Source organism: Taudactylus pleione, unplaced genomic scaffold, assembly GCF_031769625.1.
Source record: "Taudactylus pleione unplaced genomic scaffold, aTauple2 ptg000436l, whole genome shotgun sequence".
NCBI classification, from domain to species: domain Eukaryota; kingdom Metazoa; phylum Chordata; class Amphibia; order Anura; family Myobatrachidae; genus Taudactylus; species Taudactylus pleione.
In genome coordinates, this window is record NW_028284838.1 from 7840391 (window position 1) to 8128748 (window position 288358).

The window sequence follows — 288358 nt, forward strand, 5'->3', positions numbered from 1 at the left end:
CTAAATCTATTCCCAAGTAGTAAATATTCCAGCACATTCATGAATTTTGGATCTAGACAGCCATACTTCCCACCCTCAGTCTTCATTCGGGAAAGATAAATAAAAAGATCCAAACTAGTAACCGTTCCACTTTTGGTGGGATAGTCCTTATTTTGGGTCACGGTCCAGCCGTCCCAACCTTGCGCTGCAGTGTCTTGTGCAGGGGGAAGTTGGAAGACTCATCACTGCTGCACTGCAGAGCAGAGCAGCTAGAGCAGAGCAGAGCAGCTAGTGCAGAGCAGCACCAATGGGTGAAAGAATCCCGTGCAAATTTGCATGGCATCTAAACATGAGGGTTTAGCCTTGGACAGCGCTGGGCACACCCCCCGAAGTGCTGTAAATGGGTGTGATGTGAGACCCCCATCCCACTATGCCATGCCTCTTTTTCGGGCACGCAGCAGCAGATGTTGGTATGATTGCCTGTGTATGTGTGTCTAGGGGGGCACTATGTGTGTATTAGCCTAGGGTGTCCAGAACCCTTAATGAGATCCTGGTATCTGTTAGTTCAGTACTACACAATACTTCATGGATGTCAATGACAAATACTCAAAACACACTGTTAGCCTTGTGAGCCAGTGTTTCACTGCAAAACACTTCCTCAGTGATATAATTTGTTATGCCTACTACATTAACATATGTGAAGAAAATGTAAATTAAAAAAAATATGAAAAACAATATCAGACCATTGATTGTATAGCATAATAATAGTAATAAACAAAATGAATGTATGATTTGTATTTTATGTAGAGATGCATTAGACATCCCAAATCTTCCTGCTTCTGGAGCCTTACATCACTACCCCCCATGCCGCTCCTCCACTTTCTCTCAGTTTGTGATTTCAACTTGCCCACAATCCTCCTCACATCATAATACTGATAATGCTCCTGCCACATGCAGCCCTATCCTCAGTTATAGCATTACTTTAATTAAAAGGTTACTGCTGCCCATAAAGTCAGCACACTCACCATCTGCAGTTATAAAGAGTCTGATAATTGCCTACAGTTTGTTCTACTGTGTCTCAGATCCCAGACATGCAGGAGGTGAAAATTGAATACAGCAAGATGATTAGACTCTTGTCAAAGAAAGCTGAAAAAAATAAACATACCATATAATGAAGGAAAGCGTTAAATAAGACATACAATAAATAGACATTTTATTAGGTACATCTACCAAGCAAGATGTATGTATCAAATGTAAAATTGCAGGAAATTCTCCGCAAGGATTACGGCATCACTTATGGATCCCCATATGTACTGTATTATATGAGTCTGATATCTGCTGTGATTCTGCAGCCGAGCAGTCCCTATGATTTTCTATGAGGCTGCGATTTGGCTGCATATACCAAGCTCTGGAAAGTAACCTTGGTTGCTCCTCTAATGATGGTCACATGTCATTAGCTATTGTAACTCGTGGGCTACTTTCCGTGAAATTCTACGTCACTTGTTGCACATGCAGCCTGAGGAGTTTACATATGCATTTCAACTGTCTAGTCAGAAACCCATAACTTAATCTCTGGGACAGCATTGAAGAGATGGCGGATACAGATGCCAGTAAGCCGCGGTTGACAGGGGGAGTTGATCACAATATAATTACAATAAATGATACATCTCCACCTATGCATGACAAAGACTCAGTAATGCCAAAAGGGCAGTACAGGGGTGTTAGCCTGTTTCAAATCCAATCCAAGTCTGTCTCAGCACTTCTGCAAAAGCAATCAGGGCTGAGGAACAATACTGTATGACATTTTTTTCTCCCTGAAGCTCTTGGGGGTCACTGTTACCCAACAGATGTCCTTACACATGCAGGATTGATGACATAAAACAAGTGTGATACGGATACACCAGGTATTGTAGTGTACAGTCAAGGCGGTAGAGAGTAACGGCAGACTGGTGGAGGGAGAGGGATGGCCAAATCCTGGGGGCATAGCCACCCCCGCTAGAAACAACCCCACAATAATAACTGCTATGTGCTCCAAGTAGGGAGTAATTAGTACCCACCCACTCCAGCCCCCGCAGCTCCACTGTGTACAGTACATCTGAAAGAATGATTGGCAGGTGACTTTACTATGGAATAATCAGATTAGCTTTATTAACTCATGGTACTAAAATGGCTCTAGTGCATGATATTATTGCCACAAACTTCTACTTGACTAGTCCTTGTGTTATTGGAGTATTTCCCTGCCCTAGAGCCAGAGTTTTATACTACAGTAGTTTGCAGACTGCCTTTACCAAAACAATTGTATTGTAATGATCGTGCAGTTTGTGTGGATATCAGGTTAATGTTTAGCATCGCTGTTGGCCTCCCTATTACCTCAGCATATGATAAATAAATCACTGTCCCAGGCAAATACTCTTAGAAAACTGCACCATTTTGTTATATAAGATGAACAGCACAAAATGCAGCAAATTTGCAAACATATACCGGGTGTTTATGACAATGTACTTCACTGGTGCCTTATCAAAGGCTGTCCATGGACCACCCCGAGTCCTCATCTCACGTACAGGAACCCTGCAGTCTGTGACTTCAGCATGTCTGTTAAAGCAGGAAGTGACTTAGTGGAATGCCTGCGTATAGACAAAACTGCTATAGTCATATAACACAGCACAAACAAAAGCATGTTTACACAATACTAGCAGTGTGTGCGACCTACCAGAATTGTACAATGGAAACAAAATATAAATACTTGATTAACACAAATCAATGCAAGCAATGTAAAAACAGTTTGCAAGAAAGGGGATATCCTGCAGGCTAAACCTCTATCTTCCTGGCAACCCCATTAATCACACAATCCCAGAGCCTAGTTCAGAACCTGCTTTGCCACAACTACTTACCACAGCTCATAGTGGGGCAGATGTGCTAAGCTCTGGAAAGTGATAAAATGGAGTGTGATAAACTACCAACCAATCAGCTCCTAACTGTCATTTTTCAAACACAGTCTGTAACATAACAGGAGCTGAGTGGGTGGTAGTTTATCACTCTCAAATTCATCACTTTCCAGAGCTTAGTACATCTTCCCCAACAGATTGCATGTTAAGTTCCAAATATTCTACATCCCTGGACAAACAGGAATCATTATGTTTTCATCTACTTCCTTATGTTTATTTTTATGTTAAAGCACTTTTTCAAGAACCACTTTGCCAGCATATAGGTGGAGGAGGGTAACTATTTGTAATTAAAGAAAGAGCAGGGACACCTGATTCTGTTTTCCAATCTCTTCTGCATCCATCCTATAGGATGTTGTCAGCATCCCAGTGTGCGGGATGCCGACGGTCGAAATACCGGCGCGGGAATCCTGACGGCGACGGGATCCCGGCACCAGAATCTGGACCACCGGCATCCCGAAGGTAAGTATCGGGAGTTAGGGGGATGGTTAGGCACCAGGCAGGGGAAGGTTAGGGTTAGGCACGAAGATGGGAGGTTAGGGTTAGGCACTAAAGAGGGAGGGTTAGGAAGGTGGGGAGGGAGGGTTAGGCACCGGTGAGGGGAAGGTTAGGGTTAGGACTCCCAGTGATAGCGGAACCTCGGGGGTTTGGCAGTGAGGCCACGCCTTCTTACCGTGAGGCCACACTTCTTCCCATAAGACCACACCTCCTTTTGGCGCCATGCAGCTTCGCCACGCAATACATCGTCTATCCCCTCACCGGGTGACACCCTAGGGAGAGACGCCACTGGGTTAAGGTTAGGGGTAAGTTTATTCCTACCTTACTTACCTAAGGGTGTTGGGATTCTGACTGTCAGGATGCCTCTGTCGGTTTTCTGACCAGCGGCATCCCAACCGCCGGGATCTCATACCCAACCCCTTTCTACATATGTTGGTCACTAGGAAGTGCAATTTTAATTAAAAGAAAAATAAGTTACTTTACAATAATCAAATGTATCCAGTTTAAATTCAGTATACAGACAGTGTGGCAAACTAGCATTTGGAGTGCACGAGGGATGGCAGGGCAGAGAGATCTGAGTGGAAACAGAACAGAAGACTGATACAGGTTGAGTCTCCCATATCCAAAATGCTTGGGACCAGGGGTATTTAGGATATCGGAATATTGTGTAGTTTGGAATAATTGCATACCATAATGAAATATCTTGGGAATGGGACCCAAATCTAAACACAGAATGCATTTATGTTATATATACACCTTATACACACAGCCTGCAAGTAATTTTATTCAATATTTAATAATTTTGTGCATCAAAAAAAAATTGTGTACATTGAACCATCAGAAAGCAAATGTTTCATTATCTCAGTCATGCTAAAAATATTCCATACATCGGAATATTCCGTATTTCAGAATATTTGGATATGGGAGACTCTACCTGTATATACATGGTCTGAAGCTCACAGAGATCTAGCTATCAGATAAGATATATTTTTGCACCACTATAAGCCACGGTGGTGTGTAGGGGTTTTGTGTGTATGCATATTAGGTTACCGGTACATGTTTGTCCACTAAATAAAGTTTAAATATCTTGTTAACAACGTTCTTATTACTCACAATAAATATCATGTTGAACTATTGAAGTTAATCACATGGTCTAAATTTAGTATAATTTAAATATTTTTTTTATCACTAATGGTCAATTCTTAAAAACACTCCAGTGTATAGGCCTATTTTAAACATCTAAAATGCATCTTAATTGATTTGGCTCATTTCCGAAAACAAATCATTTGAAAACATCTGCTGGTTGCACTAAATGCATGTCAATATCATGGTGCAATTTGTATTTGAAACTGATTTTTTTTCAAACACATTAGTATATATATAGTTTAATAATACCATAGTAAAGGAAAGTGAATGCTTTGGTTTATTGCATTGAAGTTCTTTTCTCTCCAGAGTAATTTTCCTTTGAAGTCTTCTACATATCAGGTAACATGTAAAATGAGAGATCAAAGATAGGTATACAGGGCCCCATACATCTGCCGGCCGACAATCCGACGGTCGGAAATGTAGATTGGCGACCATCGATGTTCGCCAATCCATTGGGAAATCTGTGAAATTCTTCATGTTAAAAATCCCTGATTTGCTGATCCCGATTATATTTTGATTGATACCGTTAGCTATCATTCAACTTTTTACCGATCACTGGGACACGGACTCCATAATAAGTGGCATCTAGAAACTTGCTGCATTCTAAATCGCAGCAATATGCAGTGATAAGGAATGTTCATTTTCAGGAGACCACTGCTAAAAAATATCTTTCAAGTCGTTGGTGGTATAGATCGTACCTTGTGTATGCACCTTTAAAATGAATGAATGGAAATCATCCAAAACTGACTGCAAACACATCAGATGTCGGGTATCGTTATCTGACAATCGAGAACATGCATTATTCATCGTTCATCATTGCACACACAGTCAGATTTTTCTTACAGATATGAACGATTGAACAATTTTTAAAATCGTTATTGTTAAGATCTGAAGAAATCTGACCGTGTGTATGCACCTTAAGGGTCTATTTTGCATTTTGAGTGATTTGTCATGTGATTTGCATGCAATTTGGCATTTGGGTATTTCAAATAGAATTTTAGTCAAATCGACCTCAAATGGAACATTGGGAAAACATTGGTGCTTTTACATAGACCAATACACAAATCCCTTATTTACTATCATTCGATTTGAAATCGAACACAAAATCGAACTTCAAATCCTCAAATGAATAGATCTGCTTCATGCTTTCGATTTGAGCATAAGCAGGTCGAATTAACACCGATACATGCAGAGATCAGGGAGATGCCTGCATGTATCTGACTGTACAAAGCAAACAAATAGTTAAATGTTTAAAAAAATGGCATGAGGTACCCCCCAAAACACAACCAGCCCCAGACTTTTGAAAGCCAGTCCAGATTGTTTAAGTAAAGGGAAAAAATTGCGTACTTAATACAACCAGCACTGGGCTCTGGGAACCAGTCTTGGTTCTTGACTTTCAAAGAAAAAATCGCGTAGGGTTCCACTGTAAGTTCCAGAACCAGCCCTGGACCCTTTCTAGCGGGGGGCTGATGCCAAAGCCAGGGGAGCCCTATCACCGGGCCCCCCAGCCGCAGCATCAGCCCTGATCACTAGTCAGCCCAGGCTAGGGATCCCTGGGGAGTTGGGGACCCCCCCAATAAAGGGGTCCCCCTCTCAAAGGCACCTCTAGCCTAGGCTGATAGCCCGGGGCTATCCCTGCCACCCCTAGGTGGTGGGTAGCGGGTTGATAGTGTAAATGTAGTGTAAAAATAGAAGAATAAAAACATTGGCGGCCAGCCACTCCACGTAGCCACCCAGCTACCAACATCTACCCACGGCTATCTAGCCGCTCCACATAGCCACCCAGCTACCAGCGTCTACCCACGGCTATCCGGCCGCTCCACGTAGCCACCCAGCTACCAGCATCTACCCACAGCTATCCAGCCGCTCCACGTAGCCACCCAGCTACCAGCGTCTACCCACGGCTATCCAGCCGCTCTACATAGCCACCCAGCTAACAATGTCTACCCACGGCTTCCCAAGCCACAACAAGTAGCTTCCACGCTACCATCTGTCTGCAAGCCCATCTACTAGTAACCCGACCAGCTCAGTCAGCCTTACTGCCGGTCCCAGTCCGGTTCCTCCATGTCCACTCACCTCACGGCTCATTAGCTGCACCAAGTAGCTTCCGTGCTACCATCCATCTGCAAGCTCATCTACTGGTACCCCGACCAGCTCAGTCAGCCTACCTGCCGGTCCCAGTCCGGTCCCTCCAAGTTCCTTCTGGTCTCATAAGTTTCCAGTTCCAGTCACTCATCACCAAAGGCAGTTCTCACTGCTACCCACTTCTTATATTAAAAGAGCTATTCATGTTACCCATGGTTCCAGTCTAGCCGGCCTCCAGTGATTCCAGTTCATCACCTGATACAGGTAACTCACTAGCACCAACTGTGACACCTCCGCTCCACCAGCAGTGTGTGTCTCCATGTCTCCCCCCTCACCCACCAGCAGTATGTATGTCTCCATGCCCCCCTCTGCTCCACCAGCAGTGTGTATGTCTCCATGTCTCCCCCCTCACCCACCAGTAGTGTGTATGTCTCCATGTCTCCCCCCTCACCCACCAGTAGTGTGTATGTCTCCATGCCCCCCTCTGCTCCACCAGCAGTGTGTATGTCTCCATGCCCCCCTCCGCTCCACCAGCAGTGTGTATGTCTCCATGTCCCCCTTCACCCACCAGTAGTGTGTATGTCTCCATGTCCCCCTTCACCCACCAGTAGTGTGTATGTCTCCATGTCCTCCTCCCCCGACTTGCAATGTGTACGTCTTCATGTTCCCTCTACAAAGTTCCTCATTCCACCACCCACTTTCTACTTTCAATTGTCCCTTCTTCACCCCTTTCTTTCTGTTTCCTTTTCTACTGAGGGCGATGGAGCCCTGCTGGCCGACGATCAGAAGTGGCGAGGAGAAATCTGAGGATGGCAGGTGAGCACAATCTTCTGTTTTAAATGATTTTTCTTCTTTATAATGCTGCAGTCACTGGTGAAAACCCTTATGGCAGTAAAATATGGCAGTTTTCACCAGTTAAGCTTCACCATATAAACAGCCGGAATGTGGTTAAAATACTGCCACTGGTATTCCGGCAGTCATAATGCCGACGCCGGAAACCCAACCTGTCAGAATCCTGGCCCCAGCATCCCGACCACCAAAATCCTTAAGCTAAATAGCGGGGTTAGGAGGGTTAAGCCAGGTACACAGTTAACAATGTGTGTACCCAGAGACCTCGTCAGCAGCAATCATCGGTGGGGGGGTAGGGGGAAACTGGGCCATGCTGAATTCATCAGAATGGCCTCGTTAATGATATCCCCAGGTTGGGCTGCATGTACAGCTGACTGGGGATATCGTTAACGACCCACGGGAGCGCGATTCGTTGATCGTTCACTGCATACACACTGGACGATATGAACGTTCACGTATCATTGAACGTTGTCCTTCATATCGTTCACTTTTATCATCTAGTGTGTATGCAGCACAAGGGTTTAGGGTTAGGCACTAGGAGGAGGGTAAGACTGCGTACACAACTATAGATATATCTGTCCAATCTGTCTGGTGGGAAGGAAAATCTTGTCCATTTTCCAGTGTTTGGGAGCAAATTTCTATTGTTATTTGCTCCCATACATTACCAGATTTTCCTTCCTGCCAGACATTGTACAATATATCTATAGTTGTGTACGCAGCCTTAGGCATTAATGGGGGTGGGTTAGGGTGTGGGGAGGTTAGATTTAAACACATGGGGAGGAGGTTAGGTTCAGGCACCAGGGAGGAAGGGAGAAGGGGAGGGTTAGGGTACCGACCAATAGGTGTTGGTATCCTTATCCTGTCGGGATGCTGGCATCGGGATTCTGACCACCAAGATTCCGAGTGCCGGCATTCTGTACCGAAGCCAAACAGCACAGGTATTTTGGCGGTACTTGTATCGCCACAGTACCTGTTCCTTCTGTAGATTAAAATTCATTAAAAATGCTTTATTCCTTGCAAAATATTTTTAGTTTATGTCAATTTTTTATTTATTTATCTTTACTTCTAAGGACAGGTGGGAGGGGGGACCTCAGACCAGTAACCTGCCTAGGGCCCCATTAAGTGTATATCTGCCTCTGGCCCTGCATACACTAGGATACCAAGATGTACAGTATGTGCTTCAGTATTACCTGGACAGTTACGTTCTGACAGTTTTCCTAAAATACACACCTGGGGAACCTAAGCTTACTGTATAAGTGATAATGTTATTCTACAGATATTTTAGGTTTTTTTTTATCCAAAATGAAGAAAAAATATATAAAAATTATTATTGTTTTATTATGTGTCTTACAAGTTAGACAAGAAGTAGCTTTTCCATGTGTTTTTTTTATGGACTCTATTTAATAACGAGACATACCCAAATGTGGGTCACCTCATACATATGATGTAAATGTTTCTGCAGATTAATTACATGATCGGGGATACATGGCCAGCAGAGAGCATAAAAGGGAAACTCGCAGCCGCATTGTGCTGTACCTCAGAATACAAGTGGACACATATTGCCCAGTCCTCTCAAACAGAGCTGAATAGTAGCTTCCAACCTGCACTGTAAGATCACAGCATAACATGGCTCCAGGAGGCTTCTGGCTTCATCTAACAGGGATCCACATTGTACTGTACAAAAGTATTTTATAGTACATAATATCTCACCAACTTGTTTGACAGCAGCAATGTTCCCTATGCTGTGGTGGAGAAGAAGAATAGACTGCGTGAGAACAGATTTCTGTAATTCAGGTTCTTGTGCCAGAGAACAGAAATTGAATATAGTCATGTATTGTACGGACATAACCAAGCACATTAAATATGTCATTACCAAAATTTGCATGATGTCAATCGCTTATAGTTTTCAGAAAGTAATGTGGCATTTCAGCACACCAAATAGGACTTGGACAAGCAAAGGGAATACAACTGAAAAGTGTAACGTGTTGTTATAAAATCTATGTAAGAAATAACAATTTGTACATGTGACAGTGGTAAGTGAGTATTTTGTGTGGACCTTACATCAATAACGTCCAGGATTTGCTGATCTGTAGCTGCAATAATGATGGCAATCTAAGTAAGATGTACACTGTAAAGGTGCTGAAAATGAAGTTAAATTCTGTGATAACAAAATGATTTCTGTAGATTATCTGCTTTTTAGCAAAAAAGAAAAAAGCATGTAGTATAGATATGTATAGGAAATAAAAAGTCTCACTGATTCTTCAGCTAGCTCAGCTTTTTATTTGTTTATCTAAGTCAATGAATGGAGATGTGGAATAGACTTTCCCAGAAATATAACCGGGAATCACTAATCAGCATTGGATTTGATTCCAAAAGCAGTGACCGAAAAACAGTTCAGACTCAGCAGAGCTGGTGCACATGGACTAACGCTGGACAGGACTCTTGTAATACTGAAATTCCTGAGCTGCTTGCTTAACCACCATTTTGCTTCTTTACCAGATATTGTGGAATATAACTGCCAATCTGCAAAGATCTTGAATCATTTGTTACAGGTTTGTAAATATTCTTCATTACAGAAGTTATAAGCAATTTGATTTTCTCAGACATGTGTCCTCAACTCAAACCCATTAATGCTCATCCAATAAAATAAAAATAGACTAATATCCCATAAAATGTTTTCAACACTTCCATCTGCCCATTACTTTTGTCCTGTAGGTGGTGCTGTAGGTTTTTGCAGCTTACCGGGGAAGGCAGTGGTAGAATGCAAACATACCAGCCTGTAATACAAGTTAGACTTCAAATGTTACAGACTGTGAATCAGTAAAGCACGCACAAAAGATTAAAGTCTCATGGTACTAGTGACAGGGTTCCTGTACACTCTCAAGTATGGCACAGTGTATTGCAAATTAAGTTAGTATTAATAATTTCTATTTCTATCTAAAGAATGTGAGCTAGCTCCTTTCTGGCTGTGAGTACCTCATTGACAGATGAGCAATGAATAATAAGCCACTACTAGTGCATGTCAGTGGCTAAGAATTGGCAAAAAATTGTTTATCAGTAAAGTTGTTAATGGTTTTTCTTTCTTGAAGTAGCTTCTACATAAGCAGTTTATGTAAATAAAAGCAATGTGACTGTTTGCATATTAGATTTGTGATACCCCGAAGTAGTAAGGGTGATAATTGTGTGGTGCGTGTACAGATCAGAGTTATCTTGGTGGGGAAGTCTTCTTTCATCAACAGCTCTTCACTAAAGCCACATCCCAGCAGAGGGGCAAGGATTCCCCAGACACAGAGAGATGCAACACAGTTCAGATGCAATCTAACAACAATATTTAGTCCACAATCTGGTGTAATAATTGGAATGCTCTCACCTAGTGCTGAGTATCACTAGTGAATCAGCTATCCCTTTGAACTTGGGTAAAGTCAGGTAAGATAACAACTGCTGGCTCTTTGCGGTAAGTGTAAGTGACTCTAAATGCAGGGTTGCTTGCAGCCCAATCTGTTTTTGCTTTAATCTGTTTCCTCAAACTCCATTCTCTGTTCACTGATCTCTCCTTTTATTTCTTACTCTCAATGGCTGTATGTAATACCACTGCCAAGTCCTGGAGCTGTCTCTTTCCCTCATACCTTGATGTGCAGATCATCCAGCACCTCTTTGTCCAGCTCCTTGCCTCACCTGTAACAGTCACTGATACCCCTTTCAGACTTAAGCCTGAAACAAGGGATTTTGCATGTCAACCTGGGTCTGGCGTAAGTCTGAAAGGTGCAAGCCGGGTTGACAGTCCTAGGTCCATGACCCTGCTCGCTAGCAGGATTTCTCCTGGGACTTGCAAACCGGGTTGACGACCCGGCTCGGCTGTGAAAGTTGTGACCCGGGTCTTGATGACCCATTTCACGCCTAGAACAAACTGATTGGCTGGAGACAGTAGCGCTTGGAGATGAGATCATCTACACAGCACCCACTGATGCTGAAAGACCTGGGTCATGGCAAGATCTGGTTCCGGTGTGAAGGGTGACGACCTGGGAATAATCTGGGTCATCTTCCTTAGTGTGATAGGGGTAGCTTCAACCCATTCTCGGTGTCCCGGGTCTGGGTTGGGTTGAAGCTGGGATTTTATGACTGAAAGTGGTATGACTGTCCTCTCTGTAACTGTCAGTTTAGGCTGTGAATGTGCCCTAGATGAGCCGAGGGCCAGATTTTCCATTAGACCCCCCCCAAAAAAAAAAAAAAACAAATCCAGCCCTGGAGAGAACTTGCTGGACAGTGTTTAAACTGCTGCTGCTGGCACCTGCCGGAGAGAGGACACACAAAGCAGCAGCAGCAGCACGGTCCTGGGCCCTGTTCCCTATGTGGGAGGAGGAGGAGGAGGCAGAGTTGAAGTCCCTCAGCTAGGAGGCTCCTCACCTCCAATCACCTCCTGTAAACTGTGCTGTCAGTGTAGGCTGCTGCAGTCCCACTGACACCGCAGTTGAACCAGCCTTCTTCGACCACCGTCCACCTTCCCCCGCAGTGTAGCCAGCCTCTTCTGACCACCACCTCCCCTCCCCCTGCAGTGTAGCCAGCCTCATCTAACCATCTCCCACTCTCCCCCCACAGTGTAGCCAGCCTCCTCCAACTCTACCTTCCCCGCCTTCATGTGGGAACCGTGGGAGACTTCCACCCTTGACTCCTCATTGTTCCACCACCCAAGTGAGCGCTATGGGAGGACTACACTTGACTCTGGTCTTCTGCCATGGGCAGCAACATGACCCAGGACAGACATGACTCTGGGTAAGTGTAACTGAAAAAAAAATCTTATGGACCCCTCCATAATGTAATAAAGCCATTGTTTTCCTGCCATTTGCAAGGATACGTTTTTGAGCCACTTGCTGCTTTGTGAAGAGAGACAGATTCCTCATTTGCTGCCCAATTTGTTGGAGGCAGCACATAGACAGCGGAGGCATTTTATGAAGCAATGGTTTGTCCAACTTACATTATATCATAATTTTAAAACATGACTTGCCGCAAATCGCCATACAGATTTTCTATGAAGATTTTCTATTAAGCTGTATTTACACAAACCGACACCTGCTGGAAAAAAATTGCCGGAAAATGATGTGCCTACACATGCAGCTTCAGCAAACCCTAAGAAGGAGGCACCGTTATAGTCCTACGCATTATGGGCCTGGTTACGCGCAGCTCCATATGCAGATGCATACGCAATGCAAATATTTTCTAAAAGAATGCTAATGCAACTTTACACACATCTTCTGGTATAAACATTGCGCTGCCAACTGTTTTCCATCCGCAGTCGCAGCCATCATCACTAACGTAACATCATGACTAATTCCTACCCTACTGTATTCTGGGTGCAAGAGATCCATCTGAAATAGTCAGCTCCTTGGCATATGCATATGCTACAAGCCCATTACACTCCACAAAATGGGTCTTTGGCATGCTTTCACATTGTTACCACTCAGTTGCCCCCCAGACATGCCCATTCAGATGGCACAGAGAATCTGTACATGTATGGAGCATTAACCCACACAGAGGGTATTAACAGCATAGTGGAGCACTGTATCTGTACGGAAGAGATATTCTTCACCATCCAACAACCCTTTGCATTCCTATGGTATTTCCCAGGACCCAGTGGAAAATCTATACTAGAAGGCTGATTACTTGTTGCCATGAATTTGTTTCATTGTTGATATAAAGGGTAATACACAAGATTTCAATCTCCCCGACCCTTTTTTCTCCTTCACCAAACACCTGGGAATATGACACCTACTTTCACCAAGAGACATCCCTTAATGGTCATTGCATGATAGCAAGACGGAATGCAGATTAATACCTGGTGAGAGAGCTAACCTTTGAATTTGGATGAACTTCACTAGATAGTATTCACCAGGATAACCTAAGATCCTAAAAGTTCCACACTCCCCAAATCTAGTGACAAGAATGCAATATAACTACCTGATGGATAAGAAAATTCCATCAGGTCATGGGGTATTAGTTAAATCCAGAATTAATCTTATTAATTGAAAAAAAGGTTAGTGCATCAAATAAGTTCTTTCTTTTATTTACATACTGTATACACAGAATCAGGAGCATTGAATCATCTCACAGAGATAACTCCTGTTATGAAGATACTATTACCTGTACAAGCTTGCAAAAGTGAAAATTCTGTAATTTAACTTAATAGGGGGGCTCCCTCCATTATATTTGTGATGCAAAACCCATGTGGACACTATAGAGAATGGAATATATATAGTATACATTACTCACATTAAGACTTTCAAATATTTTTATACTTTCTGCCTTCAAATAATGGAAGAAGAGTATTTCTGATCACAGTAGGGTTTAATGATTGCAAAATACTTGCTAAACATTACAATTCAAAATATCTCTATAGTTGCTATTTTTTGGGAGCGATAGGCAAATCAAGTCTGTTGTTTAACCTGTTGTACTTTGGTGGTTTAGCACAAATTCCTCCTGTTTTTGCAGACAGCTAGTCCACATGTCACCAAGATCAGTGTGTTAACAACCCATACATATACAGTACATATGTATTGATTACCTCAGATGAAGTCCTACTGACAGCATCCCATTATCAGAGACAAAACATATTGTGTTTATATCCTGATCCAGTGCATGGGGACTAAGAGGCACTTGGAGTCTCCTGTATATCTGTTCAGATAAACTACATTTTATTTTAACTATTGTACATTTGCAGTAATAAATTGTATCTGTTATATTTGGTGCGCTATGATTTCCTGGTATTCATTTTTTTTAAGATAATCCATTGGGTATCTACAAATATTTTTATCTGATGTTGCAAAACTTTTCGTGACTCAAATACAATTACTGTCCAAATGTGTCCACATACATCTAGCCTCCTTTCGCTTTAAACAGCTCTTTTAGTCGTGCCATACCGTGGCGTGACTCGGTATCGCCGAGCATTTTTCATGCGACTTTTTCCCTAATCAGTTTCTGCTGATTACAATGATATGTGGCATGCCTATATTCTGCGCGTGACTGCGGCTGTAGCTGCTAATGACACTGTAACGTAGCATTTCGCATACAGATACACCCGCAGTCGCACACAGAATATAGGCAGCTGCATATTCTAATAAGCAGAAGCTGCTTGTGCATCCTATTAGCATTCACTTTGTGAATAAGACACATTTTAAGGTAAAAGTCGTACGACAAGATACTCGGCTCTATGGAGTCGCACGGTGCTCACGCATTATGTGTAACACGACTTGTATGGCACGGAAGAAAGATATATGTGGACACATCTGTAGTTGAATTTTTTTTACTGGCCGCCCATATTATCCCATATTTCATTTGGCTCACACTGGTGTTTTTGAAAGATTGTCTGCATTAGGAGGCGCGTATTAGTTTTTGTTTTCTCACAGTTTTAAGATTTTCGCTAATAATGAGGCAACACAATCAGGTCAGCCACTCTGACAGAAGGATTAGTGCACTTCACACCGCAAAGACCATTGTGAAACACTAGCACCACGATGGATACATCCATACACAAACACATACATACAGATAAACCAAATGCTAGGTCATTTGAATCACCAGCTACACATGTTACTACATCTGTAACATTATGGATGAAGCAAAGTCTTCAAAGTGTGCATTTATAGGCAGATTTAATATTACTGTTGTGGTATTTTGCCATGGAAGGAACTCATTTCACCTTATTCCTGTTTAAAATCTCTGACGCCAATTAAGTTCCTGTATGCTTAATCAACAAAACAGTAAAGTTAGGGTTTCTAAAACGTAACATCACTTAAAATGAGGTCTATGTACTGTAGTAAGACAAATATTTAGGAAGCATGTGCATTCCTACTCTTTCATCAATAGTTGCCTTCTGGTCACTTTGTGTGACTGTTGGGTGATGCTAGATGCCATTGGGGAGGCAGTTGGAGTGAGTACTCTGATTGGAAGAAGAACAAGTTTGACAGGTACTGACTGAGAGTTCTTGTTGGATGCAGTGAGGGATGGGGGTCTGGAGACCCTGTATAATCTTTGGGAGCAGATGCATGTGCACTGCCAACATTAATAAAGTTATTGGAAAGCCACTTAAGGTTGTACAGGACAGAAACAGTCAACTGCCAGATACAAAGGATAGACTGAGAGAATGGTGTGAGGAAAGAAAAAATATAAGTAACAATATACAGGAAGAAACAAAATAAATGTATATAGAGAGCAGAATCTATGAGCAGCAATTTTTGCAACAGTCAAGCTAGCCATTGGTAGAAGAGGGAAACTCCAGTCCAGATCTAGGTGAGTAGAGAGTGAGCTGAGAGGCACTTCAAGCAAGGTGAAAAAAGGGGAAAACTTTAAAGATGTTTATTGAGTGAACTAACTTTTGGGCGCAAATATGTTACTGTCAGTTGAAATTCACTAATCAAACTAAATTCAAGCCTGCCGGTCACATAACAATGTATACTTACTTGCACTATGTTGGTCATAACTGTATGTCCTGTTCTTAAAAATCTGTTCCAAGTATAAGCAGATTTTTTACATAACAGATTAGAGACTTGGACAAGTTCCAAGTTTCATCCACTATTAAGGCCGTATTCAATTTGGAGTGAAAAGCCATTTTCGCAAGATTTTTTTATGCAAAAAGTCAATGCACTGAAATAGGCGAAACTTTTTCTCCACAGAATAGCAGGTGAAAAAGTATAAAATCTATATTTGGGGTGCAGATGTTGGGAAACAACTCCAAACCCTTGGAACATCCCCCAAATGGACAATTCATTCAAATAAGAATTAAAAAATTCCAGGAACACCCCAAAAAACACCTTTGAAATTTTGGGGAAAAATTAAAAAAGTGGAGGGACAATTTTAAAAACTAGCAAAATAAGCTTCTGGGGGTGCTCTAAGAAGGGGGCCAAGTGTTTTTTGGATTGCAGGTGCTTGTATGATGAAGGAATTTCACTTTTTCTAAAACTACACTTTAGAGACATTAAAATATGGTACTACCCATTTAAAAGCACCCCAAAGTTGATGGAACTACTTATTTGCTCCAAAAAACACTGCTTTATGCCATTCTTCACCACTTTTACCAAGACACTAATAGCAAGCATTTACCACCACTTAAGTACCCTAAGTAGTTCAATTAGGGATAACACTAAACTACCATAATGATTTCCGAAGTCATCCCATCTTTTTCTGGGGTAAAGAGTGACTCCCCCAATTCATCCTGCACTTTTCGCCTGTTTGACATTCACTGGGTCCCGTTTTCATCTGTTTGGCAATTGAGTATGGAGTAAATCGGGAGCATGCACGAAAAGAAAACAGGCGGAGGCGGCGAAAAGTCAGGCAGGCAAAACTTTCTTGCTGATGTGAAACTAATTGAATACAGCCCTAAGTGTGTTTGATGTTTACACTGCCCTTCCTCAACACTGCAAGTAACCTGGGTTATCACCAGGAAAGTGCACCACCGAATCCAATAGCTAATAATATTTCGTACTTAGTCAGAACTGTGTATTGCTTAGTTAGAATTGTATATTTATTTTTTAGAGAGATCCATGCTTAGTAAGCACTGAATTGGTTTATCATTTTGCGTGAAGGACCTGTGGAATGAGTAGCACCATTTTGATTGGGGTTATATATTGTAGAAATGATTTGTACCATCTACTACTTGATTTAAAGAATCACTTTTAAGATTTTTCTTTATTTTTTATTCTCAACTAGTATTTGCCCTCAGCTTTGCTCGTGAAGATGTCTGTTATTGTGTAGCGGAACTAATTTTACAAGGACAGTAGTGGCATCTAATATTGTGATGTATATTTTATATTGTAGACAATGGGCCTGATTCAGCAAGGATCGCAAGTGCAACTGGTCGATTTTTACCTTCTGTGCATGCGTATGCATTGCAGTGGGTGTTCGTGAACCAGCCACTGTGATCACAGTGACTACGCAGACCCATCACAAAGTGATTGACAGGAAGTACCGTTTAGGGGTGGTGACAGGGCGGTGGTTGGAGAAATGCAGGCGTGCCACTGCGTTTCAATGCCATTACAGGGGCATGCATAAATTAGCCACAGCGTCGGCATATGCAGCATGAACTCTAGTTGCGTACAGGAAGTTTAGCATGTTCTGGGTAAGGTCTGACCTGCCTTAATTGTGCGTGAGGCTCCAATGATACTCGATGGTACCAATGTTTTTGCATACTTGCAAGGTATTACGGATATGGATAAATTGAAATGGATGTCTTTAAATTGTGCTGCGGCGGCATTGTGATCGCAGTCATTTACAATATTTTGCTGCAGAACGCGTACTGACTTGCTGCTATGATCGCATTAGCGATCCTTGCTGAATCAGGCCCATTGATCACAAAATGTCTTTGTAAACAATATTTGTAGTTTTTCCTTCAGGGATTAACACAAAAAGATTATTGGGGCTACTAACTCATGAGCAAGCCACTTAACCTACAGTAACTCTGAAAGGTTGCAAGTAACATGAGCAGCAACTATATGATATGTAGTATTTATCTTGGTGTACCATCTACTGGATTGACATGTATGCTGCAACTTCAAGAGTCAAGATAAGCTTCCTGATTAGTGCTTAACATATAGTTGGATTTTCTTGCAAAATAGATCTTGATATATATATATATATATATATAAATAATATCCAGAGATGCAGCACACACCTTCCCCTCTTTGGCCAAATTGCCACGGTGCCTGCTTCAATAACTTATATCATGCTCCAGTTGTGGCACGCAGCAGACATATAAATAAGGATACGCTGGTGGAACTCGGAAACAGGAAGTTAATGCAGCATACTTCTGGTGGTTAGCAGCACGAGGTAGCGGTGGATTATACCCACATCACCCACATCCAGAGCCTGTGGAGGGGCCGTGTAACAGGAGCGGAGGTCCCTTTGTGCTGGGACTCGGCGCCACCAGTGGCCGGGTGAGCAGCCGGAAGCTGTACCAGCATTACACAATCAGGTACAAACTTATAAATAGCACAGACTTGGGCTCCTGAGTGCCATTAGATCATTATATTGGCACAATTAAAACAGACAAGACACGGACCGTTTGGAGGCATCCTCCCTCAATATAGGTAGAGGAAAATATCAAGTGCATGCATAATCTTTGGCTACACTAATTGCTGGTTGATTAACCCTTCGGCTTATCCAAAACAAATGGCTGAACTGTACCTTTTGAAATTAACCTACATAACTAACAATTCCATTGCTGCTACCGCTAATTCATTGATTGCTGATCTACTAACCTCTTGGCTTACTAACAAACTGCTGAACTGCACTTTCTGATATTTACTTGCGTAATTAACAACTTCATTGCTGCTACTACCAATTCTGAATGATTTGGATTAATTTTATTATGCTATCAAAGTATCTGTGAATATAATGACTAGACATCAATGCTATTGTAGTAAGTGTATATTTTAATTGTTGTTATTATTGTGATACGAAGTAACTATATCCACCTGCTTTTTCTATATTCTGTATATTTTATGAAATTGATTGTTGTAAAACATATTTTTAAATCAGCAGCTAGTCACAGGCGCCTTTATTATAATTTTTTCTGTAGTTTACCCAATTTTGTGGAGTATCCAGATCCACATTGTATGGGCTGCCTAGACCAGCCCATAATATATACACAAAAAAGCGCTTACCTTTTTCTTTTTTTGATTACCTAAGTAGGAAAAGATATTTTGCATTAAAACATCTGAAAAAGACTAAAGAGGAAGGAGTCCCCATATTACTAGATCAGGAGGATGACGAGGCCCTAAGAATCTTGGAGGATGTAGCTAGTGGGGAAGATTCTGATAAAGATACCTGTGTACCCATCTATGATATAGAAATTGTAGAAAATAAAAATATTTCTAAAAACTATACACTGAAAAACAAATCCAATTTTTATCCTCTACAGTATAGGGGTCCACGTGTAGAAGGTTTTTTTATAAAACCACTATGGAAGATTTTCTTAAAATATGTGAGACAGTGAGTAAGTCTTCCTTGAAAGATAATTTAACCTTTGATGAAAGACGGGCCTTGAAGGCATTGATGTCAGATGAGAAAATCACCATCAAGATGGCTGACAAGGGTGGTGGTGTAGTTTTGCTTAATACTAGTGACTATCTGACAGAGGCGTATTCACAATTGGGGAACACTCTCATTTATAGAGTTTTACCCCAGAACCCTACAAGACTTAGAGATTTGTTGGATGATACTCAGGCAGGCAGTGTGATATCCAAGGAAGAGCGTCAATTTTTGTTTATCACTTACCCCGTTATTTCCACATATTATTATTTACCCAAAATTCACAAATCCCTCACTTCATCTCCTGGGCGTCCCATTATATCAGGTGTTGGATCAATCACTTCGAACCTATCACATTATGTTGATGTGCACTTGCAGAGTCATGAAGTTACCCTCAGATCCTATATCAAAGACTCGACTCAATTCTTGAACAGGGTCAAACATATTAAGTGGCAGGATTCTTATACATTTATTACATGTGATGTAGAATCCCTATATTCTAATATTCCTCACATGAAAGGACTTGAAGTAATTAGGAAATATTTAAATAGGGATCATGATATGGGGGAAGGACTACGTGATTTTGTACTTGCATCCATCAAATTTATATTAGAGCACAATTATTTTTTGTTTGATTAACATTATTATTTACAAACACGGGGCACAGCTATAGGGACCAGGGTCGCCCCGAGTTATGCCAACCTGTATATGGGCTCATTGGAGGAGGAGCTCATATGGGGTGGCGATTTTGGGGTGAACCTGGTCCTCTATGTGAGATATATTGATGATTTATTTTTTGTTTGGGTTGGGGATCGTTCTTCTATTAACACATTTATTCTTTCACTTAATAATAATGCATATGGTTTGAAATTCACGAGCACTATTAGCACAACAAGCATTCAATTTTTGAATATCTCACTCCTTGCCATAGCCGATAGTATACATACAGAGACATTCCTTAAGAAGGTAGATACGAATGGCTTTTTGAATTACACAAGTAGTCATCTTAAAAGTTGGAGGGACAATATCCCAAAAAGTCAGTTTTATCGAATAAAAAGAAACTGTTCTGATGTAGATAGTTTCAATAAACAGGTTACTAAACTATATTCAGCATTTCTGGAACAAGGTTATCCCACACATGTTTTGGATAAAGCATTACAATATACAAAAATGAAAGATAGAATAGAATTGTTGGAACATGATAGGTACAACAAATCCAAAAATGCATCAACAGAGACATTAAGAGAGGGTTGTGCCTTTGTGACTCAATTTAATACTTATGCCACAGCCATTAAAAAAGTCATACTAAAAAATACACTGATTTTACAGGCAGATTCATTACTGGGTCCTATTTTGGGAGATACTATTAAGGTAATTTATAGGAAGTCGGATAATTTTAAATTGAAACTTGCACCAAGTATGTATAAGAAGAAGAAGCAATCTGTCAATAACAAGTTAGAATGTAGTGGGCCAAGGATAGAGATTGGGTCAGACATGGTCAATAGGAACTGGCTACCAGATAGACCCTTAGGGTTTTTCAACTGTGGGAGGGATAAATGCATTAGCTGCATGCACACAGATAAGAAGAGTACTAATTTAAATTCATTTGTTACAGGGGAAATGTTTAAGATAGTAAGCTTTCTCAATTGCAATTCCCATTATGTAGTGTATCTTTTAGAGTGTAGCTGTGGCTGCCAATATGTTGGGCGGACCATACGTTCAGTCAACACTCAATTTCTTGAGCATTGCAGGAACATAATGAAAATAAATATGTATCACAATCTTTCGAAACATGTAATGGAATGCGATAAAGGGTCTATTCAAAACATCAAAGTGAAAGCTATAGAACAGATTAAAGTAACAGAAAGAGGAGGTGATAGGTTTCATCTCCTTTGTCAGAGAGAAGCTTATTGGATATTCAGACTCAGGACCTTAGAACCCCTGGGTCTGAACGAAACTATAGAACTTAATAATATAAGATAATAATCTGCATCCCCTGTTTATATATATATATATATATATATATATATATATTTCCCCCCCCCCCTCTCCTTCTCTCCTCTATTTCTATGTTGCTTGTTTTTCATGTCCCTTGTTCGGTTATCGATTCATATTGAGACTTATATATAATATCCTTGATTATACAGGTTGTGTCTGAGCCAAGTCCCAGTTTTATATCTCAAGTCATATAATACCAAATACGGTTTATCCTTTGAACAATAACAAATTCCTAGGTCTATCGAGGTATGTCTAATAGGAACATACATTAATTCTATTTTTAGTTTATGTTGTAATGAAGTCACAAATAGATAATAGGCATTAATTAGTTATTGCAATCATAACATCATATATCGATGGTATAAGAATGGTATAGCAAACCAGTAGCATAATGTCCACTATTAGAAGGCATATGAGTATTTGGAATATATATCATTATAATAATGTTAATGTAGAATGAATGGGATTATAAAATATCATTAAATGGTATAGTAATGTAATACACCTCAATGTCACATGCATATTTTTATATATATTATATACTTTTTATTTATTTTTTAATATAAGGAAATCATTTTCTCTATATGAATTAATTATTGTGTGTGTAGTAATAATATATTGATTCTCATGACGGAGCCATGCTGGTTATACTGATTCAATGAGACAGTTTTAAAAATCCAACCAATCAGTGGTTCCTATATGAGGTATTTAAGGAGGTTTTGACAGCTGTAAGACCATCCCTCTGAAGAAACCGCCAGCCTTGTGGGTGGAAAAACACGTCAGTTGGTCGGGTGTCAGTGACACGCAGGTGGAACGCGGAAACAGGAAGCCAACGCAACATCCGGTGGATTATACCCGCATCACCCACATCCAGAGCCTGTGGAGAGGCCATGTAACGGGAGTGGAGGTCCCTTTGCGCTGAGACTCGGCACCACCAGAGGCCGGGTGAGCAACCGGAAGCTGTACCAGCATTACACAATCTGGTACAAACTTATAAATAGCACGGATTAGATCATTATATCGGCACAATTAAAACAGACAAGACATGGACTGTTTGGAGACATCCTCCCTCAATATAGGTAGAGGAAAATATCAAGTGCATGCATAATCTTTGGCTCCACTAAATGCTGATTCATTAACCCTTCGGCTTATCCAAAACAAACAGCTGAACTGTACCTTTTGAAATTAACCTACATAACTAACAATTCCATTGCTGCTACCGCTAATTCTTTGATTGCTGATCTACTCACCTGTTGGCTTACTAACAAACTGCTGAACTGCACTTTCTGATATTTACGTAATTAACAACTTCATTGCTGCTACTACTAATTCTGAATGATCTGGATTAATTTTACGATGCTATCAAAGTATCTGTGAATATAATGACTAGACATCAATGCTATTGTAGTAAGTGTATATTTTAATTGTTGTTATTATTGTGATCCGAAGTAACTATTTCCACCTGCTTTTTATATATTCTGTATATTTTATATTGATTGAAGTAAAACTTATTTTTAGATCAGCAGCTAGTCACAGGCGCCTTTATTATAATTTTTTCTATTTAAACAAGGACATCACATCAGCTTTGTCGCAACGTTTCGGGCTTTATTGCCCTTCGTCAGACTACATAAACATCAACATAGTGCAAGTTACAATCTTACCTTAAGTACCCGCTATCTCACTCCGACTGCACCGGGTCCCACTGGATGCCCACCTTCCTGCGTGCCGGGCTTCTGGTCATACCGGAAACACGTCAGCACACTGGTGATGCAGCCGTTGCCAAGGAAACCCGATGCCTGCCGGGGGAAACATACATACAAACACCCCGTCATTAAAAACCGATACAAATCCTACAAAAATACAAATCAATGAATGCAAAAAAAAGAGAACAATATCAATCCACCCCCCTAATAACAATCATGGTGACTGGACTTCTAGGACCCAGACGGAGTATATTTTGGAAACTCACAATAATACATTAAGAGAACACATCCATTATAACTCTGAAAGCTACGATGTACCATTATCGAAATAGAATATAAACCTAAGATAAAATCCTTTGTTCTAGACAGAATTATTTAAAAAAAGATGCTATAATTCAAATGATCATTCAGACCCTTAGGTATTACCGTGTCTAAGAAATGAATCCACTTGGATTCTAGCCTCAATAACATTTTATTTCTGTCACCCGTTCTATCATAATCCAGAGCTCTATTACCATATGTTTTAAGCTAGACAAGTTATGTCTGGCCTCCATGAAATGTTGGGCTATGGGTTGCTCTGACCCCTTACCACTGATGGCTGATCTGTGTAGGGACATGCGTTCTTTGAAGGAACGCATGGTTTTCCCTACATAGCATAGGTCATACAGGCATTTAATTAGATATACCACAAAAGTGCTTGAACATGTTAGATGATGTCTGATCTCGTACTTCTGTCCAGAGTGTGGATGATGGAAAAAACCTGCCCGTCAGCATATGACCACACATCGTGCATTCCAAGCACTTATAACATCCATTGGTGGGTTTGCAAATGACTTGGGAGAACTTGTTAAGTTCCGTAATGTCCAAATGGACCACCCAATCTTTAATGTTTTTGCCCCTTTTATAACATGGTCTAATTCTTGTTCTTTTGAGAGATGTTAAGTCTCGATCATTTTGAGCTATGGGCCAAAATTTCTGTACTTGCCTGTTTAATGTCTGCATTTACTGTACTGAAGGTGTAAACCCAATTTAGGACATCATCCATTGGTTCATTGTCCTTCTGTCTCAACGTCTCTTCTCTGGGCAATGAGTCCACCTTACTCCGTGCAGATTGTAGTACTTTTTCATTATATCCCCTAGTTCTAAATTTCTCCTGCATATTATCCAACTCTCCATCCAATCTAGCAGGGTCACTTGTGACTCTTTTGACCCTTAAAAGCTGTGAATACGGTAATCTGTTAATTGTTGCAGCTGGGTGAAAACTATCTGCTCTCAACAAGGTATTTCTATTTGTTGGTTTGGAATACATTTTGGTAGATAATTTATTCTCATTGACCATGATGGTCACAACCAAGAAATTGATTTGTTCTAGACACATGTCATAAGTAAACTTAATTGGGTGGTCAAGACTGTTGATCCCCTCAATTATGTATTTGAGGTCATTGCATTCACCCCTCCAAAACAGGATTACATTGTCAATAAATCTTTTGTAGAACACAATTCTGTCTCGTCACATCCCTATTGAAGAAAAATATCTTTTCCACCTTTGCCATATAGTCGTTGGCGTAAGTTGGTGCCACGGGTGATCCCATGGCACATCCACTTTTTTGTATGTAATACTGGCCATCATAGTAAAAGTAATTCCTCCTTAGGGTCATATCCAGCAGAGTGAGGAAGAAGTCTATCCGAGGGCCTTGGTAATGGTTGTTATTAGTAATCAAATCCTCAACAGCCTCCAACCCCCCCAACATGTGGGATGTTGGTATAGAGGCTGGCGATGTCTAATGTACATAGCCATGTATTGTGGGGAACCTCACTTATTTCCATCAGGCACAATAATAGATCCAACATGTCCTTCAGATAGGTATGTCCCACCTGAACACAGGGCTGCCAAAAGTGATCCAGAAATAATGAGATGTTGTAATATAACGAATCTCTAGCCAAAACTATCGGCCATCCTGGGGGGTGGATCTGGCTCTTGTGGATCTTGGGTAGTGTGTACAGGAGAGGTACCCTAGGTTGATCCTTGTTCAAGAAATTGTGTATCTCTTCAGTGATAGTGCTGCTATGAGTAAATTCCCAATCTCTATTTTGAAGGCATCAGTTGGGTCCTTCTTTAATTACTCATACACTGCTGTGTCCACTAACTGGTTATATATCTTCTGACTGTATTTCTCCATGTCAAGAACCACAATTCCTCCCCCCTTATCTGCAGGTCTGATAATGATATACTTATAGGTTGTAAGGTACTTAAGTGCACCCCATTCATCTTTTGTTAAGTTGTTTCTATTTAAAGAAAGGCTGGCAGATTCCATCTGAGAAATTACATCAGAAGAGATTCTGAACAATTTACTTAAATATAAAAAGAAAGAAATTGACTACTTACTACACGGTATCACATTATCGGAGTACCTATGGGAGAAGAAGATACCAAGGGGCTTTCGGGTCTGCAACACCCCTACAATAGGGCGACTGAATAAAGATTTTGTAAGATGATGGATTGCGGTCCTTAACAAATGCTCCCTAGACTTAATGACACTGGTGTTGGAGGAGTCAGCAAGAAAACTGACTCTTGTGAAACATAAGATCACGGAATATATGAACAAGAACAAGTCACAACTACAAGGTGACCGAGGCAAAGTTGAATTGGACAAATTGCAACAACAGGTGGAAAGTACAAAAAAGAGCTGATACTTTTCAAAAAACAAAAATTTGAAACAGTCAATAAAGACTACGAATACAGAAGGGTTTATCGCTGGCTATCGGGAGGGACAGAAACAAGGACACGCTATACACAACAATGATACTACCGTGGCCAAAGGTGCACGATGGATTACCATTCTTCCAGTGAGCTGCCCTCCACATTGGGAGATGAGGTTGCCAGTAGCCATCATCGGGTTCCATATCAGAAACCCCCTATAGGGGTGAAGACCCACGCAGGTCGCGGAAGAGGAGACATAAGAGAAGAGGAGGATAAAAGCAGAACCAGAGAAAGAAGACGGAGAAGTATCTGATGTACAACCTGTCCAATAGGGAATTGACTGGAACAGAAATTAGTGTATTGAACAAAGGTTTAGGCTATGTACCTACGAATAAACTGAGTTCACTAAATTGGAAAATCGTTCACCAATTTCTAAATAGACAATTAAAACTTAGGGGATATTTTAATAACAAGAGCCCCAATATACATCACAAAAAAGAGGAATTCTTTAAAGTCAAAATCCAGTTTGAAACCCCTTCAAATAATATTGCCATTAGCAGCTTTATGAAGGCTTTGGATGTTAAAATTTCTGATAAATTAAAAGAGAAAACCCTACATAGAATCAACTTAACAAAAGATGAATGGGGTGCACTAAAGAACCTTAGCACCTATAAGGATATCGATGTCAGACCTGATGATAAGGGGGGAGGAATCGCAGTTTTTGAAGTGGAGAAATACAGTCAGGAGATATATAACCAGTTAGCAGACACAGCAGTGTATGAGAAATTAAAGAAGGACCCAACTGATGCCTTCAAAATAGAGATTGGGAATTTACTCATAGTAGCCCTAAACGGTGGCACTATCACTGAAGAGATACACAATTTCTTGAACAAGGATCATCCTAGGGTACCTTTCCTGTACACACTACCCAAGATCCACAAGAGCCTGATCCACCCCCCAGGACTCCTGATAGTTTCGGCTAGAGATTCCTTATATTACAACATCTCATTATTTCTGGATCACTTTTTGCAGCCCTGTGTTCAGGCGGGAGGTACCTATCTGAAAGACATGTGGGATCTATTATTGTGCCTGATGGAAATAGGTGAGGTACCCCACAATACATGGCTATGTAGATTAGACATCTCCAGCCTCTATACCAACATCCCACATGTTGGGGGGGTTGGAGGCTGTTGAGGATTTGATTACTAATAACAACCATTACCAAGGCCCTCAGATAGACTTCTTTCTCACTCTGCTGGATATGACCCTAAGGAGGAATTACTTTTACTATCATGGCCAGTATTACATACAAAAAAAGATTTATTGACAATGTAATCCTTTTTTGGAGGGGTGAATGCAATGACCTCAAATAGATAATTGAGGGGATCAACAGTCTTGACCACCCAATTAAGTTTACTTATGTCATGAGTCTAGAACAAATCAATTTCTTGGATGTGACCATCATGTTCAATGAGAATACATTATCTACCAAAATTTATTCCAAACCAACAGATAGAAATACCTTGTTGAGAGCAGATAGTTTTCACCTAGCTGCAACAATGAACAGCTTACTGTATTCACAGCTATTAAGGCTCAAAAGAGTCACAAGTGACCCTGCTAGATTGGATGGAGAGTTGGATAATATGCAGGAGAAATTTAGAACTAGGGGATATAATGAAAAAGTACTACAATCTGCACGGAGTAAGGTGGACTCATTGTCCAGAGAAGAGACATTGAGACAGAAGGACAATGAACCAATGGATGATGTCCTAAATTGGGTTTACACCTTCAGTACAGTAAATGCAGACATTAAACAGGCAAGTACAGAAATTTTGGCCCATAGCTCAAAATGATCGAGACTTAACATCTCTCAAAAGAACAAGAATTAGACCATGTTATAAAAGGGGCAAAAACATTAAAGATTGGGTGGTCCGTTTGGACATTACGGAACTTAACAAGTTCTCCCAAGTCATTTGCAAACCCACCAATGGATGTTATAAGTAGGGATGTGCAGGCTCGGATAGGTTCGAGTTTGCACGTGGAGTTCGGATTTTTCCCTCCAAAAAAACGGAACTCAGAACGAGGCAAAACGTCATCTTACATGGACGAACATCATCATTCCTGGACAAAAGACCAGGAATGATGATGTTCGTCCATGTAAGATGACGTTTTGCCTCGTTCTGAGTTCCGTTTTTTTGGAGGGAAAAATCCGAACTCCACGTGCAAACTCGAACCTATCCGAGCCTGCACATCCCTAGTTATAAGTGCTTGGGATGCACGATGTGTGGTCATATGCTGACGGGCAGGTTTTTTCCATCATCCACACTCTGGACAGATGTACGAGATCAGACATCATCTAACATGTTCAAGCACTTTTGTGGTATATCTAATTAAATGCCTGTATGACCTATGCTATGTAGGGAAAACCATGCGTTCCTTCAAAGAACGCATGGCCCTACACAGATCAGCCATCAGTGGTAAGGGGTCAGAGCAACCCATAGCCCAACATTTCATAGAGGCCAGACATAACTTGTCTAGCTTAAAACATATGGTAATAGAGCTCCGGATTATGATAGAACGGGTGACAGAAATAAAATGTTATTGAGGCTAGAGATTGGAGATGCAAGGCAGGAGATGTACACAGGGGGCCAGAGAAATGGTATGCGACCAAGGAAGAGATGGAGAATGCGGGCAGGAGCTGTACATGGGGGATAGAGGATGGCGAGCAGCAGCTGGATACCTGAGGGGAGATTGGAGATGCATGGCAGGAGATGTACCGGGGGGGTGGAGAATGCGGCAGAAAGCCGCCGGTAGCTGTCCAAGCTACCCTGCAGCCGCACAAACTCTCATGTGCCCCTTCAGACAAGCCCAAGAGGACCTGAGGAAGGAGCCCAGAACCACCGGAGGTAAGTAAACATAGCTGGTATGCACAAGCTGCCGTGTAAACGGCAGCTTGTGCATGGTATCGGATGCTGTACGTCATCTCAGAGCAGCGTACAGTATCACTCACAACCTATGAAAAAAATGCTTTTTCGGAACTTGATGAATTACATAATTTCTACATCCCCATACCAAAGTATGGGGACTGTGGAAATTATTGATGCACACTTGTAACCAGGAGATATCTGTGATATCTCCTGCGTTACATGAATGATGAATGGAGCTGACACCTAAATTAAACACAATTTTATTTTTCATTTGCTTTTGTATAAATTAAGTGATGATGAATAGGCTCCTATGTGGTAAAAGTAATTAAAATAATGGGATTATCAATTACTTTGTTAGAAGATATAAGTAAAAAGAAATATAACAAAAAGAATATGTGGCCCCACTACATCGCTGGAATTAGATAGAGAATGTCAATTTCACAGCAGCAAATAGAGTAGCAATGACAGCATTAATGTAAGCTGTGCATATAAAAGATACAATTGATATATAATGCACATAATTATTATGTAGACGTAAAGCATTCCACAAATTCCATAGAGTTAATTATTCACCTCAAAGTAAATGTTATGGTTACTGCTCATAAAATTTTAGATTCATGACACATAGGTGACTTCCTACCTACATCCAATACCCTAAGATCAATTATAGCCAATGTGTCCAGATTTACATTCATGCAGTACAATACACGCAATCATATATGTAGTCCCAAGGCAACACTATGGGTTTGCAGGTGTAGAGGGGTGGCTTGGAGGCCTCGGGCCTACTGTCCGCTTAATGGGGAATGATACTATAAAGTCTAGTGCCCTTCCTGGGCCCTCGGGCCTAGTGCCTGCCTAACCTGGAGGCTGGGACAAATGCCCTCTGGGCCACGATCTAGTGCCGCCTAACATGGGGATAAATCATGTGTAAAGGGCCTAGTGCCCATCCTACCAGGGCCAGGTGCCCTTTATATTCCCTGGGCTTAGCGCCTTCTTATACTGCTAGTGCCTACTGCACCGATACTGCCCACGGGCCTAGTGCCTGATGGTGACCCAAAGGGACCTTGTGCCGAACCCTGGTGGTCTAGGGGTAAAATAACACTGAACTAATGCTGTAATTGGAGTCCATTTTAATAACACTAGTAGCTTTAGTTATCCTGTAGATATTTAGTAAGACTTCTTATAAAAAAGCCTACTAATGAACTACTATTTTAAATTACTTTCATCATCCAACTTAATGTATACATTACATGCACCATCGACAGCGGCCCAACAAACCTTTTAGATCTTAATCTGTTTAAATATTTGTGTTGATGTAGTGAATTTATAGGATGAATGTGCGGATCTAAGTGACTATTAGAGTTTAACTGGTGTTTATGAAAACAGACATAGTAAATGTTTTCTATAGTAGAATAAAGCCAAATGTGTATACTGTACCAGGTGACAATTTCTGAAACATCATAATATGCATTAGTATTATTGTTATTTTGTAAGGTAAATAATAATTACCAAATGTACCATAACTACCAATCTGGTGGACTATTTCAGTATATCTGATAAATGAAATGGTAAATTATAGGATTTACAAATTTTACCAATAAGCTAAGCGATAGTAGATTTTGTTATTTCTTGTTCCAATGTAGTTTCTTATTCTTAATTAATTTCTGTTACCAATCACTATTTCATTTTTACAATATGACATAAAATATCTGAGGGTTTTTTAATGACAATCTCAAGTTTTAGAGTATGTTTTATGTAATTTTCCAGTACTGGGGTGGGATGTTTCCTGAGTCGCCCCCAGATGCTTGAATCCCTGAGCACAACCCTAAGATTAAGATCTAGATGCAGTTAGTAGCACCACCTACTGTACAGGTGAGATCGTACTGCGTAAAATATCAAGTATATACTGTACTAATATCCACCACTTAAGTATTAACACAGAGAAAAGAGGTATTACATATACAGCACCTCCCGTTTATTCTTCTAAATGTATTTATTTAACTGCTGTTTGAGGTGGCCTATTTGTTATAGCAACAATGACTCTGGCAATCGTCTTTTCCAAAAAAACACTGAAAAGGTATAGACATAACAGGTTGGAAGAACAGTCTATAAGAAGATAATGGTTAGGACAGATATACAAGATTATATTAAAGAAAACCCTCATCTACAATGAGAACCGTTCAATGCATAAGTATTTTCATATTGAATTTTTATTCCTTTACATCAAAATGAGCACAGTGTAATCTGTTCAGCAACAATATTTGTGAAAGCTTAAAGCTATTATTTTATTTAATGTCCCACCTTTTCCTCATTGTTGCGGCTACTCTCTAACTGCAGCTCAAAAGCTTTATTTTATTCAGGTTGCTGGAATGAGGCTCTGAGCTGTCTGTATTATTATCAGCAGCTAACAGAGGGAAAGCGAGATGTTACATTTTGAAAGGAAGAGAACATTATCAAAGCAGATAAAGTTTTTCTAAAGCTGCCTTTTTTTCAAAGTCCTCATCAGCTACGTATAGCTTATTACACATTTGTAGTAAAGGAAGTTCTGACACTAAAACTAATTATGTCTAATTATAGAAATTAACATTATTTTCAAGCCAGATTGTACAGAGATCTTGTTCATTTATCAAAGCGCATAAAACATGCATTTTTGTCACATTCAATATAAAATGCACATTTGTAAAGTATGTGAGAAAAGTATTTCTGAGAATTTGAGAGATACAATAAAAACCGGTGAAAATGCAAAGAAATATTAAAGAATACAGTATGGCCCAGTCATACAAATTTAGCTCCATCCAGAATAAAAACTGTGTTCTCCAATGACAATAAACAGTTGTTGGAATCTATTTCTGATAATTCTGAATTGTCATAGTTCATTTAGCATTGTACCCTTCTTGTTCAGCTGGGTACACACTATACGATGTATCGTACAATATATTGTTCCAATGTGGAATAATATATAGTACACATTATATAGTGTGTATACCAGAACCGTCGATGCCGATGGTCGTTCAATGCATCATCCCATTTGCTGTCCTACACGGCAGATAGGATGATGCAATGAATGACGCGGTGCAGTTACATGCAGCATGTAATGATACATTGCTCCATTTTCCGCCAGATAGTTTAGTGTGCACTGCGCACGCGATGGATCGTTACATCGGACCCTGTATCGCTAGGTCACACCCTCGAATGGTATGTACCTAGCTTAAGGGGCAGAGTCAATTAGCTGTGAGTTCTGCCCTGGCACCTCACACGTTAATAATAAACGGACATCAAAGAATATTTGAAGCAAATAAAATCAGAACCCCTTTGTGCGATTCAATTAGAAATGGCATACCATGGGTTAACTATTATAATGTGAAAACTGTGCAAAGTACAAATTGAGTAATATAATGATTCCACCCACCATATCAAGTTGACAAAGTTTTATGTATGTTTAGTGTGTGCTTTGGTGTAACACCTGTGGTTAATTAGTGTGTTCTGCAGGTAATAAAAGAATGTTTTTTATGGCTATTATTGTTTGCTGGTGAAAGAACTGCATAGAGCAGTGGTTCCCAAACTGTGCACTGTGGCACCCTGGGGTGCCTCGGGACATTTGCAGGGGTGCCTCATTATGGTTGTCCAGCACCAAATTAACTTATTTATGATCAATGTAATGTAAATATGTGGGCAAATAGAAGCAAAAAACCTGTCCACCACCACATAACTGACCCTAAGGATGACAGGTAAGCACAATTTACTTCACTTTACTACTTTACTTCATTTGTTCCTGAATGTCTCAATAACAAAATTAAATTAAGGGGTGCCATGAAAACAATGCTGATACTCTAGGGCGCCGTGATTCAAAAAATTTTGGGAACCACTGGCATAGGGTGTTGGGAGAGCATACATATATATCTATCTAAACATATATTTATACAGATATCATATATCTAAACATATATCTATCTTATGTATGAGCAGTTGCGCAACTATTTGAAGGCCCCATAGCAAAAGTTTTTAAGGGCCCCTATGTACCACCCAGTGGTGAAAACTATATATAACACATGTAACTTTGATAAGGAAGATGCCCCCCCCCCCTCAGCTCTGGGCCCCATAGTAGCTGCGCCCCTTGCACCTATGGTAGTTACACCCATGAGTTTGCACATGTGCAGAAACGGACATACAGTGGGGCCTGAATGTAAATTGTACGCAGTGGCATAGCGCTGCATCTTTGTACGCAGCAGCTATGTTACTATATGCAAAAGCCGCAGCAGGTGTCTTGTGTAAATAGATGTGAGCTTCTCCGGAGATGCAGCATGGGATCACTTTTGTGGGATGGACGGTGTAATCACGCTGCTGGGACCAGTGAAACTGCAGAGAAAGTTTTCAAGAACGCAGACTGTCGCCACCCCCTACGCGCCCTCAAAAGGCCGCAGCATGTCAGTCATGTTGCCAGGGCCAGTGCAAGATTTCTTGGCACCCAAGGCAAATCTTCAGCTCACCGCCCCCACCCTTCTTTTTTTTTTTTTTTTTAATGTTCTGCAGCAGAGACCCGCGGTTTTGGGCAGCCGGGGAAGAACCTGGCTGCAGCCGGCCGGGTTTATTCAGGCACTCACAAGCAGCGGCTTAGAGACGCTTTTTATGTGTTTTTTTTTTTTTTTTTTTTTAAACCAATTGGGCATGCGCAGGAGCAGCTGCTGCACTAGCCCGGACGGCACAAGTCAGTGTGTGTGAAAGGAAACATTGTTTCCTTTACACCACTGGTGTGCAGGGATGGCACGGCAGCCGTCCTGCCCAGTGGATATTCCCGGCTATAACACGGCCGAGATTGTGGTATAACCAACACTTGTTTTTTTCACATTTGAGACCCTTCATCTTTCACCTGTTCTCAGGTTACAACTATATCCTATACCTTCCCAGTGGTCCTCATTTCAACCTATAAATTCACTCATTTGCTGTCCAATATCTTAGGATATGACAACAAACAGTAGTAATTAGGTTTGAAGACCAGGGGCGAGATGCACTAAACGGAAAATGCGGTAAAACCCGTTTACCGCATTTTCCGTATGCATCAATCAGCTGGCCGCCGGGCTCCGATGCGGAGGGTAACACAAGCTTTTACTGGCATTACCCTATAGAAGCCTATGGGCTTCTACCGCATCGCGCTGCTATGAAGGATCTGATCAGATATCTCCCAGCATGCCCCGCGGCCGTCGCGTCACTCTGCACATGCGCAGATGGACTCCCGGGTCATAAACCCGGAAGTCCACGGCGCAGGGCAGATCGCAAAGGAAATCTCTTATCGGAAGAGCTGTCCTTTGTGCTGCTGATCGCATATGTTAGTGCATATGCGATCAGCAGTGAGGCGGTGACCGGCGGTAAGTATGCCGAGATGTTAGTGCATCTCGCCCCTGGTGTTTTTTATATTAGTACATGTTTTATGTTGTATTGTCCATTATATGTTTTGTTTGTTTTTTTCCATATTTCGCCTACTTTATCTGGTTCTATGTAACCAAGAATTTTCTATTTTTTCACGTCCTGATGTCTGATATCTGAGTATGTCCTTTTATACTGAATGTTACAAATATCAATAAAAGTTATGTTTGAAGTGATACAATTTGAGCTATCAGAGTGCACCTGAATAGAGTTCTTTAGTTGAAGTTCTTAGTGAACTGATTCCTTTTGTTTTTCGTCACCCTATATTTTACTCTATGTAGCACCACCACCCTGTAATACTTATGGTACTATTACACCGAAGTTTACATCAGAGGTGGATATAGCATTCTCATCACAAAATTGTTTAGGTAGAGCTATTCAGGATTAGAGCGGTGAATTTGCCCCCTTCCCCTTCCTTCATAGACTTGTAGTGTACTCTGGACTTAATATTTGCACTTTTGTCGGATGGCACGGCAGTGTACATGTTCACAGATGCATGACGCCATTCGGTCATTTAGATCCCGGTCTCAGTATCTTTTTCGCACAGCTATAGCAGGCATATACGTGAGTGGTGTAACAGAGCATGCGTACTTGTGTCCTTGTCACATTAGCCGTGCAAAAAAGACACACACTGAGGAACATATTAAGAGGAAAAGAAGCATGGCGCAGCTTAGTCGTATTTTTCATGGTGATTTTAAGATAGGTGGATGCTGATTGCAGACACATCTTTATACTGTATATCTGCTTTGAAGGTGAAGTGCATCCATTTTTTTGGGACAATATCTATAAAACATTTTTAGTTTGCTGGAGACCTTTGTATAATGTCCTGCACTGTATCCAGACAATTACTTTTGTCTAATATATTCATTAACTAATCTTGAAATAATAACTAAATATTGTTAATCTACAAATTAGAGAGCTCATGCAATATCGACTTCAGCTCTATTTATCGCTTATAATGTTTTTGCCAGCCTCTAGGCATAGGGGATATTCTCTCCCTCATCCCTAGATGTTCAAATAATCTGAATACATAAACCTTTACTTACTCTTAGCTTAGACAATTTAATTTAATATTATATCTCTAATATCATTTAAGGAGAATTTTTGATTAATTAAAAATGAATGAAAACTTTCAGTTTCATTATCACATAAGGTGCATCAAAGAGTGCGGTAAGTGGAACCCAATTGTCACTAACTGTCAGCAGTACAGCGTATGAGGAGAAAAGACGCCTTCTGACAGCATGGTAGATCTGAGTGCCGACACAGCATTGGACTAGCATCTGAGAAAGCCAAAGGCTACTCAGAGTGGCCATTTTACCTGCGTAGTCAAGGCCAGAAAATCTGCATCTTCCAATGCTGACCCTGCCTTCAGCACTCCCAGAAAATGGGGACGATATGCTCCTGTTTCTGGGACCGCAGGCTGGTGCCACCCCATCCTTACCCCCAAACCATACATGCCTACCCTCCCGGTTTTCTTCAGGTAACCCCCCGCACCCCTAGTGAAGTGGGCAGAATAGGGAGTATTTCCGTGGCGATCGCGGGTCCCCATGTAGGGGGCGGGGCTTAATGATGCAATTATTCATGAATTGCGTCATTTAGCCCCGCCCCCTATGTAAATGTGCACCAATCACGGCTATTTACCGTGAAGGGGGCTTAATGACGTGAATCATCAAGCCCCGCCCCCATCACAACTCACTTGATTCTTCTCCTCCCTGGACATCTCCTGGGGAGGAGAAATTAAAGGTAGGCAACAGCTTTCCAAACAGCTGCAGCTGGTCAACCAGGCTATGGCTTGGAGAATACTGTGAGCGAACTCACAGATGGAGGCCTGCACATGCACAGTACACTTTCTGCGCATACGCAGTCCTCCCACCTTCGGAGATGTGCGCAAACCATCAGGTTTGCATACATGCCTGAATGAGACCCTATGTACTGGAGCTACTGGCAAAATACTTAAATAAAAGAGAAATAACGGATAAGAAATTTGTATTTCTGGGAATTCTGAAAAGCATGAAATATAGAATTGTAACTTCTATTTGAACAGAAATGTCTTGTGACAGATTCGCTTTAAAGCACCATGATCTCACCATCATTTTTCTATGTAAACATACAGTTACCTAGTTGAATGAAAAAGCACATATTCAAAATCAACACATCAGAGCAGTGACGGGCAACACAGCCCTCCAAGCCCTCACTTGCAGCCCCCAGCACCTTCCTGCTTTGATGTCGTATATATTTATATGTTATACCTTGTAAAGGCCGGCTGATATGTTAAAACAGATACTGTAGGTGTCTCTTTCATAGATTAAATGTATTGATTTTATTTATTTATGAGATTAAGAGTAATGTGCAGCCCTTTTGCAAGTTAGAGGGCCATCCAATGTGGCCCCTGAAGTATATTATGTTGCCTATAACTGCATTAAAGGATTATACTCGTCCTTTGTTAAGAAAGGAATTGATTCTGTCTGGAATCTTGAAAGCATCATACAGTGGTTGTCCTTTATTTTCAGTGACAGCTCCAGCATTTAAAAATTTGTCTCTGGAGCTTTCTGTCCCTGGAAAAATCCCTATTCTTTAGTATTGTTCAACTTCTCAGTCTCACAACCTATGTGTATAACTGACCACTGTATATGAAAGATGAATATTCAAAATATTAAATAGTTACATTACAAAGGCAATGTTTCCCACTGAGGAGATAATGGCTGGGCTGTGACCTGAGACAAGTTCAGTAACTGACTTGCAAATTTTACTTGTGGGGTATGTACATAGCACTGGCCCATGAGCAGCGACCCATCCTTAAAGGGTCATTTTAGGTGTAGTACACAGGTTCATTATAGATGTATTAACTATACTTTGCAATATAACTGGGGAATGCAATGTGTCACTGTGAAAGGCCATGGCAAGCCACCAGAGGGTTTGTGGCCAGCAGCGGAAGAGACATGGCCTGACTGGCAGTCTCTCAAATCTGCTAATGGGGTTTTGAGCTTGATACATAGCATTCATAATGTAATAATCAGTTACTCAGCAAAGACTATTAAATCAGAAGACTGCTAATCTGCCATTCTCAGGTTCAGCTATGTGGTGTTGGTTTCTGTTTGTGCCTCCATTTGTCCACTTCACTAGTGATAGGCGGCCACCAGGGCTCCACCAACTCCAAGAGAAAGGTAAGTGGTGAAAAGATAGAAGAGAGACAGACAGACATATAATAAGGGGGAAAGAAAGTAACAAACACAAACATACTGTAGAGTAGACAGAGATGCTGGTAAAGACAGGGTTAGGGCAAAAAAAGTGTCACAGACTGGCATAAGGCAAAGAAGCTGGCTCGGCCATGGCAGTGGTAGAGTGGCTGGCAGAGACTGGGATGGAGCAGAGAGGCCGGTGCAGATTGGAGATGAGCAGAATGGCTGGCACAGACAAAGACAGGCAGAGAGGCAGGTCCAAACAGTGGAAGGGCAAAGATGGCTGAAAGACAAAGATGGACATATACAAGATATGGGCAGAGAGGCTAGAGAAGACAGGAAATGGGCAGAGGGGCTGGCAGATGTAAGAAAAGTGCAGAGAGGCTTGCATAGGCAGGAAAGAGGGGATGGCACAGAAATTAGAGCATACTTGCCGACATTCAGCTCCCTCCTTCTGGGAGGGAGCTGAATGCCTGCATACAGCAGGGGGCGTGGCTGGGCAATGGGTCCGATTTGGGGTGGGGCAGGGCCGCATGATCGCGGCATCGTGGCCCTGCCCCCTCCTCACAATGCAGGGGGTGGAGCCACAATGATGCGATTCAGTGTGAATTGCATCATCTGGCCCCCCGCTGCGGGGGTTTCTAGTAGGTAGACGGGGGGTGCAGTTGGCAGCCGGGAGGCTTGCCTGTGTTCGGGCCGGGGGGTTGGGAGCGGCACCCGATATTCGGGAGGATCCCGACCAAATCGGGAGGGTAGACAAGCCTGAATTGCAGAAATATAGAAAAGGAGGAGGGTACACATACCAGTCATGGCGGAGGACAGGGTTGCAGTTAGGAAATTATGTGAGACTTATAGATTCCTGATCCCCTTTTAGACGAAGAGCACTAGAAATATGTTCTGTATGTAGTGTGGATCAAAAGAAAACTACACAGGAGTTTATGTTTATTGTTTTTAAAATTAAAAAACAGCGCCCCAGGAGACTGATTGGCCAGTCCCGAGCCAGCAATAGCTTTGCATCGGTAACCTCGCTTTGAGTAGACTCCTACCATCCTAAAGAGCTCCTGTAGAGTACAGGAGACCCCTTGGCCAAATGCTAAGGATGGGGCGATGCATAGGCAACCTACACCCACATCTCCTGCTGATTAGCTGGCTGTATGAGGGCCCAAATACCTAAAGTGGGTCTGGCCTGGGGAGAGCATGCCTCCGTGCAGGATGTAGTTATGATACCTATGTATGGGATGCTGGTTGATGAAATCCCGGCGCTGGAATCCCGACCTGGGACAGAACCCTACGCCAGTTCAGATGCCGACGCTGGAATACCGACAGCCTGCATCGTGAATGTAAGTATAGCGGGTTGGGTTAGGTGTTAGCCGTGAAAGGGGAGCGCGCGACCAACAATGGGGGTGTGGCCTAATTGCCATAGGCCACGCCCCCTATGTGACGTTATTAGGAGGCGTGTCTGCCTCCAAATAACGTCAGGCTGGGGGTACCTCACTAGCTGGGCTTCCCCCAGCCCTCTCCCGTCACTGAATGGAAGCCGCGCACATGCGTGCACCATCCATTCAGAGTCTCCGGGGTCCGACACCGCCGCACAGCTGCGGCAGTGGGGGTCCCCAACCTCCTGATTTAACAACCCACGGGCCACTTCGGCCCATTGGTGGAACAGCGGTACAGTAATGTCCCGCTGAAATCGGGATGTTGGGGAGAGGTGCGCCCTCTCTGGGTGGTGCCCATGTGCGACCGCTCAGGTCGAACACCCCTAGAGCCGGCCCTGTATACAGACCCCCATCTCCTCCAACTATATGATATGAAAATATGCAAACACAGAGATACTGTATTCAAACTGTAATTATCTCCTGTACTGTTTACGGCACTATGCTCACATCTAATTCATATAAGAGAGCATGAAGCTCAATGTGGAACTCAACACTAAAATGTGTTTATAAATAATGGCTGTGGTTGTTGTCATGTATGAACTGGCACAAATAATGCACTTTTCACTTTACACTAAACTTTTGCCTATGTTATTTTTCCGTAGAAATATCTTTAATCTCTTTTTAACAAAGGACTCCTTCAATTTCTAAACCACCAAGTGATGTTTAATTAGATTAAATTAATTACCTGAAATGAAGAGCTATGGAAAAGGCTAGAGTAAATATTGTGGTGAGCGATGTTGCGCCATTTAAAGAGACACATCATAAGCAGAAAGCCTGAAGTCACTGGCATAGTACCATCCTGAGCAGGGTAAGCGTTGGATACACCTGTAAATTCTGTAACATAGGGCCTGGAACAGAGGTGGACGCAGTGTTAATTTCAGTTGCATGTGTGGATTAGGATACATAGTGATTGACAGAAGTGACCGTTTCAGTGGGATAATGGGGAATTGGCGAATAAAACACAGGCAAGTTGCTTTTATTGCCTCTGGGATTTCCACCACTGGAGAGGAGGTGTCCTACCTTTACATGCACCTTACACCATGTGTACAGTAACAATGGGCTACACACAAACACATGTGCGTGTGATGCACACTGAATTTTTTCTTCACATGATTTGCAAGCAGATTTATTATGTATCTTTGGGGGAGAGGTATAATTTGGCCAGTTCCGGCCATTATTTGTGTGGACCCGTTTTGCCACCGGATCACGGTGCAGCAGGTCTTCTTAACATCCACATGTATGAAATGAACTTTTATTGAAGAGGGAGACTAATTCACCTGTTCCGCGAATTGCACTATCCCTCATACATCGGTCAAATTCCTCCCAGCGGCACCCGCGGCTAACACAAAAAAATATTTTTTTGTTTTTTATGTATGCACAATCCCTGTCTGTTGGAACTGACAGCCAGAGACAGCGCTATGCCTGCGGCGACGACAGCTGTCGGGACGGTCAGTGTCACTGCCTGCACATCGGCGCTCCTATCTTGAAGAGGAGCACCAATAATGACAGGGGCATATCCTGCTCGCTTCCTTGTATTACTACATGCAGGGAAGTGGTAACTGCAGCACTTAATGTGTGCAATCACTGTTTTGCCCTCTATTACCCCTTCATACATCTCTACCTTTTTCTCTAATTACATTTCTGCTTTATAGCTTTCAGGACTTACTAATAATACATTTGTTCATTTGCTCATTTTAATTTTTTCTACAATGAGGTTAGGGCAGTATTTGACATTAAGCAGCATGTTAGAGATCAAATAAATATCCTCTCACAGCAATTTCTGATCCTTATGTTGATGGGTGTTGCCATATATAACTACGTCTGCTGGTGGATCTACATGCATCATTGCTATATACACCCACAGGAATCATAGTAAAAAAGGAGCCTTTGAAATGTCACTGTCCATTGTTTTGTTTAAAAACATTTATTTACTGTATTTATAATTTATGCATCCCAGTACTAAGCCGCCATATGCTCTGTATCATGCTACGTTTTGCTAGTCAATCATACAGAAGGAGAATGAATGAGTTTTAGTATAAGTGTATACAGTAGTATATTATGCAAAGTTTTATTTCATGTTTAGGCCTCAGAGGAAGAAAAATCTGCTATAATTAGCAGGGAGAAACTGAAGAGCTGATTATCACTGTGATTACAGCAAGTAATTATGCGCATTACCAGCTACATATTAAGAAAAAATTGTACTTTGACTTCCTTAGAAATTGCAGTGGGAAAACAGAAAAGCATACTAAAACATCTGTACTCCACTGAATGCAATGAGGTGTATTGCTATTCCAGAAGTAGCAGACATTTGCTACTTAAGTAGTATCTGCTACAGAAAGTATCAATAAGCATAATATGTTGGCAATGCCAAGCAATATCCTTTCAAATATCTTTTCCCACCAATGTTTGAGGTTGTGGGTCATCTGTCAGCTACTGATAGATACAAAGAGCAAAATGACAAGTCTTGCATGTTTTCACAATGCACATCCTCCGTAACTGTGTACCCGCCAGTGTGGGTGATGTGGAGTCGATCACATTTCCAATTACGACAGAACTGCAGGTTATGCAGAGTCTAACATTAACCATAAATAACCCAAGCATAGGCTAGTAAAAGTACGTACTTATGACGACTACAATTAGTTGCACATCCGGCATCAGGATAGGGGATGGGTGCAATATTAGATGTGTACAACTCTGCCTGATGCTAAATATTTAAATATTTAATCTTTTTTATCCCCATGCATGTAATTAATGGCCACATAAGGCTGAACTCCACCCAGTTCTGCAATAGGTCCTAAGCTTGATCTCTGAATAATTGGTTGATTTGTCTAAATCATACAGGTCTGTCAGATAAAAGCAACATATGCTGCATTACTGAATATGGGGTGCAGAAGCAGATTGGTGTCATTGGATGATTTGGGGCATGCCTACGAAAAATGTGATTGAAACACAGTCTGATTACTACATGAGGCACCAGTGGTAGCATAACCCCCAACATCAGCCAATGGTGATTTGTGACAGTGTGGTTATAGAATGCTGGGGAGTGGACAGACCGGCAGACGTGGCCACACACATGACCTGTGTTTTTTCACATTTAAAACACAAATTTCATGCTTTTGTTATGGAAATACCTCCAAACCTACTGCAAATTAGGATGATCACGGGACAGTCACAATTTCAGGAGTTTTCTAATGCTATAATTAATATATTCTTTATCAAAAATATTTTGAGAGTCATATGATTGCAATACATTCTTATAATGAAGCAATGATGAAATAAATAACATTAAATCAAACGTGATTTTCAACTTGTAACCATGAGGACGTAATTCTCCATTTAAAAGCTGCCACTGAAAATGACCAGCACTAACAATGAACACTGCCATCTGCAGGAAGCCAGTCACATGTACTGTACATGTATACTGTGCTGTCTATAATGGCAAAACACTGCAAAATACAGGAGTTCAGGTATGCCCAAAAGTGAGGTACATTGGTTTTGGAGGGCAACAAATGAAGACAATTCATTCACAAAGTGCTAATTTATTTGTAAAAATGTATAGTTATATTGGTTTTGTATAAAATATTCAGCAAAGTTCCCAATTTAAATCTCAGGGGCAAAAAGGCAAAAAATCTGAATATATTTACCCCTTTAATCCTATGGTGAGCCCCTGGGGGTTTTCAAAACAAGCTACAAGCTGCCCAGTTTGCAATATCAGAATATATAGGGGGATATGTACTAAACTCTGGAAAGTGATAAACTAGAGAATTGTAAACCACCAGCCACTCAGGTCCTAACTGCCATGTTACAGACTGTGTTTGAAAATGACAGTTAGGAGTTGATTGGTTGGTAGTTTATTACTTTCCAGAGTTTAGTACATCTGCCCCATTGTCTGTAACGTCAACCAAAGTTGAGTTTGTACACAAGGACCAATCACAAGCCAGAATGATTGGTCCTCCCACTCGTATCCCCATGGTTTTCAGGGGACGGTCTGTAAGAGGGATGGAGTAGTCCTTGGTAAGATGACAGAGCAGCTCATGGGAGGAGAAGCCTCTATGTTATAGAGCAGATACATGATCAATGAATAACTAAACTTACGACTTGTAATTACATACTTACTAAAAGCATAGCAAACATACTGCTAGGCATAGATGCTATGCATAGATGTAAAACACAGAGAAAAACAGAATGAGAAAAGGCAAAAAAAAGAATTTTGCCAGATTTAAAGTGGCAATTTAATATATATATAATTTTTATATATAAGTAAAAAACAGGATGGTTTTGTCATAAAGCATAAATCACTTTAAATCTAGAAGCTATGTCACAGAAATATCGCCAATGTCCACATCCTGCAGGCTTACATTTGGGCCTCTGACTTGAACACTGATTCTTGCTTCTTGGCAACTCCATATCTATGTAAATATGACTGTAACATGGTCAATGAGACAGTTCATATTTCGGGATGTAGTCAGGATCCTGACCGTCAGAATGCTGACAATTCCCAATAAGAAATCCAACATGACAATACGATAGCTCCTGACGGTCAGTAATAGGATTAGGGTTAGGTTTAGGCACTTTGAGGAGGGTTAGGGGTAGGCTGCAAGATTGGAGGGTTAGGCTGCAGGATGGGACAGTTAGGGATAGGCTGCGGGAGGGGTGGTTAGGGTTATGGGGAAGGTTAGAGTAAGGGTTAATATACTTACCAAAATCCATCGGGGTGCCGCTGTCAGGATTCTGACTGTTGGCATTCTGATGGTAAGGATCCATACCCAACACCTCTATTCCAACACAGGAACCTGGCATGTTCTAAGGAAAATAAAAAATAAAATGCTCATAGCCATTTATTTCCTAGACTTTCACTGAGATAGAGAGGCATTTTAGCAGCATATCTAAAGAGTAAAAGTACTTTACATATGCTTCAAAAAAAAAGGTGCCTAGTGACTACATACTAGAACCTAAAACACACTAAAAGTTAAGATATAAAATGTAGCTTCTCATTATTTTCTATCATCGAGTTAACATGATCCCCCTCCCCCTATAAGCAGTATTATAGCTGCACAGTGTTGATAATGGGATTCAGCCTGTTTGCCCTTATTCTATCTAGGCTGCCCTTTTTGAATGTTTTCCATCTTCCAACTAGATGGAGTTTTATCTCATCTCTGCTTGAAAAACTGTAAAAGAAAAGGAAAAAAAAATACCAGTGACTGTGCAATGGTACATAATATTGTGTGGATAATATTTTTCATTCTCAGAAATGGCATCTAATGAAGGATTTCTGCGCCCCTTTGATGAGCTATCCAACTTTATTTTAGCCGGGATGATTGCACTATTAATGATATTGTACCTATTATTTTCCTGTTAATCAAGACAATAAGCTGCTGCTGACTTCTCTAACTCAATGACCCTAAAAGCGTATACTATATATCAAGACATGTGTGTGCTTGTAACTATTGGGTATGTTGATAATGATGCTGGTCTGATATTGATACTGGTGAAGAACTGATCGTTGATGAGGATAAAACACAGATACAATATGAGGTTTTATGTATAATGAGAATTCATTCTGATGTACAAGCTCTGTTACTCATACAGCAAGAAAAGGAAGCATTGGTTTTTTAGACTAATTTTCTAATAGGGTGTTCTGTTACTTCTTTGCAAACGCTCTCTTACTGTCAATCACACTGTGAGTAAAAAGTCACTGCGAGCAACTACGGTAATGTACTGTAGCCTGACACATGTGCATTGGGACTTAATCACATGCATACTTTACTGATAATCACTCAACTCCGTAAACATCGGAATAGAGTATACCTTTGAATCAGGACCCAGTTTGCACGTGGGATCTAGCCCATCAGAGCTAATTTTTTTTTATACTTGACAAAATTAAAACAGAAATGCAGAAGGTACAAAGAACACACCTTTACATGTATAGGGTAACACTGATCTAAGCTAGCCCCGAGCTACCACAATCAATTTATCTCTGCTGGATCTGCCGGCTCAATGTCACATGATGCCGGCTCTGTGTCACATGATGACATGGACCCGGGAGATCCGGCACAGGTATATTTAGGGTTCTGATATAATATATATATATATATATATATATATATATATATATATATCACAGGTGCTACCTATACTGTATGTACTAATTTATAGTAATAAGAAGGTTTTTTATCTTCTTTCAACCAAGTCGATTGTACATACTTAGTAATCTTTTTATAAATCTTTTTATAAATATATCTATATTTATAAACTACTTATATTGATAGTTTATTATTATTTGTGCTATCTTCATTTGCACTTCTTTTTTGTATTTGTAATTTGGGAGACTGAGACCCTCCTTGTGAACAGCTGTTAACCATTTATTGTACACTATCTCTAGAATGGGAAACTGCCCTGGTAAAGCAGATATCCAGGTGTACTTGGGTAGGAGAAGTATGCAATGTCACCAAACATTTAAGCTTGGCCACAGTGCATCAAATTTGCATTGCATTTGATTTATATCAAATTTGCTCATCTCTAGATGTATAATTTTTAGATATTGAATGTATTGTAACAATAATGCTAAATTAATGTGGTGAAATGCTATTAAATTGTATAAAATATAAATCAGGCTGTACTGTTTACCCACTTATGTAGCAACCAAATTCCATATGTACACAAGTGTACAGTATACTATAAGTTTTCAGATTGTGCTGCTACCCCATATATTATTATTATTATTATTATTATTATTATTATTATTATTATTATTTTATTATTATTTTCTTCTATTTATAGGGCATCATACAGCAATAGGCTACACAAATAACACAAATACATTGGATAACTATAAACATAACTATATAGCTGAAGGCAGGGTATGGGGTTAGGGGAAGTAGTGGGTGGGGTAGAGCAACTCACTATGACTTATAGAATCAAGTAATGCTGGGTCATGCAGGGGATGTGGGGGTGCAGGTATTAGGAAGCAAATCAACAGTCAATGAGCCTATACCCACAAGTGGGCGGTCAGAGGAGCTGAGTAGTGAGTTGTGTGGAGGGCTGACTGGGCAGATACAATTTAATGTAACCCTTTAAAGTAGAGATGAGCGATTCAAACCAATTTTTCAGTACTTGTCATTACATAGTTACAAAGATCCCAAGCAATACATTGTTTGCAATTGATATTTTATTTCTAAAATATTATTATTTTCCACACACTGGGGTAAATAACATTTTTCTGTACTTGCCTTCAGTGATATTAACTATATAAATATATAGTAGAGATGAGCAGTTTGGTTTTGGCTTGGATCTTCCGACCAAGTTCGTATCTCAGAACAAAGCAAAACGTCATTTTTCATGGACATCTGTGCCGAGATGTCCATGAAAGATGACGTTTTACCAAAATTGCTTTGTCAATACCATATACAGATCCAAAAGAATCTCTCTATTCGCAACCTAGGAGCAAACGCCATCTGAAGATTGTGAATGTTTCTGCAGTCAAGCTACAAAAATATTATATTTTCAGAGCTTGATGAATTTTGGAATTTTGTGGCTATATTCATCATCATGTATTTTGGATCCCTCCTCCCCTGTCCAGCTCCTTCCATTGGATGCTGTGGCTCTGTGTGCCTGCGTGAACCCTAGTTCATGCAGTCACACTAGCACTGTTGAGTTAGACTCGGCAGAGCTTATTTTCACTGTTACTAAAGTAGCAATGAATACATTCGTGGAGACAGCTAATTTTCGGAACAATGATGAATTGCTTCAGTGCTCGCCACGAGTAAGGATGTTAATAAATGGTGGCTGCCCAGCCCCCCAATAATTAATATAATGAATATGCTCCTTAATTTCTACAGAAGTAGGTGAAAATGTAGATTTTTTTTTAGAAATTAAGTGATGATGAATATAACCCCAAAACTCAAGACAAATCACCTCACATCATAGAACTAGAAGAATTAAGTGATTTGGTTCGTGACTTGAAACTGTAATAACAACAAGCCAAACTTTTAGGTTCTAGGCTGCAACAGTGGAACCTTCTGGCTTAAGGTACAACAATTTCAAATTTTCGAACTTTTCTTTGGCCACATATTTTGAATAAAATATTTTGAATAAAAATTCAATGTGTGTGACTGTGTACTGATGTTTACAGTTTAATTATTGAGTTTGGTGTTCAGCACAATACTAGTAAGTGGTGACTGTTTATTGATTCCTCGAAGAGTAGTCTAAAATGAGTGTTATTCCATAATGGGAACAAACTCCCTTTAGTGTCTCTAGCCTATGCAGTGGAAATAAAAGAAACTTATGGAAGTATGGCTGTGTTATTGGAGGGAATCAAGTGTAAGGATCATGGATGGAATCTTTTTTGTGACATAAAGGTAGTTATACTGCTGTAAGGTTTGCATGGTACATTCATAAGTACTGCAGTTTTCAGTGTTTATGGGAAAGCAGAGACCCTAAAAACATAAAATCATTTTAACTCTGTTTCACATTAAGTTGGGCCTAATGAAGAATTTTGTGAAGCTAGAGAAGAAGATAAAGAAGGCCAGGCTTTCAGTTATCTGAATGAAAAGTTTCCAAAGTTAAGCAAAGCAAAGGTAAAAGAAGGCATATTTGTTGGCCCCCAAATAAGGAAACTTCTAACGGGTTAAATATTTAACACTAAATTGACAAAAATTGAGTCTCTTGATTGGTCCTTCTTCAACTACTGTATTGACAACAACAAGAATATGGTTTGTAGAATGTCACTTAAAATGCATTTTTTACATTCCCATCTAGACTTCTTCACTGACAACCTGGGTAGTGTAAGTGATGAACAGGTGGAACGATTTCACCAAGACATTCTGACAATGGAGCATCGCCATAATGAACACTGGGACCCTGTGTTGATGGGGGACTATCGCTGTTTCCTTCTAAGATATAGCTATTACTGCTTTTGTTATTTGTGTGTATCGAATAAATCTGACATGATAGAGAAAATCTGATTTTACACTGAATTCAGCATCCCTAAATTAAGCAAAAACAGATATTCAAAAGCTAGATACAAAAAAATTGAGTAGTTTTATTGATAAATTGCTTGATTTTCTGTATTTTACGTAACAGGCTCTCTGAGTGACCATCCTCTTAGTTTCTTTATTTAGGAATGTTTCAGGTGAACACAGTTATGAGAGTTGGTTACAATCATCATTGTTTATTTGTAAGGTGCTATAATATTTTCAGTGACTGACAGTCAATATTAGAAATCATACAAAGAGTAAAGGAAGGTTGGTGTGTAAGCCTGATGGCCTTTAAACCCAGAAGTTTTGGCGATTGATTCCCATTTTGGTTGGTTAGGTCCTTCTAAGTTTCCGTTACAGTGTGTATTTGTTTTACAGGCAACCAATGGTAGTGTGTGTAGGGGTGTGTTTGGTTGTATAAGAAAAGATCAGAAGTCAGTTAGGTCTTTGTTTTTCCCACCCTCCCTTCCTAGTTGTATGTTGTTAATTTGTGTGGCTTTCTTGGGTTATTTCCTCGGTGGTGGTAAAGTATGGCAATTTGCTGCTATAAAGTATTTTTGTTGTAAATGCGCTGCCCCACTGGGTCTGGTGGCACCATCTAATCGAATGGGTCCATTTTTTACACCAGCGAATAGTTTAGTATGGATTGAATTGGAGTAAAATGACAGAAGCTGATTGATTGGTTCTTTATCTCTCTACACTTCATCTATCACCAAACTTTGCTAAATCTCTCCCTTAATTCATTATGTATATTACTAAGTAAAATTAAGAAGCATAACAATTATATAATAAGAAGAGTGTGTGTGTAGAGGGAGTAGTCTCAGGTAGCCATATAATTGGTTATTGTGAAGATGTGAGTTTATAAGAGAGCTGGAAAGATTGAAGTTTGGGAACAGGAAATTCCATAAATCAGGTGCAGTGCAGAGGTTTTGAGAGGCATACTGTTGGTCAGAAACAGTATAGATAGTTTTAGTCACAGTGTATCCCATTACAAGGTCAGAGATGTATTAAGTCGAGGAACTGATGAGGGCTTTGTAGGTGAAGGTAAGCAGTCTTAATTGATTTCTGAAGGTAATGGGGACCCAGTGCAGGGAGTTAGAGTAGTGCGGCTGATTAAAAGTAGCAGAGGGAAAGATCAATCTTATCACTGCAGTCAGGGCAGATTATTGACAGTAAATATTGGTGAGGGGGAGGCCAGATAGGAGAAATTTGCAGTAGTCAAGGTGAGAAAAAATTAATGTACAAAGCTTTTCTGTGAGTATTTGGAGTAACACTATGAAACTGAGGGTTGAGTTGGTGATGACACCAAGGTAGTGGAGGAGAGCATGAAGTTGTGAGTCATGATAAACACAAGGGGACTGGTACTGTCACTTGGAGGAGAAAATATAATGAGCTATATTTTTTACATATTATTCTTGAGATACCATTGGGACATTCAATTGGACACTCAGAATAAGATAATAGTAGAAAGGTAAAGGAAGCAGAGGTACAGTTTTTGTGTCCTTTGCTTAGTGGCAGAAGGTGCAATATGCGTTCACCAAGAGAAGAGGTATAAAGATGAAATAGCAAAGGGCTGGCAACAGATCCTTGATAGACCTGAATTAATAGGGGATAAAGGAAGGCAGTATGAGTCAGTAGAGGCACTGAAGGATTTTTTATAGAGGTAGAAGGTGAACCAGCATACTAGTGTAGTAAAGACTAAAGGAGTAAAAGGTGGTGAGAAGAGGAAGATCAACAGTGTCAACAGTGACAGAGAAGTCAAGAACAATGACCAGGGAGAAAATACCCTTCAATTTAGCCAAGATTACATTATTGCTAACTTGATTGAAAGCAGTCCTGTTGGTGTGTGTTCAGCAATTGTAGACAAGCCATCAAGTAGTTTAGAACAAAATGGAGCAGAGAAATTGGATGTTAGTTGTTGAAATAGATAGGGTCAAAAGATGGTATCTTGAGATCAACGCATGTTTCAAGATGTGTGAGAAAGTGGGAAAATGACATGGGAGAGGGATGAAGTGAGCTAAGTGATTGCAAGCATCAGACATAAGCGAGTGTCGAAGTTGGGAAGGATGAGTTGATGGGACAGGTTCAAGGGGAAGAAAAAGAGGAGAGCATAAAGGCCTCAGTTAAGAAAGAAATGAGTGGGTATGGTTTTGTCTTTAAAGTGGGTGTCAAAGTCATGAGCAGTGGTGGAAGAAAGGGAGGCTGATAATGAATTGGGATGATGGTGGCAAAGAGGAGACAGGAGTAGTTGAATGGATGTAAATTTACTATGCGGCGTGCTTTGAGTTGAATATCACTGCCACTATAAATTTAGGTTTTGTCCATTGGTGCTTGGCATACTGGGAGTACAAAACAATCTCATTTTCTAACCCCTCTTTATATTTCAACCTTTCCATTCCCTTTATTAATGACATGGCCCACCTCTTAAACCATTCAAGCTGTCATATGTCCGTCTTACTTGGATGTACCCAAAACCGTAACCATTTCCAAGATGTGGTCACACCCTTAATATACCCTCATTAAACTTTTCCTACATACAAACGCACCTTTATCACCCAGTTACACACCTTGATCTGCAAGTGAAGATGCAATTGCGTTTCATATGACTCTGCGCAGGGCCGGCTCTAGGGGTGTTTGACCTGAGCGGTCGAAAACGGGTGCCACCCATAGAGGGTGCACCCTTCCCCAGCATCCCAATTTCAGCGGGACAGTACTGTCCCGCTGTTCCACCCGTGGGCCGAAGTGGCCCGCGGGTGGTCAAACCGAGGGGGGGGGTTGGGGACCCCCACCGCCACAACTGTGTGGTGGTGCCGGGACCCCAGAGTCTGATGGATGCTGCATGCATGCGTGCGGCATCCATTCACTGCCGTGAGAGGGCTGGGGAAGCCCAGCTAGTGAGGCTCCCCCCAGTCTGATGTTATTTGGAGGCGTGCCATATGGGCACGCACCTCAGATAACATCACATAAGGAGGCGTGGCCTATGGTAATTAGGCTACGCTCCCAATTTTAGGCACGCGCGGCTGCGCCGCTCGCGTTAAGGAGTGCAGAGCTCTTGGCTGGCACAGGGCGCTATTAGCCCTGGAGCCGGCCCTGACTGTACATTTGCTTCCCAAGCTTGCACAATGAAAAAACACGCAATATCAGTCCACAAAGCTGACTTGTGCATCAGCCCCTATGTGCTGCATATTCTAAGTCACAGCTACTCTAAGTCCCTCATGTTTATCCTACTATAGAAGTCTACTTCTCTTTTCGATGTCTGTTCCAAGCTTTTGTGTCTGTATGATGTGTGGTTTATTTATGTGATTCTGCGGAATCCAATTATCCCTACATATTTTATATTCAGGGAATCATGTCTTTTTCTAATTCCTTATTCACAATATATTATATATTAATATTAAATGCGTTCTTGCCCACAGTTGGTAAATTTCATTGGTAATTAAAATAGTGCAAATTTCTGTTTTTATAATCATTGTGGCAATTTCCATATGCACTAGCAGGATAGTCTCTCTCTCTCTCTCTCTCTCTCTCCTCCCCCCTTCCCCCCCCAGAGTTTATATTGTGGACAGGCTACTTTTAGTTCCCCAGTTCTTGCATGTGCATTTTGATACATTCAGACAATATTATCACATTCTGCAATGTGATATTTGGCGTTAATATTGCGCACAGATCGCATTGAGAATGTGATTACTGTCCGTAAATGTTTTCATTCACTATTCAATTAAGTGATATTTCTGTCTTGCAAATGGTTAAGTCAAATTTTTGCAATTGTTTTCAATAATACAACTGCTGCCTCTGCTTGCAGTAACATTACTTCCTTGTCTCAGAAGTTTGGCTAAGGGAACGTGTCTTTGTTAAACACTAACACTTGCAGACAGGGGCGCATATGGCTCCATACAAAACACATAAAAATGCTAGTAGGGATGTTATTGCTGTAGTGACATGTTCCATTTAATGCTGCATCAGAGCACTTTATGCATAAAAATGCTTCCACATCTTGTTGTGATACATTATGACAAAGTGAACCAAATAGGATTTTATATTTTTCACGCAAACCAGTAAAGTACAAATTACCTACAGTAGTTTACGAAGCAGGAAAGTAGAAAGTCTAGATATGGGAATTTTGAGAATTCTTTTATATGTTTTCAGCTATTATATGTAACTATCTGCCTTGCTGATATATGTCAGCCTTCATTTTATATTCCCATGTGGCATCTGTCCACCCCCGGTCTGTCTGATCCCATACACTGGTGCAAAAGTTTGCAAATAATAGCAGAGCTGATTGATGTGAAGTATGAGGAGATGCATTGAACCTACCATACCCTTGTTGAGTCTCATTAGACTACTTGGATAGTTCTCATTATATTTTTTAGAAGAGTAAAGGGAGTACGAGAAACTCAGTGGGTGGGAGGATGGAACAGGTGGGCAACAAAGCAGAAGTTCAAACACAAATGCACTATAAGTATGAGGGAAATACTTGTCTAGAACATTTTTTATTAAGCTATGAGATGGTAAACAGTAGAAGATGTGTCTTTAATAAAGATGTGCTCTGACCCTCGTGTTTTAGTTTTGGTTTTGGATTAATCTTTTTGTTTTGGTTTTGCAAAACCACCCTCACGTGTTTTGGTTTTGGTTTTTGATCTGGATATTGTTTAAAAAAAATGCTAAAAAGTTTTTTAAAACAGTTAAAATGATGTAATTTTTTTGCAATCGAAAACCCCAAATTTGTATTTAAAAATATGAATTCTGAAACGCTGGCAGATTAGAACTCCGACTCAGATTAATCCGGATCTCCTCATGAGATTAAAACTGCGACTCAGATCTGTCCGGATTCACAAAATTCGGGTGAATTTGTTTTTTTGGAGAACCGCACTGCACATTTCTAGTCTTTAATATAGTGCCTAATAAAAATTATGAAGAGATATTACAACCAAGCCGTAATGGCACAACATTACCTTTCTGGAGTACACAAGACAAGCGTGCCTGCTCAGGACAAGATTATTAATAAATATACAGTGTGTGTGTATATATATATATATATATATATATATTATATACAGTGTATATATATATTCTATACAGTGTATAAATATATATATATATATATATATATATATATATATACTGTGTATATATATATATATATATATATATATATACAGTCCAATCGGCGGCACTCCGGACAGTTAATTAATGAACCACAAGTCGTTCTTGATAGGCAATGTTTCAGTGCTTTAATTTGCACTTTTATCAAGCCAAATAATACAACAATACAACACTTGCCCTCCTTAGAAAGCCACCATGCTTCTAGCTCAAGAGACGCCACTGTTCACTTCTGGTGCCCGCAAACAGACACAGAGGAAGTGACGTGTGAGCTCTAGTCACCATAGCAACCCCCATCAACAATAATAATAAACACCTAGCTGCATCACTTAATCACTAGAAAAATATAAAACACCCACATAAACAAATGACACAACATTTATAAGACATTCCATACATATATCAAAAATTTGTGTCTCTGACTATTTTTTTATACAAAATATCATATAATATAATTAATGTAACCCCATCATGCCCATAACGGGCCTTAACACATCTTATAGTCTGTACTGGTATAGTAAACCTGTAATAACATAATCTTATAGTACTCATACCATTTATAGCGATACATATAAATTCACCAATAATAATAGACATCAATATGTACAGAGAAAAAAACATCAAACACCCATTATACTACCAAATCAAAATTGTGGACTCAATCCCAGTGTCTCATTTAAGCCCCGAGGGGACAAAGTATCCAGCCTGATGATCCACTGTGTTTCACATTGTAACAGTCTTCATGCACGGTTACCTCCTCTAGCTAGTGGCGGGATGTGATCACCTGAGTGACGCAAGATTATGTCTTGCTCAAGCAAAATGTCTACAGATTACATAGACCTGTTAAATTCACGTATACTACGGATTTAATAAGTGTCAATTTTTTTAGATGTCACTTTAACCAAATGTTAGGGACGCTTGGTCCCATCCTTGTTTGTAAAGCCCACGGATAGGAATAATTTCCTTCTGGCTAGTAGTGCTCATCCTCCCCCTTTAAAAGATGCCCTCCCGTTCTCACAGTTCCTACGGGCACTGAGGATGCAAAAGATCGGGAGGAAGGAATTGCCCAGTTAGATGGGATGTATATAAAAATGACACAAAGGGGCTTCAGTAAAGATGTGTTAGACCGTGCTAAAAGTAAAGCACTAGGCATTCCTGAGACAGAGCTATTGGGTAGCAAGACAATTGATAAGAATCGAACTAATAGTACACATATTTGGGTTAATAAGTTTAACCATATGAGTAGTACTATTAACAAACAGGCCAAGAAATTGTGGCCTATTATCACGACGGACAAGGAACTTAAACCCTTACATAATACTACATTGATGACTTGTTATCGAAGGGGAAAAAATCTCAGGGACTATTTAGTCTGCAATGATGTGTCAGCATTAGGAAAAACAGCGAAAACTAGGTTTTTGGGAACTCTGAAATTGGGGTGCTTCAAATGTACAAACTGCACTACGTGCAGATTTTTACAACCAGGACCCACGTTTTGTCACCCATATACAGGGGGGAAATTTAATATCAGATATTATGTAACATGCACTAGTAAGTATATTGTTTATGCTATTACGTGTCCTTGTTCAAAGGTGTATATAGGCAAAACGGAATGTACTCTGAGGGAGCGCATGGTTCAACACCGGTCGGCTATTAGAACAGCGATTGCCTCTGGTCAGGTGAGCAGCCAGTGATAGACATTTTGCTGCAGCAAGACATAATCTTGCGTCACTCGGGTACAGGATCATTGATCACATCCCGCCACTAGCTAGAGGAGGTAACCGTGCACGAAGACTGTCACAATGTGAAACACAGTGGATCATCAGGCTGGATTCTTTTTCCCATTGGGGCTTAAATGAGACACTGGGATTGCAGTGTTTTATTTGAGTCCACAATTTTGATTTGGTAATATTATTGGGTGTTTGATGTTTTTTCTCTGTACATATTGATGTCTATTATTATTGGTGAATTAATATGTATAAATGGCATGAGTACTATAAGATTATGTTATTACCGGTTTACTATACCAGTACAGACTAGTATAACAATCAGTACATTGGTGTTATAGTGCATTAGTTAACATAGTATGTGTGAAGATGTGTTAAGGCCCGTTATGGGCATGATGGGGTTACATTAATTATATTATATGATATTTTGTATAAAAATAGTCAGAGACACAATTTTTTGATATATGTATGGAATGTCTTATAAAGGTTGTTGTCATTTGTTTATGTGGGTGTTTTATATTTTTCTAGTGATTAAGTGATGTAGCGCTAGCTGCATTGTGATTTTAATAGGTGTTTATTATTATTGTTGATGGGGGTTGCTATGGTGACTACAGCTCACACGTCACTTCCTCTGTGTCTGTTTGCGGGCACCAGAAGTGAACAGTGGCGTCTCTTGAGCTAGAAGCATGGTGGCTTTATAAGGAGGGCAAGTGTTGTATTGTTGTATTATTTGGCTTGATAAAAGTGCAAATAAAAGCACTGAAACGTTGCCTATCAAGAACGACTTGTGGTTCATTATCTATCTGTCCGGAGTGCCGCCGATTGGACTGTATGCAAACGGATTACCCTGGAGGGGTTTACCTGCGGAGGGCACCCGGCTAAGTATTGCTTTGCTTCCCTGAGTGCCGGATTGTGGAGTATTTATATATATATATATATATATATATATATATAATTTTCTATATCAGTATTCAATGACATTCATATTTTTACAAATTGTTCTTACATTTCTGTATTCTATAGCAGGAAGAGCAGCAGATTCATGATTCTTTCATATCTGCATCTAAATAAATTAAATATTAAATAATCCATATAGAGTGTTGTGATGACGTATAGCTTAGAAGAACCAACTTTCTTCAACAGATAAAAAATACAGATGTCTTCTCTAGAACAATTGCTCTCCAGAATGAAGGATCATTATTGGAAGTCTCTGAACTGCTGTTTGACTAATGCAAAACAGTTTCTAATTTTATTTATGTTTTACTGATATCCTGTGAATGCAAAGTTACAGTAGGATCTAATTGCTCTCAATACTACCAAATATATACTGTCAGGGGCGTATCTATAATGGGTGCAGGTATGTGGTGCGCATGAGCCCCAAGGGGGCAAACACCACACACTCTGCACCCATTTATTTAATTCTTATCTCTCCGGAGTCCTGCGTCAGTGGTAGCATCGCTGTACAAATCACCAGCAAAATGGCGTGGTGGCCATTGTCCAGCATTTTGCACATGTGCAATAGGGAAATCGACTGAAAAATGGCTGGCATGCCAATTCCCTGGGTGATCTGTGCATGTGCACAGCGCTAGAGTCTACTAGTCTCCAGAGTCTACTGCCATACTCAGTGCGCTACCAGCCGACAGTTAGAGAGGAGAGGGCCCTGGGCAGAGACTGCATACCTGCCCTCTCCTCTCTTAATACGCCCTGCGTACTGTAATTTTATTATGTCATAATCAAAAAGTATTCTACACAAAATATAACCAACGTACAGCATACATTTATTTTAGCTAAAAGAACCAGTCCTGAATTCAAAATGAATCTGCTGACATAAAGCAACCAAGCAGTGTTCTTTATCAAACGCCTAAACAGAGCTCCAGAGGTTTGGGTTTTGTTCAGAAGGATGAGGTTGCTGATTATTGTCCAAATGCTAGACCAGGTGCGTGCATGTAACCCTGGATATTTCCATTCCTTTGTGCACAAAACTGCAAGCTCCTACAGTAATCACCAAACACAGTTCTCTACTTTGGCCAGACTAAAATATTTAGCTCCTGCCAACCATATATTTCTACCATATTCTATAATACCATATTCACATACCATAGTATAAATGGGGCCTTATTAGATTTAATTAAATTGTTGTATATTGCTCCTAAACTATGAGCACAGAAAAATGTAGAGGGGGATCGAGGACATGAAAGTAGTATTACAGTAGATATACCCCCCTGTATGGTGTTGGTGCTAGGTCACCCTCAAGTGGTAGACGTGCTCCCTAGAAGGTAATGGTATTACACACTTCTATCTGGGGGAGCGCTTCAGCACAGAATCCTCCTCTATACATTTCTCTAGGTGCACACCCTAATGAAATGTGTCATGCCTGCCTATATTAGGCCCCACAGCAAAAAGTGACAAGTTCCTCTACAACCTCTTTATATGCAGAATTTGCACATTCCCACCACGCAGGTCATTCACTCTTCCCAATTTACGGTTGGGCGGTCTCCTTAACCTGGGTACTAAAAAAAACCTGGGCAGCAGATGGCGCTGGATATAACAAACCTATATATGTATACTAAAATGATACTCAGTATTTTGTGTGATTCTTTGGTTGATAATTCAATGGTGTATCACATGCGATGGTGATCCGAACATTTTTTTCTCTTGTCCTGATGTACTCCTCGGCGTATATGTAAAAAAACACATAAATAAAGCTAGTCTTAATAAGGAACCATTTGCAGAGGATCCCTTCTTATTCAATAGTTCCCAAAGGGTTTAGAGAGTAACACATACCCAACTTACAATATAGCAAGTAGAGGATATTCACATAATGGTATCTTTATCTTTTACCAAATATAGACTTAGTCAGACAAATGGAGAAATGGGAATAGAACCCGATTTATATGATGCAGGGTAGTCTGTCTCTACTCATAAAGGTTTCTTTTTCCACACCTTCCTGACTCTTAAACAGAGGGCCATCCTCAAGTGTAGTTAATATTGTATAGAAAAAAAACGGAGTATATGTCAAAAATAATCCGTTTAATACATGGTACTACATAAATATACAGAAGAAAATGGATATAAGCATTATGGAATGATATTGACCTGTTCAAATGGAATCAATGGGGTCCCGAAATCCACAGTCCATTAACAGTAAGGAATTCCAGAAAATATCCCCAAATAGGTTGTGAAAAAAGTCCCGTATAACAACGCATTTCGATCCGCTGAACTGCGGGTCTTCCTCAAGGTGTGTGGAACAAGTCACAAAAAAGCCATCTTAAATACCCTAAACAATCTGCACCAATTAGTGGGTGGCATTTTAATTAATAATAATATATAATGAAGCCCCTACCTATGTATATATCATATACCAATAGGTGCTTTTCACACATTATTAACTTTCCTATAAATATTCTCCTTCCACGTGCTGCTACTTCACATGGCTACTGAAGTCATATCCTGGATATTTAAGAACCAATCAGTAATAGTTCCATTCCATTTTATTTGATGGACATCTTCATCTGCCCATCCTGTGCATATACACCGCATTTTCGAAGATAGCTGGTGTGTTTATATCCACAGGAAAAAGGAGAGATATGGAGATATGTGGCCATCATGAATCAGCATTTCCGGAAGTGGCGTCCTACGTCAGCAGGCGCAAACCCAGTATCCACCATGGCATTGTTTATAAATTGCCCCGGTAACCATGAAAAAGACATCAGCATTTCCGGAAGTGACGTCCTACATCAGCTGGCGCACTTCTGGGATCTGCCGGAACATTGTTTATCAGTTGCCCTGGTTACCATGGAATGGACATCTTTGGTAATCTGACGCCCTCCCAATGTCTGGAGTAGTTTGGTGTCTCTGTTGCCTGGGTAACCATCTATCAATTAAAATACATACCATTATATATATGAAAAAACAGCAGATAAAACACAATAGACTCCACATATTCATAGAATAAATCTTAATATCTAGACACTTCTCAAGACCAGAGATATGGAATTGTAGAGACAATGTATATGAAGAGATATAAAAACAAAACAAAAAATAAAAAATTGGTAGTGAATATATAAAAAAATCAGAGCAGAAGGAAAGAGGTGGGAGAACCATACCTAAAAATAGTACCAAATACAGTATACATATAAAACAATACCATAATATCAATATTAAAATATTATAAAAAAAATATTACAAATTATTATAAAGGAGATAAGTGGGATTCCCATCAATGGATTATAAATAAAAGGGGGGATGCGGCAATGGAGCTGAACAAGGGTCCCATAATTGAAAATCAGTGTAATTTCCACTCTAGCAAGGTTGGCTATAGTGTCACCCCCTCTAATGGAATCTTTAACATGTTTTATACAATAGAAATTCTTTATATCCTCCGTTGAACAGTTATGTGCTGTCTTAAAATGTGTAGATAATGAATGTGATTCCAGGCCTTTCTGGATATTCCATAAATGCTCCCAATTCTGAATTATTAGATCTCTCATTGTTCACCCGATGTAAAAATTTACTGCACTTACATTCTATCGTGTATATTAAATTTTTGGTACTACATGTAATAAATTCTTGTATTTTATGGATTTTTCCATTAAAATTAATATTTATTGTCTTTTTCTCATTGTTCGTTTTTTTCACATGCCTATATCCTAAACAGAAACCGCATCTATAGAAACCTATAGATTTGTTGTTGATTTTGTTTGTCTTACTAGGAAGATGTGCACTTCTAACTAGTTTAGATTTAATATTGGCTGCCTTTCGATATATATGTATATATGTACTGGTTTGGATGGGATGACTTTCCCTAAAACAGGATCTCTTTGTAGTATTGACCAGTGTTTTTTATAAACCTTTTCTATTTCCTTTTGTTGCCTTTTGTTGTTGGTTAAAGTCCGAAATAAAGGCCCACTGGAATTTATGCTTATTTTTTGTTGAATTGGATTTTAAATGATCATTCTGATTAATTTGTCCAATGCATTCCAAATCCCTCGCAATCTTATCCTCATTATATCCACTTGTGAGGAAAGCCTCTTTCATTTTTTCTGCCTGAACTTTGAACACTTCCAGATCACTACAGTTTCTCCTAACTCTCTTCAACTGACCACCCGGTATTGAGGTCAGCCATTGGTTGTGATGACAACTGTTCACCTGGATATATGAGAGGGAATCCGTTGGTTTCTGATAGGTCTTTGTAAATAATTTCCCCTCTTCCATGTAAACTGTGATATCCAAAAAATTAAGGGTTTCAGTTGGATATCGAATGTCAACTTAATGTTGTGATCATTTTGTGTTTAAAAATTCACAAAAATAATCCAATAAAAATTTGTCCCCTCTACAAATAAAAAAGATATCATCTATATATTGGAGCCAGAGCATTAGGTTTGCCCCATGGGGGTTGTTATTCCAAATGGTTTCGTTCTCCCATACCCCCATAAAGATGTTGGCATAACTAGGGGCAAACCTAGTGCCCATGGCCGTCCCAATCTGTTGCAGATAAAAATAAATTTTAAACATAAAATAATTGTGCTTAAGGATAAAATCAATTCCATCAATTAGGAGTCCCTGTAGGTCCAGACTCCTGGTCGAATTCTGTAAGGTATCTTTAACATCTCTAATGCCCTGTTCATGGGGAATTATGGTACACAGAGAACTAACGTCTGCGCTTACCATCTAAAAATCATTCTCCCATTTTATATTATTCAATAAATTTAAAAAATCCCTTGCATCCTTCAAATGGGATTTATTTAAAAGAACGATGGGTTGGAGGTGGAAATCAATAAACTCAGACAAATTGGCTGAGATTGAATTAATGCCTGAAACAATGGGTTTTCCCGGTGGATGGACCAGGTCCTTAAGTACTTTTGATAAGAGGTATATAACTGGCACTGTAGGTTTCTCTATAACCAGGAATTTTGACTCTATAGTTGACAATGTTCCTTTTTCTACGTACATATCAATTAATGATTTAAGATCTTTCAGGAAAAGTTCTGTGGGATACTTTCTAAGTTTCATATAAGTCTGTACATCAGTCAATTGCCCATTCATCTCTTTTTCATAGTCATTTACATCAAAAGGACAATACCCCCTGCAGGTTTAATCACCACCACTTTCATATTACTCAAATTCTTCAGAGCTGATCTTTCTCCGAAGTTGAGATTAAATTTTATTTTCTTTGATTTTACTCCATTTAGGTCTGCCAACACTTTTGTGGAGAATGCATCAACGAAACTCCCCTTTAAATGGGTCGGGAAAAGGGTAGATTTGGGTTTAAACTTTTATTTAGACCCATTTTCTAAAATCTCTACACTTTCTTCCCCTCCTTTATGAGGAAAAACTTCTTGACCGTTAGTTTCCTTATATATTTTTGCATATCTATAAAGAATACAAAGTCATTAATTGTTACTGAGGGGGCATATTTAAGCCCTTTACTTAAATCTTTTCATTATGACTTAAGATATGTGAGCTTAAGTTGAAAATTTTAACCTGTCCATCTAAGTCATTACTTTCTACAATGTTTCTCGATGGTTTCATCTGATTAGATTTCCTTTTTATCTTTCTCTTTCTTTGTCTTTGTAGTGTTTTATTTCCCCCCGTTTTCCTCTATTTCTTTTTGACATCTTTATTATTGTCGATAACAATGTCCTTTTCTTTCTTGTCTGGCCTCTAAAAAATGGTTTTTAAGGGTTGATTTGGTAGATCCAATAATGGATCGAATCTGTTGTTTTCTGGAGTAAATACATTTTTTTGCCTGTTTTCCGGGATTTCTAGTCTCTTATTCTGTCTTCTCTCCCATCTTCCCTCGTCCCTATGTCCTCTGGGATGTCCTGAGAAATGGGGTCTTCTATAATCACCCCTATATTGTTCTGATTTCTTGTATTGTATCTGTGGGGTTTTATAATTATGTGTCCATTTTTTCCCCCCATATGTCTTTTTGTGTAATTTTTCCCTTCTCGGGGTAACATATTCTTGGTGGTATGTATTAACATCCTCAGAGGTGTTGGAGTATTCATCACCATTCACATTAAGCATAAGTTCATTTTTATCCCTATTGAACTATCTGAGTTTTTTTGTTTTAAATCTCTTTCTATTTTCATAATCTTTTGTTCTATTCTCTCTTCTGGAACTCTACATTCAGGCGAATCTGAAAAGGGTAGGACTAAGGATTTATTGGTTTTAATATTGGTTTCCAAATCTTTCAGTTCACTTCTCTTTCCCTCTATGATTAAATTCAACAAGGAAAAAGAGCAGCCCTTTACAACTGTCTCCCATTTATTTCTAAAGGATTCGGAGGCTGTTGAGAATGAAGCTTTTTTCTCTATTTTGAGACCTCGAGGGATAATTTGGTAGGCTACATATTTCTCTAAGGTCGCTATTTCCCACCATATGCGAATCTCTCTTATAAGGTCTTTTTCAAGATCCCTCATGATGGTTTCAAGGCCATCATCCCTTACTTCTATATCATCAGAGCATGATCCAAACATACATTCAAACCTGTCTATGTGTGATTCTCTAAAGTTGAACATATTGGGAAATACTTATAGCAATAAAAAAAAATCAAAATAGGTTTGCTGCAACCTCAATTTAGAATAAGGTGAAAAAAACACAATAGATATACAAAGCAATTCTATAGGAGGTGCGCAACACCTGCTTCCAATCCACTTACACAGAAAAAGAGTGTCACCACACTCTAGTTAAACATGGGTACAAAAGAAACCTGGGCAGTGGATGGCGCTGGATATAACAAACCTATATATGTAAAATAAAATCATACTCAGTTTTTTTGTGTGATTCTTTGGTTGATAATTCAATGGTGTATCACATGCGATGGTGATCAGAATTTTTTTTTCTCCTTAACCTGTTTTCTAAGTGCTCTGTGAATTATGTGGTTGTCTTTGGCGATGTTGTGCATTGTTAAAATAAAAACTGCAAAACCAAATTCCTCCAACTGTGAAGTGTTTTAATAATGGACGAACCAATATGCATAATAAAGATTAACTGGGACGCCTATCACTTGTCACAGTATTGGGTGGGAAGTTTTCATCATCCACCCTACAGTTTGGACCTTGCTCCAAGCGATTTTCACCTTTTTTACTAAGCTTAAAGAGTTTCTGGAATTAAAACATTTTGGATGTGATGATGAGTTGAAGCTTGCAGTCAACAACTGGTTCAGCAAAGGAATTCTAAAGCGTGAGGACAGGTATGATGAATGGTTAAATAAAGAAGATGACCATGTGGAGAAATAGACAAATGTTTTCTCTGTATAAAAAAAAAAAACACTTACAAAGAATTTTTTTTTACAGACAAATGGTTTTTACTTTCTGGATTACCCTCATAAATGTGTTATAATTGTGTTATGAAGTCACATTTAGTTTGTATCCTAAATGAATAACCATGTTATGAACTTATGATGATCAGCCGCTTTGATTGATAAATTTAAAACAGCAATAGACATGAATGCAATCACTCACATTTATCCTTGCCCCTGTGTTGTTGGGCCTCATAACAGTTCCAAGTACTGTACAGCTATAGTTACTCTCTTGCCTGTAATATTTAAGCCATACAGTACTTATTTCTTCTGCTTTGGAATAATACCCACACTACAGTGGGATCTGGTGAATATCTTGGCATGTGAGATGATGGTGCTTAGAATACCGGTGCCAGAATCCCGACACCTGTCAGAAACCCGTCGCCGGCATCCTGTCTGCCGGCATCTTTAAGGTAAGTAGCAGGGTTAGGGGAAGGGTTTAGGGTTGTGGGTTATTGTTAGGCACTGGGGGGAGAGTTAGGGTTAGGCACTAGGGGAGAGGGTTAGGTTTAGGGTGTGGGGAGGAGGAAGTAAGGTTTAGGCAATGGGGGGGTAGGGTTAGGCACCAGAGAGGGAGGGGAGGAGGGTTAGGATACCAACAGGTGTCAGTATCCTAACCCTGTTAGGATGCTGGCATCTGGATTTTGACTGCCAGGATTTATAATTTTAACGAAATGTATGTCTTTTTCAGGGTCCATAGGGAGACAATGGGGTGTAGGTGGTACTTGGAGGACCGGACACCAACAGCAAAGCTTTATTCTATCCCAGGATGCTCTGGTCCTTCCCCCTTTACCTCACCCACAGCCTGAAGGCAACTCAGTTTCATTGGTGTCCGGCAGGAGCTGGATCACCGTTAGAACAGTGGGGCTGCTGTTAAGCAGCCCAAGCTTTATTTTTACGATTCATTTTTATTTTAATTTTTAATACAGATCAAGCAGCGCTAGACAGTCCTCTGGACACCGCGACTCCAGCCGTCGGCTAGGTACTCTCGGTGGGGCTACAGGGGGACCTAGCTAGCAGAGCTCCTTGGCCTTTTGGACTGCAGCCAGGACTCAAGGGGACAGGTAAGGCAGGGACCCGCATCTATGTGCAGTCTTACCTCAGGAGACAGACCGGAGGCGCTGATGTGGACACCAGTTTGTCCAGGACTCCACTAGACACCATGGTATAACCTATACTGTCAGCATAGGGGAGAAGGTCCTCTCCCTGCAGCCCCTCCCCCAGCTCTGGGCACCATTCCACTGTGGTCTTGCCACCCCTGAGCTGCTCCTCCCTCACACTCCACCCCCTCAGAGACTCACAGCAGCCATTTTCTGCATCAGGTCTCCTTGAACGCTGGGTCCGTTCTCCCTGTATACCTCTCCCAGGAGCCAGGTTATACAGCGCTATTTCCTACCAGCCACTGTGGTCTGTGTAGTTGAATTTAGTGCCCACTGCAGTTATATTGTATGCTCTGCATTGTATGTGACTTGTGCTAGTGCTGCTGTCTGTTTATTTTTCTCAACTGTCAGCTTAAACCTTTCCCTATCTTTCATTATAACCCTGGAATACTGCGGTATAGGGGGTTCATTGTACCTAAAATCTACCTATATTTGTGAGGGCTATCACATACTGTATATGTGTGTTGCGCACTACACTGTGCCATATCGTACATAAATCTGGGCTGCTCATTGAACTTTTCCTTGCAGCTATGTCTAGCAAAGGCAAGTTTAACAAGCAGCCTGCTGCTCCCACTCTAGTGTCTTGCAAGCCTTGTTTAGCAGACTTAGCTTCATAGCATCTCATTCAAGATTGTCTATATGCATCTTGTTATACGGCGCCTGGTCCATCAGCCAATGCATCCTTTCCTCAGGACCTCCCCCATGGCTTCTTTTTCATAGGAGTTGCCAAAAATTGTGGACCGGGGAGTGACCTGGTTGGCTCTTGGTACAGACGTGCTGCTTCTAGCTCCCACAGCCAGGTCCGTTAAACACTTGGGAACATATTACCCCCCAATAAGTTTCATACTGCCTCCCCACTGTTTGGGCAGCTCAGACGCCCCAGAACAGCCACACTCTGGCTCTCTCCAGACCGCCCCTCCACCCGCGGCTTACCTCTCTCCTGTAGCCGCGGCCTCTGATAGTTGCTGGGTCCTGCTGCGACACACTCTCCTCCCCCACTGTGCGCAGGATAACATCGGCTCCTCCAGAGGCGACCCCAGTGGTGTGGCCATGGGGTGAAGCTGCTCCCTCTATGTGTGGCCACTTCAGCTCCGGCATTACAGATCAGAGCTCCCTCCTGATGCCCGGTCGCTATCTAGGAAACCTCCTCCTGCAGGCTGCTGTCTGTGGATGCAGGAGCTGTATTGCTTCCTGCCTGTCTGCTGTGCCCTCCTCACTGTGCTACAGCCTGTGCCCTCCTCACTGTGCTGTGGCTTGGCTGTCCTGCTGTGTCTCCCCTCTGGACTGGACTGTCAAGGCTTACTCCTGGAGCCCTGTGTGCAGCAGTTCTCCATTTGCCTGTGGCTGCACCACCCTGTGCTCTATTCAAGTTGTTGTTAGACCTCTCTGATGCTGGCTCACTTCTGGGGGACCCTGAGGCAGGTACTGTGACCTGGTGCATTCTTCACAAGTTTGTGGAGTGATATTTATATTTTATCAGGACTCTGGCTGATGCTTTTTCCACTCCCCCTGCTTCACTTTGGTTGCTGTCCATTCCACACAGTGTTCAGCTATACTCAAACCCACCAAGTCACTCCTGTCCTGTTACCGGACTAACGATACTGGATCAGAACCTCTATATACCCCTGCCTATACCTTCTAATATCCTACCTATAAACCTCTAAGGATGACACTAATTTGCATATGCAGTCATACAGTAAATGAAGACTTAATACCTGGAATCTGTGGTTCCAAAGCACAAGTATTATTCAGGTAAAAGTACAGTCAGTTACGCGCTATAGATCCAGACACAATTCGACACAAAGGAATTATACAGACCCAAGTACAGTATACATACGCAGCGCTTCCAGACCAGATGTTAGGCATCAGCAAGAAACCCCTCGTCTATCAGCATTCAGCATGAAGACTAAGAACCCAGTGTTGGAGCACACATATATACCCCCCAGAAATAGACAACACAATAGAGAAGTTTGTTGCTAATGCCATTGGTCCTCAAGCGGGAAGCATCTGTTACAGAGCATTTAACAGGCTGATTCAAATAGACTCAACCCAGCCTTCAACAACTGGGGGTCTCTGCCCTCCCTCCCCATGCAACATCCTAACAGTTGTTCATATTATATATAGTTTGTTGCTTGAAGTCTCTGCAGTCCATAAGTCGAGAATGCATGATGTGATCTCCACATCAATAATACCGGAATTCTGTTGAAAGAGTACGCATCAGCACAAAACCAAACATGGCTTACTTAGCATGTATAAAACCTTAGTTACCAAATAATCTTTATTTCACAGCATTTATACTAACTGAGCAAACTTAAATCTTATACCTTAAAGCTTATTAAACCTTTTATGTGAATATGTAATGTGTAAGTATGCGGGGTGTGATGTAAAGATGCTAGTTAACTTGGGGCAGAAGCATGCGCATGAAGCTAATAAAACAGTGTTTTCATACAAGGTCTTATACATTCGCTAATATGCGATTAGTTACCAGTGCAATTGTGCGTATTAATGTGTGTATGAGAAATGGTGCACTTAAATCTCACTTACTAAGTGAACACCTAGCAGTGTGGAATGCTAAGCCTTATAGTTCCACATGCCTCCCCTCTCTCAGCAGCCCCCACCTTTCCCAGGCTCAAAAGAAAAGTCCTTTGTTCTCCCAGACTCTTGTGTGAATGCAAATGTGTTACCCCCAGCTGTGAAGCTGGGGCCATTCTGTCTGGGGGTGTGGGACTAAAACCTGTTTAGGATTCAGACAAATTCAATTGTGTAGATCAATGCCTGGGTTAGATTACAATTGCCACAACTATACTTGTCTGCATACAGGGATTCCCAATTTGTATGTAAAACACTCATTGTCTATTCTATTTACTTTTTCTCAGAAGGCTATTCTTCCAGTTGCCCTTGGTAGATTATCAAAAACATTGCCATCTGTACTTAGCTTGTGAGTTGTAACTTAAAATGGCGCTGGTCGCAAAATGGCGTCTTGTAGATTCTTGTTTCTAAAATGTCATGCATGCTTCAATTTTAAACTGATCTTGTCACGGCCAATTATCCAGCTTCGACAGTCCACCCTTTGATAGCGAACAACATGCTATCACAATCTGCTATTAGAATTTAATTTAGGCTTACATTTACATATTATTTAGTATTATTATGGGATGGCACAAGGTGGTTCTTACTCCATCAATAATGTGTCTCTGAGTGGGGACATAAAACTACTATTATACGCACACCGTGGATCTTGGAAGATCATGTGAAAGGTGTGGGGATGCACCAGTCTTATAAAAGCAGTCTTGAAGGGGAATTTAGACTTTACATTATCTGAGGTGTTTTAAAAATAACATTTCAATAATACATTCTATGCATGTCTAAATATGATACATTAAATGATGGTATTTCCTAGTTCAGGATTGTAATGCAGTTCTATATTTACCTCGGTATTCATATTGTCATTACTGACCACCATCATAGTTTTGTTCTTGCATTTGACTCTATTTTTACATTTTCCACACTTCAACACAATAGGAACACATCGGACGCATATGCCAATTATTATGATGACAATTAGTATAAGGATCGAGAATTTGCCTATGCTAGCGGTCACTTCCTGGACCCATTCCTTTAGACCTGAGAACCATTTTACTGGGTTCAGACATGAAACCCATCCATCTATCTTTTCCCCTACTTCAGCCACTGAAGCGTTATTGTTCTTACGAAACTCCCATTTTAGCTGCAGAATTTCATCCATCTTCCGGTCTATCACTTCCTTAGGGTCGCTGGTATCATTGGTGACATAGGTGCAGCATTTTACTCCAAACTGGGTGGCTAACGTTACGCAATACCCTCCAGTAACAGCAGTTAAATAATTCAACACTAGCCTGTGTTGCACCAGTTCTTTCTTGTATGCTTGCAATTCTCTCCCTGTATACCTGAATGTGTCATCGTACATCTCGGTGATATTATCTATCAATTTAGCAAGTTCCTGAATATATCTAAAATTTTATGTACCCCGAGCAATCCTGGTGGGATCCAATGCGACTAAAACTTGAAAGCCAGTTGTCTCACTGATTAACTGAGTGGCTTTATGCACGTCACCAGGTATCATATTTCTTTTGCCTGTATTCATATTGCATGTGAAGATATGGTGATGGTGTGTTCTTATGTATACCAAGCATTTCAACATGTGTGAGGGTCATAACTTCTGTGAATACTCTTCCCAGGTAACACAAACCTTTGGAACTTGGGGAGAGCCACTTATACGCTTTTCTTCCACATATAAAATATACATTATCAGGGAGAACATAAGGGATGTTATGCATCATTATCATTAAGCACATTTCTCTTGCAAACAATCCTATTTCTGGGTCTTCCATCTGGTTCATGCAAGTCTCTGGCTGTATTATTTTAGCAAAATAACCATCTGGCACCTTACCAATAATTTCTTTGGTGGAACTCAATGTATACCGATACCTGAAATGTTTTCCACCAGATTTAATTGAGCATAACAGATCATGGTTTATGGACTCATTATCAGCTCTTTGTGAGAAGGTCATCGTCTGATTATTCCCCATCACTTCCCATCTCCCGGGTTTATTGGGGTTGGTTATGTTTAAACACAAAAGTGATCTATCTACTTGGAATTGATAGAGTTTGAAATGAGGTGGTTTGGATGAGAGGAACTTTCCATCCAATGTTTTCCCTTTCTGTAATTCTAAAATTTCTGTGATATTCAGCGGAAATGGCACCAACCCTACGTTATGCTGTCCCTGTGGCACATGTGAACACACCCAGCAATCAGTTTGATTTAGCACTTTGCCTACCATGCTGTGATAATCCTCTAAAGGATACCAACCCCAGTACAGGTTATATTTAGGTTGGCACCGTTGGATACAGTTCTCATCAACTAGGGACCCACATAGCTCACAAATACAGGAATCTTCAGACGATAAACCTCCACACCGTCCACGAGTATCTGGAATGACAGCTCTCTTGACAATAACAGTACTAAGATTGGTCAGGCACTCCCCTGATTGGCATTGCACTCCTCCTGACTCCACTCCATCAGCACTGCCATCAGCTCCCATTTCCTCGATTGGTCTCCCATCACAGAAACTGGATATTCCCGAACTGACCAAGATGGTGAACACTCTAAAAGAGAATATGAAAATGAACACAGCAGGCCCGTCCATTGTCACAACAAAACCTGCAAGTTTCTTTTAGTTCAGGTATCTCACTACAACCTTTTGAATCCTCCTTCAATCCGCGAGCAACAGGTCCACATTATCAGCCTTGTCTCCGACTTGTTTCTCCACCGGTTGATTGACCTTTTTGCAGTGAGTGGAATGGACCCAGGTATCTCTCTCGGCCATCTTCAAAGATGTAGTACTTGTCAGCCGCACCTGGTGCAGACCTTCCCACCGATCAGTCAAACAACTTGAACGCAAGAAATTTCTGATCATAACATATTCTCCTGGTTCAGCATCATGACAGTTAGTTTCAGGCATATAATTAGACAACAATTTCAGTTTCTGCTGCTGTTGCTTTAATTGCTTACTCATTGATATAAGATACTTTACAGTTACCTCGTTGTTACCCTTCAGGTCTTCCTGTGGACTTGTAATCAAATGAGGTTGTCTACCGAACAGTATTTCAAATGGGGACAGATTTAGAGGGGGTCTAGGAGTGGTCCTTATGCTATGTAGGACCAAAGGCAACGCTTCTGGCCATCCTAGTCCAGTCTCTGCCATGATTTTAATTAGCTTATTTTTAATAGTCCCGTTCATCCTCTCTACCTTGGCACTGGATTGCGGTTGGTAGGGGGTATGAAGTCGGCTATTAATACCCATCAGCTTACACATATTTTGAAAAACATCACCTGTGAAATGAGTACCACTGTCACTCTCAATGATTTTAGGGATACCGTACCTGCATACAAATTCCTGAACTATTTTCTTGGCAGTAAATGCAGCAGTATTTTTGGCCGCTGGGTAGGCCTCAACCCAGTTAGAAAATACATCTGTGCACACTAATACATACTTAAGGTTCCTGCAGGGTGGTAATTGGATAAAATCAATTTGTATCACCTGGAAAGGTCCATCAGTCAGTGGAATGTGGGACGGTTCAGTAGGGATCGCTTTCCCTATGTTCTTCCTCAAGCAGGTCAGACAGGACATTGCTATCTTTTCTGCTTGTGAAGAAAAACCTGGTGTGCACCAGTATGCTCTCACCAACTTGCACATACCTTGTTTGCCCAGATGAGTCAGACCGTGTGCTGCCTCAGCCAGGCTGGGGTAATATGCCTTGGGGGCTACTGACTTACCTTGTCCGTCCCTCCAGAGCCCGGAGGACTCTTGCCCACATCCCTTGGACTTAAAAATGGATCTTTCCTGAATTGAACACAAATTTTGCATCTAAATTAATTTCAGCATATCAATTGTTTGGAAAGACATAATTTTTTCAGTTGGAGAAAACATTTTTAACCCTGCTGCCCATTTTGCAGCTTCATCGGCTCTGTTGTTGCCCAGTGACACCGGATCATCCTCACATGTATGGGCTTTACATTTAATTACTGCCACCGCTTTGGGCAGTTGGATTGCTTCTAAAAGATGTTTTATGTGTCGGGAATGTGCAACTGGTGTGCATGCTGCTGTCATAAAATTTCTCAGACACCATAGAGCCCCAAAATCGTGCACCACCCCGAATGCATACCTCGAGTCAGTGTAAATGTTAGCAGATTTGCCTGCTGCCAGTTCACATGCTCTAGTTAGTGCTACTAACTCTGCCACCTGGGCTGAGTGAGGAAGACCAAGAGGCTTAGCTTCTATGATGTCTGTGTCATTTACAACAGCATAACCTGTACATAATTCACCTGTGTCTGTTTGTCTATGACAACTCCCATCTGTATAAAAAGTCACATCCACATTCTCTAAAGGTGTGTCATGTATGTGAGGTCTAGCAGTAAAGGTCTGATTCAGATATGTCATACAATCGTGCGTATCATTATGTCTGCTGAACTCACCTCCCGCCAGCAACTCCTCTCCTTCCACCCTTTGTACATCATGTTGTACACATGGTAAATATGTTGCTGGATTTAGCGTGCTGCAACGTTTAACAGTAATGTTTGCGGGTGCGATTAGTGCTAGTTCCCATTTGGTAAACCTAGCCGAAGAAATGTGTCTGGTTTGAGCTGAGTTCAACAGAGCAGATACAGCAGTGGGAGTGTAGACAATCATATCATGACCCAATACTAGGTCCTCACTTTTACTCACCAATAGAGCGGTAGCTGCTACACTTCTCAAACAGGTGGGGAGTGATCTTGCCACAGTGTCCAATTGGGCACTGTAGTATGCTACGGGCCTACTGGCATCACCATGTTTTTGTGTAAGGACACCTGCAGCCCAACCATCGGCTTCCGTACAATACAAATCAAAAGGTTTTTCATAATCAGGTATTCCCAATGCAGGAGTTTTTGTCAGACTATCCTTAAGCTTAAGGGAAGCCTGCTCTGATTCCTCTGTGTGTACGACACGATCGGGCTTTGAGGAAGAGACTAATTCCTGTAAAGGTAAGGCCAAAATAGAAAAACCTGGGATCCACATTCTACAGTATCCACACATTCCCAAGAAGGAATGAATTTGCTGTTGATTCTGCGGCAGTGTCATGTTTTGTATGGCCTGGATTCTATCCATTGTAAGATTTCGTAAACCCTGGGTTAGGCAGTGTCCCAAATATTTTACTCTGGATTGGCACGGCTGTAGTTTGTTCTTAGCCACTTTGTGTCCTGTGTGCGAGAGATGAAGTAACAAAAGTTTAGTATCATTTAAACATGACATAAATGAGTCAGAACATAGCAATACATTGTCCACATATTGAATTAGAACATATCCATTGGCAGGTTGAAAAGATTGTAAACAGTCGTGCAATACCTGGGAGAAGATACTGGGGCTGTCTATGAAACCTTGGGGTAACCGTGTCCATGTGTATTGTAAACCTCTGTATGTAAATGCGAATAGGTACTGACAGTCAGGGTGGAGAGGCACAGAGAAGAAAGCAGAACAGAGGTCAATGACAGTGAAATGGGTTGCATTTGGTGGATTTGCATCAGAATGAAAGCTGGATTTGGCACTACAGGGAATTGGCTCTCTACCACCTTATTAACACCTCTAAGGTCTTGTACCAGCCTATAACCCTTCCCACCACTCTTTTTCACTGGAAAAATGGGACTGTTGGCTATACTAGCTGTACGAACTAAAATTCCCTGTTGCAATAATCGCTCAATTATTGGAAAAACCCCTAATTCTACCTCCTGTTTTAGTGGGTACTTTGGAATTTTTGGAGCTTGCCTACCGCCTTTTAAATTTACCATTACAGGGTTTACGTTTGCCATTAATCCAGTGTCCTGTCCATCCTTAGTCCAAAGGGAATCTGAAATTTGGGACAACATTTCATCTACCTGGGATGGATTTTCATTTAAACTTGTAGAGTAATACATTATCCTTTGGGGAGTGTTCAAAATATCCCGCACTTCGTGTGCAACTCTCTCTGGGATATCTAAAAATACACCATCAGGGGTGCAGTATATAACACATCACATATTACATAACAAATCTCTACCAAGCAGGTTAGTAGGAGCCGCAGCAGCCAGAAGGAAAGAATGCTTGGTATGCAACGGCCAATAGTAACCTCTGTGGACTTTGTTAAAGGATAATGTTCCACTTTACCTGTTACACCCATTGTTGGTACTGTCTCATTGGTCACCTGTAAATTAACGGGAGATTTTATCACTGACCTGGTCGCCCCTGTGTCTACAAGAAAAGGATATTCAGTACCAGCTACATCAACCATCATGACCGGTTCTTCCCTAGTACTTCCCGTTAACCTGACTATCTGTAGACTACAGGTATGACCTGACCCCTAGCATTGGCTACCATTCTCCAATAAAGCATTTACGGCCACCATTGTAGCTGGTGCCTGCTGGACATTTGCTGGTCTCTGTGCATATCCCTTATGGGGATATCCTGGTCTTCCCTGACTTGGTGTTCCTACTCTTTTTACTGTACAGTTTCTACTTAAGTGTCCTGTTTACAGTTAAAACATGTTCGTGGATTGGGTGAAGACATGTGTTGTTGTGAGGTTTGAGCAGAGGGTAAAGGTAGTGGATATGGGTAAGGATATGGAGGATAAGGGTATTGTGGGGGATATGATGTTTGTGAGTAGTATGGGACCTGTGGTTGTATTGGGTTAGTGGAATAGAGCTGTGTTTGTTGTTGCGTAGGGTTAGTGAGGGCATATACTTGTTCAGATGTAAGTGTGTGTGCAGGTGCAAGTGTGTCTGTTGGCTGTGATGTTACCGTCATTCCCTCCAGAGCTTGGATACTGACAGCCAGTAGTTTTTCGCTCTGGGCTTCTCTCTTCTTTGAGATGTTTTTATCATTTTCGATGGCGGTTTCTATTAGGGTATCTATTGTGAGTCCCCGCCAGCCAGGCTGTGAGGTCTGAACCCGGGTTTTTAAACTCTTTCAGACCGTCCACGAGTACCGTGACTATCATTCCCCTGTGGTGAGTGCTATCTTTAATATCTTCTATCCCAGTGTACTGGGTGATAGCCTGCAGTGCCCGGTCACAATAATCTTCTGCAGATTCACGCTCCTTTTGTTTAATGGTGAAAATTTTGATTCAGTTAACTACTACTGCAAAATATATACCCAATTGAGTTACAATGCGGGAAATGTTACCTTGGTTTACTTAGTCTGTTAAGGGAATGTTGCCTTCCAATACACAATCCGTGATAAATTTTGTCACGTCGGTATTGCGTGGCAGACAGGCCCTTAACACCACTCGCCAATCTTTATTAGTTGGCTCATGTGAACTACCCAAATTCCTCAAAAACCTTTGACATTTGGCTAGTTCTTTTTTGGGATCGGGGAAATCATTTATGATGGAATTTAGTTCTGCTCTTGTCCAAGGACAATGCATTACTACTTCCCTCGTGGGCGCTACACCATTCGCATCTACATTTCCATTTGGAATGGTTATTGTCCGAATGGGATGCAGACCGGTAGTGCTGCTATCTTTGACCTGGTTACCTGGCTGGGGGTTTAATATGCTGCTGCTATGTATGGTATGAACAACTTCCTCTACGGGTGCAGAGGGTGTTAACACTTTCCTTGCTGTTACCGATGGAGATGGCGGCACCACTTGTGATTGTGGTGATGCAGCATCTATCATTTGCACAACATGGGAAATGGCAGACATTACAATAGGCTCTTCATCCATATCATAAACATTTTCTTTATGGTTGCTTAAGAGAGGGTACAAATTGCTTGTTACATTTTTATGAGTATTTTTGGTAACTGTACTTGCACCTCCATCCACATAAGGTGGGGAAGGTGAGCGTGAACTGCTGGCAATACTCTCCACAACGCTACCTTGCTGCACATGCATGCCATTTTGCGGCTCGCCCGTATTGCAATTTAGCGTCGCGGATGTATTCTCTGGCAATGTGCTCGCGACGCTAGTTTGCGTCGCTTGCACATTTTTAAGCCACGCATCCCCTTCATGCTGCCACAATTTTAAACATTCATAATGTTTAACCTTTTTCTCTCGGGAACGCATCAAACTGATGTGATCCCGGACATTATCTAATACATTTTTATCAAAACTACCAATTCTGGGAAACGGTCTAACACTCTTCCTCATCATTTTAAACCATACATCACAATACCTTATTGCATAAGTACTATACTTAGTATGCATAATACGATGAGCCGATCCGATCGGCGCCTCCTTTAGCAGCACATCATTGTTTAACATCTCTACTGTTTGCGTGGCTCCCATTCTGAGACCAAATCCTACGCTTTTCAATAAGGATTTAAACTGGTGAAAGACAATCAAGATACTTTCACTTACCTGTGGACGATTTAAGTCGGTGGTGCTCACACACCTGGATAAGATTTGAAAAAGGCAACTTCCACACCCGGATAAGATTTAGTAAGGCAACTTCCACACCTATGGAAGTTTGTATGTGTATAGAATGGTACAGCTACTTACTGAGTGGCTAGACTAAACCTTGCACCTAGCCCTTAAGGATCATACGATACCCTTAACTTTGTTCAACAAATACTCACTGTTACACACTTTTTTCCTGCGCAGAAAAATACACGTTAACCCAGATATTGATAACAATTGGAAAATGTAAACCTCAACGGCTTTATTTAAACACGTGGCAGCACAACCGGAAGTATGAATACGCTATTGTGTGACCAGTCGCATACACAATAATGCGACTACCACACAACCGTATGACAACCTTTAGCTGCGTACACAAAAGTGCATCTTTGCTGTGCGCAAACCTGTGACTCAGCTGCGTAATCAATACTGCAGCACCCCTTTAAACATTAGGTTCTATCAACAGAGGAAAACAAACTTTTTCCTCTCTTGTCCCTGGATTCTAGTCAGCTTCCTTGATTCACACGGAAATGGATAGCGACCTTTCAGCACAAAGCAGTTGCAGGTAAACCCTGCATATGTGGCCACTCCACCCTTTGCTGAAATATCGATAGCCGTATGTACCGTGTGAGCAGGTAAGTGACTTCACTACGAGCCCCCAACTAACGATACTGGATCAGAACCTCTATATACCCCTGCCTATACCTTCTAATATCCTACCTATAAACCTCTAAGGATGACGCTAATTTGCATATGCAGTCATACAGTAAATAAAGACTTAATACCTGGAATCTGTGGTTCCAAAGCACAAGTATTATTCAGGTAAAGGTACAGCCAGTTATACGCTATTGATCCAGACACAATTCGGTGCAAAGGAATTATACAGACCCATGTACAGTATACATACGCAGTGCTTCCGGACCAGATGTTAGGCATCAGCAAGAAACCCCTAGTCTATCAGCATTCAGCACGAAAGACTAAGAACCCAGTGCTGGAGCACACATATATACCCCTCAGAATTAGATAACACAATAGAGAAGTTTGTTGCTGATGCCATTGGTCCTCAAGGGGGAAGCATCTGTTACAGAGTGTTTAACAGGCTGATTCAAATAGACTCAACCCAGCCTCCAACAACTGGGGGTCTCTGCCCTCCCGCCCCATGCAACATCCTAACAGTTGTTCATATTATATACATTTTGTCTATTGTGGTCTGTACTGACCAAGCAGGACTTTGAGCAGTTGGAACGTAGAATCCAGGACACAGTCCGCACGGAAATTGCCTCCATTCAGTCTGATGTATCGTATTTTGGTATAAGGTTGGCCTCCCTGGAAGACTTTACTGCTGATTTCATATCATCTCATAATGCGCTCCAGGAAACTGTAATCTTGTAGGTAACTGAATTCAGACTCCTCCAAAATCTGCTTGATGACTTGGATAACAGTGGTAGGAGGAATAACCTACGTGTCAGGGGTGTATGAGTGGACGTACCACCTCAGGTCCTCATCGATTCCCTTACTAGAGTTTTCAACAAAATCTTGGGGCAGGACCCTGGCTCCACCATTCCGTTTGACAGAGCTCATCGAGCCTTCTGGCCTAGGGGTGCACCAACAGATAGCCCACGAGACTTCATATGACGCCTACATTATTTTAACCATAAAGAGGACATTTTACATAAAATTCATCACCTAGATGACATTGATGTTGATGGCCAACGTATCCAAATCTTCCAGTACCTTTCTTGGGTGACCCTTCAGAACTGAAGATGGCTACAGCCTTTGACCTCGGAGGTCCGTAAGATGAATATCAAATATCGCTGGGGATTCCTGTTTAGCCATTCAGGTCTTCCAAAATTGGAAATTAGTTGTTCTAAAAGAACCTGATGATCTCTCCTCCTTCTGCTCTGCAATAGGCATTCCATAAGTAAAGCTTCCAGACTGGCTGGACTCTCTCCTGGGTTCTGTTCCTCCTAAACTCTCTTCCCATGAAGGCAGTTGGCAACCTGTGGGTCGAAGTCCTAGGCCTCCCAGACAACATTGTGATGTCTCAGGTTCAACCCCACCGTGATGAACCATTTAATCTCTACATGGGCTATATGGCTCCTCCGCTTAACATTTTTCCCTTCTTGGAGGTTTTTTCTCAGGGTTTTTTTTTCATTGCATTTAAGGGAGACGAAGACTTGAGGTAGAATATAGAAAGGGTAATTATAATAATTAAAATAAAAGATAGAATATCCCTCTCCCTTCCTTACTCAGGGAAATTTTGTAAATATGATTCGGTTTGTGATACTACTTTAGATAAAATTGCACCTATTGTTTATTGTGTTTGCTAGACACTTTTTCTCTATTTTCACTATATAGTGTATCTTTATTTTCCTACTGTTGGATCATTTTTTCTGCTGTCGCTGTCACCAACCCCCAGTGACCGCTACACCACCTATATTTTCCCTTGATCCCGGTCATGTCTATCATGCCCGAGCTCCAGAAGGGTAGTTATTTTTACCCCAGTTAATTTTATCGTGATATTTTATGTTTTATTGTGATTGCTGTTTCTTTTGTTGTCTGTCTCCCTCCCCCTTCCCACATGTCTAGTGCCTGATTTATGGGATGGCGGTTAACATGCAGGTGAAGACTATTAAAGTAGTCTCCCTAAATGCCAAAGTATTAAATATACCAGAGAAATGTTCTAGGGCCCTCCGTGATTTTTTTGCTGCTAAAGCTGGAGTAATATTTGTTCATGAAACCTATTTTAAAAAGGGGATTTCTCCGAGATTCACAGACCATAATTACCCCACCTCCTACTTCAGTAACAAAAGTGATGCTAAAACATTGGGGGTCACTATACTCTTTTCCAAATTACTCCCATTTCAGGATTTTGTACAGATTGATTTGAAGGAAGGTAGAGTGTTAATGGTTAAGTGTGCCCTGTTTGGCCAATCATATTCCTTTATCAACATGTATGCTCCCAACTGAATCAATCGACTTTTCTTGCTAATGTTTTTGATCGTATGGAGCTTCTGGTATATGGTATACCCATCATCGGAAGTGATTTGAACTGGACTATCCAACTGGAGATAGACTTCTCAGACACCTCTGCTAGACACTCCTCCAAGTGGCACCATCAGGTATGGTGTATATTACATGAACACTAGCTGATCAACTCTTGGGGGCTTCAGCACCCAGGTGACAGAGATTACATATTCTTTTCTAGGCCTCATGACGTGTATTCTAGGAAAGATTATCTCTTCTTATTCTTGGAAAGATTATCTCTTCTTGCCACATAGGTTCCTTCATCTTCTTCCGCATACTGATATTGGTCTTACCACTTGGTCAGATCATGCTCCTGTCGCCCTGACACTGTTGACCTCTTGATCTTCTACCAAACAATTTGTGTGGTGACTTAATGAGCAAATTCTTGCTCACCCTCATTGCAAATCCCAGCTGGAGGCAGCACTGCATGATTATTTTTCCTCTAATGAAACATCTGAGGTCTCTAGTGTCATGGTGTGATAAGCCCACAAATGTGTACTTTGTGGTGAGTTAATTCAATTGGCAACCATGTTGTAGAGGGAGAGAGAAGGCTAAAAACTTGCTCTATTACAAAAACTAAAGTCTCTAGAAATGACACATAAAGCTCCCCCTTCTGCCCAGATCTTATCTGACCTGACTGCTACCAGAGCTGAATTAAATAAACTTCTCATTGACAATGTCAGACAGGATTATTGGAAATGCCGGAATCATTTCTTTCAGTGGGGTAACAAACCAGGCAATTATATGGCTAGGGCCCTTAGGGCACATAGAGCCTCTCATTATATTCAGTCTGTTAGGGATTCTACTGGTGACCCTTGCACATGTACTTATGATATTGCAGCTGCTTTTCGTGCCTACTATATTAAACTGTATAATTTACATGACCCTCAATCCCCAGAGCTAATAGCATCCTTTCAGGCTCTGGTTGCTGACTATCTTCATGACATTGGCTTTCCTACTCTCACAGAGGAAGATCAGATCGGGTTAGACTCTCCTTTTTCTCTGACTGAGCTGGAGGAGGCCCTTAAATTGTCCCCCTCTGGGAAAAGTCCAGGCCCCGATGGCTTTCCCATCACATATTATCAGACATTCCGAGTTCACCTACTACCTAAAATGCTTATGGCGTTTAATGCGATCACAGGTGACCGATATTTCTCACCGCAATTCCTGGAGGCCCATATTACTGTTATCCATAAGGCAGGTAAGGACCCAGCCCAATGTTCCAGTTACCACCCAATTTCTTTACTTAATTCGGACATTAAATTGTTTGCTAAACTTTTAGCTAATTGGCTTAAAATATTACTTCCTACGGTCATACATTTGGACCAGGTGGGTTTTGTTCCTGGGAGGGAAGCCCGGGACAACACCACAAAAGTTATAGACCTAATACACCTGGTTTCTGGTAGCTCTGTCCCAGTAATTTTGCTCTTACCCGATGCCAAGAAGGAGTTTGATAGGGTTGAGTGGTTGTTTATGCAGGGGTTTTGCTGCACTTGGGCTTGGGTCCTGAGTGCCTCCATAGGATTATGGCATTGTATCATTTCCCGTCGGCATGGAAAAGGATCAATGATGTTTTATCAGATTCGGTAATGATTAGCAACGGCACCAGACAAGGTTGCCCTCTTTTCCCTCTAATATTCGTCCTCTGCATGGAAGCACTAGCTCGTTCTATCTGCTCTAACTCTAATGTCACAGGTCTCCAGGTTGTGGGAGTGGAGTATAAATTAGCATTATTTGCAGATGATCTCTTAGCGGTTCTCTCCAACCCAGTCATCTCTGTCCCTCATCTTTTAGCGGAATTCCAGAGGTTTGGCGCTCTCTCTAATTTTAAAGTAAACTACTCAAAATCAATTGCTGTAAACTTGACGACACTCTCGCACTCTGTAAATATGCTGAAACAATCTTTTGCTTTTGCTTGGCATGATACTAGCCTTATGTACCTTGGAGTTGTCCTTAACAAAGACTTCTCCAGTCTGATTGCAGACAACTTTACTCCAAACTCTTTGGTCCGAGCTAAGAAATTGGAGAACAAAAACCTTTTCTTTGTTAGGATGGGTTAGTGTTGTGAAAATGAATATTCTACCCAGAGTTTTATATTTACTCCAGGCTCTCCCTATTCATGTCCCTAAGCAGTGGTTCCGTGAGTTAAATAACTTGTCTGGGGGGGTAGAAAACCCCATTTTAAGCATGCCATCCTGTTCAGATGTAAGCGTATGGGGGGACTTCAACTCCAGCACTTTTCCATATATTACGATGCTATTATGTTTGGTAGAATAATGGACTGGTCGAGGGATGGAGATGCAAGACAGTAGGACAGTAGGTTCAGTTGGAAAACCATTTCACCTTTACTGATCTTTCACTATACCTGTGGAGATCCAGAGTACCTACTTTAACGTATCCGACGATAGGACCTACCTTGGTGAGATGGAACAAACTGAGGAGACACACATAGATCACTTCTCCCTTTTCACCTTTAACCCTTCTCTTCAGCAACACTGACTTCCCCCAGGTGCATCTGAGGCGCTCTTTTGTATTTGGTCACAGCAGGGTGTCTCATGGGTCGGGCAGCTGGTGGTTTATGGGAGGATACTGCCTTTTGGTTCTCTACAATTTAAATGGGCGTTGCCGGCTGCTGAGATTTGGCTTTAATTATAACTCAAGCACTTTGTTCAGAGCCATGAAATGCGATTGGCCTGCAGTAGACCATCGACCCTTTTTGAAGACATGTGCATGGCACCTACACGCTCATCACAACACCTTTCTACGTGTTATAAATTTTTAATTGAACATATATATTCGGAACTCCCCACATTTCTTGGTGATTTGGAATGTGATTTGCAGGTCTCATTTAGTCCCCAGGTCTGCCATAAGATTTTTGCTAACTCCTTTGCTAGTTCAGTTAGCTACTCAGTTATTGAGACTCAATATAAGGTAGTTTCACATTGGTATAGATGCCCCCAAATGTTGGCAAAAATGTTTCCTAATGTGCCTAATAGCTGTTGTAACTCTGCTGAAGATTCGCCTTTGCTCATCTGGTGGGAATGTTCAGCCCTACGCCCCTTTTGGGAAAAAGTCATTAATATCTCTGCATCAGTTTTAGGTTGTGAAGTCCCCTCTGACCCATTCTTTTGGCTCTGAAATCTATACCTCAGCCCTCTAGCAACTTACAAAAAATCCCTACTTAGATTCCTCAATTATCCTGCAAAAGCAGTAATTCCTGGCCATTGGAAGACCATAGCACCACCCTCTTTGAAGGAATGGTTTACTAGAATAGACCTATGGATATGGAGGATCTCCGCCTCGGAATAGAGAAAAATAAGGAATTCTGCTCTACCTGGTGCTCTTGGCTTCAGTTTAAATTGTCTGCGGTTTATAAGTCTGCATTGATTTGAGTTCTTGGTGCATTGGGCAGGTTCCCTACCCTCCTTCCTGCCCTTCTCCACCCCTCTTCTTCTTCTCTTGTGTTTTATCCTGTCTTTATTTGTAATATGTTTTTTCTTTTTCTTTCTTTGTTTTTATAAAATATGATATGTTGTTTCATTCATAACTGATATTTAGTTGCTACCAATTATTTCAATAATTGATTGTACCATATATACTCGAGTATAAGCTGAGTTTTTTTGCACTACCAGGGGGGGTATTACTACTGGGGGCACTACCAGAGGGGGAATATTACTACTGGGGGCAGTACCAGGGGGGGATTACTACTGGGAGGAGTACCAGGGGGGGATTACTACTGGGGTAGTACCAGGAGGGGATATTGCTACTGGGGGCACTACCAGGGGGGGTATTACTACTGGGGGCACTACCAGGGGGGTATTACTACTGGGGGCACTACCAGAGGGGGAAATTACTACTGGGGGCAGTACCAGGGGAGGGATTACTACCAGTAGCTGCTGCATTTCCCACCCTAGGCTTATACTCGAGTCAATAAGTTTTCCCAGTTTTTTGTGGTAAAATTAGGTACCTCGGCTTATATTCGGGTCGACTTATACTCGAGTATATACGGTATGTACTATTAAAGGCAATATTCTGATGATATTAGATACCTGTCTGTTGCTAGAGATTTATGTTTGGTTTAAAATCAATAAATATATATTGCAAAAAAAAATTGTAGACCACCTAGTGGTCCCTTTGATAGCTCCCCCTATGGGATGGCCACAGCAGGTACTCCTTGCAAATCTTTTGCCTCCCCCATGGGTAGATATACTTTCTACCTCAGTGCAAAGTCTGGAGGCTACCTCTACAGCCTTTCTACAAATGCTGCAAAAAGAGAAACCCTTACCTAGTAAACCTACATGATGTCTTCATGGTGTCTCTGGACATTCAGGATGCTTAGCTGCATGTACCTATAGCACCTTCTCATCAGCATTATCTTCAGTTTGCTGTCCTACAAAAACATTACCAATTTCAAGCACTACGTTTTGGGCTTTCTACAGCTCCTCAGGTCTTTACCAAGATCATGGCAGCCTATCTCCATTGTCTGGGGATCAGACTGCTACCATACTTGGATGATCTCTTGCTCTTAGCAAGCTCCCCAGAAATTCTTCACCACCATCTACAAACACATGGTTGGCTGATCAACTGGAACAAGTCTTCCCTGAACCCTTCTCAAAGAATGGTACATCTGGGAGCCTTCCTGGACTTTCAGGCTCAGAGAATCTTCCTGACAGCAGACAAAAACTCTGAATTACAGCACTGAGTGTGCAGATTACTCCAAAGTCTCCGAGTGTCAATTCACTCTGCAAATTCAAACCTTGGGATCCATGGTGTCCACCTTCGACATGGTGGAGTTCGCTCAGTTTCACTCCAGGCCCCTACAACACCTGATACTCTGTAATGTGTAATGGACTGCCCCATTTGCTCAGATCCTAGATGATGGGCCTCTCTCTGGAGGTTCGCATGTCCCTATCCTGGTGGCTCCAAACGTCCCATCTAAACAAGGCTTGTCCATTTTGGATCCTGGACTGGGCATTCCTCACCATGAATGCAAGCTTCCACGGGTGGGGTGCAGTGACAGGCCAGCACTCCTTACAAGGACACTGGACTCCAGCCAAGGTGATCATACCAATCAATGTCTGGGAACTCCGAGCCGTTTACAAAGCCCTTACTCTGGCTCAGGATATTCTTCAGGGCAGTGGCCTACCTCAATCACTATGGAGGCACTCAAAGTTGGTCAGCAATGGCAGAAGTGTCCTGCATTCTCACATGGGCCCGAACGCCATCTCCCAGCAATCTCCGCAGTGTATTCTCAAATGGGAGGTGAATTTCCTCAGCCACCACGACGTGCATGCAGGGTAGTGGTCTCTCAATCCAGAAGTCTTTCAGCTCCTAGTGGACAAATGGGGTCTACTGGACATGGACCTCATGGCCTCACAACACAACCAGAAGCTTCCAGTGTATGGGGCCAGGATGAGGGACTCCAACACAGCTTTCATGGATGCATTATCTGTGAGGTGGACATTCCATTTGGTGTACCTCTTTCCTCTAGTCTCCATTTTGCCTCAGGGTCTTCAGAAGTTCAAGCAAGAAGGGGGCACGGTCCTATTGGTAGCTCTCGCTTGGCCCAGACGCCATTGGTACTCCGATCTTCAATGTCTCTTCATAGATGTTCCTCTCCAACTTCCTGTTAGGATCAGAGGGTAGTCAGGCGGATTTAGGCTATACACAGTCTTAAGATATGATGCTCTTTGCAGACACTGCCTAAAAGGTCTAAGCACAGTGCGGCTTTTGAGCCATGTAGCAACCTTGAGGGTCGAACTCTTGGTAAGTAGCGGCCTGTGGCTATGTGTTTTATTTGTATTCATCCTAATTTTAAGGTGAGCTCAGGGAGGACAGAAACCTCCCATGGAGCAATGATTCCACACTGAAGATACTGGATTTACTGGAAGTATGATTGTTATATACACTTCATGGTCTTCAGGGCGCAGTTCCCTGTGTCAGATTCTCAAGTGAAGGAAACTACTTTGCCTCTGGGGGATTAGATGAACTAGTCAGCCTTGAGGGCTGACTAGTAGTGGCAGTGGCCGTTAACAAGAAACAGCCTTTGGGCTGTGTGGCAGCCTTGAGGGCTGGTATATCTTGGCTTGTTGCGGCCTGTGGGCCAAGAGCAAGATGCAGCCTTTGGGCTGTGTGACAGCTTTGAGGGCTGGAATGTCTTGGCTTGCTGTGGCCTGTGGGCCAAAGACAAGATGCAGCCTTTGGGCTGTGTGGAAGCCTTGCGGGCTGGTATGTTTTGGCTTGTTGCAGCCTGTGGGCTGAGGACACGATGCAGCCTCTGGGCTGCAGTCTCTGATGATGATGCACCAGATTGCGCACTTATGACATGGAGATTCGACCAATATCGCCGGGTTGACTCTGGCGTTGATATGCTGGGTTGCGCACTTTGGACGCTGAGGTGTGACCAATGTTGCCGGGTTGACACTGGCGTTGGTACGCTGGGTTGCGCATTTTGGATGCTGAGGTGTGACTAATGTCACTGGGGTGACACTGGTGTTGGTGCACTGGGTTGTCCACTTTGAACGCTGAGGTGTGGCCAATGTCGTCGAGTTGACACTGGCATTGGTACACTGGATTGCGTTCTTAGGAAGTGAGTGCACTCTGTTCCACCGGGATGACACAAGTGGCAGAGGGCAGAGATGCGCACCATGCTGCCTAGATGACACAAGCAGCAAACAGCAGGTGTTATGCGGACCGTGCCACCTGGATGGAACAAATGGCAAAGAATAGATAAGGCAAAGTGGAATCTGGAACTCGCTTGAACAAACAGGAGTCTGGCCACAACCGGAAACATGTGAGCACAATATCACTGGCATCGAAGCAGTGTTCACAGCAACAGGATATGGACACAGGAGCCAATCAGGATCAGACCCAGAAAGCCGAACAGGAGGTAGGCGGAGTATCAATGAACACTGGCCCCGCATTAGCTTTGCATAATATTAGCAGTGCAGTGGCTTGCGAGACTTCCTCTATGACCAGACCTGTTGTCTCAGAGTCCCTGTCTCCATCCAGACCTGGCCCATCTGTCTTTAACAGATTGGCTGTTGAGATATCCCTCTTAAGGTCTAAAGAGTCTTCTAGCTCTGTGGTCCAGATCATGCTCAGAGTGCGTAAACCGGCCTCTGCCAGGATTTATCACCAGGTGTGGCATACATATTTCCAGTGACGTGCTACTAGAAACTATGACCCTCAGGTTTTTAGGGTTTATAGAATCCTTGCCTTTCTTAAAGCTGCATTGGATCTTGGACTCCGCCTAGCCTCCCTGAAAGTGCATGTTTCTGCTTTGTCCATCTGGCTCCAGCGCAAATTGCTCCTCTACCGGATGTTCACACCTTCGTGCAAGGTGTTTCTACATATACAACCTCCCGTTTTCCCTCCTGTGGCTCCGTGGGATTTTTCAGTGGTTCTCCACGCACTTCAGAAACCTCCATTCCAACCCCTGGATTCAGTAGATATCAAGTGGCTCACTGCGAAGACTCTATTTCTTCTGGCTATAGCATCTGCCCATAGGGTATTGGATTTAGGGATGCTTTCTTGTCGCTCCCCATTTCTAATCTTTCATACATAGAGGACTGTTCTTCGAACATGCCCTGGCTTCTTTCCCAAGGTGGTCTCTCTGAAAATCTATGTGGACCTTACTACTTCCATCAGGAAATCGGACTCCCTCTTTGTCCTATATGGATTCCACAAGAAGGGATGGCCAGCTAACAAACAGACTCTGAAAAGATGGCTTCGCATGACTATCTCACAGGCTTACACGCACACTGGCCATCCTGTGCTGGCTATAGTAACTACTCATTCTACTTGCTCTGTGGGTCCCTTGTGGGCAGCCTGCGTGGCGCATCTGCCAAACAACTATGCAAGGCAGCCACATGGTCTTCTGTCCACACCTTTCTTAGGTTCTATGCCTTTGATACATTTGCCTCTCAGGATGCTTCCTTCGGGCGCCGGTTCACCTCTCAGCTCAGGAGTGTCCCCACCCTTGTACAACTGCTTTGGGACATCGAAGTCCATAGGGTCAACCTGGCTTGTATGGGTTTCTTCTCTTGGTCACTTGTTTTCTTTTTTTTTCTGTGTGAGAGTGTGATTGTTCAGTGTACCAGTCTTCCTTCTCTCCTATCCTACTCCTGCCTTGGGCTTGTTAACAAAACTGAGTTGCCTTCAGGCTGTGGGCGGGGTATAGGGGGAAGGACCGGAGCATCCTGGGATAGAAAAAACCTTTGCTGTTGATGTCCGGTCCTCCAAGTACTTATGGACCCTATGGACTTCGATGAAAGAGAGTTAACAAGGGTAAGTTTTACCATAACTCTCCATTTGGTATACAATCAGGAAACCGGCTTCCTTAATACCGACAGCCGGCTTTCCGACTGTCATATCCCGGCGAGGGTGAAATGCTGGGCATCTAGATGTAGACGCCTGACATTTCCCCGACGCCAGGAGACCGGCGCCCGGCATCCCGATCGAAGGGATGCCGGGCGCCGCGAGCATACAGCCGCAGGGGGGAGGGTTAGGTTTAGGACACCCGGGGGGACTTAGGGTTAGGCACCCTCCTGGGAGGGTTAGGGTTAGGCTAGGGGGAGGGAGGGTTAGGCTCCCCATGGAGGGGATTTAGGGTTAGGCACTTAGATTTAGGCAGCGGGGAAGGAGGGGGTTAGGGTTAGGCACTTAGAGGGGGATTAGGGTTAGGCACTTGGGGGGGAGGTTAGGGTTAGGCACCCCTAAGGAGGGTTAGGGGGCCGGCGGTATTTCATACAGATTCCCTCCATTTTACACTGTAGTTAAAGCATGTCAATATGTTAAGTATGTTTTAAAATATGCCTTGTGAAGTTAAGGCAAAAGCTAAAAGAGACATTTCTTAGCGGGAGGTGAAGAATATACTGTAACTTGCTTTAAATATGTATGTCTCCTTAATGACTCTAAGCAACTCTGTGACTCTGGAACATTCAACCTGTCAAATAACATAACTCAGGAGCTAATTCAGCACAGGTCAGAATTGCAAAGGCACACACAAGTACAGTAGCTTTACAATTTCGTCCTTGCAAATATGCAAATGCAGAAAGAGGTGTCTGATAACCCCTGCTGCATTTGCAATCACAGCACTGTGACCAAGGTTTCAGGCTGGCATAATCATCCTGACCATTGGACACAGATCTTGGCCTTACCACTCCTGGAAAATAGGGGTGCCATGCCTCCATTTCCAAGAACTTCAGCCGCCCCTAAACGTTACCTCAAAATGTCTCTGCCTTTCAATCAGACAGAGGCATAGCACGTGCGCAGAATACAATCAGGAATCTGCATTCCGCACTGCACTAGCCCTTCAGTGTACATGAAATACATTGAGTGGTGAAATTGATTCAGAGCGGTAAAGAGCAGAACACATACATAGCATCTGTAACAAACCACAATATATATACTTTAACAAAATGCTTAAATGGAATGATGTTTCTAGGGATGAGTGTAATTTTCATAGTTTTACTGTGAAATATTGGGCTTATTCCACATTTTGCTGTGGAAGTTTGCTTTTGGATTCCATATGGAATTCCCTTGATCATTTTTGCTCTGTCCAGAATTGCAATATCATTTTTGTTACACTCAGATTTCTTCTTTATAAAGCTTCCTGCAATTCAGAGAGTGGAATTAATTAACATCGCCATTTTCTAAACTATAAATATTTGTTAAATTACAAATAAAGTGCATCTCCATTTGTGTCTAACCAGTTCCTTCCAGTTCTTATTAGTTCTCTGTGCAATTCAATGGTGCATTGCTTAATTTAAGTTACAGTAAATGGTTTGTTTTTTTACTGCCTCAAGTTATGAGTACAATTTCTACCAAGGCACTATCTGTGTGGAGTTTGTATGTGTTTGCTTTTGTTTCCTCCAGGTATTATGGTTTTCTCCCACACTCCATAATCATACTAACAGTAGGAGTTCACCAAAGTTCTGTTCTTAGACCTCTCCTATTTTCCCTATAGACCTCCTCTTTAGGTGAACTCATCAACTCTTTTGACATCCAATATCATCTCTATGCTAATTATACTCAGATCTACCTTTCCTCCTCTGACCTCTCCCATTCTCTACTCACCCGTATCTCCAACTGTCTCTCTGTTATCTCTACCTGGATGTCCAAGCACTTTCTTAAACTTAACATGTCTAAGACTGAGCTGATAACCTTCCCATCCTCCCACATAACCTCAATTTCATTATTAATTGATGGCACAACTATCTCTTCTAGCCCCAAAGTGCGCTGTTTTCCTGCAATCCTGAACTCTTCCCTCTCCTTCAAACCACACAGTCAGCACTTCTCGCAGTCCTGCCATTTCCATCTCAAAAATATTTCCAGGCTCAGACCCTTTCTCACCCAGGATGCTACTAAAACCCTCATCCACTCATTTGTCATCTCCAGATTGGATTACTGTAACCTCCTTTTATCCCAGACTTCCACTTCTCTCCACTTTAATCTGTCCTCAATGCTGCTGCTCGGCTCATTTTCCTCTCCAAACATCTACATCTTCCTCCCCTCTCCTACAAGTCCTCTACTGGCTCCCCTTCCCTGCCAGAACCCAATTCAAAGTTCTTACAGTCACTTACAGAGCCCTAACCCAATCCTCTCCCACTTACATGTCTGACCTCATCTCCTCCACACTCCCGCCTGTCCACTTCACTCAACAAATGCATGTCATCTCTCCTGCCAAATGATTACTCCCTCCCACTTCCGCCTCCAAGATTGTACCCGTGCTGCTCCCTGCTTCTGGAACTCTCTCCCTATCATACTCTACACCTCTCTACAAATCTTCAAACGGGCTCTCAAGACCCACTACTTCATCAAGGCCTTCCAGTTCTCATCCTAAACTGGTAGTACATGATTTTTCCTCCCTGTCTACCCCATCTGAGTCACGTCTGTTTGTTTTGCCCCGCCCCTTTAGAATGTAAGCTCTCACAAGCAGGGCCCTCTAACCTCATGTGCGTCTCTTTACCTATAGTTTCTTCTACTCCTTACTTTTCACATGGGCACCTAACACTTGGTTGCTGACTCCCTGCTGCTTATTTTGAGTGTGATCAATAATGCAGCAATGCGTATAAACCATGTCCTTGTCCTGTATTGTATTGTACTGTAAGTCACTGGTTTCCTGTTCATTTATTTGTTTGTGTACTTTGTAAGGCACTTGTGAGGCCATAAAAATAAAGGATAAGAATAATAATAGTACAGAGGTTCCCAGTTTAAATGTATATCCATGCTTGAGTCCAGTTGGTTTATCAAAATGATTGAGGTACTAATTAAGTCACCTGTGCTCAAGCATATATTTCCTTAAAATGTGAACTGTAATGACGGAGTTTGGGAATCTCTGCACTAATAGGTAATTAGCTTCTGACAAAAAAAATAACACTAGTGTGTATGTATATCTATGTGATATGGAATATAGATTGTAAGCTCCACTGGAGCAGGGACAGTTGGGAATGGCTGACACATTCTCTGCTATTCTCTGTTAAATTCTGAATAATATTTATACACTATATAATTAACAGTTACTAAGTAAATTAATTTATGTTTGTTTAATAAATGGTTTGCCTTACTGACTTTCCGTCCCTGTGTAGTTTTGTGTCACCTTAATGATGACGAGGAGGAGAATGCCTTCTTTGTTTCAACAATAACTAAGCCCAGGCTTTTCCTGCTGCCGCTCTTGCAAGTTAGTAAAGAATAATAGTTGCTCATGTTGGTTATACCCCAAATGTCTTTTTGTTGACCATATGCAAGTGGTTCCACTTCCTATGTATTTACTCTGAAACACTGTCTCATTATATGTCATTCTATTTGCATATTCTTTCCATTAAAATAAAAGTTACTAAATAGTATAAAGCTGAATAGTTAACATGAGCAGAAGTGACATCTGAGAATAAATGTTCCTTTAAGGTGAATAAGCTGTAGTTAAATCCCCCTGAAGTTACATGACAGATGATTTGTCTCTCTCTTTCACTTTCTTTCTAATGAATGCACATAAACTGCACCATAGGTTTAAATAAGAATGTATGTCCTTTGCTCTGCAATGCAGAAGACAGTCTAATCATAGAGAACACTATTTAAAGTTCCACTGACAAAGTAATCTAATCACCAGGGATATGTGACATGCTGCTTCCACATGGGGTCATGTGTGGTCCCTTTGATTATTTGCTCTTTGCTTATTCACCTGTTATTTTAAAACTCCAGAATAAAAGTTCTCCCACTGTTCCTAAATCCATTCAATCTGAACTAGATTGATTGTGACATGTTTTTAACTTCAAAATACTGAATTAAACAGAAAAATATGTTACTCTGATCAAGTGAAGATCGAGAGGTCTCTTTTTCTCCCATCTGTTCCTCTCCACCCCACTCCAAGTGACACTTATGGGTATATTTACTAAAGTACGGATCTTTTGAAATTGAGATGTTGCCCACAGCAACCAATCAGATTCTATTTAACATGTATCAAGCTTCTTCTAGAAGAGAATAGCTAGAATGTGATTGGTTGCTATGGGCGACATCTCCACTTCTAAAAACCTGCACTTTAGTAAATATACCCTTTACTCTATATACAGCTGCACCTGTGAGGATCAGGCATCTCCCGACTTCTCGCAGAACCACAGACTGATGTGATAATATTCATCTTCTTCTGTATTTTGTCCCTGTCCGGCGCAGCGTTGGGAGCCGTTAGCGGGAATGTTGCGTGCGGTGTAGTCATGCGCTTTGGATCCAATGCATATGATGGAGTTGGGACAGCATTCAGGATTATATTATAGATAGCACTGAGAGACATCATAAAGCAACAGATAACATGTTAACTAGTTACTCTGTGTGTGTACAGGCTCTAGTATGTTTATTTATAATTTTTTGTGTGGTTACATTTAAGGATAAATTGTGAATCATATTAGGTTGTAAGTAATGATGAGTATGCTGAAGATTTGTCCATTAAATAGTCCACTGAATATAGTCTACATGAAACATTGGCTATGAATTTTTTTTTTTAAATCACTCTTGTAAAGTATTTTTCCAAGAAGAGCAACAAAGTTGTAGCACAAGTAACATACCTTCCAATACTACTGTTGGCCAGACATTTGGCCGACAGTACTGTATCTCACTCAGTAAATTCCCCTAGCATTGGCCTAACAACACCAATATTTGCCCTAGCCCATACCCTCAATTGCAATATTTCTGTCGCCAATTGAGGATATCATGTGAAAAATGAACCTTCTTGTGGGGAATGCTTTTAATGTAATAAAAATTAATAACTACTGTTAAAATCAGTTCTACTGGACAATACCTAATACATACAAATATATTTATAAACATATAAACACATTAAAGGCCTCATTTATCAACGAGTTTTATCACTCACTAAAACTCGTTGTGTATGATAAAGGGTGCTCCATCCAATCAGCTCGCAACTGTCATCAGTTTGAAAAATGACAGTTGGGAGCTGATTGGCTGGAGCATCCTTTATCATACGCAATGAGTTTTATCAGTCGTTGTGAATGATAAAACTCATTGATAAATGAGACCCTAAGTCCTATTAATTGTTAGTCCTGAAATTATAGAAAGGTCACATTTGCCTGTCAGGGCACATATGCATCCTAGGCCTGTATCCCTGGAGCACAAGACATCACAGAACCAGCACTGGGAGCAGGGTATTAGTACCAGATGTTTCCAAAGGACCCGTCCAGCTCCATTTTATGTAGCAGGGTGTGTCTCCAGACATCCCGCAAGATGAAAACAAGTGTAGTTGGGGCAGCAAACAAGTTGGCCCCGCAGCCTTGCACCCTCGCAGTACCAGTTGCACAACCCTTCTCATGGTCCTGTTGGCCAGGGCCTAGTACAGTTGCAGGGATGGCAGTCTGGCCCTTGTTTCATGATCTTACCACAGTTTTTTCTATTCTATATAAAAAACCAACCACAAGAACCAGGTGTTAATAATGACATCCAAAACATAATTAATAAATTAAATAATGTGACTGACTGGTGCTTCTAATAGACGGCACACTGGAAACCTTTCAATAATAATACAAAAAAAAATTTCAAAGAAAATAGAAAGCACTGTCTGCCTAACTAACAATGTCTGTTACATTTACAAATCACAGAATATTGATATAGGCAATGAAATGCACTAAAACGCCGCACAGGACAGATGAGTTCGGTTTTGGACATGTTTATTTATTTAGTACCACTTTGATGGAGTCTGGACTTGGAGTCAAATTCTTCTGAGGTATGAACTCCTGCTAACCATACTAACACAATGATTCCGAGGCAGTTTTCACTACATGCCACCTCCTTTTCACCACATAGGATTGCTAATGGTTTTGCCTCAGCAGTACTAATGCCAGCGCCTCCGTACACAACAGCAGACGCCACATACACTCAGTGGTATGCATGCGCCATTGGGGTTTCTAGGACTTTTCATGCAGAATCGCTTAACTGCACAGACATTGCTATTGCATCCACCTCTCAGGCTCTGAGTCATTCCCCTTGTGGGCTGCATAAGAGGAAATCCAGCAGCTGAGAGGTAGTGAAACTATTATTACACGTATGCTGTTTTACTAACAACAAACCTTTCTTGTCTATGCACCCCCTGCATGCTACTACTCCACAATTCCAAGCTCCTGCTACTTCATCTGGCCTCCTCACCACCGAGACGTAGATTATCCAGACCCACCACAGAATTTATACACACGGTTTTCAGGGAACAATTGTTGGATTTACTATCCCGCAGTCTGGAGACAGAAAAATCAAACTACATCTGATCTTTGGTGGTTTGCAATGTCCTAACTATCGTGAGGTTTAGAGAAAATCGCTGGTTTTCACATTAAACTTCAGAGGCTCAAAAATCAGAATGGACTTTGAATAAACTCTTGATATTGTAAAGTTTCGCATTTTGTATCTGATGCTGAAAGGTTTAAATATTCAAAATAATTATTTGGCAGTATAATTGAGATATGTCAAAGTTTTCATGGGCTAATACACAGGAAACCAGTAAGAGGAAAGTAAATCTAGTCTACATTAGATAAACTTTTTCTCAGTTGCCCCTTGTTTCTCTCAATTTGTATTACTCAAGCAGTTGTGTATATTTATTGGAAATATTTTTGCATATACAGAAACAAACAATAGCACATAAGAATGAAAATATATGGTGTACACACAAAAAGTTTTAACAACAGTATAAAGAAAGACAATTATACAAATACCTACATGGAAACAAGACAGTAAAAACAAAAATAAATATACAAGAATACAAGGGGGTCATCCACAGAAAGATAACTCTGAAATGTAAAAAATTACACGAGGCAGTGGGAACAATAACATAAGAATTAACAATGGAATGACTCTAAAACCAGAGTGTATATGGTAGATTGTCAAAGGGACCAGATTCTAAGTACAATCACGCTTAGTGTACATGAATCATTTGTGAGACACAGTGGAATAGACCAATCCAATTCAGGAGAAAAGGGCCTATTCCGGAGAAAAACCTGCTGAACCATGAAAGTCCTAGCAATGTAGACTTCCCTAATGTTAAAAGAACAATAACAAAAGTATGTAAATAATGATTAGCGCATCAGCAAGGCCCAGCTCAACAATACATGTACACGAAGAGGACAAAGGCATAATTATCCCAGAATTGGCCACATATCCCAATATACTGGACCAAAAGGAGTAAACCAATGGGCAAGACCAGAGCAGATACCAGAAGCCAGCATAGGACTTACCACATTTAGGACAAGAGATGGTAGCCAACCTCCTTAGTTTCCCCAATTGTTATAGACCTGAAACTGCTGGAATCTGGCATACATATTGGCCATTCGAGGAAAGTCCAGAACAAAGCTCCATTCCTTATGAGACAGGGGACCAGATCGACTTCTCATTTTGACTGTAGTGATTGTAAACCTTTGAGTCAATAGCTGACCTAAGGGATGAATAATTACAGGAAATAATTTTGTTTTAAGGAAAGGGTATGTATCAAAGCATGCACAAGCAACTCTGGTAGGACAGCAGGAATCTCTCTCACCCAACTGTGCACCAAGCTCATGGTGAAGCTGCAAAAACCTATAAAATATGTTCTTGGAAAGACCAAACTCACAACTAAGTTGAGTAAAGGAGCACAAAGCTACCTCGCTGAGCTGTATATATGACCCAATGTGGAAATATCATAAGCACCTGATCACAAAAAAAAAGAGGATACCCAAATACTTAAACTGGGAACACCAATGTAAGATGTGGCCATAATCGGCGGGCTGGTTTAAAGTAAGGAGTATAGTAAAAACTACAGATTTATTCCAATGTGTATCAACCCCTAAATAAGTACCAAACACATTCACCTTTGCCAAGAGAGCAAAAAGCTGTGTCTGCCCATGACAAAAACAATAACATATCATCCTCATACCAGGCAATTATCGTCTCAGACCCCAATACCATGAGTCTAATATATATTTTCATTGCTTGTTCCACACCTAAGCTAAAAGCACTACCACACCTGCTGCAGAATAATTAAGAGGTAATCGCCTACCTCACACAATCACTAGAACATATAAAATACAATTCTGCGCAGGTGTGTTTGTATATTTTATAAAAATTATTTATTCAATAATGCATGTCTCATAAAATCAAGTAAGAACCAACTTGTATGAAAAAGTAACAATATTACATCACATTGACACAATTGTATATATATGTGGCACACATAATAGCAACAAAAATAAGAAAAAGAAAATAAGAAAAAGAAAATGTCCGTTGTTATAAATAACAAGATGGCTTAGATGTAATACATAATGACCAAAATCTGACCTATTGTGCCAATGAATACAATACCACGTAAGTAAAAAACACTTGTATTGTAGAAAAAAGGCAATAGTGTTGTTTGAATTTAATTTGTATGAGGTAGTTAGTTAGTAGTGGTAATTATCTCCAGTGTAGTATATAATAGAAGACCTGATTCTTGGATGCCGGGAACACATGAGCTTCTATAAATAGCGCAGCCTCCCTCGAACCTCTGCGGAAGCCCGCATCTTGATGCGGTCTGGCACATGCAGGCCGTCAGTCCATGACCTCAGTCAGGATGCGGAGCTCCCGCCTGCAAAAGCTGGAGGATCTCATGATGGCAATGACAAATATTACAGTGTGCAAACTTTATATAAACTATGGTGCCGTCTGATTGGTTGTCCATTCTAAAATGGTGGATAAACACAGGACATTTGTTGATTTAATACATCTATAACAACACAACACCTATCAGACATCATGTGACTCACCTCATTTCACAGCTAGGATATGCCTGTGTGGCCTTTAGGGCACTCCCAACACTACGCAGCTCCTTGGGAAAGTGTTTGGAATTGTGAGGGCCGCTTTTAAAGGGTGTGTTAGTCGCTTGTGCATTGCGTAGTGCACTGCGTGGGAGTGGCGCACAGTAGCAGGCGCGTACGCAGATTGCTATAAATAGCAACGCCAGATTTTTAAACATTTGCAGTCATGGATTCTGAGGAGACTAATGAGGACTGCATGCTTGATATACATGAATTTCTGGACGAATTTGGTTTTGTAGTTGCTACAGAAATTGAAGTAGTGGATAGACTTCCAGATGAGGCTGAAAAAAGTGTGCTCGATCCCACACCAGATGATCCTCCTCCAGCACCTACAAACACATCACCTCCAAATGTGGCTGGTCCATCACATGGAATGATACAAGGTCAAGTTAAACCTTGTCGGGTTTCAGATACACTAATCCAGTTGGCACTAACCAGATTCACTTTTTGACATAAGTTTTCATGGGCTAATACACAGGAAACCAGTAAGAGGAAAGTAAATCTAGTCTACATTAGATAAACTTTTTCTCAGTTGCCCCTTGTTTCTCTCAATTTGTATTACTCAAGCAGTTGTGTATATTTATTGGAAATATTTTTGCATATACAGAAACAAACAATAGCACATAAGAATGAAAATATATGGTGTACACACAAAAAGTTTTAACAACAGTATAAAGAAAGACAATTATACAAATACCTACATGGAAACAAGACAGTAAAAACAAAAATAAATATACAAGAATACAAGGGGGTCATCCACAGAAAGATAACTCTGAAATGTAAAAAATTACACGAGGCAGTGGGAACAATAACATAAGAATTAACAATGGAATGACTCTAAAACCAGAGTGTATATGGTAGATTGTCAAAGGGACCAGATTCTAAGTACAATCACGCTTAGTGTACATGAATCATTTGTGAGACACAGTGGAATAGACCAATCCAATTCAGGAGAAAAGGGCCTATTCCGGAGAAAAACCTGCTGAACCATGAAAGTCCTAGCAATGTAGACTTCCCTAATGTTAAAAGAACAATAACAAAAGTATGTAAATAATGATTAGCGCCCAGCTCAACAATACATGTACACGAAGAGGACAAAGGCATAATTATCCCAGAATTGGCCACATGTCCCAATATACTGGACCAAAAGGAGTAAACCAATGGGCAAGACCAGAGCAGATACCAGAAGCCAGCATAGGACTTACCACATTTAGGACAAGAGATGGTAGCCAACCTCCTTAGTTTCCCCAATTGTTATAGACCTGAAACTGCTGGAATCTGGCATACATATTGGCCATTCGAGGAAAGTCCAGAACAAAGCTCCATTCCTTATGAGACAGGGGACCAGATCGACTTCTCATTTTGACTGTAGTGATTGTAAACCTTTGAGTCAATAGCTGACCTAAGGGATGAATAATTACAGGAAATAATTTTGTTTTAAGGAAAGGGTATGTATCAAAGCATGCACAAGCAACTCTGGTAGGACAGCAGGAATCTCTCTCACCCAACTGTGCACCAAGCTCATGGTGAAGCTGCAAAAACCTATAAAATATGTTCTTGGAAAGACCAAACTCACAACTAAGTTGAGTAAAGGAGCACAAAGCTACCTCGCTGAGCTGTATATATGACCCAATGTGGAAATATCATAAGCACCTGATCACAAAAAAAAAGAGGATACCCAAATACTTAAACTGGGAACACCAATGTAAGATGTGGCCATAATCGGCGGGCTGGTTTAAAGTAAGGAGTATAGTAAAAACTACAGATTTATTCCAATGTGTATCAACCCCTAAACACATGAGCATCTATAAATACCACACCTGCTGCAGAATAATTAAGAGGTAATCGCCTACCTCACACAATCACTAGAACATATAAAATACAATTCTGCGCAGGTGTGTTTGTATATTTTATAAAAATTATTTATTCAATAATGCATGTCTCATAAAATCAAGTAAGAACCAACTTGTATGAAAAAGTAACAATATTATATCACATTGACACAATTGTATATATATGTGGCACACATAATAGCAACAAAAATAAGAAAAAGAAAATGTCCGTTGTTATAAATAACAAGATGGCTTAGATGTAATACATAATGACCAAAATCTGACCTATTGTGCCAATGAATACAATACCACGTAAGTAAAAAACACTTGTATTGTAGAAAAAAGGCAATAGTGTTGTTTGAATTTAATTTGTATGAGGTAGTTAGTTAGTAGTGGTAATTATCTCCAGTGTAGTATATAATATAAGACCTGATTCTTGGATGCCGGGAACACATGAGCTTCTATAAATATATAGTGGCCTCGTTAACAAAGGCTCACCGGTAGTATACAGAACCAGCTCCATGCTACAGTACGTCCTTCTGTATAAGCCAGGTTATATGCTCGGTGGTTCGATATATAGGACCTCTGCCCGCACCCAAAGTATTCACCTTTGTGACGCTCACTAATCACCAATGCCCCCGATCGGCTGCAAACATGATGTTTGTTAACAAGGACACTATATATTTATAGAAGCTCGATACAGCACGTGTTCCCGATATCCAAGAATCGGGTCTTATATTATTTATGATTACTAATAACAATATAAACTCTTTGATAGTGGATGTGAAAAGTGGAATGGAAAGGCCAGCCCACCCATAGCTCCTTAAGTGACAAGATTCTACTTCCTGTCACATAAGTTTCTAGGATGCACACTATACCAGGATTCTGGGCTTTAATGGAGTGCAGTACCAAAGATCTCTTAACTTTATAATTACGACCACATACATTTGATGATAAAACCTTTAACATACATATAACAGGATAATGGATCCCCATTCAGTATCAAAATAACAAAAAAGAGGAAGCCCCTAGGCACCCCCACTTCTTCACCACATACACCAAAGTATGTATGTGCTACAACCATACTAGCATAAGAAAAATATAAACAGTTAAATAAAAACACAGAATATCTTCTGGGACAGGGTAGGGAGAAGTGGGTGGGGGAGCCATCTTCTGGGATGGGTGGGTAGGAGTGGGTGGGTGATCCATCTTCTGGGATGGGTGAGGAAGAGTGGGTGGGTGATCCATCTTCTGGGATGGGTGGGGAGGAGTGGGTGGGAGACCCATCTTCTGGGGTTGGTGGGGCTTCAGCTTGCCTCCTCCTTTCTCTTCTTTGACGTAATCCTATGAATTTAGAATTTTGTTTTAAAAATGGCAATGCCCAAAAAACATCATATCCAGATCTCCCTGGTTTAGCAGCGCAAAGGCATGAGCTATTTTTTTAAATTAAAATAAAAAAGGGAATACATAAAGGCACCTGTGTCACCCATGTGACAAGAATCCAGAGACACTGCATAAAATGTAGCCTGACACTCAAATGGTCAGACATCTTCTGCATTTAAACACATGTCAGAAACCATGTGGTTTTTCAATTAAACACACTCACACACACAAACTCACACACACACTTAATGACTACAACAGTTGTGCTTATTTTTAAAAGACAGTATTGAAATAATGGGTTGCAACTTGTTGGCAGCCATTTTGTGTTTATAAAAAATTCTGCAGACCTTAAAATGAGGCAAACAAAACAGGCCTTCAAAAGCAGAAAATAAAGCATAAACATACACACGCAGAAAGGCATACACAACACATAGCATACACGACGCAATGCATATATGCATTACTTATTTTGCCAGTTGCCCGAACTCAGTTGCTCCAGGAGGACCGGGGTCTGCCTCCGGAGATCGGACCACCGCCGTTGTAATTGGACCACCGTCCGGCGGAATCCAAGGCAGCGCAGCCTCCCTCGAACCTCTGCGGAAGCCCGCATCTTGATGCGGTCTGGCACATGCAGGCCGTCAGTCCATGACCTCAGTCAGGATGCGGAGCTCCCGCCTGCAAAAGCTGGAGGATCTCATGATGGCAATGACAAATATTACAGTGTGCAAACTTTATATAAACTATGGTGCCGTCTGATTGGTTGTCCATTCTAAAATGGTGGATAAACACAGGACATTTGTTGATTTAATACATCTATAACAACAAAACACCTATCAGACATCATGTGACTCACCTCATTTCACAGCTAGGATATGCCTGTGTGGCCTTTAGGGCACTCCCAACACTACGCAGCTCCTTGGGAAAGTGTTTGGAATTGTGAGGGCCGCTTTTAAAGGGTGTGTTAGTCGCTTGTGCAATGCGTAGTGCACTGCGTGGGAGTGGCGCACAGTAGCAGGCGCGTACGCAGATTGCTATAAATAGCAACGCCAGATTTTTAAACATTTGCAGTCATGGATTCTGAGGAGACTAATGAGGACTGCATGCTTGATATACATGAATTTCTGGACGAATTTGGTTTTGTAGTTGCTACAGAAATTGAAGTAGTGGATAGACTTCCAGATGAGGCTGAAAAAAGTGTGCTCGATCCCACACCAGATGATCCTCCTCCAGCACCTACAAACATATCACCTCCAAATGTGGCTGGTCCATCACATGGAATGATACAAGGTCAAGTTAAACCTTGTCGGGTTTCAGATACACTAATCCAGTTGGCACTAACCAGATTCACTTTTTGACATAAGATTTCTTTGCGTAATCGGAAAAAAATCTGGGTGAAATTTACAAAGATCATCAATCGGAAGCACTCCACTCATTTGGAGACCTCTTTTCTTCGAAATAATTAAGTTTATTGCTAACATTTTATATTTTTGGTTCCTGTACAAAATGAAAAAACTTTTTCTCTAGTTAACCAAATAAAGAAGTAGTAAAACTAAAAAATGTTTGTAAAATGGCCTCACTCCTACAAAAATATTTTGTCATAAAAATAATTGATGCACACTTTTTCAAAAGGTGGAGTGACCTTTGCAGTCGACTCAAGTCAAAGCTAAAATTGCGGATCCAATACTTTAATGGGCCAATGGGTCCCCTCCCTGACATCTTGGCTTTGACCAAAAGGCAACATCGACTTTTGGGGGCCTTAGATAGGAGGATAGTGGTAGAGGCAAAAATATACCATCAGGAGCCTCCACAAGATGACCCACATGCTGAGTCTGGTAATTATTTGCATGCACCTGGCTCGGTATCTGTATTTAATTCATTTACTTTGTATTAATTAGTTTTTTTTCTCCCATTTTTTAGGAAGTAACATGGCTGAAAGCCTTCAGATGGATGGGGTGACGGCACAACCTTCATCAATTGTGCCTCCCCCATCCTCCACTGCCACCCTTACCGAAGTCATGGATGGGCTAAGGGTGGCAGTGTTAAGGCAGGCAGCAGTCATGGAGGCTGTCCAGACCAGCATATTGGAGCAAACCTCCTATCTAAGGTCCATAAGCCAAGATGTCAGGGAAATTAAAGAACATCTGACTGGCCCAATAGAAGGTGGGGTGGACCAGTGCCCTGCTGTGGCTGGACCAAATTCGTCCAGAAATTCATGTATTTTTAATGAATTAAATTGTTATTTTATCTTATGTTTTTCCAAAAATATTCAAGTGATGCATTTTTTTTAATTCAAATCCCCCCAAAAAGTGATGGTTTGGGTAATTATCTAAAAAAACAAAACAAAACAAATACATTGACAAAATGTTTTTTGTATCTTCTTCCAACATAAATTTTGAAATAGAAAATAGTATGGTTGAACAAATCCGGCCATGGCCTGCAACAGTATTGCAAAAAAAACATGTATTTACTCTGGAATGGCATGCTGGGATGTGCAGTTCCACAAACAAAAAAGCACTATCACTTTAAAAACTTAAAAAAAAAAACATGTATTTGAGAATTTTAAAAATATAGGAACTATTGTTTTGGAATTAAAATTTCTATGGGTTTGGAATCAAATTTAATATCTAAATAACAGACAAAAATAGACAAAAGAAAATAAATCTTAAAATAAAAAATATGCTAATTTACGCAACCACTTTGCTATTAAACAATGCAATGATTAACACCTGTTACTCTATTAATTGAGTACAAACTTCAGCAGAGGAAGAAACCATCGTCTGCACACGCAGTGCTTGTTATAGACCCTAGACCAGTGTTGGCTAACCTTGACACTCCAGCTGTTATGGAACTACATAACCCAGCATGCACTGCTACAGTTTTGCTATTAGTGCATGCTAAAACTGTGGCAGGGCATGCTGGGATATATAGTTCCAGAACAGCTGGAGTGTCAAGGTTAGCCAACACTGCCCTAGGCTAACACAAGCACTGCGAGTTGTTCCATCGTAATGGATGCAAAATGACGTATGCTATGATGCGCACTTTAAATTATGCACGCCCTTAAAACTCAGTTTTGACGGTCAGAAATGCCTGCGTTCGCAGCACCAGTCCCCCGTTCACAAGCACCTTCCCCTGTTACCACCCACAAATGGCACTGTCACTCAGAGCAGCGACCTGATAGTGGCTTACGAGCAACCAAAATCAGGTCGCAACGACTGACTTGCGCATGCGCACTGCGTATCATGCGCAGACGTGAAAAAAATCGCTCGGAGCGAGCGATCACGCCCTAGCGAGAGACACTGAATGAGGTCCACAGTGTTTTGAAGTCGCAACATGATTGACATGCTGCGGCCGTTTGGAGGAGGGGAGGGGGTAGCACCAGCCTTCAGACACAGCACTCAGATCTGTGATGGTGGATGGAGGTGTATTTTTCTCTCAGACGCCTCCTGCAGGCATAAATGCCCTATCGGCAAATATGTTGTGTTAATCATAATGCAGGTTGCTAAATACCACACGAACATATCTTATCTAAAATAAAGAAACAACGCCAATATAAAATTAAAAAACCTCTTTTATTGTAATTCTAAAGAAAAAGACATTTATGGTGGCATAGAAAGAATGGCAGGGAACAATGACAAGTCCCAACAAGGTGGAATCTCAACAACTTGCAGGGCCAATTGCCCTTCTCAATGGCAAGTGTTGGGCACCACCTCTCCCGCAGTACAGCCTGAAGGTGACCCAGGCTGCAAAACAATGATTCTGACCCCAGTAGGGTAAATATCAGCCAAATTAAATACTGCAGGAAAGCGTGCTCAAGTGTCATTGCAGCGAGCTGTCGAATGGACTGATGTTCTTTCCCGCCAACGCATCATTGGTGCCCACCACCATAAGTAAACCAAACCCTCTAGAACTCGAAAAACATCCTCATAAAACTAAGAGACACCCTTGTTCCTAAAGAAACAAATGAGAATCCTGAAAACGAATCAAAGGGTGCTCAACTACAACTCCCCCCAAAACTAACACCTGCCTGGACACCAAAGCATTGATCTTATGCCATGCTTTATCAACAACCACCCTAGACAGACCATTATGCCAGACCAAACAAGGAATGATGGAGATCCAAACAATGGTGCACCACGGCCAGCAATCACTTCCAGATATTTGGCTATGGCAAAGTGCAATTCAAGAGATCAGCTATTGACTACATCATTCCTCTCAAGATGCACTACAGGAACACACAGAGGACCATGGGCCTCGGCTACATCCCTTAGGATGCACAGTAAAGAGTCCCACTACACACCCCAGTGCCCAAGCCAGCGCAAAAAATCAACTGCTCCAAAGAAACCAGGATCACGAGCCCAAGGAGATCGGGACACCCAATAAATGAAGGAATGCCCCACGAACCAAATGGTACAAACATCCAGATGAACACCTGCAACAATAAAGTATAAGTGAATGAGAACAAACTAACGCAAACAGCCACAAAGGACAAAGAGAAGCACAATGGATGTAGAAAAAGTGTGTGGGAGAGGACCTGACCAAGGTAAAAACCTGAAAAAACAGCCAGGAGTCAATAGCCAATCAGACTTGTGTTCTATAAAAAACAGGGCAAAATTCCTTGAGGTCTTCACTGACAGTGACGAGCGGCCGTAGCTCCCAAGTTCGAAAACCACAAAACAAACCTGCAACAAATAAAGAATTGCAACATAAAACAATCACCAAAGAATGCAACAACAAGCAACTACTGTATGTACTGCTTATATGCATTGGATTTCCACAGCACGAGCGCCTGAATCTCGTCCAGCAAAAATCCAATGGAAAGCACATGCGACGCCGCACCTATGCGGAATGAGTGCATACCAAAATCTGAAACAGGCAAACCAAGGGAACTACAGTATTACAGCACTGTAACACAAATCTAAATTGATACACAGTCAATGGCGAACCATCTAGATGTAACAACCAAGCACCATCCCGGTAGGCCTGAAATGCCTACCGGGCAAAGTATTCCTGGGAAAGCGCAATAGGGCAAATACGGGTACCCTTTCACGATGCTAGCAAAACCCAGCAGCCATGCCTAAGCTGATCTGCCTTGGACCATTGCAGATGGCATAAAACCAACACGGAAACCGACGCATGCAAACGCTTTGACAAAGCCACCAGCTCACTGACATGAAAAGCCCCATAAAAGGCCATTGAGAAAGCAAGTTGGAATAGCAACGCCTCAAATTCAGAAAAGCAAACCCAAGGAACAGCCCCCATTAAATTAAAATGGAGATGGGGTGGTGATGATCATCCTGACATGGGGACAAGCGAGCCCAACCCCATACTGCCCACTGAACAATAAAACTATTAGTAAAGTCCTGATGCCCCTGTAAACATAAAAAGAAGGAAATAAACACAATCCTCTGGGAGACAATGACCCTAGAGAGACCTGCAGCATAAAGAACCCACACATAAAAAAGGAATAGGTGAAAACTAGACATACCTCCTTCCCGTTTACGGAGCAGAAATGCCACCCACTAATTCCAAGCAGATGTATACACCCAAAACATATTCGGTGCCACCGATGACATGCTAGCCCCTCCATTCCAGAAGTATCACCTGCCGTCAATGAGAAAGGCAAATATCACCAACCAGGAACGCAAAAGGCACCAGGGAATGAAAATGCTCCCACTGAAACCTAGAAAGCCATTGGCTATGGAGTTGTCAATATCCGGGGCGTGTCGTGCGACAAAATGAACACCGAGGGACAAACACCACAGGACTAACTGACTGATGAGCCGCAAAACCGGCAACACAGACAATACAATCGCTGCCAGTTAATGGCTTGAACAACACCCAAATTATCGCACAAAAAAATGACATGACGACCGCAGACCTTACACCCTAAAACGCAAGCGCGACAGTGATGGGAAACATCTCAAGCAGCAAAAGGTTTCTGGTAAGGCCCTCCTCAACCCATTGGATGGGCCAGGGAGAAGCCGACCGAGAACCCTTTTAAGTACATTATGCACCAAAACCCTTCTAACCCGCCGCATCAGTGAACAAGTGTAATTCAGGGCTGGGTATTGGGGGCTACGGCCACAGCACCAGCTCCAACAAAAAGGATTCCCAAATAGAAAGGACCCACATGATTTCACTCGAAAGCAATATAACGTGGTACGGCTTGTTCATGTCAGCTGTCGCCTCTCCAACTTTCAGCAGAAAACCCCACCCATGGGTATGATATGGCACGCAAAATTAAATTGGCCTAATAATTACTGACACTGTCTAAGCATCACCTTGGCTGTCACCAGTGCAAACAAAATAGAATCACGAAGCTTGGATATTTTCTCAACGGGAATGGCAAATGTCACAAACAAAGCCTGCATTGAAAAAATTAGCTCACCACAGCGGAGAGAGCCAGCCGGCCCGACACAGAGGAAATCATCAAGGTAGTGAGCTAAAGGCCTCAAAAAACATGCACAAAACAGAGCATCCCATGGGCAAGCATCTGTCGATATAAAATCAATATAAAATGAGTGGGAGTTCACTTACTGACCTGAGATTATGTGAAGGATCAGGGGCACAAGCCTAAACCTCATTAAAACCTTTCACTAAAAACCGAGCAACATCATAAAGTGGGCATAGAGCTAGCCAGGGTGCCATGGCATCCACCTTCATGTGGGACAGGGCCTTACTTTGCAGTCCTAGAGCCAGTGGGCTTGGGGCTGAAACAGGAGTAGGGAGCTTGGGGAAATCTTTCAAACAGAGGTGTCAAAAATGACACTGAGCTCCAGATGTACAATTACCATTGTTAAATGGATAACAACAACCCTTACTGGCACCTGTCTTAGTAGCCCTCACAGCAGATGAGGATGGAGGGGGAGGGTGATGAGCCCAAGATGGCTCAACTGGAGCGCACGATGGCTGCATAACTTCCAGCCACACCTCCACGTCTTTGCAACCTAAATCCATAATTCAAGACCAATGTTGCTGACGATGAAACTCTCAACGCCTCGGAACGGTAAAGACCATGAATGAGAATCAAGTAACGAATCACACTCATAGCCTCACCGGACCATGGTCTCTAGGCAGCAACCCACAAACATGTAAGACCCTTGAGTCAATTAGAGTAGGACTTGTATACATCCTCCCCATTCCACTCTTTTTCTTTGCAGCGGACAGGTCCTTACCTATGCAATCATGCAACCAAGGGCACAGACCGCAGAGTACCGCAGCACTAAGAGTGGATGAAGATGAGCCAATGCTGGACCCTAAAACCCAATCAGAGTCTGTTTCACCTGATGACTGCACAGCCGACACAGTGGAAGAAGGACCACCACTACGCCGATGCCTGCTAACCACCACATGACCACGGTCCATCTCCACACCTGAAACAGAAGAGAAGGGGAAAGACTAATGGGCAGCAAAGCCCAGAAGCTGCCACAGGTTGCACACTGACCACCATGGGCGCACATGGTGATGGAGCAACAGCAGAGGAGGAAGGCAGCCCACTGACCACCAACAACTGCCCCACTAAGAGGGCGAGTTGCACCCTAACATCCACAACAAGTGGAGCTTGTGCCGCAGTACCTGCAGGTGAACCCAATGTGGAACCCACCACCAGCACCAGGGTGAGAGCCCCCACTACTGAAATTAGCATGCTGGCAACAGCAGAAATATCCAAGGAGGACTGTGCCAGTGGAAGTGATGGTACCCAGGACACCTGGGAGAAGGGACCAGGATGCCCCATCGACAAAACCCCTAACGCATTGCTCTCCCGCCATCCGACTCTGTGGTGTCCCATTGGAGGCAGATGGGAGGACCACCAATCCACCCCAACAGGTGGCAAAGGCACAGCCAGATTGGCAGCAGGATCTGACAAGCCACCCTCAGACCAGAGACAACCGCGCACCCACCATCAGAGTCAGTGGACCTCGCCGATAAGGGCAGGGCCCTACAGCACAGTACCGCTGACCAGCACAAAAGGAGCCAGGGGGAGACACACTAGCAGGCACAGCCATGACAGGGAGAGTAGCCATTACATCAGGGGTGGCCAATACAGGAAGCGGACATTACAGGAAGCACCCACGGACGCGCAGCAGCCCTCGCGGCACGACCACCCGTCTCCTCCTGCATGCCAGAGGACATAGCAGGCAATGGGAAATAGGACACCCGTCGCCCAACAACCACTGCGACCAACCCCACACCCCCCTTTATGTCATCCCGATAGCGGGATATCGCCGGCGCTGACCTGCCGGGCCTAGAAGGCATACATAAAAGATTGGAAAGGAGTGAGAAAGAAAAGCAAGAAGAGGTAAGAAAATTAAGGGAAAAGCTAACATAACAGAGAAAGAAATGATTCTGCAAAGAAAAGGAAAAAAGAAAGCTACAGAAAGAAAACAACAGGTAGCAAACTACACACAGGAACTTCACCAGCCCACAGACGAATGAAAAAGAGGCAGAGCCCTGTCTAACATACTAATAAGAACTCCCTGTTCCCCTATAACCAAACCCCCCACCTAACCTGATTGGATAACGAATAACTAGGCAATAAAATTAACCCCTTGTGTACCTGTACCCATTAACCCAATAATGCGTAGGTGTTTATCTACATTTAAACAAACATAGTGTTTCGTTCACCATTAGCATATTAGTCGGTTGACGGGAAAGCAGCTTCCCTGAGGCTGTTCAATACCATGCTTATCTGAATCAAACCCTTAGTATATTATTGGGCTGCTCTTAAATTTTAGGTAAAATAGTTTGATCAGAATTCTAGTCTTGCTTTTAACAAAATAGTCCTGGACTGTTTGCACAACTGCATGGGGTCCACAGAGGTGCCAACAGACACAATCACAAGCCACCCAGTGAATGCTTCGATGTTATTAAGCTGAACATTTCTTTACACTATATATGCATAGTTGAATGTGTGGATTTCAGGCTTCATAATGCCAGGCTGCATTTGTATTCTATTCTTACCATGTAACACTGGAATGATATGTGTAGTCACTGATGGTTTTATATCCACTTGTGGTGACAATGAACTTATCCTCAACAGACTTCTATGCACTAATCTATTAATTACAATGAATTATGTGTTGTTACTATTACTGGGAGTTGTATTTGCAGTATTTTGAAGTGACTTGCTTCTGTATGTGTTTACAATGCCTTTCTGTGCATTGTTTTATTTTAGAAGACACCAGGTATAGGCTCGAAATATGAGTATGAGGACTGCCTCATTCCCAGGGGGAGATGACTCAAACCTTTGAAAGAGATAAAGTTGAGTAGATGAAAAAAGCAACCAATCAGCTTCTAACCACCATTCCCTAGATAAATGCAAGTGCATAAGGGCAAGATAAATGACATTTAAAGCTGATTGGTTGCTCTGTTTAAAGGTGCGTATCCACTTCCAGACATAGAAACGAGAGCATGATTATGACATTGTAATCGTGCAGTAGTTTCACAGTCTGTGATGCGCCTACACTGAACATTCAGTTGTTCAGTATAGGCTCATCAATCATTCCCGTACATGCTCAACCTGACGTTATCGTCAAGTTGACCAGCATGTTCGGGCGATGATAATGTCTAAAATAACCAGCGGGCGATCGCATCGCTGGTCGTTTTAGACTTAAAACTGCCCGAATTGCGGACAATTAACAAGTGATTGAAGATAACGATGTCGTTATCGTTCAATCGGCCTGTTTAATCGCGTAGTGGATACGCACCTTAACCTCCACTTTATCTTTCTCAAAGGTTTGATACATTTCCTCACTCCCCCACATTCTGGATCATAGCAACAAGACAAAAAGTGGGAAGGAATTGCTTATCTGGATGGACTGTAGCTCAAATGTGTTTGAAATGTTTATAGCTATTATTATTATTATTACATTTTATTTATAGGGCGCCACAAGAGGTCCGCAGCGCCATACATACAGTAAAGGGTACCCAGAACATTACATTACAATACAGTAACCAACTAATAAACAGAGCACAAGTAACAATTAGCAACACAATTCTCCATACACAATACAGCTGGGAAGGTGAAGGCTGTCATAGAAGTGCTAGAGAAGAGGGCTGTGAGACAGTGGGCAGGAGGACCCTGCTCCTAGGAGCTTACAATCTAAGAGAGAGGGGAGACGGACAGATGACATGAGGCATGAGTGTGTAGAGGGGGATCTGAGTGCAGGAAGGCGAGGTAAAGATGGCTGAGGCAGAAGGGACAGAGACTTGGTGACGGTTATGTGGTGCAAGGGTATGCTTTGATGAACAGGTGGGTTTTCAGTGCAAGTTTGAAGCTCTGCAAGGTCGGGGAGAGCCAAATTGAGCAAGGGAGCTCATTCCAGTGAAGGGGGCTGCACAAGAAAAATCTTGGATACGTGCATGAGATGAAGTAACCAGGGTGGAGGAGAGGTGCATTGTTTTATTTTAGAAGACACTAGGTATAGGCTCAAAATATGAGTATGAGGACTGCCATACTCATACATTAAAGGAGTCTTAAACTGGGTACACACTAGGTCAAGCGGCCAATTAAAGTAAGTAAAAACACTTACTGATCGGATGCTCAACATGTCGTCCTGACGTCACAGCTGGGTGGGCATTTGAATTTGCCCGCCCAGCTGTGACTTCAGTCCCTGCAGCTTGTATTTTGTTGGTGGACCATCCGTGAACGCAGCCAAATGGACCGATATACTGTATCTACAGATATATCAGCCATCGGTTGTGCTGCACAGCCGACGCGATATGTCTGTGAATGACACACACACTCGCAATATATCGACCGATATAGATCGCCCAGTATGTACCCAGCATTACAGGATTTTTATTTTTAATTATATTAAGTGCTTTAATTGTACAATATACATTGAATGTGTGTAATGTCACAGGGATTTGGTTTACTCCCAATTAAATACTACCTTTAACCCGTACAAAAACATTTTTGGCAGCTGCGGAAGAGGCATGGCACAGTGGTACAGTTAATTAGGTGTGTTTTTGTTTATGTTGTAGGGAACATAGAATGTGAGCTCAGGTGGGGGCAGGGACTGATTCTGTAACCTCTGGTAAGTGCTGCGTAATATGCTGGCGTTATACAAATAAAATAATAACTAACTGCCCACCGTTTGCCATATCCTGAGTGTAAATACAGTATATTTCCTCCAATTTAAAACTGCTATTTTCTCTATGGATGGTTAAAAAAAACTGGAATGATATTGTATGTATTTATTACTTTATTCTGACCAGCGTCTCTCAACCATGATAGTCTGATGGAGCCACGTGCGCAGATCTTCACAATTTGATTTTTTTTTTTCTGACACTGGAGGAACATGACTTGGGTATTAAATAACACAACATTATTATTTGTTTATTATAAGCCATATGAGGTGAGCAACCTGCAAATATGGGTCTGCAACTGATAACAGACTAGCCCCTGTACCACCAAACGTAACAGAAAAATCCAAACATTTTCTATCTGGACTGGATTGTGTATTTAGCTGGTGTAATTTCAATTTCTAAGTATTTAATCTAAAAACTAAAAGTCCCAGGCAGTTACTACCAATGTCACCATGGCAACATCAAATTCAAACATTCAGCGGAGAGAGGGCAGGAATCTTTTAAACATCAATCATCTGCCCTTTTTAGAAATCCTTCTCAGAAACGGGAACATGGCATGATTGAAATAAATTAAAAGACAGATAACTGATACCAGATTTTAATGAACTTTACCGTATTGGCTTCAATTAATGCTAGTTTTTGAGTGTGAGAACACTCCACTTTTAATTTATTTATACAAATATAAACAAATCTATTCAAAGTTTAACAGGTCAATTCAATAAGCCATGAGTCTGCTTGTGGCCTGAGTATGGCCATATGCCGCACTGGGTTCGTAGAAAGTTTTTTGCAGCCATATTGGAGTGAGCCGCAAGGGGTGCGAGATGTGGTGCCATTGCTGGTGTTTTAACACCGTGGCAGTGATACATCAAACCCTATGCACACAATTGGATTGACCCCAAAGTTTCCACAGCACCATACAGGTTATATACACAATAACAGTAAAACATAGTGTATTAATGATACAGTAACAGTAAATGAACATATCTTTGGAACAACACAGAGCAATAAACTGACAAACTAGAGGTGAGGGTTCGGGAGCTCACTGTGGTGGAGATGTATCAAGCCTTGGAGAGAGATTAACTGGAGAACAAAGCAACCATTCAGCTTCTAACTATAATTTAATTGGCTGTGCTAGATAAATAACAGTTAGAATATGTTTGGTTGCTTTGGGCAACTTCTCCACTTTTTCTCTCTCCATGGCTTTATACATCTCCCCAGTATATTGACAGACAAGTGGAGGTGAGTCACTAGGAGGGGAAGGCAGTACAGCACTCAATGATACTGTACCCAATGAAGGATGACTACACAGAGTCAGAAAGGGAATGAAAGGGACTAGGAGACAAGAGACACGGAGCACTGTAAACAAAGATAGTGGAAGGTATGAACATAGGGAAAGATAGCGTTGCCCATGGGAGCTTACATGCTTACTATTTATTGACATATGAATATATATTAATATACTGTATGAGGAAAATTAGGATGAAAGAACACCACCCAAAACTTAAAATAAATCATAAATTGTTAAACATTTTATTGTACCTGTTTCTCTTTGTTTATCATTTAGCGTACTGTTTGGCGTATACAGCAGTCATCCTTTCCTGGTTCCAGTCTCTAATGGTAAACATGCTTCTGCCATTCAATATAGGTCCCTGATTCAAAAAGAATAGAGTGTTTGCGATATAGTGATATAATGGCACACCCTTCCCTAGGAAAGGTGCTGCAGCCAAGATGAGATTCACCTGCCTACCCATCTTGCGACTACATATTACTGATGTTTAGAATCAGACCACTGGCTTATCCAAAGATCAAACTACTCAGGGCCAGGCTATAACCTCAAACCCTCTACTTATATAATGCCACCCATCACACACAGACTCAACATCCAGAAAACACACACATAAGAACTAACCCAGAGATTTCTACGTTGGTCTCCTGTATTAAGATTTTATCATGTTTGTCCCATTGTGTAGTATCTGCTTTCCTTTGTCTTCAGTGTGCCATATGTACTATTTCTTTGTGTCTGCCTCTCCTTATCTGCTCCATATTTTCTCTGCGTCTTGCCTCATGTTTATCCCAATTTGTATCCTTCATGTTTGTCTGTATCTTAGCCTCTTATTAGTCTTTTCATCTCCCATTTGCTTTATGATTAACCCAGTTTTCTCCACCACCTGCCCGTTATCTCATATCTCATTATGGGGTCTATTTACTAAGCAGTGTTAGGAGACAGAGTGAAAAGTGATAAGAAAGTGATAAGGTGCCAGCCAATCAGCTCCCAACTGCCATCTCACAGGCTGTGTTTGAAAAATTACAGTTGGGAGCTGATTGGCTGGCACCTTATCACTTTCTTATCACTTTGCACTCTGTCTCCTAACACTGCTTAGTAAATAGACCCCTAAATCTTATCTGCCAACTTGTTTCATGAGTCCAACAATACTTGCAATGTCAAATCACATTTCTACCTTTCTATTGTGTAAATTCAGACGTCCATTCAAAAATATATATATATTTTTTGTGAAACAAAGATAAAATTATAGAACAGTTCCTTTCAAATATAAAAAATGTATAAAGGGATTCACTTACAATTTCATATACTATATATTAAATCATGTTGGATAATGAATCTAGGGAGAAGTAGAAATGTTAAGCCTTCTACTAGTCAAAAGTAGCAACTTGCTTCAGCAGAAATCTTTTTGTATGATTTTTTTTCATCAAAATCTCAAAGTAAGAATTACAACTAGGTATTTCAAAATTGCACTATTTATGTAGTTCATTAAAAATGAGTGACTGCCGTCTCTGCAGTGTAAATTGGGGCAGAAAATAATGAAAAAGACAACATACTGTCTGTATCTGCACAATAAAATTAAAACAAAAGTTCAACTAGTCAGCAGCAATTAATGTCTAACTGCAGATGGCCAGGCAAGAGCGCACTATTAGCATTTTCTATTAATAACACAGAAACCTATACTGAGGTTTGTCTCACAGCAACTTGCGTCATTTCAAAGAACACAGGTCCTGATATTAGGTAACATTTACGACAATATTTATAAGTGCACAGATTTAGTTTGCTAGTTTTCTTACCGCTTCTCTTTTTAAAGCTAAGCCATTGATTTTGAGAGTTTAATTTAAAGTGACTGAACAAGCCCAGTTAAGTCAGTGTTATTTCTGTTTCAAAAAGCAGAAGTCATGTTTTTTTGTGTTTCCTTTTTTAGGTGTTTTTATTTCATTTGACCAATGCTATTACCATTAAAGTGCATCTTTTACTGCAGTAATCCTAAATTTACACAACTGTATAAAATAGGAAAGCTTATCAATAGCCTTCTACTATGAATTACTAAATAATTTTAGACAGTAAGAATTCATAAAAGCATATCATGCCACAGCCTCACAAATGGACTCATTTCGCATAACACTATACAGTATATATATATATATATATATATATATACAGTATATATATAATATATATATAAGAATGATCTATGTCAGAAGCAGAAAAAAGTATTCTTATAGTGGGCACACAGATTATATTTAATTTACATATGCATTGTACAATGAGGACCTGGTTCATAGAATTAAAATATAACTTTTATTGAGGCGAAATATAAAATAAATGTGTACAAGAAAATAAAGTGATTAAAATATTGACAAAAACCTGTGTTGTGTATGTAGTTCTATTTCTCCTAATAATGTACGCATAATCTAATGAAAAAATACGAAGAAATGCTTAACCTAATATTGGCTTATTAAGGGTACGTACTTATTGGATTAATTCAACCTCATTCCACAAATCTTGTGACAGTATTTAAAATGTCACCTCTTGCAAATTTCCTATTTGTGGGATTCATCAATCATCTCTTGATATTGAATCTACCGTCTCACATATCAATTATGTTCTTCTTCATCTATATAGTGTTTCATATATGAAATTACCGCTGTACCCCACCTATCAGAGAGATTTATCAAAGACTCTCTCAAGTTTGGATTAAATACATAACCATGTACATTTATAATTTATAACATACTGTCCTTAGCAGCTTAATTGATGCAGTGTGTTAATAAACACATAACTTATTGGTGCAGTATTTTTATAAAGTAATATACCATTATATAGTCATCATATTTAAGTTCCAGTTTGTCATTTGGACTGTATCATATCTCAGGATGTTTCAATAGTACCTTGTGACACAAATGAAAACATTGTATTCTCTCTACACACAGAGCAGAACTCTACTTCAAATATGCATGTTATTTTAAAGCTATTATTATTTATGATGAAACATCCTGTCTCGATCACCGTATTGTGCTATGTCCACCGCTCATTTAGTCAGAGGACAGAGCTTCAGTTATAGCTCACCAATAATCCTTATTATTATGAAATATATATTCCCCGATTAGGGACTAAATCCATAATAGGTAATTCAAATGGTATATATATATCAATAACATTAAAACACAAACATAGGTATTGTCAGTTAAAACAGAGGAGACGCCAAGCAGCGTGTCCTCCCTCCCTGACGCGCGTTTCGCCAGTGGCTTAGTTGTAGAGTTTTGATTCTACAGCTTTTAACACACGACAGTTACTTATTATTATATGATGCTATTTATTATACACGTCACAGTTTATGACATAGAAGAGCCTGATACTGTAGTTTCAAATACATGAGGGTCACCTATTAATATGATATATATATCATTTGAATTACCTATTATGAATTTAGTCCCTAATCGGGGAATATATATTTCATAATAATAAGGACTATTGGTGAGCTATAACTGAAGCTCTGTCCTCTGACTAAATGAGCGGCAGACATAGCACAATATGTTGATCCAGACTGGGTGTTTCATCATAAATACTAATAACTTTAAAATAACATGCATATTTGAAGTGGAGTTCTGCTCTGTGTGTAGAGAGAATACAATGTTTTCATTTGTGTCACAAGGTACTATTGAAACATCCTGAGATATGATACAGTCCAAATGACAAACTGGAATTTAAATATGATGACTATATAACGGTATATTACTTTATAAAAATACTGCACCGATAAGTTATGTGTTTATTAACACACTGCATCAATTAAGCTGCTAAGGACAGTATGTTATAAATTATAAATGTACATGGTTATGTATTTAATCCAAACTTGAGAGAGTCTTCGATAAATCTCTCTGATAGGTGGGGTACAGCGGTAATTTCATATATGAAACACTATATAGATGAAGAAAAACATAATTGATATGTGAGAAGGTAGATTCAATATCGAGAGATGATTGATGAATCCCACAAATAGGACATTTGCAAGAGGTGACATTTTAAATACTGTCACAGGATTTGTGGAATGAGGTTGAATTAATCCAATAATTGATAAGATACTCTCGTTATTGATAAGTACCTACCCTTAATAAGCCAATATTAGGCTAAGCATTTCTTCATCTTTTTTTCATTAGATTATGCGTACATTATTAGGAGAAATAGAAATACATACACAACACAGGTTTTTGTCAATATTTTAATCACTTTATATTCTTGTACACATTTATTTTATATTTCGCCTCAATAAAAGTTATATTTTAATTCTATGAACCAGGTCCTCATTGTACAATGCATATGTAAGTTAAATATAATCTGTGTGTGCCCACTTTAAGAATACTTTTTTCTGCTTCTGCCCTAGATCATGATATGTCTATTCTTAGGTGCGCCTCCCCAATAATTTGAATTTAAGAATGTGGAATCTGTTAGGGGAATAGATTTATAGACACAGTAGTTCCTGTGCGGATATTCTCTGTATTTTGTTTGACTATATATATAAGAATGTAAGCTATTTCGAGCAGGGCCCTCTACCCTCTTGTGCTTCTCCCTACTGTAATTTAATTTATCTCCTACTCCCCACTAGGGCAACCAACACTTGGCTGCTTATGTGGGCGTAAAGGTCGCTAATATAGCAATGTTTATTATACATGTTCATGTCCTTCTTTGTATTGTATTGTAAGTCACTGGTTACTTATTTGTTCATGTACTTTGTAAGGTGATGCGGAACACTTGTGGCACCATATAAATAAATGATAATAATTATAATATATATATATATCCCAGATTAGCCTAGCACTCCGGATATGATGAACAACGATGGGGTGCCTTCCTAAAATCAATACAATGTCAACAATCCTTATGGATAAGAACAAGGCGGCACTCCAAGTCACATTGTACTGTAGAAAAAGTGTTGTATTTAAATCATCCTAGTGACAATACAGACATCATCGACGTTTCAAAGTCCTAAGATTTTTTCCTCAGGATGTATCACTATCAGATTGTTTGTCCTAGGACTTTGAAACATCGATGATGTCTATTGTCACTATGATGATTTAAATACAACAATTTTTCTACATTGTGACTTGAAGTGCCACCTTGCTCTTATCCATAAGGACTTTTGACATTATATATATACACAAATCGATCACACTCGGCACTAATACCACTTAGAAAATGTAATAATCCTCCGGTGCCTTCCTTAAAGCATGCAGTATATCCAAAATATATTCAGGTGGCGCTAAAAAAAAACATCAGAAAAAAAGACACTGAGCCTCCGCTCGTCAAACGGAGGCTCAGTGTCTTATTTCTGATGTTTTTTCTGAGTGCCACCTGAATATATATATATATTTGTGTATATATATATATATATATTTTTTTTTTTTTTTCACAAATGCCCGGCACTCAACGTTTATAACATGTTCAAGGGACATTCTTATGTAAGTTATACAGGGCGTAAACTGGACCGCAGTCAGGAACTCACAGGAAAATAAACCACTCTGACATATATATATATATATATACTGTATATGTATAATTCTGTAAGGTCTGTCCTATACGAATGTGCAGTAGGAGCCAGGGTGCAAGCCCAACAGCTCCCACCGCTAGGGAGATGGGACAGACCCAGCCCAGGTGGAGCAATGTGGTGAGTATGAGAGCAGGAACAGAGCAACAGATAAAGGGAATAGATGGGGACGGGACAGAGCCAGGGACAGACTGAGGTGATTTCACCAATGTATGTAAAGATAGATAGATAGATAGATAGATAGATAGATAGATAGATAGATAGATAGATAGATAGATGGATAGGGAAACTCAAGCAACTCTTTTCCTAGAGTGGCACTCAGAAATAAAAATGACAAAACACTGCGGCTCTTAGTGACTAACATTTCAATATACTAATGACACTTTCAGATAGATAGATAAATACACACACACACACACATATATATATATATATATATATATATATATATATATATATTGCGTTACTTTTCTTCTGTTGCTGAATTTTACTAATACATTGCAGCATTTTATTTTCTTACATTGTCATGTTTGGTTTGGTTGAAAGCTGCCAGATTTATTTAACAAAATTTCTTTAAAATCACTGTAAACTGACATTTTCCAGCTTGATATACCACAAATGACCATTCCAGTTTTTTACTAAGGAAATCCTACCTGAAAATGTAAAAAAAGAGGTGGTTGTGACAGGTATGAGAGCTCAATCTGGTGGCAGTTTGAGCTGTTAAAAAAAAAAACAATCTGCTGGATGAGAGACTACTCCTGATTGGCTGGCAGCCTATTAAGAAGTTGTTCACTGGGCCATTAACGCATTGTAGGTCAGGTAGCCATGTTGAATGGTCTGTGTTCTTATATTTGGGTTTTAAATATAACCCATGAATTATATTGGATTAAGACAAATTCTAAAACCACAAAAATTTGGGGGGACCATGTGTAAATTATATATTATAATTTATATATATATTAAATATAGAGGATCCTATATAAATACTACATGTTAGTGCATTTTCTATTTTTAAACAACGTGGAGACACTGTGAAGGGAGGGAGGTGTGTGCACAGTAATAATGGCAGTTGTCCCATAAACCACAGGGGATTTAAGATCTGCAGCATACAAACTACGGTATTCACAATCACCAAAAATTGATGGGCAACCTCAATTTTGACCCTCCAAATTGCTAAATAGACAATTGAAAGGCAAAGTCGCCAATAATTTGTGGCACTTTCTAACCCATCCAGAAGAATGCACATTGATAAAATGTGACCCCATGGTCACTGAGTCTAGGGAGTACATTTACTAAAGGTTAAGTTAGATTGATTTAAAATAGATCTAAATCGACCTTTAGTAAATTTACCCTCTACAGTCACTTTGAGAAGTGCTTCTAAACAAAGGAGCAGGAAGTGACAATCAGGCACAGTGAGGGAGATTGTAAGGAAACTTTTTAAATACCATTTATTATACTGTACTTTAGGTGCATTTGGTAGAATTCCAAATAGTGCTCTTGTCTCTTTATGTGTGTAAGAAGTGTTCCAATGATTCTTAGTACCATTATATTCATTGACAATAAATTTTTTAATATAATATTTAATAAGATATAAAAATATTTACCTTCTCATTTTTTCTAATTTATCTTTAATAGTGCTTCTATTAAAATAGCGAGAAAATTAAGAAATGTTCTGCCCATTGTTTCAAATAATTCCATACCTACAATAATTATTCTACTTTCTAAAAGCAAGCATACTACAACTGCTGAAAGGGCTTGCTTAAAGGTGTGCAGTCATCTGTTCCTGAGTTCCATTTACATGTATTTAACAATAATCATCAATGCTTCTTCTATACTAGATTACATTAATTTAATTTTTTTGAGTGGATCACATGTTTTGGATAATATCCAGCCCCACTCATTAACAAGAAATCTACCTGGGATTCTAGAAGATAAAACATTGCTCATTGGCCAACATTGCCCAAGAATGCCTATTTATTGTGCACCATCAATTAACTGTGATTCACATATGAACAATTAAATTGACAAAGCCTTTCAAGGACCAGGATTTTCAAGACATTGTGAGCAGAAGCTACAGTACATCTGTACAATATAGGCTTGCATGCTCCTAATCTAACTATAGCATGGGCATTCCCATCTTTATAAATAAGAACGTCAAATTGCTCATTCTAGTAGTCATTCAAAATTCTCACTTTTATTATATTGTATTATTTGTTCATTTTTCGTCCTAGTAATGGTTGAAAACCTACATTGCAATGTAATTTGAGGCAATCAGGGTTTTCCTTCTTTCTTTTTATAATAATGTTTTACAGCTCACATTTTGGAGTATTTGAAAATGTTTTCTCTGTATCCATTAAATTAATCTATTCAATCTACACTTTAGATGGATTGTTCAAAAAGGCTCTCTGAGTAATTTCAACATTAATTTGAATTATGTGTCTAGAAATAGTTTTTTTTTATAATTCACTGTTTAAAATTATTCAGGAAAAAAAAATTAAATATTTAATAGCAAAAGGAAAAAAAATTGCTATTCTTGAATTTTCCAGAGAGCAACAACCCCCCCAATCCACTTTAAAAAAATAAAATGTCAAGTTTACTGAACTATTCAATATAGTAATGCTTTGTGTTGATGTCATTTACACCTTAATTTATATACTGCTGTATATATAGAAATCTATCAGATGAATGACATAATTTTTTATTTTTAAATTGTACCAACAAATACTCAGCAAATTGTACAATATGAAAAACTATCTAAAACGGTGATGGGCAACACATGGCCATAGAGACCCATATGGCCTGCTGAGCTGAATGCTTGTGCTTGTTTCAACATGGGATAGTTCAGAATAGTCCAAAATAGTTATTCACTTGACTTTTTCTTTATATGATAAATAGGACTAATATGGTGAGGGGAAATGTCCTGTAATTATACCCTCATACCAAAAAAATCACCCAAGAGAGATGGCCAATTGGCTTTTTGTTAGTAATTGTCACAATATATTATTTTTTGTTAAAAATATATAGAGTCAAAGGTCTCTTACATTATATAAAATGGTGTCAAATAGCCAACGCCTTTCTTAGGAAGATGTTAACACCCACCCACCCCTAAGGGTATGAGCTCATTGGTGGGGGCCTGCGTATGACAGATAGATATGGTTACAATCAAAATACAGATTTGGCAACTGTAAGGAAAATTACTTTGAACTATTCACTGCAGACTAATCACGTTAAGGCCTGGCATCGCAAGCAGTGTGCAACCAATGAGTATTGCACAAAAGAACAATCCCATTAAGGCTTGCAAACACCTGGGAATGTGATCCACACACAGTCACTGCCCTCTGGCTGTAGTGATCATATTGTGTATGGCTTAAAAAGTGGGAGGCACATATAGAAACCATTGTAATTCCTACATGTTCACCTGATTTGGATGTAATTACCCTCAAATTAAATCTGAAAGTCTGCAGTTAAAGCACATCTTGTTTGCTTCATTTCAAAGCCATTGTGGTGGTGAATAGAGGCCAAAATATGAAAATTCTGTCAATGTCCCAATATTTATGCACCTGACTGTATATATAAAAGAACCCTTATCTTGTGCCAAAAATTGATAATGCTGCACGGCTAAGAGGATCCTCTGTTAGCCGAACCCCACAAAACATTGTGACATTGTGAGGATCACCATTGCCTGGGTTCAAAAGAAACCTTTATATGCCAGTAACTACTGCTTCCATGTAAGCGAAAGTGTGAGCATCATTCTGTGCCTTATTATTCACATCTAAACAAACACAAGGATTGGCGCAAGAACTTTTATACCTTATTTGTTTATATGGTTATATTTACAAGTGTGGGTGACGTGTGTATTTAGGTATATTGTACCTGTAGTGCCCAGGGTTGACAACAATATTTATTATAAATTGCAGATGTTCTTGGTGGGCTGAATGATCCAGTCACATAGGAATGTTGGCCTAGGGTTATATCCTCCTGCTTATTTCCCTATAGAATGTAAGCTTGTGAGCAGGGCCCTCTAACCTCCATGTCTGTCTGCTATTACCAAGTCTTGTTTTATTACTGTGTTCCCAATTTGTAAAGCTAGGTACACACTGGAGCTCAGCGTATACGCATGTTTGCGGTCGCTGGGTTTGATGTGCTGCACATTAAACCTAGCGATATCGCTAGCAGCCAGTGCATTGTTAATGAATGACGTGATACTGATCATTATGTCCTTCATCGGCAGAGTGGACGCACAATAACTGTTGACAGGTATTTATTCCATTGTCGGAATGAATGCCCGTCGCTCCAGTGTGTACCTAGCTTAAGGCACAACAGAATATGGTGGCGCTATATAATTAACTGATAATAATAATAATTCCCCAGCATAGTCATTGTTAGAAAGACTGCATTAATGTCATATAGAGGATTTGGGGCTGGAAAATGGCTACCCATGGTAAAGTGAGCACAGTTTGTCATTTGAACAGTGCACAGACTAATAAAAGCAGAGCAGTATTTTTCTCTTTCAGTAGCCTAACATTTCAGTCTCAGCTGCAGAAGTGCTAAAAAGGCAAATAAAATTAATTTCACTACATCAACATTCTTAAAGCTTCTGGGTTTGAGACAACCCATAGGCACCTGGTTGCTAACTTAATATTATCATTCCAACATAGTGCTGATTCTGAGTTGGGATCAGCAGTTTTGTGGAATGGAGAATAAATACTGGCTGATTTTGCATGTTGCCCGCAAATGCTGGACAGCTTTATGTTTACAGTGTAATTTACATTTGAGCTTTACCCAAGTGCAAAGTTACTTGCTCTTTCTTGCTTTGCTCCCAACTCAGCATCAGCCCCTGGTGTGTACACATGATGTACATATCTGTCATACTGTATTGCTGTTTTACTTTGATCTTTTGTCTAAGCAGCGTTTCCCAAACCCTAGGGTGCCGCAACGCACTTTCAGGGGTGCCACAGCCGGGTGGTCCAGTCCGGGCTGGCAAGTTAGTAGGCTGTGCCGTGCACTGCTTTAGCAACAGCTTCAGTGCACAGCCATTTAAACAGTGCAGGGTACCCGGCACAGGCTGCTGCACTGTGCATTGCAATAATACAGTTGTCGTGCATAACTAGCTCCGCCCCCACCATTTCACCTCCTTCTCTGTGTGGCTACTCCACAGCAGACAGAACTAAGCCGGACCCTGTCCCAATAGTGGTGTCACTGGTGTGGAGAACAGCATGCCGATTAATAAGCAGCAAGTACAGGGCTTCACCTCAGAGGTGTCATTTACCTCTGTGACACCCGGTGCGGCAGGACTGAAATGCTTTGCGTGCCGTAGGCGCGCGCGCGCTCAAAAGGAGTGTGGCATCACAAAAGTAGGCGTGGCTTCAACTTTGAAGCCACGCCCTTATGTGTGCCGATCCGGGAGGCGTTAATGCCTCCCGTTCTCGGAACATAGTGGGCTTCCCCAGCGCTCCTGCAGCTGCTGGGGCAGCCCATAATCTCTTCCTCTCTCCATGTCACAGTGACACCATCCGATGGAGTGACACCAAAATAGCAGAGCAGCTCTGCTATTTTGGTGTCACCCCCTTGGAAGGTGTCACCCAGTGCAGCCAGCACCCACCGCACCCCCCTAGCGACTCCAGTGCTCCACCTCCTTCCTCTTCAGGCAGGATGGCACTGAAAAGGTACAGCAAGCAAAAGTGGGAAATGTTTGTGCTCCTGCAAAAATACCATAATTTGTGAACAGAACTAGATGTGAATAAATATTTTCTAATGTAAAATCACTGTAGGCTACATGTAGTGCTCTATCTGCTTTGGAACTACAAGTTCCAGCATTAGGTCATCCTATCTGTCCCCACTCCTATCTTACATCTGTTCCTACAACCTTTTGTATCCCACCTTCTCCCCCCCCCCCCCCTTGCCTTCTGCTTTTCCACTTTCCATGCCTCTCCTTTCTACTGTTCTCCTCAGAGAGATAACTTAGCAAACGCCAATGTTGGTGAACAACCAGAAGCACAAACATGTCCATCAACCCACAATTAAAGCAAAAGGATGGCAAGAAAGCTCAATATTCAGATTTTCTGAATTTTTACTGAATAACTGAACAGGAAACTAATTAAGTGCTGCACACAGGAGGTTATTATGTTAAGAGAATCTTGCTAGTTTTTGCTAGTGTTAAATTAGTGTGAGGGGTTCTAATGGAACCTCAACACTAGTTGAATCTATCCCCATTGGCCTAGGGGTGCCGTAAAAAAAGTCTGAGGCACTAAGGGTGCCTTGAACTGGGAAAGTTTGGGAACCACTGCCCTAATGTGTGTTTCCAGCGTGTGTTTATTTTAGTACCAATGCAGAAATTCATCCAGAATTATAAAGAACACTTTTCATGGTATGCCATTTTTTTATTGCACCATCTACTCTAGTTATGCCTTTTAAAGATATAGAAAAATATAAGGACTGTCAGTTTTCATGAGCAGGGCCCTCTTCCCTCATATGCTTTTCCTTCACTTGCTTCTACCACCAAATCCTCCCCACTGCCTACTACAGCACCCAAACTTTGGGTTCTGCCACCCTGCTGCTTATTTGAGTATTATGATCGCTGATGCAGCAATGTTTATAAACAATGTCCATGTTCTGCAATGTTCTGTTTTGTATGTCACTGCGTTCTTGTGCTATCTGTTCATACTGTTTGTGTTATTGTCTTGTAAGGTGCTGCAGACCCCTTGTTGTGCCAAATAAAGGAAAATAATAATAATAATAATAATAATAATAATTAATAAAAAAAGAGGTAATACTTAACCAGTGTTACTTAATTGCAGCAGAGGTTTCCCTGGTGCTAACAATGTACATAGGTCAATGTGATAAAGCCTATTGTATGGTGAATATGCCTGCTTTAACCACTTGCCTGGCATGGTCGTATCAGATACGACCATACCAGACTGGGCTTTCCCTGACATGGTCGTATCTGATACGACCAGTCAGAAAAGCACTGTGGGCGGCTGCTGGAAATTCATTTTGTAGCAGCCGCCAATCACAGAGGGACCTCCTGGTCTCTCTGCACACTGTCCCTCCCTGTGGGTCGATCACTGCAGTGATCGGCCAGCCCAGCGCCGGCGCATCCACCCCCTCCGCCGGCGGCTGCCGAGAGGACAGGGCAGAGAAGGCAGCACTGATAGCGCTGTCCTTCTCTCCCTACTCTGGAGAACAGCAGCCTAGCGGCTGCTGACAGGGCAGAGAAGGACAGCGCTGATAGCTATCAGCGCTGTCCTTCCCTCACTCCACCCCCGCTATCAGCAGCCTCTCCCCCATTGTGGAAAGCCCCACCCCCTTGAGTAAATCAGAGCCCTTGCCATTATATATAATATATATATATATATATATATGAAAATACAAAAGGTGAGAACGAGCGCCTTATAGTATAGTAAGTTTTATAATTGAATGCACACTTCTGTTAAATTACAAAGCGTACCGTGTGCCTAATAAACAGGCATATAATGATGTGTTCCTGGTCCGCAATTATATGTTCCTTTTTAGTGTAGAACTTCCCTCCGGGTTTAAAGTAGAAGAGGTGAGATCAAGCGTTTTATAGTGTAGTAACTTATACTATCAACCGCACACTTATAATAATTTACAAAGCGTACCGTGTGTGCCTAATAAATAGGCATGTATTGATGCATCCTTGGTCAACACCCTCACGTCCCTTTATAATGTGGCACAATTAATTCACTCCAGGTGGGATTATAAATAGGGAGAAAAGGATGCTTGCATAGTGTAGTATATTAAAAAGTTTTTTAATTACACACATATAACACAAAAAAAAAACAATTACAATTTAAAGATGATTTTAAAGCTTATCTGTTTGATATAGCAGTCCCAGATAGCGGGGGTCACCACAGCCTCAACGCGTTTCGTCCCTACTGCCTCTGCGGCTGGACTTCGTCAGGAGGATATTTGCAAACTCCTGACGAAGTTGATAGTTGATAGTATAAGTTACTACACTATAAAACGCTTGATCTCACATCTTCTACTTTCATAAATATTGTGGCTGTATTAACCATCCTAAACCCGGAGGGAAGTTCTACACTAAAAAGGAACGTATAATTGCGGACCAGGAACACATCATTATATGCCTGTTTATTAGGCACACACGGTACGCTTTGTAATTTAACAGAAGTGTGCATTCAATTATAAAATTTACTATACTATAAGGCGCTCGTTCTCACCTTTTGTATTTTCATAAATTGTGGGACCGCACAACAACGATCCTTTTGGAGAACTGAGAGCAGCCACCGTGACAACGGGATTATAGTAGAACACTGACCAATTCATCAAAGGATTGTGATGTTTACAGACTCCATATAGGAACTAGCGCTACAATCAGTACCCTTTGTATACTATCTATATATATATATATATATATATATATATATATATATATATTAGGGGTGTGCACCGGCCACTTTTCGTGTTTTGGTTTTGGATCTGGATCTTTCTTCGTGTTTTGGATCTGGATTGGTTTTGCCAAAACCACCCTTCCGTGGTTTGGGTTCTGGGTTTTGTGTTTTGGATCTGTATTTTTTTGAAAAAAAGCATAAAAACAGCTAAAATCACAGAATTTGTGGGTTTTTCTGCTCCTATGCTATTATTAACCTCAATAACCTTAATTTCCACTCATTTCCAGTCTATTCTGAACACCTCACACCACACAATAGTGTTTTTATGTCCAAAAGGTTGCACCGAGGTAGCTGGATGACTATGCTAAGAGATACGAGTGGGCGGCACAAACATGTGGTCCATCTAGGAGTGGCACTGCAGTGGCAGACAGGATGGCAGTTTGAAAAACTAGGCCCCAAACTATACATAATGCAAAGAAAAAAAAGAGGTGCAAGATGGAATTGTCCTTGGGCCCTCCCGCCCACCCTTATGTTGTATAAACAGGACATGCACACTTTAACAAACCAAACATTTCAGCGCCAGGGTCTGCCACACGACTGTGGCTGAAATGATTGGTTCGTTTGGGCCCCCACAAAACAAGCTGGCAATTAATCTGTCCCTGCACAAACTGGCTCTACGGAGGCAAGATGTCATCCTCATCCTCCTCATCCACCGATTCCTCACCCTCTTCAGTGTTGTGTACATCCTCATCCTCACAGAGTATTAACTCGTCCCCGCTGGAATCCACAACCACAGGTCCCTCTGTATGTTATGGAGGCTGGTCTCCCTGGAAGAGTTGATAATTCATTTTATGAACATCATCTTCTCCACATTTTGTGGAAGCAACCTCCTACGCCTTTCGCTGACAAGGTTCCCGGCTGCACTAAACACTCTTTCGGAGTACACACTGGAGGGGGGGCAACTCAGGTAAAATAGAGCCAGTTTGTACAGGGACCTCCAAATTGCTTCTTTTTCCTGCCAGTACAGGTACGGACTGTCTGACATGCCTACTTGGAAGCTGTCACCGATGTAATCCTTTAACAGACAGACGCACGCTTGTCGCTGCTGCTTTGAGGATGCAAGTGCGGCTACAGCCCACACAATTCACAAAGACAGAAAAAAGAAGAAGAATATTTTTATTGTTTGTGTAGCACACTTTGAGGGTGTCACCACCCTTTAACAGACAGACGCACGCTTGTCGCTGCTGCTTTGAGGATGCAAGTGCGGCTACATCGCACACAAGTCACAAACACATTAAAAAAATAGTTTTTTATTTTTTTGGAGTACTTTGAGAGTTACACCACCCTTTAACAGACAGACGCACGCTTGTCGCTGCTGCTTTGAGGATGCAAGTGTGGCTACAACCCACACAATTCACAAAGACAGAAAAAAAAAGAACAATATTTTTATTGTTTGTGTAGCACACTTTGAGGGTGTCACCACCCTTTAACAGACAGACGCACGCTTGTCGCTGCTGCTTTGAGGATGCAAGTGCGGCTACATCGCACACAAGTCACAAACACATTAAAAAAATAGTTTTTTATTTTTTTGGAGTACTTTGAGAGTTACACCACCCTTTAACAGACAGACGCACGCTTGTCGCTGCTGCTTTAAGGATGCAGGTGCGGCTACAGCCCACACATTTCACAAAGACAGAAAAAAAAACAATATTTTTATTGTTTGTGAAGCACACTTTGAGGGTGTCACCACCCTTTAACAGACAGACGCACGCTTGTCGCTGCTGCTTTAAGGATGCAGGTGCGGCTACAGCCCACACATTTCACAAAGACAGAAAAAAAAAGAACAATATTTTTATTGTTTGTGTAGCACACTTTGAGGGTGTCACCACCCTTTAACAGACAGATGCACGCTTGTCGCTGCTGCTTTAAGGATGCAAGTGCAGCTACAGCCCACACAATTCACAAAGACAGAAAAAAGAAGAATATTTTTATTGTTTGTGGAGCGCACTTTGAGGGTTACACCATCCTTTAACAGTCAGACGCACGCTTGTCGTTGCTGCTTTGAGGATGCAGGTGGAATCTAGACGGGATTTGGAACCGGGGACACACTACCTCCATCAATTGTCTAAATCCCACTGCACTAATGGCGGATACCGGACGCACGTCTAACACCAACATAGCAGTCAAGGCCTCAGTTATAAGTTTTGCTTCAGGATGACTGCTGTCGTACTTCAACCTCATCGCTAGGGACTGTTGGAGGGTCAATTGTTTAGTAAAAGTAGTGATGTTCCTACTTCCTCTCTTGGATGATGAACAACTCCCAGCAGCAGCAACAGCACTAGGAGGAAGTGGTTCTTGATCTTTCCCTATTTTATTTTTATCGGAGAAAGTTTGGTCCTCCATTTATGTTATATTGATATATACGTGCGGCTAAAGCGCACACAAACACAGAAAATATTTTTTTATTTTTGCTGGAGAGTAGTGCACTTTGTGGGTTACACCACCCTTTAAGAAATGAGCCAGCCGGCTCTTTACTTATGGGACACAGGCGCACGCTTGGCGCTGCTCCTTTGTTGATGCACGTGCAGCCACAGTGCACACAAGTCACAAACACAGAAAATATTATTTTTTTTTGTTTGGACTGGAGTGTACTTTGGGGGTTACAGCACCCTTTAACGGTCAAGCCAGCCGGCCCTTTACTTATGACACAGGCGCACACTTGGCACTACTTTGTTGATGCACGTGCGGCTACTGCACACACAATTCACAAACACAGAAAAAATATTTTGTTATTTGGTTTGGAGTGTACTTTGGGGGTTACAGCACCCTTTAACGGTCAAGCCAGCCGGCCCTTTACTTATGACACAGGCCCACGCTTGGCACTACTTTGTTGATGCACGTGCGGCTACTGCACACACAATTCACAAACACAGAAAATAATTTTTTTTTGGTTTGGACTGGAGTGTACTTTGGGGGTTACAGCACCCTTTAACGGTCAAGCCAGCCGGCCCTTTACTTATGACACAGGCGCACGCTTGGCACTACTTTGTTGATGCACGTGCGGCTACTGCGCACACAATTCACAAACACAAAAAATATTATTTTTTTAGCACTTGGGGGGAGCACCCCTGATGGACAGAGCACCCCCTGGACAACACTACAGCACCCCTTTAGGACTGGGACACTGCACAGGACTTTGGAGTGGACACAGCCCCTATGGAGAACTGACTGCACAACACAGTCCAGCCAGCCCCTATGGACTTTGAAGTAGTGGACACAGCCCCTATTAACAACAGCAGCACAGCACAACACAGCCAGCCCCTATGGACTTTGAAGTAGTGGACAACAGCAGCACAGCGCAGCACAGCACAGCACAACACTACTCTGCACTACACTACACTACACTACACAGCCCAGCCAGCCCTAACTCCCACCCTCCCTCTTCACTGTCCACAGCCGAGTGAGAAAATGGCGCCAACGCGGGTACCTTATATAGGATCCAAAACCCGCGAGACTCGGAAGGCGGGATGATGACGTTTTGCCTCGATTTCAGATCCGAGTCAGGAGGGAAAAGTCGAGCCTGACTCGGATCTGCCTCGGATCGGGGGGGCTCGGGGGGGTTCGGATTTCAGAAATCCGAACCCGCTCACCCCTAATATATATATATATAATTACACATATATATATATATATATATATATATATACATATACATATATATAATTATATATACATAAATAATGTGTGTGTATATATATATATATATATATATACATACATACACGTATATAGATGGCAGCCCCCAACCGATGTAAGGAAACATCGGCAGCTGTGGTCACCATCGATGTTTCTTTCAATGGCCATCAGTACTAGAATATACCATAAAAATTGCTATTTTTATGGTATACAGCATTTTGTTTTTACAAAATTGTGTTTTTTTTAAGTTTTAATAAGCTGTTCCTGACCTAATTCAATCATAAAATAAACCGACAATTTTGGAGCGGTTTTTGGAGAAAGAATTCATCTGTTAAGTGGTTAACTGTTAATAAGGCTTTTTGCCCTTTGATAAATTAACCCCCACATTTGTTACAACATATTATATGAAAATAAAAAGAGGAAAACCAGATAGGAACATATTAGACGCATGGAGTTATACTCAATATAATCTTGAAATTCTTTCCAAAACATAAGGTACTTTGAAATAAATTGGGTGTATAAGTATTATAATGATAAACTCCTCCAATTTTGTAATTGTTTTGGTGTTCAAATTTCAATGATGCCTATAAAAAGGTTTCTTAAAAATCAAGTAAGAGCCCCATTTTTAGTGATTTACAATTTGCCTAATTTTCTAAATTCAAATTGACATGCAAATCTTCACTTTTTTTAAACCTCAAAAGAAAATATCTCACATCTTACAATTGTAGGAATTATGGGCCTCATTCAGACCCACTCGCAAGCAGCTATCCGCTCGCAAGTGGGTCGATGGTGTGCACTGCGCATGCGCACGACGGAGGGAGCTCCGTCGTGCGCATGCGCCAGATGCGACGAGCGAAGGACTTTCCTTCGCTCGTTGTGTCTGATCAAAGGGGGCGTGCTGTCGATGTTGATTGACAGCACGCCCCCTTTGGTGGGCGTGCCGGGGGCGTGCCTCCCAGACGGAGGTGTTCCCAAGGGAACGCCTACCGTCAGAAGCCGGCCCCACTGACATCACTAGTGATGTCAGTGGGAGTGATTTTGGCTCTGATAGAGCCAAAATCACTCCAGGGCTTGTGGTCGAAAACCCCGACCACAGGCTTCTGGTCGCACTGGCGATGGTCGCGATGGTCAAGACCATCGTGACCATCATCCTGCATGCTCGTATGTGCTGTGGGTGGTGATTTTCATGGAGGACGGCCCTCATTCAGAGCAAGCGCTCTGCTCAGAGCGTCCAGCTCTGAATGAGGGCCTATGATTTTCTGCAATTTGCAATGTATAACAGGGAGAATCCCTGAAAATTTCCAAACCTAGCATCAATGGTTTATTGTCTGAAAACCAGTGAGATGAGTGGGCTTTCCTATTATTTTCAATGGGCAATGCATTTTAATTGACGTAGAAAACATATAGAAATGAATTACCAATTGGGTGAGCTTTTCTCATTTATTTCTATGAGCAATGAAATTCAATAGGCTCACTGTGCACATAGAAGATACATTACTAATTTAAATGAATGAAAAAGCTGTGATTTTGCTCAGCAGAATAAAATTACTCAAAATCACTTAAATTGAAAATAAATAGATTTTTAATACAGTAGATTAGAGACCTTGGGAAACAAATTAGTGATCGATCTATGGCAATGTTGGATTATTTTATCTTGTGAACAAATTTTCCAATGATATATTCTTCCCATAATCTTGTCTCCAGCCAAGAAAGAGGAGAAAAATTAACACAGTTTAAATTAGCATATTATTAGCTGCAGGATATGAATAAGAAAGGTTACAGATATTGCCTTTACCAAATTATAAATATGAATCACAAGGAACTAAAATACATTGGGAGTTGCATTAGGAAATATATACATTACACTCTCATTATTCATTGTTTGTGTTGTTATTCATAAAATTAAATTTGTAAACTAAATACTAGATGAAACATTAAAGTATATCAATACAAAAAATTATTAAGTCAAAACATGTAGGTGCTGCATATACAGTATGATAAGTGATGGTGAGTTAAGCATAGGCATGCAATGTTACCCTTTCATCTTGTCAGTCAAAATATTGCCTACTAGAATTCCAGATAATTCATTGCCTAGAGGAATCTGATTAATGTCTATTTTAATTTCTTCACAGGGCAAATATAGAGGAGTCCCTAAAGACAGAACTCAGTATTTTAAGAGTTCTGTAGAGAGATGAGTTTTGTTGATGTGATATCATATTAAACATTACATAAATAGTGTTTCTACTTTGAATATGCTCAATACTCTGAAATGCTTATAGTCATAGCTGAGTCTGTATTATTAAAAGTTTGGGTGGACTCCTGATAGGAAATTAATTTATTGAAATTCGTATTAAAGTTCAGGCAAATATGACTGTGTAAAACTTACCTAAATTGTAATGAAATACTACATATTAAGTAGAATTCTATTTTTGGTGTGGGGACGGGCTGTTAGACATACAGGTAGAGGATTATATACTGTGATAAATATGTATATACAGGTGGAGTCTCCCATATCCAAATATTCCGCAATACGGAATAATTTTGGCATGATTGAGGTAATGAAACCTTTGATTTTTGATGGTTCAATATACACAAACTTTGTCTAAGGTGCAAATTATTAAAAATATTGTATAAAATTACCTTCAGGATGTGTGTATAAGGTGTATATGAAACATAAATGAATTTCATGTATGTACACAAACTTTGCTTGAGCCACAAAGTTATTGAAAATATTGTATTAAATGACCTGCAGGCTGTGTGTATAAGGTGTACATAACACATAAATGTATTCTGTGTGTATATTGGGGTCCTATTCCCAAGATATTTCACTATGATATGCAATTATTCCAAAATACGGAATATTCCGTAATCCAAAATACCCCTGGTCCCAAGCATCTTGGATATGGGAGACTCAACCTGTATGTATATATATATATATATATATATACTGCATACATTTCAATATATTAATCCATCTATATCTATCTATCTATATATATATTTTTTTAGATATATATATATATATATATATATATGTGTGTAAAGTAAAGATGAATGGCGGCACTCACGGGTCTTGAAAGATAAGAATACGCAGACAACTTTGTCACTCTTGTTCGACGTTTCAGTCAAAGAGACTTTTATTAAGAACATGTTCATACTGGCATATAGCCTCAATATATTCTGCGTTCAATCAACCGTCCGTTGCTTACCACAATATATTCAGCCTGCAGTCATCCATCCGTGGCTTGTTAGAGTATTCAATAAGTGGTGTTGTGCACGGTGAACCAAGCAATAAATCTGTAAAATAAAAATGTCTGCAAGTGCTGGTAATATTCACACTGACATAAAGCCAAAGTGGACTCAGCCTGCAATCCTCCATCCGCAGCTTGTGGGATTGTGCAGTGAGCGGTGGCAATATATAAACAGTCAGCGGATTGAAGTCTCCGCTCTGTAATCACTGAGCCTCCTGGTATACAATCCTGCGACTGGCAGCCAAGTTCATGAGCAGCCGGGCTCGGTTTAGAAAGACGGCACTTCCACAATCATCCCACCGAACGTGTTTTGTCACAATGTTCATGTGATCGCAAAAAAAGACTGTCTCATGGGCGTCTTATGGGAGTGTCACGGGCATGTCAGTGAATGCATCTGCATTCTCAAATGCAGAGCAGCACCCACAAAGGCCATGTTTAGAGATAGTTCAGAAGAAGACACTGTGCCAGCCAAAGGGCATCGTAAGTGTCAATGGTAATTGTGATGGTCCACCGATGGTGGAGTCCACTGGTAGATTTGTAATGATCACAGACATTGAAAGTGGACATCTCAGGGGTTGGAATATCTTACATTTGTGTTTGAAAGTTTGAGTGTGAAGTGCCGACACAACATCCAAGATGGAATGGCAGAAATACATTCTGTAATGTGGTATAGAAAGGAAAGAGCAAGTAAGATAGTGCTGAGCCTTGTGGTGCTCCAACTGAAAAAGTAAATGGAGAGAAGGTGAATACAGAGAAACAAAACCTGAAAGAGCTATTTAATAAAGAGAATGAGAACCAGGATAGGACAAGATCTAATACGAGAATGGTCAACATTGTCAAATGACAATTGTTCAGCTTTAGCAACGGTTAAATCATTAACCAGATTAATAAATGCAGCCTCTGTGAAAAGATCATACTATGGGGGAGATGTACTAAGCTCTGGAAAGTGATAAATTGGAAAGTGATAAACTACCAGCCACTCAGCTCCTAACTGTCATGTTACAGGCTGTGTTTGAAAAATGACAGTTAGGAGCTGATTGGTTGATAGTTAATCACTCTCCAATTTATAACTTTCAAGAGCTTTAGTACATTTGCCCCTTTGTCAGCTTTCACAGAGATTGGTATTCTTTCTCTCTGCTACACTATTTGTTCAAATGGTGCTATGGTCTGAAACATAATTCAGAGATATTTTAGAATAAAACAATGGGCCTAATGCAGAGATGTACCCAAACTGTTTGTTGAACTATGCATGCTCAGAACCTGTACTGCGCATGTACAGATGAAGTCCTGCATAGCTGGACACTGGGCCTGATTCAGAGTAACATGGTAAGCAGTAACAACTGCAATGGTTGTTGCAGCCGCTACTGCTAAATTATGCTGATACCTGCAAGAGGCATCAGACAAAAAAAGGCGCCTTCTGCTGGCATTGCAGATCTGAAAATGCAGTAATCACCCATCTGAGAACTGCTCAGTTTGGGCTAGGAAATGTGCATCAGAAGATACAGACCCTGGCCGAGCCACTCCTGCAAAACGATGGCAACTAGCCCCTGCTTTGAGGAACTGTCTGCATGATGGGAATCATGCAGCTGTTGTGGATCTGCACATGCTCAGTGTGACCTCTGTGCATGAGCAAATAAAAAATCATTTCAACACTGTGTTATACTGAATCAAGCCTAACGATGTATATGGCACTGCAGGTGCAAGGCACCTGAGGAGAAAACACTAATAATAATCAGAACAGCAATGCTGATTAACAATAGCACAATGCTGTATCACAGAATTCTAATGCAATAGCAAAGTTATTGTATAGCAACAATTAATGAGTACAGCAGACTCGAAAAGCTATACACAAGAATTCAGTACAGTCTGGGCAGGGCAAAATGCAGAACAGATCCGTCAACAGAACAGAGTATATACTTAAATCTGAATATCAAACCACATGAATGTTGGCAGAAGTGGGACCAAGTGCAGCTGCCAACAAACACTAGCACAGGGGAAGAGGGGCAGTGTCAGTAAATGGACTAGATCAGAAATCACCAGAGGCGAGAATAGAGGGGACAGAGGCCCTGATTCAGAGCCGGACGCTCTGACCAGAGCGCTCGCTCTGAATCAGGGCTGTCCTATTTAAATTTGGAGCGGCCTTTTGGACGCTCGCATAGCTGTGGGTTACCACCCACAAGAAAAAAAGGGGAAATACCCAAATAGGTATACACAGGCACTGGAATGAGCTGTTAATCTAGCAGCTGCTAGAATGTGGGATCGTCACTCCCTACACAATAGAAAACACCAACACAAATAGCAGCGCTAATTAAATATTATGAACATATAAAACAAGTATTGAAATTCAATTGGTACCAGTAAAATAAACAGTAATTTATTTAGTTAAAATTGCATGGTATTCACCATATCAGCTGGAGTATAGAATCAACATATACAATAAAAACATGCAATCTCACCCACAACTTTGGATTAGAATGTGCTGATGGTTGCGACTAATTGGTAAGTAGGTAAACTCTTGTAAAATTTGCCAGAATGAGGAATGCAGATGTTTAGGATAGCATAGTTCTCCTGGTATCCGCTAGAGGGATGTCCCTAGATCAAGTCACTGGGTCCTCAATAATGTGGTGTCCATGGGCAACATGCTAAAATCCGATGTATTGTACCTCCTTTTGGCTGATATCTTCAACTGCAGGGAGCTCAATTGGGACAGATTGTTGCGCTTGTATAGGTGTCCGCTAGAGGAAATTCCTTTAAAGTAGTGGATCAATAGAGCATGTCCTCAAATGGTGCGGCATCTATCAGCAAGCAAATGACTGTAGATGATGAATAGCTCCTCCGTAGCTCAGTTTTTTGGTCCCAAGAACTCAATAAGGCAGTAGGATGAGTCCACATCAAAGTAGGTGGTGAGATTGGTAATAGAATGAGAACTAACGCGTTTCACTGCACCTAGATGCAAAGAGCCAAAATCACACCCACTGACATCACTAGTGATGTCAGTGGGGCCGGACCCAGACGGTAGGCGTTCCCATGGGAACGCCTCCGTCTGGCAGCCACGCCCCCGGCACGCCCACCAAAGGGGGCGTGCTGTCAATCACCATCGACAGCACGCCCCCTTTGGTGCGAGACCCGGAGCGACAGCTTGGCTGTCGCTATCCGGGTCTCGCGCATGCGTACAACGGAGCTCCCTCCGTCGTGCGCATGTGCATTTGGGTACCATCGAACCGCTTGCGAGCGTCCTGCACACTCGAGCGGGTCTGAATGAGACCCAGAGTCTGATGCAGCAGAGGTCATACAGGGATTCATAGAAGATTACCAGATATGGAAACGGAACATACGAAGGGTAAAGGGGGTGCAGTTGCACCCCCTGCCCTCTCCATTTGCCGGGCACCCGCTGAGTGTGTTACCAGCGGGTGTCCGGCTCCTTCTCTCACCTCGGCAGTAGCTGGAGGACGGAGCTCACTCCTGAGCTCCGGCTTCTGGGTCCCGCAGTGCACTATGGGAGTGATGTTATGATATCACTCCCATTGTCCCGAGTAGCGGGTGCTGGGGATGGACAGCAGCAGACACTGGAGCTGGGTTTAAGGTAAGTATTTTTTTTTGTATGTGTGTGTGCGCGATGGGGGGCTTACTACAGAGGGCATTACAGGGGGCTTACTACTGGGGGCACTACAGGGGGCTTACTACTGTGGACTTATTACAGTAGGCATTACAGGGGACATCACAGGGGGCTTACTACTGGGGGCTTACTACTTGGGGCACTACAGGGGGCATTACAGGGGGCTTACTACTGGGGACATTACAGGGGGCTTATTACTGGGGGCATTACAGGGGGCTTACTACTGGGGGCATTACATGGGAGCTTACTACTGGGGGCATTACATGGGAGCTTACTATTGGGGGCACTACAGGGGGCTTATTACTGGGGGCATCATATGGGGGCACTACAGGGGGCATTACAGGGGCCTTACTACTGAGGGCATCATATGGGGCACTACAGCAGCATTACTACTGGTGGCATCATATGGGGGCATTACAGGGGCTTACTTCAGGGGGCTTGCTACTGGGGGCTTACTACTGGGGGCACTACAGGGGGCTTATTACAGGGGGCATTATAGGGGGCTTATGACTGGGGGCATTACAGGGGGCTTACTACTGGGGGCACTACAGGGGGCTTACTACTGTGGACTTATTACAGTAGGCATTACAGGGGACATCACAGGGGGCTTACTACTGGGGGCTTACTACTTGGGGCACTACAGGGGGCATTACAGGGGGCTTACTACTGGGGACATTACAGGGGGCTTATTACTGGGGGCATTACAGGGGGCTTACTACTGGGGGCATTACATGGGAGCTTACTACTGGGGGCATTACATGGGAGCTTACTATTGGGGGCACTACAGGGGGCTTATTACTGGGGGCATCATATGGGGGCACTACAGGGGGCATTACAGGGGCCTTACTACTGAGGGCATCATATGGGGCACTACAGCAGCATTACTACTGGTGGCATCATATGGGGGCATTACAGGGGCTTACTTCAGGGGGCTTGCTACTGGGGGCTTACTACTGGGGGCACTACAGGGGGCTTATTACAGGGGGCATTATAGGGGGCTTATGACTGGGGGCATTACAGGGGGCTTACTACTGGAGGCACTACAGGGGGCTTACTACTGGGGGCACTACAGGGACCTTACTACTGGGGGCATCATATGGGGGCACTACAGGGGGCATTACAGGGGCCTTACTACTGAGGGCATCATATGGGGGCACTACAGCAGCATTACTACTGGGGGCATCATATGGGGGCACTACAGGGGCCTTACTATTGGGGGCACTACAGGGGCCTTACTATTGGGGGCACTACAGGGGCCTTACTACTGGGGGCACTGCATAGGAGGACCATTACTGGGGGCACTACATAGGTGGGCACTGCATAGGGGGACCTCTACTGAGGGCACTGCATAGGGGGACCACTACTGGGAGCATTGTATAAAAGGAACTGCATAGGGGGCGGCAGCAGCTGGGGCTGGCATAGGTGCTGGGGGATGGTACATTTTAATTTGGGGGGGGGCACCAACATTTATCTTGCCTCCGGGCACCTGGGATGAAGTTACGCCACTGCTTTGGAGCCTTCATGCAATTAGAGTGCATAGAGCACTAGTAATACACATACTGGCTGCTTATACACCTTTATTGATTTTAAGATAGTTACTGCTCTATGTCATCAGCAGCAGCCATCTGGAAGCTCTGGCACAAATTCAGAGCACATTGGCTCATGAGCTCCATTGTGATTCACTGCTGCAGCACAGAAGTCTCAACTTCTAAAGACTTTGCTGAGAATACACCACCCACTGTCCCAGATGTGGCACATCTGATTCTTCTGCTGCCAGCGATGAGCTACCTACATCCAGACCTCCATTCTAATTACAGCCGCCACTATCATTCATTAAACAACGATGAACTTCAGGTGTGTCCTCATATACTATTACTTCAGTCATGCTAAATAGCCCCTGTCGGCGAACCAGGTTCAAAGTGAGTTGAACCAGTGTCTTTTTCACTCACAATTTGCATATTATTTGCATAACAATTGGAAGTGACAAAATTACTTTTCTAGATTGCACTGATCAAGTTGATGTGCGACGTTTGTACATCTGTGTATGACTGAGTCTGTATACAAAGTGCTACAATGCAGCACAGGGGTTTTGTTTCGTGCCAAGGTTCACTATTTACTTTGTTGCGGTTTGTTGCTTCTGTTTTTAAACCCCTTCATATTCTGTCATTTTCAATTTACACTGCTGTTAGGAGCATTGGCGCTGCCACTATTTCTGTGTTGGTTGAAAGGCTCAGTTTTTGCCTATTAGGGTGTTGGGTGGAACCCTGAATCAGCTGCTGCTCCCTATTTTACTACTAATGATACTGCAGAGTGCGGTCACTTTTCTCCATACTTGCCTACTGTCCCGCAATGGCCGGGAAGCTGCCAAATATCTAATGGTGCTGCCGACCACCCGCAGGAGAAGGCATTTTTCCCAGTTTGTCCTCCACCCCCTTCTTCCCCCCACACCCCCTGTATTTAGCTGTCAAAATGGGCGATCCGGAGAATCCGATGATGCAATTTGCGGTGAATTGTTTCATTGTAGTCCCACCCCCTGCTTTACAATGTTGAAAATCTCTGCATTGTAAAGCAGGGGGCGGGGCCGAGATGATTCAATTGTGCTGCCATTCCCCGCACTGCCCTCTATAATCGCCGCCATGGCCCCTGCAGCGCCGACCTGGCTGCCCCCTTTCTGATGAGGGTAAGCCAGAAAGTCAGCAAGCATGCTTTTCTCTCTGTTCTTTAAGCACTAGCAGAACACCTGAAAACCATACCTACACCAGGCACACAAGTACAAAGTGTGACATCATTATTTTTCAAGATGGCTTGTGAGTTACCACTTGTATATTCAAATACATTTTCCACATGCAGAATCTCACAAAACTGGTTACTTACTTGAGCAATATAGTCTTCAAGTATTTCTGGTACTTCATCCTTGCTATGAAACAGGAGGAGTGCTGTGTATTTTAGACTGATCATTGATGCACATAAGAAAATTATTCTTTCTTTTTCAATGCTCATTGGTCCAGACTCCATACACATCCATGTGTATCAAGTCCAGAGGCTGTTCCAGCTCTGAAACTGCTAGCTTTAGCAAAAGATTTGTTTTGTCATATTTTCTCTAAAGCAGCTAATGATTTCTTCATTTGCCTATAGTAAGCTGCACTTTCATTAGCTCCTTTATTGCTTCCAGGTTCTTCTGTCCTAGATGTTGGTGTCATATATAGAGAGTTAATATGTCTGTGTGACTCCCTTTAGTGGTGATGTCATTATGATTCTTGAATGTCAATGCCTGTATCTCTACAAACATTGCCTTGCTTTGTGAATTTCTTCAATGACAACAAGCCGTATTAAAACTAGTGGTGAGCGGGTTTGGATTTCTGAAATCCGAACCCCCCTGAGCCCCCCCGATTCAAGGCCGAACCGAGTCAGGCTCGACTTTTCCCGCCTGACTGGGATCTGAATTCGAGGCAAAACGACATCATCCCGCCTTCCAGGTCTCGCGGGTTTTGGATTCTATATAAGGTACCCGCGTCGGCGCCATTTTCTCACTCGGCTATGGACAGTGAAGAGGGAGGGTGGGAGTTAGGGCTGGCTGGGCTGTGTAGTGTAGTGTTGTGCTGCGCTGTGCTGCTGTTGTCCATAGGGGCTGTGTCCACTCCTCCAAAGTCCATAGGGGCTGGCTGTGTTGTGCTGTGCTGCTGTTGTCCATAGGGGCTGTGTCCACTCCTCCAAAGTCCATAAGGGTTGGCTGTGTTGTGCTGTGCTGCTGTTGTCCATAGGGGCTGTGTCCACTCCTCCAAAGTCCATAGGGGCTGGCTGTGTTGTGCTGTGCTGCTGTTGTCCATAGGGGCTGTGTCCACACCTCCAAAGTCCATAGGGGCTGGCTGGACTGTGTTGTGCAGTCAGTTGTCCATAGGGGCTGTGTCCACTCCAAAGTCCTGTGCAGTGTCCCAGTCCTAAAGGGGTGCTGTAGTGTTGTCCAGGGGGTGTTCTGTCCATCAGGGGTGCTCCCCCCAAGTGCAAAAAAATTAATATTTTTTCTGTGTGAATTGTGTGCGCAGTAGCCGCACGTGCATCAACAAAGTAGTGCCAAGCGTGCGCCTGTGTCATAAGTAAAGGGCCGGCTGGCTTGACCGTTAAAGGGTGCTGTAACCCCCAAAGTGCACTCCAAACAAAATAAAAAAAAAAGTGAATTGTGTGCGCAGTAGCCGCACGTGCATCAACAAAGGAGCAGTGCCAAGCGTGCGCCTGTGTCCCATAAGTAAAGGGCCAGCTGGCTTGTCCGTTACAGGGTGCTGTAACCCGGAAAGGGCACTCCAAACAAAATAAAAAAATATTTTCTGTGTTTGTGAATTGTGTGCACTGTGGCTGCACATGCATCAACAAAGGAGCAGCGCCAAGCGTGCGCCTGTGTCCAATAAGTAAAGGGCTGGCTGGCTGGCTTGACCGTTAAAGGGTGCTGTAACCCCAAAGTGCACTCCAAACAAAATAAAAAAATATTTTTTTTTTGTGTTTGTGAATTGTGTGCGCAGTAGCCGCACATGCATCAACAAAGTAGCGCCAAGCGTGCGCCTGTGTCATAGGTAAAGGGCCAGCTGGCTTGACCATTAAAGGGTGCTGTAACCCCCAAAGTGCACTCCAAAAAAAAAATATATATATTTTTTTGTGTTTGTGAATTGTGTGCGCAGTAGCCGCACGTGCATCAACAAAGTAGCACCAAGCGTGCGCCTGTGTCATAGGTAAAGGGCCAGCTGGCTTGACCATTAAAGGGTGCTGTAACCCCCAAAGTGCACTCCAAACAAAATAAAAAAATATTAATTGTGTTTGTGAATTGTGTGCACTGTCGCTGCACGTGCATCAACAAAGGAGCAGCACCAAGCATGCGCCTGTGTCCCATAAGTAAAGGGCTGGCTGGCTGGTTAAAGGGTGCTGTAACCCCCAAAGGGCACTCCAAACAAAATAAAAAAATTATTTCTGTGTTTGTGAATTGTGTGCACTGTGGCTGCACGTGCATCAACAAAGGAGCAGCGCCAAGCGTGCGCCTGTGTCCCATAAGTAAAGGGCTGGCTTGTCCATTAAAGGGGGCTGTAACCCCCAAAGTGCACTCCAAACAAAATAAAAAAATATTTTCTGTGTTTGTGAATTGTGTGCACTGTGGCTGCACGTGCATCAATAAAGGAGCAGCGCCAAGCGTGTGCCTGTGTCCCATAAGTAAAGGGCCGGCTGGCTCATTTCCTAAAGGGTGGTGTAACCCACAAAGTGCACTAGTCTCCAACAAAAATAAAAAATTATTTTCTGTGTTTGTGTGCGCCTTAGCCGCACGTATATATCAATATAACATAAATGGAGGACCAAACTTTCTCTGATAAAAATAAAATAGGGAAAGATCAAGAACCACTTCCTCCTAGTGCTGTTGCTGCTGCTGGGAGTTGTTCATCATCCAAGAGAGGAAGTAGGAACACCACTACTTTTACTAAACAATTGACCCTCCAACAGGATGAAGTACGACAGCAGTCATCCTGAAGCAAAACGTATAACTGAGGCCTTGATTGCTATGTTGGTGTTAGACGTGTGTCCGGTATCCGCCATTAGTGCAGTGGGATTTAGACAATTGATGGAGGTAGTGCATCCCCGGATCCAAATCCAGTCTAGATTCCACCTGCATCCTCAAAGCAGCAGCAACAAGCGTGTGTCTGTCTGTTAAAGTGTGGTGTAACCCTCAAAGTGCGCTCCACAAAAAATAAAAAATTCTTCTTTTTTTTTTCTGTCTTTGTGAATTGTGTGGGCTGTAGCCGCACCTGCATCCTCAAAGCAGCAGCGACAAGCGTGTGTCTGTCTGTTAAAGGATGATGTAACCCTCAAAGTGCGCTCCACAAACAATAAAAAAATTCTTCTTTTTTTTTCTGTCTTTGTGAAATGTGTGGGCTGTAGCCGCACCTGCATCCTCAAAGCAGCAGCGACAAGCGTGCTACTGTCTGTTAAAGGACTACATCGGTGACAGCATCCAAGTAGGCATGTCAGACAGTCGTACCTGTACTGGCAGGAAAAAGAGGCAATTTGGAGGCCCCTGTACAAACTGGCTCTATTTTACCTGAGTTGCCCCCCCTCCAGTGTGTACTCCGAAAGAGTGTTTAGTGCAGCCGGGAACCTTGTCAGCGAAAGGCGTAGGAGGTTGCTTCCACAAAATATGGAGAAGATGATGTTCTTAAAAATGAATTATCAACTCTTCCAGTGAGACCAGCCTCCAGAACGTAAAGAGGGACCTGTGGTGGTGGATTCCAGCGGGGACGAATTAATACTCTGTGAGGATGAGGATGTACACAACACTGAAGAGGATGAGGACGACATCTTTCTTCCATAGAGCCAGTTTGTGCAGGGACAGATTATTTGCCAGCTTGTTTTGTGGAGGCCCAAACAAACCAATCATTTCAGCCACAGTCATGTGGCAGACCCTGGCGCTGAAATGATTGGTTTGTTAAAGTGTGATGTCCTGTTTATACAACATAAGAGTGGGTGGGAGGACCCAAGGACAATTCCATCTTGCACCTCTTTTTTTTCTTTGCATTATGTACTGTTTGCGGCCTAGTTTTTCAAACTGCCATCCTGTCTGCCACTGCAGTGTCACTCCTAGATGGGCCATGTGTTTGTGCCGCCCACTCGTGTCACTTAGCATAGTCATCCAGCTACCTCGGTGCAACCTTTTGAACATATAAACACTATTGTGAGGTGTGAGGTGTTCAGTATAGACTGGAAATGAGTGGAAATTAAAGTTTTTGAGGTTAATAATAGCATAGGAGCAGAAAAATCAATACATTCTGTGATTTTAGCTGTTTTTATGCTTTTTTTAAAAAAAATACATATCCAAAACACAAAACCCAGAACCCAAAACACCGAAGGGTGGTTTTGGCAAAACCAATCCAGATCCAAAACACGAAGAAAGATCCAGATCCAAAACCAAAACTCAAAACACGAAAAGTGGCCGGTGCACACCTCTAATTAAAACTAGTTTTATATAGCACACTAGCTGTAGTACCCGCATTGCCCGTGCACGTCCATGATCAAACGTCATTAAAATGAAATTGAAAGGGGATTTTTGTATGCGGACATCTTAGTGACGTTTAAAGTAATATTATGAAGAACAAAAACAATAGTAGTGAAGTTCACTGCTGGGCACTTTTTTGGGGACAACATTTAATGTTTTTCTTTCTGTCGCTAATACTGTACATACAGATTGCCACCGCTTGAAACTCATGAGCAAGCAACGTAAAGCTGTCCAAAAGCAAGATGTCTCCAACTGTATATCTGCCACTTTCATAGTTTGGTCCTTTGATTTGTTGAAGGACATGGCAAACGCCAGCCCCTGGAGCAATTTGAGACGCTTAATTGAAATGATGGATCCGCAGCCGATCTAGTAGCTCCAATGATATTTCTTATGAGACTTGTAATATGTAATCTTGTAATGTTACCAGTGGTGTAACTAGGGTATTTGGAGCCCAGGGTAAGTTGAAATATGGAGCCCCCCCTCCCCCTATGTGCACGCATGCTGAAAAATGGGTGTGGTCACAAGGGACATGGTTACTTAAAAATGGGACGTTTCAACATGACACACACCCCTTTCTCGTCAATCTGAACGTTCCTTTCCATTCCATATGCACCTTAATGCTGTGCCCCTTATACAGCCCCCCCTATGCAGTGCCCCCAGTAGTGGTCCCCCAGTCGTGTCCCTTATACAGTACCCCCAGTATGCAATGTCCCCAGTAGTGATCCCGCTTATGCAGGCCCCCAGTAGTGCCCCTTATACAGTACCCCCAGTAATGATCCCCCTTATGCAGCCCCCATTTGTTCCCCTTATACAGTGCCCCAGTAGTGGTCCCCCTTATACAGGCCCCCCAGTAGTGCCTTATACAGTGCCCCCAGTAGTGTTCCTCCTTATGCAGGCCCCAAGTAGTGCCCCTTATACAGTGCCTCCAGTAGTGGTCCCCCTTATGCAGGCCCCCAGTAGTGATCCCCTCTATGCAGTGCCCCTTATATATTGCCCCCAGTAGTAGTCACCCCATGCAGTGCCCCCAGTAGTGGTAACCCTATGCAGTGCTGTTTAGATAGTGGCTCCAGTGGTGGTCTCCCCCTATGTAGTGCCCCAAGTAGTGTTCCCCTGATGCAGTGCTCCCAGTAATAGTTTCCCAGTAGAGGTCCCCCCCAGTAGTGCCCCCCCCCTCCCTGATGCAGTGCACCCAGAAGTAGTTCCCCCTAGTAGTAGTCCCCAGTAGAGGTCCCGCCCAATGCAGTGCCCCCAGTAGTAGTCCCCACCCAATAGAGGTTATCTCCCCCGATTCAGTGACCCCAGTAGTGCAGACACACAAGTAAAAAAAACAAACACTTGAATCACCACTTCCGCCGCCATCCGCACCTCAGTCTTCCCGGGCTGGCATGCTCTGCATTATGGGAGAGACGTCATGACATCTCTCCCATAACCCACTACAGGAGCCAGAAGGCAGAGCTCATGAGTGAGCTCCAGCCCAGCTCTTGCAGTGGGCGCAGCAGCAGCTAATGAGAGACTGCCTGACTCTCATTGGCTGCTGAAATACACATCGCCACCGTGTCGATGTGTATTTCAGCAGCCAATGAGATTACTGGCTAGCCTGAGGCTGCCTCCCACCTTTTGCCTGGTGCTATTGGGTAAGCGCTCAGGGAGTGGGAAGGGGCGCGGCTGTGCAGCACAGGATGGCACTGTGGCGCAGGGAAGCCTAGAACCGGTCCTGAGTAAATGTGTAGTGCTGACCGCACTCACTGTGGTCAGCACTACACTGGCTAACTAGGACCGGCCTGTACCATGACCGGCGGCACCCCCCACGCTGTCAGTCCCACGGTGTCCAGGGCACGAGCCCCGGCGGCCCTGCTCCAGTTATGCCACTGACCGTTACATAGTTTGGGTGCATCAATTTTGCACATTAATAGCACTGGAACTCCAACTTTGAGTTGGAGGTGACAACCCATAAGCTACAAACAGTTCAGTGTGCAATTTCAGAATTGTATTCTGCTGTGCAGCACATTGACTGAAACCTGTGTATTATTTTTTACTTCAGCTTAGTATCTCCCTGATACTTTTACTTGACCTTAATATCTCTTTGATACAAACTAACTGTATCAAATTGATTGAACTAAAGATTTATTTTAGGATGGCATTAGACATTGGAATGTAACATATTTGGTATGTATATGTCTTTCATTGTATGTGCATTATATTTCAAGTAAGCTATTTTGGGTTGCTCCTGAATGCCTGTGCACCTGGCAGATCTCACTATTATGTGCTCTGCCTGGTGGGTTCCTTGCTGCACTTCGGCAAATGTGAATGTGAGTGTGAGGTACAGTATGGGAAAACACATAGCTTATGTTCTAAGGCCTGTAAACTAGTCTTATGTGAATTGTAAAGTCATTTGATTCAAAGGTTCGGCCGTGATTGAACAACAAACATACAACATTTTATTTTCTATATTAGTAGGGATTACTTTTTTTCATCTTTCTTCTGAATGTAGATGAAACTAGAATCTTTTCCTGTTCCTGCAGTGTTCATATACTGCCCATTAGTCATGGTAACTTTCACCATTTTAATTTGGTCAAGGCAATAGAAGCTTTTATTGTTAGTCATGACTTGTATCTCTGGTGGCAATACGCCATGCATGCTTTCAGTGGCGGCTCTAGAGGTAGGGCTGCAGCGCTGTCCAAAATTCAAATAGGGGAGCCACACCAACTGCCACTGAGTACTGGCTGGTGATGTTTGGCAGCTGTAGAAAGGGCAGTTGGTGTGGCTCCCCTGTTTGAATTTTGGACTGTGCTGCAGCCCCACCTCTGGAGCCGCCACTGCATGCTTTTATGATGCCTCCAAATTTGTTGTGAAAGCGCCGTTATAACCAGAAGTGGTGTCCTCCTCTGTAGAGATCACTATAGACTTCTGTTGATTTTAGCTGATTCATTCCTTGTACCTCTACAAACTTGTCAGTTAAAACTAAGGTGACCAGGTTTCTGGCATACAAAACATCCAAGTGTTTCATTTTGCAAACTAGGTCATGTGTCCTGTGTCTTTAATGATGATTCTGCTCTGCGATTGGGATATTGTCATTACTTGTACCTCTGCTCTGCTATTGTACTCATCCACAAGCTTGCTTTGACTTATTGTATTCTTACATGAGTTGTTTAAGGTTGAGCATTAACTGTGATCACAAGGATTTCATATCTGTGTGGGAGACCACCGAGTAGCAGTGCTGCGACATGGAATTGTTTTATTTCCTCTTTAATACCTTTAAAAGCACGCAGGTGCTCTACTGTTCCTGATGTAGGTGCTGCGTATGCTGGCTCTGGATCGGCTTAGCTGGATAACGTTTTCTGATTTTTCATGCCCTTTCTATAGATTCACCTCTATTGCAGTTAAAATTTGCACATGTACACAATTTGATCATCATCAATGCTAAGGTTGGGCTCGTTGATTTCTCACATCCACTTATATGTGATCGGAATAGGTCTGGCCTCTTGTGTATATTTCCATTTACCTTTCCTTATCAGCAGCATCTTTACTTAAAAATTCTATAACTGTGAGTACTGCATTGTCATCACCATCATTGCTTATGTTTACCCTGCTCAAAAATAAATCCACCTCCTGGCAGCCATATGTTGTTATTATTATTAATATTCTTTTCTATATGGAGCCACAGGGGTTCCACAAACTACATAAACAAATGAGCAGAACAAGAAAACAGTATCGTACAGTAAAAGACAATGCAGGACAAGTAGGAGTTTGGTTTAAAAAGTAAGGTAACAAGACTTCTAATATGTGTAATGTTCTCTATTTCATTCTAATTTCCCACCAGGCCAGAACAGGTAGGCCACTGCTTCCCCTAACAGCCAATAGGCTGCGCCTCATTTCAGTCATACTGTCCCAACATCATTTGTAAGATGGCAGGGCTGGCAGAAACATGGTCAAACATCGAGGTGCGTAGTGTGATCAGATTTCTGCATCTAAAGGGCACATCAACAGATGAAATTAATCACCAATTTATCGAGGTGTACGATGATAATGTCATTTCACGGAAACAGGTTTGGATTTGGTGTACGGCCTTTGATAATGGCAGGACAGACGTTCAAGATGAGCAGCGTTCTGGCTGGCTAAGCACGTCCACCACAGATGACAATTTGTGTTGCATTGAAGGTCTGATTCAGGAGGACAGACAGATTTGAGTTAGTGATATTGCTGATGAACTGAACATCTCAGTGGGTATTGTGCACAACATCATTCATGAGCAACTGGGGTACAGTAAAAAAAAAACTCACGCTGGGTACTGAAGCAACTAACAGAAGTTCACAAAACCAATAGGATGGAAATGTCCCTTGAGCACTTGACGCAGTACCATGAGTAAGGAGTGCAGTTCCTGCAGCATACTGGAGATGAAGCAAGCATCCATGACAAAGAAATACACATTGTCCCCAACTTCAAAGAAATGCAAAACAACTCCATCAGCAAAGATGGTCATAACGACCATGTTTTCGGACCATAAGGGAGTGCTTCTTGTTAATTTCCTCACCATGGGAGATACTGTGAATGCTGTCTCCAACTGTGACACATTGAGCCGCTTGCGGAGGACAATTCAACAAAAAGGACCTGCATTGCAACGAACAGGCGTCATATTGCTGCAGAATAACGCCAGGCCACACTCAGCCAACCACACACCTGAGTTGTTAGGGCACCACCATTGGGAGGTACTGGACCATCCTTCCTACAGCTCTGACCTGGCACTGAGTGATTTCCATCTCTTTGGACCATTGAAGAAGCACTTGGGTAGAAGGCGATTCACAATAGACGGTGAAGTTCCAAAAGGCGTCATGTCCTGGCTTCAGGCGCTTGCCACTGATTTCTTCTATACCAGCATAGATACCTTGGTGTACCGTTGAAACAAATGCTTAGACAAATATGGGGATTATGTGGAAAAATAATCTGAACCTTATTTATTGAACCACCCTCATACATGGTTTATAAATATTGCTGCATCAGTGGTCATAGCACTCAGATCAGCAGCAGGGCAGCAGGAATTAACGGTTAGGTGCCGTTGTAGGAAGCATGCAGTAGATGATAGTATAATATAAGCAATGGAAGGAAAAGCATATGAGGGAAGAGGTCCTTGCTCGTGTGAGCTTACATTCTAAAGGGAAGTGACACAGATGGGTAGACAGTGATCATGGGACAGAGGATTAGGATGAGAGATGGATGGTTTTGATTTTCATCTACATCTTTGTGTCAAGGGATTGCAAATTGCATGAACATGCCTTACTGTTCTTGACCTATATTTACCTGCCATTTCCCTTCACCTTACTCAAGGTGTCTTATGTTAAAGATACCTAAGAAAACTTTATAGAAATGTGCAGTTACACAGTAGTAATATGCATAACTTATGCATAAAACAACAAAAAGACGTACAAGCAACTGCACATGAGCCGGTAATCATGATACTTAAATAACATGTAATCATAAGTCTTAAACTCTCTTAACCTGTATATAAATATGTTTCTGAATATATTTGTGAATGCTCTATTACCATTGGAAAAGCAATTTACAAGTAATGCATTTCGATTATTATGTGCATTAAACAGCTAATATTTTTCCCAACTAGGAACAAGGCAGTAAAACGTAGAGTCTTACTTGGTTGCAAATAGAACAGTCTTTCACACAAACATTACACTTACAACTTATATATTGATTTAGAAATTACAGCTTGCCAATTCCATCTCAGTAATTCCCTTGGCTAGCTATATCACTTATCCTTTTTCCTCAGTGTTACTGAACAGACTCCCGTTTTTAATACTTTCTTTAACCAAGCCAAATAACAGAAACAGTTATGTTCAGATTGAATTGAAAATGTTTGTTCTGTTTGTAAAAATTATCTGTATGGAGATGGGAAAAGGAGATTCTCTTAAATGGTCAGTAGTTGAAATTGTAACAGTACATTCAGTTTTATACATAAAAGTAACATTGTATTCAGCACTGTTTTGTAAATTGCCAGATTTTAAGGTGTGTACATGCGGACAGATATATCATTACGATATGAACGATAACGATATCGTTCAACGATATATCATCCATATCGCACCATTTCTTTGCAACCAAAGTTGAGCGATGCGCACTCCCACGGATGATCACCAATATCTTTTGTTGTTCGTGCTGCAAGGCCAAGTTGGGCGATATTGTTATCATTATCGTTCAAATCATTCTATAATGAACGTATGAATGATGAACGATGAACGATATAGATGTAATGCCACACCCAGGGAAACTCCCAGACGCCATTTTGAGAGTCTATGAGAGCAGCACTGACGGCCAGCACTCAGCCCTCTGAAGCAGGTGAAGCAGGATTCATTTTAAAAAATGTAAGTTGGCTTAACTACCCACCAATGTGCCCTGTGCATGCAATGTACCCACTGCCCACCAAAGTGCCCTGTGCATGCAATGTAGCCACTGCCCACCAATGTGCCATGTGCATGCAATGTAGCCACTGCCCACCAATGTGCCATGTGCATGCAATGTAGCCACTGCCCTGTGCATGCAATGTAGCCACTGCCCACCAATGTGCCCTGTGCATGCAATGTAGCCACTGCCCATCAATGTGCCCTGTGCATGCAATGTAGCCACTGCCCTGTGCATGCAATGTAGCTACTGCCCACCAAGGTGCCCTGTGCATGCAATGTACCCACTGCCCACCAAAGTGCCCTGTGCATGCAATGTAGCCACTGCCTACCAAAGTGCCCTGTGCATGCAATGTAGCCACTGCCCTCCAATGTGCCCTGTGCATGCAATGTAGCCACTGCCCACCAATGTGCCCTGTGCATGCAATTGCACACACACTGGGCCTGATTCAGAACCAGTCGCTAGCAAGCATCCGCTTGTTGCTGATGGTCAGTAATCTGCGCATGCGTATGCATTGCAGTGCGCATGTGCAAACCACTCATAGCGATCGGGAAGTGAGCGGCCACATCGTGCAACTGGGTCTGAATGAGCTTCACTGTTCATTAATGTTTAACTATGTTTATGTCATATGTGTTTAGGTTTTCTCTGTTAATATGCACCAACCCCCCAGGTTTATTGGGCCACTCAGTTAATATGCAGCCCCCCCTGTATAGGTGCATGTATTTAATTTTATGATTTTTTTTCTCCCCTTTTTTCAGTAGAAATGTCTAGAACTATATCAGGGCAATGAATGCCTATGGAATATGAGGAGTAAGGAATACTCTGACCGTAATCTGAAAAGTAAGGCATATGAGAAAATGGTCCTGTATAGCAAAAGCCACAAGAGAGATACTGACGTACAGTGGGTCAAAAACAAGATACAGAACTTCCGTACGGTCTTCCATAAGGAGCACAAAAAATATGTAGATGGTCAACGATCAGGAGCAGGGGCCAAAAAAGTCGTCAAACCAAGTATTTAGTATTATGACCTCCTTAGCTTTGTGTTGGAAAAAGAACCTGAGAGACAATCAAGGAGCACCGTGGATCCTGATGAATTGGACGACAGTATAGAGGCTGATCCTGAGAGTCAAGATCGGGTATGTATATATATATATATTTTTTTATCATTTTAGAAATCTGTACTTTCGTAGTGGTAGAATTTATTTATTTATTTTTTTGGTTGTTTAAATAAATTCTGGTATCCTTTTTTGGTTTTATTTCTCAAATGTATCTTACATTTTGTATTGGCAACAAACTAAATTTTTTTTCCTTTCCTAGTCTCTTAACTTGGACATTGATGTTGGCTCTCCCGCAACTGAGCACGCAGTGGTAGAAGTGATGGAGCTAGAGCCACCATTGGGTGCAAAGAAGCGGAGGACGGCGTCAAGGGTTTCATCTTCTAGGTCTGAGCAATTTGTGAAACGAGCAGAGGAAATATTACAAACTCCCACAGATCAATTTGTTGCTTTTGGGCTAAATATAGCAAATGAAATGCGAGCTATGCAGCCAACCCAACAACTCCATTGCAGGTGTGTGATATATGAGGCATTAGGACGTGGTATGATTGGAAATCTGGATGATACCACGGCCATAAAACCATATATCCCACCGCAACCCACCCCACCGGCAACAAGCAGATATCTACCTCCTCATATCCCACATTTCCTCCACCACGTTCCTATTCCTATGTTCTACCGCGTACCCCTGTGCCTCCTTCCTACCAGCCTCCCATATCTGCAAGTAGCATGCCCTCAGCTTGGCTCAGCACTCTTCAGGGTGAAGAAGAGTTTCATAACAATTAAGGTATTTTTATAAAGTTTTTCATGTTTGTTTAAATGGCGGTTAGTTTACAATGATGATCATGAGTGCGTCATCTTAGCATATTGTTGGCTTTTTCACTTGTACAGGCCCTCTTCTTGTTTTTTTTTGGTTTTTCTATTTTTTGGGGTTGACTCTTGTGGATACTGTATGGTCCAGTCTAGGTCTGCCATTGGCTGGTTATTAAAGCCACTATTGGCCTGGTTATGATGTTATGACTCCCATTCATATTTTTTACAAAAAAAAATATGGGAAATTTTGCCTTATAAAAATATGCAAATTATTTTAAAAAGTTGTCTGTGTGATTTTTTTCCAAAATAGAAACGCAAAATAACTAACTGAATAAGTTTACTTATATATGTTAATATTTGTAACAAATAATGTAATATATGAATTATTAATACCTGCCTTTGAATTGAGGACCAACAGATTTCCAATATTTAGTACCAGGTATGTATAAAAAATATACATGTCCAGGTGGTCTTGCACCGCGGCACCCTGCACACATAATAAACTTACCTGTCTGGAGTCCCACTAAATCTGTACAATTTGCATAGTAGCCATGTTTTTCGTTTGTGCAGTACAGGACAAATGGCCGCCACAGTCATTTTCCCAGGTTTCCTTTGCATGTGCTATACACTCTGGATTCACTCTAGTGACCAGAGTCTATAAGTCTGGCATTGTTTGCCATCTATCGATCCACCACAATTGGGAAAATTCCACCTATGCTCAAAAACGTCTGCTACTCCTTTCCAATCCTCCTTTGACACTGGAAACTAGGGAAAAAATATTTTAAAAAATATATTAAAGAGATTTATAGTTTAAAAAAATGTTATTCAACTTTAAACATTCTAAAAGATTATACAGGCATATTACATTTGGGTTGGATATGTCACTGCTCCTAATACCAGAATACCCCAATAATTAAACAAACCAATAACCATTCCTTATATGTTCTGCAATACAACTGTCATTTGTTTTAATGTTACCCCCAAACACCTCAGGCAGAGAGCAGGATCATATACAAGCTCAGATGTATTGCCAGTGAGAGAGATAAACTGCATTTATAGTTTTTTGCAATCTGCTGCTCAGGTCAAAACAATTTTAATACATCACATTATTTATGCTGCCTGCTTCACATTGGTAATCTGGTGAGGCTGGAGGCTTATCAGCTATAATACATGACCCAGCATATATCAAAGGTCATACATAACACAATATAGATTACCTTGAAGAAGCATGGCTTGAGAGTGGTGTATATAGCCTTGCAGGCCTCCAGTATAATTATTCCCAATGCCTGTGGTGATATTAGGGTACCAAATTTAAGGTCTGCCAAAGATCTGCCAGTTGCTAGATAATGCAAGGTATCCAGCAGCCTCTCCTCAGCAGTAATGGCCCTCCTCATACTCGTATCTTGCCTCCGGATATATGGGGACACCAGGCAAAGCAACTCTTGGAAAGTTGTGTCATCCATCCTTAAGAAGTTCCGGTAGTCGTCTGGGTTATTCTCACGGATGTGCGTAAAGAGTGGCATGTGGGAAAGTGAATCACGCCGCAACAGCCAATCCTTCGTCCAGCACGAATGAGCCCTTCTCCTCTTCTGGGCACCCTCTCTATCTGCTATTATAACTGCTCCAGCATAAACCAGCAAGACTTGCTGAGGAATGGGATCCATCACAATAGAAAACTAGAAACACTTTGTTCAAGACAAGGCCAAAACAAAGGCAAGCAAATTACCAGTGTCCAGCAGGTAAACCTCACCAAACAAGTCACACAGGATAAATGCAATGGATTAAAATGGACCCCATATATTTATTTTTATTTTTTCAGCCCCCCCCCCTTTGAATAGACAGCCCATGTTTTGTTTTAAAACAACTTTTTTTTTTAAACAATATCGTCGATCCTTAGATATGAACGATATATCGTTCATATCTAAGCATATTGGTCATGCTTTTTTTAACGATTTGCCTTCAAAAACGATGACCGATATCGGTCAACGATCAAATCGCTCCGTGTGTACGCACCTTTAAAAGAAACCTGGTGAAATAGGTAACTTAAATTCTTTCAGGCCCATCCAGACAAGAGCAAACAACAGCAGGAAGAAGGCTACGTAATCAAGTGCGGGCCAAGGACACTGATGCTGCAGGTAAATAATGTCTAACATTGTTGCCTGTGCTGTCAACATTTAGAAGTACAAATGTAAGCATTAAAATGTTGTCTTTAAGCTTCAGCCAGGCCACAGCAACCATCACGGACCAGAAGCCACTCCAGGCAACTTCACGTCTGGGCTTTGGATGATGAAGGTAATTTAGTGGAAACTGTATTTGACTACCTGCAGACAAGATTTCAAAGGTAAACATTAATGTATTTGTTTTAAATTTTAAAGGACCCTCCTTGCCTCCAGCACAAATTACCCCCACAACACACCTACAGCAAGGCACCGGTCCAACAATGCCCTCATTAAATCTGACTTCTTGTCCGGAATCCCCACTTCTGGAAGGTGAGTCTGTGATTACAGTAAAGATACAATTACACTGCACACTACACCATTTGGATCTGTCTGCCAAAGGTTTTAATACACATACTTTTTTTTATAGGGAAATGGCTTTTCATTGCATGCTTACATTGCTCTTTTTTTATTTATTTTTGTGGCAGTATTTTTCTGTAGGGGGTACTGTTGTGGGCAAATAAGGTCCAGTTTCTAGGTGAGGGGACACACACCAGCATGGGCACACCCCATCTTTTTTGCCCAATTTTATAACTTAAACATCATTTACTTACATTACCTTAAAACTGCCTGAAACATGTAAAAACTAACCAACATACATATAAATCAGGACATTCATTATTTACAACATTTAACAAGTTTACATCCTACTTAGAAGACATTTGTGTTCATATTACCGGCTAAAAGTGGATGAAGTTTCTATGGTCCAAGTTTTAGATTCCATTTATGAGCCAAATGTTGACTTAGGAAATGACAATAGACCCAGCTGTTGACCCTAGAAAAGAAACAAAGGTAACTTAGATGTTATTAGATTATCCGTAACCAACACTATTTGGTAAATGTATAAAACAACATTTGGCCATTTTACATCACCACAAAACCTCCTACTGTAAAGGCCATTTGTAAGTCTTCAGGTATTAATTGATTAATACATTATGAACATGCAGGATTGAAATATACATTTAGATGCACTTGTTTACACTTGCTTGATACATTTAGCCAAACAAACATTATGAAAAATGGAAATGTTTGTCCATGGGCTCGGTCCCAAAGTGGATATTTAAATATAGTGTGGGTTTGCCAAACTGGAGATGTTGCATTGTTTAAGCTAAACATTTCAAACAGATATCCGGGATAAGTATGACAAACAAGTGCAAAAATAGAACTAGCCTATTTCACAGTTCCAAAAGCACTCCTTCAGACAACACACACTCTTCACCCAGGGCCGCCATCAGGGGGGGACAGCCAGTACTCCTGTACCGGGCCCGGATAGCTGAGGGGCCTGGCTGCCGGCAGAGCAATTGCTACAGTAATTCATCACTCTCACACAGGACACAGAGAGAGTTCTAGAAATGAGTCATCACACACAAGACACAGCTGAGCTGTGTGTGATGATTCATTCATTAGTTAAGTCTCCGGCCAGCGCAGAGCAGCTGCAGGAGGACCACCTTATAATAAAGTTAGGAGCACTGGGCCCCCTCTTACAGACAGCTCCCCCTCTCAGGACCGCATCAAATAAGTAAGTAGTATCACCTCTGCGAGCCTGCCGCCATATTAGTTCCTCCACCCTCAGCTCTCCTCCTGTCCTGCCCCTGCTCTCATTGGCCAGATACTGTGTGCACTGCACTAAGGAAAGAAATGTGAGAGAGCAACTGCGGTGCACACACAGAGGTGCCTCCGCCCCCTCCCCCCTCCTATTCAATCTATATCTGTCCCCACTGCCCTCTTTACTATGCCTGAATCCTGCCTCTGCCCCCTCCCCCTTCTATACAATCTGCCCCACTGTCCCTTTACTATTCATGAATCCTGCCTCTGTCCCCCATCCCCAAATCTCTATCTCTGTGCCCTCCCCATATCCCCCATATCTGTGCCCCTGTTCTCCCATATCTGTGCCCCTGTTCCCACATACCTCAGCCTTCGCCCCCTCTCCATATCTGTAACTCTGCCTGCTTCCCATTTTTGACTCTGCTCCCTTCCTATCTGTGTCTTTGCATCCTTTTCCTAAGTGTGCTTCTCCCTATTTGCACCTCTGTCCTTTTTACCAAGGTGTACCAAGGTGTGCCTCTCCCCATGTGTGCCTCTGCCTCCTTGCCATGTCCATGCTGCATTCCACACCACAGTAACTGAACCTACGGATGGCAGGTATGTACAGCTTCCTGCTGTAAACCATCGTGTTTCTCTCACTTAAAAAAAAATCCTTTATTCCTTTTTAATCTTTAAAGGCAAATATCTTACATATTTTAAATTTACTGTTTAACTGTTTATTTTTGTTATGTGCAATGTGTGTAAATAAATACATATATATATATATATATATATATATATATATATATATATATGTCAGTACTGTGGTGGGAGCTCATTGCATGCACATGCTCCAGGTACCAGACCTCAACCTCACACCACTGCGTCCACCAATCCTTTAGTTACCAAGGAGGTGAGGGCCCTGTTTTTTTAATTTGTACTGGGCCCCATGTTTTCTGATGGCAGCCCTGCTTATTCCTACACCCCAAAGTGTGTAAACAGTTTCAAACTTGTGTTATAACATTGACTGTGTTTGGAAAAATAATGCACACCCCGTACATTTTTGAGGATGTAGAAATATCGCATTAAAGCAAGGTAGATTTGAACATTTGCAGCTTGATGGTTTAAATGACTTGAAGTTGAAACATGTAATTATGTTTGGTTCCGTGAAAGTAAGTCTAAAAGGATGGTGTAATTTAACAATATATGTGTGTTAAAAAAAATACTTACCCTAAATTTATGTTTAGGCTTGCATGACACACCTGCTGATCTGGTGGGAGACATCAGCAATTTGGAGCCTGCAGAAGCAGATGATGATGATGTTACTCTAACAATGGTACCGGTGTCTCCATCCATGACAACACAGCATACAGAACATCAGATAACATCAGAACTACAGGCAACCCCTACTCCTCCTCCTCCTGGTCAGCCTGACCTGTCCTATTACCAAGCTATGTTAGAGTATCAAAAGCAGCAGCTCAATCTTCTCACCACACAAATTTGTCAAACTAATATGTTAAACAAACATTCCCACAGGCGTAATAGGTCCGTGTCGGGTCAAACAGTACAACACACACGATTGACCAACTGCCTTGAGCAAATTAGAGAGGGCAATAGTAGGTTCCAAAACACACTTTTACTGATGCAGGAAAATCAAGAAAGACATCAGGAGGCTAATAACCACTTTCATGCAACTTTCTTGCATCTACTTGAGAACCAAAACACTGCTCTATAGGAGATAAATGCCACAATGGTTAATTTTGGCACACAAATCTTAAGGCGCTTACCCGACCCAAGCGTAAGCACTTCTGGAGCCAGCACTCCCCAGACAAATACACCTGCAAGCACACCTCCAAGACGGACACCATGCCCTAGAGGTGCAATGCAAGTGGCACGGTGTGGTAAAGTCCCACCTAGGGGTAGGTTATAAAATTTAAATGTTAGGCCCAAACACCAAGCATTCATCTTATGTGAAAGTTGACCATGATGCTTTCATTGTTAACAAAAAATAAAAAAAATCTGATGTGCAGATGTGGTGGCCTTACAAGTTTACACCAAATTTGGATCCAAAACATACATAGGTATACGGTGTAAATTGTGTTGTGTACATTGTTTGGGAATATGCTTTATACTTTTATAGTCCACCATTTCATTTTATATATACACAATTTAAAAACATTAAGTAAAATTAATATTGTGTTGATATATGTATGTGTTTTACATACCTTAAGGGAAGATGCAAGTGTTTTTCTCATTTAAAAAAAAAAAAAAACAATACAAAAGGAAACAACCCATAACAACTTACCTTTTGCCCACAATCAGATTGCTGAGGATGAGATGAAAACAAATGAAGGGATAATTAAAAATTGCAATCTAAATGACAACACTTGACAATTATTAAAAATGTTGGTATTTATTTGAACATTTTACCAATTGATAAAACAACCAAAAAACAATTCTCAAATAAAGAGAAATGAGCCAAGTGATGCTTGTTTTTCTTATCTATGAAACAACTAAAATATTTATGGCGCACAATACTAACAAATTCGTCTAGGTTAGTTTGTAATGATTACCCTAACATTAACATTACCTAGAAAAATGTTGTTCGCAAACCTATTGCACCTTAGCAGAAGGATATTACAATGCTGATAGATCCAATGAGATTGTTTGAAAAGGAGAAGACCTACACAAGTAAGCAAGCCACAAACAAATTATGGGGCCACATTTAATGGGACATACATGGTTTAGGTCGAACATTTGATATGTTGGAATTTACCTTAAAAACAGGTGTACATTACTGGCAAAATGATAAGTCAAATTACAAAGGTGATCTGATCTTTTTAAGCCAAAAACAGGGGTAGGTAACTACACACAAAAAAAGGGTAAAGCTTACCCTGGAAATGCTGAGTGATGAGCTGGAGTCTGATCTGCCTTCCACTCTCTGTGCTCAAATTGTCACCAGATACAACAGAGTCCCCTGCCTGCTCACTGTCTAAAGCATAATCAGCCGGAAGCTGCTGCCTCAAACACAAATTATGCAGAAGACAGCAGCTGAGCACAATGGACCTCATTCAGAGGCGGTCGCTCGGGAGTGATCAGTCGCACCCAAAGTGACTGAGAATATGCAAAACGAGTGCTCAGTCACAAAGCACATCGTAAGCGCGGAAACACCCACAACAATGAAAGCACACCTCCTATCTCTACGGCCTAATTCAGAGTCGGTCGCAGGCGGCAACCTACGTCAGCACGATTAACATCTGTTACATTGTTAATTGCCTACAAACATCGGTTGAGGCAGTACCCATCGCCAGCACTCGCAATGCTTAAGGTAGACCCTGGGCTACCCTTAGCTCTGTGAGCAGTAGTGCCATTATTGCAACGAGATGACGTGTGTGATGACTCGCTCAGTAATATATGCACGCCCTTAAAATGCCCTTTTTAAGGTCAACCACGCCTGTGTGCGCACCACCATACCCCCGTTCACAAGCACCTTCCCTTCTTACCACCCACAAACGGCACGAAATGTCAATCACAGCTACGACCTCGTAGTGACTAGCGAGCAAGAGGATTGCGGTGGGGAAGACAGGCTTGCGCACGCGCACTGCCAGGTACATGCATGCGCAGTTGAAAAAAACATCGCTCGCTACGTCCGATCGCTCCGTGCGACCGCCTCTGAATGAGGTCCAATATCCGACACTTTTAAACAAGAATATAACAAAAGGCCACCCGATTTATCAAGACATTTGAAACGACATTTTAGCAGGCCAAATGTACGCTCTATCACAGATCGAGTGGACTTATGTGCACCATTATAATTGTGCTCAGCAGGAGAATCCGGAAGTGCCAATGGAGTCAGAAGCCAACTTAAACACCCATACCCACCGCACAATCACCTGGAAGTAAAAAAGAGAAAATAAATAAACATTAACAAAATACATAGACATCACCAGAAAAGTGACACTGACAACGGTGCTGATCCAGCAACCATCCCTCCGGCATTTTTCCGCCCTCAAAACGTGCATGAAGGGATGATTGCCTGAGGATGAAGGCATCATGACATGAGCCAGCGTAGCCGACTACAACACTCATGATTTTCATTTTAGCATCACAAACCACCTGCACATTTGTGGAATGAGCATGATGCCTATTGAGATAAATGTGCGCACGCCCTCTAGGTGGTCTCAGCTCAATGTGTGTGCAGTCAATAGCGCCCAAGACATTTGGCATGCCTGCCATGTTATAAAAAGCTACCCTGACTACATGCCACTGTGTGTCGTGGCTAGGGAACAGATGCAGGAATCAATTAGTGTCTGAAATGCCACCAGTACCTGGTTGAGGTATCTTGAAAATGTGGACTGGGATATACCGAGAACTCTACCAGTGACAGACTGAAAATTCCCAGTAGCCATAAAGTGCAGCACAGCCAGAAGCTTATGCAGGCCTGAGACAGAGTGTGAACATGCTGTGTTAGGGTCTAAGGGCCTGATTCAGAGCCGGACGCTATTTGCGGACGGTCGTTCAGAAAAATGGGGTGGCTATTCAAATGAACCGTTCGCTCTTTGCGGTCTGTTCACGCCTCTATGTATGAACGAGTGAACAAAACTTGCGGTCGTTTTTTGGATAACTACGCCCCCTGGCCGCTCGCATCCTACGTCATGTCCGGTATGTATTAGATTAATCGAGTACATCGACCAGCGTATGAACTGCTCGCTATTCTTGTGGTTGGTTTTTCCTACCACAAATTTGCGAGCAGTTCTGACTATAAAATAACCCAGTGACGTGGTCAGTGACGCTGCTGTATTAATTATGCACACCCATAAAACGCCCGTTTTGACCTTTAAGCACGCCTGCGTTCTGATCTCCACTCCCCGTTTTCGAGCACTTTCCCCTGTAACCACCCACATACGCCTCATCCTGTCACTCAAAGTAGCAGGCATTCGCTATATAGCGAACAAATAATTTTCGGCCACACTGACTGGTTCGCGCATGCGTATTATAAACCGTATGCATGCGCAGAAGTGCGAACATCACTCGGAACGAGCGTACTGCCGCTTACGGGCAGCTCTGAATCAGGGCCTAGATCCTGTTTGACTCGGTCATACAGATGGCATATGTTGTTATGATTCAGCTGGAACATCTGACCTCGACATTGGCCAATGCGTTCAGTTTCAAACGCCTTCTAAAAAAACATGGCCTGCGCAGCCTTTCTGGTACCTGCATTACCTCCTGAGCATGCTCAGTTTCTTGCTCCTGGTTGCTTTCAGCCTGCTGATAGAGCCTCTGAAATCCCAGCCACATGAAGTTGCAAGCAGTGGAACTAAACTCTGTCATTTCTGCTGCATACAAAGATAGGCAGCAATTTAGGAGCCTTTTATATGCATCATCAATGTGTGGCCAGTGATTTCAAGTTGAAACACATTTGAACAGTTTCAAACACATCCAAACTCAAGCAAACACTCACCTCAGGAGATCGTCTATTTGAAAAGTCTATTTTGGAGTGAGTTTACGAAATTCCTGTGCGAGTTCCAAAACTCGAATCTTGGTAAATTTGCGAGTTGTATTAGTTTCTATGGGAAGTACTTGCGAGTTTTGACGATGGTGTATTTTGTCGAGTTTAGAAAACTCATGCCAGTTTTTATGTCTGTTTAGTGCGAGTTCACTTGTGTTTGCCCTTAGTAAATTTGCGAGGTGGAAAAACAGGCTAAACTCGCTTGAGAATGCAAACTCACGCAAACGATTCTTAGTAAATTTACCACATAGTATAGTTATTTTGGTATTTTATAAAAAATATATGGTTATAAACACGTACAAAATAAAATCTTGACAATCAGCATATCCAATACAATTCACCAAAACCATGAAAGAGGATGATCCGACCACTGTAGAATGTACTCGGGTAAGTGGGAGCTCCCAATTGCAGTGGTCTTTCCAGTGGTTCCTGGAAAAAGAGCAGGAACCTCCAACTAGTTTTCTTTATCACAAACTTCCTCAGGGATCTGGATATCTGGCAGTGCTCATGCATTAACTTGATTCATGCATGCACACTAAGGGGCAAATTTACTAAGATTCGTGTTGGTCCCGATTTGCATTCTCGGGTGATAATATCACTTTTTTGCAAATTGGAAATTTACTATCATTAAAGTCGGGTGATTTGTTAATTTTTTCAGGTTGAAATTGGGTGGTTTCATGTCGCAAATTCGTCCATTTTGAGCATTAGAAATTATATCACCATCGGCTCAATTCGGAAGTACTTTTCACTTATTTCTGCCTAAATCGTGAATTTACCATTATTTTTTTTGCTCAATTTGGCCGTTTTACACTCAAATCGGGGACTCAATAGGAGTTTTAAATGCACCACCTCCAGAGCTGCGAGTTGCATTCAAACATACACAAATCAGTGTTATTTGGGTAAGCTTATGAATGGCTAGTGTGTTGCAAGGGTTAATTTTAAAGAAAAAATTGACGTGAGGTCCCCCCTAAAACAGAACCAGCCCCGGACTTTTCATAGCCAATCCTGGTTGTATAAGTACAGGGAAAAAGATGTGTAGGGTTCCACTGTACTTAGTACAACCAGCACTGGGCTCTATGAACCAGACAATGTTGATACTTCTATTTTTTTACACCACACCTACACTATCAACTGACCACCCACCACCCAGGGGTGGCGGGGATAGCCCCGGGCTATCAGCCTAGGCCAGGGGTGCCCTGGAGAAGAGGACCCCTTTATTGAGAGGGTCCCCAACTCCCCAGGGATCCATGTTCTGGGCTGACTAGCTGTCTGGACTGATGCTGCGGCTGGGGGGCCCGGTGATAGGGCTCCCTTGGCTGTGGCATCAGCCCCCTGCAAGAAAGGGTCCGGTGCTGGTTCTGGGAATTACAGGGGAACCCTAGCTTTTTTTACCTTGTAATTCCAGAACCAGGACTGGTTCACAGAGCCCAGTGCTGGTTGTACTAAGTACAGTGGAACCCTAAGCATTTATTTCCCTGTACTTAAGCAACCAGGACTGGCTATGAAAAGTCTGGGCTGGTTCTGTTTTAGAGGGGGACCCCACGTCAATTTAAAAAAACAAAACAAAACACTACAATATAAGAAAGAAAAAAAAAAAGCAGCCTGCACATATTTCATTGATATGTGCAGCCTGCTTGTTCAGGAGAGAAATTCGTCAGGTTCAATCGGGGCTTCAAAATAGACAGGATCGAACAAATACACCATCAATCGAAACAATCCTGTCAAAACCGGGACCTTGGTAAATTCCCGATTTTTTAAGTGAAAAAAACGTCCGTTTTTGATCGATCCTATCCGAGGTCAAAAATGGGACAAGTCGGGACCAAATCGAATCTTAGTAAATTTACCCCTAACACTGCCGGGTTAGACTTGGCATGGCAAAATTCCACCCCAACTAAGTAGCAGCAGAATCAGTAGTGTTAGGGCTTGCAGCAGTAGCTGCTTCTCGGAGCAGCTGTCCCTGAATCGGAGCAGTATTAAATTGAGTATTGTAATTACTGCTGCAACTTGCAGCAGGTCAGATATATAATTTTCACAGTTCAATTAAAAATAATAATGAATGGGATCCTAAAAGACATGAAGATATTTTCCCAATTGAATAACTCCATTTAGAAGCTTTAAAACTTAAATGCTCATTTAAGGCCAGTCAGGCCATTTACAAAGTGCACTTGCAAAGCTTTGGGAATATAGTAAGCAAGTAACTGTGCATCTTGGCAAAACCATGCTGAACTGCAGGTGGGGCAGAGAGATTTAGATGTGGGAGGGGCATGTCCAAACTGACATTTAAATTGCAGTGTAAAAATAAAGCTGCCAGCATTTGTGGGCTACATTCAAAAGCAGCCAGTATTTAGCCCACATGCAAAACGATGTATGGATTTGCACCCCTTGCATTGTAACATGGTTTGTCCAGATTCACAGTTAAGCTGCCCATCCACTAGGTGATGTGGGAGACGACGGCATGATTATGACGCCGTCGTCTCCCGCGGGGTGAACTGCATACACTGAACGTTCAGACGTTCAGTGTATGCAGATCAATCATCCCCGAACATGGCAACCTGACGGAGGTCGTCATGTTGACCGTCATGTTCGGGCGATCGCTGGTCGTTTCTAACCTTTTACTGCCCTATTTGTGGGCGATTACCAAGCGATGAAGCAATAACGACCGTCGTTATCGCTCCATCGCTAGGTATAATAGCCTAGTGGATGGGCAGCATTACTTGCTACATCTTACTCTATTCCCAAATCTAAATCAGGCCCTATGTGCATAATAAACGCCTTGATGTTGTACTGGGGAATGGTGCAGGCCTATTCTCATAGTAGAAAAACACTTTGCAAAAGTAAATGTCAAATCACAGTTAAGCAAACGATCATCTTTTTAATTAAAGCAAGACTTTTAGTTTTTCTTTGAAATGAATGCACATTTAAGTCTAATATATATCTTAAACTAATATCTTTTTTAAGTTACAAATTTTTTTTTATAAGATTGCTCAGAGCACTACTTGATTGCACTGGGAGGTGAAATATACTGTAGATCCTATTAAAAGTATAAGGTGAAACCAAAAGATCACCACCTGTGAGCTAGTACAAAATTCATGTCCTTGCAAAAGTGGGAAACTAGGCGCCTTGCTCCTCCTCATCTTCTCCTTGGGCTGATTAATTCTGCTCAGCGACAAACTGTGCCATCTAGCTTGAGAAACATACGCTTTCATACAAATCTACACTCACTTGTAAAAATCGAGGCACGTGGTGTCACTGGAGCGGATGTGGCGCTGCACATCACAACTTAGCACTATATAAATAACTTCCACTGACTACCATCACTGGCATCAGTCTATATACTGTATTTACCAAGGAAAACAATATTTCACACATAATTTTATTTTTCAATGTATGTCTTACCTGCCTCCATACCATCACCATACCTAAAATGTTGTATTAGACATCTATGTCCATTCTATTTATCTCTGCATTCAGCAGCCAAGGGGTTGAATTAAGCAGAGAATTGTTTGCTGCATCTGCCACAACCAGCGGGATCCCAAGACACAGTCAAAGCAAAATCTAACATAATAATAACAACAAAAAGTATATGCATTAAATATGTATTCAGAAGTAACCCAACTGCTAATAATTTGTATATATTGTCTTCTAATTTTAATACCTACAGATCATGATGTTGCTTTAGATAATATATAATAATAACAGCTTGCATAACATTATTGCAGATATACTTTGCAAGTTAGTTGTTTACCCCTTTGGGTGGACAAAGTGTTTGGAAATAAATGTATAAAACAAATAACATCAAATACTTATTTTTAACATTGAGTCCAGTTGTTAGCAGCCAGGAGGTAAAATATTCCCTCCTAGACTTTCGAGGCACTGCGCATCAATGTCACTTTTTATATTTACTGTTTTTTAAATGTTTCTAAATATATTCTGTTGGCTACCTCTGTTAAACACCCTGTCTGTACAGATTACATGCAAAGATATTTGCAGTATGTTACAGTTCCAATAGCAGTGAAGGTCAGTTTACAAAACAAGAAATAAAATACAAAGATTATCCTGCTAGCGAACAGTTTATTGTTTTAGTTTGTGCTTATTGTTTTAGTTTGTGCTTTATTGTTTTAGTTTGTGCTCTATTGTTTTAGTTTGCTATATCTATATATTATCTATGGTAAGCTCTATATTTTCTCTGATCTCAAAAGACAAAATGTGTCCATATTAATTTATACATTACTTTGTCAACAAAGATTAGTTACATATTTAAAAAATGCTTACTTTTTGCATACATCAAAATAACATAAAACTGTACAGTATATCAAAATGATGTGATAATACTAAAAATGTATCAAAGACAAATTTACATTCTTACTATAATTAGTTCTTCCTCAGTAGTTTACATTTTCTGTGCACTGTGATAATTAATCAGTCAGACTTAAACCATATGAACAACAGAACACTCAGAAAAGAACAGCTATAATTAAAAATACTTTAGATTTTTTTTCTTTATTGTTGTATGTATCAATTCTAATACATTTTTGCCAACCAGAGTTCTACAATGTAATTTCCCAAACAAATAATATTTTGCTACAATACATTGAAACAATACTTTGGAACACTTGTGATCTGTCATCAACCATGTATGTTGAACTTATCTGTGCATTTATATTTTCATGTGCATACATACTGTATATTTGTGCACTTTATGGCCCTCATTCAGAGGCGGTCGTTAGATGCAAGCGGTCTCACTGAATCAGGGCGGCCATTTGCATCCTGAGCGGCCACCTCCTTGTCGATCGTTAAGCTGTGGGTTACCACCCACAGCTTAACGACCGACCAGGTTGATGGTCGCGATGGTGATGGTCTGGGCACTCGTAAGCCCCAGGAAGCTTTCTGCTCTGATGGAGCAGGAAGCTCCCCACTGACATCACTGATGATGTCAGTGCGGCCGCCCACAAAACGGTAGGAGTTCGTAAAGGAACGCCTCCATTTTGGAAACCACGCCCCCGGCCTGCCTACCAAACGGGGCTAGCTGTCGATCAACATCGACAGCCGCCCCTTTGGTAGCGAGCTCCGGAACTACATAGTTTCTCTGTCGCTCCGGGGCTTGTGCATGTGCAGTGTGGCCGCTGCGTGTGCGCAGGCAAACCATTGAGTTGGATACGAGTGCATCGGCGCTCACGACCGACTCTGAATAATGTCCAATGTCTCTCCTTCTGGGGAGGATGTTGCCAGCCCCAGTGTAGAGAGCAGAGTCCACCACCCAAAACCAAAGAATGTTTGGCACATTTAAAGGGAAGATGTTTATTAGCAAAGATCACGGGGGAAATTAGATATTAGATTAATTTTCAAATTTACATTAAAATAATTGAAATCACAAACTATTTAGTAAGTTAACCATAACATTATGTATTTAAAGAAGATAAAACATACTGCTGTCCAATAAATTAAATGAATAAAAAAAAGATTAGCTAAAACATTGATATAATATATGATTATGCATTATCATTAATATATTTTATAATCATTCCTGACAATCATTAGCAATTTATTATACCAGTGTGTAGTTTCACAACTAATTAAGTCTTATTAAAGTTAGGTTCTCCTCTCTGTCTCAGAGTAAACTCCTAGTAGTATGATCTCACTCCACTTAACAAATGAAGCATAGAATATTAACATCTACTCCAGAGTATGTGAGATTTATGTTAAAACAGCTTCTCACCTTGCATAAACAAAGTATTGTGATGTGCAGACCTACACATTTTATTCTTATCTGATTAGGGTGAATTGCTTATGGATAAACTTCCCACAAATACTCTGCAGTTGCGTCTCTGTGATTGCAGGTGTTGTTGTTTCCATTCTGCATTTGCTATTTCTATACTTGCTGTCTCACATGCCCTGCTCTTTAACTTATCACATAACTACTCTTATGCTGGGTACACACTAGACGACTTACAAACGATGCAATGGTCATCTAGATTTCCCTTGAACTCCTTGACAAACGATCTAGTACATACTTACTGTGCAATCTACCAAATGACCAAACGATATATCTTGCATTGTTTGGTGGCTAGATTGTTAACTATATACTGTTAACATAATGCCCAGTCATCCTGTACTGCGTACACACTGCATGATTTGTGGGAGATCATTAACGAGATTGTCAGATTGAGCTGCATGTGGGGGAGACTTGAAGATGCGACAGCCGTCGCCACAGGAGCACGCATAGTATGTATACACTTGACGATTTGATCAATTTGTCATTCCAATGTGTCGGAATTGGCCAAATCATTCAAAATATCATCTACTGTGTACGGGGCTTTAGCCCCTTGAAGTTTGTTATATCTTACTAACTCAACCTCTCTCTTTAATTGCTTTGACTAATTTGTAACTAACTGACCTGCTGCTAATTCTGTCACTGATCCTTTTGGATATTCTGCTATGATGTTGCTATGTTGGGATCCTTGGTCCACAAGGTCGTTTTGATAGTTGTGGTCAGTGTCTGAGAACCCGATCTGTGGAGACTTGAGCCTACTACCAGTCCAGCCTCCATTTGATTGGACAGGTAAGTAGGAGCAATGACAAGATCACTCCTACCACATGGAAACTATGTCTGCATAATAGACACACACCCAAGATGTTCTTTGTGTCTCCTGTCAGGGTTACTCGTCAGTGCATGTTGACACTTATAGCAGACCCACCAACATGACCCCTTCCACCAAATACAAAATGCTCGGCTCCTGGATTTACCACTTAATTTATTATTGCGATCGCCTTTGTCAAAAACATCCTTCTCATTAAAGGGTCTATTCATCATCACTTAATTTCTACAAAAGCAGGTGAAAATGTTAATTTTCACCTACAATTATATAAATTAAGTATCAGGGCTATTCATTATAAAGGTAATGCAGGAGATATCACTGATATCTCCTGCCTACCTTTCGGCCCTGATCTGTCACGCCGTCCAAATACACTAGTATGGAGACCTAAATGTATAAAGCTCCAATAATACAACATTTTCAGAGCTTGACTGAAGGGACCAATGCCATCTTCCCTATGGGAAGGAGTACAGGGATGTGAAGATGGATCCTTTCGGATCCCTCTGCCTCAATCCAGCTCTTTCCATACCAGACACGGGGCTCTCTGCACCTGTGTGAAATCCCAGTTCACGCAGGCACACTAGCACTGCTGTGCCAGACTCTGCAGTGCTAAGTTTCACTGCTACGGAAGATCTGCTTTTCAGATCAGCTGTCTCTGCATCGGAGAAATGTTGAATTGCTCTGGTGATTTTGTATGCACCGCTGCTGCTCGCAGCAACTTGGATACTTAATAATCAGGGGCCACCCATAACAACTCATGTGCTGATATAGCGGTTACTATACCCCTACTTGAAAAAATACTCAAACACCAAAAGACATAAACATATAAATAAATAAATAACAGCATTACCGTCAGCAACATTCAGACATTCCATTATGTTAAGTGACATTTTAGCTTGTTCCTACAAGGTGCCCTGCAATTATTTCCAGCTTTTAGTAACTAGACTAAAAGTCAAAGGCTTATACACAGTTAATGGACTTTATAAAATATTTTTTGACTTGAGTGCCAATGCTACAGTTAAGTGGCCATTGACCTAGAACTGGATTTCTGTCAGTTTTCTGTCAGCTTACAAATCACATAACTTGAGGCTGTCTGTCATTTTCTTACTGCTAATATAAGAAGCAGAACACAAATAGCCAAGGTGCAGAATGTATTTTTCATGTGTTGCTGATAATAAAAAAAGTAAAATTGTGAATTGAATTTAAAAAACCTAAAATATCCTCCACATTTACAAAATTGCGTAAGAAACAGCAGATCTGCAACAAGAAATATCTATATGCTATCATATGGTCATGTCCATTGCTAAAATGTAGCTTGTTCTGAAAAATGTATACATAGGAAAATTAAACTATATATTAAGTCCCGTTATAATTGAATCTCCTAGAGCTTAGTATAACATTCTCTTTTTCCAAGGTATTACCTTTACCAATGACAATACTTAGAAGTCTTAGCAGCAGAGCTTCTTTGCCTATCACTGTCTGTTGCCATGGTTTCCAAGGTTTTGGAGCCAATTATTGTCAACAAAGGGGATAAAGAATAGCCAAAAAAGCATTTTTATAAAAGAACCAGCAAAAAAATGAAAGGAAAAATGAAAAGAATAAGTATTTTGCTACTTTGTAATAACATGCACTTGAATCATGTGCATTTTAAATTAGGCCAAGATTTGCTGAGAAGCAACAGCTCATTGGTGATTTCAAGTGAGTAAAACAAAAAAGTATAAAAAGCTTAATTTATGTTTTTAGAACATTTTCAGGTGACTTTGTAATTCTAAAAGCTTAATTTATATTTTTAGGATGGTGGCTTTTTTTTATTCCATACATAATGGTTAAGAGACAGTGGTGATGAAAGTGTGAAAGTGCCTATTGTAATCAGGTTTTACTAAGAGTTGGCCTATAATAATAATATTTGAATATAATTGCCTCCTGGATATGTGAGCATTCACAGTGATTTGATATAAAAGTGCAAACATACTGTATTTGTTACAGATAGAATAAAGAGAACCTCATAAAATCACTGGTGCCATCAAGTCTTAACTTCGTTTTGGCTATTGAAGATTTACAATCTTACTATAACCTAGTAAAATGTGGTACTGCATGCTCTCCCCCTCGCCTCACACATGGATCCAAATGCTGCTGTGTGCAGCCATTTTCCAGGGACTCCACAGTCCAATCACAATCCTACATTTCTTTATTAGGCCTCTTCTTTACACCTCCCATACATTTTTGGGTTACAAAATAAATTTGCCTGTTCTGTAGTACTACTGACAGTCATGCAGCATTGAACTACTACTAACAGTTGCTATTACTTACTGTGTGTTACTTTACAAGAATTGTTATTGTCTCCTGATTATATTTAATGGGCTCAGTATCTAAGATAATTAATAACTAAATTCAGTAGATTCATATAACTTTGGAGAATAGTGCTATAGGTGCATTCTTATCATGTTAATCAGCCTCAATATTGTTCAATGATAGTTATTGTAACTATAATTTATTAAATTCAAGAAAAACAAATAAACCCCATTCTAAATATGGTAACCTGCCCTTATAATCATTCCGCACCTTCCAAAAAACTAAATAAAAAATACTTATAGCTTCAAACTTGGAACTGGAATGTTAAATCAAACCTCACTTTATCTAATGTTTCTTCAATTCTTACATTCCACCAACTTAAATTGTATTATTAAAAATCTCTTCTGCTATTTAAAAAAGCCCCTGTGTGGGGAGAAATGCATTAAGAAAACAGAAGCTTTAACATGTATTAGTGGCTGACATTGCTATTCATTTATTGCCATTTACCTGGTGGACTTACCTTTCAAGCGTGCTTATTACATTGGAGACTGTGATACTCAGTGACTGGCAATCCACTGCACGGAGAGCCGTATGCTTGCATGCTGCTATTGCTGGAGGGGAGTCTCGCTTAGCGGTATGCTCACTATCACAGTGTGCTACTTCCATTGGTCTCCGCGGATACACCAAAGGCTTCTATACTCTCGGTATAGCCGGAGACTATCTATTGACTTCTTGAACCTCCTGATAGATAGTCTCCGGGTGTAAGTTTTCTGCATTAATCAACATTTTCTATGCCTGTTGGGAGCTAGGAGATCTCTTCCCCAAGCATGCACTATTAAGCACGACACTGTTGGCCTTGATCCTGAAACTATATTTCTATTTCAGTCTAACTGCTGATATACAAGACGGATTGATACATTATAAGTGCAATATTGTTGCCATCATTAGACATTGTGGGTTTTTTTGGATAATCATTGCACAATTTTTTTGCATCTACAAATCATTTGGATATAGGGTCTGATATTTATGCAGATGTATTAAACCATTGCAGAGTGGGCAAATTGTTTTTAGGTTATATATTATATTCAGTTTATACATGTATTTTTAAACTGTCCATATGTATTGTTGTTATTTTGTATTTTTGAATCAAGATATTTGGCCTTTATTAATATTAAAATTATATAAATTCTTTGTCTAGCGCTACCTTTTAGTTTTTTTTCTATTTAAATTATATTATGTCTATGTCATGGAGGTAAAAGGAACATTCAAATAAGAAAATATATTAATTTCAATAGGAAGAGTAAGGATAATGATCTGTATTCTTTCTTTGGTACTAGATTATTTTATTTAAATATATTTATTTCCTTATTATTATTCTTAGTATATTTCTCCACATATGTTGAGAATCTATCAATATGACTATCACAAAATAATTGAAAGGAGATAGATATGTAGCATTTTATTTCCCTTTCTGTTCATTTGTAGCAGTCAGGATTTGACACATCTAATTATGATTAATTTATATTGTTGCACATGTAACAGCATGAGATTAATTCACATACATTATTTTCCTATAATTAATAATTGAAATGCTTTATTTTTTTTAAATACATTTTTAGCTTAACAGTAATATGCATTCTGATTTATCATTGCATCCTTAAAAATTTATATAACTCCTTTATGCTCATACTATATTTCCCAGCTTTTCAGAGTTAGTTAAAACCAAGAATAATTTCATGGAAAATATTTAACATTATTTTTTCTGATACAGCTTTCTTTCATTACAATATTTTTATTGTAAACCATTATACAGACAAAAATAGAAACCATGTACTTTTAAATAATTCTTCTCACAGTAACTTTTTTGTTGAGATTTTTTTATATAGCAGTAAGTGTTTATACAGAATAAATGTCAAGCACAATTTAAGAGTTTGAAATTACAAAAAAATGTAAATAATATTTACTTATTAACTTGAAACTTGGAATAACAATATCACATAATATTCATATTATATATTGTATATAAAAGTATAACATTAAAATAATTAATAAATATCTAAAAACAGGAGATGGGGAAAAAGAAAAAAGGAATGGAAAGAAAAGGGGAATGGTAATCTTGGATCCAGATGGTCTTGTTATAATGGTGTTCGCTGGTGATGAAAATGGATTCTACACTATGGCCCTCATTCAGAGCCGCTCGCTATCTGCGGTCGTTCGTTTTCTAAAAAGGGGTGGCTATTCAAATGAACCGTTGTCAATGACGCTGCTGGATTAATTATGCACTCCCTTAAAACACCCGTTTTGACCTTTAAGCACGCCTGCGATCGGATTTCCACTCCCCGTTTTCAAGCACCTTCCCCTGTTACCACCCACATACGCCTCATTCTGTCACTCAAATTTTCAGGCATTCGCTATTTTGCGAGCACATGAATTTCGACCGCACTGACTGGTTCGCGCATGCGTATAACGATCCGTACGCATGCGCAGTTGGGCAAACATCGCTCGGAGCGATCGAGCTGCCGCTTACGAGTGGCTCTGAATCAGGCCCTATATGTGTACTGTACAATATGTGTAAGTCAGTTTTAAGGGTTTTGTCGGGTCTGGGTTGCAGAACATAAAGTGGAGGGTGCTGCTGTGTCACTGTTATCCTGTTAATAAAGGGGCTCTGTTCTTTTCTGTTATTCAAGGGTGCAGTGTTGTAGGTCAAGGGTGCAGTGTTGTCAGGCTTGGGCTGCAGTACATAAAGTGAGGGGTGCTGCTGTCACTGTTGTCCTGTCAATCAAGGGGCTAGGGCTGCAGTTCATAAAGGGGTGCTGTGTCGTTCAGGGGTGCTCTTTCCCAGTGTAAAAAAATAAATGTTAAAATTAATAATTATCATTCCACAAAAAATACAAAAATAAAAGATTTTTTTTTCTGTGTGCTAGCTACGCTATTATTGTTTGGTGACACTGCCAGCCAGACTATAGTTTATCATCCATATATTTATGACTCTGCAGGTGGTCCATCCGCTCTCTGCAGGGGTGCTTTGTTGTCCATAAAGGGGTGTTGTGTTGTTCATCAAGGGGCTGCTACCTCTTCCAGAGGTGCTCTTCCCCAGTGTAAACAAAATAAAAGTTAAATAAAATTAGCATTCCACAAAGAATAAAAAAAATATATATTTTTCAGTTTGTTTTTGTGTGTGCTAGCTACGCTATAAATGTACAATGACACTGCTGGTCAGACTGCAGTTTATCATCCCCAAATTGTGAAATTATAAGTCGTAGCAGTGTGTTAATCTTATAATAAAAAGGAGCCTCCTTCCACCACATGTGCATCCTCTACAAATGTGGGGATGGGCAGCACAAGACATAGAAATTGAGGATGCTTCTGTGGAAGTGTGCCAGGAAGAGGAGGATATTTGTGTAGCTGACACTAATAAGGATGTTGATGATGAGGATGCTGATGAGGATGTTGTTGATGAGGATGTTGTTTATGTAAATCAGGCCCCAGTGGAAACAATTGTTGCCCATGATAAGGAAAAGTCCATTGTCATGCCTGGGCATAAAACAAAAAAATCCACTTCTTATGTGTGGAATCATTTCTGCCCAAATCCCGAAAACAATTATCAAGCTATCTGTACCCAATGTCATGCAAGAGTAAGTAGAGGTAGGAACCCTAAGCATCTAGTAACCTCCTCCATATTACATCATCAACAGCGCATCCATCAATAGTGTTTGCAAAATTCAGAAACTTTGGTGAAAGAAGTGACAACAAGCAGTCCAGCGTCAGCTAGCTCCCTTCTTTCTGCTAGATCCAAGTACCTGTCATCTTCACCACCAACACCTTAATCAACAATATCCTCAATCATGATCGGAAGTAGTCTTGCATCCAATTTGATAAGGCTAACTCAGTCATCCCTTATGCTGGAATCCTCAGAAGAATGCTTGAGTGCTACGCCTTTTGCTGCTGCTTCTGCTGGGAGTGGATCTTCATCCCAGAAGGGGACCAGGAAGACTACTAGTAGTAGTTCTAAAACACAATTGACTGTTAAACAATCCTTTGCAAGGGGGAGCGAGTATGACAGCAGTTGCACAGCAGATCACTGACGCCATAACATCTTTGCTGGTATTAGATGGACATCCGATATCTGCCATTAGTGCAGTGGGTTTTAGACAGTTAATTGAGGTCCTGTGTCCCTGCTACCAAATTCCATCTAGGTTCTATTTCAGTAGAAAAGCAATTCCCAGCTTGTACAGGAACGTTGAAAAAAAAAACGCAATTAGTGTCCTGCAAAATGCTGTTGTACCCACTGTTCACTTAACCTCAGATATGTTGACAAGTGAAACAGGGCAAATGCAAGATTACATGACTGTAACATTCCACTGGGTGGGTGTATTGACTTCAGTGGCACCAACAGCCGAAGCATCTAAGAAAAAGTAGCTTATTCAGAGGCAGGCTACTCTATGTACAAATGGTTTCACTAAGAGGCATACTGCTGACAACCTCTTAGAAAAACTCAGGGAAGTCATTGCAAAATAGCTTACCCCACTTGGACTCTCCTCGGGATTTGTGATTTCTAGCATTGCCACCAATATTGTGAGAGCATTACAGCTGGGTGAATTCCAACATGCCCCATGTTTTGCTCACACTAATAACTTGGTGGTGCAATTTTTTTTTTAAAATGACAGGGCTGTGCAGGAGATGCTCTCTGTGGCTTGCAAAATATATGGCCATTTTTGCCATTCAGCAGGTGCATGTAGAAGATTGCAGCACCTGCAAGAAATGTTGAATTTGCCCTGTCATCAGCTGAAGCAAGAGGTAGTTACGACCTTTATATGATTGAGCGAATGGAGGAACGGCAAAAAGCCATCCAAAGATGCACAATGAAGTATGACATAGGAAGAGTTCAGTGGAAAATACTTTCCGTGTTGTGCAGAGTTCTGAAACCCTTCAAAGTAGTCACCTGTGAAGTGAGTTCAGACACTGCCAGCTTGAGTCAGGTAATTCCCCTAATAAGACTGTTGGAAAAGCAGCTTGAGAAACTGAAGGAGGAGCTGAAATTAAGCGATTCCACTAGGTATGTTGGACTTGTAGATCAAGTCCTTTATACACTTTGCCAAGATCCAAGGGTTGTCAGAATCTTCCAATCGGAGCAATACATTTTGGCGATCATGCTCGAACCTAGGTTTAAGTCATATGTTGTGTCTTTCTTCCCAATGGACACAGATCTGAAGAGATGCAAAGAGCTGTTGGTAAGGAAACTGTCAGCACAAGCTGCACATGATGCAGTGATGGCTCCTCCTTCAGTTACTCAAGCAAGTGCGGCTGCCAGGAAAAAAATAAACTTTCCCAAAAAAAGACCCATGGGTGATGCAGATGAGTCAACACAACAAAGTTTTGACATCTGGTCGGGACTAAAAGAATTGCCTACAATTAATGAGACCTCTACAGTGGTGATATGGTCACCAAAAAATGGTTGAGGACTATTTTAATGATCGTGTCCAAATAGGATTGTCAGACAGTCTGTTTCACTACTGACAGGAAAAAAAGGTAATTTGGAGGCCCTTACACAAACTGGCTTTGCTTTACTTGAGCTGTCCACCCTCCAGTGTGTATTCAGAAAGAGTTTTCAGCACAGCCTGGAAACTTGTCAGCAATCGGCATAGGAGGCTACTTCCTCAAGATGTGGAAAAGATGATGTTCATCAAAATGAACTACAAATTTCACGAGGAAGACCTTTACCAAAAATTACATCCAAAAATTACAGAGGCATTTGAGGTTGTAATGGTGTATTATAGTGTGGACGAATTAATATGGTGTGTGAAGATGATGTACACACTGATGAGGGTGAGGAAGCCGATGATGATGGCTGGAACTGGGGCAAGGACTGAATAAGTCAAATATTCTTTGAAAATGACTCCCCACCTCCCTCCCTCAGAAATTTTCTTTGGAATCCAAAACTTAAATTAAATTTACTATGAATCAACCGTTCCATTCCCTGCCTTCAACTACATACATACTCCATCTCCCTCAGGCTTCTTGATTATTGAAAACATATGTTTCATTATGTGCCATGTTGGAAGTTGAACTGCCACGTGTTTGTGCCGCCCACTGCGGCTACTTAGCTTAGTGAGCCGGCTATCTTGGAACAAATTATGGGCCTAAACTGGATGAAAACAATATTGTGAACTGTGAGGTGGTCAAAATTGACTAGAAATGAGTGGAAATTAATATTATTGAGGTTAATAATACTATAGGAACAAAAACAGGCCAAATTTTAGATGTTTTTATGATTTTTTTAGAAAAAATACATATCCAAAACCAAAACACGCAAGGGTGGTTTTGCCAAAACCAAATCCAAAACACGAAGGAGATACAGATCCAAAACCAAAAGACGGGGGTCGACGCACATCCCTAGTTAGAACAGGTACATTATTAGTAACATAACTCCAGGAGGCACTTGAACCATTGACCTCTGGTAATGGTAAAGAATGGCAGTTGCTGGAGGGGAATGTAATCTGCGTCCCAGTGGTAGGGATGCCGGCTGTCAGAATACCGCCGCCTGAATCCCGACCGCTGACATCTCGACAGTAAGTATTAGGATTAGTGATTAGGGTTAAGATATTTACCTAATCCTGTTTGGATTCTGACTGTGGGATGCTCCTGTCTGCATTCTGACCATATTTTGATGACTGTATTTTATATGTTTATTATAAATGTTCCTTCTTTTTATATTTATTTTTATTTGCCAACATCTTCAGTGGTTTCTGTCCATATCTTTGGAACATGATGCTGTCATAACCAGCTGATGTTAATTAATGGCCTGACCGACATTATCATAAACCTCTAGACAAAGAAAAGACATTAAAAATGAATTGTGTGCAAATTTGTAATCTGCTTAGCAAAGAGGAGAAGGATCTTAAAGACTGAACATCATTTTATATGCACCTGCATATACATTGTCTGATTTTTCACTAAACACAGCAAAATTTGACAAAGCTCAGTTTAGAACAAATTGGATATATGCAACCTCTAGTATTATGTGTAAAAACTAAAAGCCTTGAAATATGTTTTGATACTGAATTAAGGTATATGGTATCATGGACTGGTTTGATGACTTGCCAAGCTTGGAGAAAGGTAGAAGAAAACCCAGTAAATTCATGCAGACAAACATTTCAGAGTAAATGTAATATGGTCCACGTTTTTCCTGCGGGACAAACTCTGACCTTCTTGCACATTTAAACGTCCGAGTTTGTCCCACAACTCGCCAAATGTAATAGCTAAAGAGCTAAATGTTCAAGGCTATCACATTATGTGAGAGTTTTCTCCTATTAAAACTCGCACCTTTTAATGTGACTAGCATTAAAAGGTCCAAGTTGTACAGAAGCCTTCACAGATCAGTGAGATCCGTGAAGGCTTCTGTGTTAAATAAAAATAGTAAACAGTAAAAAATAAATAAATGATGTGGGAATCCCCCCTAAAGAGCAGAACTTATATTCTTAGAAAATAGGAGAACCCTATACATTTCCCCTCCTCTATTTTCAGACTCAGGACAGGCTCAACAGAGCCCAGGGCTGGTTATGCTTGTGTGTGTGGTAGTGCACGTCATATTTTTTTGTTTTTGTTTTTACTGTTTACTTTTTTAAACACACAGAAACATGCACGGATCTCACGGATCTGTGCATGTTAGTGTGTAACTTGGACCTGCTGAGGCTAGACTCATTAGCCCGAAGCAGGTCTGTTTTCTCTCCAGTTTTTAGGCAGTGATAGTGTGCGAGTTTAACACTCGCACTCTATTAAATTGCCTAACTTGTATCCTCACAATGGCAAAATATCTGGTTGTGTGTTTTGCCATTGCAAGTTGCGGGGTGTGAGAAACATGCGAGTTTACATGTTCTCGCACCCTATTACATAGGATGAGTTGTAAAGATGTGCAAGTATAGCTCTATACTCGCACATTTTACAAACTGAGACCCTATTACATTTACCCCTTCATCTGGAAAACGGAAATCAGATTCGTGCTATTGGTAGCTCATGTCAAAACTCATTCGACCATTGTAGTTTGTTGATTTTACAGTTCAAAAATTGTTATGGATTTTTTAAGCTCAAACATTTACACAGCTATTGTGCAATCAATGAAAAACATTGACCACAGTCTCAGAATCTGTTGACAGTCCATATGTACCAGATAATGTAGCTTACTAAAATATCTTTGTACAGTAACTTGTTAATTCTGGTGGCTAAGCCAGAAGGGTTACTTGAAGTAGATAATTTTTTTTTTTTTTTAATCAGGTAACTTCTATATTTAATACAGTACATAAAGCAGAAAACAAGTATGCCTATTTTTCTAACTTAAACATAGCCTGTGTGAATCATTTGTTGTAGAAAAACCCTGTACAATATTTCCCTAAAATATTAATTTAAATGCCGCCACCAAAAGGAATAAATAGGATACCCTGCTAATGCAGGGGATCACACAGCAATCCCCCCTCCTAGCCTGGCAGACAGGGCCGGATTAAGGTTTGTGGGGGCACCAGGGCAACTAAGTTGTGGGGGTCCCATCAATAAAATTGCTACACAACTACTTATTTGCCCCTTACCAAGGTCGCAGCATACTACTTCATGTCCGCAACATTGCTGGGAACCGAATCCCGACAGCATAGCGGACATGATCTAGTACACTGCTAGGGGCAAATGCAGGATTTTGAGTGGGGGGGTAGAGAGGGAATCGGTATGAAATACCGCCGGCCAGCAGCTCGATTCCCGGCAGCGCCTGGTCGACCACAGCAGAGTTCCCGGCAGCAGAAGCCCGACAGCACTGGAAATGCCGATCGTCGATAGGTAAGTATTGACTAACCTAACCCCCTAACCCTAACCCTCCTTAGGGGTGCCTAACCCTAACCTCCCCCCCAAGTGCCTAACCCTAACCCTCCCTCCCCCTAGCCTAACCCTAACCCTCCCGGGGAGGTGCCTAACCCTATGTCCCCCCCTGGGTGCCCTAAACCTAACCCTCCCCACCTGCTGCTATCCGCTCGCGGCGCCCGGCATCCCTTCGATTGGGATGCCGGGCGCCGGTCTCCCGGCGTCGGGGAAATGTCAGGCGTCTACATCTAGATGCCCGGCATTTCACCCTTGCCGGGATATGACAGTCGGGAAGCCTGCTGCCAGTATTAAGGCAGCCGGCTTCCCAATTGTATACCTTAGAGAGAGAGTGAGAAAGAGAAAGGGGAGAAAGAGGGAGTGAGGGACAGGGAGGGAGACAGAGACAGGGATGTACAAATAGGGCGGGATGTACTAATCATTGCATCCGCGATGCAGTACATCCCGCCTTTCTTTGGGTACATACTGCGGTTGATTACCATGGTTTGTACCTAGAATATCGCAAAGGACAGCTCTCCCGATAAGAGCTGTCCTTTGTGATGGCTCCGGAAAGAAGGACTTCCGGGTTTAACTCCCAGAAGTCCCTCTGGCATCCTTCAGCACATGTGCAGAAGGACACAGGCCGTGGGGGTTGATGGGAGGGATCCGATCGGATCCCTTCCAAGGGGGAGCGTCCCAATAAGAAGCACATAGGCTTCTATGGGGTAATTCCACCTGAAGATGGCATTACCCATTGGGATGAAGCCGCTTTGTACATATGAGGAATGCAGTTAAACCCCCAAAAATGCAGTTTACCGCATTTTCCCCTTTAGTATATGCCGCCCATAGAGAGGGAGAGGGCAGAGAGAGTGAGAAAGAGGAAGAGAGATAGAAAGGGAGGAGGGAGGAAGGGACAGAGAGCACACACACACTTCTCTACCTCTATGTACAGCATCAGGCAGCAGGGCAGGCTTCACAGCATTAGACCCCACCCCCTGCCAATACACATGCAAATTGCGGAATTAATGTCAGCCAGGGGGCAGGGCTTCCATTATCAGCTGCTGTCTATCAGTGATGGAGTGTGCTGTCATGGCAGTGCTGTCTGCTGCCAGCTGAGAGTCGGCCAGAGAGGGTCCAGAGTGGCCAAGACTGTTTGCAGCAGTGTAGGGGCCCCCAATGTGTGATGGCCCCTGGGCAAATGCCCCATCAGCCCCATGTTGACATGGTAACTACAGCCAGGCATGAGGCCCTACTCAGAGATGCTGCAAGGGCACAGAGGAGGGTGCCGGCACATGCCTTGAGCAGGAGATAGGCAGATTACACGGACAGGATTTTTACTAATTGAGTCAGTGCAAACACACAGTAAATAAATACCCAATGTTTACATAGAAAATTCAATTTGACGCCACACTGTAATCAAATGATCAGTGAGAGAGGTAAAGAGAGGGAGACATCAGTCACCCACAAAATATTTAACTTCATCAACTGAAGCAGTATATAGATAGCTGAATCATGTATTGAAGTAACCTTTAGCATTACAAAATCCTTGTGCTTGTTTGTTGAGACTAACTTAGGATATTGACTACCCTCTCTCTTATTAACCCAATAGCCTCAGTACTCTACCAATTTAATTTGACTAGTACCATAACCCCTTGGAGTTTATAAAGTCTAAAATCAATCAGATACACCAACCTCAGTTGCAATGTCAATAGTTTAATTCGAGGGCTAGACTTAAACAACTTAGGATAAGGATAATATTGATAAATTCATGGTGACTACCCAATTTCACACTAAAATGTAATAAAAATTAAGTCTACCCTTCATCCATGTGTCATTTATTGTGTCTGGGGCTGGGAACTCTGCCTCTTTGCTGTAGTGTGGGAATACAGGAGAAGATAACAGTGCAGGGCAAAGTCGAGCTCTTGTGGGAAGAGAGTGACCATACCTAAAATCCACCAGAAATGTGTAATACTATTGTGAAGAACCTCCTTAGCTTCCAAGAACATTACATAATTACTTAGGATCCTCTGTTCCCAATGTTTAGTGATGACACCTGGCCTGGAAAACAGTGCAGTTCCCTAGTTGACAGGTCAATTAATGAATTGCTGACTTTTCCAACACACAGGCTCATCAATGGTGTGCAACTAGAATACCAAGCTCACTCTTTCCTTATCAATGACATTTCTGAATTATTTGCTATCATTAAAGCTTGCATGGCCAAAAAGTCATTTTCCCTAATTGTTCTCTTTTTGTCAACTGTTCTTTTGGTCACTCTTAATTCTGATCTTAAACCTCACCATCCTCGCACAACATTCCTGAAACCTACCCCTTTCTGGCAATATTGTTTTCCCACCAATCTCTTACATTCATTATAGCTCATAGTTTATATCTCAGCTTGACTACTGAAACTCTCTTTAAACTGGTCTTTTTCTAAACAAACTGTCCCGACTGCATTGTATTATGAGTTATTGCAAGGCTTTTTCACCTCACAACTTTAACAGACCCTTCCTTGCAATGGCTCCCTCTTCCTCTAAGGATAAAATCCAAAGTGTTATTATATGAAGCTATACACAATTTTAGCACATCCTACATATGTAACCTCCTCTCATGGTACTTACCTAACCTCACATTCTCACATCCTCTCATGTCATCTACACATACATGGCCACTTGTTTTTTCCAGGGCAGCTACTCTTCTGGAGTGCTCTGTTATACTTGAGCTTCACTAAGAGAAAACTCAGCTTCTTAGAAAATAATACAATGTCTTCTCTCACAGTCCTTCTCACACTTTTCAATCCCCTCAGCTTCAACCTGCTAAGTAACACGCTAAGTGGCACTTTTCAATGTCACCGTTTCATTGGCAATTTCAGACACTGGATTTATATGGGCAATAATATAATATTTAAAACACTTCAAGCTCTGTTTAGTAAATTTACCCTCTTGTTTTTTTACTTCTACCTGTTTTTTCCTTTAGGTTGTAAGCTCCAGTCATCATAGCCTTATATACACTTTGTGTATTGGTTTATTTCTAGCTTGTAATATTTATGTATCTCTTAGATATTGTAATGTTTTCACTTAATATATTCTGGTTCATAATCTGACAACAATAATAATGACAATAAAACACAGTGATCCTATTAAACAGTCACTAATGACCTGGCAGCCAATAAACAATAGTATTTGCAAATCCGGAAGGAATGAGATCAGAGCTGGAGGTTGGGATCAGGGTTAAATTCCTAGGGACATTTTTATATCATATTCCTGTCTTTCAATGTTCCACAGTGGATGTGTAGACAATGTTACTCTGATTTGGAATAGGTTCTTATTTGAGTTTCCCATTGCAACATATGGGGTTGATTTAAACGGGTGTGATATAAAAGATTGACAGTAAAAATGTCGACAGTCACTAGGTCGACATCAAATGGTCGACATGCAATAGATTGACAGGGACAAAAGGTCAACAGGTACTTTATGAGGTACTAAAGGTTGACTGACAAGTGAAAAATGTCTACAGGGTTAAACAGTGGACAGGTTCAAACGGTCGACACACAAATAGTCAACATTTTCTGTCATTTAAACCTAATCCTAAAACTAACCCTTTCCCTAGTGCCTAACCCTAATTCTCCGTCTAGTGCCTAACACTAACCGTCCTTTAAGCAGCCTAGCCTTAATCCTCCCCCAAGTGCCTAACCCTAACCTTAAAATGCTGAAAAAAACATAAAAAATGCGTCGACCGTTTGTGTGTCCACCATTTGAACCTGTCTACCTTTTAACACTGTCGACATATTGCATTGTTGACTTTTTGTCAGTCAACCTTTTGTACCTGTCAACCTTTTGTCCATCTTTTGGTGTCGACATATTGACTGTCGACTATTTTATTTTTGATCTTCCATCCGGATACTGAATTAAACCTTTCAAAACTAGGCTGTATGATAATTATTTTTACAATACATTGTTCAATCTATTTTTGCACTTCAGCAGTTGGACAGCGCATGGGTAGGAAGAACTATCACAGGGTCTATTCCTTAGCAACCACCATTCCTTTGTCTGTAACTGCTGCTCTTTGCATTATATTGCACAAGCAGAGATCAGCGCCAATCTTTGCAGCTCTTCAGTAAAAGGGTAGCATCATTTACTGTGCTGTGGAGAAAAGGAAAGCACTGAAATGTGGGTGTTTCTATGATGTAGTTATACTATTTTATCCATATTATCCATGTCTAATAATACTGCACATAAAGATAAGATATATAAAGATGCACAAGAGCCTGCATGCTACCATTTGTTTGCAGACGTCTGTCCTGGCAAAGGAGCTGTATAATAAATGCAGCATTTAAATAAGGAAAAATGACAGCTGCAGAAAGGAATTAAAGAAGCATTTTGACAGATCATTTTTGAACAGATGACTTTACAGCAGAAAAGAAAAATGGCTAGTGACAAAAAAGAGATGTGTTCTAATTTGTAAGGGAACAGATTCCAATTTGCTGGCATTTATTTCCTGCTATCATAGATCAGAGTTGTATCTCTACAACTAAATCACAGACTCCAGAATACAAAATAATGTTGTTGTGTTTTAGAACAGATATAAAACAGTTTAGGTATCTGGAACATTATTTGTGTTTGAGCTTCTGGCAATTTACTATAAATTGTTATATTTCCCATACAGATAAGCGGGTCCGGTTCTCAGAGAACTGGACCCCCCCCCCCGAACTTGCAGATCCGAGTCCAGAACCGGGTTCGGCTCTGGTTTTTCTGTCTGACTTGGATCTCAAAGCGAGGGGAAAAAAACATCATCCTCCCACTGTCAGAATCTCGCGGGTTTTGGAATACTATAAAAGGTACCCGGTCATAGGCGCCATGTCACTCCGGCTATAGAGAGTGTAGTGAACGGATGTGCTGTGTCCATCCAAGAGCTGCTGTATCTGTCCAGGGCAGGGACTGCTGTGTCCATCCAGAGGTTGTGGTGTCCATCCAGGGGCAGTTGCTGCTGTCCTGTGTCCATCCAGGGGCTGTTGTGTCCATTCAGGGGTTGCTGTGTCCATCCATGGTCTGTTGTGTCCATCCAGGGCAGGGGCTGCTGTGTTCATCCAGGGGCTGCTGTGTCCATCCAGGGCAGGGGCTGCTATGTCCATCCAGGGCAGGGGTTGCTGTGTCAATCCAGAGGCAGTGGCTGCTGTGTCCATCCAGGGGCTGCTGTGTCCATCAAGGGCAGGGGCTGCTGTGTCCTTCCAGGGGTTAATGTGTCCATCTAGGACAGGGGCTGCTGTGTCCATCCAGGGGCTGCTGTGTACATCCAGGGCAGGGTCTGCTGTATCCAACCAGGGGTGCTCTGTCCATCCAAGGGTGCCCAGTGTATAAAAAATAAAAGTTAATAATAATATAATTAATAAAAAAATAATATATTATATATTTTTTGTGCTGTACCCCAGCGTACTATATTATTATATTTTTTTTTACTGTGATGCTGCCTGTCAGACTGCAGTGTAAAATTCACATACATATTGTATGTGACACTGTAAGTGGTAGTGCAGTGTATAATAAATAGTGTGACACTGTAAGTGGAAAATGCAGTGTATTCGTAAAAATTATTGTCACACTATAAGTGGAAAATGCAGTGTTTTCATAACAAATATTGTCACAGTTAGTGGAAAACGCAGTGTATTCATAATAAATATTGTCACACTGTGGGGCATATTCAATTGGGTGCGAGGTTTAGCAAAGTACAAAACCTTGCGCCCAATTTTGGAATACCGCATGTATGCGTGCTCCTGATACCCACGGTATCCAATTACAAAAAGTGGTTGCAGGGTTTTCAGCTCTGAAAACCCCGCATCACGTAAAAAAATTAAATAAAGAGAATTTGGCACTTACCTGCCTGGGGGTCTCCGGTGGTCTCCGTGGCTCCCAGTGGCCTCCCCTCTGTCTTCTCACTGGAGAGGGGGCTGCTTGGAGTCCTGGGGGCTGCTGGGAGGCTCCAGGTGCTATTGGAAGGGGCAAGAGCTGCTGGGAGATGTAGTTCTCCCAACTCCCATTCCGGGGGGGGCCACACAGACACTGGGGGGCCACACAAACCAGTGGTCACACACACACACTCACTCATACACACTTACAAACAGTAACAAACAATCACACACACTGACATACTCACCCTGATGCAGAAGACCCGGCTTCTGACGTTGTATGAAGAAGACACCACTTTGGAAGGTGAGTAATTAAAGACTAATGAAGCTAATTGGTAACTTACAATTGCTTAATTAGTCCTCAGGGGGGGGGGGTACTACCGGGGTGCCAGAGCAAGTCCCAGTGTTTTTTTGTAAAATTACCAATTTTAGGAAAAGTCACACTTGCTCTGGAGGTGCGAGGAAAAAACTTCCTGGCGCATAAAAAAGAAAAAAAATGCAGCTATTCAAATAGAAAAAACCGGCACCTGCAGGAAAAACCTCGCAGGTGTGGTTTTCTTGCCACCAATTGAATATGTCCCTGTAAGTGGAGAACGCAGTATATTCATAACAAATATTGACACTGTAAGTGGAAACGCAGTGTATTCGAAAAAAATATTGTCACACTGTAAGTGGAAAACGCAGTGCATTCGGAAAAAATATTGTCACACTGTAAGTGGAAAACGCAATGCATTCAAAAATTTTTTTGTCACATTGTTAGTTGAAACGCAGTGTATTCGTAAAAAATATTGTCACACTGTTAGTGGAAATGCAGTGTATTCGTAAAAAATATTGTGACACTGTAAGTGGAAAACACAGTGTATTTATAAATTATATTGACACTGTTAGTGGAAATGCTGTGTATTTGTAAAAAATATTGTGACACTGTTAGTGGAAAACACATGATATTCATAAACAATATTATCACACATATTGTTACACTGTTAGTGGAAATGCAGTGAATTCGTAAAAAATATTGACACTGTTAGTGGAAACACAGTGTATTCGTAAAAAAATATTGTGACACTATCAGTGGAAAATGCAGTGTATTCGTCATAAATATTGTGACACTGTAAGTCATTGATATCGCAGTGTAATATTTAAAATTGGTACAAACTGACGTGTGTGCTGTACCCCACTTCATTCGTGTTTGTTAATATGGAGAACGATCAGTTGAGAGCAGAGCAGTGGCTGCTGCCAGTGTCACCAGTCATGACGATACTAGTGCATCTACATCATCTATTACAGTCGATGTCCAAGGGCATACAAGGCTTACGTAAGGGCATCTAAAATCAAGCAAGCAATGTTTTACAGTGTTACAGAAAAAAAAATTAAAACCTAAGTTAGCTGCAGAGAAACAAAAAATTTTAAATATGCCATTTACTACACAAAGCGGCAAGGAAAGGATAAGGCCTTGGCCTTTATTTATGACTGGTGGTTCTGCATCTTATGATAATGTAAGCCCTTCTCCCTGTAGAAGTGTAAAAAAAAAATGAAAATCGCTAAGGCACATGAACCAACTGTGTGCTCAGAAAAGTCACAGATCCCCGAGGAGAGTCCAAGTGTGTCTGCGGTTGCCATGTGTGAGCCTGACCTTTCTAATACTGTACTTGAAGAGGATCCTCCTTCCACCATTTGTGTGCTCTCTGCAAATGAAGGGGTGAGCAGCACAAGTCAACATGCTGACATAGAAATCGAGGATGCTTCTGTGGAATTGCACCAGGAGGATGAGGAGGATATTTTTGTAGTTGGCACTAACAAGGATGATGAGGATGTTGATGAGGATGTTGATGCCGAGGATGTTGTTTGTGTAAATCATGCAACAGTTGTTGACCATGGTAGAAAAAACCTATTGTTGTCATGTCGGGGCAAAAGACAAAAAAATCCACTTCTCATGTTTGGAATCATTTCCACCCAAATCCGGACAACTGTTAACAAGCCATCTGTAATGTTTGCCAAGCAAGAGTGAGTAGAGGTAAGGACTGTAACCATCTAGGAACCTTCTCCCTGTTACGTCACTTGCAGCGCATTCATCAAATTCAAAAGTGTTTTTCAGGGTCACCTAGCTGCTCCCTTTTCTCTGTTAGATCCAAGCGCCTGCAATATCCACCACCAACACCTGCATCATCATCAACATCCTCAATTGTGATCGGAAGTAGTCCTGCATCCAATTTCATAATAATGACTGACTCCTCTCCTATCCATGATTCCTCAGAAGGATCCTTGAGTGCTATGCCTGTAGCTGCTGCTGTGAGTGGATCTTCATCCCAGAAGGGGACCAGGAAGAAGACTACTTTTAGTAGTTTAACAAAACAATTGACTGTCAAACAAACCTTTGCAATGGGGAATAAGTATGACAGAATACACCTAGTTGCACAGTGGATTACTGATGCCATAACAGCTCTGCTGGTATTAGATATGCATCCAGTATCCGCCATTAATTCAGTGAGTTTTAGACAGTTAATTGAGGTCCTGTGTCCCTGCTACCATGTCCCTTCTATATTCCACTTCACTAGAATAGAAATTCCCAGTCTGTACAAGGACATTAAACAAAACCTTATTAGTGTCCTCCGAAATGCTGTTGTGCCCACTGTCCACTTAACCACAGATATGTGGATAAGTGGGACAGGGCAAACTAAAGATTACAAGATTGTGACAGCACACTGGGTAGGTGTATTGCCTCCAACAGTGCAAACAGCAACAGCAGCAGCATCTAACAAATACCAGCTCATTCAGAGGCAGGCTACTGTGTATCTCCAGTTTCACTAAGAAGCATACCGCTGAGAACCTCTACATGTGGGTGAATTCTAACACGTCCCATGTTTTGCTCACACAATTAATTTGGTGGTGCAAATTTAAAAAAAAAAAAACAGGGGCGTGCAGGAGATGCTCTTGGTGGCCCGAAAGATTTCAGGACATTTTCAAAGATTGCAGCATCAGCAAGTACTGTTGAATTTGCCATGCCATCAGCTGAAGCAAAAGGTAGTAGCTAGATAGAATTCTACTCTCTATATGCCTTAGCGTATGGAGGAGCAGCAAAAGGCCATCCAAGGCTACACAGCGGCCTATGACATAGGGAAAGTAGCAGGAATGCACCTTAGTCAAGCACAGTGGAGAATATTTTCTGTGTTGTGCAAGGTTTTAAAACCCTTTGAACTTGCCACATGTGAAGTTAGTTCAGACACTGCCAGCTTGAGTCAGGTCATTCCCTTAATCAGACTTTTGCAAAAGCAGCTGGAGAAACTGCAGGAAGAGCTGAAACAGAATGATTCCGCTAAATAAATCAGACTTGTAGATCAAGCCCTTCATTTGCTTGCCAGGATCCAAGGGTTGTCAATCTCTTGAAATCAGATCACTATATTTTGGCAACCATACTTGATCCTAGGTTTAAGTCATACCTTGTGTCTTTCTTTCTGGTGGATATAAATCTGAAAAGATGCAAAGAGCTGTTGGTGAATAAATTGTCAGCACAAGCGGCAGCATCTCCTCCTTCAGTTTCTACAGCTGCCAGGAAAAAACTACATTTTCCTAAGAGACCCACTGCTGGTGGTGATGCAGATAAGTCAGCAAAACCTAATGACATCTGGTTGGGTTTCAAAGAACTGCCTACAATTAGTGACATGTCTACCGTGACTTTGTCTGAAACAGTCACTATTCAGAGACTGGTGGATGATTATTTTAGGGATAGCATCCAAATAGGCATGTCAGACAGTTTGTTTCACTACTGGCAGGAAAAATAGGCAATTTGGAGTCCCTTACACAAATTGGCTTTGCTTTACTTAAGTTGCCCACCGTCCAGTGTGTACTCTGAAAGAGTTTTCAGCACAGCCGGGAACCTTATCAGTGATCGGCGTAGGAGGTTACTTCCCCAAAATGTGGAAAATATGATGTTCATCAAAATGAATTATAAATTCCACGAGGAAGACCTTTACCAGTAATTAATTTAAAAAAATACAGAAACGCCTGTAATGGTGATTCCAGCGGAGATGAATTAATATTGTGTGAAGAAGAGGATGTACAAACTGATGGGGATGACGATGACGACATCTGATCTTACCTATGTTGTAAAGTCAGTTTGTGTATGGGATAATTGCCACCAAAGTCCACTGCGCTTGTTTTGTGGGGGTCCAAACAAACCAATAATTTCAGCCATAAGTTGCAGTCCCTGTCACTGAAGTGATTGGTTTGTTAAACTGGGAATGTCCTGTTTCATATATACAACATAAGAGTGGGTTGGAGGGCCCAAGGACAATTCCATCTTGCACCTCTATTCTTTGCATTATGTGCTATTTGGGGCATTGCTATCTAACATTTTTAATGTTATAGTTTATGAATGTCCAGAAATTGTAATGGCCACAGACAGCATCTATTGTATGCCCCTTTAATTTTTTAAAAGAAAATTCTGAACCACCAAGTGGGCAAATATGAGCAGCAGCACAGAGCATCTTCCTGCCAGGATGTGTGCAATAATGTGCAAATACATTTAATACAAAAACTTGTTGTTTATATTGGTCACATAGAAATATATTTACATGGTACATACAGTGCGTAAAGCAGGCTGAGGTAATCTGAAGCACGCCACCTGTTGTTGACAAATAGTCAACAGTAGGCCTAGCAAACATCACAGATGCTGGGAGTTCTAATTCAGCCGGAGAAGTACAGGCTGCTTTCCTCTGATGTAAACAGCAAGTCTTGGTCCCATTATCCCTAGCAACCTCCCTGAGTACAAACTAGTAAACGTCTGTTTACAGTATGTTCTAGCAGCACCTCCACAAGCAAGGCCACCTAATTATTTTTTAGATGTATAAAAAATTTAAAAACTTCCTCCAGATCAAAGATGTCTTTTAGAAACTGAAGAACTTGATCCTAGATTGATCTTCCCTCATAATTTTTTTAAGAATCAAAATATGAAATAAATTAAAAACGAATCAATCCTTCCATCCTTTCCCTATCTTCAATCCATAAACATATTCCAACTCCGTCGGGCCACTGACCAAGTTAAGGAAAACATTATTGGTTTTAAAATTCCTAGGGGTCGTATAGTTTATTAAACTGCCATCCTGTCTACCACTGCAATGCCACTCTGTGCCATGTTTGAAGCTGAACTGACACATGTTAGTGCCGCCCACTGCTGTCGCTTAGCTTAGTCAGCCAGCTAGCTGGAAGCAACCTTTTGGCCCTAAACTAGATGAAAAAAATCAATATTGTGAGCTGAGGTGGTCAAAATTGACTGGAAATGACTGGAAATAAATGTTATTGAGCTTAATAATACTGTAGGAACAAAAACAGGCCCGGATTATGTGATTTTAGCTGTTTTTATGATTTATTTTTAGATAAAATGCAGATCCAAAACCAAAACACACAAGGGGTGGTTTTGGCAAAACCAAATCCAGATCCAAAACACAAGGAAATACAGATCCAAAACAAAAACAAAAACACGGGGGTTGGCGCACATCTCTAATTTCTCACCTCTAAAAATGACTTAAGATGCTTTAAATCATCTTGGGCTCGATGTGGTATTACAAATGTAGGAGGGGAGCAGGTTGGCAACATAAATCTTGGTCAATGATACACTCTTTTTGGGGCACCTCATTCCTCTGCACTAGGTACAGGCCAGTCAGTTTGAAAGTCTTTTCTTACCTATATGGTGGTTTCTCTGCAACAGGTAACCTCTGTGGAGTTTGAGCCTCACTGGGCAGCGCCTTCAGCCAGTATTCACTATTCATGTAGGAGATCACATTGACCGGAAGATGTCTGTTTACATAGAAACATAACCATAACCAATGTCATCATCATAACCAGTTAATATATAGTAACAGAATGTTTTGTGCAGGGCAAAATGTGAATTTCCCTGAACAAACAATTTCTGTGTCTCTCCATCCCCATGTCCCCCTGTGGCTTTCCAGGACCCCAGTGGTTCTCCAGTCTCCCTGTGTCTCTTCATCTCCTGGTCTCCATATCCAGGCCCCTTGTAAGTCCATCCCCAGGACCCCCTGCTTCTCTCCAAGCCCCACTGCATCTCTCCATCCCGGGCCCTCCTGTGGCACTGAGCCTCATTCCCCCAACCCCAGTGTGTCTCAGCCCCATTCTCCTGGCCCCAGTGTGTGTCTCTCAGCACTATTCCCCCGGCCCCAGTGTCTCTCTCTCTCAGCCTTATTCCCTTGGCCCCAGTGTGTGCCTCTCAGCCCCTCTCCTCTGGCCCCAGTGCACATCTCTCTACCCCATTCCCCCATGACCCAGTGTGTCTCTCAGACTCATTCCTCCCTGCCCCAGTGTGCATCTCTCAGCACTATTCCCCTGGCCCCAGTGCACATCTCTCTGCCCCAGTCCATGTCTCTCTGCCCCATTCCTCCAGGACCCAGTGTGTCTCTCAGCCTCATTCCCCCCCAGTCCTAGTGTGCATCTCTCAGACCCAGTCCTCAACATCAGTCCCCAGCCACCAGCCCTCAGCATTAGTCCCCACTTCCCAGCCACCATGTCTTAGAATCAAGCCCAAGTCCCCAGCAACCAGTCCCAGCCCACAGCACGAGTCCCAAGCCACCAGCCCCAGTCCTCAGCATTAGTCCCCACTCCTCAGCCACCAGCTTTCAGAATCAAGCCACAGCCACCAGCATAAGTCCCAAGTCACCAGCCCCAGTCCTCAGCCACCAGCCCCCAGCATCAGTCCCCACTCCCTAGCCACCAGCCCCAGTCCTCAGCATCAGTCCCCACTCCCCAGCCACCAGCCCCAGTGCTCAGAATCAAGCCCCATCCACCAGTTCCAGCCCACAGCATAAGTCCCAAGCCAACACGCTCAGCCCCAGTGTCTGTCCGCATCTGTTCGTCCACCCGCCAACACTTACCTGCTGCTGCACCTCCTCTGTTTGGCTGCCTGCTGCTCTCTGGCATGGCCAGCGTTCCCACCATGCAGGGCAGGATGCTTGTTGCTGAGCTTGTCTTGGCAGCAGGGCCGGGACCTGGAGGGGCTGGAGGCGGAACTGTCATCAGTGGTGACTGACAGGCTCCGCAAAGGATTGTGGGGGAGCTGCTGTGGCTGGAGCTATCATGCGCAGCAGCTCCCCATAGCCAATTTAGTTTGTGCTGTAGTGCTGCCCAATGGGAGCTGAGCTCCGATCGCAGCAGCGGCCATGGGTGAGTGGAGGTGGAGGGTGGCTTAGGGCTTGATTCAACATGGTTCGCACGCACCCGCTAGATGTGAAAATATGCTAATGAATGCAATTACACACCAACCGCAGCACTATACCAAGACACCCATCACTGTATACAGCCACCCACCTCCCATGACATGTATATGCAAGTCAGTGAAAACATCGGTAACATCGAGTAACATCGGAACCATTCGCACAGTTGTGGTTGATCTGAGCCTACCTTACAATCTGCTAAACTTCCTGTCACCATCTAGACCTCTGCCAGCGTATACAATCGCAGGGGCTTAATTATGCAGGCCCCTAGCTGTAACAGCGTTCAAACACACAGGCACACCTGCGTTCTGCCGACTACCCCCCCTCTCCACACCTAAATGGTTACTTCATGTCAATCACTATGCTATTGGACTGCGTGCTCACTGCGATCGCTTCCCGATCGCAGCGGCCGGTTCACACACGCACACTACAATGCATACGCATGTACAGAGTACAAACAACGTCCGGCTGCATGCGAATGTGCGTGTGATTCAACCTGAATAAGGTCCTTAGACAGAAATATCATACTACAATCGTATATTAAATGCAGACTAGTAAATAGGGCTCTCAGTCACCGCAAACAGTTACTTTATGTTCTACAGGGCTACGGAAGCCCTGTAGGTCGAAAGTTAGTGACAAACTACTCTGTGGTACAGCGGCACATACTGTAGGTGTCCGTATCACAGTGGAGAGAGAGAGACTGCTTGTGTGCTGTGTAGTGTGCTCACTGACAGCCTGAGGCAGTACACAGCCATAGCAAGTAGGAGGGGGCTTCAGTAATTATGAATATATTAGTGACATGGCCACACTGTAGCTAGCGGCCGTGTCTCCCAGGAAGCCCATCAGAGATTTCCAGAGCCACCAATACCCCCAAGCCCACTCTCAGATAAAACAATAAAAATACAATAAATGGGAGCCTCATTCCTAATAGGAGGCTCCCATATTTATTAATATTAATATATATTCAAATTGAACTGACTCATATAAGTCTGTGACCCTATATGGGAGCCTCTGTCAGTAGGAGACTAGCATATAGGCAGAGCTATGGAAAGTGTGCCACTGGCTGCATAGTACCCGGAAGGAACAGAATAATAAGCAGGGAAGAAAGCAGCAGAAGAAAGTAAAGAAGAAGAACCCAGGTAAAGGAAATAGAAGAGACAAGAGAGAGAAAGAAAGAAAAGAAAGAGAGTAAAAAAGAAATCTAAAGTAAGTGTACTGTAAAGAGACATGTCAAGAGGACATATTTGTAGAAGGGCACAAATTTATAGTTTGGAGGGGGCGCTAAACACCCTAGCACTGTCCCTGATAATAATGTCACATTTTTAGTTCTAAATGCATAGGTTATCTGTGTAGAATGTGTTCCTACAGTATACAAACTTTGTGCTATAATGCTATAAGACCAAAATTAAATATAAAAATAAAATATTTGAAATAAATATTTTATAAGTATTGCCTTAGAGGGGTTGATCCAGAGTTGAATGTAGGTTGTCTGTGATTCCTCCTGCATTGTGTATATTTGCCCATTTACTGCCTTGTATGCATCTCTGCCACAGGACCGCCCTCATCGCTACCTACAGTATGCTTGGTTTATCCATTATCATTATCAGTGTGTATGTGCACCAGTTCTGTTCTTGGTGGAAAATATGCATCTGAAAACAGATGTAACTACCCTATGAGCTACATCTTCACAAATTTTCAGACCACTCTATGGTAACCACGATGCGCATAAGTTCAGCCAAGCCCATGATCACTCTTCTTTTTAGCCCTTGGTGACTTGTCAGTAGGGATGTGCACCGACCCCGTGTTTTGGTTTTGGATCTGTATCTCCTTCAAGGTTTTGGATCTGGATTTGGTTTTGCAAACCATCCTCAAGTGTTTTGATTTTGGTTTTGGAGCTGGATTTTTTAAATAAAAAATAGATAAAAAGTTTTAAAACTAGCTAAAATCATGTAATTTATGCAATCTAAAATTTGGATTTAAAATCCGAATTCGGAACCACAAAAATATATGAACCGCGACCCAGATCTCCTCAAGAGATTAGAACCGCGACTCGGATTTACCCGGATTCACGAAATTCGGGTGGATTTGGATTTCTGGAGAACCGAACCGCACATCTCTACTTGTCAGTACTGATAAACAGGGCTGTAACTAGGGGTGTGCAAGCTGTGCCATCACCCAGGGTGCAAGGCAATGGGGGAGGCACCATCACTGACCCATGATCCCTTCATCTGGCTAGCAGGGTGGCGTGAATGGTACTCTGCAAACAGTACCACGTCCTTAGTGCCGAGCTTCCCAGTGCTGGTGGTCCTGCCCCTTAGGTGCAAAATCATTACATCATACTCTCGGGGGGGGGGGAGGCTGGACCAGGGTGCAGTGCCACCCTGTTATTGCACTGATGATAAAAAAAAACAAAATACATTCCCTATCACAGCAATATGTGGTAATAAGTAATGGTAATTATTGAGGTGTTTATGGAAATAATAAATAGACCCCATAATATTATGCAAATAAATGATAAAATAGTAAAAATAGCTGTTGTGAATGAACAATTTATATTTTAAATAGTATTTTTTGTGTTTTTATTTTGATAGTATCGAAAACATTTTGTGTATCAGTCTCCTGTGCACAATGAAAGACTGTTCTTGCTAAAGCTCCTGGTGCAAATGGCAATTACCCATTTGTGTAAAAAGAACTATTATTGCTGGACCTAATGGGTGGCAAAGACAATGAACATGATGCTTGATCAATATAGAAGTCCAAACTTTTGTTTCTCTCTCTAATTCAGTAATTATTTATAATACTTAGGCCCGTATTCAATTTAAGGCGAAAAGCCAGAATCGACGAAAAAGTTTCGTCGATTATGTCATTTTGCCAGGCGGAAAGTATAGCCGTATTCAATTTGAATGACTTCGGAAAAGTTTTGCCTATGAATAGCAGGCGGAAAAAAGTGCAGAATTGGGTTTTTGGGGTGCAACATTGCGGGAAACCACCTTGCAGCTTTCAGACAGTCCGCCAAAGGTAAACTGCATCAAAAAAAAAAAAACTTAATAACACCCCAAAAAATCACTTTGAATTTGGGGTCGAAAAAAACAATGTTGGGGGACAAAGTTCAAAACTAGCGAACTGGACTCCAGGGGGGCCCCCAAGTATGCCCCAGGTGTTTTTTTCAGTGCAGGTGCTTGCGGAAGGTGGATTTTTCACAATTTTTTAAACTTAAACTTATCAACTTTTAAATATGCTGTACAAAAACGTTATTTATCAGCTATTGAGGCCGTTTAAAAACACCAAATACCTTCAGCAAGCCAAATTGTGGGTATCCATAGCTAACCCTCATGTCAGAGCATCTTTTGGGGGGTGTCAGGCTGATTTCTCCAAATCTGACATGACTTTCCGCTTGTTTAAGTTTCGCCGGGTCCCATTTTCGTATACTTTCAAATTGAATACGGGGATACGCGGGCACGCGCGCGGTACTTTTCCGCCTGCAAGACAGGCGAAGTAGGCGAAAAGTCCGGAAGGCAGAAAAGTGTTGCGGGTCCGCTCAAATTGAATAAGGATCTTAGATGGCAATTTTACAATGTGCTACCAATGACAACTAAATATATAGATTAGAGCAGAAGAAAGGCAGACAACAGTGATGTAGGCACACACAAGCGGATGACTCAAACAATTAACAGCCCAGTTACTTAACCAGTGGTGTTGGTTTATTGAAAGATAAGTAGTTACAGCCATACTCACTGCTACATGTACACTGGTAATGGTTCGAGCAGAATGGGGTCCTATACAGCTCACTAGCCAGTGAGTGAATGCTGCTTGTAGGTAGTGGTGCAGGATGCTGGTACAGCTTTATGTAGGTATAAACTGGGGTCCTTCATGAGCTAAGCAGGAAATCTCTGTCTCACCATGTCACTCATACACAATACTAAGATGACTGCAGTCACATGTGTTGTAGCACATCCGTTTGAAGGACAGATCTTCCTGCACTCTGGGTCCTAGTTTATATGTGCTGCAAATCAGGCAAGACTCATGGACTCTGGAGTGCAGGAGAACACCTTTGCTTAGTTTAACATCAGGATTTGAAGTGACTAACATACAGGAAACTCCCTCCCAGCATGCATAGTCCCAGAGAAAGTCTCATCCTGCAGGGTCCTAGTAGGATACACATCTACATCCCTCCCTTTAGGAAGATAGTGGAAAAGGGGTAACACAATAAAAGAGTATAATGAAGAGAGAGAAGATGGGTGGGGGTGATTATGTGACATAGGGCCTGATTCAGACCCACTCGCGAGCGGCTGTCCACTCGCAAGTGGGTCGATGTTATGGACTGAGCATGCACACGACGGAGGGAGCTCCGTCGTGTGCATGCGCCAGACGCGACGAGCGAAGGAAAGTCCTTCACTCGTTGTGTCTGATCAAAGGGGGCGTGCTGTCGATGTTGACTGACAGCACGCCCCCTTTGGTAGGCGTGCTGAGGGCGTGCCTCACTGATGGAGGCGTTCCCACGGGAACGCCTCCCGTCAGAAGCCGGCCCACTGACATCACTAGTGATGTCAGTGGGAGTGATTTTGGCTCTGATAGAGCCAAAATCACTCCGGAGCTTGCGGTTGAAAACCTCAACCGCAGGCTCCGGCTCGCAATTTCGATGGTCGCGATGGTCTCGACCATCGCGGCCATCAAAATGCATGCTCGTATAGCCTGTGGGTGGTGACCCACAGCTATATGAGCGTCCAGAAGGACGCTCCATTTTCATGGAGGCCGGCCCTCATTCAGAGCGTGCGCTCTGCTCAGAGCGTACGGCTCTGAATGAGGGCCATAGTCCTGAAATCGGGTATTAGGCTTGCATACACATCCTGACTTGGTGGTATACAGATGTGGCATAGGCACCTGGTCATTGTGTGTGATAGCTGAAGATGCACATTGAGTCAGATGGTGATACACTATCGACTGAGGAAGACATAGGTTCTGACAACCTGGAGCTTGGTGTGATGTGAGGAGGGTCTGTGTTGTCCACTGTTACACTGGGCGCAGTAATAGTCTCCTCAGGTAGACTCAACAAGTGTCGACGATTACACTCATACACAGTTCCATCTGCCTGGACAACATAACAGTTGGGCTGGTAGGCTTCCTGTTCAACAGTAGCAAGCTCGTCATATCCTCAAGTGGTCTGTATTTGAACAGCTTGTCCTGTGACCAACTGAGAGAGATCATGCCCTGTATGGTCATAATTCTTTTTATTAGATATGCGCTTAGAAGCCAGTATTACCTGCTCCTGTGCCTGTAATTGAGGTTGTAATTGCTGTTTAGTAATTGGGATGTGGGTTCTGGTGCGACGTGATAATAACTGCTGTGCAGGGGATGGTATTCGATCCCATGGTATGTTATGTAGGTTTAAGAGCGCCAAACAGACATCAGTCTGGTCTCATGCACATTTCTTTAATAGATACTTGGTGAACAGCTCTTTCTGCAAGCCCATTGGATTGTGGATATAGTGGACTGCTGGTGATGTGTGTGAATTCCCAAGTACTAGCAAACATCTTGAACTCACAGTTTGTGAACTGTGTGGTATTGTCTGTGGTGAGTTTCTGAGGTATTCCATGTGTGGCAAAGTGTCTTTTAAGCTTGGTAATGACGGTGGCACTGGTAAGAGCGGGTAAATGATAGATCTCAAACCATCCTGAGCAAGCGTCTACGAGAACCAGATACTCCTTACTTCTTCATACAAAAACATCAGCAGCAATAACAGACCACGGAAGATCTGGGATGTCATATGGATGCAGAGTCTCTTTAGGTTGGTGTACATGAAGGGCCGTGCATGGGCCACAAACAGACCTCCCTCTCAAGTTCATGAAACAAGGTGGACCAATAGAGCAGTTCCCTGGTCCTGTGCTTGTTGGCCTCCAGACCTGGGTGTCCTTGGTGCAGTTGTGTGGTGTAGCACTTTTGCATGATGATCCCATCTTACAAAGATAACTCAACTTGCATGGCAAAGAATGGCCGTAAGTCTTGGGGAAGCTCCCTTGAGGACTGAGGCCAACCTTGCAGGACAACTTGAGAGAGACGTTGACATAAATCATCTGCCAAAGATTCTCTTTGCAGCTCCTCCATATGGGCAGAGGACAGGAATTGCACAGACATCACATCATAGTCATCGTCAACCTGTTGAGGAGTAGAATGAGGGAGGAACACTCTGGAGAGGGCATCAGCCACGAATATTTCTTTACTGCACTTGTAGGCTATGTCTAGGTGGTACCTCTATCATTTGAGCATCATCCTTTGAATGCTGGCAGATGCATTGTGCAGGGGCTTTCTCATGATGGTGATGAGCGGTTGGTGGTCAGTTTCGATGGTGACTGGCCATCTGTAGATTAAATCATGGAATTTGTGGCAAGCAAACACCAAAGCCAGCAGCTCTTTTTCGATCTGCGCATAACGTGATTCTGTTTCCATGAGGGCCCTGGAATGAAAAACAATTGGTCTATTCTTCTGGAGGGAAATTGCACCCAGCCCGTGCTGTGATGCATTAGCTGAGATCACTACCGGTAGATGTACAATGAAGTATTGCAGAACAGGAATGCTGGTGAGTATGCACTTAAGATTTGACACCGCAGCATGGTGTGGTTTCAACCAACACCACTCTGTATTTTGGTGCAAAAGATGCTGTTGGGGTGCAGTGATCTAACTGTAATTGGGGATGAATTTTGACAGGTAGTTAGTCATCCCTAAGAAGCATTGAAGACAAGTTTGTCCACCAGCAGGAGCATATGCTGGATGGCTGCCATTTTTTCAGGGTCGGGTTTAACACCCTGGTCCTTGAGGGGGTGACCAGCACAGGGAACTTCAGCCACTCTCAATCTGCACTTGTCCAGGTTGATAGCATGTATAATTTCCAATACTTGGCGGAGATGCTCATTATGCTCTTGCATATTATGGCTCCAGACAAGGATTTCGTTGACTATAATCTCACAGGGGAACCCAGCAAACAGTTGTTCCATACACCATTGAAATACCTCACTGCCAGAAGTCAATCCATATGGCATTCGTAAGAAGGCATATCTCCCAGCTGCTGTCATAAAAGCAGCGATGAGTGACGATTCTTTGTCTAATGGGATTTGCCAAAACCCACATTTAGCATCGAATGTGCTGAAGACCTTGGCTTCCAGCATGTCAGCAATTACTTGTTCTATTGTTCTCAATGGGTGACATGGTTTTTGCAGTGCTTTATTGAGTGTATGGGGTCTATGCAAATCCTGACAGTCCCATCTTTTCTTACAGCAGCCACCATTGCAGATACCCATTGGGTCACTTCTTCAATAGGGGTTATGACACCAAGCACGGTCATGTCATCCATCTCAGCTAGGACTTTATCTTTCATAGAGATTGGAACCCTCCGGGGTGTGCACACTGTAGGGGTGATGGATTCAGCCAAGTGCATGTGGTAGATGATAGGTAGTTTGCCAATGGTGTCGCAAATGAATAAATCTTTAAAGTCACGGAACTCTGGGGTGTCTTGTTGTATCATGTGTTCTTCAGGCCCCAAATGTATCAAACCAAGGCGCACACTATCATGCAGTCCAAGCAATTGTTCTAATGTCACTATATACTAAGTGAAATAGCAATGGTGCACATGTGTATTCGATGATGGCAGTGCCCATGGTCTTAATAATTTGAACCCCATATGCCACTAAGTTTACAGTGTCTGTGTGGTCTATTGTTGCCTGTGGGTTGGTTTTGTGCAGCAGGGTCCTGGACATTACGTTGCATTTGGCACTGGTCTCAATTTTAATCTTCAGTGTGTTGCCACTCTTTTTATCACATTGGTTCATGAAAACCTCTCCTTGGTTTGCAATTAGATCTACGCTTTCACAATATATGGTCTCAGCGGTGTGTACTGTTGACTCCATGCCCACGTGATTGACTTTATGCATCTATCTTTCTCTCTGTGTCGCATGTGGATCAGCATATGTCTGGATCTGCAAAACATTGCAAAGTGGTTAAGCTTTTTACCGTGGTTGCAGCGTTTGGTAAAAGCAGGGCACATTTAATGTGCAAATTCATGGCGTCCCCCACAGTTGTACATGGCCTGTATTGCGTATGTGCGCACTGTAAACTGCATATTTCAGCCTCCCTCCATAACTCCTTTGTGCCCCATTTATTTGCCAACAGTCTTAAGTGGATACGTATGATTGTATATTTTTCCCAGTTTTCTGGTTTGTGGAGTTGAACGTGTGTCTGTCCATTATGACATTTTTAGCAGGCATACAAATCTCATCAAACTTTGCAAGTAATACATCTGGGTCTTCTTTGTCTTACCCCTCTGCATATGTATATGTGTCTACTATAATAACTGCCTCTGCACCTGCCAGATTAAGCAATGAATATGCTTGTACCTTTTTGGACTTTTCAGACAGTCCAGCAATGCGGTACACCGCCCATTCTCTCCTGAACTGCACCCCTCTGTCAGAGATATTTTCATCAAACACAAGGGGGCCTATGCGGCGGAGTCCTTGAGCCATGGTATCCCGCTTCTGTCACCATGTAGATGTGCTGCAAATCAGGCAAGACTCATGGACTCTGGAGTGCAGGAGACACTCTTACTTAGTTTAACATCAGGAACTGAAATGACTAAAAACGGGAAACTCCCTCCAAGCCACAGTTGCCGACATTCAGCTCCCTCCTTCCGGGAGGGAGCTGAATGCCTGAACACAGCAGGGCGCGTGGCTGGGCACTGACTCTTCATGGGGGCAGGGTCAGGGGCGTGACAGTATGGGCGCATCATCCTGGCCCCACCCCCTCTTTACATTGCCGAAAATAAAGGCATTGTGAAGTGGGGGGCAGAGTCACGATGATGCGATTTAGCGCAAATCACGTCATCAGGCCCCCCGGGGGGTTTCTAGTTGTAGTCGGGGGGGGTCAGGCGGCAGCCGGGAGGCTTGCCTGCCTTTCCGGGGGGTCGAGAGATGCACCCGATATTCGGGAGGCTCCCAACCAGAGGGTAGGCAAGCCTGCTCCAAGCATGTATAGTGCCAGAGAAGATCTCATCCTAGCAGGATACACACATGCACCTAGTGACCAGCATGTATGCACATTGAGGGAGTCAGTGCTGCCAGCATCTCTGCCATACCCAAGTACTGAGAGGGAGCATTGCCAGACCCCCTCTTTACAAAAAATAGAAAATATTTAAGTTTGCGCGCACAGGGTGGCAAATCCAGTGTGTGGGGTGGTGGGAGTGCGATCGCTCCCTTCGCACATCACGCAGGGAGAGATAGGACTGAGTTTTGCTGCAGCAGCCTCTCTGCAGCAGCGTGTGTGCTGGGCTGGGGAGAGAAACTGCAGCATCAGTCTCTTCTCCCTGCCTGAAGTACTGCTTCCTGTTTCGGGGGCAGCGGGGGGCTACAGGACTCGGGACCCCGCCGTTCCCCTGCAACAGGCACTGGCATGGGTAAAGAGTACTCGCTCCCCCCTCTTCCCTGATTACAGGAATGCAAAGCTTTCTAACAATTAAAACAAGACTTTTCGATATTCACCATTGCAACTTTAAGTGTTATGAATATAAAACACAGATTATAAGCATAGGAATGCACTAAAAGTAATGAGTACAAAAAATACCTCCAAATACGCAAAAAAAATAGTTTTAGAAAAAATGACAGATATATAGCTGCAATCACAGCTATCTGGCCTGATATACTATTAAAAAGTTGAATAAAACTTAATTACACTGGTACCCATGATACCCCATTACCAGGCTGTTCAGCATTAGGCTATTTATCTATAGGTAGGTAGGTAGGAGGGCTTGTCACGATTTGACGTAATAAAAATGTACATTTCCCACAGAGTTTTTCGTAGTGTTGTGCTATAGGATATTTCTGTCTTTCCTCTTTTCCACTGAGAAATCTGTATAGGGCAGGTCATTATTGGACACATTGGTAACTTCAATCAGAAAATGAGCACTACAGGCCTCTATGTGTCAAGGAGGGCACATACCACACATAACAACTGAGTTATAACTAATGAGGGCTTACTTTGTAGTGATAGAAAAATATATAAATCTTTCTGTGGCAGAGTGGAGGTATTTTATTGAAGTGCAGAAACAATAGGATAAAATAAACAGGTCAATTGTTTAAGCAAAGTTTTTTATCAGGTAGGTTAGAAATGTTACAAGGAAAATAATGGCAGTTCTCAAATGGAACATTGTAAGAGAAAGTAAGCAAGAGAGCTCTTAGGAACGCACACTCAGATGAAGGAAAATAAAGTAGATTGGGCCCCTTTTAATAATGCTGCCCAAATGTAATAAGGTGAGAGTTTAGAAAATGTGAGAGTGTAGCAGTAAACTCTCACATTTTTTAAACTCGGCCAATGTAATAGAGTCTGAGAACATTCAAACTCGCCTGTTTTTAGACTAAAAAAACTCTAATTCGGATGTTTTCCCATTTTGAAGATAAACCTCAACCAATGTCATAGATTACTGCTAAACTTTCACATTTTCTAAATACTCACCCTATTACATTTGCCCCTGCATCTAAATACCAGAGACAGATTTCATTTAGTATCACCGTGATGCTAACGAATATGCTGTTGGTATTTAATGGTATTTAACATTAATTACCTCGCCGGCAAGGACCAGTGACATGGCGGCTTCCAGCCGCTCAGCTGCTGGCAGCCTAACTCTGCCAGCAGTGGAGTCCCTACCTCTCTTTGCACCCGGTGCAGCGTTGGGGAGCTTGTACTACGGCAAATAAGGGGGCATGGCCTCGTGGGTAGGGGCGTGGCCTCGAGGCACGAACCCCCGTTTTTTGTCACACCGGGGATGCCAGCTGCCCCCGGGGACCAGCCTGTGTGAAGTGCCAGCTCTCTCACTGTGCTAGGAGCCGAGTGCTGCACTAAATGCAGTACCCGGCTCCTGTCACTGAGGGGGAGCCAGCACTTTGGTGTCACCCCTCGGCTGGTGACACCCAAACGCTGCCTGCGCCACCTTTGTGACGCCAGTGCATCAGACTAGCCATCACCAATGCTTTGCTTAATTGCTTGGATACATTTAATTATCTAAAGTAGTTTTGTTTCTTCCTTAGTGGTTAAATATTTTTGTATTATTAATACAGTAAATTACCTTTTAATTCTTAAGAGCCAAGCACTAGATTTTGCATTTTGTTGGCATTGAACTGTAATTGCCACACTGTAAGCCATTCATCTCATCTGGAGCACCTCCATCCCCTTGTACAGTATGTGTGTGTACCTTGTACAGATCTGTGTGTCACCTGCAAAAATGTATGTTTTCCCTTCAATACCAGTAGTAATATCACCAATAAAAGAATTATACAAAGCTGGTTCAAGTACTATTTCTGAGTCCACTGGTATCCTCTACTTATTTGAAATGAATTGTATTTATTACAACTCTCTGCTGTTCATGCTACAGTATTCAACCACCTTTGAACCCAGCCCCAGGCATTCTGAAATTTGTACAACTTTGATGCAGGACATGACAAAGGCCCCTTACTAAAATCCATGTAAGCTACATCTACGGCCCCTATTTGACCTAAAACCATTGTCACCAGTTAAAAAAATTGTTCCCTTTTGTTTGATATCATATCCCCTAGTAAATCCATGCTGCCTAAATGTTACATACTCAACAATTCTTTCTTTTATCAGTGTTTAATTAATTTTCCTCACTACTGATATCAGGCTTACTGGCATGTAATTGCCAGTCTCTTCTCTACTTGCCTTTTGTGAAGGGAGACTACACTTGCTCTTTTCCAGTCCTTTGGAGCTAATCCTCTTAATAATCATTGGATGAATAATTCAGTTAATGGCATAACCAACACACTTTTAAGATCTTTCAGTATCTGTGAATGTATCCCATCGGATTAATAATCAAATATTGTTTCAGCACTATTGATCCATATATGAGGATTATTATAATTTGCTTGTTTGTTTTTAACCTAAATTGTTTAGGTTATATCCCCACATTCCAGCACAGTATTTTTTACATTCACATTTATTTTTGACTGTTATCAGCTGTGAGAGTTATATCACGACCTACAGTACTCATTGGTAAAAGGAACCATGCCTGACTTCTTTCCAACAATATTCCGGCTACTTAAGTGATGTCCCCTTCCATGTCCTTGTGCAGTTTTTCTGTAAATACACATTTATATAAATAACAGTGGTGTCGCTATGTGGGTGCGGGCTTCGGAGGGGGTGACCCCAAACTTCCAGTTCCTCCCCAGTGACAGGAACCGGATGCTGCAGTGTGACATTCTCCTGTCACACTCGGCTCCTGTCACATTGGATTAGCTGACAGTACAGGTACTAGCCTCCGGGGGCAGCCCAGCATCACCCCCAGAGTGATGCTATTGGGAATTCTGCGAGTCCACGCCCACTTTATGGTAGACAACGCCTCTTTTTGAACGTGCGCGCGGGGGGGTATGGAGTACGCACTGGTTGTCACCAGCCCTGGTGACGCCTCTGATAAATCATGTTCTATACTATTATCTCCTGCCCTCTCGAAACATGATAAAACTTACTTTCTCTATTTTTATTTTTCTCCTTTCACTTAAAAGAAATGTTTTTTTTCCCCTTTTACTCACTGAATGTGTTATTTTATCTGGAGTCTGCACCTTTGATCAACTGATTTATTTATTTTTTATTTATTTAAAGGTATAGGGCCCCATTTAACAATGAGACATAACCCCTTTAGCACTCAAAATGGGTTATGTTCTCCTTTCACTATTCAACAACTAAGAGTGAGAGTGATACAGTCCCCATTGTCAGCAATAGAGACCTGGCTGCAGCCTTTCCGGCCTCAGCAAAGCCTTACATGCACTGCCGTGTTCCTGCCAGGTGAAACTGTCATACACATGTGCAGACTGACCATCAAACATGCACATGACACAGAAGCCCATCGCTGGCAGCCACTGGCGTCACAAGGTGGGTGCGGGCCGCACCCGGGTGTAACCAGCCGAGGGGTGACACCAAAGTGCTGGCTCCCACTTAGTGACAGGAGCCGGGTGTTGCATTATGTGCTGTACTCGGCTCCTAGCACAGAGAGGGAGCCGGCACTTCACACAGGCTGGTCCTCAGGGGAAGCCAGCATCCCCAGTGTGACGAAAAATGGGGATTCGGGCTGTGAGGCCATGTCCACCCCCGCAATGCCACGCCCGCTTATTTTCTGGCAGTGAAACCACGGGCACGGAACAAGCTCCCCACCGCTGCCCGCAATGGGTGCAAAGAGAGGTAGGTACGCCATTGGTCTGATGTTAAGCACTTCACAAGGGCTGGTCCCGGGGGGAGGCAGCACCCCGGGTGTGACAAAAAATGGGGATTTGGTCTGATGTTATGTTGCATAGGACAGGCATTAGTAGCAGATAGAGAAAGACGGTGTTGTGAATATATAAATCATTGCTGGAAATCCTCTAGAATTATATTTTGAATTCTGAAGGCACTATTGTATCTCCCGCAGGACATCAACAACGTAGAAGGTGTACCAAGAAAGACTACTAAATTGGTGCATGGTCTGCATCACAAAACCTACCAGGAAGACTATGAAGAGATTAAAGGAACTCAGTATGAATTGCGTGAAAGAGAGAAGGGAGAGTGGTGATATGATAGAAATATATGAAGGGTTGTCACAAGGTATAAGAGGAAAACATTTAGTAGAGGAAGGGAAATAATAGTGGATTGAGAACATGGGCTACAATTTAAGGTGACATTTGTGGAATAATTACTTTAGTAAATGGATAGATTGATAGCCTTGCAATAAACAAGGCAGAGGCAAATAATATTGGGGAATTAAAAATGCTTGGGATGGACATTATGTTATCCCAAATCTTAAAAAAAGATAAGTATCAAATAGGCACTGAGGTTATCAGTAATAAACATTGGCAGACTAGATGGGTCATGTGCGTAGAGCTAGTTGAGATGCATACTACATGCCTGCATGACAATATATACAGACATACATACATCAGAACTCCAATGAAGCGTGTGTTCATTACCTCCTATATTTTCAATTTTGAATGGCTTACCTGGTAGTTCTTCTAAATGTCATAGGCATGAAAAGGCTTTAGTGCAAAAGTACAACTGCAGCTTTCACTATGTATTAAATGGGTTAAAGTGCCCCTTGGTCTTTCATAATAAATGAACATATATATATATATATACACATACGGTGCTTTACTGGATTCATACTTGTTGTGAGCTTTACTGCTTGTCTCTGTTTATGGCTTGAAAAAGATGGGTGAGGCCAACCGAAACGTCGCTGCTATACTGCGAGCAAGTAAATATAACCTAAGCTGCTTTCATTGGTGAGTGCCTGCAATTTTTTTTACACACACACACATATATATATATATATATATATATACATATATATACATATATATATATATATATATACTGTGTACATAGAAGTCCAAAGGAGCGGCACTCAGGGTCTGGAATCAAATCGTTTTAATGTGAAAAAAGCAAACAGCTACAGCAACGTTTCAGTGCTCAACAGGCACCGTCATCAGGCTAAAGAACATACAGACAGTGTCCTACCTTATACATGTTCATAACACCACGTGGAAGCCATATCCGGGTCCGTGACCGCACTCCCTTGCCGGCGGCATAACGATGACGTCATCACGCAACGTGATCCGTCATCGAAAAAGTGCCCATCACCATGACTACAAAACATAACAATATCACATCAGTTAGCTAATACATACTGCCGGACATACAAACATATGCATAATTAGCAATATCTACACTTTGTACCTAATTAGTTAAAGCAATACTACGATAAATATCAATCGCTAGATAAGGAAATTAAGTATCATATCATACTATAAATATTCCAACAATAATTAAATGTCTTATAAAATATCACGAAAACAATCATGATTATATACTATAGACATTAGTAAGCTACAGAATTAAAGGAAGTTGTTTAAACCCAAATGTTCATTAAGGCCCTTGGGAACAAGGGTACCCAATAAAAAAATCCATTTGCTTTCTAATCTCAATAATTTCAAACCCCTATTACCACCACGCATGGAGAAAGGCACATGATCAATCATACGATATCTAAGTGTGGATAGTGGATGAGATGCATTACAGAAATGACGTGCGACCGGTTGGTCACTATGGCCAGTAGCTATAGCTGAACGGATGGCGGAACGATGTGACGCCATGCATTCTTTAAATGTACGCTCCATTTTACCAATATAAGATAATCCGCAAGGGCAAATAATCAGGTATATAATAAATTTAGAATTACAGGTAAGACGATGTTTAATACTAAATTTTTTACCAGAATGTGGATGATAAAAATGTTCCCCAGTTAACATAAATCCACATGTAGTACATGTACACTTAAAGCACCCTTTCTTGGTCATTAAATTTTTTTTATTGGTATCCTTGTTATAATTAGAGATATCAGTTCTAACCAAGTAGTCCCATAGATTACGACCACGTTTATAGCTATTCAATAATCTCACATTATCCATTTTTAATTCAGGGTCACTTTGTATCATAGGCCAAAGTTTTTTACCAATTTGTTTAATGCTATTACTAACTTGATTATAGTGAGAAACCCATGGTAGTAAAGGCATAGTATTTTGTTTATCATTCGAGGACTCTAATGCTTTATTACGGTCCAATTTCAAGGCTTTAGCCTTGGACAGAGGATATGATTTGCAACATCTCCAATTGGCTAAAAAAATTTTTAACATAACATTCATCTGTTGTTCTGCCTTATCCTGATCAGAATTGATCCGTCGAATGTGCAGAAATTGCGAGTATGGTAAGCCCATTTTCAAGGGCTTGGGATGGAAACTAGACATGTGTAGCAAATTATTACAGTCAGTTTGCTTAGTATACATTGTAGTAGTCAAACGACCCTCATTTAATCTAATTTGAACATCAAGAAAATTAACCACCTCATTACTGATGGTATAAGTCAATGTGACCGGATGATTAGTATGATTATGTTTATCAATCAATGTCTCAAAAATCTATTTATCTCCACGCCATAAGATAAGCAAATCATCTATATAACGTTTAAAATAAACTATATTGTCAGCAATTTCCTGGTCAGCAAAGAATAATCCCTCTCCACGTCAAACATATATATGTTGGTGTACGATGGGGCCACACTGGACCCCATCGCACAGCCAACACACTGCAAATAATATTGCCCATTAAATATGAAATAATTGTTGGTAAGTATCATAAAAAGTAATTCTATAATAAATTCAACATTAGGACCAACATATAAAGGATTATTCATCAAGAACTTCCTAACGGCTTGTAGACCAACATCATGCGGGATAACAGTGTATAAACTTGCTACATCTATGCTACAAAGCCATAATTCCCCTTCAATCACTGGTAATTCCATTAGTTGTCGCAATAAAGTAGAGGTGTCAAGGAGAAAATTAACATGATTCTGAATACATGGTTGTAATAGAAGATCCACATATACAGCTATTGGCTGAAACAGTGATTTCATAGCCGCTATGATGGGACGGCCCGGCGGGTTATCTAATGTTTTATGAATCTTCGGAATAGTGTAAAGCACTGGTACTACTGGATGTGTCGGAAGCAGTGCTGTCATCAATTGGTCATTTATGCAACCTCCATTAACTGCACGTTGTAAAATATTACTTAAAGCAGTCCTAAATTGTAGGATCACTATCCAATTTACGATATGTCACATTATCAGATAATTGCCTCTCTATTTCCTTGATGTAATCCGTCGAATTCTGAATGACAAGGGCACCGCCCTTGTCCGCAGGTCTAAATATTAATTGGTTGTTGTTAGCCAAAAATTTCAAGGCATTCCAATCCTGTTTGGAGAGATTACTCCTAGAAGGTGTAGATGTTTCCAATGATAAATCCACTTCTTGTTCTAATAGACGCATGAAGGTCTTGATGGTAGGATTAAAAGTTTGAGGTTCAAATGTGGATCTGGGTTGCAACTTAGCCAGTTTAGAGGGCAGCATATACTTAGACTTGACTGTAGGTATAGATTTAGAAAAATGTTCCCGAAGTTTTAATTGTCGGTGCAATCGCTGTTTATCTATAAGCCACTGAAATTGATCAAATCTGTTGGTGGGGATAAATGACAGACCTTTAGATAAGATCCGCATTTCAATAGGTGATAAATCATATGAAGACAGATTGATAACTAAACTTTTCTCCCCTGTGGTGGCTTTGCCATACGTGCTTTGCCTTTGCCTCTGCCACTGGTGACCGCGTCGGGTGAATCTCCTTCTTCTGGGCCATATGCCCATCTTGCCCTTGTAATGACCCCAGGGGGTCCACTCCCGTTTTTTGATCTCTGTGTAGTTTCAGGTTCATTAGCCGAGGAAGTGATTTCATACGAAGATTCAGGATCACGGTATTTTTTACCTTGTTGGTGAAAAAAAGGTTTTCTAGTATTTTGTTGTCTTAATACATCGGTCCATCTATAGACATTGTGGTTAACATAGTCCAAATCAACCTTAACTATTTTTTCTTTTTTAAATTTGATTAAGTCACGTTTATACAATTGCACCTGGGTGTTGAGTTTATCATAACAATTAATGTTAATATCAGCTTCAAAGGCAGGTTTATGTATCGTTTCAAATGCTGTAATTTTATCTTTAATCATATTCATTTCCATAGTTGAATGTTCAATAATAAGCAGCATGAGGTCCATTGAACATTTATTTAAAATTCCTGCCCATTTCTTACAAAACAACGGGTCATTCCGTCCTATTGTAGGAATATTGCGAACTCTGAGGCCACGTGGGATTTTTTTATCCCTATAATAATCACTTAAAGAGATACAATGGTATAGAAAATCAATTTCTTTTTTCTTTAAGCGCAACAAATCATGGTACATATCTTCCAAATTACCCGCCTCATCCTGCTCAGTTAGTTTCTCTTTATGTAAGATTTTCTCAGCTTCAGGTTCAGAATAACTGAATAAGGCCCTGATTCAGAGCCGCTTGTAAGCGGCCGCTCGTTCGTTCTGACCGATGTTCGTACATCTGCGCATGCGTACGGATTTTAATACGCATGCGTGAACCAGTCAGTGCAGCTGAAAATCGTTTGTTCGCTTTATAGCGAATGCCTGCTATTTTGAGTGACAGAAGGAGGCGTATGTGGGTGGTAACAGGGGAAGGTGCTTTAAAACGGGGGTGTGGAATTTGAACGCAGGCGTGCTTAAAGGTCAAAACGGGCGTTTTAAGGGAGTGCATAATTAATACAACAACGTCATTGACCACGTCACTTGTTTTTTTTTACTCAGAACTGCTCGCAAAATAGCGGTTGAAAAAACCAGCCACAAGAATAGCGAGCAGTTCATATGCTGTTTGATGTACTCGATTAATCTAATAAATAGCGGACATGACGTATGGTGCGAGCGGCAAGGGGGCGTATTTTTCAAAATTACAACCGCAAGTTTTGCTCGCTCATTCAGACTTAGAGGCGTGAACAGACCGCAATTAGCGAACGGTTCATTTGAATAGCCACCCCTTGTTTTAGAACGAACGACCGCAAATAGCGAGCGGCTCTGAATGAGGGCCTAAATCTCCAATCTCATGCATAATATGAGAAAAGCCACTAACAGGTTCTGTATCATCCAATGTGGTCATATTGGATTGGTAAAAGGCACAAAGTATATTGAATATATATATATATATATATATATATCTATATATATATATTTATTAATGTAGATAGATGACCAATAAGTAAAAATAACCAATGTATCAACTTGCTCGTAAAAAGGCAGGCATATATACCATATGCAAATGGGATCAATAATATTCAGATAATCATTTAACCACACATCACAATTTTATGATATTGCACAAGCCCATAAAGCTGTCCATATATACACACACACACACATATATATATATATATATATATATATATATACTGTGTACATATATATATATATATATATAAATAAATATATACGTACAGTGTATATATAATAAATCACTAGTACCGGCATTCAGAGGAGTCTAAACATGCTTATTGTTGCTGTAAGTGTTCCCTGATTTCTTGGTTTATATATATCCAATTAATCAGAATTAAAAACATTGGATTAAATATTCCTGGATGTGGTCTGCTTAATTTATCCGAGTGCCACCGGTTTCTTTATATCTAGGTGCCACTCGGAGGGCATGATTACTTACTATTTTTGCAGGGACTGCCGATTGCTGGAATCAATCTATCTATCTATCTATCTATCTATCTATCTATCTATCTATCTATCTGTCATCTATCTATCTAACAATCATACATGCTGTCCACTCACCTAATTACAGTACACTCCAAACTGTATTTAATTTTAATTCAGGGAATCAGTGCAGGCTCTGGCCCTAAGGAAAGACCTTGATGGAGTTGGCCAGCTTAACATCAAATATTTTGGAACCAACATTCACCGAATTTACATGAAACACAGTATGAAGTGTAAGTAGGTGTGTGTAGAGCATGTATGGATTTTGTGTTTACATACAAATATATATATATATATATATACATATATATATATATATATATATATATATATATACAGTATATAGTGGCAAAAAAACTGGAAAGGTTGTCAGGGGGAGATATATATGCCCCAGGTGTTTAGGGGTCTATTTACTAAGTCTTGGATAGAGATAAAGTAAACGGTGTAAGGTCCCAACCAACCAGCTCCTGTCATTTTTCAAACACAGCCTATGATATGGCAGTTAGGAGCTGATTGGCTGGGACTTTATTTCTGTTCAGTTTATCTCCATCTAAGGCTTAGTAAATAGACCCCTTAGCTTCTGTCTGTAGAGGCTGTAAAGGGTGTGTCAGTTTCTGTACTCAGTCTCTCACTGCCTGGGGAACAGGTCAGAGGCGTGTTGAGGGACACTATGATTGCTGATGTAAATGCTGTGCTAAAGACTTCTGTTTTGTGAGACGGGCATCAGGTCCCTGCCCTCTGATAGAGGGAATACTTTTGTTTAGTCAGAGCCGGACCGGCCAGGATATACATTTATGTTTTGTTTATTTTTTTGCTGGACTGGTGTGTTACTACTTGGCTACTGTATGACATGTGCAAACGGTGGACAGAACCCTTTACCTTGATATATACTGTATATATAACAGTTGGCAACATCTATTAAATTGTGTAAGTATTATGGGCCAGATTCTGAAGTGGGAGTAAAGCAAAAAAGAGCAAGTAACTGTGCACCTTGGTAAAACCATGATGCTCCGCAGGTGGGGCAGATTTAGAATGCGCAGAGAGATTTTGATTCAGTAGAGCTGTGTCCAAACTCAAATCTATATCACAGTGTATAAATAAAGCTGTCCAGCAGCCAGTATTTACCCTGAATGCAAAAAAGAAATGTATTTGCACCCCCTGCAATGAAGCATGATTTGCCCAGGTGCACAGTTTATACTTTTTTTTTTTTCCAAAGCAGAATCAGGCCCTATGGGGTATATTTACTAAAGTGTGGGCTTTTAGCAGTGAAGATGTTGCCCATAACAACCAATTAAATTCTATCTATTATCTTCTAGAAGGTGCTAGATAAATGATAAGTAGAATCTGATTGGTTGCTATGGGCAACATCTCCACTTCTAAAAACCTGCACTTTAGTAAATATACCCCTATGTGTAAGTTTTGTTTTTCATCTATTTATTTACTTATTAGCTTTAAATGCAGATATGCCAAATGTGTTGTATGCATGTGCTTGTTGTTATTATTCCTTTCTACCTATATTAAGATTCATTACATGGATGCTGCAAGCTAGTTTCACAGTAGGGACCTCTTTTTTTTGCAAAGAACTTAGCTTTGATTTGCTATAGCCTGAATTGTGTATTTAGAGAAGCTGCCTCGGGCAGACATCTGTGACTGATCTTATAATAACACAAATGAGATGTTGCTGCTTGTTAGTTATAAGGATTGTTCCTATGTACTTATGACTCATGAAAATGTTTAAATATTCTGTGTATGATCAGTTTTGTTTCAATTCAAAAGACAAATCACACTCACTGAAACAAGAAAAACTTCTTTCAATCTCCTGAAAACATACCACAATGATTTATATATGTTGCACACAATACAACACGAGCACACAATACAACACGAATAAAGAAATGACATGTGCTATATGTTTTGTGCCTACTTTTCTTTTCTTTTATTCCAAGGATAGTTGATCAAAGCTGTTTTTTATTAATACTGTTTCTTTAACAAATATGTCTTAGATGGCTGCAAATGGGACAGGGGGACTGGAGCAGACAACAGAAATACCTTAGTAACCAACTGCATCTAGTATCTATATTAATAAATAAAATACATTATACATTATTACTAAGATGGAGATGTAAAAAAAACTTGTAAAAAGAACAAATGGAGACAATGCCTAAAGACAACCAATCAGCTTCTAGCTATCATTTATCAAGTACATTCTGTAAAATGATAGCTAGAAGCTGATTGGTTGTTATGGGCAATTTCTACGTCTGTCCTCTTTAGAAGGTTTGATATATCTCCTCCTATTTATTGAATAAAAACATGAAGCCTTGCTTACTAACATAATGAGGTTTGCTCAGGTGCGTAACTGTGTATTTGAAGGCCCCATATAAAAGTTTGTATGGGCCAAATGCAGATAAGGATATACATGTATTGCCCGCCTAAATCTGTCTGGAGTACAATTAAGGGTAGGCTTGCCATATCATCCCTTTAATTCAGGAGTGAATTACACAGGTTCTGTGGCTGATTAAACCAGGTGAACTAGAGACTTGAAGTCAGCCAGCCACGGAATCTGTGTAATTCATATGTGTCCCAAATTAGAGGAATGATCACCTTATTTTCCTATAACCAGCACTGGGCCGAACAAGCCAGGATGGTAATGCCACAGCAGGAAGACACACAGCTTGGGATCCTCTTGATAAAGCATTCACCAGCCCCAAACTGGTCAGCTAAGGGCTGGCAATCCTCGGAAAGTGGGGGCCCCAAAAATATGTGTAATAAAAGTTTAAAGGCTTCAGTGCCCATGTCCTGTTTTATTTAAATATATTTTCTTCACAGTGGGGGTACAGGTGTCAGCGGCCTGCTGGCAGTTGTGGTTCTACAAGTGCCACAGGCAGGCTCGGACTGGGCTGCCAGGGGCCCCGGGTAAATCCCTGGTGGGCCCCCCTGCTTCGTAGCTCTGCCCTCTCCCATCAGGGGGCGGGGCCAATGCGGGCTGGCTGGTCCATAGCGGACTCTTTTTGGCAGGACCAGCTGACTTACCCTGTCTTTGTTTGCTGCTGCAAAATTGTTTTGTATGTAGTAATGTAGAGGAGTCTCCTGATCAGAGCAGGATCTCCTCAGCTGTATGTGCTGTGCTCCGATTGGCTGAGTGACACATCACACACAGTCACTCAGCCAATCGGAGCACAGACACGCCCCCAACATACACTGCAGGGGAAAGGATTGGAAGTTTGAAACAAGTTGGAGGACTCAGGACAGAAGTCTGCTGAAGGGTAATTGTGGGTGGGCTTACCACATACATTCCAATATTCAATTGAACTATTAAAATAAGGACGGCATTCTGAGGCAATCAAGTGTTAACTTACTTTGTTACAAGTTAGAGATCTCCGTCAGCCAATAACAGGCATCATTGCACTTCCTCGTGGTGCGATCCACTCTGTGGAATGCATCACGTCACTTCCGGTCCCGACAGAAGCTCCGTCATACCGCGATGCGTTCCACCTGTTTGGAGCGCATCACGTGGTATCCATGTGTAGGAGTGTTCTCCGGTGACACGTCGTCTGTGTCACCAGCCCTAGCGCTGGACAGAGGTCCAGAGTGCTGGATGTTTCTCTGATCTCCTTGCATAAATATGTGTGAATGCACTAGTGCATAGTACACAGCGGGTCCACTGTTGTAAAATACTAATATACTCATTTCTGAGCACATTCAAATCACATAAAATCACATAAAAAAATTACATTTACATACAAATATTCATGATATAATGATCAGATCCATATAAAAGGAACATTAAGATAATAAAATATACGTTATAAGAGGGCATATTAAAAGTACATAATCAGAGGGCATATTTAAGAGGACAAATTTAAGAAAAGCATGTTAAAAAAAGGGGGGCATATTCCAATAAATAACATCATTTAAAATATATATAAAACATTTACAAACTTATATATCAATTTCATCCGGAGGTAATTACAAATAAAATAATATCAATCAAATGCGTATAAAATGGTTAAAACTAATAAAAACCATTTCAATTCAAAATCTGCGTTAAGACCATGAAGTTCCAGTGTTTTAGCTTCATATATCAGCCTCATTTCTGCTTTGGCCAGAAAGGTTTCGGTGCCCTTAGTGCACCAAATTCCCTCTACTTTCTTTATGCCCATAATATATTTAATGTCTTTCGCAGAGTTTTGATGTTTTTCTTGAAAGTGTTTTGATAGAGCATGACTAGTGATACCTCTCCTAATATTTCGGAAGTGCTCAGCCCATCTTTCTCTAAACTTCCTAGATGTTTTGCCTATGTATTGTAATCAGCACATGCATTCTATAATATAGATACAATTAACACTGTTACATGTCATGAATTCCTGTATTTTAAATGTTTTTTGGTTGGAATTGGATTCAAAGGTTTCCATCTTTGTGGCCTGCTTTGTGTGCATTGTGCACACCAAGCGCGAGCCTCACCTACGGAAACCCTTTTTTTTATTCTACCCGTTCTTTTCTCTGGTACAGCACTAATTTGTTATTTATATTAGGAGCCCTCCTATATGTGAATATGGGCTTTTGAGGAAGTACAATTTCTTTGAGTACAGGATCTTGTTGTAAGAGGAACCAATTCTTCTTAATGATACGCTCAATTGCTTTATATTGGATATTATATGTGGCAATGAACGGAACTTTAGGTTTTTGTTCATTTGGTCGGCTGCTTTATATTGCAACAAATCCCTCTGTGGAATTACCCTCATTTTTTCAATGGTATTCTCTATATTAGTTCCGTCATAACCTTCTTGAAGAAATTTCATATGGAAACCTTCACCTTGCTAATTGAACATATTTACCTCGGTACAGTTCCACCTTATTCTTTGGATCTGACTTCTTGAGATATTAGTAAGCCACCTAGGGTGGTGATGACTATTCATACTCATATATGAATTACTATCTGTGGGCTTATTTTAATTTTTAGTAGCAATGCCATCACCAGTTTAATACATTTTTCAATCTAAAAAGTTTACTTCCTTCTGATTAATGTTAAAAGTCAGACTAATATTAAAATCATTATCACCAAAGGTGCACATGCAAAAAGGGGTGTGGCCAGCTAGGCCACACCCCTGGTATGATGTATGTAGTAACATGCAAAAGCTCATGCACACAACCACCGTGGAGGTAACTATTAAAGGGAAAGAAAAAGGCAGAACAATATAAAAAAATATTGAAAAATCTAGATCCACATAAAATACACTGAAAAGCCACATCCACAAAACATATACTGAAAAAAAACCATTCAGATAATAAAGTCCAGCAGCCCCTTCATGTGTCACTCTGGCAGCCCCTCTCCACGGGCCACTCCAGCCACCTTCTTCCACACTCCCTCCCATTCCAAGGGCCACTCCAGATACCCACATGTCAAAATAAAGTGAAAAAACAAATAAACCCCCCCCCCAGACAGCTCTTACCATATTGCGACTGTCTGTGTCACGGAGGTAGGCTCCGTAGTCTATGACCACAAGTTGAGCTCCGCTTCCTGTTTGTGGCATGACATCACCACATCACCCATACATGCCTCTGGAGCGGAGCAGAATGCTGCAACAAAGGACGTGCCTCCTCTGAACAGCTGCGCGCCTATCAGAGGAGGCAGTCAGTGTCAGTCAGGGGAGCCGGCAGCGGAGCCACATCAGAACAATGGAAGAGCCACATGTGGCTCAAGAGCCACAGGATGGCCACCCCTGCACTAGTGCATTCACACATATTTATGCTAGGAGATCAGAGCAACATCCAGCACTCTGGACCTCTGTCCAGCGCTCATATCTTAGGACTGGTGACGCAGAGGACATGTCAACGGAAAACACTTCTACACATGGATACCACGTGATGTATTCCAAACAGGTGGAACGCACTGCGGTATGACGGAGCTTCCATCGCGACTGGAAGTGACGTGATGCATTCTACAGAGTGGAGCGCACCATGAGGAAGTACAATGATGCCTGTTATCGGCTGACGGAGGTCTTTAACTTGTAACAAAGTAAGTTACCACTTGATTGCCTCAGAATCCTGTCCTTATTTTAATAGTTCAATTGAATATTGGAATGTATGTGGTAAGCCCACCCACGATTAGGAGGTGGGACCCAAGGGATACTATTTAACATCTGGTTACTTCATTTGCAGCATACACCTTGAGAAAGACCTGTCTGGAGAGTTGAAACATGTTAGTATTTACTGTATGGTGACTGCTGCCTGACTGTTACCTGTTTTTGGAAAGATATTGCTCTGTAGGGGGAGCGGAATACCCCTATATGTTGGATTTTGTACCTTTCTTAAAAGGTCATAAATGGTACGCAGCCATTTTTTATTTATATGCTATTTCTAATAAATGTGAGTGGTGTTACGCTATGGTGGCATCCCTTCTTTTGTTTTACATACATATGTGTTGAGAAATCTTTGTGCACAGAAGGAGAGCCAGTGTGAAGAATAACTACTAGGAGAATTGAAGTAACCAGATATCCTCAGGAAGAAGATTTTATTATATTCAGAAGTGTGATTAACCTGGACATATTCATAACAGTTGTATGGATTGAGAACTGTTGGTACTGAAGTATTCAATATAGAATTAATTAGATCTGTTATATAGAAATAAGTACATACCCTGCTACTTGCAGCGCTTGGGATTGTTTTTACATTTTCTTGGTTCAAAGTGATTAGTGAAGGTCACCATTAGTCTTAAGCTGCCCGATTTGGTGTGGATCGCCATTGTATTATTTTATATTTTTTTACTAATAAACACAAAGATACTTAAATACTTCCAATATTATATATAAAATATCTAACTACAGAATGTTGAAAAGTTTTTTTCCAAAAACAATTGCTGTATTTATCAAATATTTATGCTAATGACCATTATGAAGCGATACCTGCATTTAATAGTCTAATAATCCTAACAAAGTGCTCCATTATTAAAGAATGCAAAGAGCAAATGGCTGTCAAAAATAATATTATATAATATAAAATTGCTGGACTTCAACTTTAATGATCGACAGAAAATATGTGACCTATTGTCCTTCTATTTTAAATTGGCAGATACAAAAGTCTTAACTGGCTGCTGCACATGACATAATGCAAGCAGTCTGTAAGGTGTGGGCCGTATCTTAAGGCCCCCATACATCAGCAATTGATTGCAGCATTTGTGCAATTTGCATTCGATTGTGTATAAAAATATTTCCCTTTTTCAATCGATTGAAAAAGGGAAAGATTTTTATACACAATCAATTGCAAATTGCGCGATAGCTGCAATCAATTGCTGAAGTATGGGGGCCCATAGGGAAATGCAATGCAGCACTCTACCTACAGTATCACTTACCCTAGGTTTAAGCACATGAACAGACAGGAATAAATACCTCTCCCATTTATAAAAATAATCAGAAAATCTTCTTACAATTTTACTAAAGACTTGCCTGAAACAGTCACTCCTTTGATCTCCCTCACTAATGAAGGATTACTTTACTTTATAGGTTGTGATACCTTTTTGATCCTAATGAATGTGCACATATAAAATACATTATACATTTATACATACAGTAGCTTTAATAAAGTCTATGTAAGTCTTCGTCATTAAGCAAAGTTTTTCTTTACATACTGATTCCACCAAAACTGGTCTCTATGTGTTACTCGCCCAGGGCCCAGTGTTCAGGATATCCTGTATTTGCCATGGCTCGTCTTGCTTCTGCAGACTCCCAGGTCGGCAGGAGCACATAGAGAGATGTCTGATGCACTCTCTTCATTCCTGACAGGGTCTTCTCTTCAGACAATGAGGGACACACCCGACATCTTGAAAACTGACCCCTACATACAAGCGCTAAGCTTCTTCTCTCAATACTCGTAACTACTCCTTCAAAATGTATAAATCATCTCACCTACTGACTCAAATGAACTGTCTTAGCTTCATCAACTTGGTCCATTGGCGCAAAAATTCATATTCTTATTATTTGCAACACCAATTATTTAATTGATTATTTTATAAATCCCATATATTATTCCATGGTGCTGTTTTTGAAATGTCATCCTGCTGGCATTAAAAGATACTGTGTGATTTGTGGAGGATGCTGATTGTGGGTACTCTGGGCCTGATTCAGAGCCGGACGCTATTTGCGCTCGCTCGTTCAGAAAAAGGGGCCGGATATTTAAATAGAGCGCTCGCTCTTTGCGGTCTGTTGACGCCTCTATGTCTGAACGAGCGAACGAAACATGCGCTCGCTATTTTTAAAAAAACGCCCCCTGGCCGCTCGCATCCTACGTCATCTCCGCTATTTATTAGATTAATCGAGTACATCGAAAGGCGTATGAACTGCTCGCAGTGCTTGTGGTAGGATTTTCCTACCGCAATCATGCGAACAGTTCAAGCTAAAAGACAACCAAGTGACGTGGTCGATGACGCTGCTTTGTTAATTATGCACACCCTTAAAACGCCCGTTTTGACCGTTTGGCACGCCTGCGTTCGGATCTCCACTCCCTGTTTTCAAGCACCTTCCCCTGTTACCACCCACAAACGCCTCATTCTGTCACTCAAATTAGCAGGCATTCGCTATTTTGCGAGCACACAATTTCCGACCGCAATGATTGGTTCTCACATGCGTATTACAACCCATACGCATGTGCAGTTGTGCGAACATCGCTCGGAGCGAACGAGCGGCCGCTTACGAGCGGCTCTGAATCAGGCCCTCTGTGATTGTGGAGGATACTGATTGTGGGTACTCTGTGATTGTGGAGGATACTGATTGTGGGTACTCTGTGATTGTGAAGGATGCTGATTATGGGTACTCTGTGATTTGTGGAGGATGCTAATTGTGGGTACTCTGTGATTTGTGGAGGATGCTGATTGTGGGTACTTTGTGATTGTGGAGGGTGCTGATTTTGGATACTCTGTGATTTGTGGAGGATGCTGATTGTGGTTGCTCTGTGATTTGTGGGAACTTGTTTGCTGCTTCCTAAACTCCAGGTTTCCATGATGTGAGGCGTATGAGTCCAGGTGATGATTGATGGCTGCAATAGTGTCTCTCCCCTGTTTTGCTGGTATCTATGGCTAAGGGGTGATGTGTATTCTGAGGCATTCCAGCTGAAATCCCATGTAGGCTGGAACAAGTATAGCTTGTCATGAGAGCAAAACAGGTATCAGCATATATAGAGTGAAAATTAGCAGGGCTACTGGAATGTTACAATATTGTGTTGGCATAATGTAAACTCACAACACATTGGTTCACCATGTGCATCTCACAGTCTCACTGGATCATTGGATATTGCTGGGATCCATTGCCAGAACGTATATGCTGGTACAAATTTTAGAGGCACCCGGCAATGCCCAAGTAAGTCAGTCCAACTCTGGTATCTCAAAGATTGTCACCACTCTCAGATGGATAGTGTGGATGCTGACTGTACAATTGGAGTTGGTGAATGACCAGAACAGAGGCATGGAGCCTAACATATTGGTGGCCTTCACCAGGGACCCCCACAAGGTAGTTTGGACTTTGCTGCGCCTGATACGCAGGTTGCGGCCCTCTGACTGAATACAAATGTACTGTCTGGTGGAGTGAAAGAACTGAGACAGGCTGTGAGACAGGTCGTCATGGGGTGAACTAGAGCGTAATCATCAGGAATAGGTCAGAACCAGGTGGGCATTGCAGTACCAAGGAACGAGTAGAATCAGGTTAGAGGAATAGCCGAATATAGAACAAGGAAATCACTAAAAACAGTACCAAGGGAGTACGCAACGAGAATTGTCAAACAGACCAGATCAGAACACTGGAAATTACACTGGAAGTCAAAACTGACCAGACGCTGGCGTACAGTTATGGAACTTAAAGTGCTCATACACACTAGACGATATGCTGCATGAGCGATATCGTCTAGTGTTTGGCCTTGAACTCTTGGGGTGTCCTAGGCAAACAATTTAGTTAACTATATCGTTCAGTGATGTCATGCTGCCACATCCCCAAACTTGCAGATTATGACGATATCGTCAGATTGGCCTGCAAGTTCAGGCGATGGAAGATATCGTTAACGATCCGCGGGAGCTTGCATCATTAACAATATTGTGCATACTCACTGGACGATCTTGAACAATATGAACGATAATGATATTTTTATCGCCCATATCGTTCACCTTATCATCTAGTATGTATGCCCCTTAATACTGTGGCACTTGAAGAGTGCTAAAAGAGTTTGAGGGGTATTCAATATGGGAGCAAAAAGTCCATGCTGGACTTTTCGGTCCACATCGGAGCTTTTCCTGGGATAAAGTATCGGGCGCGCGCCCGCTTTATCCCCGTATTCAATTAAATAGTTATGAAAACGGGAGCTGGCTAAATAGGATCGTCGAAAAAAAACGGGATTTACCTGGAATAAATTGTAGGCCCCACCTAAAGCTGTCAAATGAAAAGTCGGGGTTTTAAATAGCCACGGCAGGTGTTTTTTTTCCGACATTGAAGAAGTGATGCAGAAGAGCACTTAGGTTATTTTTTTCATTTTTTTAAGTGGTCCCATCAAATTTGGGGTAAATGAAAATGGGTGCTAGCATATTTTTAAGTCCCTAAAGTGTTTTTTTTTTAAATTCTGCAAAAATGCACCTGCCGCTAATAATCTATTCTAGAAAACATCTGCCGCATATTCTGACCAGAGCGCTCGCTCTGAATCAGGGCCCTCCTCCATGAAAATGGAGCAGCCTCCTGGCCGCTCGTATAGCTGTGGGTGACCACCCACAGCATATTTGAGCGACCAAAAAGATGGTCGCGATCGTCTTGACCATCGCGACCATCGGACTTACGACGGAGACCCTGCGGTAGGGTCTCCCTGCCACAAGCCCTGGAGTGATTTTGGCTCTATCAGAGCCAAAATCACTCCCACTGACATCACTAGTGATGTCAGTGGGGCCGGCTTCAGACGGTAGGCGTTCCCATGGGGACACCTCCGTCTGGCAGGCACGCCGCCGGCACGCCCACCAAAGGGGGCGTGCTGTCAATAAACATCGACAGCACGCCCCCTTTGGTGCGAGACACGGAGCGATGGAAAGCCCGTCGCTCCGCGGGTCTCGCGCATGCGCACGACGGAGCTCCCTCCGTCGTGCGCATGCGCAGTGGGGAACATCGACCCGCTTGCGAGCGTACTGACGCTCATGAGCGGGTCTGAATGACCCCCCTATTTCCCTATTTTTAAACACTTATTTTCCTTTTTTTTTTTCACCCCAAATTTTTTAATTAATTAATTCTGCACTTTTTTTCGCCACCTATTCAGTGGTGAAAAATTATCCCCGGTTTTTTTTCAAAGACTTTTCGAACCTGCGAAAAGTCTTTGAAATTGGATACGGGGATAATTGAAATCAGCAAAAATTACGTCATCAACGATAATTTATCGCCGATTCCGAAATTTTCGCTCCAAATTGAATACCCCTGTTAATTTTAAAGGGATGTTTAAATCACATTAGTCGCGTCTGGCACTTTAAATCTGAGGCAGAACTGCGAGCAGATCCCTTTGGGAGCCGCAGCAACCTGCCAGAGCTGCTGGTGCTGAGTCACAGCAGCAGCGAGAAGATGTTGGTGGTCCCTGCAGCAGCTGGGGAAAATTATGACTTGATGTCCCCTGATGTGAGGCACTATTCTAGTGTGTGAAAGCAGATATTACCACATTATGAATACATTTTATGAAAGATTTGGTGGTATAACTCTATGTTCTGCTGCCCATTTAAAGTATTACTGTACTTTCCCCTGTTGTCTCTAAACACTTTCCCTCTTTGACCTGTATGCTATGGTATAGAAGGCTTACTGGTTCCTTATCTCCATTTGCTATTCTTGGTTGATCCCTCTTTGAATATTATGCTTTGTATATTCTCTGCACAGTGGCGTAAGTTCATCTCAGACGCCCGGAGGCAAGTTAAAAGTTGGTGCCCCGCCCGGTCACAGCAGCGGACACTGTAATGTAGCAATCCACATGCAGACAGGCAATAGTTAGACGAAGGTGGCAGCTGATGGTCTGACATGGAGCTCTCCACTAGTGTATGGTGGCTTCTCAGGTGCCGGGAAGGGGTGCCATGTAATGGGCAGCCGTGACGGTACACTCTGGGTACATACGTAGTAACAGCCCTAAGTGGGGTGAATATGTTGTGGACAATGGAGGAGGTGCCCCCTTCAGAGCTGGAGCCCGGCGGCAGGCGCCTCCATTGTCTCCCATAGTTCTGCCCCTGTCTCTGCAGCTTTTGGGTAATTCATCCACACTGTACAGAACTTCTCTTTGCAGTCATGTTTTACATTATTGAAGATGTGCAAAAGCAAGTTAAAAGACTCCTGCTCCAACACATCCTGAAAGACTGTGTGAACAGTTTGTGAGCAGACACAGCTGGGTGCTAGACGTACAGTAGTAGTGCAAGTAAGGGAAAGCAAATACTGTATAGTGTTTTTCTACTGCGTACAGTGAACAAGACCACCTGTAACAAGGCCACAGTTACTGGAGTCTGTTTTACTAAGGAGACTGAAGTCCAGGCTGGAATGCTGCTCTCCTTCTTTGCCTATACTGTACATTTATAAATTCATAATACCTCCATCTATTGCCCATCCATCCGTTCCTTACTTAGAGCTAATGTCTTTGTGAAACAGAGTCAAGCATGCCAACCTATTACCCCTTTCTCCCATTCTTGGCCCTTTATCTGGCTCCAGCATAATTTTGCTCCTAGTTATCACTAAGCTGTTACATTAAAAATATCTTCATACATGCTGGTGGTCATTAAGTACCAGTAACCTACATAATCACATATTGAATGTGATTAATGATATATCCCACCCTTAGTGAGGCACAGACTATACAGCTCTTCAGTCACTAAAGTAGCAGTAGTATGAACTAAAATTGTTTGCCATACCAGAAAGAACCAAGGGGCATTTAGTAAGACTCGGGCTATCCAGCTCTGCCATCATGAAAGTTACAGTAGTACAAAATGTAAGTACTTGACACACCAGAAAGAACCAAGAGTCATTTAGTTAGGTACAGACTACTGTATCACACTAGTTGTCATTTAGGGCTCTATTTATTAGCAATATTTTTACTAAAATAAAGTGAAAAAGGGTGTTTTCACACCCATTTCACATTATTTTAGTATCACCTAAAGTTACTAAGGGGCAATTGGAGTAGAATTCATAAAATTCTACTCCAAGCCCTAATTGTCACTTATTTTTAGTAAGCAGATCGCATATCCCATAATTGTAATGGGAAATGTGATCTGTCCAAGTTACTAAAAATAAATTGTAAAAAAATACCGGATGAAGCCCTGTGATAATAACCCCACCTGGAGGTGGCATTATCCAGGGTCTTCCCCGGTTACCGGACTCCTGCTCTGCTCTGACAGGCAGAGCAGAGCCCGGAGCTGGCCCCAGTGATCAGCTGTGTGGTTTAAATAGACCACACGCTGATACACTGTAAAAAAAAAAAAATTGTAAAAAGAAAACTTACCAGAGTCCAGGGCCAGTGATAGGTGCTTCGGTGATGTCCTGCCTCTGGTCAGCTGGTCTCCCATCCTGCACTGGGGCCCGGTTGTCACCTGACTGGGTCCCAGTGCAGGATGGGATGTCAGCTGACCGGAGCCACGGAGAACATCACCGGAGCACCGATCACCAGAGGTAAGTGTAATTAAGGGAGTGGGGGTCACGGGGGGCGAGGCTTAGCGGCGGCCGGTCGGCACATGCTCAGGTACTTGAAATGGTATTTTTTGCGAAGATACCGTGATAAGGCTGGGGAGGGGAATTGCAGGGACAGAGCTTTATGGCACACGCGCACACACACACACTTTTTACATTTTTTTTTTTTTAAAGAATGTTAATTTAATGCATCAAAGGTATAACAACTAGTTAATACAGTAGTGTGTGTACGGAGACAGGAACTATGAGCAAAACAAAACAAAATGTATGTACACCAGCAAAGTAAGAGTACAATATTTTATTCATATTGTGCGAACTTTTTTAGCATCAACCTGTCACTTCTGACATTTCATAGATGAGATTGACCTTGCATTTATTAGTATACAGACTTCATGAAGGTCATAACCTGCACATAGCAGATTGAAAATGTATCCATTATGTGTTTTGTTACCTTGAATTGTTTTTTCTTCATACTATTGATTTATATTGCCTTGAGTGAGGAGTCTCTCTATTCCATTACATTTATATACTGAATTAAACCCTTAAAGTTTAAACAGACCGTTCAATATGACTTTCTTTAGTGAGATTATTGTCAATAAATTAGCAGATAGCAGACAATGCGGGAAGCACCGCTAATCCTCACAATAAAATAAAGCACTGCTGCTGAAAACTTAAATTGGCATTGCATAGTCCAAAATGAATGCTTGTGTCAAAAGGTATATATGTAGTAAATAATACACAGCAAAATTACCTTGCTAAAGAGATGCATGCTGCAATCTTAAATAAACTCTCCATTACATTTGAAAATAATATATACTGTATATTTCACCATGGCACTTGTAGTAGAGAACATGAATCAGGTAGAACAGTCACAATTTTAGTAGACTGTCAAGCAATTTAACAATTTTGTCCTCACTGCAGGAATAGTCAAATGTTTGAGACACCCGGGGTTTGTCGGACTTAAGTCCCTCCTACATTTGATGTTAGTTGTCACTCACCAGGGGTGGAGATTTATCAAATCTTGGAGACAGATAAAGTGGAGAGAGATAAAGTACCAACCAATCAGCTTCTAACTGTCATTTTACAGGCTGTGCTGGAAAAACTTTATCTCTCTCCAAGATTTGATATCTCTTCTCCATGGAGAGCAGAAAATGAGAGGCCTGGGCTGCACAATTTTGTGATGCAGACTAGCAGCATCACTGTTAGTAAGAAGAGCTATTATAGGAGAGATGGTGACAAGGAATAGCTGTGTTACCTTTAAGTGTGGTGGTGGTGGCTTGGGACAGTTGAGCCCATGTGGGAATGCAGATCTTTAAAAGGACTTACATTTCCCAGGCTTGGGAAGGATGCCATTTCAGCAGGTCTCGAGACACAGGCGTGGAGGAGGTCCCAGGTTCTGTAGCTGTAAAGGGGTGCATGATACCACCTTTACAACACCATTATCAAAAGGCAGAAATGCCCAATAAGCAAAGGGCCTCTTTCTGAAGCATCCAATTATAAAAGAGAAGGGAAGCCCCAAAGATAAGGGTTCATTCTGAGGAACCCTTTCAGTGTGCGAGAAAAACACCTGAATAGCAGACTCCTGCTGAAATGACTGAGTGTCTGCATGTTGAGTGGGAGAGAGAGCCTCTACAACACCTGAGAGATAAAATTGCGAGTGGTACAGGAACCTCAAGTAAAAGTCCACTGTGTGTTGTGATGTGTAAGAGAATACAATATGTGATGCTGTGGCACTACTGGACCCAAAATTTTCTTTTATGTGCAGTACTGCACCCTACTTTACAATGTTTGCCACTGTAACAAAGTACTGTGCTGGAGGAAGTTACAATTGGCCAATTGTAAAACATCCTACAACGTAACATTAAACTTTGAGCTTGAGGAGAGGAGTTTGATTTACTACAGATATACCATGTTTCATTAAATAACACCCATGATCCTACTGAGTATTTGTGGTGTCCACTGGTACCTATGCCGCACCCGCAAACAGCCACAGCAGTGAGAGAGTGAAAGTTGTGTCTTATACACCAAGCCAGTAAAGCGTTTCCACTACCAAGGGGTTGACAAGTTATATGGGGTTTCATAAAGGTTAATTGGTTAAAGCAGCGCAATGGGTACCTATCAGTGTTGCACAGAGCATTGCTGGAGTATTTCAAAAAGTTATCAAACAAGACAAACCCCCTGGGGCTGCTCTCAAATTTCAGCCTATACAGAGAATACCTTCAGTTATCACCAAAGCCTGACAACAAATGGATTTTAAAGATGAGTGATACAATCACATACAGGCGCAAAAATAAAGATTTTACATCCCTGGAAAGAATGGTGGTAAACATTTGGACTTATGAGTCATCATCTAAGGCTTAGATGATGACTCTTAAGTCCAAATGATTTATCACCATTCTTTCCACAGCAGATATTAATCTCGGGAAAAATAAATATATTGTAATAGTGTAGTAAGTCTAAGGGGCATATTTATCGCAATCCACATCTTAGCTGTGATTAATTCGCCCAATATCGCAATGCGATATTTGAATGCATCACAAGGATGTATCAAATATCGCATGCAGGGACAGAGCTTGTGATAAAGCTCTGTCCCTGCAAATCCACTACACACACTTTTCACTCTATTTTTTGCAAAGAATTAAATTTTTTTGATTGAAGAATGAAATTTTAATGAAGAAATATAATCAGACAATGCACTTGCACATATCAACATCTTAATATTGGTTACCCTCTGTTCTGTTTCTTTGAGAGAAGAGATCCTGGTATTGTACGCGGGTACTTTAGTAAAGCGTATTCCGTGATCCACTTTTGCATAACATCCCTGTGTTTCTCATTAGAGATCCTCCAGCTAACGGAAGAATTTTGTCTCTCCTTTGTTTCCTGAAATTAAAGTTAGTATGTTAAGGGGAACTATCAGGAAATTGAAAAATGAATAAAATATTTTACACAGCATATAATACACTTTTGGAATTTTACTTTTGAATTTCAATTTGAATTATTAAAACATTGCAAATATTAATCAGACTTTGTAGTAAACTCCTAATCTTAGAAGACTAATCTTTAGATTTTTGATAGAATTCTAAACAAATTTGTCCTGTGAATATAAGGACCTACAATAATTTGGAGTTTTTGTTATTTTATTTGGTGCTATTTTAATAAATAAATCATAAAATGTTCAGGTTTATAATAGTTTCTCTTAGGAAGTTCTCTGTGGAGGTTTCCTACACAAAAGGTAGGCTGGAAAAGAACAATTAAGGACACCTCCCCTGGGATGCACCTGTGTGGACCACATTAATATAATCCCTTTTTCTACCTTGCAGGCATTTAATGAGGTCAGAAAGAAGCTCACAATCTGAGGCAAAACCATCAGTCACCCAAATAAACCGTGACTCTCTCAGTTTTTATGATCACCATTTCCCATTCCTATTCCATCTAGAAGATTTCTCCGGTGCTCTGTTCTGAAACGCTCTACCCTGTTCTGACCAAATGCCTCCTAAAATAAAATGTACTTTAAATGGTTTCTAAAAACGAATCTCTTCAGTGAAACGTAACACGAACCCTAAGAAAGCAATGTAAGTAAATCAGCCCTAGTCACAGTAGACAGGTAAAAACAAAACAGAACCTTTTTTTCATCATCATCATCATCAAGATTTTGTTTTCTAATTTTTTGCAACCTGGGCAGGACATCTATCTATCTATCTATCTATCTATCTATCTATCTATCTATCTATCATGTTGTAGCACTTATTACAGTATTTATAAAAATATAACTAATATGTGAACTGAAAATACAGCTGTTCTCAATTTTTAACAGTAGGTATTATGAAGCCGTATAACAAGTTAAGTGTGATTTCTCACATTGGTTACACTCGGCAAGGAGCACAGTTGCGAGGGTTTAGAGATCTCATTTGAATTAAGAACTTGAAGTGTAAATTTAAAGCTGGGAATGGTGTGTTAATTTTTGACATCATGATATGTCACCTCATCATAGGTGTTTAAACATTACTTATTTTAAACTTGAAGTTCCATGCATAATTACTCTTCAGCTGATCTTGAGGGTTTATTTTTTTGTTTTTTTGAGTTATGTTGAGCTATCTACAGGGCACTAAAACTGCATTTGAGAAATACATATGTAGATTTAGCACAGAGTTGATAGTTGTTATCACATGTCTTTATTACTTCCAACAAGCTACAGTATGTTGAAGTTTATTATAATTGTTTACTTATAAGGGGTCACAAAACTAAGCAGAACCACACAGTCAGTATAACATATCATCCAGGGAGAAACATAAGGGGAAGGTGCAGACATGAATGTAGTGTGTGCAGGGGTGCAGTCTTATGGGAGCTAATAGTGAGGTGGGGCCAAGCAATGCCTAGTCCCCGCTCCCCTTTGAAGTCTTCAACCTGAGTGAGAGGCCCAGGAGGCTACAGCAACATTACTGGGCTCCTACTTACGTTTTTCTATGGGGCACTCTTCCACACCTGCATGAGAGAGAGAATAGCGTGTGTTATGCCAGTGAGGGAATACAATCTAGAGGGACTTGGCAGCTGGTACTGTGCTGGGGAGTAGTATCAGGCAGAGGTTGCATGCTATAAAGAGTGTGTTCAGGTGCAATCAGAAGTTCCATAAGTAGGGATTTTTTTCCCCTGGCTTCATGCCCGACCTTGTTCTTAGATCACCCTTCTGGCTACCAGCAACTGGGATCCAACCCTGAACTTTGCATAGTAGCAGTACTTCTGCTCTTCAGTTCCCTGGCATGGGTACATGACATTGACGAAGGCTCTTCTATGTGTTCCACCCACCTACTACTTGGAATTAATCTCCTGCTGCAATTATACCTGCCCACTGTCTGTTTTGTTCCTGTAGTTAGCCACTTTATAACCATGCCATACTTACTTGGCTATACCATAACTCTATTTCCTGACACTGCTCCATTTCAATAATCCCAGCCTTCTAGTATCTGCCTTAAGGAGCCCATATGCCAACAATCAAAAGACAAAAGATGATTACCCTATCTCACGTTATCTTCTGAGATGTAATGATTCTCTGACACACCAACATGCGTACACCTTGCAACATTCCTCACCTCCAGCTGCTGTTGATATCTGCTTTGCCTCATGTGAAGACTAGTGAGAAACAGGAACTTCCATAAAGTGAGCTCTGTCACTTTTGTCCTGATGGTAATAAAGTTTGGACAAAAAAAATCCCACTACTGCAGTCGAAGCACGTTCTTGCACATAGGCAGTGTTTCTGATGATACGGTATGCATGTCATTAGCAGTGAGTTTTTGCTCACCCTCTTCACAAGGGTTATTATTACATGCCGAGCTAAACGCCTACTGCCTTGCTACGATAATCAGCAATGCATAAGTGGCATTTAGTCAGAAGTATTAGCATTCGTAGCACATTTACGCCATGGATTGTTGGATCTGTACCCATTACCATACACTGCCAATCTAGAGTCATAATTGGTTGGCAAAATCCAAAATGTTGGAAATCCTGACTCGTCAATTACAATCTTTTTTTGCCAATTTATTTTTACAAAATCATCTTCAAAATGCTGAACTGACCCAATTCATTGTTGATGTATGTGTCCCTTTAACATCCTCTACTCTCACCTTCAAAATTCTCATGCATGATTTGTTGAATAATGTAGTCAGATAAGTACATAGACTCCTGCTTTGCAGTTTTTTCTGTGTTGTTTATCACTCCAGTTTTACAGGAAATTTTACCCAGTAAATTGCTTGCAAAAGTAAATTCAGTACATTGGTTAGGTTTATCATAAGCTAAAAAAATACATCTTCTATGGCATAAATTCCTAAATTGTGTCTCTATACTTCCATTGGTGCAGTGTAAATAGAATGTAAAGGGCCTAATTCAGAGTTGTATGCAAGCTATGTTTAATGAGGAGTGTGATACTGTGTAGACTTCAGTCTTCCTGTTCTCCAAAGAGGCTTTGTGCCCTGCAGGGCCATAAGGAGAACGGTATTGCCAGTGCTGCCTCACAGGGCGGAATCCTCCATGTTCACCAGCTGCCACAACCTCTGGAAATGTGTGTGGTGAGACCTGTATAGCTAACAGTGCAGGAGTTGCTTAGAAATGGAGAACCATACACTTCACTCACCTCCTGACAGTAATGGTATGAGCTCAGTGGGAGGAGGGACGGGTGTTGGCGGCAGTGCAGCATAGGGCACACTGTCACCCCCTGATATAGAGCTGATGCCCTGTCCCAAGATGGCCACTGAGCTCACTACTGAGGCAGGGGCCATCTTGTTCTTTTCTGTGTAGATGGACATGGTCGGAGACAGAAGTCCTATGAGAAACTTGGTTAATATACCAACATATAATGCTGTTCCAGATCCCATGCCCAACCACCCACATACAAACTGGACATCTAAAAATATTGGTAGATTTATTTTAGATTTATTACAACATAAATGATAAAATAACAATATAGCAATAACATTAACAACTTTGTGACCGTCATACAATATCGAGAGCATTTTTGTGACCGCCATATAATAGATACTGAGAACATTTTTGTGACTGCCAAACAACAAGTACTGGGCCTGATTAATTATGGATTGCTATTGTGATCGCATCTCCGTAATCGCACACAGCTCTGCTTCGAAAATATGCTAATGACTGCAATCGCAAAGCCGTCGCAGACCAACATAAAGTGGCTAATTTAAGCACCCTATCTTATATCTGTAATACTTTGCAATCCAGCAAAATCATTGGTACCATCAAGTAACATCGGAGCCTCACACACAATTACAGCATTTCAGACCTTACTCAGAAATAGCTAACCTTTCTGCATGCAGTGAGTACTCAAGCTGCGTATGCCTTCGCAGTGTCTAATTTATGCACGCCCATGTAACAGTGTTAAATGGTCAGGCACGCCTGTGTTTCTCCAACCACTCCCCCATCACCACCCCCAAATGTTCACTGCCTGTCAATCACTCTGTGATGGCTCTCTGCGGTCTGCGTGATCACAGTGAGATTGCAATGATACCTTCACGCACTGTGATGCATATGCATGCACAACAATCGCCTCTCTGTGTACGCTTTAGCAGTTTTGATCCATGTTGAAGCAGGCCAACTTAGACCATTTTTGTAACTGGCGTACAAAGGGATGTAGTCAGCAGACCAGCGGATGGGATAAATCCCGACAGTAGAATCCTGACACGAGACTTAAGACAGGTATCGATATACCGACACCTATATTAATCCCAACGCCAGAATCAACACAGACACCATCCCGAATGTGGTAAGTTCGGGGCATCTTAGCAGTTAGCCGAGGGGGGGAGGGTTAGGTTTAGGCACCCCTGGGGGACACTTAGGCACCCCCCCGGGAAGGGTTAGGTTTAGGTACCACTGGGGGGAAGTTAGGGTTAGGCACAGGGCCAGCGCTACCACTAGGCAAACTGAGGCATTTGCCTAAGAGCGCCGGCCACTGCAGGGCGGTAGTGTGGACGGCACATAAGTGCCGTCCGCACTACACTACTAGGAACAAACACACAGCCGCCGGCGCCGGCAGCTGTGTGTTTGTTTTAGCAGCCGATGAGAGTCAGACAGACTCTCATCGGCTGCTGCGCCCACTGCCGGAGCCGGGCATCTGGCTCCTGCAGTGGCTGATGGGAGAGACGTCATGGTGTCTCTCACATCATGCAGAGGATGCCGGACAGAGGAACATGCCGGAGAGGGGATTAAGGTAAGTGGAGGGTTTTTCTTTTTTTCATGTGTGTCTGGAGGGCAGGGGAGATGGACTACTGCTGGGGCACTGTTGGGGGTTCTAATAGGGGCACTGCAGGGGTACTACTAGGGGTACTGTTGGGGGCACTACTAGGAGCACTGATGGGGGTACTACTAGGGGCACTGTGGGGCTACTACTAGGGGCACTGATAGGGGTACTACTATGGGCACTGTTGGGGGCACTGATGGGGGTACTACTAGGGGCCCTGATGGGGGTACTACTAGGGACATTGTTGGGGGCACTGCTGGGGGTACTACTAGGGGCACTGCTGGGGGTACTACTAGGGGCACTGCTGGGTGGACTACTAGGAGCACTGCTGGGGGGATTACTAGGGGCACTGCTGGGGGTACTACTGGGGGCACTGCATAGAGGGGGATTACTACTAGGGGTACTGTTGGGGGGGACTGCTACTGGGGGCACTGCTGGGGCAGACTGCTACTAGGGGCACTGCTGGGAGGACTACTGCTGGGGGCACTACATAGGGGAGATTACTGCTGGGAGCACTGCTGGGGGTGGCTACTACTAGGGGCACTGCTACTGGTGGGATCACTACTGGGGCACTGCATAGGGAGGGATTACTGCTGGGGGTGGGCTGCTCCTGTGGTGATTACTACTGGGGGCACTGCTTGGGGGGAGACTACTACTGGGAGCACTGCATCAGGGGGACCACTACTGGGGCACTGCATAGGGAGGGTTACTACTGGGGTCACTATATAAGGGGCACTGCATAGATGGGGGACTACTACTGGGGGCACTGTATAAGGGGCACTACTGAGGGCACTGTGTAAGGGGTACTATATTGGGACCACTGCATGGGGGACAACTACTGGGGGCACTGCATAGGGGGAACCACTACTGGAGGAACTGCATAGGGGGGCCACTACTGGGGGCACTGTATAAGGGCTTGTGTAGCTATCAAGGGACGTCCATACAATTAATACTGAGAGTATTTTTAGAACACATATAAAACATTAAACCAATCATCTTATCTATATTAAATTAACCCCTTTACTCTCATAGTAAAACTCACATAGCTTACCCTTATACTTATAAACTTTCATGAACTGTGACAATCCCATCCACCTCACAATCTCCTTTCACCCCAGCTCCACTTACCTGTTGCTGATCTTCTCACCACTGTCACACTGCACACTGTTGTTGACACTTGCAGCCTCAGGAAGCAGGTTCTGCTTTGTTAATGAGGAGGAAGAACCACTGGGGAGGAGGTTGGAGAAGCCTTCTGCACAGATGACTGGACCCCTACTTGAATGGTGGGAGGTGAGAGCTGTCACCTTGCCCGTCTGCTCAGATGCTCCTGCAGTCATGATGAACAATGGGGGCGGGTGAAAGTGTAAAAGGGGGGGAGCTAAGTATAGCAGTAAAGGAAGGGGGGAGCAGGGTCCAGGTGCCCGCACTACATTGGCCTCATTATGGCACATGACATGTCAGTGACGTGGCCAGCCTACTCCAGATCAGGAGGGGGTAAAGTGTAGGCGGGGGTAGCGGCAGCTGGTAAGATACTTGGCGGCTGGCAATAACTGGAAGCTAACAGTATCACTGCTTTAAGAACTCCACTGGGAGTTGGCTGAAGCACACTACTGTAGGTCTATCCTCAGAATAGCAGAACCCTATGATCACAGACAAATAGGCAAACAGTCCACCATATGATGAAATAAATTCTGCATGCCAGCAGTTGGGAACAATCAGCATCAAGTTGACCTATGCCACATCAAGACCTAGGTCCTCAAAAATATGCAGGGCTGGATTAAGGTTTGTGCAGGCCTCAGAGCAACTAACTGGTAGGGCCACATAACAATAAAATTGTCAATATTATATGCTGGTGATGTTATTAAAAAGTATAATGTGCAAGTATTCCCAGTACCACTTTGTAGCCCTCCCAGTGCACATTAAATTCTATCGAAACTCCAGTTCACATATGTCATAGTGCCCTCACGCTGTGATGCAGCTATGTGTTAGGACCTTCATGTATATGGGTGCCCCTGGGTGACCACCCCGCCCACCCTACTGTTAATCCAGCACTGAAAATAACCACCAACAGCAGGTGGGTGTGGATGTAGGGTCATAGAAGAAGACATTTGTTGGCCATGGGTCAAATAATATGTCCTAAGAGTCCATTGGGCAAGAGAAATATTGACTCCAAATGCATGATATTTAAAGGAAAGACAATTGTGGAGATCAAATTTTGACATAGACATTTCAAAAAGGCTTATCATCAAAGGTATCATCCAAGGTCTTGATATGGGATATCAGTGATGGAAGACAAATGAGAAAGTTTCTTCAGCTACTCCATCTTATCACACTCAAAAAGGTGCTATAGTGCAATTCATGTGTGTTTCCACTATTCTCTGTGCATACAAATCATTGATAGTACATTTGTAACCCTTCCCAGGGAAGGAGTTTTATCACAGTTTGCTGAATTACATTAACACTGACATCATGTTGTGAACACAGCAGAGGTAAATTACAAAGTAGTGGCAATTTTGTTTGTGGGAAGTGTTTAAAATGCGGTACACCAAGCAGCCCTAAAATGTATTCTCTGCTAAAGTGTCACAAGCAGCCCCAACGCATTAAAAGTGTAGGATGCTTCTTGTGTTACTTACACAGAGAAACACAACTATGATAGAGTTAATGTAATGGTGTACATTGTTGTGCTTCTGGTTGATGTCACATTCATGCTGGGGAAGGGTGAACCAATTGTGTGTGCAACATACAGTCACTGTAAATAGGCAAACCCCCCATTTGTAATCCCTCACCCTCATCAGTAAACACCTACAGTACCTCACACTCACTTGGGACAATCCACATTCTAAAGGTACTTCCCTGGGAGATGTCCTTGTCACAAATGAAAGAATCACTGACATGAACTGTATCTGTGATAGCACTGGGTCACCAAAGGGACCTGTAACTCAAAGTGCCCCATTTTGTTCAATAAAATTGTCTGAGTGTGTATCACAGATCAAAAGGTAATCATGTGAATTATATGCAAAATGTGCAACATCTATTGCATTACAGGCTATAGGCTGTAACAATTATATACTGAACTATATATACTGCAGGTAGGAAGATGAATTAGAGAACACTTGTCATAGGTGTTTTAATAGAGGGAATTGATATAATATACATTTATATTTTTGCACTATTATGAGGCAATGCTGTTGTGGCCTAGTGAATAATGACAATATTGGTTATGTGAGATCTGAAGACTGGGGTGGTTGATGTAACATTTATTTGTGTCTATAGCAAAATGGCAGCAAGATGGAGTCAGGAACAAAATACCCAGCTTTGCCATGGGGGCCTGGCATTGGCAGATTATAGTGGGGCAGATGGGTCCCATCTATTACTCCATCCAAACTAAATTATGAACAAATTAATTATGTAGGGGATAATAATCTGTGCAGCCAGGGCCATAACAAGGGTGAGTGGTGCCGTGCCACCAGAGCCAGATTAAGGCTTTGGGGGGCTCGAGGTACATAAGTATGGTGGGCCCTAAAGAGCAACATTTGGGAAGCGGGGATTAGGTCCTCGTTCACAAACCATCAGCACGCACATGAAATGGGTGTGTGGTCACATGTCACGCCGCCATTTCATTTCACGCTTGGGGCAAGTACATCACTTCCCCAGCTGTTGGACTACCCCCAGACAGAAATGATGATAAGTATCCAATATACTGTATATGGTATAGAGCAATAAGTTGAATCCAGTTGTAGCATATACATTGTTACCAGATGGAGGAGATGTAAATCTGTGCAGTCCTTAGCAAGTATGTCTTGCAGATAGTATAAGGTTGATCCGATTATCCACAGGTAGCAAAATATTCTGCAAAGTGCTGTTGCAAAATGGAGAGCAAATTCAGTTAAAAAAAATAAAAACCATCACAGGGCTCTGTACCATCGATGGCAGAGAACTATTGGATCTCCACCATCAATGGTAAAACCGTCAACCATTATTAACTGTTGATGGTTGTTAATCATCGATGGTCGATGGCAATCCCTAACTCCAACTCTCTCTCCTCTGCTCTGCAGTTGTAATCAAAGTCTGGGAGCCCCCTGAGAGAGGAACCCGGGACACTTGTTCAGACGCAGGGACTAGGGGGGTGTCAGCATTGCCAACCTGTGGCACCAGCAAACTGACTTGCAGGTTGCCTGGAATGGTACCTTGTAGCCTATAGAGCTACCAGGAGCATTGTTTGGGCGCTCTACTCCTTCCTGGTCCCAGTGGCCCAGGCACCTCATCATGACATCATTATGTCACATGTTTGAGGGGAGGGGCCGGGATAGGGCAGGATATTGACTTGCTATGGACCTGTGCAGCCGGAATAAATTATCATAAAAGGTGAATAACACAGAAAGACCTATGTATATTTTACCACTATGTATATTTTACTACTTAAGTAATTAAAGAGAAGAAAAGTCTCTATTTTGGGAACATTCACAAGTTTTAACATGTTTTCCTACAAATGTTCAAAATTTATTGCTCTGACAGGAAGACGTGCAGTACAAATCCTCTTATTTTGAATGTAAGATGCAACTATCAGTCTCTGTAATTCATTGGAATTTATTAATTAATATATACTGAAGTAGAGTCATTAAAATGCAAAAAAATACATTAAAGAAAAGTTCAGTAAGCACATCATGATTGTAGGACTGTAGTGTACCAATGCCTGCCAGAATACTACTTTGCATTATGTGCTTAGATGCACCTGCTGTATGTGTCGTTTTTGGTGGCTTAGGCAATTTGTTCTGCAGATTTAGGTTTAAAACTAGTAATGTTATAATTGTTTTATTTCTATTGTTAAAAACCAGCAATTAAAAAAAGTAGACTCAAGACTGTTTAAACTGTGCCTCATTATATCCAGGGCTGGATTAAGCATTGGGGGGCCCAGATCACTTAATACGGGGGGTCGGACTCCACTCCTCTGGCCCTTTCCCTCTTGTCAGCACCTCCCCCACTTTTCATCCAGCCCACCCCCTCTTGTCATCCAGCCTACCCCCACTAAGGGGCCATAGCAGTGTGCAGGGCCGGCAACAGAAATCTCAGGGCCCGGTACACTGATGTCTCTGGGGGCCCCACCTTCTCACAACCATCCGCGATTCAGCACATCCCTTCCCTGCATGCGTGATATGTGAAGCATGATAATGTTAACTGAAAGATATGCCAGCCTTTAAATAAAGTAAAAATCCACTATGACTTACCACACTATCTCTCTGTCACTAACAATGCAGGCGGTAGTTCTTGTCTGCCGTCTCTTGCAAGGTCTTCTTGATGACAGTGCTGTCAGGGGTAGGAGAGATGGTGTTTGCAGCCAGCCATTCTCAGTCGTCAGCCCCTCGTCACCTTCCTCAAATTCAGCCTCCATCCCCAGCCCCCATCATCTTCTTCTGCCCCAGCCCCTATCACCTTCCTCTGTCCCCAGCCCGTCACCTTCCTCTGCCCCCAGCCCCGGCCCCCCTCACCTTCCTCTGCCCCTGCCCCCTTCATCTTCCTCTTCCCTCTTCACCTTCCTCCATCCCCTATCACCTTCTTCTGTCCCTAGTCCCCTTCACCTTCCTCTGGCCCAGCACCTTTCAGCTTCCTCTGCCTCTTTCACCTTACTCCATCCCCAGCCCCTATTACCTTCCTCTATCCCCAGCCCCTATCACCTTCCCCTGCCCCAGCCCCTATCAACTTCATCCTTCACCTTTTTCTGTCCCAATCTCCTATTATCTTTCTTTGCCCCCAGCCCCTATTCCTCTATGATCCCCTAAACTCCTCAAGGTTGTTGCTAGGGTAGTCACATCACTTCCAGGTCCGAAGAGGAAATAAGCTCTACCTTGAAGCTAGATCCAAGTCCCAACTCCTCAGCGCAGCCTGCCTAATGGGCAGGGAAGACTTGCAGCAATGTGACCTATGACGTCACGCCGCCGTGTTGCTCACTAAAGATCATGCCCGGCCCAAGCCACAGCTGAGCCACCTGGAAGAGCCCAATGCTGCCCTGACCAGGTTACAAGGGAGGCGGAGCTGGGTCTGGGCAGCGGCTATGAGTCCCGACGGCCGTGGCCCTGTTTTGTGCCCGTCCAGTCCTCGGGGCCCCTCTGGACCCAGTACTGGTGTCCCCTTAGTCTACCCTGTCACCGGGTCTTGCAAATTGGCTATTTGCCCGTTTACAAAAGAATAAATACACTTTTTTGTAGCAGAAATAGTTTTTGCAAAAGCTATAATTTATGAGTCATTTATTCTCTAGGTACTGATCGAATATGTTCTACAACAACATTTAGCACTCCTTTATGAGATTAATAAACCTATAATACATATAATTATTATGGTAGAATACAAAATAAAGGTAACAACTCATATGGTTAATAAACTGTTTTGTAGTGTAATGATAAAATAATATGATGGGCTTCTAAAGGACACAAAGTCAACAAAATACATCATTGTTGACAGGTCAGCAGGTTCTGCCCTCCTCTATAAGCTAACCACTTAGCCATTTTTCATGACTTGGTATGATGCGTTAGTAAAGTGTTTTTCCCAAAGCTTATTGGAGCATGAAGCTAGTGCACAAATATACTGAAGCTTAAAGCATGAGTAAAACATGCCTTACAAAATAGGGGGCAAATGTGTGCTGCATTGATAATCCAGAGCATTTATTGTCCATAAAATGTATCAATATACTTTGAGGCATGATGATGTAATTTGTGGGTTTTAGAATTAATAAATATTTCTTATCGTGGCAATAAGTTGTTAAAAAACACATGCAGGGAGGGGGTTCCAATAATAGCCCAACTACAGTGGCATCCTTCTCCGCGGAGTCACATGGTACGGGGAGGGATGCTGTGCGTGCGGTGAAGCAGCACGTCCCCGAAAAGGGGATGTGGCCTTGTGGCCTTGAGGGCAGGGTGTGGCCTCGCAGACAGGGGGCATGGCCTTGCGGACCAAACCCTGATGGTCCAGTGCTTATTACCTAGCAGGAGGGGGTGCTGGGGATGCGGACTGACCTATGTGCAGTGACGGCTCCCTCACAGTGCAGCACCCGACTCTTGTCACTGAGGGGGAGTCTGCACCTTGGTGTCACTCCTTGGCATGTGACAACCGAGTGCAGCCCACACCTCCCGCACCCCCCTTGTAATGCCACTGCCCAACCCTGTGATTTTTTAGAAGTAAAGTGAAAGCTAATCAGGTGGCATTAGCTACCAGGGCCAAGCTTCAGAATACTGCACATTCTGGATCTTGGTAAGTTCTGCAATTAGCCACCCCCCTCCCCCAAAGATACCATTTCTTTTACATAAATCCACAGGATCCTTAGTATTTGAGAGTAGCTCCTGAAAATGGCTGTTTTCAGGGGATATCCAAAAACTGTTTCATAAATATGCTCCTTGGAGTCTTTGCACATTTGTACACTTGGAGTTCTGTATGTGCATAACTATTGCTATATTTGAACTGGTATAATACAATCACTGTATATATTTAATTTTAGTAATAAAACTATACTGCATAAGTGGATTCTATATAAATTATTATTATTAATATTATTGTAGGGGGGATGTTGTGTCCAGAAAATATTAAGCATCCACTTTTGACTTGTTTCATAGATGTTAGGTAGGGCCTGATGCATTGGTTGTGTCATACATTGGAGCGCCCATATTATCATGTTATAATCTATGTTATGATCTAGGTGATGACCATCCTATAGAGTCATTATATTCATTATATATAATATCCATGAGTGCTCAAGAAATATATTTCAAAATGTATTTATTGTTCTTTTAATTACTATTAGAATTAAACATATCTTCTACTTTTAGAGGGACCACGCTTCTTTCGAACCCAACTTCTCGTATCTTTACTCCAAACTGTTTTGGGCTTTATGTTTTTATCTTCATGGGAAAACTATTCCAACAACAGTATCTGATCATTTGAGTCCTCTGATGCACGTTTGTAAGTCTATGATCTCATTAAAAGTGTGATGCTATCAAAATATCTTAACTATCCATATTAAATAAAATAATTTTGGATGGCTTATTTAAAACAGCATTTTCTTATTTGTAACACAGATACCTTGCTACTGTTTTAAGAAGAATGAACATCAATGTGTAACAACTACCCCAGTATTAAATAGGATTCATACAGTACACTGAGCCACTAATGTCAGCTGACTCCAGATATGTTGTATATTCTATAGCAATGCAATTAGATTGACATTTAGAATGTTGACTGAACGTCATCACCAGACATTTCATTGTCGACATTCAGAACATGTCAAAATTTCTGTGTCGACATTTTGACTGTGGACATTCAGAACATGTTGACATTCTGTCTGAATACCTTTTTGCGCACCATCCAATTTTAAGTGCATCCAGCAGAAAATATTACTCTCCAATGAATGATCTGTGGATAATTGGTGGAGAAGCTACTGTAGAAAGACTACAATTAATTTCAAAGTTTATATTGCTTGGACAGAATGCATTATGTATACACTAGAAAGTTCATATTACTGCAGATAAACAATGGATTATTCCTCTTTACTAAAAGGTGCACCTGAAATACTGAAATAGAAATACCATTTAGGATATAGATTAGGACAGGCGTCAGTATTGGCCTTGAATGTCGCCAAAGAAAAATTGATCAGCCGTACGACCTTCAGTTTTAGCTAAATGATTTGCCTCAAAGTAATTATTTGTGCTTGTTTAGCTGAACTACATGGAATGACAGATGTATTCCTGCCTGATTCCATGCTCTATAAGACATGTAGAGGGTTTTATGCATGTAATATATAGACCAAACATATTAGACAAAATAGAAAATTGATATGATTTGAATTATATTTAGAAGAACATGATACATTGTAATGATAACAGACTCAGTAGGAAATGCATGCCATTCAGTTCCCCGTTATAAAAGTGTACCAGCACTACAATGATTTAAACATATGACAACTAGAAATAAAGGTTGGCATTCTTACATACTTTGCATTTGTCCTTTTAATCCATCGCTCCCTGTGTATTAAAACGTTCAGCTTCTGTGCATGTTTTTCAATAGATGCTTTCTTCATATAACCGGAATATAGCATCACACTTTCCTCTAAATGCAATCTGGAATATTTCCCAGACTATACATCTGTTCTCAGTTCTATACCTCTGAGCGTAAAACTGAACAGGGAGGTTCTGAGGAAGTCTTAGCTTTATTTTCTATGCTATCCAATAACTGATTGTCCCACTTATCATATCACAAGTGTATAAATACAGATGTGCAGGATACAAATAAAGAATTAATTCCAAGACCACTTAAGGAACCACTAAATAGGCCAACACAATGAGAATTCATGAATTGTGGGCAATACTTGTTAGCTTGCCTCAGTAAGGAGATGTATCATTCTAATGTAAGTTAAAACATTGTCGCACATATAGAGCCGTATTCAATTTGAGGCGAAAAGTCAGTTTTCGCCTGTTTTCAGCGAAAACTTTTCACCGATGACGTCATTTTCGCTTGTTTGACTTTTACCCCGTATTAAATTTGGCAGACTTTCCGTCTAGGCGGAAAGTCAATGCAATATAATAAGCGAAAAAGTGTCACCTATGAATAGCAGGCGGAAAAAAGCGCAAAATAGGGGTGCAACATTGCGGGAACCCCCGTGCAGCCTTCAGACAGTCCCCCAAAGGTAAACTGTGTCAAAGAAATGTTTAAAAACGCTTAAGGACACCCCAAAAAATCACTTTGAATTTGGGGACAAAGTTAAAAACTAGCGAACTTGACTCTGGGGGGGTCCCCAAGTATGCCCGAGGTGTTTTTTTCATTGCAGCTGCTTGCGACAGGTGGGTTTTTCACAATTTTTCCAACTCACTTTAGCAACTTTACAATATGCTGAACCCCATTTTCAAGTACCCCAAATTTGCTGGGCCTAGTTATTTTTCCCTAAAAAAACTTCTAAATCCTCTTCTGCACCACCTTATTCAAAGCCGCATTTCTGCACCAACCGTGGCTATTAGAAATCCCTGACTTCCTTCAGGAGATAAAAATGGGAGTACCCTTTGTCATCCCCTATGTCTACACATCTTTAGGGGGGTCCCTGGAATATTTCCCGAAAATTCCCGTTGTGTTTAACCTATAAAAAAACGGTTAAAAGTTTTAAAAAAAAATGAAATAGGGCCAGCCAGTCCTGGTTTCTAGAAATACGGGGAACAAAATGTGTAGGGTTCCAACGTATTTTAGAAACCAACACCAGGCTGCAGGGACCAGTCCTGGTTTTAAATGTAGGGGGAAAAAAAGACGTGGGGATCCCCCTATATTTAAGACCAGCACCAGACCCAACCGACTGTGATGTAATGCCACAGCCTGGAGACCCAATTACCGGGGCTCCAGGTCCAAAGCATTAGCACCCCAAGTCAGTCAACGCAAGCCGGTGATCTCGGGGGAAGTCAGGGACCCCCCAAAAAAGGTCCCCCCCTCCCGAGCACCACAGGCTTACGCTGAAGCCCGGGGCTCTTCCCCATACCCCTGGAGCGCTGGGTATGGATGTAATGGGGGGGCGAAATAATGTAAAACTATTGTATTTTACAGAGGAACGATAAGTGCCAGCATGCCTGCATTTTGCACTTGTGGAACTATAAGTGCCAGCAGACATGCCGCACCTTTAACTTCACTGTAAAATAAATAGTTAAACACACACACTGTGATTAGTATAACTTTATTACACACACCTACCCATTCACACATACTTACCTATACCAGATGTTTCTGTCCCCTTGTCCAGTAGAAAATCATTAATGACTGGCCCTACAATAAAAAAAAAACATACTCACCTATATCCTGGCGCTGGCCTTCGCAGTAATCCATGAACTTGGCAAAACAAAAAAAGAGTTCACGATCCACGTACCCAGGATCTGTATGTGTGTTGCCACACATATAGATCCCTGCCGAATGCCAGCTGACGGGACTGCACGGAGCTTGCACGCTCCATCAGCCAATCAGCGGCCGTGCTGACTGTAGAGCGGCCACTGATTGGCTCCGGCTACTGACAGTTCCCACGAGGGAACTGTCAGGTGGGAACTGTCACGTGATTAACGCTATAAAAACACATTTCATTTAGAAGGTCTTTTTCATATGATCCTCTGGATTTAATATATAGACCAAACATATTTGCAGAAATATGAAAACAAATTACATATGTAAACAAATTACAAATATGTAAACAAAATACATTTAGGGCAAAAGAATTTAGCGAGCTATCAGTTGTTTTGCATGGCTAAACTTCAGTTTCTCATTTTCACTTATTGTAATATTCATGGAGGCCATGCAAATAATAGGAAAGAGACTATATATATATATATATATATATATATATATTGTGACACAGTTAGGTTAAGGGATCCCTCTCCTGGGTAGAGGACTCCTTCCTTTCACACACAGCAGCTGGGATACAGTACGCCAGACTGGATGCAAGTACAAGCTGGTCGGCGCCAGTCTTTATTGTACAATGTCAGAAACAAACATAAAGAAAACATAAACATAAATCCTAGCCCTGTCGGGGCACTAACTTCACAGGTAGTTCCCTCACTACCAGAACCTGGCAGGGCCTAATGCCCTCACCAGCAACAAGGGCACAGCACAACACTTACAGTTAGGTTTTCAAGTGTCTCTGAGCAAACTCCCTGTCTGCTCTCCCAGGTGAGACCATCAGCCCTCAACACACTAGGCTTATATTGGCCACTCTCAGGTGGAAACCCTAACAAGCCTGTTACCAGGCTAAGAGAACCAAAACCTGGAGTGGCCGTGGGTGGAGCCCTCCCTCTCCTCTCACCCACAACCCCCAGGTCCAAACCGGCTTTTCAAAAAGCCGAGACTCAAGCCTGCTACACTGCAGACTTTCTCCTGGAGGTTTAAAACACATAAGACAGGAATCTGGGACAAATGTACCTGCCACAGACCACTTTACCAATGATCCTATCACATATCCCCCCCTTTAATTCGACCTGTGGGGCGGAACAACTGAAGCCCCCAAACAATGAACGCGTGACAACGCGTCAGCATTGGCCAGCTGGCTTCCTGGTCTGTGTTCCACTGAAAATGTAAAAGTTTGTAATGCCAAGAACCATCTCGTAATACTCACATTACTGTCTTTATTTTCGGACATCCACTTCAAAGGGGCATGGTCAGTGATCAATTTGAACTTTCTTCCAACCAAGTAGTACCTGAGAGCCTCTAATGCCCACTTTATGGCCAACGCCTCCTTCTCCACTGTGGCATAGTTTCTCTCATGTACATTCAACTTTCTGCTTAGATAGAAAATAGGGTGTTCCTCACCCTCCTTGTTCTGGGACAGGACCGCTCCTATACCTACTTCTGATGCATCGGTTTGTACTATGAATTCCCTGTCAAAATTAGGAGTCATCAGGACTGGTTGGGAACACAACGCTACTTTCAACTCCTGAAAAGCTTTCTCCGCCTCAGGACTCCATTCTACCATGACTTTTTGTTTGCCTTTGGTCAAGTCAGTCAGTGGGACTGCCATGGTGGCAAAGTTGGGTATAAACCTCCTGTAGTACACCGTAATTCCCAAGAAGGCTCTCACCTGCTTCTTATTCAGAGGCCGTGGCCAGTTTTGTATGGCATCAACTTTATTGAGCTGAGGCTTTATCAGGCCTCTGCCAATGGTGTATCCCAGATATTTTACTTCCTCCATACCTAGACAACACTTTTTTGGGTTGGCTGTCAAACCTGCCTTATAGATGGAGTCCAAAACTGCTTGTACCCTGGGTAAGTGAGACTGCCATTCAGGACTATGAATGACCACGTCATCCAGATAAGCAGCCGCATACCATCTATGGGGCCTTAGAATCCTGTCCATCATTCTTTGGAAGGTAGCAGGTGCCCCATGTAGCCCGAAGGGCAACATCTTGTACTGAAACAAGCCCTCTGGCGCTGAAAAAGCTGTCTTTTGTTTGGCGCTCTCGGTTAACGGTACTTGCCAATACCCTTTGGTTAGGTCAAGAGTAGTTAAATACCTTGCCGTCCCTAGTCTCTCAATCAATTCATCCACTCTTGGCATCGGGTAGGCATCGAATTTTGAAACACTGTTCAACTTTCGGAAGTCATTGCAGAAACGCACACTCCCGTCGGGCTTTGGAATCAACACAATGGGACTTGACCATTCACTATGTGATTCTTCAATAACCCCTAACTCTAGCATATTTTTAATTTCTTTCGACACCGATTCTCTTTGTGCTTCTGGCAACCTATAGGGCTTTAGATTAACTTTAACCCCTGGGTCAGTGATGATGTCATGTTTAATGACCAAGGTTTTCACAGGTACGTCAGAGAACAGCACCCTATTTCTGATCAGAAACTCCTTGACCTCTTGTTGTTGAATTGCCGACAGGGTTTTTGCCACTGTCACTTCGGGAACTAAGGGTCCTGGATTTACTGGAGGGGCTCGGACGGCCGACAGTGCCGTTCTATCTTTCCAGGGCTTTAACAGATTTATATGGTATATCTGTTCCGGCTTTCTTTTCCCCGGCTGGTAAACTTTGTAATTGACCTGCCCCACTCTTTCTAAGATTTCAAAGGGCCCTTGCCATTTAGCCAAAAGTTTATTTTCCACAGTGGGAACCAATACTAACACTCTGTCCCCAGGAGCAAAGCTGCGTAACCGAGCATTGCGGTTGTATACCCTCTGCTGTGCCTGTTGAGCCTGTTCCAGGTGCTCTCTCACTATCGGCACTACCGCAGCAATTCTCTCCTGCATTTGAGAAACATACTCAATCACGGTTTTGTAAGGACTAGACTGCCTCCCATATCTCTTTGGCAATGTCTAGTAACCCCCTTGGGTGTCTCCCATACAACAAGTCGAAGGGTGAAAACCCGGTGGAGGACTGGGGAACTTCTCTTATGGCCAACAATAAATACGGCAATAAGTAATCCCAATCCCTACCATCCTTGTCAACCACTTTCCTAAGCATGTGTTTTAACGTCTTGTTAAACCTCTCGATCAGCCCATCGGATTGGGGGTGATAAACCGAAGTTCTTAACTGTTCAATTTTGAACAGGCGACATAACTCTTTCATGACTTTTGACATAAACGGTGTACCCTGGTCAGTTAGTATCTCCTTGGGTATACCCAGCCTGCTAAAGACATGAACTAGCTCTCTGGCAATGGTCTTGGTTGACGTATTGCGCAACGGGATCGCTTCCAGGTACCTGGTAGCGTAATCCATTATGACCAGAATATACTGGTGTCCCCTGGCAGACTTCATTAAGGGTCCAACCAAATCCATTGCTATTCTTTCAAACGGCACCTCTATAATAGGCAATGGAACTAGTGGACCCTTAAAATGTGGCCTGGGAGCATGATACTGACACTCAGGGCAGGATGCGCAAAAGTCAGACACCTCTTTATGAAGCCGGGGCCAGAAAAACCTCAGCATTATTCGCTCAGTGGTTTTCTCTACCCCTAGATGGCCTGCCGTTATATGACCATGGGCCAGATCCAACACTGTTCTTCTGTAGGCTTTGGGAACTATTAGTTGTTCCACAATATCTTCCCCCTTCTTAGTCACCTGATATAACAAATCCTAACACATTGCCATGTGGGGATAGGACAAAGGACTATCAGGGTCTAAGGGTTTACCATCAACTACTTTTACATTCTCCCTGGCTTTTACCAAAGTAGGGTCATTCAACTGCTCCACGGCAAAGACCTCTCTTCTGACCTCTAAATCAGGCAGATGATCACCTGGCCCAACAACACTTCCCACCTCAATGGGAGGCACATCAGTTGGCGGGCCACCGTCACGTTCCGCATTCTCTAGGTCGCCAACCATAGTAGAAAAAGGGAATAACTCTGAGTCAGAAGAAACTCCCTCCTCCACTACATCGACTACCTTCTCAAATGGATCGGGGTTGTTCACCTCTGGAACAAAACGGCTTTCCCACAACTTCCAGAAGTGAGCAAAGTCTCTCCCCAATATTGCATCGTACACCAGACCATGCACCAAACCCACAGAAACTATAGCAGAGCCACATGGTGTCTCGATGTTCACCTCGGCCGTAACATAATATCGAGTATCCCCATGTATGCAGGTCACACCAACAGTTTTCCCTGTATGCCTCAAGGGGTTCACCAGCTCAGCTTTTATAAGTGTCACCAAGCTACCAGAGTCTAACAGTGCCTCTACTCGGTTGCCAACTACAGTGAGTACACACATGTGCTTATCAGTCTCAGCCTGCCGGTCAGCCATACAGGCTGTCTGTGCAAAGAAAGACCCCCTGCGGTAGACATGAGCAGTATCACATTGCATAGGTTCAGTTGTAAATGAACAATTAGCGGCAATATGGCCAAAGCCACCACATCGGAAACACTGAGTCATATTAATGTCTAGTCGTTTATGAGGCAAGAACCTTCCTGGCCTGGCAGGCCTGTCTCCAGGTTCTACACCCTCAGTCTTAGGTACATTCCACCGCCCAGCACCCTTCTCCCCTGGAACAGTCTTACCAGTGTCTGTGGGAGTTCGCAGGTGCGCCATCGGGGCTCGGTGGGGCATACTCATCAGCTCCTCAGCCGCCACGTACCTCTCCACCAGCTCGACCAACTGGTCCGCGGATTTAGGGTCTGCATGGCTCACCCACTTGCGCAGAGTCACAGGTAATGATCGCAGGTACCGGTCCATCACGACCCTTTCCACAATCTGTGGTCCCGTCAGCATCTCGGGCTGTAGCCATTTTGAGGACAGATGGACGAGGTCATGCATCTGTGAACGTGGAGGCTTGTCCCTATGGAACTCCCAGCGGTGGACCCGTTGGGCACGAACAAAGGTGGTGACTCCCAAGCGAGTTAGGATCTCCTGTTTTAGTTTGTTATAGTCCTTGGCATCAGCCAGGCATAAGTCGAAATATGCTTTTTGTGGCTCCCCAGACAAAAAAGGTGCCACCAGACTTGCCCACTGCTCCTTGGTCCAACTCTCCCTTTCGGCCGTTCTTTCAAATGTGGTGAGATAGGCCTCCACATCATCACCCGAAGTCATCTTTTGAAGGAAGTGACTGGCTCGTACAGAGTGAGTGGGGGTGGGAGGACCAGTAGCAACATCTCTGGGCCGGGCGACCAGGTGCTGTAGCACCTCTTTTATGGCCTGGCAGGTTTCCTCGATGGCGACCTGTTGTTGCCTCTGGGCTGTCTCCAAGGCCAACAGTTGCACCCTGGTGGATTCCTGCTGAGCCCAGGTAGATTCCTGCTGAAGTTTGTTCGTCTCCTGCTGAGCTCTGGTAGATTCCTGCTGAGCTGCTGTAGCTTGGAGCAAGGCCTTAATCATGTCCTCCATTTTGTCCTGGGGTGTAGGTTGGAAGCTGAACCTTGCCTCTCTGAGCATTGGCTGACGCCTCCTCTATGGGACTCCAAGGACACAGTGTTATTTCCACACTCACAAACTGGGTGTCTGTCCCTTTAATTTTTAAACGGAAAGTTTTCCTCTTGCTGCAACTTCAGTGTGTGTGTGGTTGCCCGCATTCTCCACCATATTGTGACACAGTTAGGTTAGTGGGTCCCTCTCCTGGGTAGAGGACTCCTTCCTTTCACACACAGCAGCTGGGAAACAGTACGCCAGACTGGATGCAAGTACAAGCTGGTAGGCGCCAGTCTTTATTGTACAATGTCAGAAACAAACATAAAGAAAACATAAACATAAATCCTAGCCCTGTCGGGGCACTAACTTCACCGGTAGTTCCCTCACTACCAGAACCTGGCAGGGCCTAATGCCCTCACCAGCAACAAGGGCACAGCACAACACTTACAGTTAGGTTTTCAAGTGTCTCTGAGCAAACTCCCTGTCTGCTCTCCCAGGTGAGACCATCAGCCCTCAACACACTAGGCTTATATTGGCCACTCTCAGGTGGAAACCCTAACAAGCCTGTTACCAGGCTAAGAGAACCAAAACCTGGAGTGGCCGTGGGTGGAGCCCTCCCTCTCCTCTCACCCACAACCCCCAGGTCCAAACCGGCTTTTCAAAAAGCCGAGACTCAAGCCTGCTACACTGCAGACTTTCTCCTGGAGGTTTAAAACACATAAGACAGGAATCTGGGACAAATGTACCTGCCACAGACCACTTTACCAATGATCCTATCACATATCCCCCCCTTTAATTCGACCTGTGGGGCGGAACAACTGAAGCCCCCAAACAATGAACGCGTGACAACGCGTCAGCATTGGCCAGCTGGCTTCCTGGTCTGTGTTCCACTGAAAATGTAAAAGTTTGTAATGCCAAGAACCATCTCGTAATACTCGCATTACTGTCTTTATTTTCGGACATCCACTTCAAAGGGGCATGGTCAGTGATCAATTTGAACTTTCTTCCAACCAAGTAGTACCTGAGAGCCTCTAATGCCCACTTTATGGCCAACGCCTCCTTCTCCACTGTGGCATAGTTTCTCTCATGTACATTCAACTTTCTGCTTAGATAGAAAATAGGGTGTTCCTCACCCTCCTTGTTCTGGGACAGGACCGCTCCTATACCTACTTCTGATGCATCGGTTTGTACTATGAATTCCCTGTCAAAATTAGGAGTCATCAGGACTGGTTGGGAACACAACGCTACTTTCAACTCCTGAAAAGCTTTCTCCGCCTCAGGACTCCATTCTACCATGACTTTTTGTTTGCCTTTGGTCAGGTCAGTCAGTGGGACTGCCATGGTGGCAAAGTTGGGTATAAACCTCCTGTAGTACCCCGTAATTCCCAAGAAGGCTCTCATCTGCTTCTTATTCAGAGGCCGTGGCCAGTTTTGTATGGCATCAACTTTATTGAGCAGAGGCTTTATCAGGCCTCTGCCAATGGTGTATCCCAGATATTTTACTTCCTCCATGCCTAGACAACACTTTTTTGGGTTGGCTGTCAAACCTGCCTTATAGATGGAGTCCAAAACTGCTTGTACCCTGGGTAAGTGAGACTGCCATTCAGGACTATGAATGACCACGTCATCCAGATAAGCAGCCGCATACCATCTATGGGGCCTTAGAATCCTGTCCATCATTCTTTGGAAGGTAGCAGGTGCCCCATGTAGCCCGAAGGGCAACATCTTGTACTGAAACAAGCCCTCTGGCGCTGAAAAAGCTGTCTTTTGTTTGGCGCTCTCGGTTAACGGTACTTGCCAATACCCTTTGGTTAGGTCAAGAGTAGTTAAATACCTTGCCGTCCCTAGTCTCTCAATCAATTCATCCACTCTTGGCATCGGGTAGGCATCGAATTTTGAAACACTGTTCAACTTTCGGAAGTCATTGCAGAAACGCACACTCCCGTCGGGCTTTGGAATCAACACAATGGGACTTGACCATTCACTATGTGATTCTTCAATAACCCCTAACTCTAGCATATTTTTAATTTCTTTCGACACCGATTCTCTTTGTGCTTCTGGCAACCTATAGGGCTTTAGATTAACTTTAACCCCTGGGTCAGTGATGATGTCATGTTTAATGACCAAGGTTTTCACAGGTACGTCAGAGAACAGCACCCTATTTCTGATCAGAAACTCCTTGACCTCTTGTTGTTGAATTGCCGACAGGGTTTTTGCCACTGTCACTTCGGGAACTAAGGGTCCTGGATTTACTGGAGGGGCTCGGACGGCCGACAGTGCCGTTCTATCTTTCCAGGGCTTTAACAGATTTATATGGTATATCTGTTCCGGCTTTCTTTTCCCCGGCTGGTAAACTTTGTAATTGACCTGTCCCACTCTTTCTAAGATTTCAAAGGGCCCTTGCCATTTAGCCAAAAGTTTATTTTCCACAGTGGGAACCAATACTAACACTCTGTCCCCAGGAGCAAAGCTGCGTAACCGAGCATTGCGGTTGTATACCCTCTGCTGTGCCTGTTGAGCCTGTTCCAGGTGCTCTCTCACTATCGGCACTACCGCAGCAATTCTCTCCTGCATTTGAGAAACATACTCAATCACGGTTTTGTAAGGACTAGACTGCCTCCCATGTCTCTTTGGCAATGTCTAGTAACCCCCTTGGGTGTCTCCCATACAACAAGTCGAAGGGTGAAAACCCGGTGGAGGACTGGGGAACTTCTCTTATGGCCAACAATAAATACGGCAATAAGTAATCCCAATCCCTACCATCCTTGTCGACCACTTTCCTAAGCATGTGTTTTAACGTCTTGTTAAACCTCTCGATCAGCCCATCGGTTTGGGGGTGATAAACCGAAGTTCTTAACTGTTCAATTTTGAACAGGCGACATAACTCTTTCATGACTTTTGACATAAACGGTGTACCCTGGTCAGTTAGTATCTCCTTGGGTATACCCAGCCTGCTAAAGACATGAACTAGCTCTCTGGCAATGGTCTTGGTTGACGTATTGCGCAACGGGATCGCTTCCGGGTACCTGGTAGCGTAATCCATTATGACCAGAATATACTGGTGTCCCCTGGCAGACTTCATTAAGGGTCCAACCAAATCCATTGCTATTCTTTCAAACGGCACCTCTATAATAGGCAATGGAACTAGTGGACCCTTAAAATGTGGCCTGGGAGCATGATACTGACACTCAGGGCAGGATGCGCAAAAGTCAGACACCTCTTTATGAAGCCCGGGCCAGAAAAACCTCTGCATTATTCGCTCAGTGGTTTTCTCTACCCCTAGATGGTCTGCCGTTATATGACCATGGGCCAGATCCAACACTGTTCTTCTGTAGGCTTTGGGAACTATTAGTTGTTCCACAATATCTTCCCCCTTCTTAGTCACCTGATATAACAAATCCTAACACATTGCCATGTGGGGATAGGACAAAGGACTATCAGGGTCTAGGGGTTTACCATCAACTACTTTTACATTCTCCCTGGCTTTTACCAAAGTAGGGTCATTCAACTGCTCCACGGCAAAGACCTCTCTTCTGACCTCTAAATCAGGCAGATGATCACCTGGCCCAACAACACTTCCCACCTCAATGGGAGGCACATCAGTTGGTGGGCCACCGTCACGTTCCGCATTCTCTAGGTCGCCAACCATAGTAGAAAAAGGGAATAACTCTGAGTCAGAAGAAACTCCCTCCTCCACTACATCGACTACCTTCTCAAATGGATCGGGGTTGTTCACCTCTGGAACAAAACGGCTTTCCCACAACTTCCAGAAGTGAGCAAAGTCTCTCCCCAATATTGCATCGTACACCAGACCATGCACCAAACCCACAGAAACTATAGCAGAGCCACATGGTGTCTCGATGTTCACCTCGGCCGTAACATAATATCGAGTATCCCCATGTATGCAGGTCACACCAACAGTTTTCCCTGTATGCCTCAAGGGGTTCACCAGCTCAGCTTTTATAAGTGTCACCAAGCTACCAGAGTCTAACAGTGCCTCTACTCGGTTGCCAACTACAGTGAGTACACACATGTGCTTATCAGTCTCAGCCTGCCGGTCAGCCATACAGGCTGTCTGTGCAAAGAAAGACCCCCTGCGGTAGACATGAGCAGTATCACATTGCATAGGTTCAGTTGTAAATGAACAATTAGCGGCAATATGGCCAAAGCCACCACATCGGAAACACTGAGTCATATTAATGTCTAGTCGTTTATGAGGCAAGAACCTTCCTGGCCTGGCAGGCCTGTCTCCAGGTTCTACACCCTCAGTCTTAGGTACATTCCACCGCCCAGCACCCTTCTCCCCTGGAACAGTCTTACCAGTGTCTGTGGGAGTTCGCAGGTGCGCCATCGGGGCTCGGTGGGGCATACTCATCAGCTCCTCAGCCGCCACGTACCTCTCCACCAGCTCGACCAACTGGTGATAAAGGGTTTGCATGGCTCACCCACTTGCGCAGAGTCACAGGTAATGATCGCAGGTACCGGTCCATCACGACCCTTTCCACAATCTGTGGTCCCGTCAGCATCTCGGGCTGTAGCCATTTTGAGGACAGATGGACGAGGTCATGCATCTGTGAACGTGGAGGCTTGTCCCTATGGAACTCCCAGCGGTGGACCCGTTGGGCACGAACAAAGGTGGTGACTCCCAAGCGAGTTAGGATCTCCTGTTTTAGTTTGTTATAGTCCTTGGCATCAGCCAGGCATAAGTCGAAATATGCTTTTTGTGGCTCCCCAGACAAAAAAGGTGCCACCAGACTTGCCCACTGCTCCTTGGTCCAACTCTCCCTTTCGGCCGTTCTTTCAAATGTGGTGAGATAGGCCTCCACATCATCACCCGAAGTCATCTTTTGAAGGAAGTGACTGGCTCGTACAGAGTGAGTGGGGGTGGGAGGACCAGTAGCAACATCTCTGGGCCGGGCGACCAGGTGCTGTAGCACCTCTTTTATGGCCTGGCAGGTTTCCTCGATGGCGACCTGTTGTTGCCTCTGGGCTGTCTCCAAGGCCAACAGTTGCACCCTGGTGGATTCCTGCTGAGCCCAGGTAGATTCCTGCTGAAGTTTGTTCGTCTCCTGCTGAGCTCTGGTAGATTCCTGCTGAGCTGCTGTAGCTTGGAGCAAGGCCTTAATCATGTCCTCCATTTTGTCCTGGGGTGTAGGTTGGAAGCTGAACCTTGCCTCTCTGAGCATTGGCTGACGCCTCCTCTATGGGACTCCAAGGACACAGTGTTATTTCCACACTCACAAACTGGGTGTCTGTCCCTTTAATTTTTAAACGGAAAGTTTTCCTCTTGCTGCAACTTCAGTGTGTGTGTGGTTGCCCGCATTCTCCACCATATTGTGACACAGTTAGGTTAGGGGGTCCCTCTCCTGGGTAGAGGACTCCTTCCTTTCACACACAGCAGCTGGGAAACAGTACGCCAGACTGGATGCAAGTACAAGCTGGTAGGCGCCAGTCTTTATTGTACAATGTCAGAAACAAACATAAAGAAAACATAAACATAAATCCTAGCCCTGTCGGGGCACTAACTTCACCGGTAGTTCCCTCACTACCAGAACCTGGCAGGGCCTAATGCCCTCACCAGCAACAAGGGCACAGCACAACACTTACAGTTAGGTTTTCAAGTGTCTCTGAGCAAACTCCCTGTCTGCTCTCCCAGGTGAGACCATCAGCCCTCAACACACTAGGCTTATATTGGCCACTCTCAGGTGGAAACCCTAACAAGCCTGTTACCAGGCTAAGAGAACCAAAACCTGGAGTGGCCGTGGGTGGAGCCCTCCCTCTCCTCTCACCCACAACCCCCAGGTCCAAACCGGCTTTTCAAAAAGCCGAGACTCAAGCCTGCTACACTGCAGACTTTCTCCTGGAGGTTTAAAACACATAAGACAGGAATCTGGGACAAATGTACCTGCCACAGACCACTTTACCAATGATCCTATCACATATCCCCCCCTTTAATTCGACCTGTGGGGCGGAACAACTGAAGCCCCCAAACAATGAACGCGTGACAACGCGTCAGCATTGGCCAGCTGGCTTCCTGGTCTGTGTTCCACTGAAAATGTAAAAGTTTGTAATGCCAAGAACCATCTCGTAATACTCGCATTACTGTCTTTATTTTCGGACATCCACTTCAAAGGGGCATGGTCAGTGATCAATTTGAACTTTCTTCCAACCAAGTAGTACCTGAGAGCCTCTAATGCCCACTTTATGGCCAACGCCTCCTTCTCCACTGTGGCATAGTTTCTCTCATGTACATTCAACTTTCTGCTTAGATAGAAAATAGGGTGTTCCTCACCCTCCTTGTTCTGGGACAGGACCGCTCCTATACCTACTTCTGATGCATCGGTTTGTACTATGAATTCCCTGTCAAAATTAGGAGTCATCAGGACTGGTTGGGAACACAACGCTACTTTCAACTCCTGAAAAGCTTTCTCCGCCTCAGGACTCCATTCTACCATGACTTTTTGTTTGCCTTTGGTCAGGTCAGTCAGTGGGACTGCCATGGTGGCAAAGTTGGGTATAAACCTCCTGTAGTACCCCGTAATTCCCAAGAAGGCTCTCATCTGCTTCTTATTCAGAGGCCGTGGCCAGTTTTGTATGGCATCAACTTTATTGAGCAGAGGCTTTATCAGGCCTCTGCCAATGGTGTATCCCAGATATTTTACTTCCTCCATGCCTAGACAACACTTTTTTGGGTTGGCTGTCAAACCTGCCTTATAGATGGAGTCCAAAACTGCTTGTACCCTGGGTAAGTGAGACTGCCATTCAGGACTATGAATGACCACGTCATCCAGATAAGCAGCCGCATACCATCTATGGGGCCTTAGAATCCTGTCCATCATTCTTTGGAAGGTAGCAGGTGCCCCATGTAGCCCGAAGGGCAACATCTTGTACTGAAACAAGCCCTCTGGCGCTGAAAAAGCTGTCTTTTGTTTGGCGCTCTCGGTTAACGGTACTTGCCAATACCCTTTGGTTAGGTCAAGAGTAGTTAAATACCTTGCCGTCCCTAGTCTCTCAATCAATTCATCCACTCTTGGCATCGGGTAGGCATCGAATTTTGAAACACTGTTCAACTTTCGGAAGTCATTGCAGAAACGCACACTCCCGTCGGGCTTTGGAATCAACACAATGGGACTTGACCATTCACTATGTGATTCTTCAATAACCCCTAACTCTAGCATATTTTTAATTTCTTTCGACACCGATTCTCTTTGTGCTTCTGGCAACCTATAGGGCTTTAGATTAACTTTAACCCCTGGGTCAGTGATGATGTCATGTTTAATGACCAAGGTTTTCACAGGTACGTCAGAGAACAGCACCCTATTTCTGATCAGAAACTCCTTGACCTCTTGTTGTTGAATTGCCGACAGGGTTTTTGCCACTGTCACTTCGGGAACTAAGGGTCCTGGATTTACTGGAGGGGCTCGGACGGCCGACAGTGCCGTTCTATCTTTCCAGGGCTTTAACAGATTTATATGGTATATCTGTTCCGGCTTTCTTTTCCCCGGCTGGTAAACTTTGTAATTGACCTGTCCCACTCTTTCTAAGATTTCAAAGGGCCCTTGCCATTTAGCCAAAAGTTTATTTTCCACAGTGGGAACCAATACTAACACTCTGTCCCCAGGAGCAAAGCTGCGTAACCGAGCATTGCGGTTGTATACCCTCTGCTGTGCCTGTTGAGCCTGTTCCAGGTGCTCTCTCACTATCGGCACTACCGCAGCAATTCTCTCCTGCATTTGAGAAACATACTCAATCACGGTTTTGTAAGGACTAGACTGCCTCCCATGTCTCTTTGGCAATGTCTAGTAACCCCCTTGGGTGTCTCCCATACAACAAGTCGAAGGGTGAAAACCCGGTGGAGGACTGGGGAACTTCTCTTATGGCCAACAATAAATACGGCAATAAGTAATCCCAATCCCTACCATCCTTGTCGACCACTTTCCTAAGCATGTGTTTTAACGTCTTGTTAAACCTCTCGATCAGCCCATCGGTTTGGGGGTGATAAACCGAAGTTCTTAACTGTTCAATTTTGAACAGGCGACATAACTCTTTCATGACTTTTGACATAAACGGTGTACCCTGGTCAGTTAGTATCTCCTTGGGTATACCCAGCCTGCTAAAGACATGAACTAGCTCTCTGGCAATGGTCTTGGTTGACGTATTGCGCAACGGGATCGCTTCCGGGTACCTGGTAGCGTAATCCATTATGACCAGAATATACTGGTGTCCCCTGGCAGACTTCATTAAGGGTCCAACCAAATCCATTGCTATTCTTTCAAACGGCACCTCTATAATAGGCAATGGAACTAGTGGACCCTTAAAATGTGGCCTGGGAGCATGATACTGACACTCAGGGCAGGATGCGCAAAAGTCAGACACCTCTTTATGAAGCCCGGGCCAGAAAAACCTCTGCATTATTCGCTCAGTGGTTTTCTCTACCCCTAGATGGTCTGCCGTTATATGACCATGGGCCAGATCCAACACTGTTCTTCTGTAGGCTTTGGGAACTATTAGTTGTTCCACAATATCTTCCCCCTTCTTAGTCACCTGATATAACAAATCCTAACACATTGCCATGTGGGGATAGGACAAAGGACTATCAGGGTCTAGGGGTTTACCATCAACTACTTTTACATTCTCCCTGGCTTTTACCAAAGTAGGGTCATTCAACTGCTCCACGGCAAAGACCTCTCTTCTGACCTCTAAATCAGGCAGATGATCACCTGGCCCAACAACACTTCCCACCTCAATGGGAGGCACATCAGTTGGTGGGCCACCGTCACGTTCCGCATTCTCTAGGTCGCCAACCATAGTAGAAAAAGGGAATAACTCTGAGTCAGAAGAAACTCCCTCCTCCACTACATCGACTACCTTCTCAAATGGATCGGGGTTGTTCACCTCTGGAACAAAACGGCTTTCCCACAACTTCCAGAAGTGAGCAAAGTCTCTCCCCAATATTGCATCGTACACCAGACCATGCACCAAACCCACAGAAACTATAGCAGAGCCACATGGTGTCTCGATGTTCACCTCGGCCGTAACATAATATCGAGTATCCCCATGTATGCAGGTCACACCAACAGTTTTCCCTGTATGCCTCAAGGGGTTCACCAGCTCAGCTTTTATAAGTGTCACCAAGCTACCAGAGTCTAACAGTGCCTCTACTCGGTTGCCAACTACAGTGAGTACACACATGTGCTTATCAGTCTCAGCCTGCCGGTCAGCCATACAGGCTGTCTGTGCAAAGAAAGACCCCCTGCGGTAGACATGAGCAGTATCACATTGCATAGGTTCAGTTGTAAATGAACAATTAGCGGCAATATGGCCAAAGCCACCACATCGGAAACACTGAGTCATATTAATGTCTAGTCGTTTATGAGGCAAGAACCTTCCTGGCCTGGCAGGCCTGTCTCCAGGTTCTACACCCTCAGTCTTAGGTACATTCCACCGCCCAGCACCCTTCTCCCCTGGAACAGTCTTACCAGTGTCTGTGGGAGTTCGCAGGTGCGCCATCGGGGCTCGGTGGGGCATACTCATCAGCTCCTCAGCCGCCACGTACCTCTCCACCAGCTCGACCAACTGGTGATAAAGGGTTTGCATGGCTCACCCACTTGCGCAGAGTCACAGGTAATGATCGCAGGTACCGGTCCATCACGACCCTTTCCACAATCTGTGGTCCCGTCAGCATCTCGGGCTGTAGCCATTTTGAGGACAGATGGACGAGGTCATGCATCTGTGAACGTGGAGGCTTGTCCCTATGGAACTCCCAGCGGTGGACCCGTTGGGCACGAACAAAGGTGGTGACTCCCAAGCGAGTTAGGATCTCCTGTTTTAGTTTGTTATAGTCCTTGGCATCAGCCAGGCATAAGTCGAAATATGCTTTTTGTGGCTCCCCAGACAAAAAAGGTGCCACCAGACTTGCCCACTGCTCCTTGGTCCAACTCTCCCTTTCGGCCGTTCTTTCAAATGTGGTGAGATAGGCCTCCACATCATCACCCGAAGTCATCTTTTGAAGGAAGTGACTGGCTCGTACAGAGTGAGTGGGGGTGGGAGGACCAGTAGCAACATCTCTGGGCCGGGCGACCAGGTGCTGTAGCACCTCTTTTATGGCCTGGCAGGTTTCCTCGATGGCGACCTGTTGTTGCCTCTGGGCTGTCTCCAAGGCCAACAGTTGCACCCTGGTGGATTCCTGCTGAGCCCAGGTAGATTCCTGCTGAAGTTTGTTCGTCTCCTGCTGAGCTCTGGTAGATTCCTGCTGAGCTGCTGTAGCTTGGAGCAAGGCCTTAATCATGTCCTCCATTTTGTCCTGGGGTGTAGGTTGGAAGCTGAACCTTGCCTCTCTGAGCATTGGCTGACGCCTCCTCTATGGGACTCCAAGGACACAGTGTTATTTCCACACTCACAAACTGGGTGTCTGTCCCTTTAATTTTTAAACGGAAAGTTTTCCTCTTGCTGCAACTTCAGTGTGTGTGTGGTTGCCCGCATTCTCCACCATATTGTGACACAGTTAGGTTAGGGGGTCCCTCTCCTGGGTAGAGGACTCCTTCCTTTCACACACAGCAGCTGGGAAACAGTACGCCAGACTGGATGCAAGTACAAGCTGGTAGGCGCCAGTCTTTATTGTACAATGTCAGAAACAAACATAAAGAAAACATAAACATAAATCCTAGCCCTGTCGGGGCACTAACTTCACCGGTAGTTCCCTCACTACCAGAACCTGGCAGGGCCTAATGCCCTCACCAGCAACAAGGGCACAGCACAACACTTACAGTTAGGTTTTCAAGTGTCTCTGAGCAAACTCCCTGTCTGCTCTCCCAGGTGAGACCATCAGCCCTCAACACACTAGGCTTATATTGGCCACTCTCAGGTGGAAACCCTAACAAGCCTGTTACCAGGCTAAGAGAACCAAAACCTGGAGTGGCCGTGGGTGGAGCCCTCCCTCTCCTCTCACCCACAACCCCCAGGTCCAAACCGGCTTTTCAAAAAGCCGAGACTCAAGCCTGCTACACTGCAGACTTTCTCCTGGAGGTTTAAAACACATAAGACAGGAATCTGGGACAAATGTACCTGCCACAGACCACTTTACCAATGATCCTATCACATATCCCCCCCTTTAATTCGACCTGTGGGGCGGAACAACTGAAGCCCCCAAACAATGAACGCGTGACAACGCGTCAGCATTGGCCAGCTGGCTTCCTGGTCTGTGTTCCACTGAAAATGTAAAAGTTTGTAATGCCAAGAACCATCTCGTAATACTCGCATTACTGTCTTTATTTTCGGACATCCACTTCAAAGGGGCATGGTCAGTGATCAATTTGAACTTTCTTCCAACCAAGTAGTACCTGAGAGCCTCTAATGCCCACTTTATGGCCAACGCCTCCTTCTCCACTGTGGCATAGTTTCTCTCATGTACATTCAACTTTCTGCTTAGATAGAAAATAGGGTGTTCCTCACCCTCCTTGTTCTGGGACAGGACCGCTCCTATACCTACTTCTGATGCATCGGTTTGTACTATGAATTCCCTGTCAAAATTAGGAGTCATCAGGACTGGTTGGGAACACAACGCTACTTTCAACTCCTGAAAAGCTTTCTCCGCCTCAGGACTCCATTCTACCATGACTTTTTGTTTGCCTTTGGTCAGGTCAGTCAGTGGGACTGCCATGGTGGCAAAGTTGGGTATAAACCTCCTGTAGTACCCCGTAATTCCCAAGAAGGCTCTCATCTGCTTCTTATTCAGAGGCCGTGGCCAGTTTTGTATGGCATCAACTTTATTGAGCAGAGGCTTTATCAGGCCTCTGCCAATGGTGTATCCCAGATATTTTACTTCCTCCATGCCTAGACAACACTTTTTTGGGTTGGCTGTCAAACCTGCCTTATAGATGGAGTCCAAAACTGCTTGTACCCTGGGTAAGTGAGACTGCCATTCAGGACTATGAATGACCACGTCATCCAGATAAGCAGCCGCATACCATCTATGGGGCCTTAGAATCCTGTCCATCATTCTTTGGAAGGTAGCAGGTGCCCCATGTAGCCCGAAGGGCAACATCTTGTACTGAAACAAGCCCTCTGGCGCTGAAAAAGCTGTCTTTTGTTTGGCGCTCTCGGTTAACGGTACTTGCCAATACCCTTTGGTTAGGTCAAGAGTAGTTAAATACCTTGCCGTCCCTAGTCTCTCAATCAATTCATCCACTCTTGGCATCGGGTAGGCATCGAATTTTGAAACACTGTTCAACTTTCGGAAGTCATTGCAGAAACGCACACTCCCGTCGGGCTTTGGAATCAACACAATGGGACTTGACCATTCACTATGTGATTCTTCAATAACCCCTAACTCTAGCATATTTTTAATTTCTTTCGACACCGATTCTCTTTGTGCTTCTGGCAACCTATAGGGCTTTAGATTAACTTTAACCCCTGGGTCAGTGATGATGTCATGTTTAATGACCAAGGTTTTCACAGGTACGTCAGAGAACAGCACCCTATTTCTGATCAGAAACTCCTTGACCTCTTGTTGTTGAATTGCCGACAGGGTTTTTGCCACTGTCACTTCGGGAACTAAGGGTCCTGGATTTACTGGAGGGGCTCGGACGGCCGACAGTGCCGTTCTATCTTTCCAGGGCTTTAACAGATTTATATGGTATATCTGTTCCGGCTTTCTTTTCCCCGGCTGGTAAACTTTGTAATTGACCTGTCCCACTCTTTCTAAGATTTCAAAGGGCCCTTGCCATTTAGCCAAAAGTTTATTTTCCACAGTGGGAACCAATACTAACACTCTGTCCCCAGGAGCAAAGCTGCGTAACCGAGCATTGCGGTTGTATACCCTCTGCTGTGCCTGTTGAGCCTGTTCCAGGTGCTCTCTCACTATCGGCACTACCGCAGCAATTCTCTCCTGCATTTGAGAAACATACTCAATCACGGTTTTGTAAGGACTAGACTGCCTCCCATGTCTCTTTGGCAATGTCTAGTAACCCCCTTGGGTGTCTCCCATACAACAAGTCGAAGGGTGAAAACCCGGTGGAGGACTGGGGAACTTCTCTTATGGCCAACAATAAATACGGCAATAAGTAATCCCAATCCCTACCATCCTTGTCGACCACTTTCCTAAGCATGTGTTTTAACGTCTTGTTAAACCTCTCGATCAGCCCATCGGTTTGGGGGTGATAAACCGAAGTTCTTAACTGTTCAATTTTGAACAGGCGACATAACTCTTTCATGACTTTTGACATAAACGGTGTACCCTGGTCAGTTAGTATCTCCTTGGGTATACCCAGCCTGCTAAAGACATGAACTAGCTCTCTGGCAATGGTCTTGGTTGACGTATTGCGCAACGGGATCGCTTCCGGGTACCTGGTAGCGTAATCCATTATGACCAGAATATACTGGTGTCCCCTGGCAGACTTCATTAAGGGTCCAACCAAATCCATTGCTATTCTTTCAAACGGCACCTCTATAATAGGCAATGGAACTAGTGGACCCTTAAAATGTGGCCTGGGAGCATGATACTGACACTCAGGGCAGGATGCGCAAAAGTCAGACACCTCTTTATGAAGCCCGGGCCAGAAAAACCTCTGCATTATTCGCTCAGTGGTTTTCTCTACCCCTAGATGGTCTGCCGTTATATGACCATGGGCCAGATCCAACACTGTTCTTCTGTAGGCTTTGGGAACTATTAGTTGTTCCACAATATCTTCCCCCTTCTTAGTCACCTGATATAACAAATCCTAACACATTGCCATGTGGGGATAGGACAAAGGACTATCAGGGTCTAGGGGTTTACCATCAACTACTTTTACATTCTCCCTGGCTTTTACCAAAGTAGGGTCATTCAACTGCTCCACGGCAAAGACCTCTCTTCTGACCTCTAAATCAGGCAGATGATCACCTGGCCCAACAACACTTCCCACCTCAATGGGAGGCACATCAGTTGGCGGGCCACCGTCACGTTCCGCATTCTCTAGGTCGCCAACCATAGTAGAAAAAGGGAATAACTGAGTCAGAAGAAACTCCCTCCTCCACTACATCGACTACCTTCTCAAATGGATCGGGGTTGTTCACCTCTGGAACAAAACGGCTTTCCCACAACTTCCAGAAGTGAGCAAAGTCTCTCCCCAATATTGCATCGTACACCAGACCATGCACTAAACCCACAGAAACTATAGCAGAGCCACATGGTGTCTCGATGTTCACCTCGGCCGTAACATAATATCAAGTATCCCCATGTATGCAGGTCACACCAACAGTTTTCCCAGTATGCCTCAAGGGGTTCACCAGCTCAGCTTTTATAAGTGTCACCAAGCTACCAGAGTCTAACAGTGCCTCTACTCGGTTGCCAACTACAGTGAGTACACACATGTGCTTATCAGTCTCAGCCTGCCGGTCAGCCATACAGGCTGTCTGTGCAAAGAAAGACCCCCTGCGGTAGACATGAGCAGTATCACATTGCATAGGTTCAGTTGTAAATGAACAATTAGCGGCAATATGGCCAAAGCCACCACATCGGAAACACTGAGTCATATTAATGTCTAGTCGTTTATGAGGCAAGAACCTTCCTGGCCTGGCAGGCCTGTCTCCAGGTTCTACACCCTCAGTCTTAGGTACATTCCACCGCCCAGCACCCTTCTCCCCTGGAACAGTCTTACCAGTGTCTGTGGGAGTTCGCAGGTGCGCCATCGGGGCTCGGTGGGGCATACTCATCAGCTCCTCAGCTGCCACGTACCTCTCCACCAGCTCGACCAACTGGTCCGCGGACTTAGGGTCTGCATGGCTCACCCACTTGCGCAGAGTCACAGGTAATGATCGCAGGTACCGGTCCATCACGACCCTTTCCACAATCTGTGGTCCCGTCAGCATCTCGGGCTGTAGCCATTTTGAGGACAGATGGACGAGGTCATGCATCTGTGAACGTGGAGGCTTGTCCCTATGGAACTCCCAGCGGTGGACCCGTTGGGCACGAACAAAGGTGGTGACTCCCAAGCGAGTTAGGATCTCCTGTTTTAGTTTGTTATAGTCCTTGGCATCAGCCAGGCATAAGTCGAAATATGCTTTTTGTGGCTCCCCAGACAAAAAAGGTGCCACCAGACTTGCCCACTGCTCCTTGGGCCAACTCTCCCTTTCGGCCGTTCTTTCAAATGTGGCGAGATAGGCCTCCACATCATCACCCGAAGTCATCTTTTGAAGGAAGTGACTGGCTCGTACAGAGTGAGTGGGGGTGGGAGGACCAGTAGCAACATCTCTGGGCCGGGCGACCAGGTGCTGTAGCACCTCTTTTATGGCCTGGCAGGTTTCCTCGATGGCGACCTGTTGTTGCCTCTGGGCTGTCTCCAAGGCCAACAGTTGCACCCTGGTGGATTCCTGCTGAGCCCAGGTAGATTCCTGCTGAAGTTTGTTCGTCTCCTGCTGAGCTCTGGTAGATTCCTGCTGAGCTGCTGTAGCTTGGAGCAAGGCCTTAATCATGTCCTCCATTTTGTCCTGGGGTGTAGGTTGGAAGCTGAACCTTGCCTCTCTGAGCATTGGCTGACGCCTCCTCTATGGGACTCCAAGGACACAGTGTTATTTCCACACTCACAAACTGGGTGTCTGTCCCTTTAATTTTTAAACGGAAAGTTTTCCTCTTGCTGCAACTTCAGTGTGTGTGTGGTTGCCCGCATTCTCCACCATATTGTGACACAGTTAGGTTAGGGGGTCCCTCTCCTGGGTAGAGGACTCCTTCCTTTCACACACAGCAGCTGGGAAACAGTATGCCAGACTGGATGCAAGTACAAGCTGGTAGGCGCCAGTCTTTATTGTACAATGTCAGAAACAAACATAAAGAAAACATAAACATAAATCCTAGCCCTGTCGGGGCACTAACTTCACTGGTAGTTCCCTCACTACCAGAACCTGGCAGGGCCTAATGCCCTCACCAGCAACAAGGGCACAGCACAACACTTACAGTTAGGTTTTCAAGTGTCTCTGAGCAAACTCCCTGTCTGCTCTCCCAGGTGAGACCATCAGCCCTCAACACACTAGGCTTATATTGGCCACTCTCAGGTGGAAACCCTAACAAGCCTGTTACCAGGCTAAGAGAACCAAAACCTGGAGTGGCCGTGGGTGGAGCCCTCCCTCTCCTCTCACCCACAACCCCCAGGTCCAAACCGGCTTTTCAAAAAGCCGAGACTCAAGCCTGCTACACTGCAGACTTTCTCCTGGAGGTTTAAAACACATAAGACAGGAATCTGGGACAAATGTACCTGCCACAGACCACTTTACCAATGATCCTATCACATATCCCCCCCTTTAATTCGACCTGTGGGGCGGAACAACTGAAGCCCCCAAACAATGAACGCGTGTCAACGCGTCAGCATTGGCCAGCTGGCTTCCTGGTCTGTGTTCCACTGAAAATGTAAAAGTTTGTAATGCCAAGAACCATCTCGTAATACTCGCATTACTGTCTTTATTTTCGGACATCCACTTCAAAGGGGCATGGTCAGTGATCAATTTGAACTTTCTTCCAACCAAGTAGTACCTGAGAGCCTCTAATGCCCACTTTATGGCCAACGCCTCCTTCTCCACTGTGGCATAGTTTCTCTCATGTACATTCAACTTTCTGCTTAGATAGAAAATAGGGTGTTCCTCACCCTCCTTGTTCTGGGACAGGACCGCTCCTATACCTACTTCTGATGCATCGGTTTGTACTATGAATTCCCTGTCAAAATTAGGAGTCATCAGGACTGGTTGGGAACACAACGCTACTTTCAACTCCTGAAAAGCTTTCTCCGCCTCAGGACTCCATTCTACCATGACTTTTTGTTTGCCTTTGGTCAGGTCAGTCAGTGGGACTGCCATGGTGGCAAAGTTGGGTATAAACCTCCTGTAGTACCCCGTAATTCCCAAGAAGGCTCTCATCTGCTTCTTATTCAGAGGCCGTGGCCAGTTTTGTATGGCATCAACTTTATTGAGCAGAGGCTTTATCAGGCCTCTGCCAATGGTGTATCCCAGATATTTTACTTCCTCCATGCCTAGACAACACTTTTTTGGGTTGGCTGTCAAACCTGCCTTATAGATGGAGTCCAAAACTGCTTGTACCCTGGGTAAGTGAGACTGCCATTCAGGACTATGAATGACCACGTCATCCAGATAAGCAGCCGCATACCATCTATGGGGCCTTAGAATCCTGTCCATCATTCTTTGGAAGGTAGCAGGTGCCCCATGTAGCCCGAAGGGCAACATCTTGTACTGAAACAAGCCCTCTGGTGCTGAAAAAGCTGTCTTTTGTTTGGCGCTCTCGGTTAACGGTACTTGCCAATACCCTTTGGTTAGGTCAAGAGTAGTTAAATACCTTGCCGTCCCTAGTCTCTCAATCAATTCATCCACTCTTGGCATCGGGTAGGCATCGAATTTTGAAACACTGTTCAACTTTCGGAAGTCATTGCAGAAACGCACACTCCCGTCGGGCTTTGGAATCAACACAATGGGACTTGACCATTCACTATGTGATTCTTCAATAACCCCTAACTCTAGCATATTTTTAATTTCTTTCGACACCGATTCTCTTTGTGCTTCTGGCAACCTATAGGGCTTTAGATTAACTTTAACCCCTGGGTCAGTGATGATGTCATGTTTAATGACCAAGGTTTTCACAGGTACGTCAGAGAACAGCACCCTATTTCTGATCAGAAACTCCTTGACCTCTTGTTGTTGAATTGCCGACAGGGTTTTTGCCACTGTCACTTCGGGAACTAAGGGTCCTGGATTTACTGGAGGGGCTCGGACGGCCGACAGTGCCGTTCTATCTTTCCAGGGCTTTAACAGATTTATATGGTATATCTGTTCCGGCTTTCTTTTCCCCGGCTGGTAAACTTTGTAATTGACCTGTCCCACTCTTTCTAAGATTTCAAAGGGCCCTTGCCATTTAGCCAAAAGTTTATTTTCCACAGTGGGAACCAATACTAACACTCTGTCCCCAGGAGCAAAGCTGCGTAACCGAGCATTGCGGTTGTATACCCTCTGCTGTGCCTGTTGAGCCTGTTCCAGGTGCTCTCTCACTATCGGCACTACCGCAGCAATTCTCTCCTGCATTTGAGAAACATACTCAATCACGGTTTTGTAAGGACTAGACTGCCTCCCATGTCTCTTTGGCAATGTCTAGTAACCCCCTTGGGTGTCTCCCATACAACAAGTCGAAGGGTGAAAACCCGGTGGAGGACTGGGGAACTTCTCTTATGGCCAACAATAAATACGGCAATAAGTAATCCCAATCCCTACCATCCTTGTCGACCACTTTCCTAAGCATGTGTTTTAACGTCTTGTTAAACCTCTCGATCAGCCCATCGGTTTGGGGGTGATAAACCGAAGTTCTTAACTGTTCAATTTTGAACAGGCGACATAACTCTTTCATGACTTTTGACATAAACGGTGTACCCTGGTCAGTTAGTATCTCCTTGGGTATACCCAGCCTGCTAAAGACATGAACTAGCTCTCTGGCAATGGTCTTGGTTGACGTATTGCGCAACGGGATCGCTTCCGGGTACCTGGTAGCGTAATCCATTATGACCAGAATATACTGGTGTCCCCTGGCAGACTTCATTAAGGGTCCAACCAAATCCATTGCTATTCTTTCAAACGGCACCTCTATAATAGGCAATGGAACTAGTGGACCCTTAAAATGTGGCCTGGGAGCATGATACTGACACTCAGGGCAGGATGCGCAAAAGTCAGACACCTCTTTATGAAGCCCGGGCCAGAAAAACCTCTGCATTATTCGCTCAGTGGTTTTCTCTACCCCTAGATGGCCTGCCGTTATATGACCATGGGCCAGATCCAACACTGTTCTTCTGTAGGCTTTGGGAACTATTAGTTGTTCCACAATATCTTCCCCCTTCTTAGTCACCTGATATAACAAATCCTAACACATTGCCATGTGGGGATAGGACAAAGGACTATCAGGGTCTAGGGGTTTACCATCAACTACTTTTACATTCTCCCTGGATTTTACCAAAGTAGGGTCATTCAACTGCTCCACGGCAAAGACCTCTCTTCTGACCTCTAAATCAGGCAGATGATCACCTGGCCCAACAACACTTCCCACCTCAATGGGAGGCATATCAGTTGGCGGGCCACCGTCACGTTCCGCATTCTCTAGGTCGCCAACCATAGTAGAAAAAGGGAATAACTCTGAGTCAGAAGAAACTCCCTCCTCCACTACATCGACTACCTTCTCAAATGGATCGGGGTTGTTCACCTCTGGAACAAAACGGCTTTCCCACAACTTCCAGAAGTGAGCAAAGTCTCTCCCCAATATTGCATCGTACACCAGACCATGCACTAAACCCACAGAAACTATAGCAGAGCCACATGGTGTCTCGATGTTCACCTCGGCCGTAACATAATATCAAGTATCCCCATGTATGCAGGTCACACCAACAGTTTTCCCAGTATGCCTCAAGGGGTTCACCAGCTCAGCTTTTATAAGTGTCACCAAGCTACCAGAGTCTAACAGTGCCTCTACTCGGTTGCCAACTACAGTGAGTACACACATGTGCTTATCAGTCTCAGCCTGCCGGTCAGCCGTACAGGCTGTCTGTGCAAAGAAAGACCCCCTGCGGTAGACATGAGCAGTATCACATTGCATAGGTTCAGTTGTAAGTGAACAATTAGCGGCAATATGGCCAAAGCCACCACATCGGAAACACTGAGTCATATTAATGTCTAGTCGTTTATGGGGCAAGAACCTTCCTGGCCTGGCAGGCCTGTCTCCAGGTTCTACACCCTCAGTCTTAGGTACATTCCACCGCCCAGCACCCTTCTCCCCTGGAACAGTCTTACCAGTGTCTGTGGGAGTTCGCAGGTGCGCCATCGGGGCTCGGTGGGGCATACTCATCAGCTCCTCAGCTGCCACGTACCTCTCCACCAGCTCGACCAACTGGTCCGCGGACTTAGGGTCTGCATGGCTCACCCACTTGCGCAGAGTCACAGGTAATGATCGCAGGTACCGGTCCATCACGACCCTTTCCACGATCTGTGGTCCCGTCAGCGTCTCGGGCTGTAGCCATTTTGAGGACAGATGGATGAGGTCATGCATCTGTGAACGTGGAGGCTTGTCCCTATGGAACTCCCAGCGGTGGACCCGTTGGGCACGAACAAAGGTGGTGACTCCCAAGCGAGTTAGGATCTCCTGTTTTAGTTTGTTATAGTCCTTGGCATCAGCCAGGCATAAGTCGAAATATGCTTTTTGTGGCTCCCCAGACAAAAAAGGTGCCACCAGACTTGCCCACTGCTCCTTGGGCCAACTCTCCCTTTCGGCCGTTCTTTCAAATGTGGTGAGATAGGCCTCCACATCATCACCCGAAGTCATCTTTTGAAGGAAGTGACTGGCTCGTACAGAGTGAGTGGGGGTGGGAGGACCAGTAGCAACATCTCTGGGCCGGGCGACCAGGTGCTGTAGCACCTCTTTTATGGCCTGGCAGGTTTCCTCGATGGCGACCTGTTGTTGCCTCTGGGCTGTCTCCAAGGCCAACAGTTGCACCCTGGTGGATTCCTGCTGAGCCCAGGTAGATTCCTGCTGAAGTTTGTTCGTCTCCTGCTGAGCTCTGGTAGATTCCTGCTGAGCTGCTGTAGCTTGGAGCAAGGCCTTAATCATGTCCTCCATTTTGTCCTGGGGTGTAGGTTGGAAGCTGAACCTTGCCTCTCTGAGCATTGGCTGACGCCTCCTCTATGGGACTCCAAGGACACAGTGTTATTTCCACACTCACAAACTGGGTGTCTGTCCCTTTAATTTTTAAACGGAAAGTTTTCCTCTTGCTGCAACTTCAGTGTGTGTGTGGTTGCCCGCATTCTCCACCATATTGTGACACAGTTAGGGTAGGGGGTCCCTCTCCTGGGTAGAGGACTCCTTCCTTTCACACACAGCAGCTGGGAAACAGTACGCCAGACTGGATGCAAGTACAAGCTGGTCGGCGCCAGTCTTTATTGTACAATGTCAGAAACAAACATAAAGAAAACATAAACATAAATCCTAGCCCTGTCGGGGCACTAACTTCACCGGTAGTTCCCTCACTACCAGAACCTGGCAGGGCCTAATGCCCTCACCAGCAACAAGGGCACAGCACAACACTTACAGTTAGGTTTTCAAGTGTCTCTGAGCAAACTCCTTTGTCTGCTCTCCCAGGTGAGACCATCAGCCCTCAACACACTAGGCTTATATTGGCCACTCTCAGGTGGAAACCCTAACAAGCCTGTTACCAGGCTAAGAGAACCAAAACCTGGAGTGGCCGTGGGTGGAGCCCTCCCTCTCCTCTCACCCACAACCCCCAGGTCCCAAACCGGCTTTTCAAAAAGCCGAGACTCAAGCCTGCTACACTGCAGACTTTCTCCTGGAGGTTTAAAACACATAAGACAGGAATCTGGGACAAATGTACCTGCCACAGACCACTTTACCAATGATCCTATCACAATATATATATATGTATATACATATATATATATATATATATATATATATATATACATATACATATACACATTTGATACCAAAAACATTTTATTCTTTATAGTTTTCCAAAAACATTTTATTCTTCAGAGTTTCCCAAAAACATTTTATTCTTCAGAGTTTACCACATCATACATAAGCATCACATCGCTCTAAGTGGGAGATGTATCAAACCTATGAGAGAGATACAATGGAGAAGTTGCCAATAGCAACTAATCAGCTTCTAGCTATTATTTATCCAGCGCAGTCTATAAAAAGACATAAGCTGATTGGTTGTTATGGCCAATTTCACTTGATATCTCTCGACAGTTTGATACATTTTTCCCCAAGTGTTATGAAGCCTACATATGCCAGCAAGAAGCCTTTGTTTCCTTACTTGGACACACAGGATTCTGAGGCAGTAGAGACTGAGGGGCCTATTCATCATACCTAAAATGGCCTGTTAACCATGTGGAAACACTAGTTTCAGCATATTTAAGTTAACGGGCCATTCATCATCTGGGGTCCGATAAGACCACCTGGTATTCAGCAAACTCAGAAAACTGAAAGTTTTCAGAGTTTAAGGAAAGGGGGGTTGGGCTGCACATCCTAATTTAAACACAATATGAGGTGCTACCTTGCTGAGATCTGTAGTTCTACAGCAGAAATGGAAGGAGGGGAAAGTAGATGCACACTCTTAAGTATTAAGAACAATAAGTATCACAATATATAATAAACTGTCAATAAACATGGTTTTAAATTGAGGTTCTTAGTACATATTTGGCCAAAGATGTTTGCCCACCTACCGCATCAAGGTGAACCTCATCAGGTGGGTCCCTAACATCCCTAATACTGACACATTGTATAAATTTATCTAGGACTTACCTGTAATAGCGCCCATTACATTTGTGTACTGCAATACTCAGGACCCATACTAATTAAAATCACCTGGGGCAGGCAGGAGGAGTGCTAGCACCAACAAGTGTACCTTAAATACACGCATACAGAAAGAAAGGAAAGGGGGGTTGGGCTGCACATCCTAATTTAATGCTCTTAGAGTGTGCGTCTGCTTTCCCCTCCTTCCAGTTTTCAGAGTTTGCCTGTGAGTACAAGTGCCATCTTCAAAAGACGATTGGTCTAGTAGCCCAACAACTTCCTATGTTAAGGAGTTCCAGGGATGCGAAGAGGGATCCAAGAGAATCCCTCTGCCATCTCCTCACTTACTATCGGCAGCTTTGTGCATGCGTGACCTCATGTCACTCCTGCGAAGAAGCCAACGACAGTGACTGGAAAGTAACGCAGCTACTTGTGTAGCTGCACTACTGATCGAAGGGACAGCTGCTTTTTGGAACAGCTGTCCCCGCACCAGAGCAATGATGAATTGCTCCAGTGATAAGTATCCCCAGCTGCGAGGGCCATGCTGACACCGATGGTGAATAATCCCCTGAGCTACAGCCGGGTGATTGACCTGTGGGTACTACCAGGATATATGAAGAACACAATACAAGCAGGGCTTATAACTGGTAAGAAAAACAAGTTAAATGTCACAACATAGGCTGCTTCACATGTTTTTTATGCTTAGAATAAACTGAATTTCACTCCACACATCTGTCCTAACAGTCAGAACTGTCACCATTCATGTAACAGTCAAAAATTGTTGCCCCTCTTTAATGTGGACCAGTGTGAAAAAAAACTGGCTTACTGTTTTGTAATGGTCTGGAACCATAAAGTCTGCAGAACGCTCCAATTAATTGAACACGTCTAGGCTTCTCTTAAATGTCACACAGCATGATGCCAAGCAGAGTCACTTGTTTAAAACAGAAATTATTATTTTTATAAGAAAAACCTGCCTTAGCTATGCAGCTATTTGTGTGGTAGAGCATAATGACTAATCTAATGTTTTGCTCAATGTCACAAAGACCTGCTACTGATGTCATTCTCATTCTATCATTCCTCTAGACAATTTTACAATGTACCACAAACAATAATTTGCCTGAGTGAGATGTAGGCAGAAATGATTATTGTACATATTATTGTCAATGAGATTTAAAGAATGATTAAATGTTTCATCTACAAGATTTTGCAGAATAATAGCATATGATCATTCTACAAACTAATAAACAGGCACTAGGTACAATGCTCATAGGTAGTACTGCTGTAGGCAGTGGGAGTGTATATGCCCTAACTTAGTTAGTACATGGCACATCATATGCTTAGGCCTGTTTTTCCATCATCCTGTCTTCCAATGTTTGTGTGCTTATTTGCTGCCTCCTGATGTGGCATATGTGATCTATAATTTAATCACAGGCCTAATAGACTACAGCATTATCTATGCTATCACTTTAAATATTCCAAACTTCAAGTCTGTACCAATTTATTTTGTATGTGGGGAAAAAAAAGACGATGCAATGCACATGCCAAGCTTCATTTTCACCCGGCACATAAGGCATATCTGAGAGCTGTCAGTGCCACACAATAATTACTACATTTTCTAAACCAGTATTCCATATACATCAATCATGTACTGTATTATCATCATGCTAAATTGTGTCTGCAAAGGTCAGTCCAAAATAATTTGAACAAACTGAGATTTAATGCTCTAGATTTACAGTATGGCAAGAAAATACTCATTTAGTCTTTTTAATACAAGTAAAACTAAAACTAGATCAGTGGTTATCTGGGGTGCCACAGCTCTGTCACCGGGGTGCCACGGATGGTGGCCTAATGAGCCTGCCCAGAAGTTGCCTGATTTATTTATTTTTTTCTTTCATTTTTTTTTTGCACTGCGGGAGAGGGTCCGGTTGGGGAGTGGAGCAGGGGGGGAGTGTGATGTGTGGAGGAGTGTGCATAAGCTATCAATGGAAAGCAACAAGCAGCAAGGCCGGCTGTTGCTGAATGGGGTCCTGGCTAATCTGAGGAGCTGAACGGAATGGCTCTGGCGATCGCTACTAAAAGTATGTAAGGGGGGGCTGCTATGAGTGACATGGAGGAGGGGGCTGTTGTGGTAACCTTGACTTTACGTGGTAAGTAAAGAGTTTACCTTGTGTGTTGTGGTTCAATCTTCACTCGATTTACGGAGAGGTGAGAGTAATGGAAGCACATGAAGGGGTGACGAGGCAGCTTGTGGTTTTTATTTTGTGAACACAGGTTTATTAGAGAGTCAGCAGGGCACTTGCATAAATAACACACCTCACTCAATGAGGCAGCCTTTGTATTGCATCAGTGGGAAAAAACATCAATAATGAGATTACACATAAAAACAATGGCATTTGTACGGCACCATACGGATTGGTGTAATAATACTTCGGCAGTAAGACCATACAATGTAAGGCAACTTTTACGTTACTATTCACAGTTGAATTCAGTATTGAGCATACATTCTTATCTCAAACGGTTGCACACTACAAGAAAACAATTCAGCAATGATGTCAGTACTAAACTAACAGTTTCAATGTCCAGATGACCTTAAACACAAAACACTGTATTCCTACCTGTCTTCGCTGCTGCAGCTGGTGGAGCTCTTATAGATCAGTTTAAGTTGACCATGGTACTAGTCCCACTTAGTGTAACGTTTGTTAGTATTAAATCTGGGAGGGAAGAATCGCCAATGTGTATATGGAAGTCCAGTACACAGTACAGCAATTCAGTCACTGAATGTTAATTCCACTTTTCTCTCTATAAGCACATTCAATTCTCAGGCAATCAGGTTATTCAATATTCCTAAACAACTGTTACTGTAAAGTGTCCCGCAGTTCTATCCCAGGTTGAAGGGCTATATTATCTCCTTTCAGTAGTGTATTCCAGCTTTCAAGTATCAAGGACAGTCTTGGTGTGATCCGGAAAACATGCAGGGTAAATATTGGTGAGCTTGGTCAGTGAAGCAGATAACTCCTATATACTGAAAGTGAAAGTAACACTGAGGTTCTGCTATTTGCAACAAGGTATGAGAAAGTCCAGTACTACTGAGTGTCAGTGCAGCTCTGCCTGTGGTGCAATCAATCTTCCACTCACCACTCCTGTAGCTACCTCTGGTGCAAGGCTATGTAACTTTTCCACTGCTGGAACTGTATGTCTATACTGCAGTAAATCGGTGGCCATCTTGTGGTTGGCAGCATGGCAACTCAAAGCAATTGTTGCTGTTGGCCTGCGGCCATCTTGTGGTTGGCAGAAAAAGTTATAAATCACAATAGGACAGCGACTTCTCTTATAAGTAGTATAACTGAAATGAGGGTGCTTTGAAGTTACCCTATGATGGCTGCTGCTGTGGTATGGGGCAGGGGGGATGATTACCCTGTACTGCGTGTTGCCACTGTGGCTGTGTACCTCCACGAGCGGCTCTTGCTGCTGCGCTGGACGCCTTAATGGTGTGCTGCTCTTCGTTGCTGTGGCTCACCTGACCCGGTCTATCTTCCGCGGGTCCCCGGCGTCCACGCTCCCGGCTCGGCTGCTCCACACTCCACTAGAGCTTTGCAGCTTGGCGGTCTTTGCCCGCTGTCCTCGTGCTGCACACCACACTTCTCCTCAGCTCCTGGCACGCCCTCTATATTTCACCCTCTTCTTCGCGGGCACCTGACCACACCCCCCAGCTTGAGAGACAGGACAGGCTCATCCAATCAGCACCAGCTGTCCCCTTGCTTCACACATGCTGGGGAGACATGTATTAACTCCTTCCTTGCCCAAAGTGGTATTAACCCTTCACAGTCCTAGGGGTGTACGTTTCATGGGTGTCACATCCCTCCATACTGAAATGATGCGTGTCCTCACGCTTGGTCCAATAATAAAGGGAAACAGAACAAAGGATAATTCCCAAATAACAGAGTATTGGCATCTGTAAGTCACAAATCCTGGGCATCAATGAACATAGGATGAATAGATCATGATCCTGACTACGCCTAACCATTAACTATCACACTAGCACAAATGTACACATAAATACAACATATCAATGTCAAACAGATTAGTGCAATCAGGAAAATATAAACAGTACTAAAGGTGCCTCTACCGACCTCTCTATTGTCTGTAACGCGTGGGCAGTATTCCTTGGGTGCTCCGGTTCGAGCGTCTCACTTCACCAATTTCAGGGACGTCTGCAATGACTTCCTCAACCACAGGCGATTGCCTCATTTCTGGGGTCGGGGTACCGGCCACGACAGGCCAATTCATACTCAGGACAAGACTCAATGGGTCATTTAGCATCGACAACTGATCTCGGGCTGGGTGTGATGGTGGAGAATCAGGTAGTAATTCTGGAGCTCTGTGAGGGTTAGGGCACAATTTGAATTGATCCCGATGTACAACTTTCGGTTGACCACCTTCTACCTTATCAATCTGGTACACGGCTATTTCAGCGTTGGGAATGCCGGTAACTACATATGGATCAGGCTCCCATTGCGAATCCAATTTGCTGTGCCGCCGATTATTTCGCCTTAGCACGACATCTCCTACGGTTAATGGTCTGGCATGTGCGGTCACATCGTATCGATCCTTTTGTCGATCACGGATAGCATCCATACGTTGGTCCACAAGAGCTCGAGCAGTCTGTAATCTACGCTGGTGTTCTACGACCCAATCCCCTTGGAAGCAAGAATCTGTGGCATCATCCAAAGCCAGGTCAAAGTGAACGTCAGCGGGTAGTTTCCCAGATCGTCCAAAAAGCAGATAATATGGCGTGTATCCTGTGGAGCTGTGCACAGTGTTGTTGTAGACAAAGATCAGTTCTGCTAGCAGAGTGGGCCACTCACGTCTTTGTGGAAGGGGTACAGCTCGGAGTAAATTTATCACAGTTTGGTTCATCCTTTCGCAGGCCCCGTTGCCCTGAGGATGGTATGCTGCAGTGCGTAATTTCACACACCCGTACAACTGGCATAGTTCTTGGAAGAGTAGGGCTTCAAACGCAGGCCCCTGATCCGTCAGAATACTAGCAGGGTACCCGTAGGGCCGTACAAATGCTCGCCAGACGATTTCTGCTGTCGTCTTTGCCGTGAGATCCCGAACTGGCAGTACAACGGCAAACTTGGTGTAATGGTCAATTATGGTTACAGCATATTGATATCCATTGCTACTTGGTTCTAGCTTCACATGGTCGATAGTTACGAGTTCTAGTGGTTGTCGGGTAACAATGGGGTGCAGCGGTGCTTTCTCTTCTGATGGAGCTGGTCTACGTGCTGTGCATATGTCGCAAGATTTGCACCAGTCTTCCACATCCTGACGCATATTCCCCCAGTAAAATCTTTGACGTAGGGTTGTCTCGGTCTTTTGACAGCCGAAATGGCCAGAGTGATCATGATAGGCCCGTAGGATAAGATCGATTTTCGCAGGGGGCACCACCAACTGCTCAATCAACAGATGTGTCTTTGGATCTGTGCTCTGTCGTAGCAATAGGCCTCTTCGCAACATCAAACGGTCCTTTTGCCGCCACAATTGGATTAGGTCCGGGGTTGCAGCTTGTCTCTGAATTCGGGTCAACCCCTGACGAGAGGCCAGCAACTGTTTCACCCTTTTTAAGGTTGGGCTTGCGTCCTGCCAGACAGTCCAATCTCCTTCCATCTCCACGCCCTGAACTTCCTGCACTCTCGCAGGGATGGGAACCATAGCATTCTGTTCCGGTGCTCTTCTTTTCAAACTGAAGTTGGGAGTTTCAATCTGCTCCCACCTGTCTATTCCTTCCAATTCACTTTCGCCCGTCTGTAGCCGGGAGAGTGCATCGGCATTCGCGTTACTTCGCCCACTTCTGTATACTACTTTGAACTGGTAGTTGGCCAGTCTGGAGGACCACCTTTGTTCCAAAGCTCCTAGAGGGGTGGTGGCTTGATGAGCCAGTGGGTTACAGTCCGTATAAGCTACAAACGGTGTTGCCGCTAGATAGTCTCTGAATTTTTCTGTCACTGCCCACACCAAGGCAAGAAACTCGAGTTTGCAGGCGCTGTAATTGGCGTTGTTCCGTTCGGTGGGACGTAGACTGCGACTAGCGTAAGCGATCACACGCTCTTGATTTTCCTGAACTTGGGCAAGTACAGCTCCCAACCCTTGCTTGCTGGCATCCGTGTACAGCCGGAACGGGTGGTTGTAATCTGGGTAGGCCAGCACAGGGGCCTCTGTCAAGACTTTCTTCAGCAGGTCGAAGGCTGTCTGTCGTTCAGTCGTCCACTCTATGGGAATTCGTTTGTTATACTTATCCTTAGGGATCCCTCGTAGAATTTCTAATAGAGGGGTGGCGACTTTGGCAAAGTTCTTCACAAACCGTCGATAATATCCTACAAATCCAAGGAACCGTCGGACATCTTTGACTGTCAGTGGGATGGGCCATTCCAATACCGCTTTCACCTTTTCGGGGTCCGGGGTCACACCCTCAGGGCTTACAATGTGACCTAAGTACTGAACTCGGGGCTTGAGCAGGTGGCACTTGGATGGCTTCAGCTTCAGACCGAATCTAGTCAGCTGTTGGAAAACCTCCCGTAAGTGTTGCAGATGGTCAGAGTAGGTTTTTGAAAAGATGATAATGTCATCCAAATATAGGAGAACCACATCGAAATTCCTATGGCCTAGACAATGCTCCATCACGCGTTGGAAGGTGGCGGGAGCATTGCATAAGCCAAATGGCATACGGTTGAATTCATAGAGCCCCATTGGTGTGACGAAGGCAGTCTTCTCCTTGTCCTCTTCCTTCATCTGAACCTGCCAGTAGCCGCTGGTCAAATCTAGGGTTGAGAAATATTTGGCAGATTTAAGCGCCGTCAGAGACTCCTCAATTCGGGGTAGAGGATAGGCATCCTTATGTGTGATAGCATTCAGCTTCCTGTAGTCTACACAGAATCTTAGCTGGCCATCCTTTTTGCGAACTAACACCAATGGGGCTGCCCATGGGCTGTGACTCTCTCTGATGATGCCATTGCTCTTCATGTCCTCCAACAGTTGCCGTACGGGCTGATATAGCGCTGGTGCCAATGGGCGATGCCGCTCCTTTATGGGTGGGGCATCCCCTGTCAGGATACGATGGTGTATCTCCTTCACGATACCCAGATCTGTAGGGCTATGGCTGAAAGTCTCAGCATTATTCTTCACAACCTGGAGGAATCCGGCCTTATGGTCTCTCGGTGTACTGCCATCCCCTACCTGAATCTCTGCCCACCATTCATCTTCCTGCTTGTCAGCTGTACTACTCTCCGTGGTTACTTGACACTGATTAGCTTGTAAGGATGGATATACGACATCTTGAAATGAGGTCCACAATAATCGGGCCAGTGGCTGGCGTCGATACAACTTGATTGCATAATTATGGGGATTTAAGATCCGCACTGGGACTCGTCCGTTCTTCACAGTGACTACGGTACTGGCTACTACCGCCTCCTGGCGAGCGGACGTTAAACAGGGTTCAATTAAGGCCTCATAGCTTCTGCCAGCTGGTCCGCATCGTGCCTTGCCCCAGAGGATGGTCTCTGAATTGGGTTGCAATTTGATGGGCGTACTATCCATTAGTCTAACCTTTCCAATATCTCCCTCATTATGGGCGAACCTCTGGTGACCTTGAAGCACCCTGATAGTCTTCTGTATGATTCTTCACTCCCCGGTGACCAACTGAGACAATTCACTCCTTAGTGTGGCCAATAGCTCCTCCGGACATTGCTGTAAGACGTTCATTTCTAGAATCACCGGTGCTACTTTAGCTTCACTGCTCTCAGTGATCAGACACCCCTGTAGTGGAAGGAGGGTTTCTCCGATCTGCATATTAGCCTCCCAGTACCCCACACAGGAGATCCCCAGTCCGTTACTAGCAATTAGTTGCAGCCATGAGGGAGGTGGCATCAGCAACTGCCCCTCCTTCCAATAGCGTTGAAAAGCAGGTAGCTGTATGGTGGTGATTTGGGATCCTGTGTCTAACATGGCCAAAACTTCCACGCCATTTATGATAATTGGGACTGTCGGACACATCCCGACATACCGGGGCCACCACTCTTCAGGATTCGGGTCTACTCTTCCTGTTCTCCCCGAGGCTTGACCCCCACCCTCGGGGTGTTGCAGTTTAACGTCTCCTCTTGCCTACAGTGTCTCTCCACATGACCTGCCTTCTGGCACCGCCTGCAGATGGGACAGCCTTGAGCATCAAACCGATCTGTTGATCTTCTCCCTTGTCCCCGTGGTGGTTCCCACCAGTCATCAGCCCTTTGTCTTCTCGGCCGCCACCGCGGCTCTTCATAATCCGCCGGTTGGGATTGAGCTAGGCTATGCACCTCCCTACGTATCTCTGCCATTCCCAATGTCATTTCTTCCATCTGTTTCCTCAACAGTTGTATTGGGTCAGGGGATGGCAGCTGCAGCCCATGGGAGGCGGGGTTGGTTTCTTTGGGTGCCTGACATGCATTCCGTAATCCAGCTTCTGCCGAGTAGGACTGACTTGGTAATTCTGGGAATTCCGTATTATGCTCTTCGACCGTGCCCAACATTTTGATAGCCACTTCTTTAAAGTCTAAGAAAGTATGCGTCGGAAGTTGTAGTCGCAGTAGTCGCAGTTGAACTCGTGTTCCTTCTCTGTTAGCTCCCTCTATCAATTGGGTGACCAAGGTCTCATCCGGGTTCCTGACTTCTTCCTGATCGACAGCCTGGAGTGCCCTCAAGGCCTCCTGCAGGGTGAGGGCGTATTCACGCAGACTCTCCCCAGGTTTTTGTTTACATGCATATAACCTCATTTTCAAGGTGGATAAGGTACGGGCATCAAAAGTGGTCGCTAGTCGTTTAAGGACTTGTTCTACGTTCTGTTTTTCTCTGGCGGGCCAGGACGTCACTTAACTGAGTGCCGAATTCTTCAATTGCCCAATGAGTATCTCGACCTGCTGCTGATCACTTAGCGGGTACAAACGGAACATAGAGGTCATCTTCCTTTTAAACTCGGTGAGAGTGCTTCCTTCTGTGCCATGGTCCTCACCAGAATACGTGGGGAGCCACGGGGCTCCGAAGTAATAGGGGAGCATGATAGGATTGATCTGTGCCACAGGTGGGTTGATCGGTGCTCCTGCGCCAGCAGGCGGTACTGCCTGGGTTGGTGGATCGGTCGACATGGCTCTTCTATAATTCCAACCTTCTCACTTTGGACTCCGTTAATCCTGTTCGTGATGCCAGTTGTGGTAACCTTGACTTTACGTGGTAAGTAAAGAGTTTACCTTGTGTGTTGTGGTTCAATCTTCACTCGATTTACGGAGAGGTGAGAGTAATGGAAGCACATGAAGGGGTGACGAGGCAGCTTGTGGTTTTTATTTTGTGAACACAGGTTTATTAGAGAGTCAGCAGGGCACTTGCATAAATAACACACCTCACTCAATGAGGCAGCCTTTGTATTGCATCAGTGGGAAAAAACATCAATAATGAGATTACACATAAAAACAATGGCATTTGTACGGCACCATACGGATTGGTGTAATAATACTTTGGCAGTATGACCATACAATGTAAGGCAACTTTTACGTTACTATTCACAGTTGAATTCAGTATTGAGCATACATTCTTATCTCAAACGGTTGCACACTACAAGAAAACAATTCAGCAATGATGTCAGTACTAAACTAACAGTTTCAATGTCCAGATGACCTTAAACACAAAACACTGTATTCCTACCCGTCTTCGCTGCTGCAGCTGGTGGAGCTCTTATAGATCAGTTTAAGTTGACCATGGTACTAGTCCCACTTAGTGTAACGTTTGTTAGTATTAAATCTGGGAGGGAAGAATCGCCAATGTGTATATGGAAGTCCTGTACACAGTACAGCAATTCAGTCACTGAATGTTAATTCCACTTTTCTCTCTATAAGCACATTCAATTCTCAGGCAATCAGGTTATTCAATATTCCTAAACAACTGTTACTGTAAAGTGTCCCGCAGTTCTATCCCAGGTTGAAGGGCTATATTATCTCCTTTCAGTAGTGTATTCCAGCTTTCAAGTATCAAGGACAGTCTTGGTGTGATCCGGAAAACATGCAGGGTAAATATTGGTGAGCTTGGTCAGTGAAGCAGATAACTCCTATATACTGAAAGTGAAAGTAACACTGAGGTTCTGCTATTTGCAACAAGGTATGAGAAAGTCCAGTACTACTGAGTGTCAGTGCAGCTCTGCCTGTGGTGCAATCAATCTTCCACTCACCACTCCTGTAGCTACCTCTGGTGCAAGGCTATGTAACTTTTCCACTGCTGGAGCTGTATGTCTATACTGCAGTAAATCGGTGGCCATCTTGTGGTTGGCAGCATGGCAACTCAAAGCAATTGTTGCTGTTGGCCTGCGGCCATCTTGTGGTTGGCAGAAAAAGTTATAAATCACAATAGGACAGCGACTTCTCTTATAAGTAGTATAATTGGAATGAGGGTGCTTTGAAGTTACCCTATGATGGCTGCTGCTGTGGTATGGGGCAGGGGGGATGATTACCCTGTACTGCGTGTTGCCACTGTGGCTGTGTACCTCCACGAGCGGCTCTTGCTGCTGCGCTGGACGCCTTAATGGTGTGCTGCTCTTCGTTGCTGTGGCTCACCTGACCCGGTCTATCTTCCGCGGGTCCCCGGCGTCCACGCTCCCGGCTCGGCTGCTCCACACTCCACTAGAGCTTTGCAGCTTGGCGGTCTCTGCCCGCTGTCCTCGTGCTGCACACCACACTTCTCCTCAGCTCCTGGCATGCCCTCTATATTTCACCCTCTTCTTCGCGGGCACCTGACCACACCCCCCAGCTTGAGAGACAGGACAGGCTCATCCAATCAGCACCAGCTGTCCCCTTGCTTCACACATGCTGGGGAGACATGTATTAACTCCTTCCTTGCCCAAAGTGGTATTAACCCCTCACAGTCCTAGGGGTGTCCGTTTCATGGGTGTCACATCCCTCCATACTGAAATGATGCGTGTCCTCACGCTTGGTCCAATAATAAAGGGAAACAGAACAAAGGATAATTCCCAAATAACAGAGTATTGGCATCTGTAAGTCACAAATCCTGGGCATCAATGAACATAGGATGAATAGATCATGATCCTGACTACGCCTAACCATTAACTATCACACTAGCACAAATGTACACATAAATACAACATATCAATGTCAAACAGATTAGTGCAATCAGGAAAATATAAACAGTACTAAAGGTGCCTCTACCGACCTCTCTATTGTCTGTAACGCGTGGGCAGTATTCCTTGGGTGCTCCTGGTCGAGCGTCTCACTTCACCAATTTCAGGGACATCTGCAATGACTTCCTCAACCACAGGCGATTGCCTCATTTCTGGGGTCGGGGTACCGGCCACGACAGGCCAATTCATACTCAGGACAAGACTCAATGGGTCATTTAGCATCGACAACTGATCTCGGGCTGGGTGTGATGGTGGAGAATCAGGTAGTAATTCTGGAGCTCTGTGAGGGTTAGGGCACAATTTGAGTTGATCCCGATGTACAACTTTCGGTTGACCACCTTCTACCTTATCAATCTGGTACACGGCTATTTCAGCGTTGGGAATGCCGGTAACTACATATGGATCAGGCTCCCATTGCGAATCCAATTTGCTGTGCCGCCGATTATTTCGCCTTAGCACGACATCTCCTACGGTTAATGGTCTGGCATGTGCGGTCGCATCGTATCGATCCTTTTGTCGATCACGGATAGCATCCATACGTTGGTCCACATGAGCTCGAGCAGTCTGTAATCTACGCTGGTGTTCTACGACCCAATCCCCTTGGAAGCAAGAATCTGTGGCATCATCCGAAGCCAGGCCTAAGTGAACGTCAGTGGGTAGTTTCCCAGATCGTCCAAAAAGAAGATAATATGGCTTGTATCCTGTGGAGCTGTGCACAGTGTTGTTGTAGACAAAGATCAGTTCTGCTAGCAGAGTGGGCCACTCACGTCTTTGTGGAAGGGGTACAGCTCGGAGTAAATTTATCACAGTTTGGTTCATCCTTTCGCAGGCCCCGTTGCCCTGAGGATGGTATGCTGTAGTGCGTAATTTCACACACCCGTACAACTGGCATAGTTCTTGGAAGAGTAGGGCTTCAAACGCAGGCCCCTGATCCGTCAGAATACTAGCAGGGTACCCGTAGGGCCGTACAAATGCTCGCCAGACGATTTCTGCTGTCGTCTTTGCCGTGAGATCCCGAACTGGCAGTACAACGGCAAACTTGGTGTAATGGTCAATTATGGTTACAGCATATTGATATCCATTGCTACTTGGTTCTAGCTTCACATGGTCGATAGTTACGAGTTCTAGTGGTTGTCGGGTAACAATGGGGTGCAGCGGTGCTTTCTCTTCTGATGGAGCCGGTCTACGTGCTGTGCATATGTCGCAAGATTTGCACCAGTCTTCCACATCCTGACGCATATTCCCCCAGTAAAATCTTTGACGTAGGGTTGTCTCGGTCTTTTGACAGCCGAAATGGCCAGAGTGATCATGATAGGCCCGTAGGATAAGATCGATTTTCGCAGGGGGCACCACCAACTGCTCAATCAACAGATGTGTCTTTGGATCTGTGCTCTGTCGTAGCAATAGGCCTCTTCGCAACATCAAATGGTCCTTTTGCTGCCACAATTGGATTAGGTCCGGGGTTGCAGCTTGTCTCTGAATTCGGGTCAACCCCTGATGAGAGGCCAGCAACTGTTTCACCCTTTTTAAGGTTGGGCTTGCGTCCTGCCAGACAGTCCAATCTCCTTCCATCTCCATGCCCTGAACTTCCTGCACTCTCGCAGGGATGGGAACCATAGCATTCTGTTCCGGTGCTCTTCTTTTCAAACTGAAGTTGGGAGTTTCAATCTGCTCCCACCTGTCTATTCCTTCCAATTCACTTTCGCCCGTCTGTAGCCGGGAGAGTGCATCGGCATTCGCGTTACTTCGCCCACTTCTGTATACTACTTTGAACTGGTAGTTGGCCAGTCTGGAGGACCACCTTTGTTCCAAAGCTCCTAGAGGGGTGGTGGCTTGATGAGCCAGTGGGTTACAGTCCGTATAAGCTACAAACGGTGTTGCCGCTAGATAGTCTCTGAATTTTTCTGTCACTGCCCACACCAAGGCAAGAAACTCGAGTTTGCAGGCGCTGTAATTGGCGTCGTTCCGTTCGGTGGGACGTAGACTGCGACTAGCGTAAGCGATCACACGCTCTTGATTTTCCTGAACTTGGGCAAGTACAGCTCCCAACCCTTGCTTGCTGGCATCTGTGTACAGCCGGAACGGGTGGTTGTAATCTGGGTAGGCCAGCACAGGGGCCTCTGTCAAGACTTTCTTCAGCAGGTCGAAGGCTGTCTGTTGTTCAGTCGTCCACTCTATGGGAATTCGTTTGTTATACTTATCCTTAGGGATCCCTCGTAGAATTTCTAATAGAGGGGCGGCGACTTTGGCAAAGTTCTTCACAAACCGTCGATAATATCCTACAAATCCAAGGAACCGTCGGACATCTTTGACTGTCAGTGGGATGGGCCATTCCAATACCGCTTTCACCTTTTCGGGGTCTGGGGTCACACCCTCAGGGCTTACAATGTGACCTAAGTACTGAACTCGGGGCTTGAGCAGGTGGCACTTGGATGGCTTCAGCTTCAGACCGAATCTAGTCAGCTGTTGGAAAACCTCCCGTAAGTGTTGCAGATGGTCAGAGTAGGTTTTTGAAAAGATGATAATGTCATCCAAATATAGGAGAACCACATCGAAATTCGTATGGCCTAGACAATGCTCCATCACGCGTTGGAAGGTGGCGGGAGCATTGCATAAGCCAAATGGCATACAGTTGAATTCATAGAGCCCCATTGGTGTGACGAAGGCAGTCTTCTCCTTGTCCTCTTCCTTCATCTGAACCTGCCAGTAGCCGCTGGTCAAATCTAGGGTTGAGAAATATTTGGCAGATTTAAGCGCCGTCAGAGACTCCTCAATTCGGGGTAGAGGATAGGCATCCTTATGTGTGATAGCATTCAGCTTCCTGTAGTCTACACAGAATCTTAGCTGGCCATCCTTTTTGCGAACTAACACCAATGGGGCTGCCCATGGGCTGTGACTCTCTCTGATGATGCCATTGCTCTTCATGTCCTCCAACAGTTGCCGTACGGGCTGATATAGCGCTGGTGCCAATGGGCGATGCCGCTCCTTTATGGGTGGGGCATACCCTGTCAGGATACGATGGTGTATCTCCTTCACGATACCCAGATCTGTAGGGCTATGGCTGAAAGTCTCAGCATTATTCTTCACAACCTGGAGGATTCCGGCCTTATGGTCTCTCGGTGTACTGCCATCCCCTACCTGAATCTCTGCCCACCATTCATCTTCCTGCTCGTCAGCTGTACTACTCTCCGTGGTTACTTGACACTGATTAGCTTGTAAGGATGGATATACGACATCTTGAAATGAGGTCCACAATAATCGGGCCAGTGGCTGGCGTCGATACAACTTGATTGCATAATTATGGGGATTTAAGATCCGCACTGGGACTCGTCCGTTCTTCACAGTGACTAGGGTACTGGCTACTACCGCCTCCTGGCGAGCGGACGTTAAACAGGGTTCAATTAAGGCCTCATAGCTTCTGCCAGCTGGTCCGCATCGTGCCTTGCCCCAGAGGATGGTCTCTGCATTGGGTTGCAATTTGATGGGCGTACTATCCATTAGTCTAACCTTTCCAATATCTCCCTCATTATGGGCGAACCTCTGGTGACCTTGAAGCACCCTGATAGTCTTCTGTATGATTCTTCGCTCCCCGGTGACCAACTGAGACAATTCACTCCTTAGTGTGGCCAATAGCTCCTCCGGACATTGCTGTAAGACGTTCATTCCTAGAATCACCGGTGCTACTTTAGCTTCAATGCTCTCAGTGATCAGACACCCCTGTAGTGGAAGGAGGGTTTCTCCGATCTGCATATTAGCCTCCCAGTACCCCACACAGGAGATCCCCAGTCCGTTACTAGCAATTAGTTGCAGCCATGAGGGAGGTGGCATCAGCAACTGCCCCTCCTTCCAATAGCGTTGAAAAGCAGGTAGCTGTATGGTGGTGATTTGGGATCCTGTGTCTAACATGGCCAAAACTTCCACACCATTTATGACAATTGGGACTGTCGGACACATCCCGACATACCGGGGCCACCACTCTTCAGGATTCGGGTCTACTCTTCCTGTTCTCCCCGAGGCTTGACCCCCACCCTCGGGGTGTTGCAGTTTAACGTCTCCTCTTGCCTACAGTGTCTCTCCACATGACCTGCATTCTGGCACCGCCTGCAGATGGGACAGCCTTGAGCATCAAACCGATCTGTTGATCTTCTCCCTTGTCCCCGTGGTGGTTCCCACCAGTCATCAGCCCTTTGTCTTCTCGGCCGCCACCACGGCTCTTCATAATCCGCCGGTTGGGATTGAGCTAGGCTATGCACCTCCCTACGTATCTCTGCCATTCCCAATGTCATTTCTTCCATCTGTTTCCTCAACAGTTGTATTGGGTCAGGGGATGGCAGCTGCAGCCCATGGGAGGCGGGGTTGGTTTCTTTGGGTGCCTGACATGCATTCCGTAATCCAGCTTCTGCCGAGTAGGACTGACTTGGTAATTCTGGGAATTCCGTATTATGCTCTTCGACCGTGCCCAACATTTTGATAGCCACTTCTTTAAAGTCTAAGAAAGTATGCGTCGGAAGTTGTAGTCGCAGTAGTCGCAGTTGAACTCGTGTTCCTTCTCTGTTAGCTCCCTCTATCAATTGGGTGACCAAGGTCTCATCCGGGTTCCTGACTTCTTCCTGATCGACAGCCTGGATTGCCCTCAAGGCCTCCTGCAGGGTGAGGGCGTAGTCACGCAGACTCTCCCCAGGTTTTTGTTTACATGCATATAACCTCATTTTCAAGGTGGATAAGGTACGGGCATCAAAAGTGGTCGCTAGTCGTTTAAGGACTTGTTCTACGTTCTGTTTTTCTCTGGCGGGCCAGGACGTCACTTCCCTGAGTGCCGAATTCTTCAATTGCCCAATGAGTATCTCGACCTGCTGCTGATCACTTAGCGGGTACAAATGGAACATAGAGGTCATCTTCCTTTTAAACTCGGTGAGAGTGCTTCCTTCTGTGCCATGGTCCTCACCAGAATACGTGGGGAGCCACGGGGCTCCGAAGTAATAGGGGAGCATGATAGGATTGATCTGTGCCACAGGTGGGTTGATCGGTGCTCCTGCGCCAGCAGGCGGTACTGCCTGGGTTGGTGGATCGGTCGACATGGCTCTTCTATACTTCCAACCTTCTCACTTTGGACTCCGTTAATCCTGTTCGTGACGCCAGTTGTGGTAACCTTGACTTTACGTGGTAAGTAAAGAGTTTACCTTGTGTGTTGTGGTTCAATCTTCACTCGACTTACGGAGAGGTGAGAGTAATGGAAGCACATGAAGGGGTGACGAGGCAGCTTGTGGTTTTTATTTTGTGAACACAGGTTTATTAGAGAGTCAGCAGGGCACTTGCATAAATAACACACCTCACTCAATGAGGCAGCCTTTGTATTGCATCAGTGGGAAAAAACATCAATAATGAGATTACACATAAAAACAATGGCATTTGTACGGCACCATACGGATTGGTGTAATAATACTTTGGCAGTATGACCATACAATGTAAGGCAACTTTTACGTTACTATTCACAGTTGAATTCAGTATTGAGCATACATTCTTATCTCAAACGGTTGCACACTACAAGAAAACAATTCAGCAATGATGTCAGTACTAAACTAACAGTTTCAATGTCCAGATGACCTTAAACACAAAACACTGTATTCCTACCCGTCTTCGCTGCTGCAGCTGGTGGAGCTCTTATAGATCAGTTTAAGTTGACCATGGTACTAGTCCCACTTAGTGTAATGTTTGTTAGTATTAAATCTGGGAGGGAAGAATCGCCAATGTGTATATGGAAGTCCAGTACACAGTACAACAATTCAGTCACTGAATGTTAATTCCACTTTTCTCTCTATAAGCACATTCAATTCTCAGGCAATCAGGTTATTCAATATTCCTAAACAACTGTTACTGTAAAGTGTCCCGCAGTTCTATCCCAGGTTGAAGGGCTATATTATCTCCTTTCAGTAGTGTATTCCAGCTTTCAAGTATCAAGGACAGTCTTGGTGTGATCCGGAAAACATGCAGGGTAAATATTGATGAGCTTGGTCAGTGAAGCAGATAACTCCTATATACTGAAAGTGAAAGTAACACTGAGGTTCTGCTATTTGCAACAAGGTATGAGAAAGTCCAGTACTACTGAGTGTCAGTGCAGCTCTGCCTGTGGTGCAATCAATCTTCCACTCACCACTCCTGTAGCTACCTCTGGTGCAAGGCCAAGTAACTTTTCCACTGCTGGAGCTGTATGTCTATACTGCAGTAAATCGGTGGCCATCTTGTGGTTGGCAGCATGGCAACTCAAAGCAATTGTTGCTGTTGGCCTGCGGCCATCTTGTGGTTGGCAGAAAAAGTTATAAATCACAATAGGACAGCGACTTCTCTTATAAGTAGTATAACTGAAATGAGGGTGCTTTGAAGTTACCCTATGATGGCTGCTGCTGTGGTATGGGGCAGGGGGGATGATTACCCTGTACTGCGTGTTGCCACTGTGGCTGTGTACCTCCACGAGCGGCTCTTGCTGCTGCGCTGGACGCCTTAATGGTGTGCTGCTCTTCGTTGCTGTGGCTCACCTGACCCGGTCTATCTTCCGCGGGTCCCCGGCGTCCACGCTCCCGGCTCGGCTGCTCCACACTCCACTAGAGCTTTGCAGCTTGGTGGTCTCTGCCCGCTGTCCTCGTGCTGCACACCACACTTCTCCTCAGCTCCTGGCACGCCCTCTATATTTCACCCTCTTCTTCGCGGGCACCTGACCACACCCCCCAGCTTGAGAGACAGGACAGGCTCATCCAATCAGCACCAGCTGTCCCCTTGCTTCACACATGCTGGGGAGACATGTATTAACTCCTTCCTTGCCCAAAGTGGTATTAACCCCTCACAGTCCTAGGGGTGTCCGTTTCATGGGTGTCACACTGCAAACAGAGACTCTTTGAGTGGGCTGCAACGGGAGACTGGAGACACAAGGAGGGAGCTGCAAAGGCAGACACATGGAAGGGGCTGCAAAGGGAGACTGGAGACACAAGGAGGG